General features: G+C 37.5%; 15 protein-coding genes across 19 annotated transcripts; 7 read left to right on the top strand and 8 right to left on the bottom strand.

Annotated features, from left to right (window-relative positions):
* Window positions 1-2,344: 2,344 nt before the first annotated feature.
* On the bottom strand, window positions 2,345-19,075 carry LOC114248611 (MFS-type transporter SLC18B1). Of its 3 annotated transcripts, XM_028181899.2 has the most exons (10): window positions 18,836-19,075; window positions 13,344-13,513; window positions 12,142-12,289; window positions 10,912-11,098; window positions 9,820-9,935; window positions 8,352-8,545; window positions 5,940-6,035; window positions 4,625-4,793; window positions 3,802-3,956; window positions 2,345-2,556 (listed from the first exon to the last, which is right to left on the bottom strand). In XM_028181899.2, exons 1-10 carry the CDS (start codon window positions 18,947-18,949, stop codon window positions 2,388-2,390), a joined length of 1,518 nt encoding a protein of 505 aa, XP_028037700.2. In that variant the 5' UTR covers window positions 18,950-19,075; the 3' UTR covers window positions 2,345-2,387. The 3 variants fall into 3 exon arrangements, with proteins under 3 accessions (XP_028037700.2, XP_089589099.1, XP_089589100.1); XM_089732973.1 differs by lacking the exons at window positions 13,344-13,513; window positions 18,836-19,075 and adding an exon at window positions 12,346-12,425; XM_089732974.1 differs by lacking the exons at window positions 13,344-13,513; window positions 18,836-19,075 and adding an exon at window positions 12,388-12,404.
* Window positions 19,076-22,936: 3,861 nt separating this feature from the next.
* LOC114248596 (protein takeout) lies at window positions 22,937-40,873 on the top strand. The gene is made up of 5 exons (XM_028181879.2): window positions 22,937-23,269; window positions 34,391-34,631; window positions 36,657-36,790; window positions 37,272-37,421; window positions 40,211-40,873. Exons 1-5 carry the CDS (start codon window positions 23,170-23,172, stop codon window positions 40,360-40,362), a joined length of 777 nt encoding a protein of 258 aa, XP_028037680.2. The 5' UTR covers window positions 22,937-23,169; the 3' UTR covers window positions 40,363-40,873.
* LOC114248608 (protein takeout-like) lies at window positions 40,865-44,378 on the bottom strand. Its single transcript, XM_028181895.2, has 6 exons — window positions 44,133-44,378; window positions 43,909-43,998; window positions 43,313-43,460; window positions 42,789-42,922; window positions 42,149-42,301; window positions 40,865-41,639 (listed from the first exon to the last, which is right to left on the bottom strand). The coding sequence occupies exons 1-6, from the start codon at window positions 44,197-44,199 to the stop codon at window positions 41,488-41,490; spliced, it is 744 nt and encodes a 247-aa protein (XP_028037696.2). The 5' UTR covers window positions 44,200-44,378; the 3' UTR covers window positions 40,865-41,487.
* Window positions 44,379-49,209: 4,831 nt separating this feature from the next.
* Window positions 49,210-56,530, bottom strand: LOC114248586 (uncharacterized). The gene is made up of 5 exons (XM_028181868.2): window positions 56,254-56,530; window positions 55,017-55,263; window positions 50,813-50,946; window positions 49,811-49,951; window positions 49,210-49,383 (listed from the first exon to the last, which is right to left on the bottom strand). The coding sequence occupies exons 1-5, from the start codon at window positions 56,369-56,371 to the stop codon at window positions 49,232-49,234; spliced, it is 792 nt and encodes a 263-aa protein (XP_028037669.2). The 5' UTR covers window positions 56,372-56,530; the 3' UTR covers window positions 49,210-49,231.
* Window positions 56,531-60,854: 4,324 nt separating this feature from the next.
* Window positions 60,855-74,306, bottom strand: LOC114248587 (uncharacterized). Its single transcript, XM_028181869.2, has 5 exons — window positions 74,175-74,306; window positions 65,397-65,637; window positions 64,330-64,469; window positions 62,803-62,946; window positions 60,855-61,840 (listed from the first exon to the last, which is right to left on the bottom strand). Exons 1-5 carry the CDS (start codon window positions 74,230-74,232, stop codon window positions 61,674-61,676), a joined length of 750 nt encoding a protein of 249 aa, XP_028037670.2. The 5' UTR covers window positions 74,233-74,306; the 3' UTR covers window positions 60,855-61,673.
* Window positions 74,307-80,915: 6,609 nt separating this feature from the next.
* On the bottom strand, window positions 80,916-99,116 carry LOC114248570 (circadian clock-controlled protein daywake). 2 transcript variants are annotated; one of them, XM_028181851.2, is made up of 5 exons: window positions 98,936-99,116; window positions 95,817-95,908; window positions 89,692-89,840; window positions 86,478-86,611; window positions 80,916-83,104 (listed from the first exon to the last, which is right to left on the bottom strand). In XM_028181851.2, the coding sequence occupies exons 1-5, from the start codon at window positions 98,994-98,996 to the stop codon at window positions 82,806-82,808; spliced, it is 735 nt and encodes a 244-aa protein (XP_028037652.1). In that variant the 5' UTR covers window positions 98,997-99,116; the 3' UTR covers window positions 80,916-82,805. The 2 variants fall into 2 exon arrangements, with proteins under 2 accessions (XP_028037652.1, XP_089589603.1); XM_089733477.1 differs by lacking the exon at window positions 98,936-99,116 and adding an exon at window positions 96,340-96,358.
* On the top strand, window positions 92,697-95,994 carry LOC114248568 (uncharacterized). The gene is made up of 2 exons (XM_028181849.2): window positions 92,697-92,827; window positions 93,469-95,994. The coding sequence occupies exons 1-2, from the start codon at window positions 92,777-92,779 to the stop codon at window positions 95,050-95,052; spliced, it is 1,635 nt and encodes a 544-aa protein (XP_028037650.2). The 5' UTR covers window positions 92,697-92,776; the 3' UTR covers window positions 95,053-95,994.
* Window positions 99,117-104,327: 5,211 nt separating the features above from the next.
* Window positions 104,328-128,075, bottom strand: LOC114248569 (protein takeout). The gene is made up of 6 exons (XM_028181850.2): window positions 127,849-128,075; window positions 119,837-119,979; window positions 110,748-110,842; window positions 108,546-108,679; window positions 107,521-107,670; window positions 104,328-104,542 (listed from the first exon to the last, which is right to left on the bottom strand). The coding sequence occupies exons 1-6, from the start codon at window positions 127,928-127,930 to the stop codon at window positions 104,388-104,390; spliced, it is 759 nt and encodes a 252-aa protein (XP_028037651.2). The 5' UTR covers window positions 127,931-128,075; the 3' UTR covers window positions 104,328-104,387.
* Window positions 128,076-138,383: 10,308 nt separating this feature from the next.
* On the top strand, window positions 138,384-141,523 carry LOC114248594 (uncharacterized). Its single transcript, XM_028181876.2, has 3 exons — window positions 138,384-138,575; window positions 138,788-139,050; window positions 140,351-141,523. The coding sequence occupies exons 1-3, from the start codon at window positions 138,518-138,520 to the stop codon at window positions 141,398-141,400; spliced, it is 1,371 nt and encodes a 456-aa protein (XP_028037677.2). The 5' UTR covers window positions 138,384-138,517; the 3' UTR covers window positions 141,401-141,523.
* Window positions 141,524-142,325: 802 nt separating this feature from the next.
* Window positions 142,326-167,230, top strand: brP-1649 (juvenile hormone binding protein brP-1649). The gene is made up of 6 exons (XM_028181874.2): window positions 142,326-142,562; window positions 149,806-149,924; window positions 154,265-154,386; window positions 163,335-163,468; window positions 164,928-165,077; window positions 166,614-167,230. The coding sequence occupies exons 1-6, from the start codon at window positions 142,502-142,504 to the stop codon at window positions 166,763-166,765; spliced, it is 738 nt and encodes a 245-aa protein (XP_028037675.2). The 5' UTR covers window positions 142,326-142,501; the 3' UTR covers window positions 166,766-167,230.
* Window positions 167,231-173,351: 6,121 nt separating this feature from the next.
* Jhbp16 (Juvenile hormone binding protein 16) lies at window positions 173,352-181,398 on the top strand. The gene is made up of 6 exons (XM_028184116.2): window positions 173,352-173,849; window positions 176,633-176,725; window positions 176,922-177,069; window positions 178,157-178,235; window positions 178,634-178,814; window positions 179,453-181,398. Exons 1-6 carry the CDS (start codon window positions 173,765-173,767, stop codon window positions 179,602-179,604), a joined length of 738 nt encoding a protein of 245 aa, XP_028039917.2. The 5' UTR covers window positions 173,352-173,764; the 3' UTR covers window positions 179,605-181,398.
* Window positions 181,399-185,741: 4,343 nt separating this feature from the next.
* Window positions 185,742-207,079, bottom strand: E2f1 (E2F transcription factor 1). The gene is made up of 10 exons (XM_028184074.2): window positions 206,654-207,079; window positions 206,089-206,294; window positions 197,712-197,875; window positions 196,180-196,376; window positions 195,047-195,294; window positions 193,895-193,997; window positions 193,364-193,457; window positions 192,476-192,681; window positions 191,944-192,054; window positions 185,742-187,335 (listed from the first exon to the last, which is right to left on the bottom strand). Exons 2-10 carry the CDS (start codon window positions 206,290-206,292, stop codon window positions 187,220-187,222), a joined length of 1,443 nt encoding a protein of 480 aa, XP_028039875.2. The 5' UTR covers window positions 206,293-206,294; window positions 206,654-207,079; the 3' UTR covers window positions 185,742-187,219.
* An 8,421-nt stretch (window positions 207,080-215,500) lies between these two features.
* On the bottom strand, window positions 215,501-220,619 carry Archease (protein archease). The gene is made up of 3 exons (XM_028184161.2): window positions 220,383-220,619; window positions 220,246-220,270; window positions 215,501-215,942 (listed from the first exon to the last, which is right to left on the bottom strand). Exons 1-3 carry the CDS (start codon window positions 220,444-220,446, stop codon window positions 215,552-215,554), a joined length of 480 nt encoding a protein of 159 aa, XP_028039962.2. The 5' UTR covers window positions 220,447-220,619; the 3' UTR covers window positions 215,501-215,551.
* Window positions 220,620-223,308: 2,689 nt separating this feature from the next.
* LOC114250316 (uncharacterized) lies at window positions 223,309-226,064 on the top strand. Its single transcript, XM_028184136.2, has 4 exons — window positions 223,309-223,696; window positions 224,350-224,439; window positions 224,945-225,052; window positions 225,830-226,064. The coding sequence occupies exons 1-4, from the start codon at window positions 223,469-223,471 to the stop codon at window positions 225,968-225,970; spliced, it is 567 nt and encodes a 188-aa protein (XP_028039937.2). The 5' UTR covers window positions 223,309-223,468; the 3' UTR covers window positions 225,971-226,064.
* Window positions 226,065-227,717: 1,653 nt separating this feature from the next.
* Window positions 227,718-235,442, top strand: Fip1 (Factor interacting with poly(A) polymerase 1). Of its 2 annotated transcripts, none has more exons than XM_028184103.2 (9): window positions 227,718-227,917; window positions 227,999-228,205; window positions 230,664-230,850; window positions 230,950-231,093; window positions 231,606-231,676; window positions 232,313-232,439; window positions 232,989-233,182; window positions 234,118-234,191; window positions 235,152-235,442. In XM_028184103.2, the coding sequence occupies exons 1-9, from the start codon at window positions 227,777-227,779 to the stop codon at window positions 235,324-235,326; spliced, it is 1,320 nt and encodes a 439-aa protein (XP_028039904.2). In that variant the 5' UTR covers window positions 227,718-227,776; the 3' UTR covers window positions 235,327-235,442. The 2 variants fall into 2 exon arrangements, with proteins under 2 accessions (XP_028039904.2, XP_028039895.2); XM_028184094.2 differs by having other exon boundaries at window positions 232,974-233,182.
* Window positions 235,443-239,177: the final 3,735 nt, after the last annotated feature.

Here is a 239,177-nt window from a genome sequence, read left to right as displayed (position 1 = left end):
CCACAACTGCACGAAGTGTTAATTCAATAATAAAATACGTGAGCACACAGACCACATACAAACGCACCATCTATATAGGTCCTTAGAGGTCGGACAAACAGTTGACCAACACCGCGAGGTTTAGACTCTTTTCAACGATAATTAGAATAGGGGTTCTCTATTCCATATTATTTTGTTCTCTCTAACTAATCGTTGGTAGCTTAAGGGGCTATGCCAACTTTTTATTTATTAATTTTTTATTTCTTAGATGGGTGCACGAGCTCACAGCCCACCTGGAGTTAAGTGGTTACTGGAGCCCATAGACATCTACGACGTAAATGCGCCACCCACCTTGAGATATCAGTTCTAAGGTCTAAGTATAGTTACAACGGCTACCCCGCCCTTCAAACCGAAACGCGTTACTGCTTCACGGCAGAAATAGGCAGGGTGGTGGTACCTACCCGCGCGTATTCACAAGAGGTCCTACCACCAGTACAAAATTTCGCGCGGTCCGGTAGTTGAGCTCACAGGCTCAACCTAAAAAAATTGCGAACACTAACCCTAGTGAGAGCAGTACTTTGCTGAATCTGCTACCGGATCGGAATCGCGATCCACTGAGAAGATCCGGCGAGAAACTCAGTGGGTTAACTCCTTATTACTATTCAGCACAAGGCTAACTCTCCGAAGTATCGTGGTGTCTTGTTACATAAGAACTGTTACTGATGCTGGATACGCCAAATACTCATAGGTATACTTCATGAGGGTTCGCAGCGATCCTTAGTTGTTGCAAAAATCTAAATAAATAAATAAACATCGGCCCCATATTATATCCTGCAATATCAACAACATCCAAAATATCTGTCAATATCCTTGGTCGTTTATACAAGTTCCAATTTATGAACTGTTTTCAGTACAGGCAATGCAAATTCTTTTTTCCATTCCATTGTCGTGGGGCTGGCAGTCAGAAATTCCTGGAGAGTACATAGATTGGATTGTCATAGATATTTTTTTATCTCTAAGACTGTCTAATTGTAGGCATAATTGCGTTCCACAAACCATATGACTGTGGCTTAGATTGTCTAGCTTTCATGTGGTACATTTAGTGGTATTTCTCTAAAGAAGTTTGTTGTAGATATTCAAGCTACTTTTTTACTTTTCCTAACGCTGGTTTGTACGTCTCCAGCTCTTGGCCGCGCGATGTTATCGTAAATGAATGCTAACAGACAGGTACCTAACAGCTAAATTCGGGTCATTCGCTGCACCCAGTATTTACAATAAAAACGATCTGAAACACTTTGGAGAGAGCTCGATTGTTGCATCAGTATGACAGTGAAAACGTATTCTTACGTAACGTTGCTGTACTGTGCTTGTACCAAGCAACCGGTTAATGTCAATGTGGTCTGATTTTCATACTCGTTGATATTTAAAGAAGCCGAATGATTCAATTTGTTTCTCTTGGGATCGTGTAACCTGTTTGCTGGCATATCAGTACTTGGGTCCCTTGTGGTATCATTGTTATGTGTTATTGGCATGGGTTGCCCCTGCGTATTTGTCTTGTCTCAAGGTGGGTATCAGCATTAACGTTGATGTCTATGGGTTCCGTTAACCCCTAAATACTCGGTAGGCTTACACGATGCTATATTCCTTCATGTGTGTATGTTTTATGTACGTATTCCAATAGACACCGGCGCAGTCGTATCACTGGTTACGGGCGTGTTGTCCTTTAGGCCACGATGACTTCACAATAAACGGGAGCTTTTATTTAAGACGTTGATTTTGAGACCATTTTTGAGGGACTTGCAGCCAGTGCGTATGGAGTCTTTTCAAGGTAAGATTGGACTTCTTTACAGTTCGTATGAGACCTCATATGGAACCGTTTTGAATATACCCATACCAATAGAAATGTGTGCATAGTCGTCTCTCGCATCGAGCGAAAAAACGCGGCTTTAGCTGCTTCAACAGATAGTCGCGCATGGGGCTTTTTAACTCGCTTAACGCAGTCAACGTGCTAAACAAAGCACTCCTTAAAAATGTTCTCGGGGAGGCGCCGCGTGTCTGGTTGTATGTGGACCGCGGGAACCTCCCTACTCTGACCGGGTTCTGACCCCGGACTGAGATCGGACGTCGGGTATAAGAGTGCAAGGGAGTCGTTTAGTGCGGTAGGGCCCTAAAATTCCTTGGGCCCGCGGTCTGCTCCCAACAGCTTGCAGATCGTCAAGTCCCACATACCCCGCGTGCCCCCTAGGTGCAGGGACCCCGGTCCCGGGCCCAAGGGCACCCGGCCCGACAAAAAAAAGAGGCCTTCAAAATGTTCTCAAGTCTACAGGGTATGCAGACCTCGGAGCGCCGTAAAGAAAAAGTCATATCGTTAATTACATTTATTGGTGCATACTGTCGAGTTATTGAGTTTATGTGCCGTAAGTCCCTCTGTATCGGTTGTCCAGACTTCCGTAAGTAGGTCTGTACCGCGGAGTGCGCTGAGACCAGGGACTGCGCCGATTCTTGTAGCTGGAGCATGCGATCAAGCTGTTCATAGCTGGCGGACGAGACTTCTCCACGCTTATTCCGCAACGGCGACTGTGGATATGTTATAGACCATTTTAATTACACTTATTATTTAATGAGCTCTTACCACGATTTTCTCACATCATGAGTTCTTGATATTTGAGCGTTGCCGCAAGCGCCTACAGTAGACTGAAAACTGCGGGTAAGATGTTAAAAGCAAATAAAACTGACTACCCTCTTTGCTGTTCATTTTTTGGTAACAACTCGTTGACCCGCTGCGACATTTGGAAAGTTTTTTTAATTTTATTTTCTTATTGCTTAGATGGAAGAGCCCACGGCCCACCTGGTGTTAAATGGTTACCGAAGCCCATATACATCTATAACGTAAATGCCGCCACCCACCTTGAGACATGAGTTCGAAGGTCTCACTTAGTACAGCTGCCCTGCCCTTCAAACCGAAATGCAGTACTGTTTCACGGAAAAAATAGGTGGTGTGCTGGGTGGTGATACCTACCCGTGCGGACTCACAAGATATCCTACCACCAGTTAAGTAAATGATATGATCTCACCTGATCTGATATGATCTGCAGGATCTGAACAAACGCACCTTCGCATTTATATTTTTTGTACGGATTATATTATATAATAGTATATTATTGTTCATGCACTAAAATTACTTTAAAAATGTGCAAAGAATAACAGCTCATTTTATACAAAATTATATCGCCTTTACTTTAATATTCGCAAATTGGAACTACCTTTTACGTCATAGTAAAAACCGTTTTTTTTTCCCCTACCTATACTGATAGCTTTGAGAGGCTATTTCAGCTTCACCCTAACGTTTGTAGGTGAGCTCACGGGGCTCAACAGGAGAGTTGCTAACATTGACCCTAGCATGAGCAGTGCTTCGCAGAATCTACCACCGGATCGGAAACGCGACCCACTGAGAAGATCCGGCGAGAAACTCAGTGGGCTGTGTCTATGGGTTAGTTCGCTCGTCGAGCCCGTCGGGTTCGACGAGGACGGTGACCGGAAAAAACCGTAGTAACCGTATAACGTATAGTTCACCATTTTTGGTTTACTACTAAATACTATTTAAATGTGGAACTCAAATTGACGGAATACTAGAATGTTTTCCAATTGTATATTTTTCAGTGCATAGAGCATAGAGAGCATAAAGCATAGAGACGCCGCTTCGAATTATTTTAAACAGATCAATACTCGTAAAAGACGTAACGTATGTTTCATATATGAAAGAAGAAAAAAAAAACGGTTTTGCCAGAGCTGTCCAAGTTGGATGTTTGCCAAACTAATTACCTCGTCGTTCTCTTCTGATTTAAAGTGAACTTGTCTCCGACCAGTATACTCTCGTCCAAGGTCCCGTCGAGTTGTAGCAAGTCGCCCGACGAAACCGAAACGTCCAAAGATCCAGTATGATCCCAAATCCACACGAACATTAACACCAGCACCATCTAAAGAGCGTTAACACATTGCTTGCTACGAGGATTTCGCCTCAAAAATATTCCATTGCGGGCTTAATTGCACATTTGGCATAGCCGCCCATTCAGCATATTTAAGGATAGATTTTCTTTTCGGTAATGAAGTGCAGCACTAATATAGGATTAGTGTATGTCAGAAGAGACTCGGAACACCAAATATTAAACGACTGACCGGGAATCGAAATTGGAACCCAAGATGTCGTAGTTAGGGTTAATATTCGCTAAACTAACAAATCAATTGAATCATTAAAAATTCATCCACGATTTTAAGCTCAGCCGCATATTGTCCGTTTTAAGCCGGTGATTTTTTATCGTACGTGAGATATGATACGTATATGTTTTTGGTATGAGGTTGCAAATCAAATTGACGAAAAATTGAGAGCTCTTTTGTGCTTTGCTAAAAAGATGTTACATATTTTGAGATCTTTAATATTTCACTTTGACATTCTAGTTATCAGGTTTTCAATGCCTACATACATTTTATTATATAATATCTCTTTTTAAAAGTCTGATAAAAAATCTGATAACTGAAATATTATCAGAGTCCTATAATTAGTCCCTAATAATTCTGTGAAATAATTCAACAAAATACTTGAGATTGAATTTTTTGAAAATTTAACAAGTAAACACTTATTACTTACGACGATAACGTGTGTCGTGAATATGAATAAAGTCGAGCCCCGGAACTTGATGGAATCGTACAGGAGACCGGAGACCGTTGGCCCAATGAAAGCTCCGAGAGCGAAGACCGACGTCCACATCCCAGACACCAGACCATACGTCTCTATGGAGTTTGGTAGACCACTAGCACTAAAATCATAAAGAAAATATAAGTATGAAGTCTTTTTTTGACGTGACAACGTCTTATAATTCGATCGAGCCGGCTGCATGCACGAAAAACATGATTCATGAGGCGTTCCATTTAAGGCTTGAAGTGCAAGCGAGAGCGCGCAACGAGCGGCAAAGAGGCACAGTCGGCCTCCGCGTTCGGCAGCGTTCGACATCTGTCTCTCTCCTACTTGAGTGAGCGATGCATCCGCGTGGACAGCTGCTATACAATAATACATTTACATGTTTTCGTCAAGTAAGAAGTTCAGTGAAAAGTGAATGTGGTGTCAATTGTTTATAGCAACGATAATTGCGATAATTGAAAAATGAAACCATTCCATCAGTATTTTCTTATGACGTTGTCACGTTCAGCTATCGTCAGTAAACCGACTATATAGACAACCGATTTTTTTTCCCTACCTATTCTGATAATCTTGAGTGGCTATATCAGCTTTACCCTAGCATGTAAGTGAGCTCTTGGGGCTCAAACCTGACGACGTTGCTAACACGAACCCTAGCAAGAGCCGTGCTTCGCAGAACGGATCGGAAACGCGACCCACTGAGAAGATCCGGCGAGAAACTCAGTGGGCTGTGTCTACAGGTTAAGTCTTCTATATATACTATCTGCATCTAAGTTCTCGCTGTTTGTCAATAGATAGCACTGATAAGTGCTGATCGATTTTGAGCGATCTAAAACATTGTTAACCAAGCTTAGACAGGTGTAAACAAACAAAGCAATAAAAATAAAAGTTTGACACATTGTCTATATCACTTGGTTGTGTGAAAATGTCTCATTTTGTACCAACTAAGCTTAATTTTGCGGAAAGATTTGCCTTTCACTTGAAAAAAAACGGCGACCGAAACTCCAATGATTACAATATACATATATATGTATTATTGTTTCTCTTTTTGTGTTAAATTTCGTGTTTATCTTAATGATTTCACGATGTGTTTCTAAATCAACAATTAGTGCTCACTAAGCCCCTAGTAACATTCAGCATCAATCGACAATTTAATTCAAGACTTGCTTAGTATAATTCTTTAGTTTTTTTTTTGGAGTGCAAGTTCATTTTCGAAGATAGCTGCTTTGTATAAATGATATTTGTATATGTTCAAAATGTAGCTCACATAGATGTGTTCAGGGCATCGGAGAATGATGCCACCAGTTGGCTGCCGATCCCGAGGCCGTGAAACACTAAGCCCATCACGGTCACCCATAATATACTGAAACAATATAATGACAATAATATAATATAACTAGTCAGGTCATAAGTATTGTCACACAGTAAAAACTTTTCTTTTAGAATGCTGGCCACAAAAAAGTTTATTGAATTCGAATTTCGAATTGTTCATGAAAATAAAAAAGTATACATTTTAGAATTTTACTCATTTTTAAATATGGAGTGGACGCTTAAATAAGACCGTGTTGCATCGTTGCGGTTACGCGCCAATTCAAATTTTTAACATACTGAAATTTTTGAATATAACCAAAAGATTCGTTTATCGTACCATCAAACGATACAATGAAGACTATAGTGTAGATGACAGGTCAAGAAGTGATCGCCCTCGGTCTGTTAGGACTCTAGCAGTGATAAAAGCTGTGAAGGCGCGAATTCAAAGAAATCCCAAACGTAAGCAGAAACTGTTGGCCCTTCAGATGGGGTTAAGCAGAACCACGGTGAAAAGGGTGTTAAATGAAGACTTAGGGCTTCGGGCATATCGAAGAAAAACAGGACATCGTTTGAATGCTCGTTTAATGGACCTGAGACTGAAGAGATGCCGCGCTTTGTTGAAGCGGTACGCGGGAAAAAAATATCGGGAAATTCTTTTTTCGGATGAAAAAATTTTTACCGTAGAAGAGAGCTACAACAAACAAACTGATAAGGTGTACGCACACAGTAGTGAAGAAGCGAGCAACCGTATTCCGCGTGTCCAACGAGGTCATTTTCCATCCTCGCTCATGGTATGGTTGGGAGTTTCTTATTGAGGCTTAACAGACGTACATTTTTGTGAGAAAGGTGTAAAAACGAATGCAGTTGTGTATCAAAATACAGTTCTGACGAACCTTGTGGAACCTGTTTCTCATACCATGTTCAATAACAGGCACTGGGTATTCCAACAAGATTCGGCGCCAGCTCATAAAGCGAAGAGCACACAAGACTGGCTGGCGGCGCGTGAAATCGCCTTCATCCGGCACGAAGACTGGCCCTCCTCCAGTCCAGATTTGAATCCGTTAGATTACAAGATATGGCAACACTTGGAGGAAAAGGCGTGCTCAAAGCCTCATCCCAATTTGGAGCCACTCAAGACATCCTTGATTAAGGCAGCCGCCGATATTGACATGGACCTCGTTCGTGCTGCAATAGACGACTGGCCGCGCAGATTGAAGGCCTGTATTCAAAATCACGGAGGTCATTTTGAATAAACTTTAGTGTCATAAGAATCTATGTTTTGTTAAGTTCATTTTGGTATATGAATGGTTACATAATGAAGAAACTTGTTTCAATTATTTTACATTAAACATGTGACAGAATTTATGACCTGACTAGGTATAATGAATAATAATAGAATATAACAATAGTATAATGGAAATAATAACGACGAAAATATAAAAAAGTTTGAGCAGTATAACTTCTTTTTAGATTATAATGTGTGGACGAGCTCACGAACCATCTGCGTAGTGTTAAGCCCATAGACATCAACAACATAAATACTTCCACCCATCTTGACATTTTAATTCAAGTCTCAGTTTTATATTACAATGCCTACCTCACTATTCAAATCGAAACGCATTACTGTTTCACGGCAGAAATAAGCAGGGTGGTAGTACCTACCCGTGCGACAAAGGAAAAAAAATTCTATTGCAAATAGCATTTATTACTTTTACAGTGTGTTAGTTTAATACATAAATATAAAACAATTTAAAGTATAAAAAGCTTATTCGAAGTGGTCTCTATTGGCTGCAATACAGTCCTTTAAACGTTGAGGCCAGTTGTCAATAGAAGCACGCACTCTTTCCATGGGAAATTTTTTCACTGCCAATCGTACGGATTGTTTTAGGGACTCCAAATTATCATGGCGTTTAGAGCAAGCCGTACTCTCTAAAACTGACCATAAATCATAATTCAGCGGATTAAGATCGTGGACGGTCAGATTAGACAAACAGAGGAGGTCTCATTGCACCTGTTAATAGCCCGGTACACAAACATTTTACTAATATCAAGCGTATGGAGAGTTTTAAAAATTGGATTTGGCTATACCTACTTTGTGTAATGCAATCACAGCGATTCGGTTCTCTTTATCACCCCACTCTATTTTAATATCGCAAAATATTGTACAATGTATTGGCGCCAAAATGAAAAAACTCAATGAGCAATCATATAAAAATGACAGATTCCAACTAAGTAATGAAACAGATAAGTCGAAAATAATAATTCTGAATTCTATTTCTAAATAAAGGATATTTTTCTTTTACACATACAGACTGTTGTTTTGTGTAAATTAGTCAGTCTATTACAAGTATTTAATGAGGATACTTACGTTGGCATATCAAAGAAAGGAGCTGGTCCTATAAGCAGGAATCCTATAGCAACACAGGCACAGCCGATGATCGTCACGTATTTCGGTTTCATTCCCGGCCGATCACATATCCAACCCCAGACCGGAGCCGAGGCCGCGTACACCCCTCCATTAATGACGAACATTAATCCCAGGATCACGGGGGAGAATTCAAACTAAAATATAATGAAACATTATCGATATTGAAGTCGTCGTGGCCTAAAGGACAAGACGTCCGGTGCATTCGTATATAGCGATGCACCGGTGTTCGAATCCTGCAGGCAGGTACCAATTTTTCTGATGAAATACGTATTTAACAATGTTCACGATTGACTTCTACGGTGAAGGAATAGCATCGTGTAATAAAAATCAAACCCGTAAAAATTTATAATTTGCATAATTACTGATGGTAGGACCTCTTGTGAGTTCGCACGGGTAGGTACCACAGCCCTGCCTATTTCTGCCGTGAAGCAGTAATACGTTTCAGTTTGAAGGGTGGGGCAGCCGTTGTATCTATATTGAAACCTTAGAACTCATATATCAAGGTTGATTGCGGCATTTACGTTGTAGATATCTATGGGCTCCAGTAATCACTTAACATCGGATGGGTTGTGAGCTCGTCCACACATCTAAGCAATAAAAAAAAAAAAGTCCCGAATGTTTTTTTTCCATCAAAACCAAAAGCTATGGTTAGTTAAAACGTGAAACAAGTTAACGCAATGAATTTCGTGACGATTCCCAAGCGTGTGCTATTTTGCTGTATACTTGTACTCAATATGTGATTTGAATTTCAATGAAATTTTATTGATTGTTTTCATCGACTCTTCTTCATATTTCCAACCTAGCTCTAGACCTATTTACGAAAGTTAAAGGCCGTTCCTCCAATGTAAATGACACTACGAGTTAATGTACCAAAGTTTCAAAGGAAAAACTAATTTAAATTGTTAACCTTTTAAAACGATTTAATGTTTTTAAAAGTTTCCAAAAGACTTGTGAATAACTGAAAAGGCGTTTATAATATTCCACATGTTCTATCTATATCTATTTACATAGTTTTAATAGTTACCATATGTCATCACTGGCAACACACACTGGTCAATGACTTTCGTCTTAGACACTGTGGTATTTGTGATGAGAAGATTTTACGTAACTTTCCGAACGCTGCCCACCCGAGCTGGATTCGACGGTTGACCTCTTTTTCGAAGTTGGACTTACCTAGCTGGACAGTGTGTCCCAGGTAAACATACTCGTCAATTGCTTCGAGCGTAGAGCCTCCGGTCTTAGGTAGCGTGGGTAGGCCTCCCACAAAGTGGGCCGACGACCTATTGAGGTTCGCGGGGATCCGCTGGATGCAGCGCCGGACCGGTCGTTGTGGCGAGGCTTGGGGGAGGCCTATGTCCAGCAGTGGACATCTTTGGGCTGATAGAATAGAATAAAAAAAAATTGTTACCTGTCGTAAGTGAGGCTCTAAAGTCGCTTGAAGGAATCCAATGCTCATACTCGTCGAAATGATACTGATTGCTGACAATAAAACGCCAGGGATCCGCAGCAACGTGAATATCGTAGCTGAAAAATGTATTGACGAGTAAATTATTACAATACAATTGTCCCGTTACTGATGTTAATACATTTATGACTAGTTACCGTGATCTATTTCATGTTCGTTTTTTAAAATGTTTAAACATAAAAACGGTTAATGATTTCGATAAAAAATATAAAAGAATTTCCGAAGTTTCGAATAGTTTACAGTTTTAGTGGTCACGGGCGGCTGTATAAAAGCCCGCGGTCAGACAGTAAAAGTAGTTTTAATTACGTATTTTTTCATCATCATCACCTATAGTAGTCCACTGCTGGACACAGATATCTCCAATGGTACGCTACTGAGCACGATCCTCGGCTTCTCTCATCCAGCTCTTGCCAGCCATCCTGCTAAAATCGTCCCTTCACTGAGCCTGAGGGCGTCCTGCGTTTGCTAATTCGCGGTCTCCACTTAAGAACGCGTTTACCCCAACTGCAACGGTTACCGATTGTCCGCCTAATATGGCCAGCCCATTGCCACTTCAGCTTACTAATTCACTATGCTATGTCTATAACTTTGGTTATTTATCTAATTACGTCTACTTAACACTTAATTACAATAAAAGCTCTTTATTCGTGCTGTATATGTTCCGTAAATATGCCGTGAATACAGAAGCCGTGAATATGGCTTTGTGATTTACATTTATATGGGATTACAGGCGATACGTTCCTAAGAGACAAAATAAAAAAGCATCCTTTAGACGTAGTTGTAATAAAGACTATTTTATCTTTTTATTATTCTACTTGACGACGCGCTTACAGATGATATTCGGTTTGATACCTACATATTAGAATCTTTTTTATGAGCGTGTATGTACCGATGTACTGATTAGATACGTGAATACCGAAATCTCTAGCCGCGAATACAGGAAGTGGGTCGCATTTATTTAATCCGCGAATAGTGAAAACGCGAATGAAGGAAGCGCGAATAAGGAGCTTTTGCTGTACTTTATCATAAACTCACGTCCGGTGGGCTTCAGGTCTTCGTCGTCGTGGTATGCTGGTAAAGCGAAACAGCTCATAACCGCGGCGCAGAACAGCGCCGAACCAAGCACGGCGAATGGTAGACTGTAGCCGCCTAATCCGTACAGCGCTCCACCCAGAGTCGGACCAACGATGAGGCCCAAACCGAAAAACGTTTCTATAGACGCCTAAGAGAATTGAAGAGCAAAAATTACGATGAATGCTTTGCTATGGAAATTTAAGCGCGAGCAATATCTACAATTTATGTCTTTCTTTTTTTATTGCTTAGATGGGTGGACGAGCTCACAGTCCACTTGGTGTTAAGTGGTTACTGGAACCCATAGACATCTACAACGTAAATGAACCACCCACCTTGAGATATAAGTTCTAAGGTGTCAAGTATAGTTACAACGGCTGTCCCACCCTTCAAACTGAAACGTATTATTGCTTCACGGCAGAAATAGGTAGGGTGGTGATACCTATCCGCACGGACTCACAAAAGATCCTACCACCATTACGCAAATTATAATTTTGCGGGTTTAATTTTTATTACACGATATTATTCCTTCAACGTGGAAGTCAATCGTGAACATTTGTTGAGTAGGTAGGTACGTATTTCATTAGAAACTAGAAAGAACAAAATTTGTTGGGTAGTCATGAAATTTTAGTTTTTTATATGAAGTTTTAAGTTCAGTCTAAGCCTTTCTGGTTTATGTAAGGCATAAATGTAAGGTGGAGCGCTCTGCTTCGTTTTTTATATGACCATCGGATTCTTGCAATGCCATCATCACTGGAGTTTCTTTTTTGAAGAATTGTTGTGTATGTTTTTTTTATTGCCTTTGTTGGCAGATCAGCATACGGCCTACGTAATGGTGAGTGGTTACCGTCGCCCATGGACTTCAGCAATGCCAGGGGCAGAGCCAAGCCGCTGCCTACCGCTTAATACTCTCCACAAGCCTCGTTTGAAAAAGGACATGTCATAGCGCTCGAGAAACACCGTGGAGCTCATTCCAAAGCTGGATGTTTTTGTCAAACCAATTTTTAATTATATTTAATACATCATTTCTTCAGATATGATACAAATGAACATCTTTGAGCCTTTGAGCGATTGTCTTTATTCATATCCTGCCGCCGTTAACAATAAATTCTCTGTACTCATAGAAATGACATGACGAATTACATGTCATATTAAAAGAAAATTATTTTAATATAATCGTTAAAAATTACTTACAAACATGGTGGCAACGTTGTTAGGGAATTCCTTTGCTATTATAGCAAAAGAAGCGGTCAGGAAGGCAGCGTTTCCCATCGCCTCCACGATTCTTATTACAAAGCTGAGCGTTATAAAGGGAACATGGCCTTCTACTCGATCTAGCAAACTAAAAAGAAAGCTTTCTGTAAAAAGCAAACTAAAAAGAAAGCAACTCTTTTTAACCTCCGTTAATTAATAATTATAATTAGAGTTTAGGTTCTTAACTGTCTAGAAGTATTCAATTTATAATTTACATTTAAATATCATAGTATTATTTAAGCTATAGGTACAATTGTAATTTAGATAAAAGCTTAAAGAATTTGGATTAAGTGATTTTTTTCTGTTGAATATATTTAAATTTTCCGGTAATTTTGTGATGGGTCTAGCCTGATAAGCGATGCTCATTTTTTTGTTTGTTTTCAATAGTATCCAAACTTATTGAGTTAATATTGAGATAATCTTTTAAAGCACAAAGTCACCCATTGTACTCTAATATTCGCTTTTGTAATGTTGTTTCGCTCTACTCTAGTCCAACGGCTCTCAACCTTGTGTCGCGACACACTAGTGTATTGCAAACACCTTTCAAGTGTGTGTGATTTACAGAAACGACAACTGTTTATTAGATAGTAACTGTACAACTGTAATTAAATAGATGAAATTAGTATCTAATTTTGATGATCAAAAAAATTCACGTAAATATGTTGTAGTGAATTTGTAAAGTGAGTGCAATAGGGCGTCGTTGAGTGAAAAAAGTTGAGACTCGCTGCTCTAGTCTATCTTATATATAAAATTCTCGTGTCACAATGTTAGTTACTGTACTCCTCTGAATCGGTTTGACCGATTTTTATGAAATTTTATATGCATGTTCAGTAGGTCTGAGAATCGGCTGCTATTTATTTTTCATACCCCTAAGTGATAAGGGTTGTCCACCCCTAACTTTTTTTTTTGTACAATATTTTTTTTATATTCCTTATATATATATATATATATATATATATATATATATATATATTCCCTCATCGTTCACAGCGTTACATCCCTCTTTCACTCACTTACCACATACTTACACACTTACAATAAGTTAATTTTTTTTCTACACTAGAAGTTCCCTAGAAATCCTATATATGGCAAAACAACGTTTGCCGGGTCAGCTAGTTGTTAGATAAATTTTTGATATTCACCCGAACAATATAGCACATGTCCCGGTTATCAATATGCCAGTATTGAACAGTAGCTTCGGCCCGATCCTGTTGAGATGGGCTCCATAGATGGGGCTCACAATGAACACCACTAACTCGAAGACCCCGAACACCAGTCCATATTCTGTGGCCGTGCAGCCTTTCTTCTCAGCCTGATGATAAATAATATTATAGTATATTTATACGATCTAAGTTTTGCTATGAATATCCTTATTTTGTGATTTCAAAAACTACATTTTATAATATATTTGTGCAGAAAATTTCAACAAATTTATCGATAATGTTATTTTTAGCTAATGATAAATAAATTATTTCTATATGTTCAATGTTTTTTGTTATACGCTAAGTTTGCCCCATATTTTTACGATCCTGGAAATAAAATATAACTTTAACCAGTCGGTACTGTAAAAGTTATTTAGCAAATGACTGGTTTACTTTCAAAGGTGTTTCAAGTTATTGTAGTGGTAGCTTTAATTTCAAACTTTAACTTTTAAATAGAACATTTACTCCAAAAATCGTAGCGTATGTTTAGGAGTACTCATAACTCATCTCGACTTAAACGTAGTACTCGTGGTAATTATGCATATAGTATACGTATAATAAAGTGAATAGTGAGTACGTAAATATAAATCGCACTAGATGTGGTTGGCGCAGTACTTTTTTTTATTTTTCTTATCGCTTAGATGGATGGACTCACAGCCCACCTGGTGTTAAGTGGTTACTAGAGCCCGTAGACATCTACAACGTAAATGGGCCACCCACCTTGAGATAGAAGTTCTAAGGTCTCAGGTATAGTTACAACGGCTGCCCCGCCCTTTAAAACCGAAGCGCATTACTGCTTCACGGCAGAAATAGGCAGGGTGGTGGTATCTATCCGTGCAGACTCACAAGAGGTCCTACCACCAGTAAAATAGATCTGCTGTAATTAATTTACTTGGTCGACGCCTGTTTAGCGACAACACTCTTAGGGAACATTAACCCTTGGATAGGCATCGCCTAATAAGCTTTAGTGGGGAGGTTAGATTACCAAATATGGGCATTCCTACAATAAACTGAAGTTGAGATTTTTTTTTCTTTATGGATACAGCCAATCTGGTTGTCAATGGTGACATAGCGAAGTCGTTGTCTAATGACTATATTTATAATATGATTTGTAAAGTGTACAGTGGGCGATTATACCCCCTTGTGAGCGCTGCAGGCCTAAAGGGGGACGGTAAGAGACCCAGAAAAAAAGAGGGCGTTGTGTAGAGGCTTGGGAGGCGATTTGTAATTTCATCTAAGAGGACTCTTAGATACCGACTGAGCTCTCGCTATAATGGTTTTTCCTCCTCCTCGCGTCGTTTCCTCACTGCTGAGGGTCGTGACCATTATAATTCGACATGATTTTACTCCTTGTCATGTCCCGCCAGCGCCTCCGATCATTGGCCGCATGAAGGGCTTCGTGGAATGGGATCTCTAGTGTGGTGCGGATTTGGTCGAACCACCTTGTCGAACTGCGCCCGCGCGGTCTCTTTCCCTCGATCTTCCCTGTCACGAATAGTCTTTCTAAGCTATCCGGTGTTTTCCGAGCAATATGACCGAAGTACTCGAGTGCGCGGCGAAGGCAGAGTGTGGACAGTCTAGTCTTGATCTGCAGTTGATCTAAGATAGACTGATTGCTTCTCTTCGCTGTCCAAGGTATCCGGAGCATTCTTCTCCAGCACCACATCTCAAAAGCATAGTGGTTTTTAAGCAGATGAAAAAATGGAGGCGCTAAAAAAGATTTTATTCTCAAAATGGGCAGTAGACAAAATAAGTTTGGGGCCCCTGCACTACGCCAATTAGGTAGTAGTTCTAGTAGAGACCGAAGTTGGGTATAAGGGTACTATGTACTAATATTGTGAATAAGACCGCGTCACACAATTGTCATGTATTGTGTGACGATTGTGTGACGCGTGAATTTCGAACATAATTTGACAGTATTCATCATTTATTTTATTATCATTGAATACTAAAAATACAATGTTATCGATGTAATAAGGCGAACGAATTTTTTTTTATCAAATGTGTAATTTATTATGCAAATAATTCGAACAAAGCATAGATTACGAAGCGTACGTAATATTATCTATCGATGTCGAATACATTTCTGTCTTGTGTAAACATCTAGAATTTATATTGCTGTCACATAATTTTATTATAATTGTACCTTTGTAATGATATACGCTTTGTGCTTTTAGTGCTTTGATGAAATTTCCAGGTAATCGCTTCGGCCATTTTGGAAGATGCGCACAAACGTGTTAAGTTAAATTCGCTGATAAAAATTAAAATTTACGTGCCCATGAACGACTTTGATGATCAAAGAATGATATTTTATTAATATAAATTAAATCCAAAAAATTATAAGTCTACCTAATTCATCAGTCATAGATAAATATGTACCACCTTGTCTATGTTTTTCGCAAAGCTTCCATGCGTGCTACTTTGAAGCCACACTTCAATGAATTCGACTGTGTCTCAAAATAGGCCACATTCATGTCGTGGAGTACAGTAATCTCTTAACATCAAATTTTCAAAAAATCTATTTTAATTTTATTATTTGTAACCTTTCTAATTACAGTTTTCGTGGTTATAAGTTCATTTATATTTACATTTATTTCCCAACAGAATGAAATAGCGCTGTCTCAGTTTGACGGTTCTTCTGATTTGGGATTTCATCTATGTATATTTTAAAATATTTCCTGCGGTCAGGCAATGTTACGAGACTCAGTCTGGCGACTTACTAACACTAGCCCTAGCAAGGGCAGTGCCTCACTGGATCGGAATCCCAACCCAATACGAAAACCAGTCCAGAAACTCAGTGGTCTGTGTCTGTGGGTTAATTTTCACGACGAACCTTTCGTCGCATTCGACGGGTTCGACGAGAACGATGACCGGTGCTTGAAATGTCTTAAAACACCAACAGTGGATCGGGAGGATCCACTGAGGAACTACTGCTCCTCAGGATTGAGTAAATGTCGTTTTAAGAATGCCACTTCAATCATAAAACGTAATTCATAGCAGCGGGTCTGCGTGTTTTTTTTTTTTTTTTTTACCTAAGCTGATAGCCTTGAGAGGGTATATCAGCGTTGCCTTAACTAGTAGGTGAGCTCACGGGGTTCAAACCTGATGACGTTGCTAACACGAACCCTAGCAAGAGCCGTGCTTCGCAGAATCTACCACCGGATCGGAAACGCGACCCAGTGAGAAGATCCAGCGAGAAACTCAGTGGGCTGTATCTGAGGGTGACGCGTCTGCGGAAGTTGAGGTGATCTATACTGAGACCTTAGAACTTATATGTCAAGGTGGGTGGCATTTAAGTTGTAGATGTCTATGGGCTCCAGTAACCACTTAACACCAGGTAGGATGTGGGCTCGTCCAACCATCTAAGCAATAATACTAAGCATTTTTAATGTACATAAAACACCATAATACTGATAAAATATACAGATAGATGACTTTGCTCGAGAGGTTATCAGGCGTTGCTAGATCAGATATAATTATTAAGTGCGTAATTTCGACTTGCAAAACGTCATTGTAAAGTTTTTTTTGCACACAAATTTTACACAAATTTTAGTTTTACTTAGTCGAAACTCGAAGAAAAGAACATATAGAACATATTGAGGCGTGAAAGGCTATTTAGTGTAAGCGACATTTTTGCAAAACATTTCATGACAGAAAGCTTCTTCAGCTATTCGAATAGATTGAATTGAATGGATTGGATTGAATTGGAAGTCGTCGTGGCCTAAAGGATAAGACGTCCAGGTAGGCAGCGGCTTGGCTCTGCCCCTGGCATTGCTGAAGTCCATGGGCGACGGTAACCACTCACCATCAGGTATGGTGGGCCGTATGCTCGTCTGCCTACAAGGGCAATAAAAAAACAAAAATTCGACCAAACTGGTTTATTATTAATGTTTGGGTAGAGAAGGAAGGTTAGACATTGTTAATAAATGGGCTTCAGCTGTAAGGAACCGTTCTGGTCAAGTGTTCAGCGAAAGAATACTATAAACATGTAGGTGGGATGTTAATTTATAGTCGCATATATACGCAATATTTAAATTGAAAACAGCTTACGACAATATTATTTTCAGATTTTTCGGCGTGTGTTTTTAAACTCGAGTCAAATTGTCAGAAAATTTATAATAATTAAAATCGAATATAATACTTACCTACTTATAATAAACTAGCGACCCGCCCTCGCTTCGCTTCGGAAACATTAAAACACACATGAAACCAAAAAATAAAAATAAAAAATAAAATAAAAAAAAGTAGCCTATGTTCATCAGGGACAATGTCGGCTTCTAATGGAAAAAGAATTTTTCAAATCGGTCCAGTAGTTTCGGAGCCTATTCGAAACAAACAAACAAACAAATCTTTCCTCTTTATAATATTAGTATAGATATAGATATAGATATAGATAGTTGAATACGATTTTTTGTAGACGATTTACGGTTTTTTTAATTATTAACTAGACATGCCCGCGGTTTCACTCGAGTTAAATTTGTAATTCAATCACGAAGAAACATATTCACCCTGAATAAAGAGTTACTTGTTTCACTGTTTAGTCTATGAACAACCGCTAAGTAGTTTTTTTTTTTTTTTATTGCTTAGATAGGTGGACGAGCTCACAGCCCACCTGGTGTGAAGTGGTTACTGGAGCCCATAGACATCTACGACGTAAATGCGGCGCCCACGTTGAGATATCAGTTCTAAGGTCTCAGTATAGTTACAGCGGCTGCCCCACCCTTCAAACCGGAACGCATTAATTTAAGAGATATTAAAACGTATCCTGTGTGTTGATCGCGGCTACCAACCATCGTTGCATAAAATTTCTTCCAAATTCATTTACGCATTTTTGAGTAAAAAAAAACATTCAAACTTTCTAATTCGGTAAAGATTACGTTGAAATATTGCGTTACATAGAAAGATTTTTTGTTGTTTTTGCTACTTATCCGATGGTAGATTAAGGGGCTATTCTAGGTACACACTGACTGGTAGGTGAGCTCTCGGGCTCAATCTGAGAGTGGCTAATACACGCTCTGTCAAGAGTAGTGCTTCGTAGAATTTACGACCAGATCGGAAACGCGACCCACTGCAAAGATCCGGCGAGAAACTCAGTGGGTCATAGATATAATACAGATTTACAGGTTTTGTTTATTTTTATTTTTTTATTGCTTATGTGGGTGGATGAGCTCACAGCCCACCTGATGATAAGTGGTTACTGGAGCCCATAGACATCTACAACGTAAATGCGCCAACCACCTTGAGATATAAGTTCTATGGTCTCAATATAGTTACAACGGCTGCCCCACCCTTCAGACCGAAACGCATTACTGCTTCACGGCAGAAATAGGCGGAGTGGTGGTACCTACCCGTGCGGACTCACAAGAGGTCCTACTACCAGTAAAAGTAAAGTAAAGTTAAACAAAATCGCTTTAAAGTTCAATTCAACTCACCTCTTTCGGATAAAAAGGAGCTTGCAGCGCGACACAGATTGCGTTACAAAAATCAGCTATCCCGATAACGACTATCGTCAGCCACTGTCGCTTAGAAAAATCAAAACCCATCATAAGCTTATATCAGTCCAATAAATAAATAAATGTACACTATTAATCGAAATTCACTTCACCGGCAATTTTTACAATAAGCCGAACACATTTTCCGACGTCCAACGACACAATAAACATAATACCAATAATTATTCTGGACACGTCTTGAATTTTACTAGTATAATGTTATTAAATTGTAAACATATAAACTGACCTTTAACCCCATTTCGTAGCGAACGTCCATTGCGCGTTTTGTATGTGGAATTCATAAGGTTCGCTTTTGTATAACTCTAACATATTCTGCTCTCAGTAAAATGGTCAATTCTGAGGAGATAACTCGAATACCGAGGGTAGGGGACGAAGAAGGAATGACCGCGTGATTGATAAAATGTAATATCGAGAATAGATAAGTACATAATATTAATATTTTTAATGATCATTAACCATTAACACGCATTTAATTGTTTGATCGAATTGTAAAATACTATCGATGGAGCGTAATAAAAACGTAGTTAGTAATACATAGTTTTAATAAAACAGTCAATTTTTAGATTCCTCCTGTATCTAAGTAATCGACCAACCCCAGCTATAGGTTTTTTTTTTGCATAGATGGGTGGACGAGCTCACGACCCACCTGATTTTAAGTGGTTACGCGAGCCCATAAACATCTACAAAATGCCGCCACCTTGAGATATGAGTTCTAAGGTCTCAACGGCTATCCCACCCTTCAAATCGAAACGTATTATTGCTTCACGGGTGGTGGTACCTACCCGTGCGGGCTCACAAGAGGTCCTACCACCAGTAGTTACGCAAATTATGCTTTTGCGAGTTTGATTTTTTATTAGTTGAACACTGTGTTCACCATCCTGCCGTAGCAGTGGTGTTCTTACCTTAGTTTTCTTCTTTTTCTTTCTTCTTAATACATATCTATCTTTGTAGCGGATCATTCTTTTGATTCGAAAGATATGGAAAATTATCCATTCATGGAAACCCCATTACGATCGAGACTTCGATCTCAATTAAATCGGTTTTCTTTGTGGTTTTTTATTCAGGCCGTGGAGTAAGTAGTAATTTATATTTTCTCACGCTTTACATTCAATACTTCTATACGAATATTACATGTGTGAAAAGTTGCATTGTGGTTCGTACGGTGTTTGCTACACAATCAAGCAAAAATGGCCGATGGCAATTGCGATGAATTCAACACAAATATGGTACATAACCTAAATTACCGCATAGGATAGTTTTTATAATTAATAATCACGTAGTCCGTGCAATACCGGGTATATTAGCCAAATTAAATATGACAGTATATTCTACTGGTGGTAGGACCTCCAGTAAGTACGCGCGGGTAAGTACCACCACCCTGCCTATTTCTGCCGTGAAGCAGTAATGCGTTTCGGTTTGAAGGGTGGAGCAACCGTTGTAATTATACTTTAGAACTTAGAACTTATATCTCAAGGTGGGTGACGCATTTACGTCATAGATGTCTATGGGCTCCAGTAACCACTTAACACCAGGTGAGCTGTGAGCTCGTCCACCTATCTAAGCAATAAAAAAATTCGTTGATTCGGTCTCTGATTTCACGTATCAACGAATTTACAAATCGACTTGTAATTTATGGGCTAGAGAGTGAGATGAGTAGTTTTTATACCAGGAAAATTCGACGCATTTAATTCTTTCGGAGTAACGAAATTAGCGCGAGCCAAGCCGCGACGCACTTCTAAGTTCTAAGCAAGTATGAACCGGGCTTTTGGTTGGAATCTTTGCGATCTAAGCCTCAACTACGTATATATATAAGTCGATGCCAAACAAATTTGTCTTAGATTCGATTGTTGCAAACTGTCTCATGAATCGTTATCAGTAGACTGGGATCGCACAGGTCAATGGCGGAGACATCAGCGCCTAATTATCAAGAACCATTCCGTAATTAATCCGTATCACTACATGAATGCGATCGGTATTTATTTTTAAAGTACGAAAAATCTGTTACTACAGTAATAATTACGTTCCATTAAATTTTTTATCGTCTCTTATAAACAGTTTTTTTTATCAAATCTTATCGCCTATTTCAATGTCCCCAAAACGATTGTGTTTTGTACAATGGCGCATATGATAGATTATACGACGTACTCGCTTTAACCATTGGTTTCCTGTAAACTTAACAGTTTATTAGTCTACCGACAGCCATGGGCGTCTTCTGCAATAGTCTGGTTATGATAATCTGACGATAAACACAGTCATGACTTCATTTTTTAAAGCAATTTTTAAGCTATTGCATAGCTTTTATCGCGGGCCTTGAGCGCGGCGACCGAATCATGAAATTCCGTAACGAAAAAAACCTTACATCCCTCACTCTGCCTACCATGCAGCTCGCGTTCAACACACTCACACGTTGCGCTTGTGTAGTGTTTGTGAATAAGCGCGTGGCGTGACGTCACACTGCATGCGCATCATGAAAAGTCTGCCCATCTCTCTCTCGAGCGGTCTAGCTTATGAGTGTGAAGAGGACAGTTAAGGTTTTGCTTTTATTAATGTTTAATATAGCGTAGTCATGTTTTATTATTGTTTTAATATTAAATTATCATTGTCTAATTATAATTGCATAAGTTGATAAAAAATGCTATGCAATAGCTTTACCGCGGCAGTTCCCGAGTGCCACACGTTTTTTTTTCATGTCATCACACCGCCGAGTATTTCCTATGTTAATCCAGTTGACTTTGCTTTATGATCTCTTTAGATATGCTCTAAACGTTAAGCTAATTTAAAATCCCATAAACATTCCAATTGATTAACAGCGGCAAATTTTCCCGTGAAAATAGAACGTGTTTTGGCCATTTTGAAATAACTGTTTTAAAGCCAAAACAAATCATTTCGAATGAGTAACGTGACCATTTATTTTTCGTTCGAAAAATTTGAGTTACTTTAGTATGTATTTTGTAATACAATAAGAATTTGGGATAAGTAAGTATTCGGTAAGTTTCTAATAAACACATGTACAACAGATAAATGAAAGCGGGTCATTTTTGTTCTCGTTGGGGATAGCGGGACAGACAGCCTCAAAGCGGGACAATCCCACCCAAAGCGGGACGTATGGTCACGTCAACGATTGACTTCCACGGTGAAGGAATAACATCGTATAATAAAAATCAAACCCGCAAAATTATAATTTGCGTAATTACTGGTGGTAGGGCCTCTTGTGAGTCCGTGCGGGTAGGTACCACCACCATACCTATTTCTGCCGTGAAGCAATAATACGTTTCGGTTTGAAGGGTGGGGCAGCCGTTGTAACTATACTGAGACCTTAGAACTTATATCTTTTGGGTGGCGCATTTACGTTCTAGATGTCTATGGGCTCCAGTAACCACTTAACACCAGGTGGGCTGTGAGCTCGTCCACCCATCTAAGCAATAAAAAGATAATTAATAACCCATTAGACTGAATTATGAAATAACAGGCTGAAAATAATACTTGGGAAATTCGTAATAGTCTATATGCACATATATACCATATATATATGTAATGTTATGTTCGATGTGTGTATATCTGTTCCTTATACTTGTAGACTCCGAAACGGCTAGACTGATTTCGATAAAATTCTCAAGAAATCTTTATATTGGCATAGCGGGTGACTATATGAAGCTTGGTGGAGATCAGATCAAAATCAATTCAAGACCTTCCAGCAAACCGGCTTGCACTAATTTATTATTTTAAATTTGTCTTCTGTAATCAGTTAACGACGAACAAACAAACTTAATATTAAAAAGAAACGTAATATACATTTTACATGATAGTTATCAATCGCAAGACAAGTTTATGGTCCTTTTATTTGAATGGAAATGTAAGTTATGCTACAAAGATTATCTTATCCGCAAGCCATGAAGCTTAATCTAATGATGTCCTACGGTTCCTTACGTATAATGTAAACATGAGTATAGGAGGGGAGCCCTCAGGGATGTCGAAAAACGCTAGCTAATAAAACCCATGGCTCCTTGCTTTCACTTTAAACAAAATGAGACGCGCGCTCGTCCCGTCGACCGACCACGGACCTATTGCCAACTAGTCAGTCGCCCAAGAACGAACGCGCGCGAAATTCGAAAAACGAACTGTCAAATAAAAAAATAAAAAATCGAACATAAGTTTAAAATTGTGGATTATCTATGTCGACTGATTATTAAATAAGAAAAGTCCACTGGTGTTTTTTTCTAGTTTTTGTTAATTGAATAAAAAAAAAAGGTACGATGGCTGGCCCTTTGATGCTGTCTTTCATTATATTGTGCTTGAGTGTGATATGTCACAATGGTGAGGCTGCGGAAAACGAGAACGCTCTAACGGCAACGCGTAAGTTACGTAAAATATATTTATGATAATATAAAATTGCAAAATCGACTTTTACATTCCAGATAAAAATATTAAAAGTAAAATTAAATATATCTTTGTTTCGTTTACACAATTATGAAAAACGATTTATCACTAAGCATAGCAACAATAATCATAAATACCGAGATAAAAACAAACTACAAACTAAGTTTGGCATGTCTTATAAAATATGAGTTTGTAAAAATTGCATTAACACTAATTGAGCTAAAATTAAATTCATTATCATTTAAAAAAAAAATTAGTTGTCAAATCTAGACAATAAGAAAGATATTGCTTAATAAGATAAGCATAATTATTAAACAATTAAAACATTATTATTAAAATTGTATAGCAATAAAGCGCATCGCAACAACGATTTTTTTATTTTATTTTAGTATCGACTTCGTTATACATTGATTTGTAACATGCACAGATGCTATTGTTATTTTTTTTATCGTTTTCGCGCCAAGCAAATTGTTTTAAAAACACAGAGTCAACAATAATTTTAGTAAAATCATGGTTGTTTGTATTTCTTGATGCTATAGATGCGCTAGATGACATGTTCATGTGATGAGTTGTTTACAGTGCGGCCAATCTTAACTTATTCGTTCAAGTTAGCACACCACACTATGGATATTTATAAATTAGATCTAGGTATATAAAGATAATCAGAAACAGTTCTTCGTTATGGAAATTATCTTCCAAAGACTTTTTATTGTCATCTAATTTTGGTCTTGAATTATCTGTGGAAGTCCAGAGAAGGTTTAAAAGGTAGATAAATATGAAAATGCTCTGAATTAAATAAAAATAACAATTTTGTTTTCCCTTTGATGTGTCCCCAGTCGGACGGATTCCTTTTGTTTATTTTAAGTTTATTGTATACAAAAGTTTAGGTCTTTTATTTATCGATTGAGGCATCACGAAGCCTGACGGGTCACCTAGTTACGTCATAAAATATAAACGTGATATATACGTGATTTTTTACTGGTGGGAGGAACTCTTGGGAGTCCGCATGGGTAGGTACCACCACCCTGCCTATTTCTGCCGTGAAGCAGTAATACGTTTCGGTTTGAAGGGTGGGGCAGCCGTAGTAACTATACTGAGACCTTAGAACTTATATCTCTAGGTGGGTAGCGCATTTACGTTGTAGATGTCTATGGGCTCCAGTAACCACTTAACATCACCCATCCAAGTAAAAAACAAAATGTTAAAAATAAAAATGGTTTAATAGGGAATGATTCAACTATACTATCGGTGGCCATAGAGACAACAAAGATACCGATACCTACTTTATTACACTTTTTTATTTACTACATACAGTATTTTATAGCTGGCTATTATCTAAAACAAACGCGTTATAGGCCGGGACAGAAATAGGCGCAATGGTTATACCAACATGAAATTAAGATGAGATTAGTTCTATTTATGCCTACTCTTTTGTTATACGAATAGACCGACCCACATCCTGTCTAGGCGACAGGAATACAATACGCCCTTCCTCGTACGAGGCTACAAAAGGACAGGAAAATTATTAACTACTACTACTAGCTAGCTACCGTTAGCTAAAGGGTTATATGTTATTATGCTCATGTATTTTTTGTGTTTGTCTAAAATCAAAATAAGTACAAACACATATGTATATATGTATAAAGCATAAATACATAAAAACATATTTTAAACAAACATTCCCTATGCGCATTCAGAAATATTGGCCCTAAATATTCGAAAGGAAGACATAGTATGTAGTCTTCCACATAAATTTCCCACCACAATAGTGTTGATAATGCAATTAAGACTAACTTTACTGTTCAAGACTAGTGATGGCAAACACGTACTATAGTATCTACGCACAATTTGATTTGATCATTAAATCTATTTCCTCGTATACTTACTAATTATGAGCACACGTACGATAGGCGACATCTTCACAATTCGAAGCACGCACGCTGTATACGACCTATACAATTAGGCTACCGCGCTTTGTATACCATTTTCGTTCAATGAGAACTATCAAGGTTACTTAGGCGTATGTGTTTCGAGTTCTGAAAACTATATAGCCGTATGGTTCGCTAATAATAGCGAAGCGAAAAAGCGAATTTTCCGGCTAAAATTTATTACTAATACGACGTCTAAAGCGACATGTACAAGCGGTTCGGACATGTGATGAGACGAAATGAAAATGAGGTTGGTAAGAGAATGTTAACTATGAATGTGGAAGGATATAGAGGAAGAGGTAGACCTAAGAAGAAATGGATGGATTGCGTGAAAGACGATATGGGTAAGAGGGGAGTGAGCGAAGAAATTGTATATGATAGAAGAGTATGGAAGGAGAAAACATGTTGCGCCGACCCCAGGTAACTGGGAGAAGGGCAGGATAATGATGATGATGACGACGTCTAAACCGACCGTCCAGAAAGCCGTATGTGAACAAAAACGATTATTCATTCACTAATTAATCACATTTAAATATGTATATTTGTTTACATTACTTCAGATTTCGTCAGCCCGCCATGTAACGCCAAGTCTTCATACAGACGCATCTACCTACCCTCCATTCTTGTTAGTGCATAGGAGTACCTGGTTCCTTAGAAGAAAGTATTTCCTCAGAAAAATCGGAATCTGCTTGCGGGATATAAGCATCGGAATTGTCTTAGCTATTATTGTATTAAAAGAAGCGGATGAGATATACTAAAAGTACATTACGAACGATTCTTTTTATATTCCAATTTTTGTGTCGTCTCCATTTTCTGACGCTTTATTCGATGATATAAGTCTTTCAGATTTATAAACACGTTAAGGCCAACTTAAAGGTCTTCAAAGTTGCAATTGAAAAAACTTAAACACAATACACATTAATCTCTTTGACATCTTGTGACGGCAGCCAGACGTTTTAACCTTGGCAACGATGGTTGCGTCAACTTTTGCGATATGCCGTCTTGACCTCCATCGCCATAGGGGTGATGCACGGGAGCCTTGAACGATTTAATTCAACAGTGGCCAATGATTTATTACTTAAATATTACACAAGGAAAGACCATTGGGCAATGTTATGCAAAATGGATTTAATTATACGGAAAAAAATTCATAAAGAAGAACCCAGGTCAATGTTGTTGACTTTAAAAGAAGGGTTTACGCATTATTCAAATTAGCTGTTGATAAATGTAGCCAGTAAAATGAAGGTTTTTGGTGCAATTTTAATAATTAATCTATGTAGTGGCTGTCAATGGACAAAAAAAAAGCTTTTGCTTTCATCCGATTGCGAATAAGGAAAGAATGTTAAAAATTCGGTCGTGTGTTATACTGCCAATTCATTTTTTGCACAGATAACCAGATTGGGGGTTATCTGTGTTTCTTTGTTACCAACATTTCTTGTAGACTTGGTAGGCAGCGGTTTGGCTCTGCTCCTGGCATTACTGAAGTCCATAGGCGACGGTAACCTCTTACCATCAGATGGGCCGTATGCTCATCTGCCTCAAAAGGGCTATAAAAAAAACTTATGTTCGACAAACAAGTAAAATTGATATTGTAACAGATAAAAATTAGTTTGTTTTGATGGTATTAAAATAATTAAATCCGTAAATTTTAATAGATTAATAGATAAAGTTTTCTTTCTCTTACTATATTATTATATTATATTTAATGCAAATCAAATTAACAATAACTGTGCGTTTTGTTTGTGAAAAAATCTATTATGCTGGATGTGCCATTATTATAATGATTTATGATTGAACTTAATGACACCAGGGGTCGCGAGGGTAGTTCGTTTACCTTATTATCATATCGTTTTATAGATATTAATGAGCGCCATAAGTGAATTGATACTTTTGTTTATCTAAGTATGTTGAATTGAAATAAGTTTAGGCAGATGTACATATTATTAAAAATGATAGAGGCGACTTAAAATTTTAAGACGTTAATTGCCATTTCTGTTTGTGTATCAGTGCAGACTAATTTTCATATTGACTGAATCATCTTGAATGTGGTTTTCGAAGATGTATTCAAAGCTAACGAGTAACATTTGTGTTTGATTCAAGTTTAATTGCTAATTAAATTCTGAGCTACACCATACGGATATTCTCTGCAGGAAATTCATATCAGAGGTTATTGGCGAGAGTTGAAGCCGATTTTTTTTATTTATTGCTTAGATGGGTGGACGAGCTCACAGCCCACCTGGTGTTAAGTGGTTACTGGAGCCCATAGACATCTACAACGTAAATGCGCCACCCACCTTGAGGTATAAGTTCTAAGGTCTTGAGTATAGTTACAACGGCTGCCCTCCAAACCGAAACGCATTACTGCTTCACGGCAGAAATAGGCAGCGGTGGTACCTACCCGTGCGGACTCACAAGAGGTCCTACCACCAATATTCGATTTTAACGAAAAAAAAGTTCAAATTAATTTGTCTACTTTTGGAAACTACATGAGAATTCGTATAAAAGTTCCGAAGGTGAGCTTCGAGCAAGTTTCAAACAAAATACAGACACATCGGATTTTTCTGTTGTATTATATGCAACAATGATACTATATAGTTATTATATAACGCATTCAGAAACACGAAAGGCTCCGCTCTGTACTAGCACATGATCACATTACTTCATAAAGACGAGACAGATTGGTTTCACAACCCGCTCCAAAGAAAATGTGTTGGTAACATTAAGTACATTGCTATTACACAGAATTCACTCGAATTTATTACTAGCGAGTTCCAAACCATAATTATTTGTGTTACGTTGTTAATGTGTGTTAATTAAAATTAGTAGATTACGTCAAAAGTTTTGTTCTGTAGGTTTATATCTCGCTTTGATTAGTCTGCAAGAATGTCAATATGTCAATAATGGTCGTGCTCATAAATTAATAATAATCAATCCTAGTCGTGCTCTTAAATTAATAATAATTTCAATTTTAGTAATGTCTAGCATAATTCTTTTCTTCCTTTTTACCCTTAATTACTTGAGTTACTGGTCAAAGTTTTGTCGCATCATTCCTTATAGATGCTCAATGCAGACTCCCAATTTCATATATTACTTTTGTAGAGTATTTACATATTTTTTTTCGGAGAATTGTTATTTTGTGAACTCTAAAGTAGAGCTTAGCATAGCGTAAAGTATAGTTTGAGATCCCATAATTCTCCCTAAAGTCGTCAAAGAAAAAGTTAGAACGTGCATAAGTTTATTCTTTCGTATTTATTAAATTCAATAGAAAAAAGAAAATGCTTCGAAAGCGCGTCGCCGATAATTTAATGATAATTTAATATTCATTAACTTTTCGTGCACACACATACGCACGCACGCACACACACACACACACACAAATACACATATATATAAAATTTCAAAATTCTTAATTAAAATTCTCAATTCGCTTCTTCCGCTTCGGGTGATCCGTTTCCAGTTTCGCTTTGAGTAATTCCGATTACTCCCTGCGTGCCATCTCTGCAATGCTTTTACGGCATTTTACGGCATCTCTAGAATTATCAAGAATATTCCACAAAAGTCGAGTATTATGTGTTTCCGCTATTTGACAATAGATGGCGGTGTACTTCTCGAGCGTTCTAGATGCTACTAGATCCTTCGATATTCGTTCGTTCTATTCAACGTTAGATGACGTTAATCTCACCGGTGTAACAATATGTATTAATGATAGCCAAGCTAGTATTTCTACAGCCCAGTGGATACTGTGAAATTATAATAAAAATAACGTCAGCATAAAACACAATTTAGATTTAGTGCTTGAAGTCCGATTGTAAAGCGGAATTCACGCATTGTTTAACAACATTAAATTGAATACACACGCAGGTAAATTAAGTAATAACCTCAAGGTATCTTCTTTGTCGTCGAAGGTTAAAACTGAAATAAAAGTGCGGTTCGAATTCAATTCGGGTAGTGGTTTTAAGTTGCATCAATTTGTGAAATACTCACCGCTAACTTCGTAAAATACTGACCCTCTATTATACATACAGTAAAGAAAAGCGAAATCAGTGAAAAGTCTCAGACTAATAAACTGACATTCTTCAAATAAATACATTTATTTAGCAATTATCTACATCTAATTGTCCGCATTCAAATGCCTACTTTTAATGCTGAGCTTATTTTTAAATATTTTGCATAAATTATTTATTTATAATATTCATTTATTAAGTTGCACCAACAAAATGATCATCAATATAAAACATTGACAAATTGACAAAAGTTCATGCCAGATGTCACCTCAATTACAGGTGCAATCGACAGTGCATTAACAACAAAAATAAAAATATATAACTAATTATAAAAGGATTTTTCAAAAAGTACCTTATAAAAACTTGAACTTAAAAAAATACAAAAATCAATACTAAGTTCACAGCAAAATAATTTGAAATGATTACATAAAAATGTTTATATATTATAACTTATTAAAAACATTATAAAATATGTACATGCGCTCGCTAAGACACCTTCGCACAGGTCGATAACTAATACCTATAATAAAATTGTGCAAATAGTCGGTATTCCGACGCTCCGCATTTTAGGTCTATCGATTTATCGACTGTTCACGCTCAAAGGATTAGGGACTTGGAAAACTCTTGTGAAGAGTTAAATATGCTGACTTTTTTGTTTTAAATTGCTAAAGTTTTGCTTATTAGATTTATATGCGGAAGTTAGATGTGCAGGCAACCTCACCGTCTACCTTGTCTCAAGTGGCTATTGAAACCCATAAAGATTTGATCATGAAGGCTATCCTTACAAAATAAAGTATAAGTCACAATTAGGTTGTATAACAGCTATCTCACCATTCAAACCAACACCCATGACGGTTTTATGACAGAAATACATCTCAATACATCTAATCACCATTAATTACGCAAAGTTATTAGAAAAGTCCTTCATTGTGGAAGACATTCACCCTTATTAGTTTCAAAGTTAGGTACATGAAAAAATGGTATCGGCTTAAAAGGTTTTAACCTACGTATAGTCGCATCAATCGATACGCGAGCACAAGGCAGTTTGCCCATTAGGCCACAACGCTTTGATGATCAACAAAAAAACTGCGTAAGGCTCTTGCAATACTCTTATCTAATTACAACAAATAGATCAACTCCTCTTTGCTCTTGTTTGTAATGTAGGTACACCCCAGATGAGGCAAGTGATCTTACGAAAGACAACAATCATTACATGTAATCGAATGCCAGTCAATTCTTGGAATTGTTTTTATGAGCCCCTGCTTAGTGATATAACGCCACTATTGTTTCACAAAAGTCGTGTACATAGGACAGTTTCGAAATAAGTGATACACAACAACAGTATCTATCTATATATTAATACGTGAAGCAAAAACTTTGTATCCCTTTTTACGAAAATTGCGCGGACGGAGGAGTATGAAATTTTCCACACTTATAGAGAATATAGAGAAGAAGTGCACAATGCTAATATGTTTTTAAAATAATGCATAAAAGATACATTAAATCAATAAAGAAAACATTACACACACTACATACCATGTATTTAACGGACACACGCATGCATACTATTTATTGTCAAACTTTTGTTCTTGACGTCTGTTGTCAAATTGAGAATAGATTAAATATTGTTTGTCTTTGTTAATATTTTTTATAGTGTAGTCTTGGCGAAGTTTGTGATTATAAAAGTATAAAATACAATCATAATAGTGTACAAACTTACAATTCCAATTAATTATAGTCGAATTTCGACTACTGCGGGACCTCTAGTTAACTTAAATACGAGTAACAAGAGAATAGTATCGAGGGTAAAAACTTTGAATAGTTCACATTAATTTGTACTGTATTGTGTGCTAAAAACTCCACACAATTTTTTTTTCAAACAGCAACACAAAATTGGGTACACAATTAAAATAATTAGTTGATGATGAAAATGCACGCTAATCACCCTTCAAGAATACGCGTAGATATTATGCAAGCTTTCTTTTTAGGTCGTCGCAATAGTTTTACATAACGTTTATCTTATATAACATGCGGATGACCTTGTACAAAGACCGATTTAGAAGATTATTGACTCGTTCAAGTTCAGCATAGATTTCGAATTTTTAAAATAAACAATCCCTTTGCTTTATGTTTTGCTGATTGATGTCAAACACAGCGCGGCGCTCCTTGTTTAAGTAATATTTAGTAGTGAGATTTGAGAATTTTAAGCAAAACAGAAAACGCTATATAGCTTTGCGAGTGCTAAAATCCAACTACCCGGCCTTTTTAAGACTCTATGAATTACCCATATTACAGCTTCCTTTTCATCTGCCTGTAGTACATTCAACTATGTCTTATAACCTCTTCTTCTTCTATAACTTTCTAATTTGCTTTTTTTTATTGCTTAGATGGTTGGACGATCTCACAGCCAACTTGGTTTTAAGTGGTTACCGGAGCTCATAGACATCCACAACGTAAATGGCGCCGCCTACCTTGAGATATGAGTTCTAAGTCTCCATTTTTACAATAATCCCATCCCATCCATAAAACCGAAACGCATTACTGCTTCACGGCAGAAATAGGCAGAGTGGTGGTACCTACCCTCGCGGACTCACAAGATGCCCTGCTACCAGTAATAGATACTTTACCTACCACCGGTAAACGTCCGAAATGTAGATGTAACAAAAGACGCCCATCAGAATTACATTCATGAAGAATTGTCATTCACAAGTCTTTTGTAATTTGTTAGCATGAGATTGTTATTAAATAAAAAAAGCATACGTAAACATACTTCCCATTACAATACTAAACTAGGTCAGTATTGCACAAATCTAATAACGCGGTTTAGTTACGAGGCCGTATTAAATTTGGAATTATTATGTGTCGTTCTCACACGTGATTAGCACGCTTAATAATTCGTCCCACTGAACTCGTCCTTGGCCGTTTCGGAAAATTTCACTTTTTGCCGAAATTTCCCGAGTGTGTCGGTCATCGATCTTTGCGTCACCTTGTCACCGGTGACCGGTTGTTGCCACCTACTGGTACACTTCGCCGGTTATGTAAGACAGAAACGCACCTTAATGCCTTGTTTACTTTGTCTTGTGAAATGTTCTGTGACGGGCTCATTGCAAAGGTTTTTTTTTTGTTTTTTTTTTTGTTTGCTATGAAATGTTTTGTGATGGCGAGATTAAATTTGACGTGCTCATTGCAAAGAAACTTAATTTTTTTTTTGCAATGTCTCACGGAGCATTCACTTAATTTTGTGACATTTAATTTTATTGAATCACCCTCCTACTTTAGAAGAACTATTTTAGAAGATGTAGACTAGTTGTAAAACTCTTGACATAAACAAATTTTTTTACGACACCACCCGTGTGATCGAACTTTAGTGACGTAAAGGCAGGTCCGCTAATTATATTATTGTTAATAAACGACAAAAGTTTTCACGTCGAGTAGATTATCCTCCATCTTACATTTTGAATGTATTTTATTACCCTACTACTTCGAGAATATAAAGAAAATACACTTTTTTAGTTTGAAAGTTCTGTTCAAATGGGTGTCGTTATTTTCTCAAAGTATCGCTAACGTGATATAGAATTAGTTCTGTTTTACATTAGAATAATACAGACAGATGGTTCCTATGACCAGCAGTAGACGTCTGTGGGCTGATAAGAAGAAGAAGGTTCCTAGCAGAGCGGGCGTTTAATATAATATATCGCTAGTATGTATTAATCAGTTCCTTAATTAAATAAAATTTCCGGTCCGCTGAAGTTTTACATTTAAACTTTTGATAAAAAAAAAACCTACTTTAGCTGCTAGCTAAGAGGCTATGCCAGCGGGCGAGTAGGTAAACTCACGGGGCTCTAATCTGAGGATGTTGCTAGCACTATCCCTAGGAAGAGCAGTGCTTAACAGAATCTACCACCGGATCAGAAACGCGACCCACTGGGAAGATCCGACGAGAAACTCAGTGGGCTATGTCTTAGCCCGCAGACCGATTTACTCACCGATGCCTTCATCGCAAGTGACGGTTTGGACGAGAACGGTGACCAGTGCTTGTGGTAGCTAAAAGCACCGATAATGGATCGGGAGAATCCGAAATGACATGTTTGTGTATCAAAGAAGACCATCTTTTTAAATTGATGACTCTTCTAGCATTTTGAAATTTGATGGGTCATATGAAAATTGTTTTTCCGACAGACAAAACTTGATGCCTATAACGTAAGACATACAGCCGTACTCATAGAGTCGAGTTAAACTTTAAAACAGCTATCTGTATGCAAAACTGTGTGTCTCACTTTACAAATGCGAGGTCGTATCTCAAAGAACCGATTGTTTGTATAGCCCCAGGTGGTTCCACAAAAACAATGGACGGGGGACATTAAGATATCAGCAAACAAGCTTTAAAGAATTTGAGAGGTCAAATTTTAGAGCCCACTTAACGTCTGAATGTTTTACACGACAATTTAAGTCTAATAATACTACAATTTTGTGAAAACAAATTGTGTAATGTATTTGTATTGTGTTATACTCGTAACCACGAACTTTGGAAAGAGTTCATATCAATTGATTTTATTTTGCCAGAGCAAAACCAATAAGGGACTGTAGAGCTAATTACGCTGCCGTGTATTTAAATTTTAAATATCTTATTTGTTTTGTATTGCTTAGATGGGTGGACGAGCCCACAGCCCACCTGGCGTTAAGTAGTTACCGGAGCCCATAGCCATCTATAACGTAAATGCCGCCATCCACATTGAGATATGAGTTCTAAGGTCTCAGTATAGTTACAGTATATACAGTATAGTTAGTCAGTATAGTTACAACAGCTGCTCCACCCTTCAAACCGAAACGCATTACTGCTTCACGGCAGGAATAGGCTGGGTGGTGGTACCTACCCATGCGGACTCACAAGAGGTCCTACCACCAGTAATTACGCAAATTATAATTTTGCGGGTTTGAGTTTTATTACACGATGTTATTCCTTCACCGTGAATCAAATAACGGTCAAATAAATTTAAATTTGTTGAGAGTACAGTATAAAATCGAGAAATTTCCTCGAAGAATATCTATTTAACAGTCTTTAAGACTGCAATTAAATTTTTATTCTTAAATCACAAATACACCATCACATAATTTAATTTCTTTTTTTTTAACATAGAACTCATTTATCCTTTTTTGTATTTCAGCGGAATTCATTCTACCGTGTACACGAAGCGATCCACAACTCGATAATTGCATCAAGAACTCTTTCAACCACCTCCGTCCGTACCTGGCAAAGGGCCTGCCGGATCTGGAGCTTCCTCCGGTGGAACCTCTCTTTATTGATCGGCTGGTGATGGAAAACTCTGCCGGGCCAGTCAGGGTAACGGCTGCGTTCAGCAACATTACTGTAATAGGACCCAGTAATTACACTGTGACCAAGATCAGGTAGATTTTATTTTTGACTATATTTTTTTCCTATCTATGCTGATAGCCTTGAGAGGCTATTTCAGCTTTACTCTAGCGTGTAGGTGAGCTCTCGGGGCTCAAACCGGAAATGTTATTAACAGTGGCCCTACCAAGAGTAGTGCTTCGCAGAATCTACCACCGGATCGGAAACGCTACCTACTGAGAAGATCCGGCGAGAAACTCAGTGGGCTGTGTCTAATAGGTTAATTTACTCATCGAGCCCTTCGTTGCAAGCGACGGGTTCGGTGAGGACGGTGACCGAAAGACTATCATTAATAGTAGACACACACCGAAACACTGACCTAGCAATCAAGATAGAAATCAGGGGGAAAATAAAAAGATACTCGATGAATTTAATACGATTCTTTCTGTTGTACCTCTAGATGCCTCTCGATGAGTCGAGATCATAGAGTTAGTGTTGTAGGTACTTATTAACTCCATGGTCGAGATATAGATGAGCTTGCGTACCGAGTGATGGCAATGTTTAAACGCAACACTAGAAAAAAATCTCGATCGAAATAACTAAGACAACTCGATTGAAATTTTGCATCAATTGCCGTTTTTACGATTACTATTAGGGCGTGCGAATTTTTTTTACTAAGAGTTGAACTATTGTTGCGGTTTATCAAATGATTTTTTAATTTTTTTATCAGGAAGGTATGTGGCGACATTCACGTTGCCCTGCCTATAGGTTCCAGTAACAGTTGTGCCGTGAGTTAGGCTATAGCGATATAAAATAACAAAACTATCGTCATAACAATCCCATGATCTTTAATTCTTCTAGTTAGGTAGATCTTATTTTATTACTATTTAGAGAATATTGCAAGTTTTGGAATCAGTTGAACAGTCATTCTGAACGGTCTCCTCGTCTGCTCTTCGTCTTCAAGCACCGCATGGTTTTTGTAATAGCGTTTTGAGATACCAGTAATACGGTTTTAGATAGGAAATCCCAGTGAATCACGAGTATTCACGGTGTAAACGGGGTCAGTCTAGGTGAGACATCGGTATTGCAGGCACAACGTCAAAAATAACTATTTAGTAACCACCAAAGTTCGCAGTTAAAAGGCGCACTTGCAAAACGTTTTCACAATCAACTCGGGCTGTCGCTTTTGCTTACATTATACTTTGAGCACCGTCCGGACGGACAATAGCTATACATTTTTGTTTCACAATACCAGGAGTAATGGCGTATCAGAATGAAGAATGTGTTATGAGCTTTAATAAAATGCCATCCGTCGTCTTCACGTTGTCTTTATCGACGACTCGAGGCAGTGTGAAAGCTGCGTAAACTAATCTATACGTTATAAAAGGTATTCAAAATGAAAAAAAATATAAACAAATTTCCATCGTAGTCTGACTTTTTTATTCTGACATTTTTTTTGTGCTTTAATGGGTGGACGATCTCACAGCCCATCTGGTGTTAAGTGGTTACAGCGTAAATGCGCCACCCACCTTGAGATATAAGTTCTAAGGTCTCAGTATAATTACGTTCTATGTTTCCTTACGTGCGGTCTTGAGTGACCATGAAAATGGTAAAGCATTTGAAACTTCAGTGATAGAAATAATGGAACGCCCACCTTGCTCTAGTGGTCGCATTAGAGTGAGATAGTGAAACTTGCATGACAGGCGTAGAATGTAGAATAATTTTAGTTTCATTTTCGATTGAACACCATAATGTCACAGCGCTGGAGAACTACAGTTTAATTTTTCCCCTACCTATTCGATGATAGCCTTAGGATCTATTCCGGCTTCGACCGGACTGATAGCGAGCTCTAGCAAGAGCAGTGCTTCGTATATCCATATACCATCGGATTGGAATCGCGACACACTGGAAAGATCCGGCGAGAAACTCAGTGTACTAAAGTTCAATAAGAGGGGTTTTATCCTTTGGCCCTCGTATGACTGTTTTTACACATCATTGAAGTCTCCGGTAGTGAATTGCGAGGTGGCTAGGCTGGGGTAAAATTATAATGAGGAAGGTACTTATTGTTACTTATATTCCAGGTCGGATTTGAAGAAGTTGCGCATTGACCTCGGGCTGGTTCTACCTCGCATCGAGATCACAGGTCGTTACGAGGTGTCGGGACAAGTTCTCCTCTTCCCGGTTAGATCACGTGGAGACTTCTGGGCTGCGTTTAGTAAGTATTGCAGAATTTAAACGCGATTTTTTTTTAAATCCCATCTCTCTTGAATGCACTTCTTATTGGTTCCGATGCTTTTGATTCTATTAAAATGATATGTCTTTTGGTCGATATTTGTTTTAAACCGTAACTCTAAAACTTCAAAGGAAATTTGGCCTAATTTAATTTGATGATCTTAATTTATCTAGAACATTATACTATTCTCTTCGGTTTTCACGAGCCGTAGAGCCGTAATTAAAATTATTGTTATGGTTTAATCTCGCATTTTTATTTTTAAATGTCTCTGTACTATTTCTTTATACTCTAACTGCCAGACCTCAAGATACTGTTGTTTCATTCTGTGTGAAATGAAACGTAAAAGCTAGATTGGTTTTCTTCGGAAAAATGGACGGTAATCCACCGCGTTATTCCTACATCGTGGAAGTTGTTCTTATATATATTTTGACCTATCTGAAACGGTTTTCGATATTAATTTCAGTTGATGTAGCGGCCATAGCGAAGATCTTCGGTAAAGAGGTTGAGAGGGACAACGTGAGATACATGATGGCCGACAGATTGCTGGTTGATTTCAAACTGAGGAATTCGAGATTCAAAGTGAAGGACACCGTCAACCACGGAAGTGTCATTGGTGAGTGGATTATTGACGGTTTAATGTAAGAGCGAGTCAATCTATACTAATATATAAATATACAGTGGGTTTTACGGATGTTCCGTTATAACTACTGAACCATGCATCCCATTGATTTGAAACTTGATATCCATGTAGAAAATACATGTACTTAATGGATAGGCTAATATTTATATGAGTTTTGGACTCCCCAATAATAATGACAATAAATAGTAATGTTAATGTTAAATGCCCAGCGAAGCGGGCGAGTACGACTAGTCATTAATAAGAAAATTTAAATATGTTAAAATTTTAATTTATCTTTTGGACTGATTTCGAATGCAGTAGTTGGCAGCCCTGACTGTTACGCCGAGGGTCGTAGGTTCGATTCCCACATCGGGTAAAAAATCGTTTGATGAACAGCGTTTTTTTGCTCTTTATTCTCTATATATCGCACACACGGTGCTATAAAGTCACTTATGCAATTTTTGTTAACACTGAATTGAGTATGAGAAAATACATTTTTCAATAGTTATTAGTGAGACGAGCGAGATGTTCTCTTTTTTTTTATTGCTAGATGGGCGGACGAGCTCACAGCCCACCTGGTGTTAAGTGGTTACTGGAGCCCATAGACATTTACAACGTAAATTCGCCACCCACCTTGAGATATAAGTTCTAAAGTCTCAAGTATCGCTTTTACTGATAAAGTTTAAAGTTGTAGTTTAAATACTATCATTTTATTTCTGTAGCTTATCAGAAGTATATAAGAATTATATAATAAAATGTTGAATTTTCCAACGTTCCTCCTGAAAAATTTACATCATTTACATAAGTGACGTTATCGCACCGTATGTGGGATATGTATATATTCAAACGTATATATTAGTATGTATAAATGTATATGTCTCTGGTACCCATAAACACAGGGAATCTTAATTTAGGGCCGGATGACCGTGCATGATGTGTTCCCAGTTATTTATTTACTGAAATAAATTGAAAGCGTTCTGGTGCCAGTAACGCAATACATTGAACAGTGACGTCATTGTTCGAACTGTATTAACTCATAACTAATACGTTCTGAATCCTATTATAATCCTACTATTTAATAGGAATTATGTATATTGGCTCGTGCTTAGAGTCGAGGTTGTATGCATGAAGAGAAAATATACAAAGTAGACTACTGCTGTATTATAAATATATTTGTATTGCGTACAAAGATAAGGGTTAGGAAAGTTTTTCTTATCGAATTTTTAGAAACATCTAGCAGCAATAATATATGTATTATATTTATATAAATATGTAAACTCTACATTATTGTTATGATATTCTTATATGTACGGCGTTGTATGCTACGTATAGGTATGTATGTCAAAAGGGAATGCCCTTTTTTTATGTTTGAAAGATTACTGGTGGACCGGAGGCCTTTCTTGTTTTACTAGGGCAGGTGGGCGAGCAAGGGCTCAGTCAGAATGGGTGAGATTTGCTAACAGCTTCACTAGCGCCTCCAAAGGAGACCTAACAACTCAAGAGTAACTGCTTCGCGAATGAATATACAACCACGCTTTTTTTTAAATAAAATATATATTTTTTACATTACATATTTTCAATTAAAATTTATTAAAATTTAATTTTCTATTTTTTAATTGAATTTTATATAAAGCGTGATTTTTAGTTTTTTTTAACTATTATTATTTTTTAATTTTTTAGTTTAATTTTCTATAAAAGCGTATTTTTAAAACTATTCAGTACTTTAACATCAAGTCATCGGTCTTCGATAAATCTACAAAGTTTGAATGAAATCTGGCCGTTTAAAGTGGGTCAAAATCGCGTCTAAAGGAGTCGGTTACAAACATACAAACATACATACAAGTGAAGCTAATATAAAGCGTGTAATAAGGTATCAATATATATCGTGTTCAACTTACAAAGCCAACGAAAAACAAGGCAACTCTGCCTTTCAAAACTGTATGGTATTTGTTACGTTTTGTTATTTATTACCTTGACTCGGTTGTATTTAGTGCGGATCAATCACCGGACCTTGCGCAGCAGAACCACGTAGGGACTTTCTTATATTATGTTTATTTGAAAGAACGAAAAACATTTGACATTAAGACTTGACTTTTGGTCAAAATCCAAACCATTTTCTGGTCTGAAGCGTTTAAAAATGGCCCTTCAGAGAGATAAGTTCTAGCAAGTTCTGTCTATATCTGGTGCAAAGAATTCATTGGTCCCAATTACTCTTACTTATTCTTGCCTCAAAGCGACAGGAGGTGACGTTGTCACATCAACACATCGTCTTCTCGCATTAAAAGTGTAGAATTTCCAAAAATATTCGAAATTGAGTTAATAATTATGTGGAATCATTAAAATTTGGTATCATCAGTATTTTTCTCATAAATCCTGTCAAAATAGCTTAGTTTTAGTTTTCCTATATTTTAAGTACTATTAACAAAATTAATACACAATTTAATCTTACTTTAAAGGACAGATAATGTAACTGATAAAAAATAAATATTTGCAAAGATGATTAATATTAAAAATATTACATGTTAAACCTTTAAAACACTCTCCTGTAAAATTGGTAAGTTTTGCGATTATACAGTTTTAATGCGAAAAGACGACATGTTATATCCATATCGTAGGCAACGGCTTGACTCTGCCCCTGGCATTGCTGAAGTCCATGGGCAAAGGTAACCACTCACCATCAGGAGGGCCGTATGCTCGTCTGCCTACGCAGGCCATAAAAAAAACCTAAATAAGATGGACCGCGAATTCATCTGTCTGTCATTAACTTAATTCAATAACTTCAGGGGAAGCAATGAACCAGTTCCTGAACAACAATGCGGCTGAGATCATCGAGGAAATGCGACCGGCCGCCTCGGCGTCGATCGCCAAGCATTTCCAGTCGTTCATAAACGGCGCCTTCACGAAGATACCCATAGACGTGTGGCTCAAACCTTAGATGAGCCTCAAAGCTTACTGAAAGTCATTAAAGAAATAGCAATAAATATTCTGGATATGAAATCGATTTTACAGATCACTGGAATATACTGGAAATGATTGTTTAGTTTGCAAATAGTAAGTCTCCTAAATATCTTTTGAGATAATAAAAACCTGTGAATATTTCAGCTGGAATCTTACAATTGCTTAAATAAACTGGCTTAAAATTTGGTTGTTTAAATTTTATTGATGATTTTTTTAGACTCTAAAACTTTAACATTTAAAGAGACAATATAAATATAAATTTAAAATATTTCGTTTACAAATATTTTAAATTTAGATATACCGCCGAGCCACGAAAATATTTGACATGACATTTAATTTTAACATTAACATTAAAATGAATAAAACACCGTTAGTTAGATATAAGATTTATTTATTTAAGTTCACGAATGAATTTTAAATGTATAATATTAGGTTTAATCCAAAACGAGAATGTGATGTATTATCTAATAAACTCTATATAAGTAAAACCACGCCTTTTACTCTGATCCAGACATTATTTGACTTTTAATGTAACTTTACATATTCATAATGTCAAAAAATGCTTACATGTTCAAAGGAAATGTGTTCATCAAAGTGCATCTATGGTTTATTACAAGTGTATAATCTATGCGCTCTGCTACCAAAATGGATTGCACAGAGTCTTAGTATACATTATTTGTCATTTGAATCTCTTTCACTTTTATTTTCTCTCTTCAAATATTCCTCAACGCAAATCATTAAACACTTACAACCGTTGTCATATTCCAATAAAATCATCGGATGGCTAGTGATGCATAGATTGTCTGATCCCTCGGATGCCATCTGGGTGATTTTAAGATATTCAAGCACCGGTGAAAAGTACGACGTGCAAATATCTATGAGACATAACCCACTGATTTTCTCGCCGGATCTTCTCAGTGGGTCGCGATTCCGATCCGGTAGTAGATTGCGCGAATCATTACTCTTGCTAGGGTTAGTGTCGGCAAACTCTCTCCGTGAGTAGCTGGAATAGTCCCTTAGGTTACCAGGGAATAGGTAGGAAAAAGATTCATATAAACAGGTGCACCTAAATAGTCTAAGATTAGAATTTATAGAATAGCGGTTAAGTTAGCAAAATGTCGTCAGCGTTGAGAGTAGCAAAAGCGTGATCTGCCAGTGGCTTCAAGAAATCACGTAGCGCTTCCTCCATCGGTGCTTGAAGTTCTTCTGATAATTTCTTCCAGTTCTCGTTAAGAAATTTATTCATTGCTTTACCTGTAAGAATTGCATTCGTTATTATCCCAGCAAATTTACTGGCAGATGCCAGATGGATAAATTAAGTATTAGTGCAGTAAATCTTATCTCGTTCAATTTGTAAGATAAAATCGAAATCACATTTCGATTGCAATAGCGTAAACTTCAAATATTCGCAGCCAAGGTAGACAAAAGGAATAAGAATAAAGATAATAGATAAAAAGTTAATTTAATATTTATACAAATTTAGCTAATAACAAAATACTATGTATATATTGCCCCCTCCAACACTACATGACGATCACGACCACTCTGTCAGGAGTGACACGATTGAGAAGAAGAATTAGCATCGAATCAATTCGTTCAAATTTCAGTACATTTGTTTTGAATATTCTACACGTCATACGTCGAGAATCCAATTTTAATGACGATTGGATACAAAGCGAACATTTTAAAAAGAATACTTTGAAAACAACAAATATATTTATGTAAGTAATAAATAATGAAATACTATAATATACTACACTCACTCAGTTCTCCGTCGCCACCAAATAAATTTTCAAGTTGCATGGAAGCGTAGCCCACGTGAAAATTTACGTCGAGCTGATCACAAGTGAGAGCATCTACGCTGTTCGGTCGAGGTTCACGGCCTAATATTATTGTTACTGTTGCATCAATATCGCCTGTGAAATGAAAAACCTTAGCTAGGTAATATTTGGGCCTACTCACTAGTGGTAGGGCATCTTGTGAACCCAATTTGTGGCCCCGGGCCCGCGTGTCCTATTTGGGTCGTGAAGCAGTAATGCGTTCCAGTTTGAAGGGTAGTGCAAAAGGTATTTCTCTTAAGGTGGGTGGCAACATTTGCGTTGTTGATGTCTATGGGCGCCGGTAATCATTTAATATAAGTTGAGCGTGAGCTTGTCCAACAACCTAAGCAAAAAGAACACTCACAGCCCTATTAAACACACACACACACACAGACACACACAAAGTATCTTGTAAGAATACAGGATGATGAAATTTTCTTGTTCCTGTCTCCTCGCTTGTAGCGTCATCGGCCTTTGTCACAATTTCGTCGCGGAACTCATGCTTTATAAACCTTAAAGCAACTTTATTTGACTGTGTCATGAGGTTGATTTAACCCTTGACCCTTCCCCGATGATGCCTTACCATATTTTGCAGTAAACTGTCCTTCTCCATTCATTGGCAACATGAGGAGCTGTCCAGATAGCTTGTAATTGCCCTTCATCTTGAGCTCTGGGATATACAGCTTGGCTACAACACGACGGTGCACCGAGTTCACCCTGAAATTAAATAATTCAGTTTGCCATCGGGAACCTTCTCAGTAATGGCAACGAAATCGACGAAGTATAAATTTTTGTATTAAATAGAGAAGATAGAATGATGTTTATTGAAACTTAAAACTTATTGAGGACTAGTATCTGACGCTAATTTGTATTGTTTTTCTAAAATGTAACTATTGGATATAATATTTTTATGGATCGGGCCTTATTTTATGAAATATGTTTCAAAATATTTTCTGAATAGCTTGGGCTTTAATTTATTTATTTATTAGAAAATGAATTTTGCACAAAATTCCATAATGTCGTATCTCCCACGTTATTAGGTATCTAAATCCCAATAGAAAAACAAGACTTATAACAATTTCCAGAAACATTATTTTTAAGTCTCACTGGACATCCTTAATTCGCATCTTCGAGGGCCCTCGGACCGTAACATCAGAGTACGACGAAGTGACCGTGATGGGACCAGTTGACTGCTGGATGGAAATCGATGGAACGATAAGCGGCTCCGATGGGGGAACCCCATATTCCGGCAGTCCTAGAAACAAAAGCTCAATTAGTCTAAAAACATATTCTTTACAGACATAAAAAATTATTCAAAACTAGCTGACCCGGCAGACTTCGTAGTGCCTCAATCGATAAATAAAAGACCTAAGCTTTTGTATAAAATAAACTTAAAACAAACAAAAGGAATCCGTCCAACGAGGGACACATCAAAGGGAAAACAAAATTGTTATTTTTATTTAATTCCGAGCATTTTCATATTTATCTACCTTTTAAACCTTCTCTGGACTTCCACAAATAATTCAAGACCAAAATTAGCCAAATCGGTCCAGCCGTTCTCGAGTTTTAGCGAGGCTAACGAACAGCAATTCATTTATATATATATATAGATAGATAACAATAATTTCATAGACAAAATTGCGTATGATAAACGCAAGGTAATGTAATAAATTAAGACCATAGTAGATAAAAAGCGTATGTACCTGTGGCTAATTTAGGGATATACTCGTTCAAAGCGTCTTTCAGACATTTCCCCAACGCCTTTTCTTCTCTCGGACATATAAATCCACCAACTATAATTATAATCAGAATTAAAAATATGATCGCAACATAATTACGAGCTCTCATATGTCGCTTTAAAGATCTTCTCGAGCGCATTGACAGTAACATTGTACAATAAAATAATGTAGAAAACTGAATTACTTACAGTTTATAAAATTATTGTCTCCTTCACATAAACTTATAGCACAAATTAATAAAAAAATACATAACATGTTGTTATTGATTAGAAAAAGATATGAGCACTGCTTTAAAAGTAGCGGTAGTTCGTGATTTTATTTTAAATAACATTTAAATCGTACGTGATGATTAAGTTACGGAATTATCATTTTAATATCTTATCGAGCGCGGAGATGTAATGTAGATAGATTTTTACGTAGAACGCAATGGGTGTTCTTCAACAGTGCGTTTTCAGAGTACATTTTTGCCACGTACCATCCGATTTTTTTTAATTGCTTATATGGGCGAGCTCACAGCCCATAGACATCTACGACGTAAACGCGCCACCCACCTTGAGATATCAGTTCTAAGGTCTCAGTATAGTTACAACGGCTGCTCCGCCCTTCAAACCGAAACGCATTACTGCTTCTCGGCAGAAATAGGCAGGTGGTGGTACCTACCCGCGCGGACTCACAAGGGGTCCTACCACCAGTAAGAGTTTCGATCGAACTTACCTCTTGTGAGTTCTTTGTGGGCTTAAACATGTATTTCTTGAAGCAAGGTTTGTGGAGAGTACCCAGGCAGCGGTTTGGCTATGTCCTTAGTATTGCTGGCATCAATAAGTGACTTTAACCACTCACCACCAGGTTGGTCAATATGCTGGTCTACATATACTCATATGTTAAAAAATATATAGTTCCAATCTATCAGGGTTTTTTGTTTTTATTGCCCTTGTAGGCAGACGAGCATACGGCCCACCTGATGATGACTGGTTAGCGCCGCCCATGGACTTCAGCAATTCCAGGGGCAGAGCCAAGCCGCTGCCAACCATAATTAATTGCAAGATCGTTTCAAATTACCGCCAACTCAATGGTTACCAGGAAATCCCTCACAGTAGTGGAGTCATAAAACGAATTTAATAGGTTCTATAATGTGCACTAGAGTTCTGCGTCCAGACAAAAAAATGTTGACTTTTAATTAAGACGTAATGTAAAGCAAAGTCACTTAATTTGCAAGTCTTTTCTGAAATTTCGCTCGAACTTTCTTCGTCACTTTGAAGACCAAAAATGCCATACACAGTGTTTGATGAAATGATATTTAATTATTTTACGTAATAATTATAAATTAACCTATACGTAAGGTCAATGTCCTCGAAGGAGAGCGAGGGCGAGTACCTTTGCGCAACATTGCGGGCTCGCAAAATGTAATGCCACATCCATTGAGTTCAAGATTTTTAAACAAATATATACATATATAGTATGTAAAGAAAAATCTTTTTTATGTAATTTTCATATAAAATATTTTTAGTTTAAAAAAAAAAGGATTTTTCTTACATAGATTGACTGAACTCTCTGTCATTTAGAAAAAAGACGAGTTCTGTTTTATTTAACTGTGTAATTGTGTTATTTATTTAATCGTAATTTGTGGAAAATAAAGACTTTAAATCTTGTTTTCTTAATATTGTACAGAAAACCCATATAAGTATTTTATTATTGTTTAACTTTATTACTAACTAACTTTATTATTGTATACATATATTCTTAAACATGTATTTTATTCCTATTTATAATTCGTATATGGTCTCTTTACACCCTTTAATTTATTGCATGTCCATACTTAATAGATTTTAAACAAAACAGTTCGATTATTTACTTTTAATTTTTAGATATTTTCTTACGATTCAATTTAATTACAATGAATTTACTTCGAATACATATATTTTGAAAATAAATGCGCTATAATCATAATATAAACTGCAAGATGTGACTATAATGATAATGCATTCGGAATGTTGCAATACTCACACGTGGCACACACTTTAACACACTCGCATTGCTAGTTGCGATGGATTTACTAGCCACGTGTTATTAACTGCTTTAAGCGATATTTATATATTATCATTTTAACAGTATAAAGCACAAGTTTTTTTATTTCTACATAAAATATTATCGTACATGGAACTATTGGTAAGTTTGGGTAAGTTTTATAAGCAGATTTGGAATAATTGTAAATAGACATGCATTAACAAAAACCGACTTCTAATAGAAAAAAAAGAGATTCCAAAACAAATTAATATACACTAAAAACAATAATCATCGAAATAGGTTGGCGTGATATTGAGTTATGTATTTATCGCGCACGTACTTAATGCAAATTTAAGACTTATATGGTTTTCTCATGGATACCATTATCAGAACTGGACTAAATTCAAATGGGATCACACGGGAAGCGTCAGCTTCCTAAAAAAAAAGAATCATCAAAATCAATTCACCCAGTCAAAAGTTATGAGGTAACAAACATAAAAAAAAAACATACAGTCGAATTGAGAAACTCCTCCTTTTTTGAAGTCGGTTAAAAAAGATAAAATGACGAAATCTTCATAGCGAAACGTATGCTTGGTTCGCGTTACTGCCCCACGGCAGAAATAGATAAGTCAGGTGGTGGTACCTTGGTGGTACTTTTGGTTGGAAAGGTGGGACAGCCGTTGTACTCTATAAAGTAAGAGACCTTTTAACTCATGTCTGAAGGTTGGTGGCAGCATTTACGATGTAGATGTCTATGGGCTCCAGTGACTAGTTAACACCAGGTGGGTCGTGAGCTCATCCACCTATCTAAGCAATAAAAAAATACAATTGATATTTCGACCTCAAGCCTTGAAGTAGATGTCGCCATTCTTACTATGCCCATGGAGTCCTGTTGCTTAATAGGTTTTAGGTAGATCATCCACTCGTCCGCCTTTCTAAACATAATAATATATAAGTATAAAAAGCATCAACAAAAATAAAACATCAAATCAAATTTCATGTTTATTTTTCAAACTTATTTTATTTATAACATGCACTTAGTTTAGTGGCTTGGCGCCTCTTAATAAAAACGCAGGTACGCGAAATACTGCTTTTCCCGCATTACTTTACAGCTCAAATCAGTATAACGATTTCTATGTTGCAATGTTTTATTATGTAACGCGGTAGGCCATAGCAAGCGGCGTATTGGCATACTTTGAGAATCTTTCGCAATTTCCCAAGTAATAGGTTGATTACGAGCTTGTTTTTTATAATGCGTTTTAATTATGTGGTTTTTATGTGTAAAAGTAAGATAATTATGATTTTATCGGTGATTGATGTGATTTATAGCGAGCATTCTAACTGGCAGGGCGTATTCTGACCGCTAAGGTACTTATGAATGAAGGTTCTCTTTTTGCATGGAAACAATCGTTCGTTTTAGTTTGAAGTTTTTACGGAAGTTATTTAATACAAACATAATTAAACCTCGATTTGGTGGGTCAAGGAGGATGATGGCAATCATTACGGGCAGTGAGTCGTCTATGTGATTTTTTTTCCTACCTATGCTGATAGCCTTGAGAGGCTATTTCAGCTTCGCATTGACGTGTAGGTGAGCTCACGGGGCTCAAACCGGGAATGTTGCTAACACTGGCCCTAGCAAGAGCAGTGCTTCGCAGAATCTACCACCGGATCGGAAACGCGACCCACTGAGAAGATCTGGCGAGAGTCTATGCGAATAAAGCAATGAAGTTTTTATTGTAGGTTATCATTTAGATTTGTTCATCGCTTTAATGATGTTCGTATCAATTGAAACTTTGTCAGGTTGTTGTTGGCGATTTAGACAAATTTCCTAACACTAGAGGTCCCGCAGTAGTCGAAATTCGACTATAATTCATTGGAATTGTAAGTTTTTACACTATTATGATTGTATTTTATACTTCTATAATCACAAATTTCGCCAAGACTACACTATAAAAAATATTAACAAAGGCAAACAATATTTAATCTATTCTCAATTTGACAACAGACGCCAAGAACAAAAGTTTGACAATAAATAGTATGCATGCGTGTGTGCGTCAAATACATGGTATGTAGTGTGTGTAATGTTTTCTTTATTGATTTAATGTATCTTTTATGCAATAATTAAAAAAAATATTAGCATTGTGCACTTCTTCTCTATATTCTCTTTAAGTGTGGAAAATTTCATACTCCTCCGTCCGCGCAATTTTCGTAAAAAGGGATACAAAGTTTTTGCTTCACGTATTAATATATAGATAGTTTCGTCAATGTCCAAGTAAATACAATTCATTTGAAATATTTAGTATGTATTATTTACGGCTAGCCATAACAAGGTTTAGAGTCATACAATAAATATCGCTAATTAAAAGTATTGTAAGCCTACGAATAAATTAATTATCAATTCATAAAACTTAACTAACTCACAAATTATTACGATATTAATCTTAGAGCGTTTAATATTTTATATACTCTTAAATAATTAATTATTTGATAAAAAAAGTGTTATCCATATTAATAAAATAAATACTTTAGCTTTTTAATTGGTTTTAGTTTTGTCAATACTAAAAACTAATTTTGTCAAATAAAACCTGTGATTTCGTTAACAAAAAAAAACGGTTGGATATTTATGATTTCAGTTTTTTCAAAAATAACACCTCTCGTACTAAGCTTTGGGAACTATTGAATAGGTTCTAATGTGTTATAAATGCGACCGTTTCAGATCAATATTTTTATACCTAAATAATATAAAAATAAACTATATTCGTAGACTATAGTCAATAAAAAAAAACAGAAAAATGTACGAAATCTATGTAAAATTTTATTTATTGCTTAGATGGGTGGACGAGCTCACAGCCCACCTCGTGTTAAATGGTCAGTGGAGGCCATAGACATCTACAATGTAAATGCGCCACCCACCTTGAGATATAAGTTCTAAGGTCTCAGTATAGTTACGACGGCTACCCCACCCTTCAAACCGAAACGCATAGGTAGGTACCACCCATGCGTTTCGGTTCGGTGCAGAAGCCACGTGGGGTGGTAGTACCTACCCGTGCGGACTCACAAGAGCTCCTACCACCAGTACGAGAACTAGGTGAGTTCAATTATACTTTTTTTTTTCGAATATTTTTCGAGTACATTTGTCAAGTTTCCATCAATATTTTTTAATCAGCGATTTTCTGCTTAAATATTGCCTAGATTTAGTTATCAAAAATTTATATTAACTAAGAAAATAAATATAAATTAAATTATATTAATGTGGTTTGTTGGTTTTTTTTTGAGTGTGCTACTAATTCGGGAACACCATTTCGGCCGGTACGTGCTTCAGGAATTTATTGGCGATATCTTCGAGTACCATAGCGAGGGCTGTCTCCACGGCCGGCTGCACCTCTCTGGCCAGATCCTCGGAGTGCATGCTCACTATGTGGTCGGTTACCATTTCTGAAGAACAGTAAAAATGACGCACTGATTCATTTGTGACCCGACATATTAGGAGCATAAGGTCCAAGAGCTACAACTACCAACGCAATCACGTATTGTGACAGACATAGTAGTAAAAACAACTAGAGACGGCTATGATGGTTTTTATTTTATTTTTTATTGCGTAAATAGATGGGCGAGCTTACAGCCCACCTGGTGTTAAGTAGTTATCGGAGCCCATAGGCATCTATAACGTAAAAGCGCCACCCACCTTGAGATATCAGTTTTAAGATTTCAGTATAGTTACAACGGCTGCCCCACCCTTCAAACCGAAACGCATTACTGTTTCACGGCAGAAATAGGCAGGGCGGCGGTACCTAGCCGCGCAGACTCACAAGAGGTCCTACCACCAGTAAAAACTATAACAACTATTAACATTGTCACAAACCCATTTCGTCGGTTGTCGAGTGAGCTTCCATGAGGTTGGCTCCAACCGGACCAGCACAGCGAAGCCGCACCTTTGCATCTCTTATCACCATTCTCGTGTGCACTCTGGCGCCTAACGCTTCCAAAGCTATTGTGCACTCACCTAATGAAATGTGGGAATTTAGTTCTAAGTACAAAAAGCGTAAGGTCGAATTCACTTTTTTCCGAAATTAGCTATACACAGTTCCGTTTGAAGACTGCCTTTTCATTAGGTATTTCTATTTAAAGAATAAAAAATACATATTTTAAAAAAAATACCGAACGACCGCTGCTACAGAACATAAAAATTAAAGCAAAAAAATATTTTATAATATTGAAATTCTTCAAATCCTTAGATTTAACATTACGAACTCTTCATGATAGGTATTGTTATGATGTGTTATGTTATGATATGTTAATGCTTTTGGTATTAAAACAATTGTGTATCAAACATTGGCCAGACATGAAAATAATCAGAAACAACTGCAATTTTCGACCACCAACAAAAACTTTAGTTTGGAAAATCCAAACTGGACTTGTCAAATAATAAATAATTATTATAATTGAACAAGGAGAGAGGAATATTGCAAATTATTTCTTTATCTTACTATTAAAATAGAGTGCTTTCTTATATGCTAGCTCAATCTGTACTTAATATTTAAATTAGAGTTTTAATTTAATTATAGTTTTAAAATAAGACGTATACAAACTATACATCGAAGGGTGAAAGGATATTTTTTCTAAGCGACATTTGCAACTTTACAAAAGTGCCATTTAAAGTTTAAAATTAGAAAAAAATATAATTAAAAAAAATTGTTTAGCTGTTTGAATGGTGTAAACATAATTGAAGTTCTATTAAAAATATCTATGCCAAATGCTAATGCCAAATAAAACAGACCTTTAATTACAAAGATCCATATAACTTCTCACCCCTCGATATAATGCGTCGTTTGGTTGTGTCAATAAAATAAATAAAAAAACATACTGAAATTAGCAGCCATCTTCCCAATAGATTCAACGGGAAGCATCTGGAATTCTCCGATTACCATGTAGTCCCCGGTCATCACCAATCGTGGCAAACTAATGTTCGCTGTCACTTTAAGGTCTTCAGGATATACGCTATAACGTGATATTGCTTAGTCACCATAAGTCACTGGTATAATTATTAGCACAAATATTAGCATGTAAGCTGGGAAAATCGCATCAACAAAACAATAGCCTATATCTTGTTGCTTAAATTTTTTACTTAAAAAAATAATTGTGTAAGCGCTGCCTACTGGTGGTAGGACGACTTGTGAGTCCGCACGGGTAGGCACCATAACTCTGCCCATCTCTACAGCGAAGCATAAATGCGTTCCAGTTTGAAGGCGTAAGCAGAAGTTGTACTACAGAACTAAGATTTAGAACTCTGCTGTCTTTCGTGTATTGAAGTCTTTATGTCTTTAAGTTGGTGATGGTATTAACATTAATGATGTCCATGGGCACCCGTGAGTTCATTCAATCACCTAGTCAAAAAAGACAGAATCGCATGTCTATATGTAAACTTAAATATACCTAAATTACGTTTATTAATTTCCATTTATGTACTTATACACTTAGTTATTGATTATTTTGATAGAAAATCCTCGTTCCTCGAAAAATATGTCAATAAATTAAGACCAATCATTAAAATAAAGGATAATAATAAAATAAAGGAAATCATTAAAATGCTTAATCAAAATCACTAACCTCGAAAACTATAAATTATTCAAAACTACAACAATAATGACACAAAAAACGCGAGATTAAGTCGACAAAATAATTTTAATTTATATAATTATACTAATTTATATAATTATATTAACTCCGCCGTTGTCGGTCCCAAGCCCGAATGAGAAAGGAGGAGGGTTGGTGTGGACGAAATCTACCCATGCCTCAAAACAGTCAACGCCGAATATCGGGCGGCGGTAATTAACCCGACATCCCTGAGCGGCCCTAGCGTCCCTGGGCGGTAATCAGTAACCGTGAGGACCTAAATACCCTCTAAAAGTCTGACGCGGAAGGACGTGGGAACCCACCGCGATTACCTTCCCAAGAAAACCCCCTTATGGAATCAGTAACAACGAGAGTGAATTTGTTTGGCGACCCGACTAACCATCGGCGCCACCCAGTATCCGGGCTGGATGGTGTGAAATTGGCAACCGAAGCTCCCCCTGGGGTAAATCGACAGGCCTCAGAAGGAGGAGATACTACTGTCGGTACTGCAGCTTCTAAAAGCGAGAAGACCTCTATACGATCGAGTCATCGTATTGGCGCTTGGAACGTCCGAGGTCTGCTGGAGGCGGGTAAGCTGACAATCGTGGAAAAGGAAATGGAATCTCATGACATCTCTATACTAGGCATCAGTGAAACTCACATGCGTGGTAATGGCCACTTCACCACTGCGACAGGGAACACCATGTACTTCTCAGGCTGTGAAGATTCAAGTTTGAGTGGAGTCGGAATCATATTGCCGCCACACTTAAACAAATATGTCCTCGGTTATAATCCGGTGTCTGATAGAATCCTGACAATGAAACTGAATACCAATCCATGTGTGCTGAATGTTATACAGATCTACGCACCGACGGCACAAGCTCAGGATGAGTTAATTGTGGACTTCTATGGAAAACTGGAGGAAATACTGAATTCTATACCTAGTCGGGAAATTAAGATAATTCTTGGTGATTGGAATGCCAAAGTTGGCAGTACACTGGATGATAATCATATCAGGAGCACAGTTGGAAAATTTGGACTTGGCATTAGGAATGAACGGGGTGAAAAACTGATCGAGTTCTGCATTGAAAGAAATCTCAGTATTATGAACACGTACTTCCAACATCATCCAAGACGCTTGTACACGTGGAGATCTCCAGGTGACAGGTACAGAAATCAAATCGACTACATCATTCTAGATGGCCGCTGGAGATCCTCAGTATCTAACGTGAAGACCTTTCCCGGCGCAGAGTGCGGCTCCGACCATAACCTGCTCGTAGCTAACTTCTCGCTGCGTTTAAAGGCGCCCAGACGTCAACCACCAAAACCCAATGGTTTGGATCCTTCCGAACAACCAATCTTCCGAGAGGCATTAGAGGCGATCTTGAAGGATTCTCCAACGCACATTCACGCTAACGCTGATACACAGTGGAAACACTTGAAAGGTCATATCAACGATGCGCTGGACCAGATCGCTAAAAAAAAAAAGCCAGAACCGAAGAAAAAATGCTGGATCTCCGATCATTCGTGGGAGCTTATTCAACGCAGGAAAGACTTAAAAACTAGCGGTTTGCAAGATGGTGCAAAGGTTAAATACTCCGAACTTAGCAGAGCTATACGGGTCAGTTGTCGCCTTGACAAGAACCACTTTGTTGAGGGTATTTGCCGTGACATTGAGCGCTTCTCGAACAAGTTGCAGACTGCAGACCTTTTTAAGAAAGTTAGAGTCCTTTCCAGGCAGTTCAAGGCTAAATCGTGGGTCATAAGAGATGCCGACGGAACTGTACTACACGAGTTCGACCGCATTGCCGAGAGATGGCGGGCGTACTGTGAGCAATTGTATACAGATTCCCACTCGACATCCGGGATTAACCCTGAATGGAAGGATCTAGAACTGGAACCCATGATTTTACCTTCAGAAATATCCACCGCACTGGAATCTCTTAAGAAGAATAAGGCTCCTGGAAGCGATCGGATTACAGCGGAGGTGCTTTATGCTATGGGTGACTTGGGTGTTATGACTCTATATAAGATCTGCTCACATATATGGCAACACGGTGATTGGCCGCGGGATTGGTTGGAATCCATTATTCTTCCGCTACACAAGAAAGGATCAACCAAGAATTGCGACAATTATCGAACCTTGTCTCTCATCTCACATGCAAGCAAAATCTTGCTTCACATCCTCAACAACCGCATCCGTTACTACCTTGATTGGCAAATTCCGCAAGAGCAAGCGGGTTTCGTGAAGGGCAAGGGTACTCGTGCACAGATTCTCAACATCAGGCAGATTGTTGAGAAAGCATATGAGTTTGATACGCCAGTGATAATGTGTTTCGTCGACTATAGCAAGGCGTTCGACTGTGTCAACTGGAGTTGTTTATGGAAGGTTCTACGAGAACTTGGGGTACCTAATCATCTCATCGCCTTACTTCGCAACTTGTATGGCTCAAGTCAGGCAGTCGTAAGAGTCGATAGAACAACCTCGAAACCTTTTAAATTTCACAAAGGAGTACGCCAAGGTTGTATTTTATCGCCCATTCTTTTTAACGCCTATGGGGAGCACATAATGAGACGGACCTGCGAGAATTGGGACGGTGGCATTACAGTTGGTGGCGTGAAAATCACCAACCTCCGATACGCCGATGATACTACTCTTCTTGCAGCGAATGAGTCGGAAATGGTTGCGCTTCTGGACCGAATGGAGCGGATAAGCAAGGAGATGGGACTTTCCATAAACAAATCCAAAACCAAAGTCATGGTGGTGGATAGGTCTGGAAAATTGGAACTCACTGGCGCATTAGACCTAGAAATAGTGGACAATTTTAACTACCTGGGTTCCAACATTAGTAACAATGGCTCGTGCGAGAGGGAGGTGCGCCGGAGAATTGGTATGGCTAAGAGTGCCATGACTCAGCTCGGAAAAATCTGGAGAGATCGCAACATATCCGTAAAGACCAAAACCAAACTGGTACGGACTCTAGTTTTCTCGATTTTTTCGTATGGCGCTGAGACCTGGTCACTGAAATCTGCAGACCGCAGACGCATTGACGCCTTTGAGATGTGGTGCTGGAGAAAGATGCTGCGTATTCCGTGGACAGCATTTCGGACCAACGTATCAATCTTGCAAGAACTCAAAATCTCCTCGCGGCTGTCATCCGAGTGTCTTCGCAGAGTCCTTGAATACTTTGGTCACATCGCACGAAAGGATGGTAGCAATCTCGAGAGGCTCATCGTGACTGGTAAAGTAGATGGGAAAAGACCTCGGGGGCGCAGCCCAATACGTTGGTCCGACCAGATCCGCACCGCTCTTGATTCCACGTTTCACAACGCCCTCCACACCGCCAGAGACAAGAATGGATGGAGAAAAATCGTGCGTGCGAAGGTGATACCAAAGGGTGGTCACGACCCTCAGCAATGAGGAATACGATGCAAGGAGGAGGAATTATACTAACTCAAGTTTATTGACAGTATAGTTCGTCAACCCGCTGAGAGCGACTTCAGACAGCCAGGCGTCATATTTGAAGTTCTTATTGGATGCGTTGTGCTGACGCAATCGTATGCTGGGTATCTTGAGAGGCTCTAGAGACTGGATGTTCAGCGATGGTATTCCCAATGCGAGTAGGTGCTTAGCTTGTTCCGCGACCCCTTTAATGCAGTCCGCCACCCCCGGGTCGCTATAGTGGCATACCGATGTTGGCACTAAGGAAGATTAAGACTCAATCTTTGTTTTGAAGTGAAACTTCTTTAGAATCGTTGTGATTTCAAACTCGATGAAACGAAAAAATAAGTCCATAGAGACACAAACACATAAATGTACAGGATTCAGCCGGCGAGAGAATGAGATAGAACACATTAGACGTTCTCGGTCTCCTCTTTGTGCGACTCTTCGTAGCATCCCCACTATCGTCTACTAAACATTGTCCATATGTATGCTCCTGTGTAGTGGGATAGTCAGTATATCTATATCTTATTTATAAGTTTCACTTCTACCGTGTGTGACTTGCACACACACACACACACACACACACATTTTTTTATCAGAAATCTCCAAACGCTTGAAGGAGGCTACACGTGATGCTAAGGCTGGCTGGCACTTTGCACGGAGAGTGAGTCTGGCTGTCCAACGAAGTAATGCAGTCAGTATCTTGGGTACTGTGCCTCCTTCAAGCCCATTGGAAGATTTGTTCTACTGTATGAATTGATGTATGAAGGTGGGTGGCGGCGTTTACGTTGTAGATATCTATGGGCTTCGGTAACCACTTAACATCAGTAGGGCCGTGAGCTCGTCCACCCATCTAAGCAATAAAAAAAAGATAATGCTTTGCATTTACATTTTGCTTTTATTATTTTATATTAATGCACAATAAAGCTTAATTTACTCCGCTCAACCTATAAAAGTGTATAAACACGAATCTATACTAATACATATATAAATCTACAGTGGTTTTTACCGGATGTTCCGTTATAACTACTGAACCATGCATCCGATTGACTTGAAACATGGTATCCATGTAGAAAATACATGTACTTAATGAATAGGCTAATATTTAAGTGAGTGTTGGACTCCCTACACCAGTTACGGGGGCGTTTGTGGGGGTGAGAAATAGTAATGTTAATTTTAAATGCCCAGCGATGCGGGCGGGTACAGCTAGTACTTAATATATTTTGCGATTGGTAAATTAAACTCACGCATCTGTTGTTCACTTTCATTTCTTCCATTATGAGTCTGGTAAATCGGGTGATGTCGTGCGAACACACATCCCAAAGTAGCCCAAAGAAATAACATTCTAATCAAACAATCTCTCATTTTGACTAACGATGGTGTAGAACACAGAATCGATCTAAGGGATCGTGCATTGAATTATTCCTTATAAAAGTTACGGACATGTTGATATCGCCATATAAGGATGGCGTAAGGTAACCATCAGTGCTTACGAGCATAGCTTGAATGATTAATTTGAACTTGGATTTTTTATATATAAGCCAATTGTGTTTACATTTGCAATCGAGGAAACTAAAACTCCTTTTTTGTCTAAACATGTACGTATACTGAATATTGTCTTGAAGTAAATGGCGTTAATGCAAATATGACTATATGATACAGGTAACTGTACCCCAAAAACATTATTTCAATATATACAGGCTCATTTTAAACGTTTTTGTCAGGAATTTTCTAAACCTAAATTAATATCGACATACTACTATGTTTATATAAACAAGACTCCATTGAGCGGTTGGTGGTGCAAGGGAAAGTCGAGGGCAAAAGATCTCGCGGACAATCTCCAACGTGATGGACCGACCTCATAAAATCTGTGACTCACTCCAACATAAATGATTGCTCTAACTCTGCGAAACATCTTGCCACATGGCGTCGCATCGCGAGAGCATCGGTATCGCAGGATTCGAATGATGCATGACCACGACCACTCTGTCAAGAGTGTACGACTAGGAAGAAAGAATAACCAAGAGTGGTTTGAGTAATATGCAAAGGTGTTCACAATTGGAAGAAGCCGTTGTCAAAAGAGGCAAGCAAATAGAGATGCGAGGCAAAGCATAAACACAGTGTATGCTTGTTCCAATAAATGATTTTATTAATATGTACTAATATATAACTGTATGTCCTTTCATTTGGTGCTAATACATACAAATTCAGGGCATTGGATACACGTAAACAAGCTATATGTAACTGCCCACGAAAAATGGATTTTTTTGGCCGGGGGGTCGATTCTCGTACGCACGCTACGAGGGCACGCGGAGTATATGGATCTGGACCGTCTGCAGATGTTCGGAGCAGACCGCGGGCTCAAGGATACTTTTAGGGCCCTACCACACCAAACGACTCATCCTTGCACTCCGTCACCCGAAGTCCGATCTCCGTCCGAGGATGAGAAATACATGACTCTACCAAAAATAACCCTCCTAACCTAATTTTTATCTTTATTCGATTTTCTTCTGAAATACCAGAGGTTTCTTTCTCTTTTTCAGCACTCCACAGCACTACACACTAGCACTCCAATTAATAATCTCCAGTAATAAATTGCGACACGATTTATTCATGACAATAAGACGGGGGTACAGATACCTAACTACATACAAGGTATTTTTGTGTCCCTTCGCAATTATTTTTTTTTTCCTAACGAAAGGTAACCTGGGTCTTTTTCTACATCCCTGATCAAGTCTACAAGTATACCCAAAATTTCAAAATGATCGACTAACTAATTAAGACGTGAGAGCGTACCGAAATAGACAAATAAATTCCACATTTGTAACGTTTAAGGTCATTTTAAATCACTAAATCGTAATAATTTTAACATTTTCCACGTCAAGTAAATACCAAGCGCATGGCATGATGTCATATGTGGATAATCATTGTGAATGATCTATCCTCAGCTCTTCGAATATTTTAGACCCAAATAACGTATGTCACATAGAAAAGTTGCGTTTGACCGAATATAATTAGATACTTACAACTAAATAAATAAAAATTACAAATCACGCATGGTCATCCAGATCTAATTTAGTAATGTCTGTGTTAATAGTACCAGGGATTGACCTAGATAGTTTTATACTTTTTTGTTATAAATATCTAGACAAATAGTAAAAAACCTGTAGGTACAGCACACGAATATCGAATTTACCCGACCTGGGACTGAACCCACGAGCCTTGGCGCTACAGTCAGAGGCGCTGACCATCGGCATTATCATCGTCGGCATCACCAAGTATGTCATATATAGCTATCTGTTTCTCTATTACTAGGCTGCACTAAAAGTATCGGGAATGGAATATTTCCACTGTTCCTGTCATATTAAAATCTTTTTAATTGAAAACTCCTTGGTTTTAAAAATCGAATACCATTTATTTATTTAAAAAAAGATTCTCGGTCTTGTCACGAGGTTTTGTCAAACTTGTTTAGTCGTTGAGAAAATGGAATTGACTCGAGAAAATTCAAGAGCGATGATTTATTATGACTTTCGAAGTGGTTTAACACAAAAACAGTGTGTTGACCGGATGATTTCTGCATTTGGTGATGAAGCCCCATCCAAAACCACAATTTATCGCTGGTTTGCTGAGTTTCAACGTAAACGTGTCAAGCTCAGTGATGATCCCCGTCAAGGTCGTCCAAAAACTGCAGTCACCCAAGAAAACGTTGATGCATCTGTGTGCATAAGCTGATTGAGGAAGATCGACATGTGACATACCGCGAAATTCAGGCAAATTTAGACATTGGCATGAGTCAAATACAAATAATCTTGCATGAACAATTAGGTGTAAAAAAGTTGTTCTCCCGATGGATACCGCATTCGCTCTGTGAAGAGCAAAAAGCGGCTCGCGTTACTTGGTGCGTCAGAACTCTCGAAAGATTCCACGCAGGATCCTCAAATGCTGTATACAACATTGTATCAGGTGACGAATCCTGGATATACGCGTACGAACCCGAAACAAAAAACCAGTCACGAGTTTGGGTGTTCGAAAATGAGTTAAAGCCAACAAAAATTGTTCGTTCACGGAGTGTTGCAAAAAAAAATGGTGGCCTTGTTTGTCTCCAAAACCGGCCATGTCACGACTATTCCTCTTGAGGGACAAAGAACGGTTAATGCAGAATGGTATACTAGCGTTTGTCCGCCACAGGTCATTTCTGAACTCCGTAAAGAGAACTGCAACCGCCGCATCATCCTCCATCACGACAATGCGAGTTCTCACACCGCGCACAGAACAAAAGAGTTTTTAGAGCAAGAAAACATAGAATTATTAGACCATCCGCCGTACAGCCCCGACCTAAGCCCTAATGATTTCTATACTTTCCCTAAAATAAAGAATAAATTGCGTGGACAGAGATTTTCATCACCTGAAGACGCTGTGGACGCCTACAAAACGGCCATTTTGGAGACCCCAACTTCCGAATGGAATGGTTGCTTCAATGATTGGTTCCATCGTATGGAAAAATGTGTCAAATTTCGCGGAGAATACTTCGAAAAGCAATAAATACATTTTTAAATAGTAATGTTGTGTCACTTCGTTAATTCCCGAAATTTTCAGTGCCGCCCTCTTATTTAATAACTACATATCGCGTAGTTTACCCTGCGTGAACTACACTTTAAATCGCACACGCGGATACTTTCCCCGGGCCTCAAACAATTCATATGCCGAAATTAGTCAAAATATTGTCAGAAGTTGAAACGGCCAAACGAAATAGACCGACTTACTTTCTTTCGTATTTGTAAAATCTATATATATATTAATACGTGAAGCAAAAACTTTGTATCCCTTTTTACGAAAATTGCGCGGACGGAGGAGTATGAAATTTTCTACTCTTATAGAGAATATAGAGAACAAGTGCACAATGCTAATATTTTTTTTAAATAATGCATAAAAGATACATTAAATCAATAAAGAAAATATTACGCACACTACATACCATGTATTTGACGCACTATTTAGAGTCAAACTTTTGTTCTTGACGTCCGTGGTCAAATTGAGAATAGATTAAATATTGTTTGTCTTTATTAATATTTTTTTATAGTGTAGCCTTGGCGAAATTTGTGATTATAGAAGTATAAAATACAATCATAATAGTGTACAAACTTCCAATTCCAATTAATTATAGTCGAATTTCGACTACTGCGGGACCTCTAGTTATCATAGATTACTCTTACCAATTACTGTGCAAGATGAAGTTCCCTTTGATGATCGACGACAGCTAACGAACTGTGAACCTAAGCATCAGACATCTTTTTTTTAATTTTTCCTACCTATTCTAGTAACCGGGTTATTCTAGATTCACCGAACTAGTAGGTGAGCGCACGGGGCTCAAACCGGAGTGTTGCTAACACTGGCCCTAGCAAGAGCAGTGCTTCGCAGAATCTACCACCGAATCGGAAACGCAACCCACTGAGAAGATCCGGCGAGAAACTCAGTAGGCTGTGTCTATGGGTTAATTTACTCGTCGAGCCCTTTGTCGCAAGCGACGGGTTCGGCGACGACGGTGACCGGTGCTTGAAGTACCTAAAAGCACCGTTAATGGATCGGGAGGATCTGTAATGACGTGTTTAGGTCGGCGTCGACTGTTTACCATTCGGTCCACCGGATCGGTGTGACCAGACATAAACAATCATAACTTTGTAGAGAAAATTGTTGCGGATAATTTTCTGAATTAATATTTTTTTCTTTTCTCTTTTTTTGTTTTGATTGTCCTTGTAGGCAGGCGCGCATATTATTATGGTCCACCTGATAGTGAGTTGTGAGTCTCTGTTTACGTTATACTTGAAAGACACATAAATAAAACACTAAGTTTGTTAACTTACATAATTTAGTATAAAACACTTACGCTACACAATACATACAGGTACTAAACAATATCTTTGGTGCCAATAAGGCCAATAACAACAAATAAATCATAAACAATTGAATTTCCATTTACAAATTCATCACAGCAATTACTATTTTAGCCCTTTTATTTTAATACTAGCTGACCCGGCAGACTTCGTAGTGTCTCAATCGATAAATAAAAGACCTAAAATGTTGTATAAAATAAACTTAAAACAAACAAAAGGAATTCATCCGACGGAGGACACAATTGTTATTTTTATTTAATTCCGAGCATTTTCATATGTATCTATCTACCTTTTAAACCTTCTCTGGACTTCCACAAATATTCAAGACCAAAATTAGCCAAATCGGATCAGCCGTTCTCGAGTTTTAGCGAGACTAACGAACAGCAATTCATTTTTATATTTATAGATACATTATTAAAATAGAGTTTAAATTACATATTTTTAAACTCAATCACTTAACGTTATATAAAAACACATCATTTCTTAATTGCGATAATTACTGTCGAAGAAATTAAGATTATAGTTTCTAAAAAAATCCTTATGATGTAATTTCTCATATTACAGAATCTCTATCAATGTCTAAAGTCTATAAAATTTAATTATGGCTATTTCGATTGTACTAAATCCTTGGTACTAAACCATCAAACAACATAAGGCTTTGGAAACATAATTTTAACATAGTTCAATATGTTTATGGAGACATTCCGCATTTCCACGAAAAGTCGAACTTACAGTAAATCCTTATCAAATCTATATATAAATAATACCGAAGTTTTCTATGCAGATGGTACGTCATCAACGAGTATCTCGTGCAAGGGTATGTTTCCAAGGATCTTGTTGACGAAGGCTTTGATGACGGCTGCACTTGTCTCTTCTATTAAAGGATTAAGAATGTCCAGAACGACTCCAGGACTCGAGTTGAAGAATGACGCAGCCGATGCGGCTACAAGAATTTAGAATTACATTAGTTTTAATTAGATTAGATTCGGGTTTTTTTTTAATTTAACGTGAAAGTGGCGTTTCACTCACAAAAGTCACTAAAAGACCACTAAAAAGTCACTATTTAAATACCAAATGCAAATAAAAAGGTGATGTCACCTATTGGATTAACTACATTTCATTTATAAATAAAACTTTGCAACAATGGACATAATGAAAATGATGTGAAATGAATCATGAATTTACATGGTTAAAGTAAAATATTAACAATTTAAACGTTCGAAATTCGTAAACAATTAGCAAAATGCGTAATCGTAAAAAAAATGCAAATTGCATTGATCAATTTTGTAGGATATTTTTGAGAGATCTGCTTAAAATTATAATGTATTCAATTGTGAAACCAGAAAGCGTCAAGTTTCTTACTTCGGTTTTATTATTTAGAAGTTGAACGAGCTTATGGTCCACCTGGTGTTAAGTGGTTACCGGAGATCACAGATATCAGAGTGTAAATGCCACCATCCTTGATACACGAGATTAAAGTTTCAAATATAACGGCTGTGGCACCCATTAAAGCCCAGCATATTACTGCTTCGAAGCAGAAGTAGACAGGATGATGACGCCTATTAGAGCGGGCTTCCAATACGTTCTACCATCAGTAAAATATAAAGAATCCTTTATTTTTAGGCCTGTCGTTTACATAATGCTCTTTTATAGTTGTCTATCATCTAGTCGTAGATATCTGTGTGGATAACGTTCTCTTATTGTTTGAACTGATTTCATTGCCTCTGTAAATAAACAAACACATGGCCGACTTGACAGGAAGTGATTACCATAGCTCATTGACATGAGCAATGCCAAAAGTACAATCAAGCCGCTGCCTTCCCCTAATGGGTGATGATTTTTCATTTGTAAAAAAATTTACATTCGTAGAACAAAGTTTGTTGTTTGTTAATGTCGGATACTTACCAGCCAGTGGTCTTTCCGTGTCATCGAAACCGATCTGGGCATTACTAACTCTAACTCGTGTCAAGATCTTGTCCACCTGAAGATATTCAACTCCGTCCTTTTGTATGGGCTTGGCTAGACCCTTCGCAACCACTGTTATTCCAGCTAGATAGAATAAATAAATCATAATAAAGTAACAGTTATTTCTTTATAATATCCATACATCTAGCTAGCCTGCCATTTATTCGATCCTGCTGAGATTTGAAAACATCTACTTAGTTATATCAACGAGCAACAAATGACGCATGAACTGTTTCAACAAATGAGTGATAATGCATTTAGCAAAAGTCTCAAAAAAATCTGACTGCGTTACAATCTTTTGTGAAATAGTTCAATTGATGCAGCTGCTTAAGATTGCAATAAATCAAAAAGGTTTAAATTAAAATTCGGTAAACTACAATTCGAAAAAGTAAACTGTTCATTACGACAACCATAAATGTATACAAATACTGGAATTTATTGATAATACCCATTAAAAATGCATTGAAACGAATATAACCGGTCGTCGATTCAATTAAAAGTAGAGAATGAAATTTTACATTCTAATATAGTTATTCGGTAGTCTGAAAATAATACTGACAGGTCAAAACAAAACAAACAGTCGGCTGAATTTAGAAAATCGCCCAGAGACTGCTCTAACCTTGGTCTAGATTCACTGCAACAAACATTAACTATTCGTTCAACTAATTAACAATTTCGATGGATAATTACTTTTAGATGAGATGACATTATTCTAATCAGCTTTCGATACGATTTTGAGTATCTGTTTATATTGTAAATAAAAATTTTATTTAACGCTTAAGGTCTTAAAAGTAGAGTTGAAATTTCAACACGGCCGAAAGTTTGCTTAGCAAAAGGTCTAAGTAATCGTTGACAGAAAAATCTCAAAGCACGTAAAACAGAATCGAACTGCTCGCCTTGCCCGTTTGGGCTGCGAAGCAATCCTGTCTCCTGTTAAGGTAGGATATATTTTTTAAAGTGGCTGATTCTGCGATCTTGGTTTTTTATTTATTGCTTAGATTTGTGGACGACCTCACAGCCCACCTACTGTTAAGTGGTTACTGGAGCCCATAGACATGACAACGTACAGGTCTCAGGTATAGTTACAACGGCTGGCCCACCCTTCAAACCGAAACGCATTACTGCTTCACGGCAGAAATAGGGGGGGCGGTGGTACCTACCCGTGTGGACTCACAAGAGGTCCTACCACCAATAATTACGCAAATTATAATTTTGCGGGTTTGATTTTTATTACACGATGTTATTCCTTCACCGTGGAAGTCAATCGTGAATATTTGTTAAGTACGTATTTCATTAGAAAAATTATGAGATCATATCTGTTTAGGGTCTCCAATAATCGGTGAACATTGAGTGGAATTTGAGTTTCGGTCCATTTCAATAACGAAAAACCAAATACAGGACCTTTTTAACAGTTCATTGTTTTTAAATAAACAATAATCTACGTGGTTTACTTAACCAAATACATACTGAATTCTCCTCTCAGTTTTCCTTTTCCATTTATGTCCAGGGTGAGAATTCTAGAGCCACGCACGTCGTAATCCGCATTCACCATCAACTTTGGGAAAACCATTTTAATCTCCCCTGTGTACTTATTATTCAAGTTAATCCTGAAAGGGATATAACAATTTAACAACGTAAATTAGGCTAAATATTTTTATAAAAAATGCGATGTTTTTAAAGCAAAACCGTTCTTTTTATAAATGATATGGACTTTTTCAATGAAAGAGTACATGAGGAGGAAAGAAACGTCTTTAAAAAAATTCTTTCTAATAAAAAAATACCACAAGTATTGGAAAACCCGACGACTGACATAATTGTGTAACCAAAAACAATGAAAAATTGCTGGTATTAAGACGCGTTCCTAGCTCAGAAATTTAGGTATTATTTCGACGTATGTTGTGCCATTTAATTCGCATTCAAAAGATGTCAATTTTAAAATGCAATTGAAATTTCGACCTCACACCTCAAAGGGAGCGGCGATGCCTCACTATAATATGAAACCGCACCCCCTCATCCCAACTACAAAAATAATAGTACATTGTGCGCCAAGGGAGAAAAGTAGGACATTTCCTCCCACGTGTAAAATTGCGGGATGCGGGATGAGATGTCCTACTTTTTTCTCGCGGTGCACATACTATTTTTTCTCCTACCCGGGGTCCAGGGGCGAAACCCTGGCGGGGAGTAGGGGGACGGAAGCCCCCCATTTACTAATAAAAAACAATTTAACAATTTTTTTATTTTTAAATAAACGACTACTAATTGAATAAGAACTGTCTGATGAACTCATCTTTGTTTAATACTTCACTATACAATTTTATTGCCTCTTGTTTATTTCACTTTTACACTAAACACAATATTGCAAATTACCCAAGCACAACAATGGCGGAGAATTTTAGGTGCGTGAGAGCAGACGTAGACACTAACGCGCATTCGCACTTGTCAGTACCCAGGGAGGAAATGTAACACTTTCTTCCCTGTACAGCGGGAGGAAAACCGAACTTTCGGCGTAGGTAGGACAAAAAAATAATACTCACTTCAACTTTTCAATCTTAAAGTTACTTCCACCGAATGCCTTAGTTTGTTTGATCGTTGCTTTCAATCGCAGGTTTGGAGCAGTCCTGTCCAGTTTCAACATTGGTACCATGAAGGGGTCTAAAGGCGGAATGTTGACTTCAGGAATGCCCGTCTTCAGACGTGGCCTCATTGTCTCGACGGCGTCCAGAACGCACTTGTCTAGCTGTGGATCGCTTCTCTTGCATTGAGGAAAGAAGTCGGCTGTAAATTTATAAACAAAAACGTGGTCACAAACATCAAGATTTTGTTAAATTACTGTTTTTTTTTTAGTTTACCCAAATAGTTTAATACTAGTTGTAACAGTAGTAAAACACATCTTGCTTGATTTAAATGGTCTGATAGTGTTTTATGGCCTATCAGTATTTTGTTGAGAATCGTCATTGTCTCCTGCAGTATAAGGATTTATATTTAGATCAACAATATAATGTTAATGAAAAGTATTATTTGAAAAAAACTGTTTGATTGAATTCGATATCTTTAGTGTAGCTTTAGTTATTTTTTAATATTAATAACAGTGAACACAAAATCTTGTGGATGTTTGTTAAATACTATTTCACGCAAAAGTTACTGGACGGATTTTCATGGCACTTCAATGTAATAATGGCTTATATATCAAAAAAGCGTATCCGTATCATTATACCTATTATGTAGTTCGATTGACGCACAACAGGTGATATTTTTCATATAATTAGCGAAAGTCACATCAGAGCGTGACCAGGTTTCACTAGTCATAGAATAAAAGAAGTTTATCTAGGAGCTACATTGCATTAACATGGTCTTCTTCTTGCACAACATGGTCTTTGTCTTGCCCTTATCTCACTATATGTAGAATAGTCGGTCCAGTATGTCCTCCTTTTCCATTCATGTCTACCATACGTCATATCTGCACTGGCACAGTCGCATCTCACATATCCTCTTTCACACAGTTCATCCAAACCTTTTTAGGACGCCTCCTCATCACCTTACAACATACTTATAATGCAAAAAAATGCATTAACAACATATTCACTAAAATCTTACATACAACTTCGGAGGAACAATGTTTGGGCCATATTGAACAAAAATAATAATATTGGTCAAATCACACGTGGTCTTCTTCTACTCGTCAGCCCACAGACGTCCACTGCTGGACATGGGCCTCCCCAAGCCTCGCCACAAGGACCGGTCCTGCGCTGTCTGCGTCGTGGCCTAAAGGATAAGACGTCCGGTGCATTCGTGTGTAGCGATGCACCGGTGTTCGAATCCCGCAGGCGGGTACCAATTTTTCTAATGAAATACGTACTCAACAAATGTTCACGATTGACTTCCACGGTGAAGGAATAACATCGTGTAATAAAAATGAAACCCGCAAAATTATAATTTGCGTAATCACTGGTGGTAGGACCTCTTGGGAGTCCGCACGGGTAGGTACCACCACCCCACCTATTTCCGCCGTGAAGCAGTAATGCATTTCGGTTCGAAGGGTGAGGTAGCCGTTGTAACTATACTGAGACCTTAGAACTTATATCTCAAGGTGGGTGGCGCATTTACGTGGTAGGTGTCTATGGGCTCCAGTAACCACTTAACACCAGGTGGGCTGTGAGCTCGTCCACCCATCTAAGCAATAAAAAAAAAAAAAAAAAAAAAAAAATCCAGCATACACATGGTCGTCTCACCCCAAAATGGGTTTCTATGTACTATGGGAATCAGTGACTAATATATATAGTTATATATGTTTTTAGGCAGGACCGATCTTTGTGCGAGGCTTGGGGGAGACTTGTGTCGAGCTTATGGACGTCTGTGGGCTGATAGAATAGAAATATTTCAAAATAAGCATATACAGATATTAAACACCCGCGCCAGATCAGTTGGAAGACCTTCCCTTTGTAGTTTCCTATAAACTAGTAACACCAAGTGTTGCTCATATAAACACGCAACCTTCTAAAAATAATCCACCAAAGATAATTCGATTTTGAATTAGTTATCGGAATTAATAAATTTACGCCTCGTCTTAGTTTCAATTCGATGTTGGCCAAGGTATAAATTAAGTTGTTTCTTTTTATTCTGGCCTAAATATAGCAGATAGTATATAATAAGTGGTATATTTGTTCAGTATGATAGCCCCGTACTACTCATTTCTTTAATTTCCTTTTATTGTCAGTGATAGCAGGCCTATGCAGATACAATTCAATGAGTTTCTTGCCGGATCTTCTCAGTGGGTCGCGATCCAAGGTTAGATGCAGCGAAACACTGCTCTTACTGGAGCCAATGTTAGCAAGTTTTGTCACGATGAGCCCGTGTAGCACACTTACCCATATGCGCATAATTGGAATAGCCCCTTAAACTACCAACTATTAGGTAGAGAAAAAAAAGGAGACTCATACACGTATATGGTCAAAGGATAACAAGCGGTCATCTCACCTATTAACGCTTAACCACTGCACAACGTAGGGATTGTTAAACTTCATTTGGAGCGGGGACTCATGGACTTCTCCTTTTTTTTTCTTACCTAAACTGATAACTGCCTTGAAAGGCTATGTCAGCGTAACCGGGCGAGTAGGTGAACTCACGGGGCTCAAACCGAGAGTGTTGCTAACAGCGGTCCTAGCAAAAGCAATGCTTCGCAGAATCTACCACCGGATCGGAAACGCGACCCAGTGAGAAGATCCGGTGAGAAACTCAGTGGGCTGTGTCTATGGGTTAATTAACGAGGCGAGGACGGTGACCGGCGGACTTATCCTATTATTTCTTCAATCATTGAAAACTTGGACCTTATATTTCAGAAAGTGATGTAACCTATAATAATATTTGATAAGCAGCCGTGCTCTGTAATAGTTAGTTTCCGTAGTACCAACAAAAGCGAGGAATGGAAAAAAAAACAAAAAAAAACAGTAGCCGGTTACGTTACAGATACTGCATAATCGCGGCCACTCTCACAAGCTTGCCCGACTGAGTTTAACAGACCTCATATTGTCGTCGTAATGATGGAACGTCATCTGTTATGACAGTTGCAATAGCGGAATGACATTCAAATCAAATCAAATCAAATCAAAAATTTTTATACCACATAAATGAAAGTACATACTTGTTGAACGTCAAAAAAACTACCGCCAATTCACAAGAACTAGCCTCCGTCCTGAGAAGAATTGGCAAGAAACTCAGCGGGCATGTCTTTTTTTTTTTTACATATGAAATTATTATTTATTTATTTTTTAATATTAGTTTTGTTTTTAAAATATGATTTTTTACAATGAGTAATATAACGTAACAATTACTACAATATTGAAATGCCTGGAGCGAGCAACTCATTCCCACTTTGTGCAATCTTCTAGATAATCATTGACTTTATAGTAAGCTTTATTGCACAGATGTTCTTTAATAGTTTTCTTAAACCTATGTATATGTAGGTTCTGAACATCTTGTGGGATTTTGTTGTACAGGCGCACAGACAAACACCCGAATGAATTTCGTATCTTATGTAACCTACTCATCGGCACAACAAGCTTGTGTTTGTTCCTAGTATTTCTATTATGTATGTCCGACTGTTTAGGAAACTCCTTAATATGTTTACGAACATACATCAAATTTTCAAAAATGTACTGGGATGGCATAGTGAGAACTTTAATTTCTTTAAATTTCTCCCTCAGGGATTCCCTTGAGTGCATGTTATAAATAGCACGTATAACTCTTATCTGCAGAATAAATATCATTTCTACATGGGTCGCATTGCCCCATAGCAAAATGCCATAGGACATGACACTGTGGAAGTAACTAAAGTAAACTAAACGAGCCGTGTCCGCGTTTGTTAACATTCTAATTTTTTTTACTGCGTATGCTGCAGAGCTGAGCTTACTCGCCAATTTATGAATATGAGGTCCCCATTGCAGTTTGGAGTCCACTGTTATACCAAGAAATACGGTTGACTCAACAAGCTCCAATGATTCCTCAGAAACAATTACATCACTCTCCACTTGTCTCACATTTAAAGATGGTTTAATACATTTTAAAGTAAATTTAATACATTTAGTTTTCTTACTATTCAATAATAGGTTATTGATACGGAACCAATGAACCACACACGAAATCGCATCATTTACTTCGTCATAGACTTGTAATTGTCGTTTAATTTTAAATAATAAAGATGTATCATCTGCGAATAATACGACCTCGTGTCGGGACTCAATAAAACTAGGTAAATCGTTTATATATATTAGAAATAAAAAAGGACCCAAAATGGAACCCTGAGGTACACCCATTTTCAACAAGGTGCCTGAAGATCTATTACCTTTCACATCTACTGTTTGTATCCTTCCTGATAAATAGGAAGTTTTATAGGAAGTTTTTCATTTGGATATGACATCTATATTTGTTGTTGAGAGTTAAAATAAGAACTACGACAACCGTATTGTACATTGATTATTATAAAACAAGATTATTGTAAGCCTCATTAAAATTGATAATAATAATGAATGAACGAAATCTCAAGCACGTATATAAGGATATGCTATTAATACTTTAAGCCATCAACACTTATCCAAGTATGACAAAAAAAACGAAATAAATAGTCTTAATCGACAAGCGAATCTAAACAATAATGAATAGAGGAAACGACTCTAATGACGTTCGACAATTGGCTTGATACAAACATCTGATTATCAACAAATGATATATGAACACACGCTAAGTAGGGGGGCAGTAAGCGGAAAAAGCCTTGTGCCCATTCAATTTCCTCAGCAAAATTTACATACAAGTACTAAGGTTGGAGTTCTTGTATACACGAGTGTATTTTAAAATGATCGCTAATAATTCGAATCCCGTCAGTGCTAGCTCAAAACATGCCCTGCCAAATTAACTCGCTTTGTAAGTACTTGTTATACGGGACTATGAAAAACTCTTTTTAAAAAATATTTTATTGACTTTGAAGATACAAAAGATTTTACTTAGAAAAAGTGTGGCTACTAGTAACGACGCAGAGTGACTGACTTCGAGCCAACGGGGCTCCAATATATTATGTTAGGCCGGAAAGTGCTGATAGAAGCACTTTTCGGTTTTAGGTAAAGTAATTAATATACCAGATAATATTATAACAGTACGTAATCCGAATTAGATAACCCAGAACTTAAGTCATTGAATGTTTTATTTTGCAGAGTAACAATCGATATGTATCATTAACATGCTGTGCTTTGTTGTTCTTTTATGTTGTGGGTAAACGTACTAGCTAGCCAATAGGGTTTCAAAATTTACCTAATTAACGATACACTAATTAACTATAGAGTGTATGTCGCTACACCTTGACTTACATTGAATGCCAGGCATGAAACACTAAAATTAATTATATTTTATTAATGGAATTCCGTTACGCCATGACCGCTGTAACTTCCCTACCTCACCCGGGTTCTATCTCAGGTGGGATTCAGGCGTCGCTTCGGGTGAGGGTGCAGATTTGTCTTTTAATGGTTGGCCTTGTTAATTATCATTTCACATAGATAGCGCGACCCCAATCGCGTGAACTGTGTATTTACCAGAAGGACTCTGAGACGAAATACTTTTTTTATTTCTATTTGCCTGTATTTCGGAAACTTTTCGCTAAAATTAATGTATTGTTCTAACTATCGTAATTTTTTTTACAACCATTATTTAATGTCATTTAAGTTTGTCTGCCCACAGTAAGAACTAAGAGTACCTTGAACTAATAACACATATATTGTGGTCTGGCAATTCGTTTGACTTAGGTTTTCGTCTTCACGACGTATTGCTCGCAGTCATCAATAGACATCGACGATCCTCTGTCCTCAAAGCCCACTGAGTTTCTCGCCGGATCTTCTCATTGGATCGCGTTTCCTATCCGGTAGTAGATTCCGCCAAGCACTCCTCTTGCTAGGGCTAGTGTTAGCAACGTCCCCAGGATAGACCCCATGAGCTCACCTACTCGCTCGGTAAATCTAATATGACCCCTCGAGGTCACTAGAATAGGTACTAGGCTAATAGGTAGGAAAAAAGTCCTCAAATTAGAGTATTATCCTTAATTGTTTAGCGTAAATAAAACACAACGTTAAAAAATATAACGTGCCCTGACACGCTTTAAAGCTTAACATTCGTGTAGCATTAACTAAATCGAATACTGAATAGTAAACGAGTGATAAATAAGGCGCACTACTGGCTTATCCCACATACGAGATCAATTCTGCCTTGAAAACTACGGATTAAGTTTTAGATTGCTCAGTAATTTAAGTTGAAATATGTTTGGAATAAACCATGGAGAAACTAAAGTTGCATTTGTCTGCACACCGAATGTATGTAATGCTATATCACAGCAATTAAAAGTATGTTCCCCTTATCACCCCAGTCCATTTTAAAATACCTCACTAAAATATTAACCAAACATCGACCTGAATTTGAATCAACATAATGAATATGAAATATAGATGTAATAATATTATCATTACTTTCTTTTTGCATTAATATTTAGACTTTTTAACTAGACTGTGTACATATTGGAATCGTTTAATAAGTACCCTATCTTAACCTTGATAGGCTAGCTTGAGAGGCTAACGCTAAATTATCATTAGTATAATAGTCGGCAAACTTCTTGAGCATTTGTCGACGTAGTGGGGGTAAGTTCGCGCACGGTACACTCACGTGCAAAAACGTTATTTACTCTGCGTCATAATGCTATTAAATTATGAAAATCAACATATTATGTATTTATTTATATATTTATTAGAACATCAACAAAAAATATAGGTTAATAATTGTAATAATTTAATCTTGGGGTAAAATAGATATTCCTTCTATTAAGTCAAAACTAGAGCTGTTGCCAGGTCTTGGTTCAGTTGAAGCGAAGCTGGTATTTGTAATTTTTTTTTCGTTATCCTAATCTTGACCATCATCATCATCACTGTTTTCATCACCCGAGTCGCTATCATCGTGATGAGTCGACATAGGGCTCATTGGTGTAGTTTACAACTCGGTCGGTTTGGTCTTCTTATTTGTCTATAATTAATTATTTTTTGGAGATATTCGATTCGTAGTAATCGAATGTTACTTTTTTCAATTACCAGCTTCCGATTATTTTCTGTTTTTTTTTCCATCTGAAGCCTAGCTCTTTCATAATTCGTCGTAAGCTTCATTCCGAGCCATTAAAATTTATATCTTCTTTAGATTTTTCGAAGCCTTTCTACGATACGGAGTTTCGCTGCTTGATAAGTAGTTATTATGATTACATCTTTTTATTACAGATTGAACGAAACTATCCATTCCGGAAACTTTCTTCTTCCCTGATCTTTTCGTACCCGGAGGCCGAAACACGGCGAGCAAGCTAGAGCCTTTAGCTTCGTTAATAATGCACCTAACAGTACTCACTGATATTTTTCTTGCTTCCGAAGTCTGTTTTACTTTTTCCATATCATTCTTCCCCTGTTTTATAATGAAGCAATATACGTCGTACACAATTTTTCTACCCTTTCTTTTGAATACTACCCCATTTTGTCGCGGCATAGTGTATTTTTTATAAAAAATCAACAAACACTCAACATATAGCAATGGCAACAAATTCAACAAGCAATTATAACAAATAACTTAACGATGAATAACGATAGACTTTTCACTGTACGCAAGCGTACTTTTGGGAGCAAGCGGAACGAGGGCGCGGTGCGGGACGCAAGGTTCGATTGATCTACCAATAACGCGCTCGATACGATTTCCCCTGCCGTCGCGCCTCACCCTCACCACCAAAGTGATCTAAAATTCGGTTCTGCGCAGTCAAGGTCATTTGCTCAAGAAGTTTGCCGGTTACCAACATTAGTAGCGTCGTCAATACATTTCTCACAGGAACTTTGAACTATTTGAGTTCTCGTGAATGCAGTTACTGCCGCAGATAGAATAAGGAGAATAACTAGAAGAATAATAAGAATAACTTCAAAGAATAGCAATAGCATCTATCCTAAGCCAGAGCACACGTACTGCAACAAACTTTAACATGACGTATTTAAACATTTTCGGATTCTTCGTTTTTCAATTAAGATGGACTGATGGGCTTACTCAATTCTATAAACCGATGTAAAAGGAATCCTAATTTGGGGATAGACGATCGTGTAGGATATGTGTCCTTTTTTTAATCTAAATGTCACCGTACAATATGTAAAATGCCACTGTAGATTATCTAAAAAGTCGTTATATAGTATGTAAAATGTCACCTACAGTAAAATGTCACATTTAATTCTAATAAGCCTTATTGGGTAATCTTTGAAAGCGAAAACGGTACGAGCAGAAATTATTCTGCTGCATGCGTCTAGTCTAGTATGTATAATCTTTGTCGCAGGTCAATGAAATAAAAAGCTTTGCTAGTATTACTGAGAAATATATCTAAGCAATATATGTTGCCATCTTTACACTCTAATGGATCAAGAACCTTATATAATTATAGCACACACACGATCAACAAACACACAACAGTCCGGTGAATTTAATTATTAAATGTAATTATTATCTATTATTATTCAAAGTTTTATCAAAATATCAATAATACAAAAACCATTTCTTGCAAAAAGAAACGAAATAATTCCCTTTTTTTATTCAGTCATATCTGTCTTGTCAAACATTCAATAGGGCTATGGTTGTTTTGCACTAAACAATTATACCTTACAGATATTTTTAGGTATTCTAAATAACGAGATGACTTTCATTCGCTAACTTTTGTTCTTATTAAAAATCTTAAGAAACGTCACCGGCAAGATGTTAACAAGAAAAGTATTACTCACGCGTCACTCTCCCATAAACAGAGACCGCATATAAAATTAAAAAAACAAACACTCTCATTGTCGGTACTGTGTTATTGTGCTTTACTGCTGTTATTGTTAAGGTATACGTTGGTAACCGTCGGACGGCGAACGGTGAATGTGCACCGATGCCCGAATTACTGGTATATGTAGAAGGGAAACGCGCCCCTACGTTCAATGTGCAATTGGGCAATTTTTAAGGAAAAAAACAAAAAACAAATTCAAAACATCCATGTTGAAAACTTCTCTGAAATACAAATACATTATGGTATATTTTAGGTTAGCTTTTTTGTATCAATTTGTTTTTATCATCAAGTACATTTGATTACCCGACTATATTGCACGACTCTAGGTAGACAGGAAATGTGTGACCTGAATTGTCACGTCAGGAGAGCCAGCCCTTCAGAACTGAACGCTTAAACGCTTCGCGGCAAAAATATGCGACTTTGCTATGTACCGAACTCTTTTTAAATTAAATCTTTTATATATTGGCTAACCTTACTAATGTATTTTTTTGTTTTTTGTAACGTGAGTTTAATTAATTGTAATCTATACTAATATATAAATCTGCAGTGGTTTTTACGGATGTTCCGTTATAACTACTGAATCATGCATCCGATTGACTTGAAACTTAGTATCCGTGTAGAAAATACATGTACTTAATGGATAGGCTATTTATATGAGTGTCGGACCTACACCAGTTGCGGGGGCGTTAATAATGAGAGTCTTTGTGGGGGTGAGAAATAATAATGTTAATTTTAAATGCCCACCGAAGCGGACGGGCATAGCTAGTTTTTTCTAAGAGCTAGATACCTGATGTCTTGACATAGATTTAACGTCGAGTTAAGCCTTCATTCGCATTGGCGTGTATTTCTTTACAAGATTTTGTACTTAATCGCAATTAACATGTAAGAAAATGAACGATTATAATTTTTTCAATTTCATTTTTATTTTCAGTAACTTTATTATACAATACGTAAACAAAAACAAATATAGTTACGTGAATTATGTTGCAAAACCCAACTGCCGTTGTGAATTTAGTTCGAATCAAAAGGCGGTCAGTCGACCCGTGTATCCGGGAAACTAACAAAAATATTCAAATAAAGACATCCTAATACTGTTTCAAGGAAATGTTTAATTTAAATAATTTACAAATTATGTTTGTTAAAATAACTCAACATAACATTAGCCAACTGAGATTCAGAAATGGTAAGGTGATATTTTATATTACTGGAGCTCCAAGTGGACCGAAACCCTAGTGAACGTCGCAGGATTCTCCTGGATACAAACAGCGTAGAACCAGTCGCTCAACGGATCTTGGAGACATGTGCCTAATTATCGTTTTTCTGCTAATCTTCTATCTTCTATATATATAAAAATAGAACTCGAGAACGGCTGGACCGATTGGGCTAATTTTGGTCTTAAATTATTTGTGGAAGTCCAGGGAAGGTTTAAAAGGTAAATAATTAAATATGAAAATGCTCGGAATGAAATAAAAATAATAATTTTGTTTTTCCTTTGATGTGTCCCTGTCGGACGGATTCCTTTTGTATGTCTTAAGTTTATTTTATACAATAGTTTAGGTCTTTTAATTATCGATTAAGGCACTACGAAGTCTGCCGCTTGTGTTCGTGTGCCTCAAGTGAAATAAAGTATGTTGTTGTTAAGTGTAGTACAATATTATTTTTAAATACATTTACTTTTGATTAACAAATTTTATTGATATGGTAACGACAACTCATTAATCAAACTTATGCGCTAAACTGCACAACGCAGCGCTATGCTTGTGTTTCCGCCATGATAACATTACGCAATCTTGTATAACGGGACAACATTTAATAGACGGCCGTTTTCATATCGACTCATTCAGTTTAGGTATCAAGCTTAAATGGTTATAACGTTGACGTGGATAGACCTCTATTTGTGTGTAACCAGCTTGATGGTTGAGGTCAATTTATGCTGAACGAGCATAGGTCCATTTTGAATAGATATCTGTTTGCCTATTAATCGTGAGCTTTGACAGATCAAATTGTATTGGTACTTTTTGCATTACGCAACGCTTGCAGTTATTGAGAACGGAACCGTTGTTATGACTGACACGGATTAGTTTTAGATTTTGATTTGTTCGTTGCAATAAAGATAACAGCAAAACTATAATATTGGAGTTCTACATACGCGTCTATGTTAGAGGAGATTTATTAATTACTAGCCGTACGCGCCCGCTTCGCTGGGGATTTAAAATTAACATTATTATTATATATTGTCATTATTATTAGGGTGTCCAACACTCATATATATATATTAGCCCATCCATTATGTACATGTATTTTCTGCATAGATACCAAGTTTCAAGTCAATCGGATGCATTGATTCAGTAGTTATAGCGGAACATCTGTAAAAACCACTGTAGATTTATATATTAGTATAGATAATTTGCGTTTTTACTAGTGGAAACGAGTCGTATGAGCCGACACGGGTAGCCACCACTAGGGTCGTTTTCAAATTTAGGGCCAAAAGCGAGTTATTTGATTTAATTCTCATAACCTGAATGTTACCGTAATTATAAGTACAGTAAATTTGTTGTCATGACAACAGGCACGTGGTCCTATAACTATATATTCGTAAACATTGTTAAATTAGGAGCTATACATTAAAAACTACGCCCAAATCTCGTTCATATCACTGTCGAAATTCAAATTCTAACTTGTTTGCTATTTTTCCAGTAATGTTGAAATTCGACAATTTTATTTAATCAGTATATAATGCAATAATAAAGGAAAACTAACTGGATATTAGAACATTATTAAAAACAAAAGAAATACGATTTCTAAGCTTTCAAAAAAGTTCCTATTTAAATTATTGTCATCCGTGTTGGCCTTATCAAATGCGTAAAATGAAAAATATAAATGAATATTATATAATGTTATCAATAAATGAGTGATGGACTTGATTGTGATGATGTATTTTTTATTCTGAACCCGAAAGTTTAAATTCAGGAAATCGTTACTTTTTTGGCCGCAAAATTTAAAACGACCCACTACCCGTCCTATTTCTGCCGGGAAGCAGTAATGCGTTACGGTTTGAAGGGTAGGGCAGCCGTTGTACTATAAAACTGAGACTTACAACTCATTTCTCAAGATGGGTGGCGGCTTTAGGTTGTAAATGTCTACGGGCTCCAGTAACCAATTAACAGATGATGACCAGTAGGGTCGTCCACCTACCTAAGCAATCAAAAAGTTAGGGCATTCCTCCAACGAAATAACTATAAGGCGATACTCATAGACTTTGGAAGCCTATTAATACGATTATATAAAAATCCTCATCGCTAAAGCTAATAAAAAAGTTAGGATGTCGATTCCAAGTATCAAATTCGGCAGTGGCATTAATCATCACATGGTCCTTATGCTGTGATGATAACATTACGATCAATTACATTGCAGTCAATTTCCAAAAATCTATTGGAAGGGTTCAAAAAACCAGATCGCTAGTAAAAGTTAGTTAATATTTCATTCTAGTCTTAAACACGAAGATCCTAATCCAAATCAGTTCTTTGTCTATTTTTTGCGTGATGCTCAAAGAAACGAACGAATAAATAAAAATGGGATTCGAAGACACCTAAGCAATGTGGCAAACTTCTTCCTAAATATTTACATTGAAAAAGATAAATACAATTAATTAGTTAGTAACATTTATTAATTAGTAACGACTCTATTTCATTAATTAGTAACGACTTTACTTCATTAATTAGTAACGACTTTACTTCATTAATTAGTAACGACTTTACTTCATTAATTAGTAACGACTTTACTTCATTAATTAGTAACGATTTACTTTACAAACGAATATCGCGCATCGGATCGGAAACGCGACCCACTGAGAAGATCTGTTGAGACACTCAGTGTGCTGTGCCTATAGGATATGTAGGGTTAGAAACTGTTTAATAAGTGAAGAGAATATAAACCGTTCAATAGTTGGAGCGATGACGTCATATAAACTCGGAAACTACACATTCATCACATTTTACATTCTTCATTCACTATTCAGTCTATTCTTCTATGGAATGCGCTCCCACTTAAAATAAGGTCGGCCACTACACGTGAAGCGTTTAAGACGAAGGTTCGAGAACTGTTTCTCAGAGAGTCAGCAGAGTCATCTAATTGATAATATTTGTTTATATGTGTTTTTATATGTATATATTTATGATATGTACATGTATATATTTATGTATATGTATGACGGCGTTAACGATATTTATGTTATATAGCACGTGCAATAGGAGTGACTCACACAAGCCAGGTGCGCCGGCCGTGTCGTTCCACTCGTAAACAACAGCTGCAACAGAAGTGACTCATAAGCCAGCTGCGCCGGCTAGTATAAAAAGGCGGAACGTGCCTTGAAATGAACCCCTTAGAAATAAGGTGACACTCTACAAAACTTGCATACGCCCCGTCATGACCTATGCAAGTGTAGTGTTCGCTCACGCGGCCCGCATACACTTAAAATCATTCCAAGTCATTCAATCCCGTTTTTGCAGGATAGCCGTCGGAGCCCCGTGGTTCGTCAGGAACGTCGACCTCCATGACGACCTGGACTTAGAGTCCACCAGTAAGTATATGCAGTCGGCGTCAATGCGCCATTTCGATAAAGCGGCACGACACGAGAACCCTCTCATCGTGGCCGCCGGTAACTACATTCCCGATCCTGCGGACAGAATGGAAAGCAGTCGACGTCGCCCAAAACACGTCATCTCGGATCCTCCCGATCCACTAACGGTGCTTCTAGGTACTTCAAGCACCGGTCACCGTTCTCGTCGAACCCGTCGCTTGCGACGAAGGGCTCGACGAGTAAATTAACTCCCAGACACAGCCCACTGAGTTTCTCGCCGGATCTTCTCAGTGGGTCGCGTTTCCGATCCGGTGGTAGATTCTGCGAAGCACGGCTCTTGCTAGGGTTCGTGTTAGCAACGTCATCAGGTTTGAGCCCCGTGAGCTCACCTACAAAAGTTAGGGTTACGCTGACATAGCCTCTCAAGGCTCTCAGCTTAGGTAAGAAAAAAAGAAAAAAAAATGAAATGAACATTCGTTCGACTGCGTTTGCCCGGTGCACTTACTATATCGTTGTTACGTTGTGTGATTCAGTGACTGTTGTACGTACTGGTTAAAGTTGGACAAGTGTTAAAGTGAATTGTCAAGTTAACATATTGTTGATTAAATCAGAAACCAAAGGTGACTTCGTTTTACTTGGTGTTCAACAAGATAATATCTACCCTCAAGCTTACATGTATTTATTTAAGTACGAGTATTTGTATCTATAAATATTATGTATGTTATATATACACATATGTTTAAGTAATATCACCTTAACACTACACCTACCAAGCTTCATCTCTACACTCCCCTAAGGTAGACTGTTAGAGAATGCCTATGGCATTAAGTCCGCCTTTATACTTTCTAGTATAAGAAGTTATAAATAAAAAATAATAAAAGAAACTTATGTTAAACATAAATACCGCGCCTTGCAAGGCCGTACGGGTAGGTACCACCGCCCTGCTTATTGCTGCCTTGAAGCAGTAACGTATTTCGGTTTGAAGGGCGGGGTAACCGCCTTACTATTAAACTAACACTTAGTAAAGGCGTGTCACATAGGGTGGCGCATTCCTACTAACCTAATGTCGTATGTTTACAAGTGAAATATTTCCCTCGCTTTTGCCAAGTGATAAGCATGATTAAAACCGTTTTTATATTGAATCCCGCCTTTACGGTTTTCGTGGCATATCCGATCCTGCAGACCGAATGGTAAACAGTCGACGTCTGTCAAAGCACGTTATTTCGGATCCTCCAGATCTACTGTCGGTGTTTTTAGGTACCACCAGAACCGGTCACCGTTCTCGTCGAACCCGTCGCTTGTGACGAAGGGCTCGACGAGCAAATTAACCCACAGGACACGATTCAGTCGATTAAGACTTAGAGAAAAAAGCAAGGCAGTGTGGAAAGTCAATTTCGATTTTACGCCTTCTATTTGGTTATTTTCAGTTTAAAATACAGTTGTCTCTTTCATGCTCCAGTCGGAAAGATTTAAAGGATGAGACAGCAATAACATTTTTAAAATCCTTTTTCTCACTCTGAATTCGCTTGTTCGTATCCCGTCCAAATAAGCTGTTATGTGTCTTATTATCGGAACCTATAGACATCACAACGTTAATGCCCTCATCTACTTTGAGGCATGAGGTCAGTCTCAATGGTGTTAAACGATGAAATCAAAACTATCACAAGTATATTTATCACCGGATTTATTTATTTACCAATATTTACAAGCTTACAATAAATTACGCTACTGGTCATTCCCTGTTATACATAATATGATACAAAATGATTAATTTACGAAATGTTAAATAATTTTGTTTCAATTATATGATTTAAGAGTATTTAATCTTAGGTTTAATAGTACAGAGTACAACGATTCACACTAAATTCAGGATAAACAATAATACGTTTGTCATTCTGCGGTTACAAATTAATATGACAAATTAACAATACTACTGATCGATCTCTTAAGGACTTATCAATGAAAATGGGGGAATAGTTACACTCCAATACGTCAGTTTCGTTCTACTTAATTCTCTTACTTGTGGCCTCTGTATTTAAGTCTTTTACGTTGACAGTTTGAAATGTACAATAAAAGGGCTTTTTGGCGGGAAGGCGAGGAGCGAAGTTGTGTGAATTCTTTTATTTTGTCTATTTGGTGGTATTTGAAGTTTAAATGTGTACTAACGATGGTTTATTAACTGTTTAGTATCTGTGATTATTTTAGTGAATAATCACCATTTTACTAAGATTATATTTCATTTCATGCCAATTGATTAATATTTCAAATTGATTAATATTTCAAATTAATCAACTTCAATTCGCTCCATATCATTTCCATAAAAAAGAATATACCAAAGATTAGGTTGTATGGTATAACACCTTTGCCTTTACAGTTGGAAAAAAAGAACTACTACTTAAAATTGACAGCTAACTTCAGAACACATACAATATCACTATAGGGCGTAAGTAAAGGTGTTTTAATTAAGAAAAACAAATCAAAATCCATCCAGATAGCTGTAAGCAGAAAACAACTTCTCTAAAACCCAAAAAAATAGCGCTAACATAGCAAGTGGCGGGATATGGAATGTAATGTAGCAGTTGTAAATGTAGTGAAATATGCAAAGTTGAATTCACTTCTTGCTACAGTAGCGCCATGCTAAGAAGTCGCTTTCGAGAGAAACTTTTTCATATACAGGGTGTAATTGTTACTTCTACTTGGCATAACAAAATCGGAACAGTTTTTTTTTGTTTAATTAGATCCTATAAATTCAAGTCTTTAGTTATAAAGGACAAAGCCATGTCTGCTATGAAACAATGAAGTGAAATGGAATGAAATTAATTAATTTGAATTAATAGTAATGGGGTATGGAATAAATTGTATCGGAATAAAATTGTTGGCAATTTACTGAGACTTCAACGGATTTTATAAAAGAACAGATCAACCGCAGCCGTAGATTACATTTCATTTCCCACACTTGGGCATTTGCACAGACATAAAGAGGTTAATAAACCACCTTTGTTACAGTTTTAATCCTGACGCAATCCAAAACAATTCATTTAACTAAACCACTCATATTCCCGTCAAAAAGACATCGAAACAGGTAAAATATAGCAAGGTTTATTTACACGGTGCTTATCTTCAGAAATACATTAATTACATTGATGTTTCGATTCTTTTTTGATTTGTTATTTAATTTACTTAATTAAAAAGGATTAAAGTACATTATAACAGAATTCAAAGTTGATTATATGAGTATTCCCAACTAAACCACGCAAAGTTAATCCGAATAAATTTTGGCAAGCGCGGTATACAAACAAATAATAATAAATTTCGTTAAACAGAGGCTATAAATAAATATATGTTTTCAAAATTAATATTTAAACGAAATACGTAAAAATATTGAAAAATTTCCAAGTTTAGCAAGTGTATAAGTGGGTTTTTAAGCTATTGCATAGCTTTTATCGCGGGCCTTGAGCGCGGCGACCAAATCATGAAATTCCGTAACGAAAAAAACCTAACACCCCTCACTCCGCCTACCATGTAGCTCGCGTTCAACACATTCACACGTTGCGCATGTGTAGTGTTTGTGAATAAGCGAGTGGCGTGACGTCATACTGCATGCGCATCATGAAAAGTCTGCCCATCTCTCTCTCGCGCGGTCTAGCATATGAGTGTGAAGGGGACAGTTAATATTTTGCTTTTATTCATGTTTAATATAGCGTGGTCTTGTTTTATTATTGTTTTAATAGTAATTATCATTGTCTAATTATAATTGCATAAGTTGATAAAAAATGCTATGCAATAGCTTTACCGCGGCAGTTCTCGAGTGCCACACGTTTGTTTTTTTTAAACCTATTCTTTTTATGTGTATGTTTTTTTAAGTAAGCTCAATGCTTACTAACCAATACCACTGGTAGAATATTATCTAGTCAAATGCACGTGCGAAAACATTCGAATCACAAAATTCTATTAACACCTTTTAGAAATAAAACATTAAAAATTAAGACAAATAATTATGATACACCGCTAAGGAAATAGTTCTTTGTAAGTGAATTTCGCGGTTATTTTGTTCGCCATTTCAGTGAAGAGCTCTCCGAGACTCCTTTCAAGGACCGGGCGGATTTCTTCGAGGAACACATTAGAGTTTTCATTGATCACCCTGTTTGTGGCCGGACCTAGTACCGGGTCGCCGTCAAAAAGGTTCGTAAGGTAAATGGAGGACTGTCCGACACGAAGTTTGACTTTGAATGGATCAAAACGAAGGTATTCTTCGTCGCCGCGCTTCTCTTTGTGCCCTCTCATAGTGACGTTGCATGCGTAATCTCCTGTAAAACAGAAATTTAATTTTAACCGTCCCATTTGTTCATGCCACATTATATCGATATATCGATATCTATATCGTGTAATAAAAATTAAACCCGCAAAATTATAATGAACGTAATTACTGGTGGTAGGACCTCTTGTGATTCCGCGCGGGTACGTACCACCGCCCTGCCTATTTCCGCCGTGAAGCAGTAATGCGTTTCAGTTTGAAGGGTAGGGCAGCCGTTGTGACTATACTGAGATCTCAGTACTTATATCTCAAAGTGGGTGGCGCATTTACGTTGTAGATGTCTATGGGCTCCAGTAACCACTTAACACCAGGTGGGCTGTGAGTTCGTCCACCCATCAAAGTAATAAAAAAAAACTACGATTATCATTATCGAAAATAAATGAGATTCTAACAATACCTATTCCATAGATATGGAACAGGTATTTTAATAGTGACTACCTATTCCATAAGTTCTTTACTTTTATGAAACTTCAAGACAAGCAAGGAATAACATTGTAACTCACATTTAGCTAAAACCGAGTTACAATGCTATTCCTTGCACCTAGCGGTTTTATCATATATTTTTTTAATGTATGAAGTTTATAACTATACTCTTCAGTAGAATCTTGTTAGACTTGATCTAAAACTATAATGTTTCTTAATCCTAACAACTATATAATATAATAAACAGTAAAGTTTGTCCTTTCTCCGAACACAGCGCTGCGTTGGAACGCATCTGACTCGTTCAATGTACAAGCAGTGATGTAACAACAAACTTCGTAACAGCCTGTTGATCTTGACACGAAAAATATATTATTGCAATTTCATTACGTTTTTCAACATATTACGTTGTTTGTTGATAAATAATCTATCTTTATATATAAAAATGAATTGCTGTTCGTTAGTCTCGCTAAAACTCGAGAACGACTGTACCGATTTGACTAATTTTGGTCTGGAATTATTTGTGGAAATCCAGAGGAGGTTTAAGAGGTAGATAAATATGAAAATGCTCGGAATTAAATAAAAATAACAATTTTGTTTTTCCTTTGATGTGTCGGACGGATTCGTTTTGTTTGTTTTAAGTTTATTTTATACAAAAATTTTGGGTCTTTTATTTATCGATTGAGGTACTACGAAGTCTGCCGGGTCAGCTAGTCTCTTGAAAATATGACTGTCTCTCAAAGCATTGGTTACCGTTCTCGTCGAAATCATCAAATAATAAATAAGTTCGTCGTGCAATCTAACCCATAGATGCAACCCATTGAGTTTCTCGCCAGATCTTTTCTGTGGGTCGCGATACCGATCCGGTGGTAGATGCAGCGAAGCACTGCTCTTGTTAGCAAATTCTCTCAGATTGAGTCCGTGAGCTCACCTAATAGTCCGCGCGTAGTCGGAATACCGACTTAGACTACCAACAATTATGTCCTCGTGGACAGATTATAGCCAATGATACCGCTTTAAACCAAAACTAGGTTACTATTCTATGACTTTTTACTAAATTCATAGAAGCTTATAAATGATTCCAAATTCCAAATATTTTAATAAAATTACACGCTTACAAAAGTAAAATAATAATTATTGTAAGCCAAATTTGTACGTAAACAGAGTTTATTATGAAATGGGTCATTGACCGCCTCTCGACCTCCAGAATATGCGAGCTATGAAAACGAAAATGTAATAATATGCCCAAACTATTCAGTATTTTTAACTATTTTTAGAGGTTCGCCTTTGATTTTGATTTAGCAGGTTTACGATCTTCTAAACCCTGCATAGTTTTAACATCTCGAACTGAATGAGAACGAATTGAAATGAGGAAAATTTTTAGGGAAGCCATTTAGATAGTCAACCACCTAAGTTTATTAGCAGTTTAGTTCAGTTGTCAATCGAAAGAGACCCTGGCTTCATTTTTAAGTTCAGTATATACGCTCCAGTTGAACTTATCACCGACACGTTCCATTACACGCATTATAACTAACTAGTGCATTTCGAGGAAAAGTTATGTTTAAGATCCTAATAATATAGTTCAAATTTCCATGATCGAAGTCAATCATACCTAGTCAGGTCATAAATACTGTCACATGTTTAATGTAAAATAATTGAAACAAGTTTATTCATTATGTAACCATTAATATACCAAAATGAACTTAACAAAACATAGATTCTTATGACACTAAAGTTTATTCAAAATGACCTCCGTGATTTTGAATACAGGCCTTCAATCTGCGCGGCCAGTCGTCTATCGCAGCACGAACGAGGTCCATGTCAATATCGGCGGCTGCCTTAATCAAGGATGTCTTGAGTGACTCCAAATTGGGATGAGGCTTTGAGCACGCCTTTTCCTCCAAGTTTTGCCATATCTTGTAATCTAACGGATTCAAATCTGGACTGGAGGCGGGCCAGTCTTCGTGCCGGATGAAGTCGATTTCACGCGCCGCCAGCCAGTCTTGTGTGCTCTTCGCTCTATGAGCTGGCGCCGAATCTTGTTGGAATACCCAGTGCCTGTTATTGAACATGGTATGAGAAACAGGTTCCACAAGGTTCGTCAGGACTGTATTTTGATACACAACTGCATTCGTTTTTACACCTTTCTCACAAAAATGTACCTCTGTTAAGCCCCAATAAGAAACTCCCAACCATACCATGAGCGAGGATGGAAAATGACCTCGTTGGACACACGGAATACGGTTGCTCGCTTCTTCACTACTGTGTGCGTACACCTTATCATTTTGTTTGTTGTAGCTCTCTTCTACGGTAAAAATTTTTTCATCCGAAAAAAGAATTTCCCGATTTTTTTTTCCCGCGTACCGCTTCAACAAAGCGCGGCATCTCTTCAGTCTCAGGTCCATTAGACGAGCATTCAAACGATGTCCTGTTTTTCGTCGATATGCCCGAAGCCTTAAGTCTTCATTTAACACCCTTTTTACCGTGGTTCTGCTTAACCCCATCTGAAGGGCCAACAGTTTCTGCTTACGTTTGGGATTTCTTTGAATTCGCGCCTTCACAGCTTTTATCACTGCTGGAGTCCTAACAGACCGAGGGCGACCACTTCTTGATCTGTCATCTACACTAGAGTCTTCATTGTATCGTTTGATGGTACGATAAATGAATCTTTTGGTTATATTCAAATTTTTCAGTATGTTAAAAATTTGAATTGGCGCGTAACCGCAACGATGCAACGCAATAACTGCAACACGGTCTTCTTTAAGCGTCCACTCCATATTTAAAAATGAGTAAAATTCTAAAAGTATACATTTTTATTTTCATGAACAATTCGAAATTCGAATTCAATAAACTTTTTTGTGGCCAGCATTCTAAAAGAAAAGTTTTTACTGTGTGACAAAACTTATGACCTGACTAGTTGGACTATTGACTATATGGATACTTACTAAACGTTCCTGTAATGTTACCCCGACCCTGCAGCCGCAGTAACAGCACCTGAATATCCATCTTGTATTTCCCGTTGAAGTCCAGCTTCGGTAGTAGCAATTTGAAATCAAAACGATTGTTATCTAAATCCGACCTGAAATACAAATAAAAACTTATATAAGGTACACAGATGATATGCATTAGCTATTAATTCACGAGCCAGCGCGGGGTGATTCTCGATCCGAGGCAAGGGTTTTTTTCCCTACCTAGCTGAGAGCCTTGAGAGGCTATTTCAGCGTAACCTTAACTAGTAGGGGCTCAAACCTGACGACGTTGCTAACGCGAACCCTAGTACGAGCCGTGCTTCGCAGAATCTACCACCGGATCGGAACGCGACCCACTGAGAAGATCCGGCGAGAAACTCAGTGGGCTGTGTCTGAGGGTTAATTTATTCGTCGAGCCCTTCGTCGCAAGCGACGGGTTCGACGAGAACGATGACCGGTGCTTGAGGTACCTAAAAGCACCGTTAGTGGGTCGGGAGGATCCGAAATGACGTATTTGGGGCGACGTCGACTGCTTTCCATTCTGTGAGGCAAGGGATTTGCTATGGATACGTGCATGAGTTACTCAACAGAGTTAAACGTACAACTTGTATAGGTTTTGAAAGTAATTTCATACGAGTCCGGTTATCGTTCTCGTCGAACTCGTCGCTTGCTTGACGAAGGGCCCGGCGAGTAAATCAACCCACAGACACAGCCCACGCAGTGGGTCGCGTTTCCGATCCAGTGGTAGATTCTGCGAAGCACTGCTCTTGCTAGGATTAGTGTTAGCAATTATGTCAGATTTGAGGCCCGTGAGCTCGTCTACTTATTAAGGTTACGCTGAAATGGTGTCTCAAGACCATCAGCATAGATAGGAAAAAAAGAAAAAAAAATCATACGATGTGTCTACGGCTTAAAAATATTTAGATGTAGAGACGTGTTTAGGCTCACCTAGTATTAAGCGTTTAACAGGCTAGTTATCTATAAATACCTACACATCTTAGAAATATAAGATAACTAGCTTTTGCCTGCGACTTTGTCCGCGTGGGGTAGTTACTTTGGCATAACGCAAAAATTTACCTGCGACTTAATTTACGTAGAAAGAAAAAAGAACCCGATTTTGAAACATTCTTTATTGGTGCTCCGTTTGTATTGGTCTTAGCCTGGTGTTATATAGCCTATAGCCTTCCTCAAAAAATGAGCTATCTGACACTGAAAGAATTTTTCAAATCGGACAGTAGTTCCTGAGATAGTACGTTCAAACAAACAAACTCTTCAGCTTTATAATATTAATAAGTAATAAATGAGTCGTCTATTATCAAAGGTGGCAATCTGTGCATTTGGACAAATTTTTTTTATTGATATGACAATACAGATTGATTTGAATATAATCGTCTCCTTCAAAGAATACGGTTCAAAACCTGCATTAAATAAAGGTTAATAGTTAACCTGTTATTTATCTAAGATGTCGTTCCGAAGAGTTTTGTGACTGCCAATGGAATACAAAGTCAATAATTCGTTTTTCTGATTTACCAATCATTGTCCAAAAGTCAGATTGCCGGCTTTGATAATAGTCGACTCAAGTATAGATTACAAATTCCTTCAAACTTTCCTCAAATTTCAAGCTGGCCACGGGTACTCAACGGCGAATACTCACACACATACACACAAACTGAAAATTGAGTTGTTATTTTTCATTGTTTATTCCCCTAATGGATGGACGAGCATACAAGTGGCACAGCCAAATCGTTTCCTAGCGCTGAATACTCTCCACAAACTTCGTTTGAACAAAGAATTTTTTTTACTGGTGGTAGGACCTCTTGTGAGTCCGCACGGGTAGTTACCACCACCCTGCCTATTTCTGCCGTCAAGCAGTAATACGTTTCGGTTTGAAGGGTGGGGTAGCCGTTGTAACTAATATATACAGAGACCTTAGAACTTATATCTCAAGGTGGGTGGCGCATTTACATTGTAGATGTTTATGGGCTCCAGTAACCACTTGACACCAAGTGGCCTGTGAGCTTGTCCACCTATCTAAGCAATATATAAAAAAAACATGTATAGCGCTCAGGCGGCACAAGTTCATTCCTAAATCGGATGGTACGTGACAAAAAAGTCTTTGGAAGCGCACTGGTGAATACAGTGGTTCTAAATAGTGTGGATGAACTCTGCACTGCTGGCGGGCGGTGCGATTGTACAAAAGAAGCTGATGAATTCATCTCAAGTGCTTACATAGTAATATATTGGATATCACATTCCAACTGTATTACTCAACGTATTCTTAACGGAAAATACAATTGTCTATTACTGATAACAAATCCATTGTCACATCTATCTTAATATCGTTCTTATTGTTTCCCGTTTTAATGGCTAATTTATTGACTCGGAGACGAACTAGATGTATTCAACACAAGACTTCCGCCGTGGACTTTATTTAACACTTCACTATAATTTTCGATTTGAACTATTCACAATTTTATACAATTTCACTTGTGATAGGACACATTGTGAGTTCGCACGAGTAAGTATATTTCTGCAGCGTAGAAGTCTTCTTTTTCTCTTATATGATTGAAGGATTACTGGTGACCCGGAGGCCTTTCAAGTTTGACCAGGATATGTGGGCGAGCACGGGCTCAGCCAGGAGGGGTGGGCTTTGCTAACAGCTACCCGAGTAGTCATGTCTTTGGGTATAAAGGGTGGGGATGATTGTTAAGCAATACAATTGAGACTGCAACCTCATCTAGCAAGAGTAATTAGATATTTATAGAGAAAAAGGCAGAAAGAGAGAGAGAAAGACGAAGACTGATAGAGAGAGAGAGAGCGAGAAAGAGAGAGAGATACAAAGAGTGTACATTATTGCACACCATAACACATATAATATTGAAAAAGGTCAAGAGCCAAGTATAATTGTAGGTACAATAGACGGTCATACTACTAAACGCGATCTCTTCCAGACGGCTCGTATTGTTTTTTACTTAGTTAAAAAGGAAAAGAGATTGATTATTTTCATTTTAGTATATCAAATTTAATGCGTTTCGTGCTTTTTTTTATTGCCCTTGTAGCCAGACGAGCATACAGCCCACCTGATGGTGAGTGGTTACCGTCGCCCATGGACTTCAGCAATACCAGGGGCAAAGACAAGCCACTGCCTACCGCTTACGGGGTGTAGTTGGCTTGGTAAGAAAATACTTACTTCAATTCCTCAATAACGAAGTTACTGGGTCCATTTACTTTCACGTCGTTGACGACAGCGGTAAGCTTGGCTCCCTGCGGACCTCTAGCCAACGCAATTTGTCCGAGACTCAAAGGTTCGATGCCTGGAACGTCCAACTCCGGAATTCCCTGAAAAAGTTACGAATTAAAATTTATCTGGTGGTAGGACCTCTATTGAGTCCAAACGGGTAGGTACCACCACCCTGCCTATTTTTGCCGTAAAGCAGTTATGCGTTTCGGTTTGAAGGGTGGGGTAGCCGCCGTAACTATACTGAGACCTTAGAACTCATAACTCAAGGTGGGTGGCGGCATTTACCTTGTAGATGTCTACCTGTATGGCTCCAGTTGCCACTTAACACCAGGTGAGCTGTGAGCTCGTCCACCCGACTATACAATGAATAAATAAAATATTTTTTATTATTTTCTTATTTTTGTTCGAACGCTCGATGGTTTTTTGATTATGAAAATTGTTTAAATACATTTTGAATGAAAACACAATAATTAATTATGAAAACCGCGATGTTTATTTATCATCACGGTACCTTGGTGGATAAAAAAGTGCAATCAATTTTATCGTTTAATTCATCTATATAGTATATATAAAAGAAAGTCGTGTTAGTTACACTATTTATAACTCAAGAACGGCTGAACTGATTTGGCTGAAAATTGGTGAGGAGGTAGCTTAAAAGGACGAAGGACATAGGATACTTTTTACAGGAGAAGGACATAGAATACTTTTTATCACGTTCCCGTGGGACGCGACATAAAACGTGGTATAACAAAACGCAACTGATATGGAATAACAAAACGCAACTGACAGCTAAACGTAATATATTCTATGGTTAATTATAGTAGAATTTTGAAGTTGACCGGTTGATGTGTTTGAAACAAAGCGTATGGCGGAACAAAGTTCGCCGGGTCCACTAGTTAAAAATAAAACTGACTAAAATTTACATTTGACGATGAAACGCTTTAAATCCATCCCAAAATAAATACCTACTCTTCTCTCTCAAGGTCGTTGCACTCAAAGTCGCAATGGACACGAAATTTCATGTGATTCGGCCAAGAATGACAGAACGTGCAAATCTAAATACATTCGAAGAACTCATACGAACTAAAACAGTTTTATCGAGAAACTCGCACATTCAAATCTTAATATATATTATTCTTCTGACCGTATGTATGTTAGAGAACTTCTAAACAGCTGGTCCGATTTATATGAATATTTGTGTGTGTTCATGTGAATTCGAGTAGGGTTTAGATTTACAATTTAGTCCACTAAAAATGCTTTTTAATAAGTAATTATTTTGTAAAAAAAATTGAATTCATGGGAATTTTCGGATTTGGGACAGGCAAAGTCTGTCGCGTCTGCTAGTATAACTATAGTTAATTGGAAAATTAAATCAAACTTATAGCGCATTTTGAAAAAACCTCGACTCGACTAGGACTTCTAGTGAGTCCGCACGGGTAGGTAGGTACTACCACCACCCTGCCTATTTCTGCCGTGAAGCAGTTATGCGTTTCGGTTTGAAGGGTGGGGCAGCCGTTGTAACTATCATGAGATCTATAGTGTAGTGTGATTTATTCTTGATCAGTTGACAATAGAACCATAATAATTTTCAAATTTATAATTTCAATTAATTATAATTATTCCAATTTCGACTACTGCGGGACCACTAGAAAGATTCAATAGAAGTGCATTCAACACTACTAGGTGCATTCCAAATGTAAAATTTCTTCATATTTAAGTGTAATTTCGCGTTACTCCTTAATTAATAGCTCAAGGATATGTGCCAAGTGCTTGTATTTTGCACAACTCTTTGGCGAATAGTTCACACGAGTATGTCCCTTCGCTTCTTGCGACATCGGATACTTAAATCTTGTTTAACTAAGCAATCTAATTCAATACTCAATTCGTAGGGTATATCGATAGAATATTTTTAGTTCAAATGATCCCTTCTAATCTATTGTCGTTTTTTATTAATTAAATAAACAGCAAACACTGTTTGAATTAGGATTGTTGTGTAAATAATATCAATATTAATAGTAGGCACGTACCGATTAATGTTTTGAAAACTAATTATAAGTTGATGCGTAGGAAAATCTCACTATCTCTTTTTCACAATCGACCAAAACGTTTTAAAGCAATATTTCAAGTTTCATTTATATTTTTTCTTTAGAATTAAAACCTACTGCTTATGGAATTTAAAAGGTTCCTGACTTAATGACTTCTGATCTTTTTTTTTCTTTTTTTTTATTGCTTAGATGGGTGGACGAGCTCACAGCCCACCTGGTGTTAAGTGGTTACTGGAGCCCATAGACATCTACAACGTAAATGCGCCACCCACCTTGAGATATAAGTTCGAAGGTCTCAAGTATAGTTACAACGGCTGCCTCACCCTTCAAACCGAAACGCATTACTGCTTCACGGCAGAAATAAGCAGGATGGTGGTACCTACCCGCGCGGACTCTCAAGAGGTCCTACCACGAGTAAATTTAAAAATGATACTCTTTTATTATGTAACAAAACAACAGAGAGGACAAGTAATTGTGTCGTTGTAAAACGAATACATCTATTAAAAATAAATTTAATACAGTAAACCGAGACAAGGAAACGATAATGTTATGAATCATTATTTATTATTAATACAATAAAAATATCATCACGACTAATTTACAAACGCATTTTCTGGACTATTCCACTATAAGATCAAAATCTTGGCCATTAAAAGATCGAAGTCGTCAAAAGATCAATGGCAATTGTTCTCGTAATATTTGATGTGTGCTAATTGTATGTTCGGGCCCTTATTCTCTGAATCTTTATCGTTAAGTAAACCAAACGGAAAATTATTATAAGTGTTTATTACATTTACGTTGTTCTTTATTTCCGTGGCTAACTTTCTTATCATTGACTCAAAATGATTCCTACGTGCCTCTGTGGGCTAATAATACTATAGGTAATGACTAAGGTCTATATAATGACGAACAAGTAAGCCATTGTATCATCGACTACACTTGATATATAAAAGCTGTAGCGTGATTTTTTTAGTTATTGTGTTGTAAAAATGGGGTGGTCTGGTCGATTAGTGCAACTGTTTCTCTTGTTCTTAATTCAGGTATGTTTAAACTTACAACGACTTGCTTTTTCTAAATAAATCCTTGGTTTTTATTACTATACTAGCTGACCCGGCAGACTTCGTAGTGCCTCAATCGATAAATAAAAGACCTAAACTTTTGTATAAAATAAACTTAAAACAAACAAAAGGAATCCGTCCGACGGGGGACTCATCAAAGGAAAAACAGAATTGTTATTTTTATTTAATTCCGATCATTTTCATATTTATCTACCTTTTAAACCTTCCCTGGACTTCCACAAATAATTCAAGACCAAAATTACCCAAATCGGTCCAGTCGTTCTCGTATTTTAGTGAGACTAACGAACAGCAATTCATAATATTTATCGTCCGATGAAAGGATATTTGGTTAAAGCGACATTTTTGCAACATTACAGAAGAGCCATTAAATTTAGAAAAAATACCGTAACAGAAACACTTCTTCAGCTATCAGAATGGGGTAAACTTAATTGAAGTTCAATTAAAAAAACCGAACTGTTGATGCTAATACTAAATAAAACGGACCTGTAATTATGAAAATAAATGTCGCATATTAAGCTTAAATTAAACCTTAAACCAAAGAACCTTTCATTCCTCGACGTATTACTGTATAATATAATATATATTTTATAATAAATTTTCAGATTCATATTCATGAATCGAGAACAATACAAAAACAGAACACGGTAATACGACTAAAAATTCCAATGCAATCAATGTTTGAACACGAATTCGATAATTTGATACCGTTGTCCAAAACCAATGACAAGGTGCCCGGAGCAGTGATGCTGTCTTTACCTTCCAAAAAAAAAATCATGATCGACTTGTCAGGGAAGAGAACTATGTGCCCAATACGGCCCAAACTACGTCGGACAATCAATATCATCATGAATTTGACCAGCGAACAGAATTCTAAAGCTAATCCTGATGGGAAAATATCAACAGATTCTAAGTCTGTTATAGAAAACGGTATAAACGGACCGAAGATAAACGATCAATCCGTTTCGAAATCTCCTAATTCCAATTCTGTTGTTGATGTTGCATTATTTATGGACGAGGCAAAAGCTAATGACCCTATCGTTTCTTCGGTAAAAACAGATACTAGTATCAATAATGAACCAGACACAGCTGAGAAGGGCCAAGATGCTGTAAATCCTTCACAGCATACTAATTCTGATCCATTGATATCTCCAACCGCGAGCGACGTGACCGATCTCAATGCCAACGGAGGAAAAAACGATGTATCAAAGCAAACGGATGCGTCAAAACAGGGCGATGCATCAAAACAACCTGATGGATTAGAAAAGGTTGATGCGTCAAAGGAGGGTGATGTCTCCAAACAGGCTGATTCGCCAAAACAGACTGATGCATCAAAACAGGCCGATGCATCAACACAACCTGATAGATTAGAAAAGGCTGATGCATCAAAGGAGGGTGATGTCTCCAAACAGGCTGATTCGTCAAAACAGACTGATGCATCAAAACAGGCCAATACATCAACACAACCTGATGGATTAGAAAAGGCAGATGCATCAAAAGAGGGTGATGTCTCCAAACAGGCTGATCCGTCTAAACAGGCCAATGCATCAACACAACCTGATGGATTAGAAAAGGCCGATGCGTCAAAAGGGGGTGATATCTCGAAACAGGCTGAACCATCAAACAAAGCTGATGCATCAAAGCAAACTGATGGATTAGAAAAGGCTGATACGTCAAAAGACGGTGTTGTCTCTGAACAGGCCGATCCGTCAAAACAGGTTGATTCATCAAAACAAATTGATGGATTAGAAAAGGCAGATGCGTCAAAAGAGGGTGATATCTCGAAACAGGCTGAACCGTCAAACCAAGCTGATGCATCAAAACAGCCTGATGCATCGAAACAGGCAGCTTCAGAAAACCCCGGCGCACCAAAAGATTCCACTATTTCATCCAGTGAAAAACCTAATGAATCAGCTTCAATAGTCAGTCCTGCAAATACGCCGGAGAATCCTCCAGTAGCCCAATCTACTCCGGATGCGTCTGGTTCTCCTACGAATTCAAACCCTGACTCTGGCTCTTCTCCAGCACCTGAAACACCAAAATCTCCGAATGGTTCGAACGAGGCCACTGCAGACGCCGAAGCATCAGGTCTTGCGGTAAACGGCAAAACAAACAACGGAGGAGATTCCATAAACTTGACTCAGGCAACAGCAAACAGTGACGTTTCTACGAGTAATACTACCACCTAACGAGGTTTTAAAAAAATCGCCTGAATTTTAAGGTCCCATTTTTAAAACAATTTTTCTTTTGACTTCTAAGTATTTTTAGAGAATATACATAAAAATTTTATAAAAGGGTGTTGTATTGGAAGTGCTCCCGAAGCTAAAAGTGTAATTTTGCCTACCTATCTATCGATCACTATCCTATCGCTAGCATCGAGGTGCTGTTCTTTAGCATGACTGGTGAGTTAGCACACGAGACTCAACCCGAAAAATTTGCCCTAGCAAGAGCAATGCTTTGTTGTATCTACCACCAGATAGGAATCGCGATTCACTGAGAAGATCCGACGAGAAACTCGGTGAATTAGGTTAGGTTAGCTGGATATTGAGAAAATATTAGTTTACTAAAGATTACATAAAAATAAATACTTCTTATTTTGATCTAATAATTATTGGTGAGCCCACGAAGGCAGTTTCCCTCCGCATTACTTCAAGACAGTAAATTTGACTCGTCATTTTGGTCAATATTGTATTATATTGCATTCAATTTAAGGAGCCTTATGCAAAATATAAAATTTCGAATTAATAGTCACAAGGCGTGAATCCGCACGGGTAGGTACCACCACCCTGCCTATTTCTGCCGTGAAACAATAATGCGTTTCAGTTTAAAGGATACGGCAGCCGTTGTGCTGTAGACACTGAACTCATATCTCAAGGAGGCGGCATTTACGTTGTAGATGTCAACCCAACTAAGCAATTAGAAAAATTGAATAACAAATATATCTGAAACTTACGTCTATCATCTTTGGACGTAGCTCTTCGACCGAATTCATAATGCACTTGTCAACATTCGGATCATTTCGCTGGCACACCTTGATGTATGGCGCTGAAATAATGACATGGTTACCATTGTTAAATAAAATATTAAAACAAATTAAATACGTTCTAATTTGCAACTAAAAAATAATAAAACATAATTCAAGAAAGCCACATAAAAACGTCTTTATTAAAGTTCGCACTAACTACGGATAGAAAATTACCAAACGCCTTAAGAGTATACAAACAGATTACATTTTTAATTTAAAGCAAAAAAAAATTTTGGCTACTAGCAAATACTCTAGATATAGAACAAGGTGTATTTTTAAATAGAATTTAATTGTATCTCACTATCAGTGTGCTTTGTGTTCTTACGACAAATAAAAATAATATTTGTGTTATTGTATTGGATGAATAAAGGTTGAAAAATATCGTTGATATCTTATTGTGTTCAGTCTAAGATTTAAATGTGTATTAATACCGCCACTTCTTCTGACTTACCATCACGTCATTACGAATGACGTCATTTGGGGCAATAGTAAGTAATACGATAAAATATAAATAGTTCTAGCAGTGATAAGTATCCAAACAGAAAAAAACAGCAGTTAAAATAAACAGGTATATTGCGTACAAGTGATTTTTCACGCAATACCGCTTGCAACGTTCTCGTGGCAAATAGTCTAAGAAAAATATATTAAGAGCCTCTGACCTAGTCGTTACTGACCCTGACATGAGTCTGATATTGATTTGCAATTTGGACTTGATGTTCTTTTAAAAAATTCACATTTGGATTCTAAATGACGTCATTCTCATTTCGAATGATTACATTAGTGTTAAAAATAAAACAAAAGAAATACTCAACTTAGAGCCATAGTGAAGCATTTTACTTTAACTTTTTTTACTGGTGGTAGGACCTCTTGTGAGTCCGCGTGGGTAGGTACCACCGCCCTGCCTATTTCTGCCGTGAAGCAGTAATGCGTTTCGGTTTGAAGGGTGGGGCAGCCGTTGTAACTATACTGAGACCTTAGAACTTATATCTCAAGGTGGATGGCGCATTTATGTTGTAGATGTCCATGGACTCCAGTAACCACTTAACACCAGGTGGGCTGTGAGTTCGTCCATCCATCTAAGCAATAAAAAAAAAACATGATTTTTGTTAAGCGAAAAATTCTTTGCTAGACAAAATATTTGTGTACCTTCAGGGCAGTACGTAACTTACTAAAAATCCATTTTCGTATCGGATACATTTCTGAAGTAATGGCAACTTCAGAAATGCAAATTTCAGAATTGCAGAAACGGAAAATGGTTAGGACTGAAATGGCTGCTAACAATAATGAAAACTACGTTAGTAAGCATCGTAATATCCTGTCATTTAATATGCATAGGAACAGTCAAAGTAAAATCTAAAGAAACGTGTCGTGCATCTGAACTCGGATATCTAAGGCAGTGGTTCACTTTTTCACCTCACGATGTCAAAAGTACATAATTAAAAAAAGAACTGTGAATTTTTTCACCACTAGGATATTGTATTTCTTACAAATCCACATTTAAATTAGTTGTCTATGTTTTGGGATCAAATTATACAAGCTTAGTCCGCAGTCATTGTTTGTGCTATAATATTAGCACAATATTACGGACATTGAACTAACAGACGAATCAAATTAATGGAAAGGAAATTATTAAATGTTTCAATGTTTTCGTTAGAAGCCTTGACACAATTGTAGATACGTACTTGATTTCTTTTCAAGATTTTATAGATTTTCCGCGGCTTTTCGTGTTTACTAATTTTTGATTTTATGTCCTCGTAATCTTGTAAATAAACTGTTCACGGAATGATCGAATCTCGACCATAATCACTGTCACTTCAAGACTTAAAATTAAGTATAATATTATGTAACATATATTTTCTTCTTTTTTGGTTTTTTCACTTTGTTTTTTAGAGTTTGGGAAAAAAGATGTTTCCAGATTTATATATTGACTAGCGACCCGCCCTCGCTTCGCTTCGGAAACATTAAAACACACATGAAACCAAAAAAATAAAATAAAATAAAAATTAAAAAAAGTAACCTATGTTCATCCGGGACAATGTCGGCTTCTAATGGAAAAAGAATTTTTCAAATCGGTCCAGTAGTTTCGGAGCCTATTCGAAACAAACAAACAAACAAATCTTTCCTCTTTATAATATTAGTATAGATAACACTTGTACTCGATAAAGCTATCTAAATATATCTAAAATACAATAAAACGAGAAAATCTGTTGAAAAACGGAAGAGAAAACGTTGAACGTTCAATGAATGAAATATTGGAGGCAATTTTGAACTTTATATTTCGTTTGAAATTACAAATGGCGGCCATTGAAAAAAAAACATAATATTTAATTACAAAATTAGTGCTGATAACGTACCGTCGAATAAGCGTAACACAAAATCGTATGGATAAATTTAGCTTCTTTATAATGGTGGTATCTGTAGGTATAAGCTTTTGCAAAAAAAAAAAAAAACAAATACTCGACAGTTTTCATGACAAAGTGTTCTAAAAAAGTGTATTAAGCGTATACGTCGTATTCGGTATAGCGTCAAAAATAATGAAAATAATATGATGAATGCTGTTTCGCGCCTATTTATTAACTTTTATATTCACTATCAACATCATCTGATCTTTTAGCTATAAAGCGATATATGTATTAGTCTAACATGTATACGAGCTTCTTATTACAAACTATCAAATTAGATTGAACATAACATTCATATAGTCAATCGTAGTAGTTGTGAAACCGATTCTGCAAATATGATGAAACTAAAATTCAAATATTTCTCAACCTGCTGATTCGAGATTCAAACCGTTTTCGCGTTTGTTGACCTCGGTGGATTTTCTGTACAAATACATAAAAATAAAAGGTGAAAATGAAATTTTATTCTAGTACTCTTGTACTAATTTTGAAATAACATTTTGATTGATCGACTTTTTTAAATCGATACCAAAAAAAATTCGAAATTTGAAATTTAATGTCAACATTACCATAAATATAACAAAACACAGAATATTAATTAAAAAATCACAGTAAAAAATTCTATTTATACTTAGTTTTAGTACTTACGAATGTCTGCGGTAATACAGTGCAGCACTAGTAGCAACACGGTAGCTAGCAACATTTCCATGCTTATTTCACAATATCGTTTCGCAAATGTGTGGTAAACGATTGATACGCTGTGGTATCGGCCAGCCGGGGCGCTGAGCGAACCGGCACTGAGCCGCCTCAGACGATCATCCACCACCACTCCCACAGCTCTTAAAAACACACGTGAATGTCCATCAGCCCTATTCTGGACTCGTACAAACTCAGCTGCTTCTAATAATTAAAAAATTTGAAATCGCGCCATATCTATACTTCTATACTAATATTATAAAGAGAAAAGATTTGTTTGTTTGTTTGTATTGAATAGGCTCCGAAACTACTGAACCGATTTAAAAAAATCTTTCACTGTTGGCAAGCTACGCTATCCCCGGGTGACATAGGCTATATTTATTATATTTTAAAAAAAATTAGGGATCCTTACTGAAACTCCAGTAATGTAACCCAATGTGTAACAAAATTCCCTAAAATTCTTTACATCGCGTACGCTACTTCCCAAGCGAAGTCGGGGCGGTCCGCTAGTACGTTATAAACAAACTTAATTTGGACATTAGCATGCTATACTCCAAAACCAAACATCATAATGGTTACCGAATAGATATTAAATAAATTCGTGCGTCATAGCGTCACCAAAAAAAAAACACAATACTATTAATAAATTTGTTGATTAACTGAACCTAGAATATGGATATTATATTATACTTATCATGTTACAAATATACTCTTTTTGCATTAGAATCATTCTAAGCTTTGAGTAATAATTCAAAAACAACCCTTTAAAAACATCTTTAAAAATATTAGAGAAGATTCACCTTCGGTCAATAATACTACAGATTCACACATTAATCGTATGAAAATAGCATAGTTGTCTACTACGTTTTGATAAAACTTTGCATCTAATTACGAGATAGACTGAACAATGACACAAAAAAATTGTATTGGACAATACAGTATGTAATGTATTTTATAGTAATTAATCTATGCTCCAAATATTATATAACTTTATAAAGCTATTCAGACGATGACAAATTAAAAAGCCCACGAGAAACCTTAATGACAGATGTCGAAAATGTGTTTTTAATACGCTTTACATCTTTTGAAATACTATGGAATAGAAAGGCGAATGGCTTTCGAAATTTTAAAACTAGATTGTCGAAGACAGTCTTAAAAAAAACTATGTTGTTACATGGTTTACCAGAATGTTGTTATGCTGAATAGGCCCACGTAGTCTAAAAGTAGGGGTCACTAGCCACTGAGCTTTCAAATTACACTTACATCCAAAAGAACGTAAGTGAAGTTTGAAAGAGACAGCAAAACTGAGCAAAAATAATTAGTAAATCCTTGAGAATAATGCTCAGTGATTTAAGATCCGGCGATTGCAAAATCTAGCCTCTGGACACGTGAGCGCAGTCCGTCCTGGATGCACACGTTGTTAATAATTTAAGCATTCACCTCTTACTCACGGCGATTAACTTGTATACTAAATAATTAATAATATTCTCTTAACGTCTTACTTAGCAGGCTATTTGTATGGGTACCAGTTCACACACTGCTTGTGTATTCTGTTACCGTTTAGATTTTTCGCCGACAAATTATGTGGTTATGCTATTTGGGTCGTAGCGTAGATAAGCACCCTAAAACATAGACCAAGGATTTGTTGAATATTGACGGTTTTTGTTTTGGAAGGAAAGATTAATAGTGGCCTTGAACCTTTCCAGTTTCACCAGGGCAGGTAATTGTCGGAATCCGCTGGATAGAGACAGCTTAGAACCGACCCTTGTAGTAAGCCTTACGTCCTACGATCTACATACATCTAACAGTTGGGATTTGTGAGCTAATAGTTCATTAATGTCCACAGAAGCCATGATTTAATGTACCCCATTTCCTCTTGTTACGATTTGAAAGGATAATTCAAAACTATTCATCTAAATCAAACAAAAACGGACCAGAACTCGAAATATAGATTGATAAGCTTTTTACTATTACATATTAAATTTTATTGGCAGCGACATGCACGCTGCGATATGAATCGGTTATTGCGAAAGTTTTCGAACATGCGAATGCCACCCAAAAAGGTAATAAGACAAATCGTTTAATGATTTAAAAACATTTACAATTCACGTTAGTCTTACTGAGTCTTACATTTTACTGGTAATCAGGCTTATTGACAGAAAACCCTGGTGAATATAAACCAACCTATTTCGTGGCCGAAATATTTGTGCGGCCCAATCCAAAGGAAAAATCTATTACAATACTATGGAAACTTCTCATGCCTCAAATGCAATAAGAATATTATGCAGGCTCAGATATTATTGAGGAATTGCCATACGTAACTTTGGCAGTTTTGAGATCAGTAGAGATAGAAAACTTTATTTTAACTGTTTTCACTATATCAATTTTTCATTAAGTACTGTTGCAAGAATCATATTTAAAGGCAAATTTTAAAATAATTAGAGACATAAATGTCCTATCTATCTAATTCCTAATTAGATATAAATTTTGTAGCTCAAAAAATCTGTTGTTGTTTACAACTTCAACATAATTTTCCCCACTGAGTTTCTCGCCGAATCTTCTCAGTGGCTCGCGATTGCGATAGGGTGGCAGGTAGATTCTGCGAAGCACTGCTCTTGCTAGGGCTAGACCTGATTGTAAAAAACGTGGATACAGTACCCGGCGATAAATTTTAATATTACTCGACAACCTTTGGAAAGAGACAATCGGCTATTTTCGGATTCGTAGAGCGTTATCTCTGTCGCACACTACCAATACTGGAGGTCGATGTGCAATCTTTACCGCCGGGTACTGTACACTGATTTCCGCGAGACAATGTTACTGAAAAAGAAACTTCGACTATTCACTATTGTAACGAAATAGAGCGTAACATTATAGTACTATAATTCTTAATAAAATAACAACGGAACATAAATTGATATCAACTGTAAGTCGCAACACGCGTCTAGCATTAGCATAAAACTTATTTTAGCAATATAAAAAGCACTAAGCGCAACAAACACTACGTAATTTACATATTTTGTGTTTTACGATTTAAGCTAAAACAAACCTTTTTTTTTGTTGCTTAGATGGGTGGACGAGCTCACAGCCCACCTGGTGTTAAGTGGTTACTGGAGCCCATAGACATCCACAACGTAAATGCGCCACCCACCTTGAGATATAAGTTTTAGGGTCTCAAGTATAATTACAACGGCTGCCCCACCCTTCAACCCGAAACGCATTACTGCTTCACGGCAGAAATAGGCAGGGTGGCGGTACCCACCCGCGCGGACTCACAAGAGGTCCTACCAGCAGTAATTACGCAAATTATAATTTTGCGGGTTTCATTTTTATTACACGAAGTTATTCCTTCACCGTGGAAGTCAATCGTGAATATTTGTTGAGTACGTATTTCATTAGAAAAATTGGTACCGCCTGAGATTCGAACACCGGTGCATCGCTCAACACGAATGCACCGGACGTCATCTGTTAGGCCACAACGACTCACACACTCCGCACACGGGGACGACGCGGCCTCGCCCACGGGTCCAATATCTGCTCAATACCTGCCGTAAGTAATCTTCTGCAAATACACTACTATAAATTTATTTTAAAAAAATCATAGAAAATATAATGAAGCAATCCGAACCGGGTTCGGTCAAGGCGAACAGCACTTGACATAATAATATGATCGCCGGTATTGGCAATAGAGTCGGTGACGCGGTGTTCATTTGCGAAATTACTAAGCGTAGAAGATGGATTCGCATATAATATAAATTCAACTACAGATCGTCTTTTCGCATTAAAAGTGTACAATTTCCAAAAATATTGAGTTAACATGCGGTATCATTTGGTATCTCACCAGTATTTTTCTTATAAATACTGTCAAAAGAGCGTAGTTTTTTTTTTGTTTTGTTTACCTATGTTTTGACTACTATAACAAAATTAATACATAATTTTATCTTACTTTAAAAGACAGATAATGTAACTAGTAAAAAATAAAAAATTAATGTTGCAAAGATGATTAATATTAAAAATATCACATGTTAAACCTTTAAAACACTCTCCTGTAAAATTAGTAAGTTTTGAGATTATACAGTTTTAATGCGAGAAGATGACATGTGATTTCTTACTTTTATAATTAATTTTATCAAAACTATATATGTCTGTGTCTAAATAATTCGAGGAGTGAAACACTATTTGGTTTGAGCGACATTTTTGTAACTTCACAGCAGAGACATTTAAAGTTTAAAATTTGGAAAAATATCATAACAAAACAAAACTTCTTCAGTAATTTAAAAGAAGTAAACTTAATTGAAGTTCAATTAAAAACATCGAACTGTTGATGCTAACACCAAACAAAACGCACCGTTAATTACAAAGATAAATGTTGTGTGTTAAAACGAAATGGCGCTTAAAAAAATAAATGGCCTTTCACCCCTCAACATAATTTACAGAATATGTTTTCCATCGTTTTAATAATGTTCAAAGAAAGTAGTAAAAGCACAACATAATTTACAGAATATGTTTTCCATCGTTTTAATAATGTTCAAAGAAACTAGTAAAAGCACAACATAATTTACAGAATATGTTTTCCATCGTTTTAATAATGTTCAAAGAAACTAGTAAAAGCACAACATAATTTACAGAATATGTTTTCCATCGTTTTAATAATGTTCAAAGAAAGTAGTAAAAGCACAACATAATTTACAGAATATGTTTTCCATCGTTTTAATAATGTTCAAAGAAAGTAGTAAAAGCACAACATAATTTACAGAATATGTTTTCCATCGTTTTAATAATGTTCAAAGAAACTAGTAAAAGCACAACATAATTTACAGAATATGTTTTCCATCGTTTTAATAATGTTCAAAGAAACTAGTAAAAGCACAACATAATTTACAGAATATGTTTTCCATCGTTTTAATAATGTTCAAAGAAACTAGTAAAAGCACAACATAATTTACAGAATATGTTTTCCATCGTTTTAATAATGTTCAAAGAAACTAGTAAAAGCACAACATAATTTACAGAATATGTTTTCCATCGTTTTAATAATGTTCAAAGAAACTAGTAAAAGCACAACATAATTTACAGAATATGTTTTCCATCGTTTTAATAATGTTCAAAGAAAGTAGTAAAAGCACAACATAATTTACAGAATATGTTTTCCATCGTTTTAATAATGTTCAAAGAAAGTAGTAAAAGCACAACATAATTTACAGAATATGTTTTCCATCGTTTTAATAATGTTCAAAGAAACTAGTAAAAGCACAACATAATTTGTTTTCCACCGTTTTAATTATGTTCAAAGAAAGACGTAAAAGCATTCAATAGTAATCGAACGTAAATAAAACATATCAAAAACGCCAATTCAAAATCTCATTTTATTAATCACTCGCCTTTAAAATTAAACATTTTAAAATTAAGGTTTGGGCAGTAGTTCGTTGAACGGGAGGTCGTCGACCACTTTGTTGGACATATTTAGGAGCAGTTTTGAAACAGCCGCCTCCAGGAACGGCTTGAACGTATTGAAGAACTCTCCCTTGTTCTGATTGATTGCGTCATTGGCTGCATCACCTGTTGACGACAAATTTCAAATCAAAACTATTTGGACATGAAATGCGCACAGAACATAAGCAGAGAAGACATTTTGGCGGGCCCGCTAAGAACGATATTGAGTGAACTGTTTATTTTGGTGTTTTGTGTTTGTTTATAATTAATTATTTTGTTAATATAGAGTCTATTCAGGCTTAAATGAGTAATAATAGTGTATAATAATTTTCCCACGAGTGTGCGAAAATAAAACAAAACTCCAGGAGATAGATGGCTTCTCGTAAATAGTCTCAGTAAATAGTCATAGTTTTCTTGAGACTTTATTTAATATCATCTAATATCGTTTCGTATCCTTTGATCTCAACGAATGGAAACAAGATCATTTCAATCTGTTTCATACCATTCATCATATTTTTTACGCCTATGTAGGCAGACGTGCATACGACCCACCTGATGGTAAGTGGCTACCGTCGCTCATGGACGTCGGCAATGCTAGGGCCACAGCCAAGTCGATGCCTACCATATCTTATAACAGAATATGTGCCTAAATAATATTTTTAAGAGTGATTATATTTAATAATATTCTTTATAAATGAGATTTTTATAAACACGACACTGGTAACCATGGCATCGCAAGAAGCCGATACTTTACTAGTACTACTAGTCGTTTACTATTCAACGTCTGTGGGCCCTTGCGAACTATTTGTAATACATTGTCCTGTGAGCTCATGCCGCAGACCCGTTTTTTTCCCTACCTGTTCTAATAACCTCGAGGAGTTATACCAGATCCAGATAACTAATAGGTGAGCTCACGGGGCTCTAACCTGACGACGATACTAACACTATCCCTAGCAAAGGACAGTACTTCGCAGAATCTACCACAGGATCAGAAATGCGACCCCTCCCGGTTCCGACGGTATAATATCCAACCGCGTTATTAAACTTCTACCCGTCCAACTCATCGTGATGTTGGCATCTATTTTCAATGCCGCTATGACGAACTGTATCTTTCCCGCGGTGTGGAAAGAAGCGGACGTTATCGGCATACATAAACCCGGTAAACCAAAAAATCATCCGACGAGTTACCGCCCGATTAGCCTCCTCATGTCTCTAGGCAAACTGTATGAGCGTCTGCTCTACAAACGCCTCAGAGACTTCGTCTCATCCAAGGGCATTCTCATCGATGAACAATTCGGATTCCGTACAAACCACTCATGCGTTCAACAGGTGCATCGCCTCACGGAGCACATTCTTGTGGGGCTTAATCGACCAAAACCGTTATACACGGGAGCTCTCTTCTTCGACGTCGCAAAAGCGTTTGACAAAGTCTGGCACAACGGTTTGATTTTCAAACTATTCAACATGGGCGTGCCGGATAGTCTCGTGCTCATCATACAGGACTTCTTGTCGAACCGCTCTTTTCGATATCGAGTCGAGGGAACCCGCTCCTCCCCACGACCTCTCACAGCTGGAGTCCCGCAAGGCTCTGTCCTCTCACCCCTCCTATTTAGCTTATTCGTTAACGATATTCCCCGGTCGCCGCCGACCCATTTAGCTTTATTCGCCGACGACACGACTGTTTACTATTCCAGTAGAAACAAGTCCCTAATCGCGAAGAAGCTTCAGAGCGCAGCCCTAGCCCTAGGACAGTGGTACCGAAAATGGCGCATAGACATCAACCCAGCGAAAAGTACTGCGGTGCTATTTCAGAGGGGAAGCTCCACACGGATTTCCTCCCGGATTAGGAGGAGGAATCTCACACCCCCGATTACTCTCTTTAGACAATCCATACCCTGGGCCAGGAATGTCAGGTACCTGGGCGTTACCCTGGATGCATCGATGACATTCCGCCCGCATATAAAATCAGTCCGTGACCGTGCCGCATTTATTCTCGGTAGACTCTACCCCATGATCTGTAAGCGGAGTAAAATGTCCCTTCGGAACAAGGTGACACTTTACAAAACTTGCATAAGGCCCGTCATGACTTACGCGAGTGTGGTGTTCGCTCACGCGGCCCGCACACACATAGACACCCTCCAATCTCTACAATCCCGCTTTTGCAGGTTAGCCGTCGGAGCTCCGTGGTTCGTGAGGAACGTTGACCTACACGACGACCTGGGCCTCGAATCTATCCAGAAATACATGAAGTCAGCGTCGGAACGGTACTTCGATAAGGCTATGATAATCGCCTTATCGTTGCCGCCGCTGACTACTCCTCGAATCCTGATCACGCAGGAGCCAGTCACCGTCGACGCCCTAGACACGTCCTTACGGATCCATCAGATCCAATAACCTTTGCATTAGACGCCTTCAGCTCTAACACTAGGAGCAGGCTTAGGGACCTCGGTAACCGTACTCGTCGAACTCGACAAAGAGTTCGCCGTGCAACCTAACCCATGAATCAGCTCGCTGAGTTTCTCGCCGGATCTTCTCAGCGGGTCGCGATTCCGATCCGGTAGTAGATTCATTCGCGAAGCAGCTACTCTTGAGCTGTTAGGTCTCCTTCGGAGACGCTCGGGTACCTGTTAGCAAGTCCCACTCCTCCTCCTGGCTGAGCCTTTGCTCGCCCACCTGTCCTGGTGAAACTGGAAAGGCCACCGGGCCACCAGTAATCCTTCAATCATAAAAAAAAAAAAAAAAATGCGACCCACTGAGAAGATCCGGCGAGAAACTCAGTATGCTATGTCTGTGGGTTAATTTACTCGCCAAACACTTCGTCGCAAGCGACGGATTCGACGAGACGGGTGACCGCCGGTCTTTTAGTCTAACTATAAGCACCGTTAGTGGATCGGAAGGATTCAAAATGACAGGCCCATCGATTAATACAAGATATTATTATATTATAAATCATAGCGAGAAAGCTGATACGTATTCCCTATACATGAAATCGCCCTACCGGTACATATGAGTTACTACCACTATTATCTGCTAATAGACAACAGCTACCAAAGAGCTTCAGTTTAAAGGGTGCCAAAAGCATGACGATTTGCGCAAGAACTTACCGAGAACTTTGTCGTTATTGAATAATCCATCGAATTTCACGTTATAATCTTTGATTCCGATCTTAGTATCAAGACTATTGAACTTAATGAATTCGAGACCGTCTTTCTGGTACTTCCCTCCTTTGAGCACGAGTTCGGCGTCGCAGTTCACTAAAAAACAATGTAAACATTATCAGGATTTTTTTATTGCTTAGGTGGGTGGACGAACTCACAGCCCACCTGGTATTAAGTGGTTACTGGAGCCCATACACATCTACAACGTAAATGCGCCACCCACCTTGAGATATAAGTTGTAAGGTCTCAAGTATAGTTACAACGGCTGTCCCACCCTTCAAACCGAAACGCGTTAATGCTTCACGGCAGAAATAGATAGGGTGGTGGTATCTACCCGCGCGAACTAACAAGAGGTCCTACCACCAGTGAAAGAATACAGAATGAAATGTGTTAATATCGCAGGCACTAAGCCTTGCGAGCTTGCTCAAAGGGTAAATTATCTGGTCCATGGTCGATCCATTGTGGTCGAATATAAGCGATGATATTCACGCTCTGATGCCTATGGGCTCCGGTAACCCCTTGATGTCAGTGTGCTTAGTGCGAGTTTCTTAACGTTCTCGATAGCGTAAAAGTTAAGCCAATTTTGTATGCAATTGGAACAGCGCCCCTAGCGGCAAACGTACGTAAACCATCCCATTCCATACAGATATGAGCTAACTTTTACGCTATCGAAAACGTTAAAAAACTCGCGCTAAGCACACAGATGTGCAGTGAGCTTTCGCTGTGTGTTGGTCACCTAGAATAGCACCTGCTTATCGCTTCTTCTGGGTGTCGTAAAAGACAACTAACTATTTCACCGGAGATTGGGCAAGAGAATTATCTCATAACCACCGTGACGATTATGGGCTCTATTATCCGCTTTACACCAGGTGAGTCGTAAAATTATTGATCCATGTATGAAAAACAATATATATATTCCTATTTAATGCACAATAAATTTATAATGTTAGTCTTAATGCGAAACTATTTACCGACGTCAGCAAGAAGATTTCCCTCTCCCTTGATGGGCACGACCAATATCTGAGTGTCCAATTTGTATAATCCGTCGAAGTGCAACTTCGGGAAATGAACCTTGATTTTCAATATCAAACTATCGAGATCCACACTAAAAACATAATTAAATTAGAAATTTGTTTTTAAAGATAAACTTCATGAGTCTTAGTTATAACAATTTATATATTAATACGTGAAGCAAAAACTTTGTATCCCTTTTTACGAAAATTGCGCGGACGGAGGAGTATAAATTTTTCCATATTTATAGACAATATAGAGAAGAAGTGCACAATGCTAATATTTTTTTTAAATAATGCATAAAAGATACATTAAATCAATAAAGAAAACATTACACACACTACATACCATGTATTTGACGCACACACGCATGCATACTATTTATTGTCAAACTTTTGTTCTTGGCGTCTGTTGTCAAATTGAGTAGATTAAATATTGTTTGCCTTTGTTATTATTTTTATAGTATAGTCTTGGCAAAATTTGTGATTATAGAAGTATAAAATACAATCATAATAGTGTACAAACTTACAATTCCAATTAATTATAGTCGAATTTCGACTACTGCGGGACCTCTAGTAATAATATAATATAACACCATATGTACAGAGTAAGCATATAAAACAAATATAATAGTCGATGACATAAATTGGCGGCCTTATCTTTGTGATTCGCGTAGTAAATGATTTCGCGGTTAGTTAGTTTGTTCTTAATTCGATTAATTAGTTTTGCATTATATTTCCCAAAAATTAGAAAAAACAATTCTTCCCTGACGAACATCTCAAGTATTCATTATTTCCATTTCATCAATTTTATATGAAGTTTACCACAACAATAAAAGTATTATAAAATACGTTTGACTGATTTCTTCTTCTTCTTGCCCTTATCCCTTAAGTAGGCTCGGCGCAGTATGTCCTCTTTTTCCACTCGGACCTATCATACGTCATGTCTGCACTCATTCCCTTTTTTCTCTTACCTATTCGCTGATAACTTATAGGGCTGTTTCAGCTACGCCCGGCCGGGTAGGTGAGCTCACGGGCTCAACCCGAGAAAATTTGCTAACCCTTAACCTAGCAAGAGCAGTGCTTCGCTGAATCTACCACAGGATCCCAATCGCGACCCACTGAGAAGATTCGGCGAGAAACTCATTGGGACACTCTTTTTAACAGACTTCAAAAAAGGAGGAGGTTCTCAATTGGACTGTATGTTTTTTTTATGTTACCTCATAGCTTTTGACTGGGTGAATAGATTTTGATGATTCTTTTTTTATTAGAAAGCTGATGCTTCCCATGTGATCCCATTTTAATTTAGTCTGATAACGGTATCCGTGAGAAAACCATACAAATAAGTCTTAAATTTGCATTAAGTACGTGCGCGACAAATAGATGAATAACTCAATATCACGCCAACCGATTTCGATGATTATAGTTTTTAGTGTATGTTAATTTGTTTTGGAACATCTTTTTTTCTATTTGAAGTCGGTTTTTGTTAAAGCATGTCTATTTACATCTCAGATATCCTTTTTCACTCAGCCCTTTCGTGTCATTTAGCACGCTCCCAAAAGTACATTAAAGTCATTGCTCGTTTAAAAATAATTTAAAACAACGCCATCTCTTGCACCAGCCTTCAAATATTTGTACCAGAACTAACTTGACATTGACAAATAATAACAAAATTATAATTGTTTGCATGGTGGCTCCTTTCATTAGGATGATTACACTTTTTTAATTAAAATCACCTAGGCTTTAGTATAAATCGGTATGATATCGGCTAACTAATAATACATAATATCCAGTAATAGATTATCCAAATACTATACTAATATTATCATGCGCTATGAAAAATGCGCCATCATGTAGTCGAGATTTTAATTGCTTTAAATCATCACCATCAGGTGGGCCATAAGTCCGTCTACCTATACGGCAGTAAAAAATAAAAAAAAACACAGTTAATCTGCCCACAAACCGAAGTCCATCATTATTCCAAATCAGCAGCATTGATCTAATACAATAATAACTAAATATTCGACAGTAAAATTAAAACAAAAAACCCTTCTACTAATATCCATCCTAATTCAATCTGCTTATTCATTAGAAGGTTTATTATTAAAATTCATCACTCGATCGTCATTATTTTTCTGAATACTAAAACGTAAAATAACTCACTTCAATTTATTAATATGAAAACCACCAGCCCCCGTGACCTTGATATTTTTTCCAGAAGCTTGAACCGGCACACGATCTTTACTGGAAGCCACCACCTTCAAATCAAACTTCTAATGAAAACATCGTAACAATAATATCAAACAGAATCCCACGGAACCATTTTCAAAGCCAAAACGACAATTAACCACTATCGCAAACTCTATTTATTTTGCTAAACTCAACGTTTATCACCTACATCATTACGTAAGTTTATACTCTGAAATACGGTAACCCGAAAGTGTCTCCTTAGCTTAAAGGACTTTGTTTCCAAGCCAGAAAAATTTATTAAATAAGGAAATAGTGTCTCCTTCGAAATCGTATTGATGTAATGTATATTTTTTGTAATTAGCTAGTGGTTATACTATAACGATTAATCGGATTTACGATTATCTACCGATTACTTTTAGAAACTAGAAATATTACATATTAGGTGCCCAAACGATTTTAATATCGATTCCTCAGCAATACGCAGTTAATTATTTTTATGGTAACATAATATATTTCGCTCTTTTATATAAGGGTATGTTTTATTCAAATTGTAAAAACAACCGTTATTGGCAGTAACTTACTGCCGAATGACAATCGTCACGTCACTACGTCCCAAGCTAACAAAAGCATGTTATAAGCGCCTTACCATTATTTTTTCCTAAAAAGACTTTTTAGCGCCATCAGGCGATTAATCCTCACCTTCATTACCGACATAAAATACTTTTCGGTAACAGTTAACAAAAAAAGATACATCGTGTAATCTTATCATGTTTTTTCTTCATATTTTATTAAAACATTATTTAAAAGTAAAACTTCATGAGACTACAAACTCTAAAGAAAAACGCCTGATACATTTTTTTCCATCGAAGCCAATTGAAAGATTCACGTAAAAAAAAAAAAAAAATTAACTCTCTCTAGGAGCCCGGCTATAAGGTAAAAGCACTAATGCTGGACATTGAACTAAAAGATGACACTTTAAAAAAAAATATATTCTAATAAGGAAACTAAACACTTAAATAACATTGCTATTGATGTTAAAGACACCTAGTACCATGTATCATATATTCTCAAAAGCTTGCGTACAGTGTTAGAAGCAAATTTCAAAATGGCATCAGTTGACAACAAACAATGTGAGCAGATTGACGTTTTGCGCGTAATTCTTAGCATTTTCCTTAAGCCATCTGACTTTTAACAGGTATGATTTTGTCTTATATTTATAATTATTGGCTACTGTTGGTTTCAATATTATAAATGTATGAAATTATTGACTTATTAGGACCATTTCCTTGTTATTTTGCTTTGTTTTTGTACAAATTTTAAGTGGTGTTTACTATTAGTACCAAAAATGAATCAAAACCTAAAAGATGACACGTGTGTCTTCTACTAGGGTTACATCGAACTGAATTTGTTAGCTTAATTTTCTTCAAATTCAGCCTTTATGTTGTAAAACAAAAGTTTCAATCTGAGTTTCGTTCATTTTACACTAGTCTAACTAAACGAAGACAGTGTCAACTATTAGGGTATAGGTACTAGATGTCAACTATTAGTATCAATTAATTTCAGCTTAAGTTTCGAGCACGATGCCGCCAGTAAAGGGTCAGATGTTTCAATACTCTGAAGCCAATATTGAAGAAGCCATAAAAGAATATATATGTTTGAGGGTTTACTGGTGGCCCTGAGGCCTTTCCAGTTTCACAAGGACAGAAGGGGCGGGATTTGCTAACAGCAACCCGAGCGCCTCCAAGGGAGACCTAACAACTCAAGAGTAGCTGCTTCGCGAATGAATCTACTACCGGATCGGGATCGCGACCCGCTGAGAAGATCCGGCGAGAAACTCAAAGGGCTGACGCTTAGGTTAGGTTGCACGTCGAACTCTTTGCAGAGTTCGACGAGTACGATTACCGGGATCTCTACTCCTAGTGTTAAAGCGGAAGGCGTCTAATGTAAAGGTTATTGGATCTAATGGATCCGTAAGGAGGTGTCTAGGGCGACGACGGTGACTGGCTCCTGCGTGGTCAGGATTCGGGGAGTAGTCAGCGGCGGCAACGATAAGGCGATTACCATGACGCATTGCCTTATCGAAGTAACGTTCCGACGCGGACTTCATGTATTTTCTGATCGGTTCGAGGTCCAAGTCGTCGTGTAAGTCGACGTTCCTCACGAACCACTGGGCTCCGACTGCTAACCTGCAAAAACGAGATTGTAGGGATTGGAGGGTGTCTATGTGTGTGCGGGCCGCGTGAGCAAACACCACACTCGCGTAAGTCATGACCGGCCTTATGTAAGCTTTATAAAGTGTCACCTTGTTCCGAAGGGACACTTTACTCCGCTTACAGATCATGGGGTAGTCTGCCGAGAATAAAAGCGGCACGGTCGCGGACTGATTTTATATGTGGGTGGAATGTCATGGATGCATCCAGGGTGACTCCCAAGTACTTGACCTTCCTGGTCCAGGGTATGAGGCGGGGCGTTCCGACAGCTACTGCGGCAAAGAAATTTGAAGTTCCACGAGTAATTTTATTAAATAAAGTCAAGGGAAAGAACGAGAAAAAATACTCGTAACATGGGTAAAAGCTATGGTCAAACAAGGGTTTCCAATATGAAAAGATAATTTACAAGATAGCGTTAAGTAAATAGTTGATGATCTTAAGATTGATTATAATTGTTTATAATAAAACTAACGTTAAAGTCGTGTCTATTATTAGTGCCAACTGATGTCAACTTTTGGTGGATTTGATTTTCGATGCTGTCATCTTTTAGTGTCTATGGCAGAACTAACAAGTTTGTAATTTTTTGTAGAAACTACAACAGTATTGAAATATTTTATATGAAAAAATTGATCTCTAAATGTAGCTCTAACAGTAAAAAAAAAGATTTAATATAATTTTTGATAAATACATTTGATAACTGAAAATGAAGTTTGATTTGTCCTTAAAGTGTCTAGCATTAGTGCTTTTTTCCAAAAATAATTTATTTTTTTCTTGATGTAATTAAAATAATAATAATATAATTAAAATAAAAAAGGTGAATGTGTGTCACGGTTTTACATTCTCGCTCACGACTCGGTCGTGCGCGGACGTGCTTTCCGATCCGTGGCCCGCTTGCGAGCTGCGTCTCTGAACTCACAGTTGTGCTCGACAGTGTAGTGACCGTGAATACATCGTGCGTACAATTCAGTAAGTGCGGACGTGCCGATCCGTTGGTCGCTTGCGATCTGCGTATCGAGGTCCATTTTTGTGCGCTAAAGTTTTGTAACCGCGAACCCACCCTTACCAACTGCCTTTTTCAAGGCAAAACCAATCGCTACGTTCAGCTTCCTGTGGCACTCACAGGCTAGCGATTTCCTAACCCTTCCCAAAAACAACAGTCTTTTTCAAGACTAGACCCCCGCTCGCGATTCTGCCTGCTGTAGCACTATACAGCCCGAGCGGGTTCCTTTCCTTTTCCCCGCCGATTGCCGTTTTCACGGCATAGGCATTCCCCCCCCCTGCTCCTTGCTGTCCTGCAGCACAGGGGGGTTACAAATCCTATCCGGGGCCTCGCCTTTCGGCGAGTTCAACAAAAGTCCCGGGGCCGCCCCCCCCGGGCAAGAAGACCGAAGAATGGAGAAAGAAGACGTTAGTGATATTGTCGGGTTCCTCCGGGATAGGTACCCGTCAATTAGGGCCGAGTACCTAGAGTTTAGGGCCGCCCGTGGCAATCCCTCCCCCCCCGAGTCCGTCGCCGCGTATCTCAAACGTGCCTCGGAGGCACGCCGCGCGCCCCCCGCCGCCGCGTCAAGTTCGAGCGCACGTTCCCACGATGCGGCTCACGTAGCGCCTAACGCTACCCCCACCCCCGCGCCCGCGTCGTTTACGTCATCGCGCGCTTCATCCGTCGCGACCTCGATCGTTTCGAGTTCAGGCTCCGATACCGAATCGGAGATGGATTTCGAATCCGCGTCAAGCCCTCAGCCTGGAACTTCGGATGGGTTCCAAACCGTAACGCGCGGAAAAAAGCGTACTCGCGCCGTGGAGTCCCGGAGCTCCACGACGAAGCAAACTAAATCCGCGACCGCCTCCCGCCCGCAGGTAGTCGTGACACCGGAGTCGGACTCCGCTCGCCGCGTAACCCCGCCGCCGCGTCCCAAGCCCGCGCCCGCTCCCAAAGTAGCTGCCCCGCCCCCGCTGATACTTCAAGAGAAGACAGCGTGGAATCGCGTGTCCCAGGCCCTTCAGGCAAATAAAATTAATTACACCCATGCGCGTAACGTCGCGCATGGGATTCAGATTAAGGTCGCAACGCCGGGCGACCATAGGGCCCTCTCAGCATACCTCCGAAAGGAGAACATAGGTTTCCACACCTATGCTCTTCAGGAGGACCGCGAGCTCCGCGTAGTAGTACGCGGAGTCCCCAAGGAGTTGGACATAGACTATGTTAAGGAGGATCTGACCGCTCAGGCCCTCCCGATAGTTAGTGTGCACCGGATGCACAGCGGGCGGGGCAAACAGCCCTATAATATGATACTCGTGGCGTTAGAACCCACCCCGGAGGCCAAAAAGAAGATCGCATGTCTCACGACAATTTGCGGCCTATCCGGGATCTCGATCGAAGCCCCCCATAAGCGTGGCACTCCCGGGCAGTGCTACCGATGTCAGCTTTACGGCCACTCGGCTCGTAATTGCCACGCGCGCCCCCGCTGCGTAAAGTGCCTCGGCGACCACGCCACACTAGATTGCTCGCGTGTTAGGGAAACCGCGACCGAACCTCCAAGCTGTGTCCTATGTCTTAAGCAAGGGCACCCCGCGAACTACCGTGGATGTCCTAGGGCTCCGCGAAAACGTCCGACCCACCCAGCCCCCCGAACCGTCGGCCCAAAGACTTCGGCGCCTTCAGTGCCGAAACCCGCCTTCGTGCCGGCTGCAGTTCCCACGGTGTCGGCGTGGAAAAAACCGCTGCCGTATACGAAGGCGGGAACGGAAACCGCACCCCCGCCCCCGCTCGTGACACGCCCCGCGCCCCAGCCCCTGCTCGCACCTCGCCCCGCGCCCGCGTTCCGTCCCCCGCAACCCTCTGCCGCCAACGACTTCGCGCTCGTGCGTGACTTCGTCACCGCGGTCAACTTCGACCGTCTGCGATCGTTCGCTGACGCTATCCGTAGGTCGGTAACCCCCGAACAGCGGCTCGCGGCCGCTTTCGATCACATGGACGTTTACGAGTCCGTGTCGCGTACGTTATAAAATCTTTACCGGTAACCAATGGCGCAAAAAGGTAGAGAAAAACCGTATTCCCTTACGTTAGCATTCTACAATGCTAACGGACTCGCGCGGCAACGCGATCAAATTTTCGAATTCCTCCGCGATAATCTTGTAGATATTCTATTAGTGCAGGAAACCTGTCTGAAGCCCTCGCGTCGCGACCCGAAAGTCGCGAATTACGTCATGGTTAGGAATGACAGACTCACCGCCTCCAAAGGCGGGACTGCCATTTACTATAGGCGGGCCCTGCACGTTGTCCCTCTCGATACTCCCTCGCTCTCACATATCGAGGCGTCAGTGTGCCGTATCTCGCTGACGGGACACCAGCCGATCGTCATCGCATCCGTTTATCTCCCCCCGGACAAGCCCCTTCTGAGCAGTGACATCGAGTCACTGTTCGGCATGGGAGACTCCGTCATCCTGGCAGGCGATTTAAATTGCCACCACACTAGGTGGAACTGCCATCGTACTAACGTTAACGGTAGGCGTCTCGACGCGTTTATAGACGACCTCACCTTTGAAATAGTCGATCCCCCAACTCCAACATGTTATCCGTATAACATCGCGCTCCGTCCGAGCACTATAGACCTGGCATTGCTTAGGAACGTAACTCTGCGCTTGCGTTCCATCGAAGCAATGTCAGAGCTCGACTCAGACCACCGACCTGTCGTTATGCAGCTCGGTCGCCCCCACAACCCAGTCACTGTTACGAGGACCATGGTGGATTGGAATAAGCTGGGCACGTGCCTAGCCGACACCGCTCCGCCAATCCTCCCTTACGGCCCGGATTCGAATCTATCCCCCGAGGACACCGTCGAATCCATAAACATCATTACCGATCACATATCTTCCGCGATTATTAGATCTTCTAAAGAAGTCGATGTGGAGGACAGCTTCCACCGCATCAGACTGTCCCCCGATCTTAGGAATCTCTTAAGAGTTAGGAACGCGGCAATCCGGGCCTACGATCGTCTTCCCACGCATTCAAACCGGATTCGGATGCGTCGTCTACAACGCGAAGTCCACTCCCGCTTAAGCGACGCGCGTAACGATAATTGGCATAGTTATTTAGAACAACTCGCGCCCTCCCACCAAGCATACTGGCGACTAGCTAGGACTCTCAAATCCGAAACTACCGCTACTATGCCTCCCCTCGTACGCCCTTCAGGCCAACCACCGGCATTCGATGACGATGACAAGGCTGAGCTGCTGGCCGATGCACTGCAAGAGCAGTGCACCACCAGCACTCAACACGCGGACCCCGAACACACCGAGTTAGTCGACAGGGAGGTCGAGCGCAGAGCTTCCCTGCCGCCCTCGGACGCGTTACCCCCCATTACCACTGACGAAGTTAGAGACGCGATCCACAACCTACAACCTAGGAAGGCACCCGGCTCCGACGGCATCCACAACCGCGCGCTAAAATTTTTGCCAGTCCAACTGATAGCAATGTTGGCTACAATTTTAAATGCCGCTATGACGCACTGCATCTTTCCCGCGGTGTGGAAAGAAGCGGACGTTATCGGTATACATAAGCCGGGCAAACCGACAAACGAAACTTCTAGTTACCGTCCGATTAGTCTCCTCTCGACGATAGGAAAAATTTACGAACGGCTCCTTAGGAAACGCCTCTGGGATTTTGTTACCGCGAACAAAATTCTCATTGACGAACAGTTCGGATTCCGCTCAAAACACTCGTGCGTACAACAAGTGCACCGCCTCACGGAGCACATTCTGATAGGACTAAATAGGCGTAAACAAATCCCGACCGGCGCCCTCTTCTTCGACATCGCGAAGGCGTTCGACAAAGTCTGGCACAACGGTTTAATTTATAAACTGTACAACATGGGAGTGCCAGACAGACTCGTGCTCATCATACGAGACTTCTTGTCGAACCGTTCGTTTCGATATCGAGTAGAGGGAACTCGTTCTCGTCCCCGTCAACTGACCGCCGGAGTCCCGCAAGGCTCCGCGCTCTCCCCGTTATTATTTAGTTTGTATATCAATGATATACCCCGGTCTCCGGAGACCCATCTAGCGCTCTTCGCCGATGACACGGCTATCTACTACTCGTGTAGGAAGATGTCGCTGCTTCATCGGCGACTCCAGATCGCAGTAGCCACCCTGGGACAGTGGTTCCGGAAGTGGCGAATAGACATCAACCCCACGAAAAGCGCAGCGGTGCTCTTCAAAAGGGGTCGCCCTCCGAACATCACTTCGAGCATCCCACTCCGTAGTAGGCGCGCAAACACCTCCGCCGTTAGTCCCATCACTCTCTTTGGCCAGCCCATTCCGTGGGTCTCGAAGGTCAAATATCTAGGCGTCACCCTCGACAGAGGGATGACATTCCGTCCCCATATAAAAACGGTACGCGACCGCGCCGCGTTTATTCTAGGACGACTCTATCCAATGCTTTGTAGTCGAAGCAAACTGTCCCTCCGTAATAAGGTAACTCTCTACAAAACTTGTATACGCCCCGTCATGACGTATGCAAGCGTAGTGTTCGCTCACGCAGCCCGCACCAACTTGAAATCCCTTCAGGTTATTCAATCACGATTCTGCAGGATAGCCGTCGGAGCGCCTTGGTTCCTTAGGAATGTGGATCTCCACGACGACCTGGAGCTCGACTCCCTTAGTAAGTATCTACAGTCGGCATCGCTGCGCCATTTTGAGAAGGCGGCACGACATGAGAACCCTCTCATCGTAGCCGCTGGAAATTACATACCCGACCCAGTAGACCGAATGGTAAACCGTCGACGTCGCCCAAAGCACGTCATTACGGATCCTCCTGATCCATTAACGGTGCTTTTAGGCACCACAAGCACCGGTCACCGTCCTCGTCGAACCCGTCGCTTGCGACGAAGGGTTCGACGAGTGAACTAACCCATAGACACAGCCCACTGAGTTTCTCGCCGGATCTTCTCAGTGGGTCGCGTTTCCGATCCGGTGGTAGATTCTGCGAAGCACTGCTCTTGCTAGGGTCAGTGTTAGCAACTCTCCGGTTGAGCCCCGCGAGCTCACCTACTAACGTTAGGGCGAAGCTGAAATAGCCTCTCAAGGCTATCAGCATAGGTAGGAAAAAAAAAAAAAAAAAAAAAAAACACTGTTTTAACTCGTGTTGCGCGAAGTAAAACTTCTTTAGGTGCGTTGAGAATAAAATTTAACTTGCAACAGATTGTTTACGGTTAGAGACAAGAGATATAATTTAGGAAGAGCGAGAGTGAAAAAATAAGCAGAGCTTCTCACAAACCACTCGACCGTGGAGAGAGGGAAAGGACAAAGCAAGCTAGGTCGTTTCTCTTAAACAAAATCTGTTTACTCGCGTCGGCCACTAGGTGGCTTGTTATTAGTTTCCCATTGACCCTGTAGATGGCAATAACCTTTTAACTATCTTATATTTTATTTTTAACAAGCTGACCCGGCAGACTTCGTAGTGCCTCAATCGATAAATAAAAGACCTAAACTTTTGTATAAAATAAACTTAAAACAAACAAAAGGAATCCGTCCGACGGGGGACAGGTCAAAGGAAAAACAAAATTGTTATTTTTATTTAATTCCGAGCATTTTCATATTTATCTACCTTTTAAACCTTCTCTGGGCTTTCACAAATAATTCTCGTTCTCGAGTTTTAGCGAGACTAACAAACAGAAATTCATTTTTATATATATAGAAGACAGAACATGAAGGATTTAAAAAAAAATGCTTATTCTTCTACACATAATTTAAAATATGTATAAGTGGTTAAGATGTCGTTTCTCTTATACACAGAAATCCCTATTACAAGAGAAATTTGATATAAGCATGAATCGGAACCTTGTACATTACCTCTGGAATGATGAAGGGTTCTAACGGTGGAACATCCAGTTCGGGGATGCCTTCGGCTAATTTAGGTTTTAGCGCCTCAATAGATTTCTGCACGCATTCGCTGATTGTATTCGGATCATGTTTGCAAATTTGTATGTAGCCGGCTAGAAAGAAAAAAAAATCATTCTGTGAATAACAATTAGGCAGTATGTTTATGAGAACAATCTAATTAATTTGGCCCGTGTGAAACAGAACACGCCTAAATCTAAAGACAGGTCTTAGAACAAAAAGTTTTTAATGCAAGGAGGCCTTCGTCTGCAATTTAAAATCTCATTTATAATCACTGAATTGAAACGATTTTTTTTATTAAATTACATTCTTCGACGTTCGGAATGAATTGTCAAAACATCAAGACAGATCGATTTAACTGTAATTTTTGACTCGCAACTACATATAAGTACATAGAAAAGAAGGAAAAAACAAAATAGCATAAGAATAATAAAAAAAAACCAAATTACCGTCTTTTGAAAGCAAACAATTATAATGAAATTAATGAACGAGAATGACTTATAAATTACAAGAGGCATTGATTATCGTCACATAATACATAATCTATAACTAAACCAATAATAAGGTTGTGAAAGCAAAACAACTTAGGCGAAACGCGAATGGCGATCATTTTGTATTTAAATCCAAATTTGAGGTGTTTCACGATTCTCGAGTAACTGGTTAATCCTCTCACAATACCGTGTTCTATAACCAATTGTCATTTCGACAAGACTCGGCACAAGGTTGTAAAGCTCTATCCACACGAGCGCGACTGGAAAGTAAGCTTTGTAACTTCAACAGACATGAAAAGTGGGTGTTGTGTAGTCCCGACTTAATCCGTTTGGTTATGCCTCTTGATGACTTATCCTCCTCCTTCTCCAATTGATCACTCATTTCTGAGCACTTAGATGCGTCCACCTGAGACCTTTTTAATACGCTTTTATTCGCTTCAGACGTATGTATGTAACGGAATCTTTGAACATGATTTTGACCTCCTTCAAAACGTCGAATCAACTCGAAATTTGGTATACTCATTAAGGACCGATGTAAACCGATATTTAAAAATAAAATTGAAAAAATTGAAATTCAACTAAAAAATGAAAAATAAATAATAGTTTAAAAAAAACTAAAAAAATATGCTTTTATAGAAAATTCCAGTAAAAAATCGAAAATAAATCTTAATAAATTTGAATTAAAAATAGTGTAAGAAAAAATTATTTTATTGTAAAAAAAAGCGTGGGGTGCTTTTCAGGATATTATCAAAATAATCCTTCTACTCGTTTCTGTTTATAAAATATTTATAACTATTGATACAATGCACCCCTCGCTTTTTTTTTACAATAAAACCATTCTTTCTTACAGTATTTTTAATTCAAATTTATTAAGATTTATTTTCTATTTTTAGTGGGATTTTCTATAAAAGCGTATTTTTTTGTTTTTTTTTAATATTATTTATTTGTTATTTGTAGGCACTTATGTCGTTCAGTGGCACAGTGAAGTGCGTCGCTTAGTCACATGTCCAGGTGCTCGGACACTTGATCACTCGATCTTTTATAGCTCCAACCTCTGGATCGTCTTCAATTAACATTACCAGCCATTACGAGTCTCTTGATGTCTTTTAGACATGCTCTAAGCGCCAAAATAATGTAGATACCCTAAAACATTCCGTATTAGTGATAGCGGCGAAATGTCCTATAAATCAAAAATCCGTTTTTCAATCTAGCCACAACGCTTCATAGAATATATTAAGGCCAACCGGAGATAGATCATTTTTAATTATTCATATATCTTAATATTAGATTAGTGTAATAACTAAAGCATAGCGTAAGTAATAAATGTAACATGTAATAGAATAAAAAAAACAAGTTTTCCTTATAACAATGTTTATGCCGAGACTAAGTATTATTATGTGCTTTGCATTAAAAATAAACAGAGATCAATTTGATGTCTTTAACAGATGTTTTCCGCCATATTTTATTTCATACAAACTTTTTCCTGGAAATGTTAAGCCTTGCTATATTCAAATAAACCAAACAATTTTGACATTGCCCCTGTAGGCAGACGAGCATACGGCCCACTTAATGGTGAGTGGCTACCGGCGCTAATGGATGTCAGCAATGCCGGGGACTACCACTGAAAGCTCCCCACAAGCCTCTTTTGATGATGGAAAGGTTAATTACAAGACATTTTCAAAAATTTAATGCCGTTCTGTTTAGCTACTCAACAAAAGATAAACAAAGAGAACTATAAAGTTTTAAACAAGATTTCTTCACGTATATTAATTCAAGCAAGATATACGTCACTACCGTATCACTAAAAAAGAAATAGCTGCCAAAAACCATCCACTTGAAACAAAAAGGTTTCTGAGTAACTATTGAGTATAATTCAATAATTATCAATAATTACACAAATTAACTCATCCAATTATTATATTACAACTACATATATGCATAATTAATATGTTAATTTTAACGGGTAATTATTGCTACAGTTTTTGCGAGAATCTTAAATTCTAATTCGCACAAAATATATTTAATTGCCTTGAAAAAACTGACGGAATTCATAAAGCTGACATAACAAAAAATGCTGCTTAAACAATAAAACTTCCTAATCATCTGCACGTACAATTGCTTCACAGCAGTATGGGGATAAACAGTCTTGTGGGCCACAGAAATTGCCGCTTTATTCAAGCTATGAACGCATATGACGGCGCATATATTTGTTTGCTATGCATTCCTAATGTGTCCTAGCACAGGTATTATTTGTCTAAAAGGATACTTCAGTAATTGATAAGGAGCAATTATGCGGATGAAACTTTTTTTTTTCTTTTTCTTTTTCTGTTTCTTTTCTTCTGGCTTGGCAGTTTGGTTAGTATTTCCTTCAGCTTTTACAAGACAGTAGACATAATTGTAATTGCTTTTTCGGCGTTTTTTGGTCACTTTATTATTCCCGTAGTTTCGGATTTTTAGTTCCGTACTTTCGGATTTATAGTTTTCGTGGTCATTTGAATACCTCAAGACACCCAATCTTATTTTAAGGCGATTCGGACTTCCATGTTTACTATGAGTGTTGCTCGTATTGTATTTTGTTCCAATGGACTCGTTAGTTCTCATGGCAGTCCATGGTATTCGGAGCATCCTCCGCCAGACCCACATTTCAAAGGCATCGATCTTTTTGCCATCGCAGCTTTTCATGCAACATGTCTCCGTTTCGCAGAGGAAAATGGGAAAGACCAGGTTCAATCCAACAGTCTACAAGATTATTTAAACTAATCAAAAACTAACTATATTAAAAAATAGAAACTAGCCTTATCAAAACTTTAATTAAGCTTAAATTGCATTAAACAAATTAAAAACTAACTATATATAGAAACTAACCTCTCCAAAACTTTAATAAAGCTTAAATTGCATTTCCGCTTCTAAATCCATCAATAAATGTACAGAAATAACAATAATTTCGATAGATTTCATTATCAGAACAGCAATGAATCATTTAATCAAAAATATGCATAAGACACATGTTGATTTGATGATCTCCATTATATATACATACGGAATTAATAATAATTTAACCTTCAAAAATATATTAATTAAATCTATTCAATTATCAGTCTTATTATTCATCTGCTCGATACGGCTCGTTTTACAGTTTAACTTCATTAGCAAACGCCATGCTTTATAAATTGTTTAAAAATTAACGCTGACAGCAATGATTTTTTATACAACAAATATTATTATGTTATCTTCATAGTAACTGACTCTTCAAATCTGATCGCGCCATATATATCTACATACCTACCACACATGTGCACACACATGTTGACAAGTAGCATTAATGAAAAGTACAAAAGATGGGATAAGCGCGTGATTAAAAAAGATAGCTATAATTGGAACGATTGCACTTGTTATATTATTATTGCATTTGTTTAGACGCGACTAAAGACGAAACGTCCCAATTGGCCTGTTTCCGAGTCTTCACTTGACGTGCGCTTGAAACATATCTGCTTCTTTTTACATATAAAATATCATTGGCTTACAGGATTTGACGTTGAATTGTAGTAGCTCTATCATAACGCATAGGCCCTGATAATCTGGAAAAGCTGATGGTAGTTACTCGGTTTGACGGGAGAAGATCACGCGGACGCTCATCTACCCGCTGGTCTGGTCTGGTAAAGACGCTCACCGGCCTGCTAATAACTGAGGCTATAAATACCGCTAATGACAGGAAGACCTGGAGAATCATAGTGCATCGAGCGATCAACACTTCAAGCTAGACACGACCTTCAGCAATGAAGAGACCGGCTAAGGAGAGATTAAAATCATATATGTTCAGATGATTCCCGCCACTCATTCCCACCATTGTAATTCCTGTAGACTTCCGAATCTGTGTTGGATATAGACATCGATGGCAGACGATCTTACGGCTCGCTTGAGTAATTAGTTACTGGGTCCTATTGAAATCACAATTTAAATGCCATCATCCACCGTGAAACGATAGACAAGGCAGGTAGATAAGGTCGAATCTTCAATCGTATAACAATAGCTGCCCAATAGCTTCAGTGTGCTCATTGCGAGTTTTTTAACGTTCTCGATAACGTAAAAGTTAGCTCATATTTGTATGGAATGGGATCGTTTGCGTACGTCCATTCCCGATCCTGCGGACAGAATGGAAAGCAGTCGACGTCGCCCAAAACACGTCATCTCGGATCCTCCCGATCCACTAACGGTGCTTTTAGGTACTTCAAGCACCGGTCACCGTTCTCGTCGAACCCGTCGCTTGCGACGAAGGGCTCGACGAGTAAATTAACTCTCAGACACAGCCCACTGAGTTTCTCGCCGGATCTTCTCAGTGGGTCGCGTTCCGATCCGGTGGTAGATTCTGCGAAGCACGACTCTTGCTAGGGTTCGTGTTAGCAACATCGTCAGGTTTGAGCCCCGTGAGCTCACCTACTAAAGTTAGGGTTACGCTGACATAGCCTCTCAAGGCTATCAGCTTAGGTAGGAAAAAAAAAAAAAAAAAAAAAAAAAAAAAATGCGTACGTTTGCCGCTAGGGGCGCTGTTCCAACTGCATACGTTAACTTTTACGCTATCGTGAACGTTAAGAAACTCGCACTAAGCACACTGGTCGTAATAGGCAGAATGGTGGTACGAACCCGTGCGATCTACATACACTCTAACGTTAGTAAATTTATCTTTAATATCCTCATTTTCTAACTAAAACTAAATCTTACAAAAATCTGTTTATAATCAACGTGACTGTCAAGTATTAAAATTGCACTAACTGTCGTCAATATAATTTAATAATATAGGTAATATTGATTCAAAAATCATCAAATATAGTTATATATATTCTCTACCACTACGAAAACAATAAAACATTTAAAACAACACTAAATAATGAAACGAAAATAATAAACGTAAGATTAAACCTTAAAAGCAGTTTTAATTAAATATTACATAACCGCGTCGTCAGTTTTAACTTCCTAGTAAAGAAAAATCTAATTCGGGTACTTTCCACGGAACAACTTTTTGTTCAACAACAACAAAATACGTCATCACTACTAATTAAATTATGTAAATGAAAACAAACAAACAAAAACAACAAATACACGCTCGGGTAGTTTAAAATGTGTCGCTAATTATTATATTTTCTGTATAATGCAGTCCATTAATAATTTTAATCAGAATGTTTAAGACAATATTTGTCTTAAATTAAAGCTAGAGACGGGTAACTTCATTAAAACGCCAATGACATGACCTAAATTATTCTTGGAGACACTATCTTCGTTCTAATGGAAGTCCGTGAGCCAGAATTAAAAAAATAAACAATTATGGTGGTAAATTTTGAGTCCGCATATAGGTATACCACGATTACGGTTCATCGATTTTCGGTACGAAGAATGGAACAGCCGTCTAGCCGGTATGCAATATAATTGATATACATCAATATACTGCATATATCTTGATATCTCAGGGATTTAAATTACCCTATTCAGACTGTGATGACTACGGACTCCGATTATTAAAAACCAGAGTTGTAAATTAATCCACTCATAAACAAAAATAAAAAAAAACAAGTCTAAATGTGTGTCTAAGTGTTCGATAAAAACAAAATGAATTTATATCATAACCTGTAAGTTATTTAATTCGAAACAGTCATTAACTTATTTTTTTATCTATTTGTGTACCAACAAAAAGATATCGAACAAAAAGGAAAATCGACTACTACAAAATAAAATTAGACTATAATTAATGTAGTCGAAGTCAATTATGCAGTGCATTATTAAGGGTAACTCACAAACTAATTGTCAGATCTTAATAAAACTTAAATGGTCGCTGGCAAAAAACAGAAGTACCAGCTTTCAAATAAAAAAAGAATCATCAAAACACGCTTATAAGAAAGACACAGGCGAATTGAGAATCTCCTCTTTTTTTAAGTCAATTAAAAGAGACAATCAATTTATTAAGGACAACAATATTATTACAAATACATACATCTTTTACAAACCAAAAACCACATATTTACCAATAAAATATATGTTATATGTAATACAATAATAGTTTGCGTTATAATATTCTCTTGGCGTCTAAGCATGATTAATTTAGATCAGTGATTCCCAAAGTGGTCTATATCGACCCCTAGGAGTCTATGACAACCTGCAAGGGGTCTACGTCAGCGAAAAAAAATTTGGGGGTCCACGATAGTGGACCTCAACACATACACTGATAGTACCTATTTACTTACATCATACTATCTTATAATATCAAGACATCATTAGCCGAGGAGATTTAAGATTAACCCTTACAAAATTGACGCCAAATGTTGATAATTTATTATTAAAGCATCAGGTTCATCCTTCTCACTAAAAATATTGACTTATTGCTTATGTTATTTTATTAATATGTAGTTTATTTTATGTTACGTATATTTTACATAACAGATACAAAATTTTATTTTGAGTAGTTTTAATTTAAATTCAATTAATAAATGTATAAATTAACATGTGTTTTTACTTTAAGTTTTTAACAATAAACTTTACTACAGTTCGAAATTTACAGGAAATCAATATCAGGTAAGTAGGGGGTCTACCCAACACGGAAAAACATGGCAAGGGTCTACGACACAAAAAAGTTTGGGGAACTCTGATTTAGATTAACTGTAACATTATAGTGATTACTTTCAAGACATTATTAATAAGGCACTACGACTTTTTGATATTTAACAGACTTATCAATCGATTGATGTAATTTAGAAGATTTCTTGTGTTCTGTTCACACATTGTAGACCGTTTTTTTTAAAATCATTGATTAAGTTCCTAACATAATAACCTTTTTTTTTAACGCTGGAGAATGCATTTACGGATACAGGGTCGAGACGGGTAACAGACAGGGCTATATCGGACTCCGACGCTTCCAGAGAAGAAGAAGAAGAAAAATACCCAATTTATTTCGTCAATAATTACAAACGCAGCATTAAAAAGTTAAATGTTGCGCATTTATTTAAAAACAATATTGTTTTTCGTCAAGTAAAGTTATACACAGAAATGTAGGTACATACTATTCGTATGTTTGATCATTTTGTTCATGTAATAGTAATCTTTACATTAATAGGCAAAAAAACAATTACCATTTTTCTGCTTTCTTTTTAAATAGATTTTATACTTTTATGTAATACCTATTGAGGAGCTCTAGTGTTATCAATAAAGAATATGAATAACAAAATAGAACAAGACAATGTTAAAATTTAAAATGAATCGAAATTTTAACGAATCAATAATTTTGATTGAATTTCGTATATACGTATAAAAAATACACTCATTGAAGAAACCGTAACTTAATATTATTATTTTTTTATAAACTATTCAACCTAATCATACAAAAATAGGATAACTGAGATATAAAATATTTTTACGTCAAAGTACATTATTAAATTTAAGCAACATACAAAATCACTATTCGGATAACGTAAAAAAAAAGGAACTTACGAATCTGTTTCTTCGACTGACCGCTCCCGACCACACATAATACGAGAAAGGATGGCAACAAAAACTTTTGAAGAGAAAACATCTTCGTGGTCCCTTGTAGTAAACAGCGGTGCAGACTGCGAGGAACTGCTGTGACGCGAGGATCTATAGTAGTTTTATACTCAGCCTACGTCCTGTCTGCGCGTATTCAAGGTGATGATTCTCTCGCGTGGTGGACATCAAAAAAACTACGGAAAACATTATAATAAATTGGGTTCCTCTCGCTTTTTTTTTCTTTTTCTTTTTCCTACCTAAGCTGAGAGCTTTGAGAGGCTATTTCAGCGTAACCTTATCTAGTAGGTGAGCTCACGTGGCCCAAACCTGACGACGTTGCTAACACGAACCCTAGCAAGAGTCGTGCTTCGCAGAATCTACGACTAGATCGGAAACGCGACCCACTGAGAAGATCCGGCGAGAAACTCAGTGGGCTTTCCTCTCGCAAAAACCAAGCAACAGCGTGAACTGACTTGAAATTTGGAGATTGTATAAGATAATTTGATTTATTCCAACAACGTTCTGGACATCCGAGGGCTTGGCAGCCTCATGACCTTTTTTTTATTGCTTATATGGGTGGACGCGCTCGCAGCCCACCTGGTGTTAAGTGGTTACTGGAGCCCATAGACATCTACAACATAAATGCGCCACCCACCTTGAGATATAAGTTCTAAGGTCTCTAGTATAGTTACAACGGCTGCCCCACCCTTGAAACTGAAACGCATTACTGCTTCAGGGCAGAAATAGGAGGGGTGGTAATTGCTACCCGCGCTTACTCAGAAAACGCCCTACCACCATTAATGTGGCCTCCTACCACCAATAATTACCCTTTTGCTTCGTATTTTTCATTTTATTCGTTACAGATCTCCAGCAATACCGTAAATCAATTTGACTGCGGTATCACGAGCCACGTTTTCTTCAATCAAGGACTGAAGGTGAGTAAATAATAAAGGCTTTTGTCCATGTCCAACAGTAGACATCACTGCACTGATGATGAAGACGAGATTAAAGAGAACTTGCGTAGGGTGCGGCTTGACGACAACCAACGGACCTTGGGCAACAATACCGCAAGATGTAAATTCGAATGTCTTCGGATAAGAATCAGTGTCCAAATAACGTCATTACGGAACCTCCCGATCCATTAACGGTGCTTTTAGGTACCTCAAGCACCGGTCACCGCCCTCACCGAACCCGTCGCTTGCGACGAAGGGCTCGACGAGTAAATGAATCCACAAACACAGCTCACCGAGTTTCTCGCCGGATCTTCTCAGTGGGTTGCGTTTTCGGTCTGGTGGCAGATTCTGCGAAGCACTGGTCTTCCTAGGGCCAGTGTTAGCAACACTCCGGTTTCAGCCCCGTGAGCTCACCTACACGTCAAGGAGAAGCTGAAATAGCCCCTCAAGGCCATCAGCATAGGTAGATTTTTTTTTTATCCAAACACGAGTTCAAATTCTTAATTATATATGAACAACAAGAAAAGAATGTTGAGCTTTGGCCTAAAATAGACAGGACAGTGCTACTCACCCATCCGCATAAATCATAAAAAAGAGTATATCCTAAAAATATGAAAAAAACGCTTATTATAATACTAGCGACCCGCCCTCGCTTCGCTTCGGAAACATTAAAGCACACATGAAACAAAACAAAAAAAAAAAAAGCAGCCTATGTTCATCAGGGACAATGTCGGCTTCTAATGGAAGAAAAATTTTTCAAATCGGTCCAGTAGTTTCGGAGCCTATTCGAAACAAACAAACAAACAAATCTTTCCTCTTTATAATATTAGTATAGATATAGATAATAATTATTATTTTTTACTCATTTCTTATTAACCCTGAAAATTGTGTTACTATCTAAAGTGACTCGTCTTTATTCCAATTATTTTCCTACGCATTGTTAGTACTCAAAAAAAAGTTAATTATTTTATAAAAAAATTCAAGTTTCTCAAGTTTAATTACGAACTGAATTAAATTAGTGTTTCTTGTCCATAACAATTACAAACAGCCTATATGGCTGATATTTATTCTTAAGATTTCGCTGTTTTTCTATTATTAAGCCGCTTGGGTTTCGTGTCCTAAATTTCTTGCCACTTTCTTTGCGTAATTACTGGTAGTAAGTAGGTCCTCTTGTCAGTCCGCACCGGTACCTACCACCAACCACCCTGCCTATTTCTGCTGTGAAACAGTAATGCGTTTCGGTTTGAAAAGTGAGGCAGCCGTTGTACTGTAAAAACTGAGACCTTAGTACTCGTGTCTTGAGGTTGGTGGCAGCATTTACGTTGTAATCACATCATTCGGCTGCTGATACACGAAGAAACCGGCATGATGGAACAGTCATAGAATCTTGCAAAACATCACATTAATTATTTGCGTCTTAATTTAAAAATTCTACTCTCCAATCACCTAGATATTTAGTGGCAGTATCAAATCGACTGGATAAGTTTGAAGATCTAGTAACGAGGAGCAGGTTAATCCAAGAATATTTACTAGTACTTTTATAAATCTTTTCGCTACCAATAAGTTTTTTGTTGTTGCTTAAATGGATGGACGAGCTCACAGCCCACCTGGTGCTAAGTGGTTACTGGAACCCATATACATCTACAACGTAAATGCGCCACCCATCTTGAGATATAATTTCTAAGATCTCAGTATAGTTGCAACGGCTGCTCTACCCTTCAAACCGAAACGCATTACTGCTTCACGGCAGAAATAGGCCCGGCGGTGGAACCTACCCGCGCGGACTCGCAAGAGGTCCTACCACCAGTATAACTACAACATAAATGCGCTACCCACCTTGAGATATAAGTTCTAAAGTCTCAGTATAGTTACAACGGCTGCTCCATACTTCAAACCGAAACGCATTACGGCTTCACGGCAGAAATAGGCAGGGCGGTGGTACCTACCCGAGCGGACTGACAAGAGGACCTGCCACCAGTAATACATATATGTATATACACGTATAAACACGTAAATTACACTATACGGAATTTACACAAACAGCAAGACGTTCGGTTAACTTGAATAAAGATTTAAAAACGTGTCAAGGATCGATGACACTAATTTAAGCCTAATATCCTAATGAAAATTTGTTTAAACAATTTTAGGTTTGACTTGTTATTAATTAATTATTATTGTTTTTTTTTATGTTTATTATCTAAACTATAGGTTGTATTGTTTTTATCGTTTACACCTTATTATTTGTATTAACGAAGCAAGAACCATCACCTTCAATTAGCGCAAACAAAATGTAATTTTAAAAACTACACATAAGCTGACTCCTAAAACGCTTCGTGTCGAATAACGAAAAAGGTGAAATAAGATCACAATAAACGCAAAAGATAAATTACAGACATTAATCAAATGGAAGGGTTTTTTGTGAGCGTAAATCTATATTAAAATTAACATGCCTTTTACTTATTTCTTAATTAAATTATCGATCAATCATTGGGACCTGCGTCGCTTTTAATGACGATCACATAATGAACTGGAAAAAAGAGTGCAACAACTCATAAAAACTTTATAAACCGGAATTTTGTGGCTCTTTGTAGTTATAAACAAATGACCCGAGACTTTAAAAATAAGAATATTTGTTGACGAAAATCAAGATTCAATAATATGTCCGCGCGGGTAGAAACCACCACCCTGCCTATTTTTGCCTTGAAGCAGTAATGGGTTTTGGAATGAAGGGTGGGGCAGCCGTTATATACTGAGATCTTAGAACTTATATCTCAAGGTAAGTGGCGCATTTACGTTGTAGATGTCTATGGGCTCCAGTAACCACTTAACACCAGGTGGGCTGTGAGCTCATCCATGTATCTAAGCAATAAAAAAAAAACAAAAAAAGAAAGACACAAATGTTTGCTATTTACCTAGTAGGAAATAGTTAATTAATACATATTTGTTATATATCCAATCAAGGGCAACGCAAAGCCGCCGTCACCCGAAACACGTCTTGTCGGATCCCCGGATCCACTCTGGGTGCTTTTAAGCTCATCAAGCATAGGTCATCGTCATCGTCGAGCAAGAGTTCAACGAGCGAACTAATCCATAGACACAACCAACTTAATTTCCCGCCGGATCATCTCAGTGGGTCGCGATTCGGATCCGATGGTAGATTCGGCGAATCATTACTCTTGTTAGGGCTTTTGTCAGCAAATTCTCTCAGGTTGAACCTGTTAGCTGGAATAGCCCCTTAGGCTACCATCGAATAGGTAGGGAAAAAATTGACACAAATATCCAAACAAAAAAGTCTTTTGTAGCACTCTTTTATTTGTTTTCTTTTGAAAGCATCAAACAATAATAATGATTGCTACAAAAGTATGTGGTATAAAAATAGAATACAAAAAACTAAAAATGACTAACTTTGTTAATTTATATTAGTATTAATTACTCACGTTGATGAATACATTATTTTAATTACATTACTGATTACGACAAAAATAAAACGAACAATAAAACCAAATTACGTGTATTTAAATTTACAGTGAGACTAATCGGATAAAATTATTTTAATAACACGTATTAATTAGCACGCCAGACTAGGATAATGTATTAGTTGGAATTACTCGGAATACCTACGACTTTTCCAACCTTGTGACTAAAACACTTTTACGGCTTAATGTCAGAAATATTCGTGTTTTTTTTTTCTTCTGAATTATGAACATGGGAATAGGAGTCCACAGCACATCTTATATTGTACTCAAATCTAATCTCACAATTAAAAAAAAAGGGTGCGTGTACTTATGTACGCGCGTAAGAAGTTATACTTTATTTTTATTTAATTTAAATTTTTTTGAGTATTAAATAATTAATAATAAATATTTAACTTTAATAATTTAATAATATTTAGTATGAATTATATTGAATAATAATTTTGTCATTTATATTACTAAAAAATGAATGCTAATAACTCTTTTTTTACGAGCGTACATGCGCGAAAGTTCACCTGCGGCTATATTCAGACTCGCCAAGTTACGTCGGTCGTATTGTAATGAGCGATTTAGTGGGCAACTTCATTATGTTACTTTTGTGTCACGGTGCGCGCGCATTGCAAAATTTCACTCTCATCAATTTTTCATAACGCACCTAAAGAAGTATAACTTCAAAAACATAAGATCTCTGACGTACCAAGGCTTACATAACGAAATTATTTGACTGTAAATTAAATAAGCCGAGAAGAAACTGAATAATAATTTATACACGAAACAATACGTCTATATAAGTATATTAATATAGGTATATTATTAAGATAATATTAATCGAAGAGGAGGAAGGTCAACTCCAAATAAATAGTCCGGTCGTGGTCTAGTCAGAAAAAAAAAAAGAATAAGAAACCTTTTCGAAGATAAAAAGAATTCATGTCTAGGTCACATGGTTTCCGGTTCCTAAGATCTTATGAGAATGTATTTAGATTATTCAGTAAACTTTAGACTATTGGATAACTAGACTTTTATATTGAATGTGTTGAGTTCGTTCCTGAAGTCGAGACTGCATTGACGTAAAATGGAAAATAATATTCATTTACTAAACTTGGACTAAATTAGCTTGTCTTTTGAGTTAATAATACTCAGTAAACCAGCAATGTAACGAGAAGCATGATCCGACGTTCGCTAGGTAGATTCCGCGCATCAAACAACTTGAGTAAACACAACCTACAATACAATTTAAATCTTCTTGTGAGTCCGCACGGGAACCACCACCCCGCCTATTGCTGCCGTGAAGCAGTGATGCGTTTCGGTTTGAAGGCTGGGGCAGCCGTTGTAACTATACTGAGACCTTAGAACTTATATCTCGAGGTGGGTGGCGCATTTACGTGGTAGATGTATATGGGCTTCAGTAACCACTGAACACCAGGTGGGCTGTGAGTCTTATATACTGCTACTGCTCTTATATAAGGCCAGAGTCAAATCCTTGAGTTTGACAGGCATCTACTTGTCGCAGGTGACACCAGTTAATTTTCTCCACTTTTGCCACGCTGCAGCTATTTTGTGTTGAATGTTGCCTTTCTAGCTCCCAGATCTGTGCATCATACCACCCAGATATTAATATAATAATAGCTATTATCCTACCAATCCTATGTATAAAGACGACTCTATGAACGCCCGCGAATGGGTACCATGGCAAACCCGTCATTTTTGCCTATATGCCCATGATTTACAAACTTCTGATGGCTCAAAGTGAGCCGCGATTTAACCATTTAATATATCAGATTTATAATACCAAATATCCGTGAGTCACCATTATTACGCTAAAATGCCAACATTCAATATTATTATCATTTAAATAATCAGATAAAGAGATCTAGCAATCAATCTTGACAAGTAAATCATAAATAAATTATGTAAATTATTTTATAATACAACCTCATAGAACACGATAAGGATATGTAAAATGGAACGTTTTATAGAAAACGCGAGCTAATGTTTATGAATGTCATTTTTCCTTACACGGCTTCGAGAATGCAAATCATGCACTTAATAATGAATACACTAATACGTTTTAAGTTAAATTCATTTTAGTTGGTACAATAAGCGGTTTGATTTAAAAATCAAATCACTATTCTGTTAATATCAGGCCAAATGGCCGAAAAGAAGAATATAGTGCAGCAAGAGTAGACGCGGCGACCATTGTTAATGGAATACCCTCCTCTTAGTGCTGCTCTTGAGTTGTAAAGTCTTCTTCGGAGGCGGTCGTTCAGCTGTTAGCAAATCCCACCCCTCCTGGCTGAGCCTTTGCTCGCACACCTGTCCTTGTGAAACTGAAAAGCCTTAGCGCTACCAGTGACACTTCAATAAAAACCCTCTTAAAAATTTAATAAACATCCCATGATTTAGCTTAAAATACTCTTTTTTATACATATCAAAAGGAAATCTCGTATTGGAAGACCCTATGTAATTATCAATACGAAATAATTCCTTTAATTGGCTTCGATTGCACTATATCAGTAGAAGGCATTAAAGCCCGCATTGTCAAACCGTTACTGCAGCCCATAGACATCATAGCCGTCACTGACCTTGAAACATGAGGTCGAACTGTATTATCGGATGCCCCAGCTTTCAAGTCGAAATGTATGATTAGTTTGCGGCCAAAATAAACAAGATCACCCTCCAAAATGTGCGGTCTTGTAAAATACCCTACCATCAAATAGATGACAAACCCGTATTAACCCGTTTACATATTTGATTGACAGCCAATAGAATAAAATACCGTCTTTGTCTCCTTTTATTCTATTTAGACAACAAACAATACGAAATTTCAACTAAAAATAAATCAGAATTCGGTCAAATAAAATGAGAATATAATCGATGTAGTCAAAATCAATGCAATTAAGGATGATAAGGATAACTATAAACCTAGTGGTCAGATTTGGAAAAAAATTAAACCGGACAGGTAAAGTATTAGCTTTAAAAAAATAATCATTTAAATTGGTTCATCTAGAAAAAAGTTTAGAACAAATAAAAAAAAACCGTCGAATTTAGAACCTCCTCCTGTTTGAAGTCAATTAAGAAAATGACATTGCTTTAATAATATATTTTATAAGCTTTTATTTTCCATCGCTTAGATTGGTGAAAAAGCTCACGCTCCGTCCGGCATCGAGAGTGGGTAGACATCATATAGCTTTGAAAATGACAAAATGAAAAAGACTAGTTTTGTGTAGTAGTTGAAAGAATAAAAAGACTAGTTTTAAGTGCCCGAAAAGACTGTCATTTTTACTTTTCGTTTTCCTTATGACATTATTAATACGCTATTATTAATTAATAGCATAAACGAATGTTGCACGTTAATTAAGCAACACATCAACCTAATTCTTTTAAAATTAACAATAGTTAATTCATTCTGGTCTTCACAATTTATTGCTAATACAAATTCTTCCAGCGCAGTGACATAAGCAATCTTAATGAGTAAAATATAAAATCACTTAATAATTATTTTATAGCCTAATTTAAAATAATGATAAACAAACATTCATTGTAGAAGCTTCTTAATTTTCAATTAAGTTCGTCCTTGATGTAGAAAATTTAATTAGAATGTTGGAATAACATCTTGTGACGATTTATATAGCTCCTACGATGCTTATAAATATATTGTTTAGCATTAAATGTTATTATTTTATCTTGATGTGCTACTGAAATCACCGCAGTCGGCTTTGGCTAACTCATGTTGCATGAAGAACAAACTTACGACTGTCCCTTGTTACCGGTGTGAGCAACGAAAAGAATCCATCTAAAATCAATCAGGCCATTCATGAGTGATGATCCGTCGCACATGTGACAATTTATTTATATAATTTATTTAATTTGTGCTAAGGTAAAACATCCGATTAGTGTATGTAAACATTGCTTCTATCACAGATAAATAATAAATAAAATACCTGTATAGCATACCATTTATGTGTGTATATATATATATAGTATACTACTCTATATCAAAATACACTGTATTATGTTCTTATATTCAGTGTTCCGTTGTCATTTCCCAAAATACAACCAAAACAATTAAGTTAGTAGCACTGATGTCCCATGACTTTGAGTATCGCGTGAGTCGCTCATATGTAGCATGTAGGTACATCTCATATATGAGGATCTAAATAAATTCCAATATAAGCTTAAATATAAAATAATGTGAGTTAGGCCACTTTTGAGCTGATGGCCTCATATGTATTATGTATATCAGAACGTAAATGAGCATCCTTTGAAAACCATAACTAAGTCACGGTTGACCGTATGTAATAAGACACTTAAGTAGTTAGTGCTTAGTTTCTAAGGAAAATCATTTCACACTTACCTACAACGTTTCTTAGGAAATAATCGTGATCGATCATATTATGTACAACCTTCACGTGTCAAATTGTTGTCATGATACCAGAATAGAGGCCCTAGATAGACCTTTAGATAGAATCTAAGCTAATGTTCACGTGAAACGTTGTTTGAAAGTTTTTTATTGCTTAGATTGGTGGACGAGCTCACAGCCCACATGCTGTTAAGCGGTCACTGTACCCCATAGATATCTACAACGTAAATGCGCCACCCACCTTGAGTTCTAAGATCTCAATATAGTTACAACGGCTGCCCCACCCTTCAAACCGATACGCATTACTGCTTCACGGCAAAAATAGGCGGGGTGGTGGTACCTTCCCGATACTCACAAGAGCGGACTCACAAGAGGTCCCCTACCACTAGTATAGATTGTTACTTAATCACGCAAAGACGGTTGAAACGATTCGGATGGAATTTGGCAAGAAAATCCTTTATAATCTAGATTACCTACCTTCCTTTATAATCTAGAATCTACCACCGGATCGGAAACGCAATCCACTGAGAAGATCCGGCGAGAAAATCAGTGGGCTGTGTCTATGGGTTAATTTACTCGTCGAGCCCTTCGTCGGAAGCGACAGGTTCGGCTAGGACGGTGACCTGTGCTTAAACACAGCGTTCTTTTCATATAGAGGGAATGAAATTTGAATGGAGTTGGCACAGCGCCACTAGCGGCAAACAAAGGGAAGCTGTTCCAACTCCATACAAATTTTAGATAAGTTTTATGCGATCGAAACGTTAAAAAAACTCGCATTAAGCACACGGATCGACAATGCCGCGAATGGACAAAATAAAACAATAAAGTTAAATAAGCGACATCTGATTAAAATACTAAAAACTAAATCTAAGTTACAGTTCAAATTGTAAATTAGTTTATAAATTTGTCAACAGATGGCATGATTAAAGAAAAATAATTCATAGTTTATCGTACATACAAACAGTTAGTTTATTTTTGTTATATAATAACAGTTTGGATTCTCTACAATTTTATCAAATACGCTGAGAAGTTTTGCGCTTAAAGGGTCACATATGAATATAAATCATGCTTCTTATAGTATACGCTACTTATTACATCATGAACCAGTTTAAATTATTAAAACTTTTTCTGGGTTCAGGCTTCTTAGTATTTCCAGGCATTATCACGGCCAGGCACAACCGACCTATGCGAGCTCGCTATACCCACCACCACCAAGCAAGTTAAGTATAAGAATGTTAGTTTAAAATAAAAATATTAGATCTTTTAATCTTAAATTTGAATGTATAAAATTTTGCGTATTATTAATAATCTTGTCCCGATACTTTCTTGACAGAGTAGTACTTTTTAGTTTCTGAAGGAGCATACTCTGAAAGTGATAAAATAAATTTGGGCGAATAACAACACTTTGTGTATTATTGATCTTTTCCCGGTACTTTTCATAACAGAGTAGTGAATACTTCAAAATGACTTCATTTTTACCTTATCAATGCGTTAACTGAACTATGTTTCAAACTATTATATTATATCATGGTTGCCATTGTCTTAATAGACGAAACCAGAATTAGCGGGACATTAAAAGCAAATTATACTCATTAAAACGAATTTTAACACGAAACAAAATGAAACTGCATATTTAAATTAAGTAACGATGTCAAATTATGAAGATAAAGCCAATTTTAATACTTTTCCATCCCTAAAATGCAGTTAACGTGACGTCATCGACAAATTAAACATCCGATATCAATAATGTGGTTCGAATTGACGGCAAACGATAAACTATGACCCTTGATACAGTCTGGAATGAATGAGTGTGCGTACAATAACTCCGCAGTAGAGGACAACGTTACAGAATGAAGATTGCCTTGTGTTTAGTGCTTGTGATTTTGTTCCAGTTTAGGAACTGCCAAGGTGGGATTCATTGTGTTTTGTGACCAATTCAGGATTAAAACATTACTTTCTATTCATTTTTACGGCCTGTCATCTATTGTGACGTTTTCAATTTATTCGTATCGTTTTTTTTAAAGTTTAAAACAAGAAGCAAACTGGTACAGCCACATTAAAGAAAATACGTAAATCCAAAATTGCGTCACTCAAAATTATATTATTTCTCAAATCTACAGAAATACCCGAGGAGGTGTCGAGTGAAGATGAAAAACTTTCGGAAGGCGAAAAAAAACTCAGTCATAATATCTTGGCTATTCTGGAGCATTATAAACAGCCGGATCCCACGGGACTGCCGGGAGCTAAACTACCAGATCCATACCCAGTTCCGGACGTCAAACAGTCACTCACACTTGGAACTATGCATTTTAAAAACATAGCTTTGTATGGAACTAACGAATTCCGTCTAAATTACGTTAAGGCCGATATCGGAGCAATGGAGGTATGTGATCCGTTTTAATTTTATGTTTCTTTTAATCGTTTTAACCTCAAAATGAAATACAAACGCGGAACTAAACATAGTATCATAACTGGATAATTTGGTATTTAATAAATAACAAAACGACTTTTCGGCTAAAACATAAGGTCAAATTAACTACCTACTTAGCATTATTATATTTTGTCAATTAAAATAAAATTAATAATAAATAATAATGGTGGATTATAAACTGATTATGTTCAAATACTGCGCTGTATCAAAGGTTCGTTTTACGCATTCTGTTGTTGCCCGTTAAAAAAAAAATTATATTATTTTATTTTATTTCATTGTGTTAATCATGTTCCTTCGTGTTTTTGATACATAAAAACCAACACATATATATTGAACTCTTAAATTCTAGTAATATTTTTGAGTTCGATTTCACAAATAAGTTATAGTTGTCTATAACCTGCGCAGAATTTAAATGAAGTAAATAATAATGATGGTAGAGCGTATTGTGAATTTGGACGGTGGCAACACAACGCCATGGCAATTTCTGCTGTGTCGTTGTAATTTTTTCTTTGTTTAAATGGTGGGATTGCCATTATTTAATACAGCTTAGACTTCGATCTCATATCTCAAAGTGAATGGGCACAATCACATGTCACATTCTCGGATCAAAACTAAAACCAAATAATCCGTGAGAGTTAGGTTTGTGATTTCGAAATAAATTCAGATATTAACAATTTCGATTACTAAACAAAATAAAAGAATATTAAAATCGAAGTTTTTGAATCAGTTTAATATCTCACCGGAAGCTAAACGTAAAATTTACATCCAAAATGTTGTTTATGAGTTTCCGCCGGCAGACGGTCGAATCGCAACTGCTACTCATAGAAATACATCGAGAACAATCTGTCAATTTAAAAATCGTACACCCACCAAAACACGTGCAACAATGCTGAGTCCGACGTCGCCCAAAACACGTCATTACGGATCCTCCCGATCCATTAACAGTGCTTTTAGGTACCACAAGCACAGGTCACCGTCCTTTTTATTAACCCATTAACCCATAGACACAGCCCACTGAGCTTCTCGTCGGATCTTCTCAGTGGGTCGCGTTTCCGATTCGGTGGTAGATTCTACGAAGCACTGCTCTTGCTAGGGTCAGAGTTAGCATCACTCCAGTTTGAGCCCCGTGAGCTCACGTACTAGCTAAGGTTACGCTGAGATAGCCTCTCAAAGCTTAGATAGGAAAAAAAATGCTGAGTCACTCGCTGGTTTCACACACACGAATGGTAACATTTAAAAAAAAAAATTACAGGCCCACGCCGTGATGACTCTCGAAAAATTGCAAGCACGCGGCAACTACACCTTCGCGACGTGGTTCAATTCGGTTCGGGGCCCGTTCACTGTTCACATAACAGGACTGAGGGTGACAGCGAACGCGGGCCTTCAAGTAGAGCGAGACGGTAAAATCAGAGCGGAAAACATCGTCATGGACTTATCGGCCAGCAACATCGCTGTGAACCTGGAAAACGCAGAACTAATCTCAGGATTTATCAACACCATCGGACCGTTCATCTTCGATTCAATCAAACCTTACGTCCTCAAGGAAGCTTATGCCAACATCAAAACCACGATGAACGAAAAGATTGATGAAGTGGCGGGCGATTTGCAGTTCCCAAACTCTATATCGCCACTGGATATGGTCATTGCTGATGTAAGGAAAAAAGTTCACCAAATGGATATGGATCCTTATAAAATCAAAGATTACAACACAAGCGTTAGCGTCTTCGTTGTTACTCTAGCCGACACCTGGGTTATGGGGATCTCGTCGTTCCAACGAGTTGGCAACATTTCACTGATCATGGAAAACAATACGGCCGTAGCCGATTTCGAAATCGGAACTCAGAAATTAGAAGGCCAGACTAAATGGGAGATATCTGCGATTAGCGGTCTACTATCAAGAGCTGGGACTGCATCGTTTTCAGTTGAATACATAAGCGCGAGGATTATCTTAGGTCAGCCTTTGGATACTCGGAAGAAACCACAGTTTCGAAGCCTGGATCTCGAGGTTGGTAACATACAAGTGCGTTGCAACGGCGCTGGAACACTAGACTATGTTATAGAATTCGTCGTGAACATTTTGCCGAACCTCCTCCGATACCAGATCATGGACGCGATCGAGGGTCCACTCAAAGAAAGAGTTCAGTTGGAGCTCGACAAATTGGATGTTGAGGAAATGATACATGAGAAGCTGCCCGAAATAGATGAAATGGCTGAGAGCGGCTTCAAACTGTCAAGCATCATCGGTAAAAGCGAAGACGAAAAAGACATTCGCTATGATGACGATGATTTTTTTAACTTTTAGATAATTAGTTTTTAGATTGACAATTTTTTTTACGTAATATTAATTTTGTGACTTCAACGAAGCAGAAAGCAAACCAAAGATGCTGTTAAATATTCCGAAACAAATAAATATTGTTTTATTTTAGTTTGTGTCATTTTCATTGTTTATCGCGTTGACAAAAACTGTTTTATTGATTAATAATAATTTAAATGGTCTAACAAAGCAGAGGAGCGTTACCAAGTATCATCTGCGGTGACGGTTGCCAAAACCAATAGATAACGCAATATAAATAAAACTTTACAGATAATTTTGCTTTGATTTAATGGTCACCCTAGCGCTCTGAGCCCCAATTTAATGGTAGAACTAGAGTTGCCAATCAATAAAATAGGAACCCGATTCTCCTGTGAACGTTTTTAGTGACATCGTTACTGTTTCGAATCTAGTATTTTTTCGCTTTTCGCTAGTCTTAAACATTATTAAAACTACTTTTACGGTTTACGGTAAATCGTATTCGCGGTCACGGATGACATTTGTAAAGTATTCGACGAATACGGCTGTAATATATTCGAAAGCTCTGAAATAATATTAAAATAGCAGTCAAACGCGAGATCATACCGTGAAAATAGTTTTAATTATGTATCCACCACCCACCAGATGGGTATGGGTCACCGTCGCTCATGGATTTCAGCAATAGCAAGGGTACGGTTAAACCACTGTCTACTGCAAGACAATGAAATGTATTAATAGTAGTACTAGTATACTGGTTGTGCTACTAGACACATATAGTAGAAACATGTAATAAAAAGTGTCGAATTACTACTTCTAAAGCAACAAGGAATACTGTATTTAAAATGTATGACTAAAGAATGAGTAAAGAAAAAAAAACATATTTTCTTCCATTCCACGCTTACTCATTTATTTTAACAAAGACGGTGTACACGTCTTTATAAGAAACTCAGGTCGTACGGTCAACGCATCTTGGAGTGGGCTCATCCGTGGTCACAGTGGCCACACATTACTCCCGCCGAGGCTGAACGCAACGGACGCTCAGTCGGGAATTAAAAAAAAAAAAAATTGCGCGCCCTTTTTGTTTTCAAATTTTAATCGGTTAAAAAAATAAGAATGCATAAATTCGTGGCGTTGCTTATGATCGCGACAGTGATACCGCTGAAAACAAATGCAAGTAAGTACAGAAGAAAGTAGACAGACTGCTTACTACTACTATCTATTCGTGCCATTTTAGTGTGTCAGTAGAAACAATAGTAGGCTGCGTGTTGAATTGTATTGTGGCGATAAAAACATTTCTATGAATTATTTTAAAGAAATATAATTTTAAGTTACCAGATATGTTTTTTCAAAATCCTCTAAACGACCTTTGATTGTTCAAATATTTTTAATTTATTATTTTCTCAAATAATAAATACACCGCTCATGCCTGTGTTAGAAAAGTGATCAAAATCTTTAATAGTCTATTGAATTAAAATAATAGATGTAAAATTAGGTATTTTTTTTACATAACGTTATTAATTTAATTCCAAATTTAATAACTAAACATCGTATGTACAACATCTAATTTCTATATTTAAAAATCAAATTAAATTCGTAATCATCATAAATAAATCTTATTGAAAAATTTCTCGAAATCGATTGAAAAGGTTCGATCACCTGTTAATTAAACAAGTTTACTAATCAGCTATAAACAACAAACAAGTCTTCGACTCAAAACTAATAGGACTAGAGGTCCCGCAGTAGTCGAAATTCGACTATAATCCTTACCATCTTAAATAAATTATATATATTTGTATAATGCATTATAATATAAAGTAAGTATATGTGTGTATGTTATATATATGTATGTGTGTGTGTGTGTGTGTGTATTTGTATGTATATATATTGTTTTGTATCTTGTAATATGTATATATGTATTACTATATGTAATGTTTACTGTATGCACTAGGTTTGTGTTCCTAATTCATCCTTCCTTTTGCGGGCCTACTGGAAGAGATTTCAGCATGAAATAAGTAGTGCCCTTGTACTCTGTATCCTTATTGACGTGTCTTTTCTAACAGCTGTGTGTACAAAATATATTAAATAAAAAAATAAAATAAAATAAATTATATAATCACAAATTTCGCCAAGGCTACACTATAAAAAAATATTAACAAAGACAAACAATATTTAATTTTAATCTATTCTCAATTTGACCACAGACGTCAAGAACAAAAGTTTGACAATAAATAGTATGCATGCGTGTGTGCGTCAAATACATGGTATGTAGTGTGTGTAATGTTTTCTTTATGGATTTAATGTATCTATTATGCATAATTTAAAAAAGTATCATCATTGTGCACTTCTTCTCTATATTCTCTATAAGTGTGAAAAATTTCATACTCCTCCGTCCGTGCAATTTTCGTAAAAAGGGATACAAAGTTTTTGCTTCACGTATTAATATATAGATTCCTGTCCATACGGTTATGTGAACATTATACCAAACAAAAAAAACTGTCCTTAATCGTCATCGCAGAGGTAACGTCAAAAAATAATTCACCTAACTTACTGAAGAAGCTTAAACTCAGCTCACACCACAGTAATTAAACAATAATACCTTAAGCTTAAGGTACTATTTTGTTGTTTGCTTTTTTATTTTTATTGCTTAGATGGGTGGACGAGCACACAGCCCACCTGATGTTCAGTGGTTACTGAAGCCCCTAGACATCTACAACGTAAATTCGCCACCCACTTTGAGATATAAGTTCTAAGGTCTCAAGTATAGTTACAACGGCTGCCCCACCCTTCAAACGGAAACGCATTACTGCTTTACCGCAGAAATAGGCGGGGTGATGGTGCCTACCTGTGCGGACTCATAAGAGGTCCTACCACCTGTAAATATTTCCTCTTAAGCTAGCTACGAAGCGATATAAAAACGTGTCAAGCATTACATAACGTCATGGTTGTAGTCTTAGAACACGGAACATGGAGAAAATTTCAAATGAGTGTTGTTAGGTTGACTAAATCACATCACTAGAATTTCCTAGTTCAAATATAAGCTATCAATTTAAGCTTGAACCCAATGACGTTTGACGTTAAAAACATTTTGACGTCACAGATCCAGTAAAGTAACACCAGAATTAACAGCCCAGAATAAATACAAACTTATTCATTAAAAACTTAAATTAAAAAGTACAACTTCGTGACCACTGACCGAGTTTACAAAAACCGTAAAACAATCGAAACGACGGAACTAATATAATAAACTAATAAAAAACCGGATATTAAACAGCAAAAGTAATTTTTATTACGTCTACAACTCGCAAAAACCGAGGAAATACATTAAAAACTACTTCAATGAGTAGTATAAAATGAAATGTGTGCCATTATTAACCATACGTAATCTAATTTAAATAAAAATAACAATAACTCTAAGATGGCTACACTTTTTTAATTGCCAATAATACGTAATCATTTTCGGCCAGTTATATCGCATTATAACCTCTCTTGATGCTACTTAGTTATAATCTACGTACTACATAGTAATTGCATTACAAGACAGCCATGTAACAGTTCCATTTTCAAACGATTAACGCCAGCTATAATCACGCAATCTAGTAATCATTGTAGTATATGGAAATGAATTAAGGTCAAAATTCTCTATAAACTAAACCAATTCAATTGCGCATTGAATAATAGTAAGATTTAATTCATGAATTTTTGTTAAGTTATTTTCCTGAAATTCGTACTTAGCTAGATTCTTTATGAAAAGCCTTGAATACAAAAATCAGAGCTGCCTAAAAAAAAAGGTGCGCGCGGAAAACCCTCTTATCCTGGTTCACCGCCACCTGGCTTAAACAGAATAGGTCGATACCAAAGAATAAAACTACATAGATCGATACCAAATATTATCCACTGCACAAAATCGTGTGCAGTGGATAATATGAACACGAGGGAAGCTGATTCTAAATATATGAGACTCAATTTAAAAATAACAAAAATATTTAGCAAATAAATATATACTGATTAAATGTAACAAAAAAAAGTGAACTAACCAAAAAAAGGAATAAATAGTAAACTGACAATTAATTAAGTTTTGAAGTTAATCGGGCGTTTGAAGTCGTTAATAGTGAGTTTCAAAATTCCGTCACTTACAAACTTACAAACAAACACTTTTTACTGGTGGTAGGACCTCTTGTGAGTCCGCACGGGTAGGTACCACCGCCCCGCCTATTTCTGCCGTGAAGCAGTAATGCGTTTCGGTTTGAAGGGTGGGGCAGCCGTTGTGACTATACTGAGACCTTAGAACTATATCTCAAGGTGTGTGGCGCATTTACGTTGTAGATATCTATGGGCTCCAGTAACCACTTAACATCAGGTGGGCTGTGAGCTCGTCCACACAGCTAAGCAATAAAAAAACAAAAAAAACAAAAAAAAAAAAAACCATTTTTTTTCCCTGCCTATTCTAGTAACCTCGGAAGGTTATTCTAGATTCTCCGAATTAGTAGGTGAGCTCGCGGGGCTTAAACCTGATGACGTTGCTAACATAAACCCTAGCAAGAGCCGCGCTTCGCGGAATCTACCACCGGATCGGAAACGCGACCCACTGAGAAGATCCGGCGAGAAACTCAGTAGGCTGTGTCTATGAGTTAATTTAGGTACTCGCCGGGCCCTTCGCCGCAAGCGATGGGTTCGACGAGAACGATGACTGGTGCTTGAGGTTAGTGGATCGGGAGGATCCGAAATGACGTGTTTTGGGTGATGTCGACTGTTTACCATTTGGTCTGCAGGATCGGCTATATAGTTTCCAGCAGCCACGATAAGAGGATTCTCATGTCGTACCGCTTTATCGAAATGGCACCTAAAAGCACCGTTAGTGGATCGGAAGGATTCTAAATGACGTGTAACAAACAAAAAGGCCAACCAAAAACAGCGTGTTAAAATAAAGAATCGCGTATACTATAAAAATTAACGCAGCGAACCTTACTGAACCATCAAGACCTTAATTGCCGGTTTGCCTCTAAAGTAAAACAAACAAGCCTTAAAATATATTACAATGTAAAACATAATATTTGAGTATAAGTAAATAATATACATACTACTATACAAAATGCTGATGTTTGGGCGTCTTGTGAGCTCTCACAGAAGGGTGCCACTAACCCGCCTATTTCTGCCGTCAAGCAGTAAGACACTTTGATTTGAAGTGTAAAGATAGCCGTTGTACTATAAAACTGAGTCTTAGAACTCATGTCTCAAGATGGGTGACGGCATTTGCTTTGTTAATGTCTATGGGCTCCATTAAGCAATAATCTTAGCAATAAATAATAAATCTATTTATAATTAATAAATATAATGAAAAATGTCTATTCTGTGTGCATCGTGCGAGTTCTTTAACGTTCTCGATAGCGTAAAAGTTAACTCAAATTTGTATGGAGTTGGAACAGCGCCCCTAGCGGCAAATGTAAGCAAACGTTCCAACTCAATACAAATTTGAGTTAACTTTTACTCTATCGAGAACGTTAAAAAACTCGCGCTAAGCACACTGCAGTCTCATTTTAAAATTAACATCGAAATAAGAAACCAATTTTAAATGTTTGTGCGCCTCAAGCACAACCTAATTTCGCCGTGTCGAACTTTCAAATGCAACTATATAAGTAAGTACAAAAAGAGAACTCTCTCGATTCACGTCTGATTAAAAAAAAAACCTTTATAAACGTTTCCAATTATTAGTACCGTATAGTTGTTTAACAGTGAACGGTTTTTTGCGAGAGCGGGTTTTGCGGGCAAGGTCTCGGGCGCGGGTCGACGACCCCGCAACTGGGTGCACTAAGATGGTTTAATGGAAACTTCTTTGCTTGCATTCAATTGAATATGCAATTTCGAAAAGGGCACATCTCTGAAAATGTAAAATGTTCAGGAAATGAAAAAAAACTGATTATTTTCTAAAGCAGTGCAAAATTTAAAATATTAACTTTTGAGATGTATTTTAGAGTTAATTAGCAATTGAAAATTACTGGAATTATTATAAAATGGGTGTAGGTAAGCCTCAAAACTACATGTATATGAAAAAACGTATTTGAAAAAATATGCGACATGTGCCCTTTACAAAATTGCATATTCAATTTTTTATACGAAAAACGTATAGAGGTGAATTACGAACGAACAAGAGTTTTAATAAAATCGAACCCACGTGATATTGTGGGCCCGCTTGAGGACTGCATCGACTGTTTTGTAACAATCTAGACTCCGAACTCATATATCAAGGTAAGTGATGGCAATCGTGTCATGATATCCATAGATAACTGGATACACAACAATTAAAAAACCCGGGCTTGAAATAACTAAGCATTAACTAAGAATTAGTGAAATAACTAAAAACAGTTCACTGGTGGCAGGACCTCTTGTGAGTCCGCACGGGTAGGTACCACCACGCTGACTATTTCTGCCGTGAAGCAGTAATGCGTTTCGGTTTGAAGGGTGGGGCAGCCATTGTAACTATATGTACTGAGACCTTAGAAATCTCAAATCATATGCATATAAAAAATCGAATAGTCACCGCTGAGTCAGTCCATATGGGCTCACACGGTGGTGTAGTAATTAGGGCCCCTGATTGCTGGGTCGTGGCTTCGATTACTGGATCGGGCAAACCTTCTTGTGGTGATTCGGTAGTTTGCTCTTTGTTAAGGTATTTTATATAACAAGATATGTGTTCTTTTTTATTTTTAATTGCTTAGATGGGGGGACGAGCTCACAGCCCACCTGGTGTTAAGTGGTTACTGGAGCCCATATACATCTAAAACGTAAATGCGCCACCCACCTTGAGATATAATTTCTAAGGTCTCAGTATAGTTACAACGGCTGCCCCATCCTTCAAACCGAAACGCATTACGGCTTCACGGCAGAAACAGGCATGGTGGTGGTACCTACCCTTGCGGACTCACAAGAGGTCCTGTCACCAGTCTCTAGACACTCGTAGTGCAAAAGAAGATCTTATAAAAAACTAATTGAACGTGATAATATATCTCGAGTCAGCTAGTTCATATAATGATTTAAAAAAAAGCGACGCAGCAAGTCATAACAGAATTAGAAACGAACAACTAGGGAGTAAGAGTATTGATCATAGTGTCATTATCCGTGATAAGAATCAAAGAGATGGAACGCAAACCGTGCTTAGACTGCACCAAAAAAAACTACCATTTATTATGACTCAGAACATTTCGGAACGTTTCTCAATAATAATCAAACAATCAAATACCTTTGTGTGTTCGGGTCAATAATACCACAATAAACTTGTTGGTTCAAGGTTTTGATTACTCATTATCATGTTATTCTTCCGCTAAGTCCCGTCACAGGAATACACGGAATAAGGCATTGTTTTCACTGCGCTCGGTCGTACCGTTATGTTCTGTGCGTTGCATATCAATGATCAACGAACGAAAGCGATGTACAACAGTAGTGTCTATTGTTATATGCTTAACATAAGTGATGGCAGTATTGGGAAAACTTGCTATGTTCAATTGTATCAGCGTGCGGTGCTTTTAGGTATCCCAAGCACCGGTCATCGTTCTCTTGCGACGAAGGCCTCGGCGAGTAAATTAACCCACAGACACAGCCCACTGAGTTTCTCGCCGGATCTTCTCAGTGGGTCACGTTTCCGATCCGGTGGTAGATTCTACGAAGCACTGCTCTTGCTAGGGTTCGTGTTAAGCAACATCGTCAGGTTTGTGCCCCGTGAGCTCACCTACTAGTTAAGGTTACGCTGATATGGTCTCTCTAGACCATCAACTTAGGTAGGAAAAAAAATAACAGCGTGCTGTAATATTTATTTATGAATCTATCTAAATAAAAATGATTCTGTGTAATGTATGTACGCGCATAACTTCAGAACATCGGCATCAAATCGGATAATTCTTTTTTTGTTTGTTGTGTTTGTCAGGTGAAGGTTCGTATGAAGAAAAAAATAATAAAAAAATTGCACAAAGAAAACTTAACCACCATAATATTAAATTTTTTAATTTAACCTTAAGGCGTTTGACGTAACATTGACAGAATGTATGCTGCAAATATCAGATTTGTTTAAATGAAAATTCAATAAAATCAATAGGTAGTAGGTAAATTTTAGTCCTCAAAGCGGAGCGAGGGCGGGTCGCTAGTATGAAATAAATATTTTATTGGCAAATCGTTAATATCTTTAAAATGCTCTTCAAAATACACATATTATAACGTTTTAGGAGTAGTATACAAAGCTTCTACTTATTTTATTAACGCACTGTACAAATTATTAACAACTCGACTAGTTTGTCACTATTGAGCTGGACAAATAGTACCTTACATAGGAGTGTAAGCTGCAAAGTCGTTTTTACGAATCCATTTTAAACATACTCATCACGGCTATCTACATTTTCATATTTCACAATCGATGTATTTCTTTTCCGTAGACATATTCGGAGGAAAATGTTCAAGACAAGATCCAAACGTAGACGCTTGTCTTCTAAGGAGTTTCAACAACCTCGTTGACTACTTGAAGGGAGGAGCTCCTGAGATGGGCATCGAAGAGGTACGTGGTTATTAATATTTCAGTTTAAACATGTTATTATTATGCTAATTTAAAATTGATTTTGTTCAGATGAAGTACAAAAGCGCGTGTGCCGCAAATCTACTTTATCAGAATACCAAACAAATTCGAATAAAACCAGGCTTTGATTAGAGAAGTTTTTACCAACAAATCACGAATTACGCCTGAAAAGCCTTTGAAATTCTAATTGCTTTGAATCAACAAAGGTTTAAGTTAAAAATTGTATTAATACATACCTAGGAAAACGAAGTGATACTACATAAATGTAGGATTGTAATCTAGTCAACAAGTTCAAAAACGTGTTAAATAGACATAAAGCTCCTAAAAATATGTACGATAGCTCATTGGGTGCGGAATGATGTCTACAAAAATGTTTTTAAGGGCTTATTAGCACATAAAAAATTGCGATTGTTATAAACAAAATAAGTTTTAAAAAAAAAGGAATTTGGTTTTTCCTTAATAATTTCTAAAATAATGATATTTAAGGAATTATGAAAAAAGATCCTGAAAAAGTAGGAAATTTCCAATAAAAAAGTCACAACTCCCGGAATTCTATCTCTATTATTTATAAAAAAAAATTAACGCTGAAAATAGCGCTCCGCGAGGTCGTTGCGACATAGGCGCGCCGTCTAAAAAGCCGGTATATCACCTAAAATAATTTTTTTATAGTATTAAATAACAATTTAAAAATTTGAATAAATTATGGTGTAATCTAAACACTTGAACGAAAAAAACATCGGTGGAAAAAAAAACTTATATCGATTTTTCAAAAATTTACACCATTGTTAATTAACTAACTTTTTTCCAATCTCTGTTTTTATAAATTACAGTATAAAAGTTTCAATAATTCATCTATAAATTTTTCCCTTCGTGGAGCTCTTATCATTTAAGTACTTAATAAAGTAATGCAAAAAAAAATTTTTAATCTTTATTATTATGATACTTATAATTTTTTTTAATTAATTTTTTAATTAACAAAAAATTAAATTTCTAAAAAATGTTATGAAAAATAGTTTTTTCCGTAATATCTTAATAATGCTGTTTTTGCATCTACCATAGGTATCTATTAATTAACATTTTAAAAAAAAAATTACGCTATTTGTTAAGAAATTGTTTATAAATAAAAAGACCATTTTGGGATTTTTAAAAAAAAATTTTTTACTGTCTTATTGTATAGGTGAAATAATGATTTAAATTGTTTAAAATCGTTTTTTTCATATTTCAATTGTTCAAATAATTAGTTAAGAAATTATTTTTTTCTTAAAAATCATCATTGACTCTTTTCAGCGGATTAACAAAGAAATACATTTTTTTATAAATAATTTCATTGTTTATTAACTTAACAATTTGTTATAAAAAATTAATATTAATCGTTATATTTTTTTTCGAAAACTACAAAAAATTACAAAAACAACCATACATAACAAAATATAGAAAAAAAAAATTGTATTTTTTACAGCATTTTTAGATATTATATGATAATGAAATTACAGCCGTTACATAATTTGTCAAGTTATAAATTGTTATAACTTTTAAACTATAAGAGATACGGTAAAGGACACTCAGGTCATTTTTATAAAGGATTTATTTATTTTTAAAATAAATTCAAAATCGATCCTGTAGCTATTGTTTATCAGTTGTTATGATAAACAATAGTTACCAATATAATTTTTTTTTTTAAAAATCACAAAATAGTCTATTTGTTTATAAACAATTTCTTAACAAATAGCGTAAATTTTTTTTTTAAATGTTAATTAATACCTATGGTAGATGCAAAAACAGCAATATTAAGATATTACGGAAAAAAACAATTTTTCATAACATTTTTTAGAAATTTAATTTTTTGTTAATTAAAAAAAATTATAATTATCAAAATAATAAAGATTAAAAAATTTTTTTTGCATTACTTTATTAAGTACTTAAATGATAAGAGCTCCACGAAGGGAAAAATTTATAGATGAATTATTGAAACTTTTATACCGTAATTTATAAAAACAAAGATTGGAAAAAAGTTAGTTAATTAACAATGGTGTAAATTTTAGAAAAATCGATATAAAATTTTTTTTTCACCGAGGTTTTTTTCGTTCAAGTGTTTAGATTACACCATAATTTATTAAAATTTTTTAATTGTTATTTAATACTATAAAAAAATTATTTTAGGTGATATACCGGCTTTTTAGACGGCGCGCCTATGTCGCAACGACCTCGCGGAGCGCTATTTTCAGCGTTAATTTTTTTTTATAAATAATAGAGATAGAATTCCGGGAGTTGTGACTTTTTTATTGGAAATTTCCTACTTTTTCAGGATCTTTTTTCATAATTCCTTAAATATCATTATTTTAGAAATTATTAAGGAAAAACCAAATTACTTTTTTTTTAAATCTTATTTTGTTTATAACAATCGCAATTTTTTATGTGCTAATAAGCCCTTAAAAAACATTTTTGTAGACATCATTCCGCATCCAATGAGCTATCGTACATATTTTTAGGAGCTTTATGTCTATTTAACACGTTTTTGAACTTGTTGACTAGACTATTGGTAAGAGCGGAACGTATGAACAGAGTGTGGAACGGAGTGTTAAGATGTGAGTGAGAGAGAACAGTAAGAAAGGGAGAAGAGAATGACAGACAGAATGACAAAAAGGAAGATAGCGAGGACAGTTAAAAAAAGAGTAAGGCGTAATAAAAGAGTTAATTAATTAAATTATTAATTAAATTATTATTATAACAGATGATTTTTGAAACAGTGGAAGTTTTATTTTATGCGCTGCGATCCCTATTCTACATAAATAAAAGACATAGTAATGAGCAAGTAATGAAAGCTATGAAAGATGAGGTGGTCCCCTTTTTTTCACTGCACTTCAGTTTTTTAATTAGGATATTAAATAATACCTCTTTTAGATTTAATTAAAAGTAATTTTACGGTTTAATCTCCTGTTTTTATTGTCATTTTACGTGACCAATAATACTATGGAATATTCTGAACGTCCAAAGTAATTTATTAGGAATAAGAAAAATCGAAATTAAACCGTAACAGGCGTTTTAATTAACGCGGTCGTATGTTTCCGTCAAACTTTTATTATTTATTATGTAATATTGTATTGTATTGATATTAATGTTATTACAAGAATTGTAATATCTCAAATATAACATCTAACAACATAACTATTATACATAACATGATTCACGAAAACCGAAGAAAATACTACTGCATGTTAGATTGTTATTTTTATGTAAATATCTTATGAGCGCTAACACCTTCGAGATAATATAAAAATAATCATAAATTACGAATTACAAAGGACACTTGGTCATTGTAAATTATTTCCAAAGCAATAAACTTTTGTGGTGTGAAAAATTACATTATATTACATTATCTTCTTATTGCTTCGATGAATAGAACGAGCTGTTTATGGAAAAGTATGCAATCAATACGAATCACAATGATTACGTAAATTTTAGTATTTCGTTTCATACTTTACTGTCGATTTCAAGCACGAAGCATACAATGGTTTGACAACATACGCGCAATCTCATTACTGAAGTTTAGGGCCCTTGTTAATATGTATACACAAAAAATATTTAGAATATCTTTGCCTTAAAAATCCTACGTAACAATTATCAAATAATGAGACGAAAGATGAAAAACTTTGCGACAATTTTTTTAAAGTACACCTTATTATTGGTTAACTAAAGCTCATAGTTATTGAGATGGATATCTTCGAAGTGCAGCTTCTCAGGTAATCTTCTATCTTCTATATATATAAAAATGAATTGCTGTTCGTTAGTCTCGCTAAAACTCGAGAACGGCTGGACCGATTTGGCTAATTTAATATTTAATTGGTCTTGAATTATTTGTGAAAGTCCAGAGAAGGTTTAAAAGGTAGATAAATATGAAAATGCTCGGAATTAAATAAAAATAACAATTTTGTTTTTCCTGCGATGTGTCCCCCATCGGACGGATTCCTTTTGTTTGTTTTAAGTTTATTTTATACAAAAGTTTAGTTCCTTTATTTATCGATTGAGGCACTACGAAGTCTGCCGGGTCAGCTAGTTTAATATAAAGGACACCAAACCCTTCATAGCGGAATGTATGAATGATTTCGGTGCGATATGAATTAGGAGGAGAAGTCGTCATGACTTAAAACAATAAGACGTCTAGTAAAAGGTTTGGTCGTATGAAAAGAAGAAGCAATGGATTATAAGGAATTAGGAGACCGGGACACCCAGTCCCAATCTAGCAGCAGCATAGACTTAAAAACCGCATAGATCTACTAAAACATTCAGACCCAGATATTTAATGGCGGTGTGAAATATTCCAGGCTGAGCCCATTGTGATAGACGAACTGTCTATAGCCCTAGGAGCTGGTCCCGACGGTTACAGAGCCACCTTCAAAGACATCCATGCATCAGGAGCATCGAATATGACCATCACTAACGTCAGGTGAGCATTCAATAAATAAAATATTTTATCGTTTATGGAAATCTAAATCTTAAAGTGGCATTGCATAAAGTTTACTTTTAATCGTTTTTACGGACGAATAATTAAAAATATCTTAAAGTAAATCTAGGTACGTTTCTCTTGGGGGACCGGCTCCTTGAGCTATATAATGGCTGCTTGGAGTCGGGACGGTTTCCGTCGCTCTGGCGGACGGGTAGACTTGTGTTGTTGAGGAAGGAGGGGTGCCCGGTGGATACAGCCGCCGGGTATCGTCCTATCGTGCTGCTGGACGAGGCGGGAAAATTGCTGGAACGTATTCTGGCTGCCCGCATCGTTCGGCACCTGGTCGGGGTGGGGCCTGACCTGTCGGCGGAGCAGTACGGCTTCCGGGAGGGCCGTTCGACCGTGGATGCAATTCTTCGCGTGCGGTCCCTCTCGGACGAGGCCGTTTCTCGGGGTGGGGTGGCGCTGGCGGTGTCTCTTGACATCGCCAACGCATTTAACACTCTGCCCTGGACCGTGATAGGGGGGGGCACTGGAGAGGCATGGAGTGCCCCTCTACCTCCGCCGGCTGGTTGGGTCCTATTTGGGGGCCAGGTCGGTCGTATGTACCGGGTACGGTGGGACCCTTCATCGTTTTCCGGTCGTGCGTGGTGTTCCACAGGGGTCGGTTCTCGGCCCCCTCTTGTGGAATATCGGGTACGACTGGGTGCTGAGGGGCGCCCTCCTCCCGGGCCTCCGCGTTATTTGTTACGCGGACGACACGTTGGTCGTGGCCCGGGGGGATGATTTTAGGGAGTCTGCCCGTCTCGCCACAGCGGGAGTGGCCCTCGTCGTCGGAAGGATAAGGAGGCTGGGTCTCGACGTGGCGCTCAGTAAATCCGAGGCTCTGTGGTTTCACGGGCCGCGGAGGGCGCCACCAGTTGACACCCACATCGTGATTGGAGGCGTCCGGATAGGGGTCGGGGTGCAGTTGAAGTACCTCGGCCTCGTGTTGGACAGCCGGTGGGCTTTTCGTGCTCACTTTGCGGAGCTGGTCCCCCGATTGATGGGGACGGCCGGTTCTTTGAGCCGGCTGCTCCCGAATATTGGGGGACCGGATCAGGTTGTGCGCCGCCTCTACGCGGGGGTGTTGCGATCGATGGCCCTGTACGGTGCACCTGTGTGGGCTGAGCCGCACAACCGGGCCACTATGGCTCGGTTCCTGCGCCGGCCGCAGCGCACCGTTGCCATCAGGGTCATTCGCGGATATCGCACCGTCTCCTTCGAGGCGGCGTGTGTTTTGGCGGGGACGCCGCCATGGGAGCTGGAGGCGGAGTCGCTCGCTGCCGACTATCGGTGGCGCAGCGAGCTTCGTGCTCGGGGCGTGGCGCGTCTCCCCGAAAGTGAGCTGCGGGCGCGGAAGGCCCATTCTCGGCGGTCCGTGCTCGAGTCGTGGTCGAGGCGATTGGCCAACCCCACGTGGGGGCTACGGACCGTCGAGGCGGTTTACCCGGTCTTTGATGACTGGGTGAATCGTGGCGAAGGACGTCTCACCTTTCGTCTGGTGCAGGTGCTGACCGGGCACGGATGCTTCGGGAAGTACCTGCGCCGGATAGGGGCTGAGCCGACGACGAGGTGTCACCATTGTGGACACGACCTGGACACGGCGGAGCATACGCTCGCTGTCTGCCCCGCTTGGGAGGTGCAGCGCCGTGTCCTGGTCGCAAAGATAGGACCTGACTTGTCGCTGCCTGGCGTCGTGGCGTCGATGCTTGGCAGCGATGAGTCATGGAAGGCTATGCTCGACTTCTGCGAGTGCACCATCTCGCAGAAGGAGGCGGCGGGGCGAGTGAGGGAAAGCTCTCCTCACTACGCAGAAACCCGCCGCCGCCGAGCAGGGGGTCGGGACCGGGGTCGTATCCGTGACCTGGCCCCCTAAGAGCTAGGGGTCCCACCCGTTTTGTGCGGGGAGGGACCCAGACGTGGGGTGGCGTGCTCTGCACGCTCACCCGCAATAGGAAGCCGGGTGATGGTAGACCGCGTTCCCCCGACCGCTCTGGGGGAAGGTGTAACGCGGCGCCATCAAAGCGGGCTCTCGGCCCGCTGAACGAGGGAACCGGTGGTCGTGTCGCTGGCGGCCACCGGTCCGGCGTCCGTGGGACGGTGGGATGGATGTAATGTGCTCTGCGTCAACCCTGTCCCGCCGTTTCAATAGCCCCGACTGGGCTCCGGCCCGGTCCGAGGTAGGGCGCCGGTTGTGAGCGGCAGGAGTTTTTAGTGAGGTTCAACTCCCACATACCCCACCTGCCGCGCGGGTGGGAATCCGGCGATTTTCTCCTGTGGGAAAAAAAAAAAAAAAAAAGGTACGTTTCTCGATAATTGCAATTTCATTATGTTAATTACATAAAAATAATGAACGTAGAATAAATATATAAACTAATTTGTTTTTTAATTAAATACCTAATCTCTCTTGAAAGGATAATTGCTTTCACGAATCAACTAATAAATAATGATAATTTGAAATACTATAATAGCACGTGCTACTAAAGAAAATAATTTCATAAAATTAGCGATTGCTTCATTTTTAATAAAAAGTTTAAAAAGTTTTTTTACCCTTCTCGAACAATACCCAAGAAAAAAAATTAGGTATGAATATGCGAAATAAAAGTGCTTATTTAATAATTCGTTGTATGTGTGTGTGTGTGTGTGTGTGATTGTAAGCGACTGCTTTAGGGGCAAATTGTTATTCGAGCGAATCTATCTTTATATCTATTTCGTGTATACTCTACAACCAAAACCTTTTGACGATTTTAAAAATAAAAAAAAAACATATCAAATAATTAAAAAATTCTGAAAATAAGTTTATCAAATAACACAAAAAATTTAAATACATTAATAATAGGTACTAGCTAGAATGCGATAAATTATAATAATACCAATATAAAAGTATCTTTGGACGCTAGTAACGGTATAATTGATGGGCCACGTAGAGAAATAAAACATTTATATGTCATTCGTCTCTGTGACGTCCTCCAATCTTTTATAGAAATACAGTATTACTTTAATTCAAACGAAATGCTTTTAGTTATCATAATATGTATTAACGTCTATCTTTGCAAATTATGTTTATCATTCTAGTCTAGTTTGAATAACAAATTTGAACTCAAACAATACCATTTAAAATCCTCGAAAAACCATTGGTTTTAAAAAATCAACAGACCAAAATAAAGTATACCCTCGAATTTAAATGAAAATAAATATTTTTAAAACTAACAACAGTGGAATCTCGTAGAATAAAGTCTAGAGTTCGGTAAATTTATTCCAGTCACGTTTCCTTTTGTGTTGACTGAACAGCTTAAAAACGCCTTCACGACCAGGGTCAGAGGAGAACTGGGAAATCACCGACAAATACCACAGCATAAATTTACGTTATTGGCTGATATTTCAGGGTTGCCAGAGACGAACATAACAATATGTTACGTCATGTTTACTTTGTATAATAAAAAAATATTCTGTGGTATTGGCGTATTCTAGTAGTATCATCTTGCATAATAAGTCATGAACGATGCCAGTTCCTCAGATTAAAAATTTAATAAGGTTAATTAATACATTTAAATACATTTAAGAGTGTTCTGAAAATATATTTATGTACTTAACAAATTAGGCTGCGTGCATAAGATAAGAAAAAATGAAATTTGAAAAAGATGAATTAAAATATAATAAATAATATACAATAAAATAATGGGACCTGCTGCCCATTATAAGCACGCGTGTGTAGGTTCTACTTCTTGTTTTTTTCAGTATGGCAATCGGCCTCTTACGTAGCCATTGTTGCAAGTAATTTTTTTTAAATATTCAATTATTATACATACATATTCTGTTAAATGAAAATTTACATAGATCGATACGAGATGAATTTGATTCATTTAACATTTTAATAAATTGTAATAAAAGAAAACGTCACGAGATGAAATTATAATAGTCTCAGTAAAATGGTGCGAATTTACTAAGACTTCGGTGCACGTTTGGAAAGAACCAGAGAAGCCAAATCCAACGATTCTCTTTCATTTTCCCAAACTTCTCGAAATTCCCGAGAATCCGGACAAGTTTGGGAAAATGAAAAACAGTGAAAAGTGAATAACGTTATTACACGTATTAAAACTTGATAAAACACTAAATGAACAAGTTAAAACAATTGACACAACTTGACCTTTACGCGTTCCCGCCAAACATTGCCACCATCCTCCTACTGAGTAATGCCAGCAATCATTCCCGTTTGAGGCTGAAAATAAATTATGACGACACAGATGAAAGGACTTTTTGGCGGGAGCACGAAGAGTGAAGTTGTGTGATTTGTTTTATTTTGTCTATTTAGTGTTTCTTCAGGTTTAAATGTGTAATACCGGTGGTTTATTAACTGTTTAATATCTGTGAAAGTGCAAAATAGTGGGAAAATGAAACAAAGCCGCTAGACGTAACTTCTCGGAATCCTCCAAAAAGTCCACTGAAAAAATCTCAGTAAATGACCACCATTTTACTAAGATTATATATTATCCCATATCATCTCATCTCATTTCATTTAATTTCATCCCAGTTGATTAATGTCTCAAATTAATCATCTTCATTTCATTTCATTTTATTTCATTTCACTCGATATTATCATTTTTCATAAAAATAAGAATATAAATAATAATAAGACATGACTTAAAGGTCTGAGTTACCAGGTCATAAAATCCCATTAAACACAGATGGAACTTGTTTGTCATGAACATACTCATCAACAAATGTACCCTCTCAACCTTCTTGACCTTTGGAACCATTGCATGGACGTAAAATAATATTTTGGAACAAAAACAATAAAACGACTTTGTATTTATTGTTAGTTCCTAGTTGTTTTTTATATAACGTCCTCGAGTCGCAGTTAATGCGCAATTTCGATGTTGAACACTAAAAACTAGTTTTCGTCGTTAAACACTAATTATTGACACATTAATGTTTGAATAACCAGATTCGAAAACTTACCGTTGTCATTTTGAGGAAAACGCACGCAATATAGAAAACGAACTTATTAGACAATTTCATCAGTTGAATAATTAAAACGACAATTGGTCCCTCCGGAATCCGGTTACTGCACTGTTGAAGGTTTAAGTGATTAGATAGATTTCAATTGAAAGTAAATATCAAAGAATTGATTTTATATGTAATACTGAACGCTTTTTAAAATTACTCTTTAAAAAAAATTACAACATATAAAATTATCAAAATCATTTCGATCGGATGACAAACAAAAAACCAGGAAATTCGCAAAAATAAAAATTTTGGTTATTTGAAAACAGTTGCGACAACATTATAATTATTAAATATAAAAAAATATTTTTTATTTTTTAATGCTTAGATGGGTGGACGAGCTCACAGCCCACCTGGTGTAAAGTGGTTACTGAAGCCCATAGACATCTACAACGTAAATGCGCCACCCTTGAGATATAAGTTCTAAGGTCTCAGTATAGTTACAACGGCTGCCCCATCCTACAAACCGAAACGCATTACTGCTTCACGGCAGTAACAGGCGAGGTGGTGGTACCTACCCGTGCGGACTCACAAGAGGTCCTACCACCAGTAATAAAACATTAAAATCAAAAACATCAACATTAAAATAGCTATATGTTTGGTTTATAATCTGCTAAAGCAAACATAATATGTTAAATAAATAATATGAGGCCTTCAAAATACTGATTAATACCAAAGTATGACATTCCATTGTAAATAGAATGTATCTACGGTATACACGTATGCATTCATACTATATTAAGCTGTGCATATTAACAAATTACTTTTCAAAATTGTGATTAGCTTAGAGAGCGTTTATGAGTGCTTGTGAACCAATTTTATATAAAACCAGCTGACCCAGCAGACTTCGTATTGTCTCAATCGATAAATGAAAGACCAACTTTTGTATATTAAAATAAACTTAAAACAAACAAAAGGAATCCGTTCGACGGGGGACGTATCAAAGGAAAAACAAAATTGTTATTTTTATTTAATTCCGGGCATTTTCATATTTTTTTTACTTTTAAACCTTCTCTGGACTTCCACAAATAATTCAAGATCAAAATTAGCCAAATCGGTCCAGCCGTTCTCGAGTTTTAGCGAAACTAACGAACAGCAATTCATTTTTATATATATAAATAAGTACTTATTTAAGAACTAGTCTGCTTATTTTTCTTCGATTGACTATTAAAAACCGGTTTTAGAATGTTCGACAAAATTCGCAATTCAAATGGATTCAGCTAGGTTTCATCGCGCAAAATGACTTTTTCTCCGACCGCATTTTTATTTAGAATTCTGTAATAAAAATTATCGCCATTTAAAATTATCGCCATTTTTTACTGGTGGTAGGACCTCTTGTGAGTCCACACGGGTCGGTACCACCATCCTGCCTATTTCTGCCGTGAAGCAGTAATGCGTTTCGGTTTGAAGGGTGGGGAAGCCGTTGTAACTGTACAGAGACCTTAGAACTGATATCTCAAGGTGGGTGGCGCATTTACGCTGTAGATGTCTATGGGCTCCAGTAACCACTTAACAACAGGTGGGCTGTGAGCTTGTCTACCTATCTAAGCAATAAAAAATAAAAAATAAACTTTTGTTTAAAGTTAGTTCGAGACTTTTCTTGTAGAATATTTTAATTTTTTGTATAAACACAAACGATCGATTCGACATGCGATACTGTCTTCAGTCAACAATAGAGTAGGTATTGCGATGCTTGTTGGGACTTCCTTTTCCTTATTCCTTCCTCAATCCCCTATCCACGCCATCTGTTGACACTACAAGAAAAACTACGCGCGTATGAAAATGGCGCGAAGTGTGTAAAAAAAACTAAAACATGGTGCCGGTGCAAAAACAATAAAATTGTGATTTGTTGATCATTCAGCACATATAACTCTCGCCAGTGAGAAAAATGAATAGTGCATCAACGAACTACAGAGTGAGTCCTAAAACTTATCCTTTTCCCAGTCCCAAACAAATCTAAATTCAAAACAATGCTCATTCTACAACACGTTCATTATATGCAAAACGAAAAACAGAAATAAAAAACGAATAATTTAAAAATGAATACAAAAAACCAAAAAAATTAAAATAAAACTCCTTAAAATTAAAATTAACGATTAGCAACAAAAAAGAATGAAATATTCAGGAAACAAAAGAATATACAGCTTTCATATCAAAATATTCTAAACGCAAGCAAAGTGTTCAAGCCACAGTTCAAAGTTCAAACATGTCAAATGACGCCTTATTCTTAAAAGAGAATACTTTATGACCTATGAAAATACAAAAATACTATTAGAATCATAATACCTAATCATAATTTCATCTTACCATTCATATAATATTATGAATATTTGTCTATTATAATAAAATGACATTCCAATGTATAAAAATAAATAAGTTGCCAAATAACATTTGGATCGTCAACAGGGTCCTTTATTGAAATAAAAAATAAAGAAATAGAATGACGCTTGTATTACCATATTTAATTGTTTTTTATCATGTCTAGAGGTGACAGGCTATTTATTAGGTACTAGCGGTCCGCTCCAGCTTCGCTCGGGTCTTTAATAAAAAAAATCCAAATTAACAATCATAATACATACACATCAATCCTTCTATTTGAGTCAGCTTACTAAAAAAGAAAATTATAAAAATAGTTTTGAATAATCTTGGGTTCCACTATTGGAGTTTTAGCAAGGACCCCTATTTAAAGAAAAAGAATATAGCCTATGTCACTCGGGGATAGTGTAGCTTCCAAACAGTGAAAGAATTTTTCAAATCGGTTCAGTAGTTTCGGAGCCTATTCAATACAAACAAACAAACAAACATTTCCTTTTTATAATACATATTAGTATAGATAAGCGAAATTTTTGCAACTTTACAGGAGAGCCATTTAAAATTCAAAATTTGGAAAAAATATCATAACAAAAAAAAAACTTCTTCAGCTTTCATTTAAATGAGGTAAACTTTTTTTTTTTTTTTTTTTTCCACAGGAGAAAATCGCCGGATCCCCACCCGCGCGGCAGGTGGGGTATGTGGGAGTTGAACCTCACTAAAAACTCCTGCCGCTCACAACCGGCGCCCTACCTCGGACCCGTCCGGAGCCCAGTCGGGGCTATTGAAACGGCGGGACAGGGTTGACGCAGAGCACATTACATCCATCCCACCGTCCCACGGACGCCGGACCGGTGGCCGCCAGCGACACGACCACCGGTTCCCTCGTTCAGCGGGCCGAGAGCCCGCTTTGATGGCGCCGCGTTACACCTTCCCCCAGAGCGGTCGGGGGAACGCGGTCTACCATCACCCGGCTTCCTATTGCGGGTGAGCGTGCAGAGCACGCCACCCCACGTCTGGGTCCCTTCCCGTACAAAACGGGTGGGACCCCTAGCTCTTAGGGGGCCAGGTCACGGATACGACCCCGGTCCCGACCCCCTGCTCGGCGGCGGCGGGTTTCTGCGTAGTGAGGAGAGCTTTCCCTCACTCGCCCCGCCGCCTCCTTCTGCGAGATGGTGCACTCGCAGAAGTCGAGCATAGCCTTCCATGACTCATCGCTGCCAAGCATCGACGCCACGACGCCAGGCAGCGACAAGTCAGGTCCTATCTTTGCGACCAGGACACGGCGCTGCACCTCCCAAGCGGGGCAGACAGCGAGCGTATGCTCCGCCGTGTCCAGGTCGTGTCCACAATGGTGACACCTCGTAAATGAGGTAAACTTAATCGAAGTTCAATTCAAAAAACATCGAACCAGTCCGGTCGACCGGCTCCAGTAACCACTTATCACTAGGTGGGCTGTGAGCTCGTCCACCCGTCTAAGCAACAAAAAAAAACTAACGACGATTATTTACAAAATAATTACACTAAAATTAAAAATAAGTAGCTAATATAAGATTATCCGTATTAAGCGAACGATGTCTTGATGTTCTCAGGTCGGATCTAGAGACCCATCAGTTCCAGCTGACGCTGTACGGACCTCACATCAGCGCCCGCGCTCGGTACCGCTCCTCAGGAGTTCTGCTGCTGGTCAGAGCTTCAGGCGGCGGCGAGTACTGGGGCGAATACCGTAAGAACATTTAACTCGATTAGTATTAGAGAACTGTTTCACTAAAATAAATAAAAAAAAAAATATTTAATTCAGCCCTTTGTTAGTCCATATGTTGTTAGTAGAGTAATACTTACAGCTATGTTAGTAAAATTAAAATTAAAATCCAAATTGGCAAAATTATTAAAACATTTAATTCATAAATCTGCGTTACTTTGAAATTTAATTAATAAAAAAATTACACTATTTTGTCGCAATTTTCAAAATGATAAAAACATTTTATTTGTGTGCATAAAGGTGTGAATGAGCTCACGGCCCCTCTTGTGTTAAGTGGGCACCGGATCCCATAGAGATCATAAGCTAAACGCCGCCAACAAATTTACAATGTTGATTACATACATTTTTGTATAAAAATCTTTTACATAAAATAATTATTAATACTAAGCTAAGTAAAAACAATATTAAGTTAATAGTTTCAATACTGGGATATTTATTCAGGAAAATAATACATTAAATTAAATCACTGCGATCTATATAGCGGTAGGCAGCGGCTTGGCTCTGCCCCTGGCATTGCTGAAGTCCATGGGCGACGGTAACCACTCACCATCAGGTGGGCCGTGTGCTCGTCTGCCTACAAGGGCAATAAAATATATATATATATATATATATATATATATATATATGTTAAAAGATTAACATATTAACTCTATTTGTAATACCTAAAAAATATGGAGTAATAATAAACACTGCGATTTATTTCACAAGATAATAATATATAATAATATAATATGTAATAAGAATATCGAGTAATATAATTGTCAAGTGGATATTTTACGTTAATACTCTGTGGCATAACAATTAAACACAATACAAATGAACCCTTAATTTTAAGGCTGCTGGACGTAACTTCTCTGGATCCTCCAAAAAGTCCACTGAAAAAGTCTCAGTAAATGACCATCATTTTACTGAGGTTATATTTCATATGATTTCATTTCATTTCATTTCATCTCATAATATCATTTTGATTTAAAAAATATATATAAAAGATTAGGCTGTATGGTATGATACCTTTGCTTTTCCAATTGGAAAAATAAAACTACTACTAGTAAACCCGCATTGTGGCATAAAGTCAGATTAAAAATATAAAAAAAACTGTCATTTTTGACAACGCTCCATTTTACTATCCATCGATTGTTTCGTGACGGCACCTCAAAATAAACTCGACTCTTGAGGAGTAATGTGTTGTTTCCTTAGATGCTATTGCCCACTGAGTTTCTCGCCGGATCTTCTCAGTGGGTCGCGTTTCCGATCCGGTGGTAGATCCTGCGAAGCGCTGCTCTTGGTAGGGTCAGTGCTAGCAACACTCCAGTTTGAGCCCCGTGAACTCACCTACACACGTTAGGGTGAAGCTGAAATAGCCTCTCAAGGCTATCAGCATAGGTAGGAATTTTTTTTAGATGCTATTGATTTTCCTTTACAGATGGCGTCAAGGCCAAGGTGTACTTCCGTGGCGCTCCGTACGAACGCGACGGACGAACTTACTTGAAGCTGCAACAGCTGAAGCTAGATTTTTCCGTCAAAGACATCAAGATGGGCGTTGAGAATTTGGACAACTCAAACGCCGTACTCCGTAAGTTTGGACTCAATATTTTCAGACCTAATCTTTTTTTTTATTGTTTAAATGGGTGGACGAACTCACAGCCCACCTGGTGTTCAGTGGTTACTCGAGCCCATAGACATCTACAACGTAAATGCGCCACCCACCTTGAGATATGAGTTCTAAGGTCTCAATATAGTTACAACGGCTGCCCACCCTTCAAACCGAAACGCATTACTGCTTCACGGCAGATATAGGCAGAGTGGTGGTACCTACCCGCGCGGACTCACAAGAGGTCCTACCACCAGTAGCCTAATGGGATATTCCAGCTACGCGCAGACCAGTAGGTGAGCTCACGGGCTCAACCTGAGAGAGTTTCTTGTTTTGCTAAGCGTACGTAATCTCACGCCTACATTGACGCGTATACAGATTGGTCACTCACACAACTAAGGGCTGCGCACACTCGTACTGTGCAACAACTATATTCCTATTACTACTTTTTTCCCTACCTGATCGGTGGGAGCCTATGGCACAAAAACAAAATGTTAAAATTACATGACAAATAATATGATTACAATAAAAACGTGACATTAAATCGTAAAAGACGCGAATACCAAAGAAAATCTCATAAAAATCGGATACAGCAGTACATTCTTCTTTGGGCTACTGCGATACTTTACCTGGTATAAAGTGGGATTGCCATAGCTAATAAAAAAAAATCAGTCGATAACGACAGCTAATAACAATTTTTATTTTTTTTATTGGCTAGATGGGTGGACGAGCTCATACCCCACCTGGTGTTAAGTGTTTACTGGAGCCCATAGACATCTACAACGTAAATGCCGCCACCCACCTTGAGATAAGAGTTCTAAGGTCTCAAGTATAGTTACAACGGCTGCCCCGCCCTTCAAACCGAAACGCATTACTGCTTCACGGCAGAAATAGGCGGGGCGGTGGTACCTACCCGCGCGGACTCACAAGAGGTCCTACCACCAGTAAAACAAATGTATAATAATACTAGCGGCCCGCTCCGGCTCCACTCGGGTATTTAACAAAAATTTCAACGATATTTGACGTAGTTTTATTTTTCTATTGAACACTTATTGCTACATGACTATAATAGTTAGACATATGCTGTCGCGACACTTTTTGTAAAAATGAATGTGTTCTACAAAGTCTTAGTAAATTATTTTATTCTATCATCGATGGTTTTCGCAGGGCACGCGATGTAAAGAATATTTTAGGTAATTTTTGTACACCTTGGGTTACATTATTGGAGTTTTAGTAATGTTAACGTATTTAATTATTTTTTTCAAAAAAGATTATAGCCTGTGTCACTCGGGAATAGTGTAGCTTCCAAATAGTGAAAGAATTTTTCAAATCGGTTCAGTAGTTTCGGAGCCTATTCAATACAAACAAACAAACAAATCTTTCCTCTTTATAATATTAATATAGATATATAATAATAATAAAATAATATAATAAATAATAATAATATATGTATAATAATAGGTATATAATAAACAACAAGATGTATAACAGATAAAAAATAAGGCTTTAAATTGACAGAGGCTGCATTGAACCTCTTCATCAGTACGAACGCTCAAGAGCTCCTGAAGGAAATGAAGCCGGAACTGAAGAGGGACTTGGCGGATAAGATGTCGCGTTATTTAGACCACATCCTCCAGCACATACCTTACGACGAGCTGGTCGTTGATTAAGCAACCTCCCCATCTTATATATGGGGTGTTTAAAATGTGCACAGTTTTTATCATTATTTCTCTAACGATCGCTACTTTTAAGAATTTGCGAACAAATTTGTAATGTGGGAGACGGATATTATTTAAATACATGATTTTGAACGAGAAAATAATAAGAATCAGTTTTATCATTTAGAATCGTTTGAAAATGTATAAGTATCTGTGTTACTTGTTTTTCTTTTTTTATCATTCAATATATTTAAAACTAATTATAGAAATTTATTTCACTCTTAAAATGTTCAACCTTTTCATTTAAGTACGTCAATAAATTAATATTACTATTTATAAATTATTTATTAAGCTCTAAGTATTAGTACAAGGAAGTATTTTGTCTCATCCTCAAAGTAAGTAGTCATAATTAGTAATAGGTTTTTATTTTATTTATTTATAATGTACTAATAATTAATAAAATAAACATGAATAAAACATTGAATTTCATTAATACTATTTACTATATATCCCTTAAATAATTATATTATGTACGTATATTTGGGCCTTATTATAAAGCTCAAGGTCACCCATAGAGCAATGGAGAGGGCTATAGTTGGAGTTTCCCTGCGAGATCAAATCTGGAATGAATCTCTATTCGCAGGAAAATCATGGTAACCGAAATAATAGCGCAAAGAATTGTACAATCTCTGGTATTGAAAAACTAGTCTGGGTTCACGTACATCCAATACCGTCTTTACCATAAGGGCACACGGGGCCCGTGCCCAGGGCCCCCATTCTCAGGGGGCCCCGAAAGACCGACAATTTCTCTCACACGTTTATTCTCAAAACATTTTTGTCGGGCACATTACACTTTTTTCACAAATCAGTAATCAGAAGGTATTTACAAGGCATATTCTTCTTCTCAGTCGTATGCACTCTTGGCATAGTGGTCGTGGTCATCACTTCTGTTGGTGGTGCGCTTCACCAGACGTCGCCATTCCTCACGTACCACACAAGGCATATACTATGCCTATAATGGAAGATTTTGCTCAACAGAAATCCCGAAAGAAACCGTTATCGAAATCGTAACCAAAAAACAAGCAGCATTCTAATATCATTAATGACATATTATATCATACTGTATTTGATTACCTACATAAATGGTCATACTCAGTAAAAAAATGTTATTATAATTCGCTTTTTTTACTTTCCAAAAGGGTATCAAATTCTTGTGTGCCCAGGGGCCCCATCCTAGTTTAAGACGTCCCTGCTTACATCTTTAAAATAGGTATAGAATAAGTCTTTTGAGTGCCGTTTTAGAAAAACAGGATGAAGCCAGTGTCTTTGCTTTGCGTTTTTTACAAGATAAAGTGCTTATGGCTCGACGAAAAAATCACAAATGGCCTTTGATTGGCTGCTATAACTGGCTACTCAAATATTTTGCCTACCGCAGCCTGACCGCAGAGTCAAACTGCCTAGCCGATTTGGACTTTATCTCGTAAAAAACGCAAAACAAAGAAAAGACAATTCATCCTCTTTTTCTAGAAAGGCACTCAAAAGGCTTATTCTTTAACTATTTTACAGATATTCATACATACCTACCCATTCGTCGTGGTCTAAGGATAAGACGTCCGGTGCATTCGTGTTGAGCGATGCACCGGTGTTCGAATCTCAGGCGGGTACCAATTTTTATAATGAAATACGTACTTAACAAATGTTCACGATTGACTTCCACGGTGAAAGAAAATAACATCGTGTAATAAAAAACAAACCCGCAAAAATATAATTTGCCTAATTATGGGTGGTACCTCTTGTGAGTCCGCACGGGTAGGTAACACCGCCCTGCCTATTTCTGCCGTGAAGCAGTAATGCGTTTCGGTTTGAAGGGTGGAGCAGCCGTTGTAACTACTAGCCGTTGTGACATACGCACGTAATAAATATTTATGAATGACTGATAAAGGAACAGCATCGTGGTATAAGATCAAACATAAAAAAATAATAATGTGCGTAATTCCTGGTGGTAGAACATCTTGTGAGCCGGCGCGGTTAGGTACCACAATCCTGCCTATTTCGGCCGTCAAGCAGTAATGTGTTTCAGTTTGAAGGATGGGGCATGCGTTGTACTGAAAAAACTAAGACCTTAGAACTCATGTCTCGAGGTGGGTGGCGTGATTTACGTTGTTGATGTCCATGGGCTCCGATAAGCACATAATACAAGGTGAGCCGTGAGTTCGTCTATCAATTTAAAACTAGTGGTCCCGCAGTAGTCGAAATTCGACTATAATTAATTGAAATTGTAAGTTTGTACACTATTATGATTCTATTTTCAAATACTATTTATACTTCTATAATCACAAATTTCGCCAAGACTACACTATAGAAAAATATTAAGACAAACAAGATTTAGTCTATTCTCAATTTGACCACTGACGTCAAGAACAAAAGTTTGACCATAAATAAATAGTACACATGCGTGTGTGCGTCAAATACATAGTAGTATGTATAATGTTTTTATTTTATTTATTTAATGTATTTTTCTGACATAATTTAAAAAAATATTAACTTCTGCACTCCTTCTCTATATTCTCTTTAAGTGTGGGTAATTTCATACTTCTCCGTCCGCGCAATTTTCGTAAAAAGGGATACTAAGTTTTTCCTTCACGTATTAAGATATAGATATAAATAAAGAAAATCCACTAAAATCTTTGGTCACACAACACAATAGTCATAGTTTTGAAAGGAATGTCAAAATCATTCTCAATACGCGTACGTTAGCGTTGAAATACTTCAACGTTAACATTGCTTAGCTTCATTGCGAAATATGTATTGATGTTCAAGCGATTTGTAGCATCATTAACTTTTTAAGGCGAAAGTAATGTATTTTAACGTTCTTATAACAACGAACATTGATTAAGCAACAGCCGCATAAAATATAATTACGTTATTGATTATGAATTTAACAAAAATTCTTTGTATTCATACTACGTAAATAGTTTTTCTAATTATCAATGAGTTATAGATTTCGAAACTCACACAAATTTAAAGAAATAAACGACGAATATTTAAAATTTCATGCAAGATCTACATGCAGTCTATATTTATCTATTTCTATTCTATTTATTCTATCAGCAAACAGACGTCTACTGCTGGACAGAGGCCTCCCCAAGCCTCGCCACAAAGATCGGTCCTGTATATAGTTATATAAATTTATCTATAGTTTAATTTATATCGGTTTATCTTTTATTTATATATTGTATTATATTATATGGGATATTCTACTGGGATAAGCCTCTACACAATGTCCCCTTTTCTGGGTCTCTTACCGCCCCCCTTTAGGCCTGCAGGACCCACAAAAGGGCGTTATCACCCACTTTGGGAAAGACTGATATAGCTGATGCTTTCGTTCGTTGGCCCATCTACACCATTTGACTTATCGTACCCCGGATACAGTATTGTTGTAGATCTTTCGAATAATTTATGTAATAAAAAATATAAAATAGACATGTAGAAATATTTTGTAATTTTCGCATATCAACTGCGTGATGTACACAAGCCATTAACGCGTGAGAAACATTTCATGTCAGAAAAAAACAACTTTGCACTTTTATCATCAAATGAACAACTATTTTCTTAATAACATTTGCTGACTGATTCACCTGATGGAAAGACACAATGTCATTTAAATGGCAGACTCTAGCAACATCAGAACCCAACAAAAAAAAAAAAGAAACTTAGAGTGGTTTATAAAACGACATTTTCACTAAGTTAAATAGTTTAACTAAAAAATAGAACAATTTAGCAGATCATCTGACAACGCCCGTTATTTTGAATGACTATCAAATCCCATAGACAAAGTCGCACAAAACAAGACATGACTTATTTCTGTATGAATGAAGACATGACTTGTATGGATCGGCTGTTCTGCCCTTATGATCGCATCTAACTCGTTTAAGTTCTTAGTATAATAATCAGATTTAATAAGAGAGAAGAATTAGAGAAACTCTTTCCAAGACAATGAAACTTTTGCCGAGCTTTTCTGCAGATATTGATGGCACATGAAAGATGAACCCTGAGAAAATTCTGATGTTAAAATTAATAAATTTGTATTCTAAATACAAATAATAAACAAGTATTTGTATTTTCAATTTAAATATGTCGCCGCAACGATTTTTAGAATGTCGCCGCAACTATTTTTAGAAACTTGATTTTAAGTTTATTCATTATAAAATTATTGTTTAAATTATTTAATGACGATTTGTTGATTTGTGAACAATGTCGCAATGTCAATGTCGTTAATAATTAGGCGATGTTTTACTACGAGGCCGAATTCCTTTAACTACTTCCATTTTTGTTAAAATGGTGGTAGTCACATTTATTGTGATTAGTCAAATCTAAGACATGAATTACTTTCGCTGATAGATTATTTTAGTGCTAATATTTTAAAATCAATTGTAATAAAATCAAATCAATTTAACAAAGTAAAACTGCATCGATTACCTTAATAATTATTTTGTAAAAATATTGTGGGTAACTCTAAATGTTATGGTGTTGAACAAATGGTATAAAAAGGGAGTGACCTGCGTCACACCGGCCCATTCCGACAGGAGCCCTCTTCTTCGATATAGCGAAGGCGTTCGACAAAGTCTGGCACAACGGTTTGATATACAAACTGTATAACATGGGAGTGCCAGACAGACTCGTGCTCATCATACGAGACTACTTGTCGAACCGTTCGTTCCGATATCGAGTCGAGGGAACGCGTTCCCGGCCCCGTCACGTCACAGCCGGAGTCCCGCAAGGCTCCGCCCTCTCCCCGTTACTATTCAGTTTGTATATCAACGATATACCCCGGTCTCCGGAGACCCATCTGGCGCTCTTCGCCGATGACACCGCCATCTACTACTCGTGTAGGAAGAAGGCGTTGCTTCATCGACGACTTCAGACCGCAGCTACCACCATGGGACAGTGGTTCCGGAAGTGGCGCATCGACATCAACCCCACGAAAAGCACAGCGGTGCTCTTCAAAAGGGGTCGCCCTCCGAACACCACGCTGAGCATCCCTCTCCCGACTAGGCGCGTCAACACCCCCGCCCCCGCCGTTCGCCCAATCACGATGTTCGACCAGCCCATACCGTGGGCCCCGAAGGTCAAGTACTTAGGCGTCACCCTCGACAGTAGGATGACATTCCGCCCCCACATTAAGACGGTACGCGACCGTGCCGCCTTCATTCTAGGACGTCTCTACCCGATGATATGTAGGCGAAGTAAAATGTCCCTTAGGAATAAGGTGACACTCTACAAAACTTGCATACGCCCCGTCATGACCTATGCAAGTGTAGTGTTCGCTCACGCGGCCCGCATACACTTAAAATCCTTTCAAATCATTCAATCCCGTTTTTGCAGGATAGCCGTCGGAGCCCCGTGGTTCGTCAGGAATGTCGACCTCCATGACGACCTGGACTTAGAGTCCATCAGTAAGTATCTGCAGTCGGCGTCCATGCGCCACTTCGATAAAGCGGCACGACACGAGAACCCTCTCATCGTGGCCGCCGGTAACTACATTCCCGATCCTGCGGACAGAATGGAAAGCAGTCGACGTCGCCCAAAACACGTCATCTCGGATCCACCCGATCCACTAACGGTGCTTTTAGGTAATTCAAGCACCGGTCACCGTTCTCGTCGAACCCGTCGCTTGCGACGAAGGGCTCGACGAGTAAATTAACTCTCAGACACAGCCCACTGAGTTTCTCGCCGGATCTTCTCAGTGGGTCGCGTTTCCGATCCGGTGGTAGATTCTGCGAAGCACGACTCTTGCTAGGGTTCGTGTTAGCAACATCGTCAGGTTTGAGCCCCGTGAGCTCACCTACTAAAGTTAGGGTTACGCTGATATAGCCTCTCAAGGCTCTCAGCTTAGGTAGAAAAAAAAAAAAAAAATCACACCGGCACTTTTGCTCCAGCTCTCGGAAACGAAACATTGTGAGTACAATCTATGTCGGTTTGCATTTAAAAATGTTTAACTAGGTAATTCTTGTGAGTTCAAAATTAAAAGTTGTGAAATAATTATGACTTACTTCTCATTAGAAAAATTCATTTGCATACCTTCCTTCCAAGCCACGATTTAGTGGTTTGTATTTCATGTAAATTACATACATTGAAATCACGTCTTCCCTTTTATTTACACCCATAACCTCATTTTATTCGACAAATACGTTTATTAAAATGTTTTGAACATACGACATTTAACGATTTATCTGATTGTAATGAAACTTGTTAGTCATTGTTAGCACTTCAAAGAAGAAATTAATTTTTCTTACGATTTAACCCCGCTTTTTGCTGTCGTTTTTCCCGATGTTTCGAATAATTTATAGTTTTTATGGTCACGGATGACGGTGACTAATTACGTCTAAGACTTGTGGAGACCGAAGAAAAAACTACTACATGGAAGGTTTCTGTTTTTTTTTATTGCCCTTGTAGGCAGACGAACGAGCATACGGCCCACCTGATGGTGAGTGGTTACCGTTGCCCATGGACTTCAGCAATGCCAGGGACAGAGCCTATCCGCTGCCCTAGCACCAAAGAAATATGCGCGAATCCATTCGAGAAATCGATGCTTTTTATACAATTACGACTCGCAGCGGAGCGTGCTCACACTTCACAAGTTACTTTGTAATTAACAAACAAATTGTCATTGAACTACATAATATAATAATATTCTCTATGAAAAATTGAGTATTAAGTTCAGCTTCAAGTCCATAGGCATAGATACGTTGGCAAGGTTCTGTCGCAACTGCACTCGAGCGTTTTGGAAGGGGCCCGCACTTTCGCGGTTCAAACATAATCCAACCAACCATTCTGCGGAGTATTCCGACTCCGAATCAAATATATCTTTATAGCTAAACAGTATTTTAAGCAAAAAAAACGACATTTATTGTGCTAAAAGTCGAACAACATTAATTATTAACTTCATAGTGATATTTAAAATAATATCGTACTTAAATTTAAGTTAAACTAAAATCACTAGATACGAAAATGCGATCCCTTATGTGTTTATTAAGTGTGTTTGTGTTGTGTTATTTGCATGTTGTTTGCTGTGCTGATGAAGCATCGGATATTCGTGAGTGCTTTAATTATTTGTTTTATCATGTCTATAAACCTTCACGGAGATTAAGAAAAAGTTGTAACGTAAGTCAAGGTTCATCTAACCAATATTCCAATGTCAAAGACAAAATTACAAGCTATTAAAATCATGTACAACAAATGCTTTACGTTACGGCTTTTAAATATTAAACATTTGATTAAAACATTTATATTATTTTATTGGCTTAAGTGGCATGAACTCATCTTATAGTACGTACTATCACCTATGGACAGTGGCAATGCCCAGGTCATAACCATGCTATTGCCAATCAAGGACTCTTTTTAAACCAAATTTGTAGAAGGAAATGTCGTTGCGCTCATGAATATTTTTTTTTTATTGCCCTTGTAGGCAGACGAGCATACGGCCCACCTGATGGTGAGTGGTTACCGTCGCTCATGGACTTCAGCAATGCCAGGGGCAGAGCCAAGCCGCTGCCTACCGCTTAATACTCTCCATAAGCCTCGTTTGAAGAAGGACATGTCATAGCGCTCGGGAAACACCGTGAAGGGGAGCTCATTCCATAGCCGGATGGTGCGTGGCAAAAAAGATCTCTGGAAGCGCACTGTGGATGACCGCAGTGGCTCCAGGTAGTATGGATGAACTCTACTCCGGTGGCGGGCGGTGCGGTGGTAAAAACGAGATGCCGGTATCATCTCGAATAATTATATATATAATAATAATAATAATACAGTAGGGGAGTTTATTCTAGAGACGGACGATATATGGACCGTTTATTTTGAAAGTGGTGTAAGTCACGTAAGAGCTATCACGTAATTCATGCTTAATTTAATGTAATTTTTTTATATATAACTAGTCCGTGTTTAATTTGTAAAAAAATCCCATATTTTGTACAACTTAAAATCGGTCGGTAAATGAAATTGCTTAACCATCGATTATGAAAGTGGTGTAAGTCCAATTGACAGAGGTAGGTGGCATAGCCAGACCTCATATGATTTGCTTGTATTTTTAAATCAAGTAACCTTTAATTTTCTCGAAACAAAAGAAAATTGACCACTTTCAAAATAAACGGTCCATATTATTATTTAATTCTAGTATTACAGTCCATTTTAAATTTAGCAATATTTACTGACGAAAACCACAATAATACATTAGATAATAGCCATTATTAGCATTCCTCACTATGCAATGAACACTGAAATGTAAATTTTACCGATAGTATTGAAACACGCTGACTGTATAAAAAATAAATGATCAATATTACTAAATCATACTTAATGTGATTTTACTCGCATGAAAACGTTAGTAAACTATTGCAGCGGCAATTATCCAATTTACAATTAAACAACACTTAAAGTCAACAAAGTGCGATAAATAGACTTAAAATGTAAGTTAAGGATTCAAGATATCCGTTCGAAGTTGGTGCGGACACACCATTTTGAATACTCCAGCATTACCTATCTCTTTTCGTGATAATCTCTAGACAATTTAATTTCGAATACTAAAATAGCATGGTGAACGTCTCCAGCCGGTAGGTTTTTTCCCACCTGTCCTGGTGAAACTAGAAAGGCCACCGAGCCACCAGTAATCTTGCAATCATAAAAAAAGTTTTTTTTTTTATGGCTTACCAGTATCCTGTCTAGTTCTACCATTGATGTGTATTATCTATGGTTCTACCGCAGATAATGCATTCCGGTTCGAGCTTATGTCTCAAGCTTGGTAATGGTATACGCGTTTAAGAAATATATATCTATCTATGATATATAGATATCTATGATAACCGTTAATAATATCATGTGTATCGTGAGCTTTCCTGAGCAGCAATAAAAATAAACAGGCAAATTAGAATCAGATCCTATACTATCCTATACTGAATATCAATGAAACCAACTGTTTCCTAGTAGACTTAACTTAGACTTTGGTATTTTCCTACGGCCGTTTCGTCTCAAACACTTACAACACAACTATTACGAGAGCCTCTCTCAGGAAATCGGTCAAGTTCAGTGCCAAACAACTCGCCACACTTTCAAGCGGCTCTTGTAATCAATTTCGTAAACTTTTTATAAGTTAATTAAATTTGTCTTAAATAACAACTTTGGTTGCATCTCTTTTATAACGGCTATTAAACTCTACAACATAATAGAAGATTATGCAACGAATATTGATATAGTTATTACCTACATTGTTACCTACATTTTTAAAACGAAAAGATCGTCGTAATTTTAAACGCTACCCAATTTATTTTACTACTATCAATTAATTATTTTCTTAGAAAACAAAATAGGATAAAACATTTATTGAATTATTATATTTATCAAGTATGATATTCTGACACTTTCAATTATTTATTTTACATTAGAATTAATTCATATTTCTTTCCATTGCCTCTCCGCTGGCATTGTTCATGTAAGTACGCATATTAATTTAAGCACCTACAGGTCAAGGTGAAAACAATATTACAAAAATATGGTGATTCCACAGACACCAGAAGTGCTTTCGAAACATACCGATTTCAAACCGATAGACTATACATATTTAGTAACTTTTGCAAAGAACTAGAAGATGATTTCATAAATATTCAGATTCCTTGCATAAAATAACGATAAAATTACATAAGCAGAAGTTTAGCTGGATAGTACGTACTTACTTATATTGCAACAACATAATCATATTTTAGTAGGTAACTATTTCATATAACGATTACTTGAATGTTAAAAACTAGGAATACCTACATTTTCTCGGCTGAAGGCACAATGAAAATTTCATAAAATGTGACATAAAATCAGAACTTCCTTTTTCAGAAAGGATATTTCTACCATGCAAGATGTCATCGCCAGATTTCGATCTATGTATGAAAAGAGCATTCAACAAGCTTCGACCGTATTTCAAAACAGGTACGATATTAAAATTCAATATTATAACTTTATTATCTCATTAAGTGTTTATTACATGGAAGGAGGCCTCAGTAAAGGAAGTATTAATTGGAATTACGAATATTAAAATATTATACAATTATAATATATAATTGTTTCGTAGCTCCAAGACGTAGAAGACGATTTCGTGGAAAATTTTATTTTTATAAACTTGTAGGTGTACCAGAAATGGGCGTCGCACCATTTGACCCTCACTTCGCAAAGGAAGTGAAGCAATCTCGAGCGATCCGTGGTGTCGGGTACACGCTCACGCTGAATGATGTGTTCGAGCGGGGCTGGACACAGTCGACAGTCACCAAATACAAGTAATATGCCTTCAATCTTATCTTATACCTTTAAACGAGCAATTCTTGTATATATACCTATATAATCTGAATCTCGGAAACGGCTCCAACGATTTTTATACAATTTAGTACACAGCGGATTTGGGGGGCGATAAATCGATGTAGCTGCGATTTATTTTCAGAAAATGTTGTTTTATTCGAATTTTCAATAATCAACTTTATCGATAATCAACTTTATGACTCTTCCCGACATCTATTGGCAAATAATAAACTAACCGCTTTAAAGACACAACTAGACGGCGTTATAAAAAAAAACCCCGAGCAAAGCTCGGTCATCATCTAGTGATGTTTAAACATGAAGCCGTCGTGGATAAGACGTCCGATGTATTCGTATTTAGCGATGCACCACACAGTGTTCGAATTCCGCAGGCGGGTACCAATTTTTCTAATGAAAAACGTACTTAACAATTGTTCACGATTGACTTCCACACGGTGAAGGAATACACTTGTGTAATAAAAATCAAACTCGCCAAGATATTATTTGTGTAATTACTAGTGCTAGGACGTCTTACGAGTCCGCACAGGTATTTCTACCGTGAAGCAGTATTGCGTTTCGGTTTGAAGGGTGGGGCAGCCGTTGTAACTATACTGAGACCTTAGAACTTACCTATATCTCAAGATATGTGGCAGCATTTAGTTAGCAGTTTAGTTGTAGATGTCTATGGGCTCCGGTAACCACTTAACATTAGGTGGGTCGCGAGCTCGTCCACCAGCCTAAGCAAAAAAGAAAAGAATTCAGAGGATTCTAAATTGTATTATTATTATATTCCAAAGTAGGTATTACGCTGGATCGGTGGTTTACCATGACTTTCAATCGTTTACTCGTGAAATATTGCAGCGATGTGGCCAGCACGGTTAATCCGACTCGATTTCCAATAACTTAAAACACAAACCTTTTTTTTCTATAATCGTACAAAAATCAGACACATCTTACAAATTAATAATAACTCAATATATGAAAACATAATTTCTAACAACACATCAAGTACATACAAAACAAATGAGCATGGAGATTTGCATCTTTTTAAAACAGATTTTTTCACTTCAGAACGGACTGGGAGAATCAGCGGATCATCTACTCCCAATATTTCCCAGAGAAATGGCTCAATGGCGATTACGAATTCAAGGTATTTTATTTAACATAAAAATATAAATCAATACAAAACACATTATTTTTATAGATACGGATGTGCAAATCTCATCGCTAGCGTAGTTTCAAACAACTAGAGCCCAGAAGCACCACAACACGCTATATACTACAAAACATTCAGAAACTAAGTTGAAATCTCAATTGCTTTAACGCTTGGGCTCCCTTCAAATAGGAATAAAACTACAAATATTCATTAGCAAACACTAAGGAGTACTTGACTTCTAACATTGAATGTCTTCATTTAATCTTGCATGCTAACATAATGATCGTGGTATTACCGTGATTGATATGAGAGAGAAGAGCAGTAATAATCCAGGAAAATAGTGACCAGATAGAAATATAAGTCCAATTCTGCATGATTAATCTGTCGAACAGGGAGACGCATTCGGACTGGGCGTAATACGGTCCGGACGTTGGAACCTGACGCTGCGCGACTACTCACAAACGACGCGTATCAAAAGAAACGGCACTGGACTCGATGTTCATGTCGAAGTCGATCATATTGGCGACATGGAGATACATGTCGGGAACCTACTCAGAGGGAATGGGATACTCGGTAACTTACATTTACTAAATTTACCAGTCACAGGAGAAGTGGGTGTTTACACCGTGTGATAGTTAAACGGTCGTCAGGTTTGAGCCCCGAGAGCTCACCTACTAGTTAAGGTTCCGCTGAAATAGCCTCTCAATCAGCTTAGGTAGGTAGTAAAAAAATTAAGTTAATCGTGCCACTGTCTACCCATAGACACAACCCACAGAGTTTCTGGCCGGATCGTCTCAGTGGGTCACGACTCCGATCCAGTGGTAGATTCTGCAAACACTGTTCTTGCTAGGGCTAGTGTTAGCAAGAGCGTTCAGGTTAAGCCCCGTGAGCTCACCTAACCATCCGCGCGTAGTTTGAATAGCCCACAGGTAAGGAAAAAAATTGCTATAGGAGTATCTATAATTCATCACACTATTCTACAAATAGTATTAATTTAATATAACATTTTAAGGCGCTGATAATTTTCGCTTGAAATCGTATTTAGGAAGTGTTTGGGTCTCATGAATTGACACTACGAAGGAAACAATCCCAATATCCGCTTTTAATAATCACCTTTTTATTGAAGTAGGTATTTAATGTTTAATTGAGTGTTTAGGCACCAAAATCAAAGTCGCAAAACGAACCAAAATTGATCGCTTTGTTATTCACAGAACGTATGTTAGATCGTCTAATCAACGTCACCTGGAAGCCGGGCTTCGCGGTAATCAGACCGCTCATCAACGACCTCGTCAGCACAGCCTTCACGGACATCTGGAGCACGTCCTTTCAGAATTTCCCTCTCGAGAACTTCATTAAACCATGATATTAGTCAAATATTACCTATTCCTTACCTATTCATAAGTGGATATTAATCTGAAGATCGAACATCAATGAGTACAAAAGGACAATGCCCAAAAGTGGGCCAACTTTATGTCAAAACTATTTGTACTTGAAAAACTATGCCTTATATTTTTACATTGTTTAGTTTATGTATCAACATTTCTTTCAACCTGGCATTGTTTTACAAAACAATAAATTACTTATTTGATAACATCCCAAAACTGAGTGCCATAGATTTTAAATTCGCCAATAGGCAAAGGGCTTAGCCCATAAAGCCTCATAGTAAACCTTTAAGCTGCCAAACGAAAGAGTTGTCTGTGACCTGAACAACAAATTAAAAAAAAATTGCTAATGGTTATAATTCACAGACTTTTTAGTTTATTTTTGTTCAATTCAATATTTATATATTGTAATAATAATTATTACTTAAAACCATGAATTATTGAATATTATTGATTCCATTATTAAAAATCTTAATGGCCTACCATTACTCCATTCTTATTAAATATGATCAGAGAGTTTTGGTAGCAACCCGAGTGAAGCGTCACTTGAAGTTTTATTTTAATGTTTTTTTAATAGTTTAGTGTGATGTATAATATTTGAAATTGGGTGTTGTTTTGTGTATTAAACGCCTCAATAATCGTTGTTCACGATTATTGAGGCATTGGGGTAAAACTGTGGCTAACATAGCAGTGACTGTTTTATTTTTTCAAGATAAAAGGTCTGCGGAAATTCACGCTCACTCAATGTGCTATTCATCGAGTTGACGTCAAAACTCCCAAAAAGCAATAAAAAGGGATACACCAGCTTTTTATTGAAAAAAAATATAACTACGACAGACTAGGCTGTATAGGCTATGCTCTTTGCCTGCTTATTGGCGAATTTAAAAACAACAACAACAATATCGTTCCCGGCTTCCGGATTTTCATTTCATTTTTTTATTATTATTATGTGGATATAATAATAATAAAATGTACGCAAGGGCTTATTTCTAGCAACAATAACCACAATTAACTTATTTATTACTGTAAATAATGATGAGAGGGATTATTGATTTCGAAGAAAACAATTAACAACTTAATTTTAGCTGCAGAAAAAAACAGATCTCTCTTAAACCTGGGTGAGAATATAAAAATCGTTTTCTGAATATGAAACGATATTTCTTTGTCTATCAAATTAAGTTAAAACGATCATGACACAACTTTTTTTAATTTTTTTAAGAAAATGGGCATTGTCCTTTAGAATGTAATAATTCAAATTGCAAATCTAACATAGTCTTACTGGTGATGGTAGAGCATATCGTAAGCGTGCAAAGGTAGGAAACACTATGCTGCCGATTTCTGCCACGAAGCGTTATGGATTCAGATTCCATGGGTATGACAATTATTAAGCAATACAAATGAGACTTTATAAGAATGACTTGTATAGACCCAAAGACAGACATGACTAGCGTAGATCCAAGAGTATGCCTCTAATGTCAACATAATATGAATGTATAATACTGTATTTATTTAATAAATATTCATAAACACATTACGCGAACAATACCGCCACAAAATGTTTTGTATGAAAAATTACCTATATAGTTTATTTTTGCTATTAAGGGACAATAACTTCCGAATTATACATACATACACCTAGTTTCATTTATCATGAAAATTGTGTAAGGTACCTTACCTTCATTTTAAATGTTAATATTGGTAAATCCTAATCCTTCAATAATCAAGCTGTAACTCTCATGTGAACAATAAATCAAATAAACTAGTCATTTTATAGACTGATGTATTATTATTTTGGACTCTTTAGGAAAATCAAACACAAGAATATATTACATATCTCAATATTATATTTATTAAAAAATATAACCTAACTATATATATTTATGACTTTACATTTAAATTGAATTAACAAATAACTCGTACGTTCGTCGAAACTGGAATAATCAACCTCAGTCTTCCAACACAAATGACAAATCAAAGGGGGGCGTTCACGTCCGCGGGCCCGCACACATTCACTCATAAATACATTTATAACATTGCACCTTCAATTTTATTATCAGTTAATTATACACACAAAAAAATCGTACATGCCGTCGAAAAGTCTTTTTTTTTATCATTACAAATACATTACAGCTTACATTATTATAAATCGAACATATTCAGATACAACCCGTTCATTGACCGTGTAATACTAGCGACGATACAACAAATAATAAGTACATACAATAAAAAAATAGACAAAACACGAACGAATCCCGCGTCACAGGTCGGCAGTGTAGTTATTATTAAAAGCCGCGCCAATAAAGAAACGAATCTAAAATGGCGGCGGCGATCATGCGCTTTCTCACTCTAAACTAATGCTATCTTTAGTCGCGCACAGCGCGTACTGTATGCAAAAAAAAATCGGTTCGGACTGGTAAATAATATGGCCTCTCACAAACGAGGAAAATTCTACAGTGATGCACCCGAAATCGTGTATAACGTTATTAAATACTTTGAAGAGGAAAAGAATCTCGAGAAATTAAAGAAAAGAAATTCTCATTTGTTTTTTATATTTTTTTACAATAAACAACTTTTTCTTTCTATTTTTCTTTTTATTTGTTGACCCTACCATCTGTCAGCGCAGGTACATAGCCGCCATTTTCCGATTCGTTTCTTTATTGGCGCGGCTTATACAGCATTAATGCGACATCGACAGAACGTCGTTCGATTTAAACTACATTAGAACCCTGTCGACCGTTGCATCGACTTTTAAATGTACGGAATAAAATCGTTGTAACAGTTTGTGCCTCCCTGTACTAATTTACTATATAATGTTTGGTTTAAGCTTCGCTCGTACTAAATATTGACGCGCGACAAACTCGATTTCTTCTAAAGTTTGTAGGCATTTTTTAAGTATACCTATTGTATGAGCAAAGTACAAAAAAATGCTTACTCTATCACACATACATTCATATGTTTTAGGCGAATGAAACAGTTTTCTTTTTATTTCCGAATCTAATGTGGATTTCATAGATAGAGCAGGTTGTAGAAAGATTGTAGAATTGTTCTAGAAACAACAGTGTTTTATACGGCGTAAGTTTCGTTACAATAGCATGTTTAAATAAAAGTAATGGTACCATAAATTATGAACACAATTAATATTGTACAGTATTAGGTTAAGTCAGATAACATAAAATTACAATGTTTATTAAAAAAAAAACCTAATCACGAACAAATAGATACAACTTGCATCCAGAAGTCACATGTGATCTGATGGAAAATGATATTTTTTAGCGTAAAAACGACTTAAAACTACATGATGAGAAAAAAATGTTTGTACTACGCTTCTCAAATGTTTTGGCCCCAAAAAATTTGTTTGTAAAATAATTTCGTTCCTAATGAGTTCAGTCATCAGACCTATGAGAAATTTCACTGGATACAAAATAATGAAGGAAAATAAGAAGGAACATTTCATTCTTATTCAAATATTTACAGTAAAATTTTTGTCAACTTCGATTTAAAAAAAGCGCACACTACAAATATTTGACATAACAAAAGCATTATAAATTGTGGTACTTTAAGTGTGGTATTAAAACTTTATTCTAGTTGAGAAGCTTGTTTTTGGTAAGAACTACACTCCAATTCGATTTTTAAGTCTCTGGTCGTCTATTTTAACATCTTCAAAAATGTTCACAGACTTTTTCAGCTAATTTTTAAATTAATGAATGCGTACGAACACTGAGAAGTATACAAGATACAAGGTGTATTGGAAACGCTCCCGGAAACGAAGAGAATGGCAAAAAAAAACATATCGACAACAATCGACAACAATTTGTGAATATAGATTACTATATTCACAAATTGCAGCGCCGCAAGTGCCTATTGTGCGTAAAATTTAATAGTAAATAAATTAATATTTTAATTTACTCATTGCACTTATTGGAACACAATTAAAATTACCTATTGGTTCAATGGCCTCATACGTGTAGGCGCCCAGTTAGCTGGTTTTCAAAGTTTTTTTTTTTTTTTTTTCAATTTATAGATTAGATGCGAATTACGAATGTTACTGTGAAACACTTTTGATTTGATTGAAAACATTGAAAATGTTTTCTCTTTGTCTAACGACTGGGGCGTTTGGTTTACATCGGCTTCAGCGAGCGAACCTTACACATAATTCGTGAGCAATGAATTACTTTTCAGTGTAAAACATAATAGATCAACTGACACAGCGCATCAGTAAAACAAATAATAAATCCTATCAAAACCAAAAGAAATAAACTTAATCAATATTGAAACCAAAAAATTGTTTAAAAATTCATTCACTTTACACATGTAAATTTTCTAAAACCACCAACTACGACAACTTCAAGGCGCTGTTTCATATTGCCATATTAACTAAAAAGTAATAGAAAGATCGCCTTAGCAATAAAACAAATAATTTACAAACAAAAGTGGTCGATATAATACTTTCAGTGGGACGTATTGCGGGCCAACCAAATTTTATTAACTAAAAATCTAATTTAATTGAAAAGATAACACACACACTTCAAAAACGTTGAGATCGTGAAGTTAAACGAAATGGTATATGTTTTTTTTTTATAAAACCCGTGGTCATTTTAGGTTTCGGCCGCACGCTTTACACGCCGCACCCTCAATCAATGCTTTACTAAATTATTTTCTAACATTAAAATTATCTGATATGCGCACTTATCAATAGTTTTTACAATGACGTTTCGTGCTGTACACACTATCGAATGCGGGACGGGTCGACGCGCGGACGCGAATCAACGTTCTTATATTACAATGAATGAATCCTACAGCGCACTTTGTACTTGATCGTGACGTAATTATGGGGATGATCGCTCGCGTCCGCCCTCGTCCGTCACAAGACTATATACAATCACAACTAAACGAATTCCGCGTACGTTAAAATCAAAGTTTTTTTTTTTTAAACAAAACGAATTATTTGGCAAACGATATCGACAACGGAACAATTTGCAACGCGTCCGGCTCTCCACGAACCCGAACGTATAACGTACGTACTAGAGCTAGCTTTACAAGTAAAATCGAAGGCCGCTAATATATCACCATTCATTAAGTAATAATATGTACAGGATGTCCGCCGAGAACCCGCAGCGTGTCGTCCTATCCAGTTACAGTACAGAGGGTAAAGGGAACTCCGCCCGCGGAGCCAACGTATTATTGATCTTACACTTTGAGAAGGCGGCACGACATGAAAACCCTCTTGTCGTGGCCGACAATAATTACATACCCGATCCGGTGGACCGAATGGTAAACAGTTGAGGTCGCCCTAAACACGTCATTACGGATCCTCCCGATCCATTAAAGGCGCTTTTAGGTACCTCAAGCACCGGTCACTGTCCTCGTCGAACCCGTCGCTTGCGACAAAGGGCTCGACGGGCGAATTAACCCATAGACACAGCCCACTGAGTTTCTCGCCGGATCTTCTCAGTGGGTCGCGTTTCCGATTCGGTGGTAGATTTTGCGAAGCACTGCTTTTGCTAGGGCCAGTGTTAGAAATACCCCGGTTTGAGCCCCGTGAGCTCACCTACTAGTGAATCTAAAATAACCCCTCGAGGTTACTAGAATAGGTAGGAAAAAGAATTGGTCTTAACTGAAACTACATCACCGACGCCCATCTTGAAACTACATAATATGTAACAGTCTTAATTGTATTGTGTAATAAGACATCATAAAACTGAATAACTTTTTTAATTCAATTTATTTAGCAGTAAGAAATGATGGGAGCCAGCAATGTAGGCATTTACAATCTAAAAACGTTTAATATGTTTCATCAATTTTGACATAAGTTCAGGTACATTTCGCTTGGATACAAATATAACTTAGCGTTAGCAAATATATACCGTATTTCAGTTATTTTAGGATTGAAGTCTCAGCTTCGGCGGATTCCCTTACTCCCTGTATGTTATTCAATGCCGGTAGTAAAAAGGGGTATAAGTCAGTTTGTTCCGAATTAGTTAAGTATACAAAAATGATCAGAGTGCAAGTACAGAATTTCTGTATGTAATTCTTAACACTTGAATCAATAATGTTGTGGTGTTAACCAATATAAGATCATCATAATATCAAATAAATTTATGAATATAAAATTAATTATACATATACTTTACGATGCCAGCAATAATTATTTGATGAGAAAACTACGGTTAAGATCACTGTAAATTTTACAACTATTTTTTTAATGATCAGTTCCCTTTTTTCTGCAGTTTGGTTAAGCCAGACCGATGTCTACAGGCGACAATAACCAATGATGATCATTCGGGCCACGAGCTGATCAACGGCAATAAGAATTTACATTTCAACCAGCAGTAACACTTCAGTTTTCCGTGGCCACGAAAATAGTATACGAATCTTTAGATTTTTACGATCATTTTAAAAATATATTTTCTCTGGAATTTCTCTAGTTATTATTACTCAAATCGATCATCATTTTGTTACACTCAACGCACACAATCGGACTTTTACCATTTTTCACTAGCAACAGTCTATTATACAGTATATCATTATGTACAAGCAAGGTGCGGGAGAGGCTCGGCCCTCGCTCGTCATTATATAAAACACTAGGACCCTCCCACACTCAGGTACACGGGATTTTGCTCCTTCAGATAACACAGTGAACGTCGTATTACTAAAATATATTATTATTCCTTCGCTGGCACGTTGAAACTTCGATTTTCAAAAACTATATACACTGTAGAACATTAAAATAAGACTAAGTATTAACTGTAGAAACAAAAATCCAGAGTGTAAAATTTATCGCGTTCGAACGCGTCAGTGTAATATTTTAGTGGAGGAACATTTTTTTTTTTCAAGTTTTATTATTACGCTTCCCTAAGGAGTGATGTGTATAGCTGAAATTGATCATTAGCACCATTTTACAGTATTTTAGTCGTTAATAGAGTTACGAGAGCGCACAAGAACTAGTTCACCGCGAATATATCAATCAATTTCAGCTTTACAACATTACATTTACAGCTTATGTTAAACACATCATCGACTCGACAATATTTTCAACTAATTATAAATGATGCCGATTTTTCATTGCAATAATAATAATTATAAAATATATTTTTTTTACCAACGGTAAGAACTTCTGTATCGTTGATGCATCAACAAAACTAACTTTTCAAACAAATTGCTTTCTATAATGAAACTTACAACGATTATTATTACTAAGCAGTTTAGGTACAAAATATATAAATCTGATTTAATGCTTTACGACGCGTACAAATTTCATTAATCCGACAAAATCTCCAGTTTTGTTTACGCAATAATGTTGTATTAGCAACTTGAAAATTTCTTACACAGAGTATTTTAAACAAGCGAGAAAAGCAGTTCGGTCACAAAAAACGTCTTAACAAACCTTTAGAAATTACAGTCCAGTCTTTTTACAGTAACACATCAGAGTCCAGTTTTTACATTCATTTCATCATGTTACATTCACTTGTATCCGAAATCTTCAAGTGAAACCAAACAAACGTGTTCAATTATATTGAGTTAAAACTATCGATATATCCGCATCACTACAATCGACACTTGCGACAACCGACACTGGTCAATAATCGACACTTTACACTAGAACTCGAAGTCGAACAGTTCCGACAGGCCCTCGTCGTGGTCCAGACAGAAGCCGTAGTCGGTGGCGGACATCGGAGGCTCCAGCGCAAGGAACGGCTCCAACTCCAGCGGTTCTGTAACATGGGCCTCGCTTGTATTTATCGATAAATCCATTGGTGGCACAACTCAAACTAGCTTTATGTGATTGAAAATAAACACAGATGTCGTATAAACGAAAGGCTCTTTTCTACACAATACAAAAAATGGATGATACTTTTCAAGTACTTTTGCAGGAAACGGTATTAATATATCAAAGCCCTGACACAAATGACACTTTTTTATTGCTTGGTGATGGGAGACATGAAATCGAATTCTCAATTGTATTTATACAGCTCAGCTCTCAGACCACAATACATGATTGCTTCGTGGCATAATAAGGTAGGATGGTGGTACCGATAATTTCAAAGCTGGACATCAATGCTTATAATTTTAGATTTAAATTAATTAAGTCTGTGAAGTCTCCTTACGGACTGATTGCGGGGTTACATTCTCCATATAGTGAAATAAAATAATTCTTTCATAATCATTACTTTTCGGATCACCAATATTTTCAATCACCACTAAAAATACCAAGACGCGTTTATATCGGATGTTACCGATCCGATATATACGCGGCAAGCAATACCCGTATTAATAAGAGCCTTTTGCATTCCTAAACTTTTCAATGACCCTTATCGTGAATATTGATGAAGGTAGTTAAATATAAAACGTAACTAATGTATGAGCTTAAATAAAAACATTTAAAAACATTGTAAAATGATTTTATGAGTTATTCACTAGATAAGACTAGATATATATACATTTGTATTGGAGGAATTATTTTATTGAATGACATAACCATCAAATCGCACCTTTAGAATGGCTATTGGAAGTTGGTAAACTAAAAAAATTAAGGAAATGGGTTTTATACTTTGAGCGACTTTTGAACATGGCGTATTCTATTAGTTTAATAAAATCCCTTTTAGCTCAGAAAAAGACAAACATACTCTTTCCGTCTCTTTTGAATCAAGCACATACATTTCATAAAGTATTAAAATTAAAAAATTACAATACTTCGATTACATTTTTGGAGTTTAATAAAATAAATTAATTTTGTATTAAGCCACTTCAATTCTAGTGTGAAATATTACAATTTGTACAAAAAACGAGAACTGAGAGCTTTTTAAATAGTTTTTTGGTTCCTTAAAATATATAAAACACAATAAATTTCAATAAATTATTATTTACATTTCCCACCTTATATACAAAAATCATACAAGCACTCACATTGTTACCTAAGCCATTAAGCATAAGAAGATTTTGTTATCCCATATTATAATAGAACTACGATTCCTAAACGTAAAACTAAATAGTTCAATGATATTGCTAGAACATTGTCAATATTGAAATATATTAAAAGTTTTCTTCAGTTGGTTTCGCTTAATAACTTGCATACAATAGAAGCGACACAAAAATCATAAGCAACCACAGAACAAATACTTCGTTACAAATACCTTGGTGAAATCTATATTTTAACAATATAAAATCAACTCTTTATATAGATTATTAGTTGTAACATTTAAAAACAAAAATGAATGTTATTGAACATACTACAATAGTGGTACCTAATAACAAACTCTCCCTAGGGCTGTGGACTAATTTAAATTATTAACGTCATTGTTGTCTGTGTGCTTAGTGCGAGTTTTTTAACGTTCTCGATAACGTAAAAGTTAGCCCAATTTAGTATGCAGTTGGAACAGCGCCCCTAGCGGCAAACGAAGGCAAACGATCCCATTCCATAATATGAGCTAACTTTTACGTTATCGACAACGTTAAAAAAGCTCGCACTAAGCAAACTGAACTTAAAAACACCAGTATTTGTTCTGCTGAGGCATTGCACTCACATCCACTCTGTTTAGATGCAATTTGTACATTTTCGACCCATGTCAGAGCACATTACATTACAAGGAAAACACAACATTTAGTTTTAATGTGTGATGTGATGACACAGAACGAGCACATTTATAACATATATAGCAACATTTTATTGAACCAACACCAAAACCGAAAGTGTTTTTACAAGAGAATCAGAGTGATCATGAAGTGTCGGGATCGAAAGTTTGTTAAGCACAAGAAAATGATTTCAAGAAGTTCTTGTTCACATTGGATTAATTCTTAATAATCAAACCCTGAACCCAAATTGTTTGGCCTGGATAAATTCGTCAGGTTAACCCGATATGAGAATGCCTTTGCAACTCTATTATTGTGTATCGCAAGCAAAAGCAACATTTATGTATTCACTATACATCGTCGCTACTAAACATCTACATCATGCCAAACAATTTTATAGGACAGGCACGTTAGATAAACACAGTGCAATATACCACAGTCAAAGGAGACGGGCACAAGGTACAAGTTTGCCGGACGTGCATACACAAAGCCTTTGACTGGGGCGGAACAGCGATAATTAGATATGACAGCGGTTGTTACGTTTGAGATGGGTGGCGTTACGTATTAGTAGATGAGTTTGCTGTTAGTGGGGAGCGGCCGTGAGCTGAATCCCATGGTGCTACACGCGAGCACTGCAGCCGCACGGGAGGCAGCTCGCGACCGAGCCCACGCACCGCTCTCCCCGACCCGCTATGTACAGCGCGACCCGCGCACACTACACACAATCTAGACATCGACTCGACGATCGAATGCAATATTCATTGTTCACGTACACTGATTAAATTTCAATTCAAAAGCCAATTGCGCTCGCGCGCTTTAATTTTGATCAGTATATCTATTTTGACAACTTCGACAAATAAAAATTAAGAACGCTTGCGTTCATCATGCACAAAACATACTACATGTTTAATTGATACATTATTATTATTTTAAAAAATATTAAACGTTTTAAAAATATTAAGAAGTAAAAACATGATAAGAAAGAAAGAATTCAATGTAATGAAATTCTTAGCGTGCACATCAAATAGAAAATTTATATGATCTCCATGCATCGATTTTTTTTAATTTTTGTTTTTACTTTATAGATCTAATAAATAGATTGGATTTGTAACGTTTTTTTTAGAACTAATTCAAATTTTTGTTTCAAAGAGGTTAGGATGGCAAGTATTTATTCACATTATACTACATAGTACAGATGAGTACAGACGGACTGCGGACACAGATATGTTGACGAAAGCACACTTAGTTTCCAACTGTAGTTAGTAAAGCAAAATGATAAATATGAAAAGTATTTTGTGAAAACGTGAAAACAGGGGCATGCACGTGAAACAACGGCGTGAATGAACACGGAAGCTCTTAAATACATAAATTGACAAGAAACAACAAGTAAAGATTAAATAGTGATTACATTTCCTGGCTTTGGTCGGTGACAATGTCAGTTATTGTTGAGAGTATGTAGGAGCATATTTACCCGCAGTCCCGGTGGGTCGGTGCGCCGCGCCGTGTAGCTAGAACTCTGACTGTGATGTGATTACCGAACACAGGTCACATGTCGAGTGCTAGCCACAAAACGCGATCTTGTTCTTGTTTCTCAATCATTGGTGCTTTCAATATTTTCATTAAACATAACCATTACATTATATATATTCTATAATATTGCAAATTTGTAATTTCGTATATGGAGTTTTAATTATGTGTATGAGTCGTTAAAACCTAACTAGTGGTCCCGCAGAACTCGAAATTCGACTTTAATCAAGTGAAACTTTATGTTTAAACATTATTATGGTTCTATGGTCAAATACTATTGTACTTATATAATATAATCACAGATTTCGCCAAAACTACACTATACATAAATAATAATAAAGACAAACAATATTCATCTATTCTCAATTTGACCACAGACTTTATACACTAACAAAAGTTTGACAATTGACAATAAACAAAGAGTATATTTATATATATAGGTGTTGTGTCAAATACATGGTAGTGTGTAATGTTTTCTTTATCGATTTAATGTATCTTTTATGCATTATTTAAAAAAATATTAGCTTTGTGCACTTTTTCTCTATATTCTCTATAAGTGTGGAAAATTTCATACTACCGCGCAATTTTCGTAAAAGGGACACAAAGTTTTCGCTTCACGTATTAATATATAGATAATATATACTATAATAATAAATATTCGAAACGTCTAAAATATAAATAATAAGGGCGAGATAATATTGCCGTAAAAGTAGTTTTAATTATTGACTAATGATTTTCCATCAATCACCCAAAACATTTTTTTTTAAATTACTCCTCACTCGCAATGTTCTATTGGTAAAATAATTTAAATTATTTCTTTTTTAAATAATAAACATGTTTTTTTTTATCAAATATTGTAAATAAAGGTTTTCGCATTGTTCCCGTGACCTTTTGCCTCGTAATTTCAAATTTGGTGAAAGTGAAGTGAAAAAATTTACGCCATAATAATATTTTACATTGTTGTGTGAGTACTGAGTTACTTTTACTGTTCGTTATTGACCTGTATGCTTAGTGCGAGTTTCTTAACGTTCTCGATAGCGTAAAAGTTAAGCCAATTTTGTATGCAGCTGGAATAGCGCCCCTAGCGGCAAACGTACGCAAACGATCCCACTCCATACAAATATGAGCTAACTTTTACGCTGTCGTAACATTAAAAAACTCGCACTAAGCACACTGAGCTGACTACGACCGGGCCCGTAGGTTGAGTTGGTGACATTGACGGATACCTGACTCCTGGTCCTCCGTCTGCAGCTGGAAGCGTCCGCCGCCCATGATGGGCGCGAAGTCGTCGCTGTCCGCGATGAGCGCGTTGCGCAGCCGACCGCGGGCGCGACCACCTGCACGGACCAAGTACATATTGCATTTAATTCATACATCATTTCAAGCGCGAAAATACATTTGCTGCATTGATCGTAATCGAATCCTACTAGTTATATTTTCTTCAATAATATGTACACTAAATTCGAGCATATAAAAAATTTGGACAGTAGACTATAAGTCTAGCAAGAACAGTGCTTCACAGAATCTACTACCGGAATCACAACCCACTGAGAAGACCCAGCCAGAAACTCGCAGGATAAGGCGACTGGTCACCCCTATAGCCCATTATGTGTTGCAGTAGTGCCTCTTCACACCAACGTGGGTCACATCCAGGTCTGGTGTTGTTAAGAGATTACTGTAGCCAACACACAACGTGAATACCACTGTACACCTTTAGATATACATTAAATTTTATAGATAAATATATAAGGTACTGACTGTCTGGCGTGGAGAGGTCGGCTGTTCGGGTGTGCCGCGGGGGCGTGCGGTGCGGCGAGGGCGGGGAGGGGGTGGCGTGCGGTGCGGCGTTGGGCGCGAGGGGCGCGGCGGGGAGCGGCAGCGTGGGGTCGGTGACGCAAGGCGTGCACACCACCAGCGCACGAGCTCCCGACTCGCCGTCCTCCATCTCCCGCTTCACAGGTCGCCTGACACAACAATACATTAAAGTCGGCAATACTTGCGGTATAAGAGACCGATTTAACGATTCGACTAAATATTATTAAATCTATACTAATATTATAAAGCTGAAGAGTTTGTTTGTTTGAACGCACTAATCTCACTAATATAACATCACGGTAAGGCTAATACAAGTGGAGCACCAATAAAGAATGTTTCAAAATAGGAATTTAAATAGCTCCTTAACATTCTATAATTCAAAAATATTTTCACCTTCTACGTAAATGAAGTGAGGGTAAAATTTAGCGTTATGCCAAAGTAACTATTCCACACGAACGGCGTCACGGGCAAAAGCTAGTTACCTATATATTGAAAATATCCTAAAACATATTATGTAATTCTGTTCTATTTTTTCTTGCAGTTTCATCATTTGACGCAAATCAAGGAACTATCAGCAGAGACATTCGATAAAGGTCTGCACCACACAGTGACATGTTTTACGTTGAATTTAATCAGTTTGACAACTCACCTCATCGTCGTGATCTGCCGAGTATAATTGAGAAACTCGTCAACCGAAGAAGTAAAAGTATTTTTGACAATTACATCAACTCAAGACTGATATTCATCCTTCCGACTCAAACTCCCTTCCGACACTCAAGACTTCAGACTCCGATAAGCATTCATAGAAAAATTATTGCATTTTTTTCTTACATGAACTGTTCGGAGGCTGATTGGATTTGCGCGATGAGAGGTGCGAGTAACGCTTTGTTGTCTTCTAGAAGAGGATCCGAAGACATCCCTGACACTATAATAAAAATAAAAACAGGATATTCTTTAAGTACATACAGTACAGTTACTTGTCTTTTAAAAGTACAATATACAATTTCTCGGTAGACCGAATTTTGTTGTTCAGAACTTGTATATATATTGTATAAGCTTATCTTGAAAATGTCGTTATCGAGATGCAAGCATTTGTCACACATCCTGTGTTCGATGATGTTAGCCTACCAATGTAAAGGCATATAAATGCACTGCACTACTCCCGAAACACACAAGAACAATCATATGACTTGTATAGTGTAATATTTCATCTTAAAATAGACTTCATCATATGAGTAAACAGGAATTATGCATATTTAACTTTGCTATTTTAGTTACATTGTGATTAAGCATTGTTTCAATTTATATTACTTTAGATAAACAATTTTCTATATTTCAACCTAGCTTGGGGCAATTAATTACCTGTTGGTGAAGCAGGCCTTTCCTTTGGACAAAGATAAACTTCTATTTCTCCAGACAAAGACTTCAAATGGATCATATATCCTTTTTCGTCAGGATGAGGTACCTGTAATTGGGTAAATTTTATATTAAATAAAGATACATCCAATTGTCATTAGATGGATTTGCCAGACCACTTTTGCTCATTATCCATGTGCTTAGGCAATAACTTCACGTAAACCTGTTTTTACAGGATTTCATAGTATTTTCATTATACATTGTAGTGTTATTGTGCAGAGACTCAAAACAACATTTTTTGAGCCAGTGTAGCATAACAGTGTTAAGGACTAAATTGCGTTATTTTACAGAACACAAATAAAATTTCTACTCCATAAATTGTTAAAGACAATAACGTTACTGTTAATGAATGACTTGTAAAAACAACATAAAGGTTAAGTCTCGAAAAATTTACTTATTAGTCATTCAAGGCAGGTTAGCCTAAAATAATAAAATAGGAAAAAATATTAACTTATGCTAGAAAATGGAGAATAGGTGATTTCATCACAACCAACACCCTTGATATTGAGTCATTCATTGCAAGCTTCTACAACTAAAAACTAAAATAAGCAACAGGCGTTCAATGCTGCACCGATAACCGCTTACCAGCACTATTTAAGTTTTTTTTATTGCTATAAATGTGTAGACAAGTTCACATCCTTCCTGGTATTGTGGTTACCAGGATTGAACATTACAAGACTAACAAGGTGAATATCGGCACCCAGTCTGAGAAACAAGGTGAAAGTCTTAATATCATTGTGTAACGCCCGTCCTGCCCTTCAAACCAGTACTGATGATTGCTCTGCGGCAGAAATACGCAGGATGGCGGCACCTAATGAAACTACCTTGGCGACCGTTGCGTATCGGTTAATTTTTTTTAATAATTGCTTAGATGAGTGGACGAGTTCACAAACCACCTGGTGTTAAGTGGTTACTGGAGCCCATAGACATCCACAACGTGAATGCGCCACCCACCTTGAGATATAAGTTCTAAGGTCTCATGTATAGTTACAATGGTAATAATGGTAGTAATGGTTTAATATTCAGAAAATGTTGCTCATTCTCTGGCGAATCCCTTAATCGCCTTTTAATTAAAAATAACGTCTCAGATGTACTGACACTGAGCCTGGTGTCGGGCGGCGCCTTGATGGGGATGACGGTCTGGTTGCGGAAGTCCGCGATGGAGCGCAGGTCTGCGTAGGTGATGTAGGCCTTGGCGCCGTGGTCGGCCGACAGCCGCGACAGGGCGAGCTCGGCGGCGGCCACGGCGCGCGACACGCGGGCCTCCCGCGCCGACAGCGCGCGCACCTCGCCGCGCAGCCGCCGCGCCGTCGACCCGTCCGCGCCGCACGACCCGCCGCTCATACCTGCGCGATCCGCACTCTCACTACACACAACTCGGCCACGATTCGTCTTAAAACTCGCATTAAAACTGTATAATCTCAAAACTTACTAAATATACAGGAGAGTGTTTTAAAGGTTTAACATGTGATATTTTTAACACTAATCGTACTAACACTTACTGGTTCCCTTTTTCTACCATAGCGGGTTGATAACGGTATATGACAAGTGATACCCAAAACAAACAAAACAAAAAGAAATAATATAATACCAGTAGATTAATTGGTAATAAAAAGTCATTAAGTCAAATGCGCAAAAGCAACAAGATGATACGTGCATTTTCAATACAAAAGTTCAAAATGGGTCATTTGACCCGTTATGGTATGTTTAGTGTTAATATTAATCATCTTTGCAACATTTATTTTTTAGTTTTTACCAGATACATTATCTTTTTTTTAAAGTAAGATAAAATTATGTATTAATTTTGTTAATAGTCAAACTATGGGTAAACTAAAAGAAAAAAACTAAAACTAACCTACGCTCTTTTGACAGTATTTATGAGAAAAATACTGGTGATACCAAATGATTCCGCATAACTCAATTTCGAATATTTTTGGATATTGTACACTTTTAATGCGAAAAGACGATTTGTGCTATTTCATTATTTTACTAGCTGGTTCATTACAGGCGAATTTCAAGTAGATTAAGTAGAAAATCTAACGCTAAGCTATCAAACATCCGGAGTTTTTTAGAAACTAAGCTATTTTAATCCCACAGAACGGAGCGCCAGTTTCCCCTGACGAAATTAGAGACGTGGATTTATTTATTTGGGAATCACACCAATGGAACGAGGTCTTTCGACAATTATTAAAATCCTAATCGTGCTATAAACAACACAAACTGTAGCTCACCATACTTCCATTGTATGTTGTTTTTGGACCTCTTCTCTAATATTCCTATACCTTCTAGAACGTTCGTGATGTCGTATATGCGACGTTTCTGAACGGACAGATGTTCCGCCGCTATGTTCAAATCGAGCACTCCGTTCTGTGAAGATTTCAACAAAGCGACGAATTTCTTCGTTAGTAAACCTAGGGATGTATCAAACCTGAAACAACACATTAATTGCAATCATGAATTCTCGAGTACCAAGAAGCCAATTAGAGCCTTAACTTTGCTTAAAAAAATTATTACGGAGTCGAATATTAAATCATAATTCCTGCTACTTTCATATGGAACATATACCTAGTTTGATTGGGCATATGAGATTGAAATATTGTAAAATAAATAATAGTTTTAAAATCTAAAGCACCAACAATATGGAATCCATGTTTTTTTATGATGGTCAAACAAACAACTTTTTAGAGATAAATGGGCAAATATATCTTGGTATTATCATGAGCTTTTCATCTCGGAACGTGAAATTGAAGCCTTCTTAGTGCTGGAATTTGTCCTTCAAATCATGACTATGATACCTTCGTTGACAGCAATTAAAAAATCGTATCAATCAACACAGACTTTTTCTCCCTTACTTATTCGCTGGTAGCCTAAGGGGCTATTCAAGCTCTAGCTACGCGCCGAGGGGTAGATGAGCTTATGCACTAAATCTGAGAGAATTGGCTAATACCAGCCTTAACAAGAGCAATGTTTCGCAGAATCACCCACCGGGAACACAGGATTTAATTTTACATGATTGATTCAATTTTGATGGGAGCTCACTTGGTGTTGAGTGTTTGCTGGAACCCATGGAAACAACGCAAATTATAATTTTTGCGAGTATGATTTTTTATTCCTTAATTGAGGAAGATATGTGTCAAGTACGTATTTGATTAGAAAAAAATGTATCTGTATGATGATGATGATACGATCTGCGGGATTTGAAGAAACGCGCACTTTCGCATTTATAGTTTTAGTATGAATTATATTATAGTAAATTATTGTTCATGCACTAAAATTACTTAAAAAAGGTGAAAAGAATGACAGCTCATTTTATACCAAATTATATCGTCATACTTTAATATTAGCAAATTGGAACTACCTTTTAAGTCATAGTAAAAACTGTAGTAACCGTGAAAACCGTATGTTGTGCCAGATGAAGCTATGGTATTACTGTTCACCATTTTTGGTTTACTACTAAATACTATTTAAATGTGGAACTCAAACTGATGGAATACTAGAGTATTTCAATTGCATATATTTTTCAGTGCATAGAGAGCATAAAGCATAGAGACGCCGCTTCGAATTATTTTAAACAGATCAATACTCGTAAAAGACGTAACGTATATTTCATATATGAAAGAAAAAAAAAACGGTTTTGCCAGAGCTATCCAAGTTGGATGTTTGCCATTGAAAAAAAGGAAGCCCTCGAAACTATCAATAGTCTAACGTTTTTTTAATGTCGGAATTATATTTCGGAAAGCGCAAAAAACGTATATAGAGATACCTGGAACGTTCTGTGTACTTTTTCATAGAACTGGACGGTCTGCTGTACGGCGTGAGAACTTTGACGCGTTTCTGCTTGGGAGTTTTGAAGTCAGCTTTCATGGGCACCACGTGTCCTTGACTCCCGGAACTGCTCTCGCTAAGGTTCAGTCTTCTTTTAACCGCCTGCGGACAACATTGCCGTCCTAGTTAACTTATGATTCATTATAAAAATAATTAAAGTTTATTGGATTCAATTCAAAAACGAAAAGAACTTCAATAAGACTATTTTTTATTTTTTTTATTTTTAATAAAATTATTGCTCTTCAAGTATTATTCGAAAGTTTTCATTATTCTATGCCCTAAAAGTTAACCCACTGAATTTCTCGCCGAGTCTTCGCAGTGGGTCGTGTTTCCGATCCGGTAGTAGATTCTGCAAAGCACTGCTCTGGCTAGAGTTAGTATTAGCAACGAGTCCCGTGAGCTCACCTACTTGTTATAGGTTACACTGACTTAACCTCTCAAAGCTATCAGCTTAGGTAGGAAAAAAAAACCCTAAAATCGATTGGGGACGACATTTACTATAATCTAATAATCTTAATTGGTAATAAGATATTTATATTTAGAGTACTTTAAAGTACGACACTCACCACTCTTAACAAAGCATAAGTCATCACTAATCTCTTCAATTGTAGATAAGTAGGCACTAGTTCACATCACCACAACGGGCCAATGATACGACCTTAATTCTAAATAGTACATTAACCTCGTTTTGTTTTTTTTTTAATTATTACTGGGTGTCAGAGGTCGTTTATAAAATGGAAAATTATTTTAGGATAACGGATGAAATCTTGATAGGAATCATACGAGTAGACGCGAATGCGATGATGCACGGAGAATTTTTCAATAAGCTCATGCAACAGATTCGTATCCTACGTGGAGCGCCGGGCCGCAGCCGCGAAATGAAGTGTGGGGAGGGAACTCGACAACAATGCATGACATAAATTAGAATCAACACAAAAGCTGGGGCTCTCGGAAGGGATCTCCTAATGAAAGAATGGCAATTCCTTATCTTGAAATATTTGCGGTATTATTACTAAGTGAACTCGGGAACTATTGTTGATTTGCAGGATTACGGGTTGGGCGCGAAATCGGAGTAACTTCAGACAGATGCGTCTTCAAATTTGTCATTATAACACCACCCCTCATGTCGAAAAAAAAGGCTCACGGCTTCCCAATAAGTCAATGAACCGCCTAGCATAACTCTTTAGAAACAATATTAAGGCCTTTTTAATTTAATCCTTTGGTCGTTCATTTGGTGATTCGCATTGAAGCAACGCTTAACGAATAGTTGATTTCTAAACGTGCCGAGGTCTATGGGTAATTTAAATACAAGTGACCTAAAACGTGCGACGCAAGTGCGACTATGACGGGAAACAAGTACCTGGCTCCACGAGCGGCCAGCAACGAAGCCACATGGCGAGGCAGCACCACGCTCCGAGGGATCACTAATCGGTTTATTATAAACTACTAACATGTGTCTCCGTCACACACTCGTCGGCTCCAACGTTCAATAAACTTAACGACACGTTCAATATTAGACCTCCAGCTGACAATCCAACGAATAAACTTAACATTCAGTTTATTCTAGTTCGGCCGTATACATCAGTAATTTTCTATTTTCCTTTTCTTACTTTACAAATAGATGAACAAGCCGCCGGCCCACGTGGTGTAAGTCATTACCCGAGCCCATTGATCTAACAACGCGAATATCACCACCACTCTGAGACATATGATCAAAACCTCAACCGTATTTTATGACGGCTGTTCCGCCTGTGAAACCAGAACGCGGGGCAGTTTCGGTGGTACCTTCCTATGCTGGCTTAAGCTTTTGACAAAGCCCCATTGAAATAAGTTTTAAAAATATAAATGCTTACTTAGGTGTGATTCGAAATATAAACACCACAACTTCGTTAAAGTACGCGAAAATATGAGTAAATTGAGTAGGCGATCTAAATAGTGTATTTCAAAATTGGAAATAAGGACAGGATCGTGACGCAATATTGGCCAAGATCAGGTTGTAGGGGTACCGGAAGACCTATGGCACGATGGACCGATGACATAGTCAGGAAAGCGAGGCAGGCGAAGATTAGATGGTGGACGATCAAACACCAAGGCATAACAAAAGGGGAGGCCTATGCCTAGCAGTTTTTTTTTTCCTACCTAAGCTGATAGCTGTAGCCTTGGGAGGCTATTTCAGCGTAATCTTAACTAGTAGGTGAGCTCACGGGGCTCAAACCGAAGTTATGCTAACACAGGCCCTAGCAACAGCAGTGCTTCGCAGAATCTACCACCGGATCGGAAACGCGACCCACTGAGAAGATCCGGCGAGAAACTCAGTGGGCTGTATCTATGGGTTCATTCGCTCGCCGAGCCCTTCGTCGCAAGCGACGGGTTCGACGAAGATGGTGACCGGTGCTTGTGGTAACTAAAAGCACCGTTAATGGATCGTGAGAATCCGTGATGACGTGTTTTGGGCGACGTCAACTGTTTTTACCATTCGGTCTACAGGATCGGGTACGCGCCCAGCAGTGAGGTATCAAAGCAGGTATCAAAATACTAAAAATGATGATAATGTTAAAACTTAGGAAGGAGTTTTCAATTAAAACAACAGAATGTTTCTGCTAGTGAATAATATTGTAAGAAAGTCTATATAGTATAATCATTTCTCGACCCCGAACGTTAAATATCTTCCAAGAACAGTATCGGACTCTCGAACCTCTGAGTAAGGAAGCCGTGTCCATGTACTTATTAACTGACTGTTTTAATGAGGCGGTTTGATGCTACAGTGGACAAGTTCCTAGATTTGACACAAAATCGGTGAATCTGAGAGATCTTTAGGTTTTTTTCTTCGATTTAAATGATTTAAATGGCTAATGATGAAGTTACCGCATTAGATACATAAACACCATAACCTAAAAGCAGTCGCCTCCTTAAAACACGAGTGAGAAATCTCAATTACAGATAAAAACGATTTTTTTTGTCGACACAAACCCCTGCCACCGAAATTATGCAGATAACAATAAATAAAAAATAGGCTCGTTGGGTAAATTGGTTGAATACCAAACGTCGGTTACCACTATTCTGCCTATTTCTAATACCTATTAACTATACGTTTTTCGGTTTAAAGTGGAAGACAAGCCGTTGTGATTTCTATGTCATTCACGCTGTGGTAGCTGTAGAAAGATCGTCTGAACGTCATGAATTTAAAAAAAAAACTAAGTATATGAATAGACCGTAATTTTGTCAAGAAAAATACAAAGTCTATTATTGAAACAAATTCGTAATTAGGTGAATGTTTTGCATGCATTATTTAGTCGTATATACAATTTGCATAGCATTATATTCAAATGGATAACGTTAATAAAAATCTGATGTTCGTTTGATATCGAATTCAAAATCAACCTACTTACAAGAAAAAACGTTAACGCTAACCTAGCGTCATACGCGGTGTGAATTCTTATCTCTACCGGCCAGTGGAACGAACGCTCCTGCGCGTGGAACGCACTATCCTGAATTGAATCCAACGCCGTGAACCGAAATATAAACATAGATTTGATTGAAATTAAACTATCATTTGCCAGAATATCCGTTATTGGTGTTTAATATCGAATACCGAATCCCCAATTCGTTTTTATTATTCTTTTTTTTTTATTGCTTATATGGGTGGGCGAGCTCACAGCCCACCTGGTGTTAAGTGGTTACTGGATCCCATAGACATCTACAACGTAAATGCGCCACCCACATTGAGATATAAGTTCTAAGGTCTCAAGTATAGTTACAACGGCTGCCCCAACCTTCAAACCAAAACGCATTACTGCTTCACGGCAGAAATAGGCAGGGTGGTGGTACCTACCCGCACGGACTCACAAGGGGTCCTACCACCAATAATAAATATTCATATAGTATTGAATGAATTAAAAGACATACATGGATTGTATTTAAAATTACATTTACGGTTTAATCACTCGTTTCTGATCTTAATTTTATTATTATCGATGTTTCGGAAACCCGTTTAAATAGAGAAGATAATTTGGCGCTCTTCTGAGACCTGAACCGAATCCTCTTCCACTTCTTTTTATCGCTATGGCAATTGGCTTCTTGCGACACCAATGTTGCCAGTGTCGAGTTTATAAAAATCTACTTACAATAAACATTTTAAATTAAAAATGGAGCGTAATGAAATAAATCTAAATTATTTGAAATTGTAATCTATTGTGAAGACTTGGAATTAAATAAGCCCAATATCATTATTATATTGGGCTTAATTCATTTGGGAATTTACTGAGACCACTGGGCTTTTAGAGGGACCCGAAAAGTCAGTTCCAACAACTTTTTTTCATTTTCCAAAATTTGTGCCTTTTCACAATTGCTAAACTGTTAATAAGCAATCATCATTACAAGTTAAAATCTGAGTAAACAATAAAAACTTCGCTTCTCGCGTTCTCGGCAAAAAGCCTGAATCCTCTTATACTGAAGATGAAACCCCAAGTTGAACCTCATGAGTTATTACAGTGCGCAAACAAATGTAAAAAAAAATTTAAAAAAAATGACGGTATTTGGCACTATATTCAAATGTCGACAAATACCACAGCTCAATCGTTTGTGAAGACGTTAACTTACCCCGAAACGTATTGTTAAATAAAATGCGAGATTAAACCGTAAAAGCAGTTTGGATTATGACTCCTAAAAGCGAAAATTGACAGAAATATTACTACGCACTTTTACGATTCACTAACAATTCGTAAAAAAAAAGTTCGAGATTTTGGCGCATACAATAAATCGGTCTCGATCAGTCATGTTTCTCTCTCTGACTTTAATGCAAAGAGGATGAACGATTCGTCTAATTTCCGGTACTTTTCAGGGCGTCAGTCCGTAGCAAAGACTTCGTACAATTCGATTTCTACCATCTTCCCGTTGAAATATTGTGACCACAGCAATACTATTCAATTCAGTATACGATAAAAATATTGCAAAAGTGAATTACATTTTGCTATTGCCTAAAGCCTTTGCGTTAAAATCGTTTTGATGAAAATACTAATTCGAGTATTAGATCGAATTTAATTTCATTATTTTCAATTCGTTTGCTCATTACACTAATAATTGTATTTTTATTGTAAAGTAAGTACATATAAGTATATAAAGCTAAATATTATAATAAGCTATTAAGTGAAAATTTCAATGCCCGCGATGCGGTCTCCTCCCCTTTTAAAGCTAGCTCGTCACTGTAGCGGTATAACTAAAGGAGGTGATGCAGCAGGCACCACCGGTCATCGTTCTCGTCGAACCCGTCGCTTGCGACGAAGGGCTCGACGTGTAAATTAACCCACAGACACAGCCCACTGAGTTTCTCGCCGGATCTTCTCAGTGGGTCGCGTTTTCGATCCGGTGGTAGATTCTGCAAAGCACGGCTCTAGCTAGAGTTCGTGTTAGCAACGTCGTCAGGTTTAAGCCCCGTGAGCTCACCTACTAGTTAAGGTTACGCTGAAATAGCCTCTCAAGGCTATCAGATTAGGTAAGAAAAAAAAACAAAACAAAACAGGCACGTAGTGGCTTCTTTTGGATCCGAAACTGCTTCATATCAGACAAGTGATGAAATCGTCTGCCAATATTGGCCAATGAAAGATACAAAATAGAACTATATAGTATAAAATTATCGAAATTGAGTCTGTTTGCTCGAGTTTTTCTATTCCACAAATTTAGTATAGCACTGCAGAATGAAAATACAAAGCGTATGAGCTAAATTCCATCCAAAACGAGTCTGTATCAGGGACGAATGGCGCGCATCCCCCATGCGTCCGTTCATAATTCTGTAATCTTAAAAATATACGTACCTACAAAATTTTATGCAGTCCCTTTGTTAAATAATATTAATTGATTACCGAATAGCTAGTTCAAATTTTGCAGACAAAGTTCTAGAAAAAACCAGAACGCGTTACTGCTTTCACATCAAAAGTAAACATGCTCTTACGAATGTATCAGGACTGTACTGAATGAACTTGCTACGCACCCAAAACCACCTACTTATAATTTCTTGCCTACCTAGTTAAAGGAATTATTTTATTTAAATTTAGACAGCGGAATACATGACTTTGTGATCAACGAATTACGTAAACAAAAACTCTCAAGTATGGAACTCGTTCTTGCAGCCTATAGGTTAGTTTATCACGTAATCGAGAGAGACGTATTAGATATCTGATATTCTAAAAACTGCCATCATCGCAACCTGTAGCTCACAAGGTCACAGATAGTACTTCGGACAATATGTTACATGGTAAATTAGACACATCGGGTACACCTAAATGAAGCACATCGGCACTACGTTGTACATCAACTATACGATTATGGATTAGAAACTGGGGTATGCGTATTGCGCACGAGGGGAGAAGATTATTTGGCAATATTACCACGATCTAGTTAGGGTAGTAGAGTTCGCTTATATTGAATGGGAACACAGACTGATGATCCCAGCTCTTTCGTGATTGGTCCATACTGACAAGAGGGTACCGTGAACGGGATTTTTTTCTATTCGCAGTTTGCCAAAGACGCAAGGATTGTGGCCGTTGGCATCCGCCATTTTGATTTACCGTAATCTCTTCTAATTTCAATTTATAAAACGCCCTGATAAAGCAACAAGGTTTTAATGATTGAGCTCTAATTTATATTGTAGAATCTTTATCTAAAATATTTTGTTTCGATAAATAACAAATCGAAAAAAAAACAACAACAAAACACCTTGGACTAGCAGTACCAATTCTTCACACATATTTTGTGATAGTGAAACAACCTTCAAACGACACTGATTACCATTAATAAACATTTTTTTTTGTATTAGATAACATTACTATCAAAATAATGTACCATATTTGAATTGCCTACATAATTCTAGTCAAACCACCAAAATTCGTTGGCACAGTTCAATAACCTGTAAGGTCAATGAACCCCTTTTCATTCTGGACCCCTAGAATATATGACCCACTTAGCTTTACGAAAATTAAGTAGTCCCATTTTAAACTCACTTTTATAAAAATTAACACATCCTTTACTAAATTGAATAGAAAATCTTGTTATGTACTTTAGATGTTAAAATTGACTAGAGAATTATATTAATGTTTCCTTTTTACAATTACCTACTCTTTTTATTAACAACTTCTTTAAAAGTTTGTTCAAAGTGCAACACTTTGTATTCTTACTATTTCTTTAAGAACAAATCTCACTTAAATTTGAGTTTTAGACCTTGTGATTTTCCTTTGTAATTGTGTGAATATCCAGTCTTCAAGATATAGATAAGGCTTAGTTTATTAACAAAACTCAAGAAAATTAACTATTTCTATTCACTTACTCAGGTTTGCCCAAGTTTGATAATTTCATTACACCAGAATCTACACTATAATCAAATAAATATTATTTTAATTTGATTCCCAAAATTAATGTTCATAACATATTTTGTACTAATTTAAAATAGACATAGACATACTTTGGAACATTTATTAAACGATTAACAAATGTGACTGTATTAAATTTTAGGAAAATCTTTCTGAATTAACCGAACATAATTTTTTTTTTACTAGTTATTTATGTAACTCAATGTAAAATTCCAAGGACAGTTTTATTATTAAATTAAAATTATATTCTTAATACACTAAGTTGTTGACGATTTAGAGCTTTATTTAAATGAGTTGTATTCGTAATCTTTAAATTGAAATCTTTTATAGCAAATATTACCAAACTTAAAGAAAGTGATGATCTTCAAACATGAAGAGATCATTGAGTTTGAGCATGAACTTACTGAAATGCTGATTTTGTTTGTCAATTTGTGTAGCACATATCATGTTTTTTCTACAAAATTAAAAGTTACGAAATATTCACAAACATTATTTGATTAACAGTCTATTTACTAATACAATTTCTACAATGTTGTTTTCTAGTTCATTGAGATTTGATTAAAGTTAACAAGTTTTATAGCTATTAAAATTACCATTACACGGTAGTACTAGTCACTAAAGTAGTATTCATAGTTTTTTCTACTAAAATATAATCTTTGGATCTTAAAGATGATTATAAAAACATTTTACTTTACAATAATAATTGCACCACAGCACTGCTGCTGTGGAAATAGTTATTCAGCCATGCTATTACACATATTAACTGAAAGTAAGTTGAATTATAATTTGCCATAACAGGAAGCACTTATACTTGGGAGTAAGGGTTTGATGACATAGAAAGCAAATTTATATAACCTACATGAAACTAATACATTACTGCAAAGATTCACCCACCACTCTTCATTAGCAAATTTGTAATTTAAGGTAATCCAATGAAAGTAATAAAGCACTTACTTCAGATGTCTTAGGCGGTGCCGTGGGCGCCTCGCGGCGTATCTGATGCTTTGGGGTAGCGCCATAGCCGTGGTCGAGGAGGTGATAACTGATAGGCTGGCTGGGACTGTTCTCCAGTAGCGTGGTCTGCGATGGAGACTCCCCGGCTCGTACCACCACCTCGGCCTCGCCCTCCGCCGACCCTCGCTTCACCCCTCTCGGCATCGCTATTGAATTACGATTACACATTACAGACTGTCTCATCAACATCATCTTGGCACTTTTTCAAAGCTATCGTACACACAATTTAATTAGTGAAGAGGTTAGGGTAGCCGTGCGCGCGGAAATTATGAACACGAACCTCCAATGCTGGGCGGGTCGATAATAAATATAGTATATTGGATATTATACCTAGGGTCTAAGAAGATCTTCCAGCTGTACCGAATTGCTTACGTCACTTTTTCAACGACAATTTGCCGAAAATACGACAACCTACGTGATAGTAAGCAACAACCGCTTCCTAAACCTATGTATACACTTTGCATGAAACGAAATAAAATACCCGTTACATCATAATAATACTTACAAAAGGTGTAAGCGAACAATATTCCAATTTGTAACTAATAAACGACATTAATGTTTTCGACGCAAACGCTACATTATAGAGTACTCAAAATAAAATGTCCGCCGCTTTGTTGGTCCCGAGTGAACTCGTGGACATCTACGCTCGATAATTTTCAGTCAGAGATCACAAGTTTATAAAATACACATGGTAATTTATACACTGATGTTAACACTCAAATATATAAACAATTTAATGGTCCTAGTCCACATTTTACAGTTAATAATAAATAAAATTATGGAACATTGAAACGACGACAGGAAGCTTTTCAGAACATCTGGCTCGCTCGCTTGCTTGCTACTTGCTAGTAGCGACGTAGCAGTGGCGCGAACTACGTACGCAGGCGCGAAGCGGTCGAACTACCAACCCCTATCCGATGCCGCTGTCTACGATACAAATTCCTCCCCTCGCCAGAGAAGCCATAAAATATAACGAATTTTTAAATTTTCGTTGTCCAACCGGTTTGTAGCGAAGCGAAGTGTTCGCATTCGGTAAATCAAGTTGATATAAACTAAATTAGATGATTTTGTTTGACAAACTTAAAAAAAATTCTTAAGCTAATTACCAAAGCCCAATAAGTAGTATGCAAGCACGTTTTCAATTAAATAAGTATAATACAACAATAAGTTCACCTCATTATATTTTAAATTACCAATATCAATAATCTTTCATGGCATTATTTTTGTAATGTAAGACTGTAATGTATGTACTTTACAGTAACAAAACTTAGAAAGTGATTAGGTACAAAGTTTGAAGCGTAAAGCGTTAAAACTGCCTTTTCTCAATTTAGCCTTTACATATGTATTTGTTATGTACTTTGTATCTGGTAGGTGTAAAACAATAAAAAATTACATACTCTTAGAATTTATACTCCGTTGTTTTCAGGTATTTTTTATTAATGTAACCTAGATGCCATCAGTGTTGCATTTTATAACTATATTATCTTTAATTAAAAGTTATGTTTACAATATAAACATTTAACAAAATTAATTTTAAAAGACAACAAATAGTACCGTATAAATTAAAATCTTTAATTGTTTATTATGTAAATAAAGATTTCTTAATACACAGGAATATTCTTTTTTTTTCAGAATGCCGATATCTCGTAATAAAACATGTTTAAAAACTTAAGATACTGTTAAATACATTTCAATGTTTATATCTAATAATTATTATTTTATTTACTACACGGTCGTACATCCTTAAATATATTTTTACTAAATAAACTATTTTTAATCAAGCAGGATTTCTACCCAACAATAAAACAACCTTAAAACAACACATTATGAGCGCAAATGATTGCTATTGTTCTGCAACTATAGATCTGGTTCAAATTGAACAGCATAAAATTTATAAAAACATCGTTTTATCACTATGAGGGATACGGAAGTGGCAGATACCGCGAACCTAGCTACATAGCGAGCGGAAGCTTACAACTTATTCATAGACAATAATCGTTCGGAAATTTTTTCTGTAGTAAAATTCATCCCTTAAAATAAGACCAATGTCTCAGTCAGTGTTGATATACTATTTATAAAAATGTATTTTGCCACTTAAATTACTGTATATATACAAAATTATATTTTTAATCGTCATAGCTGAAAAAAAAATTATGAATTGAAAATAAAATGTCCTTGAATAACTTTTCTAAACGAAAACGTTTTACGGGAGCTGGAGTATATTGGTGCTTTTTTAAATGTTGTAGGTGGTACATGTCATACGAGCTGCGAGCTCACTAAGTAATAAGTGGTTAGCGAGGCCCGTAGATATCATTATGCGACTCCACCACATACCAGAATACATCACGTCGAAATGTGAACTATATTGCAAAACGACATTTCGAGCGATGTCCAATTTCGGAGTCATTTGGAGAACAAAGCCAAATTAGTGTCCAAAATGCTGGGAGTTCTCAACAGAGCGAAGAGATACTTCACGCCTGGACAAAAACTTGCTTTACAAAGCGCAAGTCCGGCCTCGCGTGGAGTGCTGCGCCCTCCTCTGGGCCGGGTTCCTAAATACCAGCTACTTTTATTTCACTCCATACAGAAGAGAGCCGTTCGGATTGTCGATAATCCCATTCTCGCGGCTCGTTTGGAACGTCTGGTTCTGGGGAGGGATTTCGGTTCCCTCTGTATTTTGTACTGTATGTTCTGAGGAATTGTTTGATGATCCCATCATCTCGTTTTTACTATCGCACCGCCCGTGTGCCCACCCACAGTGTGCTTTCAGATACCTTTTTTGCCACGTACCATCCGGCTTTGAAATGAACTTCCCTCTACGGTGTTTCCCGAGCGCTATGACATATCCTTCTTCAAACGAGGCTTGTGGAGAGTACTTTACAGTATAGGCAGCAGGTTGGCTGTGCCCCTGGCATTACTAACTTCCATCGAAGACGGCAACGACTCACTATCAGGTGGGCCGTATGCCTGTCTGCCTACAAGGGCAATAAAAAAACAACGGTTGCATCACTCTTTTAACCGGAGCAAAATACTACACAGTCGCTGAAATAATCAGCATGGTAGCATCCACCCGAGCGGGTTCATAATACACTCTAACACAATGCAAATGATTATACTACTACGAATGATGAGGAAGAACTAATATCAGAAAGCTATATCGTATAATCGCTCTTCTGATGGATGGCCAGATATTTAAGGTTACGTACGAGATTACCTACTACCCATCCTATTTGTTTTACTATTTATTACTTAATTTTACTGGTGGTAGGACCTCTTGTGAGTCCGCACGGGTAGGTACCACCACCCCGCCTATTTCTGCCGTGAAGCAGTAATGCGTTTCGGTTTGAAGGGTGGGGTAGCCGTTGTAACTATACTGAGACCTTAGAACTTATATCTCAAGGTGGGTGGCGCATTTACATTGTAGATGTCTATGGGCTCCAGTAACCACTTAACACCAAGTGGGCTCGTCCAACCATCTAAGCAATAAAAAAATAAAAACCATTATTAATGTATTTTCTTTATTTATTTTTAATTGTTTTATTAATTACATAGACGGGTGAACGAGCTCACGAGCTACCTGATAATAAGTGGTTATCGGAGCCCAACTATAACAACGCGAGTGCCGCCATCTACCATGGAACATGAGGTCTGAGTTTCAGTTGTATATGATAACGTGTGTCCCGCTTTTCAAAGCCATTACTGCTGTCCTTTATTTCTTTGCCATTTATCCTGCCTTCCTGCTATTTATTTCTGGGTGAATAGGAAATAGTGATACGAATAGACTGGGCGGTAGTATCTATCCTTTAAATAAATTGTTATGAAGCTGTTAGCCTGAAGGCCTTTCCTGTTTCGCCAGGACGGGTGGGTGACTCAAGGTCTCAGGAGAGAAACGTTTACGAACAGCTACCCTAGCTAATAGCTTAAGGGAAGCTATTTCGCAAGTGAGGATATATTGGAATTACGACTTACTGAGAAGAGCCGGCGAAAACTCAGCGGGCTGTCACTAGATACCCTACCACCATTAAATTTCGAGAAGTAAGGTACTACCTATTACTACGGATGATGGATAAGGGAGAGGTTCGCCGAAAAGCTATATGATCGGAGTCTTCGCGTCAATCTTCGTTCGTGTTGAAAATTTCCTTAATTACTGCAATAAACACTTCCGATTACTATTTGCAAATTCAAAAAATTCAAATGCATTTTTATTGATTGTATGGCTTAGCTCGTGTTCAGTGGTAACCGCAACCCATGAAGATCAAGTAAAAAGATTAGGCTGCCATGCATTAAAAGGAAATTGGAAAATTCTAATTTATAATAACAGTCCTACCAGTTTCCTTTAAACGACTGATCCGCGGCAGACGTGGCCTGGACAACAAGACCTGTGCGAGTTCACCATACGTATTACGACCAATAATTAGATAAACTTAGAAATTAAACCCATTTAATTTTCCTTATAAGAAGTCTCTTTATCTTGTTCCTCCATCGCGGAAGACAGGTGATTGCGTATTTCTGTTAACCTCGAGTTGGAGATACTAATTACTTCTTTTATTGCATTTGTGTTCTCATGTGCTATGGCTTGACAAAACTGAAATTAATTTGGAGTTGTTCAGTATGTGACGTTTAACATAATATTTTTAACAAACATTCATTAAAGACCCTATAGCAAATGAGACTTTTCGTACATAAAATGAACTTCAGCTTTGAACTATTGATACCGTAGATAATGAACTTAATTTATTAGGTTAAATATGAATTCAATTTTAATTTCTATCAATCAGAATAATATGCACCCGTAGTATCGGTGCATCTCTATCAGTGCAGTGGTAATTTTTCAATGCCCTTCTTGTAGAAGTCAGGTGTACGGGAGCCGGCAAACTCTTCAAAGGCATTTTGTACCGCCTCTCGGGTATTGAAATTTTTTACTGCCAAAAATGGTCGAAACTTTGTTTGTAAAAAGTAGAAGTTTGTCTTCGCAAGGTCTGGTCATTACCTTAGATGTCGCAAAACTTCCGACCTCTTACCATTGAAAGCATAAAGACCGTCTGTTGTGCCGTATGAGCGGGGACGATCGATTAACCATGGCTGGCCGGAAATTCGCAACTTGCTCCATTATTGTGTTCAGTTCTTCACAGCACACACGTCATGCCATTAGGCAAAAAGGAGTTGTGATAAATTATACCGGCACTAAGCCATCAAACAGTGATCATGCCTGTTTTAAGGATTGGGGCATTGTCTAGTTGCTGAACTAGGTCTTAACTAACGTAATGACCGCTTACGATTATGAAAAATAATTCATTTTTCATCGAAAGTGACAAGGCCATTCAAAATCCGCCTGTTTCTGTATCTTTTAAGCAACGCAACGCGTGCCTTGCGCTGGCGATCGTTCAGTTCGTGAGGCCCCACTTATCAAGTTATTTTTTACCTTGTCAATTTTACGCAAATGGACCAATATACTAACGTTGAAAGCTGCTGCTAACGCAACGGTAGATTGTGTATCATCGTCAGCTTCCACTATTGCCTTGAATTCGTCGCTATTAACTTTAGGTGGCTTCGGGTTTCGTTTTCTAGATCAAAATTTCTATGTCGAAACCGTTCAAATCACTAATCGTGCGTTCGTTTGTAATGTTCACTCTGTACGTTGTTGTGAGCCGTTTGTGCGGTATTGCTACCGCGACGGAACACGTATTCGACAATTAATCGTATGATCGTCGTAAAAGATACAATTACAGTGGAAACAAAACAGTAATCAATAAACAAATGACTGAATTAGAAAATAAAATTAATTTCAATTTAGAATTTATAGCCAGCTATAGATAGATAAATTACGTTCATATGACCAGACTTGTAAAATGGAAACTTCATAGGTAAAGAAAGACCTATTACTACGTTAGATACAAAGTCCTATCATGGCTCAATAGTAAAAAATTCACGCGTTTCAGTTTAATGTATAGAATAGCGTCATAGTTACCAGTTATTCCAAGACAGTTAAGACCTCATATTAGTACTGTGTGAGAGAGACAGTAGTATTAAAATACTGTAATGTCTGTGAACTGTTTGTGACTTTGTTCATTAGTTCTTTCACGCAGACCACGCTCATCGCCCTATGTATAAGCTAATTAGGAAGCCAATGCACGTCATTTCGGACTCTCCCGATCCACTATCGGCGCTTTTAGGTAACTCAAGCACCGGTCGCCATTCTCATCGAACCTGTCGCTTGTGACAAAGGGCTCGGTGAGCAAATGAACCCTCAGACTAGGCCCACTGAGTTTCTCGCCGGATCTTCTCGGTGGTTCGTGTTTCCGATCCGGTGGTAGATTCTGCCAAGCACTGCTCTTGCTAAAAAGAAGAAGCCTATCAGTGTGACACTATTTATGTAAGATATGCACCTTGTTTCATGTAAGTAGTTCATAGTTACAACGGCTGCCCCACCCTTCAAACCGAAACGCATTACTGCTTCACGGCAGAGATGGGCAGGGCGGTGGTACCTACCCGCGCGGACTCACAAGAGGTCCTACCACCCGTAATAATCTACCTACCTACCACCACCTACGCGTTGGGGGCGGTAGGCGGGGTATCAACACATGAATACCTCTTTAAATTATCATGATTTTTCATCCATCACCATTCTGATAGATAAAGCAACGAAGAAGGTAAAAGAAATGCAGAGTTTTTATCGGATAGGCATATGCTTATTAATTATTACTTACCTATGTGTGTATATTTCAACTTTCTAAACCACAAACAGAAGCAGTAGATTTTAATTTTAATTTATTTTATTATTTTACATACATACTGAAATTACCCATCCTATAAATAGATACTACTTAGAATATATCTTAATTTTTTCATTTGTAGTGTAACACTAATTAAGAATAGATTTTTCTCGAGTCCTATCCAGAATGGATTGATATGGTTTACATTATCAAATAGACATTTTCCGGGAAATTCGAATGTATCATACCCGCATATTATATTCATGGAAAGAACGAAAAATTTTCATGTTTATTCTTGACTAGCGACCCGCCCTCGCTTCGCTTCGGAAACATTAAAACACACATGAAACCAAAAAAAAAAAAAATTAACAAAAGTAGCCTATGTTCATCAGGGACAATGTCGGCTTCTAATGGAAAAAGAATTTTTCAAATCGGTCCAGTAGTTTCGGAGCCTATTCGAAACAAACAAACAAACAAATCTTTCCTCTTTATAATATTAGTATAGATACAATATTAATTAATATTTTAGGAGTCGCAATTTACAAATTCACACCCATACGAGGCACCTAACCTAGGTATACCTAAGTGTCGTGTCGCTAACTCACCTCAATATTATTTACACAAATTACTGAGTACTAAAATCTCTAAAACTAAAATTTGTAAACAAATAGGTATAATCTAGGTTCTTTCACCACAACATCCTGGACACAACCGTATCCGTTTTTTATGCGGACTAGACGGTAAAAAGTGTAACTAGGAAAAAACGACACAAAAAGCAGACTTTTTATAACCCTTGTAGGCAGGTCAGCATACGGCCAACCTGATGGTGAGTGGTTACCGTCGCAAATAGACGTCAGCAATGCAGGGGCAGAGCCAAGCCTTTGCCTACCGAGATCTTTTTGCAGTGATATTTCAGGCATTTCCCGAGCACCTAGGAAATTGAAACTTCTTCCTATGCTAAAGAATCTGTAATATTATTTTAATAAATAATAAAATAGTGATATTATTTTTTTACTAATGAATAATATTTATTCACATTTTATGGTTCGTTTATTTATTTTTCTTAGTTCATTACGTCATACAAACACAAAAAAGATACCTAGCAAATGAACTTTTTCCAACCATAAGATACTTCTCTTTTTTTTATTATCTTTTGATTAACTGATAGTTATTATCTATAATTTGAACACAACCTTATTTGAAAACCTATTTGTTCTATTCTAAATTTTTTTCATCATGATTTTGCATCTCTACGTGAATGTCGGTGATAAAACGTAATAAGGAATTTGTAGAAATTTCATTTAATTATGGCCCTGTACCTATGTCTCTATCCGATGATTTGCAAGGGAAGTAAATTGTCTCTTGGAAATAAGGTGACACTACAAAACTTGCATACGCCCCATCATGACCTATGCAAATGTAGTGTTCGCTCACGTGGCCCGCGCTAACTTAAAATCCCTTCAAATTATTCAATCCTGTTTTTGCAGGATAGCCGTCAGAGCCCCGTGGTTCATCAGGAACAACGACTTGCATGACGACCTGGACCTAGAGTCCATCAGTAAGTATCTACAGTCGCCATCAATGCGCCACTTCAATAAAGCGGCACGACACGAGAATCCTCTTATCGTGGCCGCCGGGAACTACATAGCCGATCCTGCGGACCAAATGGTAAACAGTCGACGTCGCCCAAAACACGTCATTTCGGATCCTCCTGATCCACTAACGGTGATTTTACCCCAAGCACCGGTCACCGTCCTCGTCGAACCCGTCGCGGCGTCACTTGCGACGAAAGGCTCGACGAGCGAATTAACCTACAGACACAGCACACTGAGTTTCTCACCGGATCTTCTCAGTGGGTCGCGTTTCCGATCCGGTGGTAGATTCTGCAAAGCACGACTCTTGCTAAGGTTCGTGTTAGCAACGTCGTCAGGTTTGAGCCACGTGAGCTCACCTACTAGCTCGGCGAATCTAGAATAACCCCTCGAGTTTACTAGAATAGGTAGGAAAAATAACCTATGTCATCATCATCATTAATTATCATCACCAATGAAAAGCCACCCACTGCTGGAAATAGGACTTCCTTATATTTCGTCACAATAATCGGTACAGTGCTGCAGCTCATGAACACGGGTAAGTAGTTCCGCAAAATTATTACTACCTGCTCCTACCTAATACTACCTACTACTACCTGCCTGCTGAATTGGAACCGAATCGAGATTGTATTAAAAGTGTATTGAAGTTCCTTGTTTCACATATTCCCTACATTTGTACTGCATTTCTTCATATCCTTCGGATCCTTGATATAAGGGTTTCTTCAAGACTATTTTTTATTGCTAAGACGTAAATGTCGCCACCCACTTTGAGACCTGAGCTCTAATGACTCAATTTTTACAGTAATATAATAAGGTCGCCTTACCCCGCAAACCGAAACGCATTAACTGCTTCGCGGCAGAAATAGGATGGCGGTACCAACCCGTGCGGGCCCAGAAGATGCCCTAGCAAATTTCATCAGGGAAAATGTTAATTGCCAGCGAGATCTGACTAGCGGCAAAGTCGCATCGCTTGATACGAGTACCCTAAGTGTCTTACACCTTTACTTTACGACGAATTTCACAGAGCGTTGAAAAAAAAAGTGAAACTTTATAAAATACAAACGTATATTTCCTGAATATTAAAAAAAAAAAAAACATTTATATGTCAATGATAACAAACACTTCGTACTTATTGTCCTTTGGATCGTCAATGATCTGCATGGCCGAGTAAGTTATAGCTTTGACTTCTGTGCCTTGGGGATGTTTGCCAATTACGAACTCCTCGCCGTAACACCTGCACACTATCTTGAACTCTTGCGTGTTAAACTCCGTTATGACTAACTTCTTACATATCAAAAATGGTTCGTAGGAGAATAAAAACAACAGTTCGTCGAGGAAGTGGTAAAGTAATCCCATGAGATCGTCGGCGCTCGCTTCGATGGTGTGAACGTCCTTGATCTGGACGTACTCAAGCTCGGTCATGTAGCCGAACATCGCCATCCCGCACTGCTCGAAGGCTTCTTTAAGACTGTCGCCCCATGCGTGTAATCTAGAAATGTGATAAAAGTTATTATTATTATTTATTTTTTTAATTTTAATTGCTTAGATAGGTAGATGAGCTCACAGCCCACCTGGGGTTAAGTGGTTGCTGGAGCCCATAGACATCTACAACGTAAATGCGCCACCCACCTCGAGATATAAGTTCTAAGATATCAGTATAGTTACAACGGCTGCCCAAGCTTCAGACCGAAACGCATTATTGCTTCACGGCACAAAAAGGCAGGACGGCGGTACCTACCCGCGCGGACTCACAAGAGGTCCTACCACCATCCGTCCACCCATCTAAGCAAGAAAAAAAAAATATTATTTTGGTGTACAATTAGCATTGATTTTTAAATATTTTATTTAATTAAAGTTTTATAACAAGTTTTTTTCGAAAATCCTCAAGCAATTTCTGAATAATATGTGAAAATAAACTCAGCACTAAAAGGATTAAATAATGAATTAGCTTAACTAGACTCGTTCTACATAACTCAGCTTAGCCTAGACCTATCCTAAAAGTGAGGTATTTTTTTTTAAATATTAATGGAACGTAAATATTACAACACTCCTTGACTATATTATCTTTAAATTATAAATCACGTGGCATTACAATATGATGTTGTAATAATAAAAATTAATTCTCATTTAATTCAGGTAATGCAATAAACTAAAGATAATATGAATTTAAACTTTTATTAAAATGTAAAAAATAATGGTGAAAAGGCTTTATTTCGTATCAAATAAATACCGAAACTCGCATAGTTCCGTTGCGACAGAAAAGGGCATTGTCTATCGGAAGATTTGCAAGCGAAGTATATTGTCCCTTCGTAGTAAGGTGACACTCTATAAAACTTGCATACATCCGGTCATGACATATGCAACTGTAGTGTTCGCTCACGCGGCCCGTACTAATTTGAAACCCCTTCAAATCATACAATCCCGTTTTTGCAGGATAGCCGGCGGAGCCACGCGGTTCATCAGAAAGTGGGCCTCCACGATGACATGGACCTAGAGTTCATCAGTATGTATCTAAAATAGGCAACAGTGCGCCATTTCGAAAAAGCGGCACGACACGAGAACCCTGTCATCGTGGCCGCCGGTAACTACATTCCCGATCCTGTGGACCGAAACGTCACCCAAAACACGTGATTTCGGATCCTCCCGATCCACTAACGGTGCTTTTAGGTACCCCAAGCACCGGTCATCGTTCTCTTCGAGCCCGTTCTTTGCGACGAAGGGCTCGGCGAGTAAATTAACCCCAGACACAGCCCACTGAGTTTCTCGCCGGGTCTTCTCAGTGGGTCGCGTTTCCGATCCAGTGATAGATTCTGCGAAGCACTGCTCTTGCTAGGGTTAGTGTTAGCAATGACTGCAGGTTTGAGCCCCGTGAGCTCATCTACTTGTTAGGGTTACATTGAGATGGCCTCCCAAAGCCATCAGCTTAGGCTTAAGAAAAAAAGAGCGCGTTGGGGTCACTTATTCGTAATGGCTATACAGCGTGTCCTACAATCGATATATCAACCCGAAACGCTGCCACAGTATAAACAATGTAGATCACTTTAAGAATGTAAAAAAAGCATCGAAATCTTAATTATTAGTTTCATATAAAAACAAATTTAATAATTGTTTCAACTGTTCGATAACAGCCCTGAATTTATACAACAACAGTACTATTAGACCATTCATTCAGTTAAACGCGTCAGAAAGAGATAGACAATAACAAATACGAAAAAAATTACAAGCACATTAGGTTCATGAGGTTCAAAAACTCAAAAAACCAAAAACAAATTTCAAACTTATTACGGCGAATGTTATTAAATACCACATTTATTGCAAGGACAAAAGAAGCTGCATGAAGTACCGACATAGTCGGAGACCGGCGCCGGAGGGATATTCGTGTGTGTGTGTGTGTGTGTGTGTGTGTGTGTGTGTGCGTGTGTGTGTGTGTGTGTGTGTGTGTGTGTGTGTGTGTGTGTGTGGGTGTGGGTGCGTGCGTGCGTGCGTGCGTGCGTGCGTGCGTGCGTGCGTGCGTGCGTGCGTGCGTGCGTGCGTGCGTGCGTGCGTGCGTGCGTGCGTGCGTGCGTGCGTGCGTGCGTGCGTGCGTGCGTGCGTGCGTGCGTGCGTGTGTGTGTGTGTGTGTGTGTGTGTTGTGGATTTTAATTATTTTGGAAAGTTCTACAAACTCGATTAAGTTGGTAGCACTATAGCGATGTCCTAAAAGAAATCCAAAGTTGTTGGGATTTTTTCTCATCGCTAAACTGGGTGGACGAGCTAAAACAATTAAAATCTACGTAATTACTGTTGGTAAGGCTGCTTGTGAGCATGAACGGGTAAGTACCACCGCCCTCGTCCGGCTCAGAACTCTGTAGGAGGTGACCTCCCCCGGGTGAAACTTACGGGGCGATCTAAGGGGGAGAGGCCGCGCGACGCGCTTTCTGTACTCTAGCACGCTGAACATGGAAACAGTTCTACGGAACTGCTACGTAAGAGCAACCGGTTAGTGGTGTATCGCGTTCCGAACTGGCAGGCAGGTTCTGGTCCAGCGGGGTATTCCGGGACACCAGAGGAACCGCCTGGGGCGGCCAGACGGGCTGCCGTACCGAGACAACCGACGTAGAATCGTCGACTATCACCTCGACGACCCGTCGGTCGAGCGTCCTAAAGGTGGCGCCGCGGATCTGGTTGTATTGTTGACTGCCCGGGTTTTGACCCCGGGTGGTGGGCGGTCGTCGGGTAAGAGAAAAAATGTACCATCAGCCTGCCTATTTCTACCGTACAGCATTAATGCATTTCGATTTGAAGGCTAAGACAGCCGTTGTACTATGATAACAAGATTTAGATCTCATGTACAAGGCAGCCAACGGCATTTACGTTCTTGGTGTCGGGCTATGGGCTTCAGTGACCACTTAACACCCCATGGGCAGAATTATTTTTTCGTCGAATCGATTATTCTAATAGAACAGTTTTCAGCTTGATATACCTTATATGCAACAGTCAACAGCAATCCCTGATTTATAAATTTTCTGCCTTGTTTATTTTGCATGATTCTATCCCTACATTAACATAAGTCATTTACGAACATGTGTTGGTCATGTTATAGAAAATTTTTGACAAAACCCAGATATCCCATATTTACAATGGACAGGCCGGAATAGGTAAGGTAAAAGTATATGGGGCAACATGCTGTAATTAAGTTTGTTAGTTCTGGTGAAAATTTTATAGGAAATTAATTGCAGTAATAAGTGGAACTGAGTTAACTAAAAGGACAAAGTCGTTAATCAAAGCTTTGGTTTTAGTTAGTATTAGATTAGTAGTTCAACAAATACAAGGTAGTGAAAAATACATATGTTTATATTTAATCCAGCTAATACAATTAGAGTATTTTTTTTTATCAGCCATTTTAATAGAAAAAAAAGAATAGCTTTGTCTCTTTGTGAAATTTTTGTAATAATATGAAAGCTAACTCTAGCTAGCTAACTCTTAAGACACTGAAAGAGAGATAGAATGTCCAAGATTTGTTTTTTAGAACTACTTTAGACATTCATTTTCATTATTTTCTTACTAATATGTATAAAAATTATTATTACATCTTTATAAACCTCACTCATTTTGCATTGAGTAATTAGAATTAATAAAACATAAAGTGAACTTCTGAAAATCTTAAACATTAATTCTCCCAAAGGAAATGTCATTAAGAAACTACCACAAAATTTCTAGAACTTAGTGGATTCATACTTTCAGTAATATGACATTAATGAAGAGAACACACTATCTATTAAAAAGATTTATAGCCTTGAAGTGACCTTTTTCTTGTATAAGCCGACAAGTATATGGCTCACCTGATGGTGAGTAGCTGCTGACACTTATGGACTTCAGTAATGTCAAGAGTGCAGCCAAATCACTTCTAGTGAAGCTTATGTACATACTTCTTGACTAACTTTGTGCGAAACTGTATTGCTGAAGTCCATGGGCGACGGTAACCACTCACCATCAGGTGGGCCGTAAGCTCGTCTGCCTACAAAGGCAATAAAAAAAAAATCTAAATCCATTGCATTTTTGTGTCATGAGTAGCAACTAAACATATTTCACACTTCTATAATTATAGCTTATTTTCACATTGTAATTAAATTTTAAGTACCTACATGGACTGAGGTCAGAAATTACTATTATTTTGCATTAATTTGTTTTTTTTATATATAGATACGTAATCAATTATGTCTGAAGTTTAATTAGATTGATTCACAATACTATCTCAATACTACATCAGAAGCATTAAATTAAAAAATATAACACATGAAATAACCACTTACTGAACATCAGCAGTATGGTCCAAATCTGCAAAATTTACATTTACCTTATATTTATAAGCACCAATCATCACATTAAAATTGCAATTCAATCACATAAATTTATTGGAAAAACTATAATTTAGATACTGTATACTCACATTCATATTTAACAGGAGGTATATCATAATATTCTTCGGAAATACCGCCTAATTCTTCATCCATTATAGTTTTTAATAATGTAACAAAATTTTACTGATAGATGTGTTTACGTACAAATACTCTTACTTCACTACCTTCATTGATAATACAATTTTATCACTACATAAATTCTTCAATAAACTACTTATCTCTCTACCTTGAAGAATTATGAATCACTCTCAAATATATTAAGTGTATAATCTATGACTGTCACTGAGCAAGATTAAGTGTCTAATCTATGGTAAGTAATTCTACGTTAAAAGACTTTATGAATCTTGGCTCAATGAATTTGGCCCCTTTTTGGAGTTTACTCCTTTAGAATCGATTTACATATATAGGCCCGGGGTATGAAAATTATGGGGACCAAAATCGTACTAGCATGTCACACGAAATGCGTTATGCGCATTTCGTGTGACATGCTAGTACATGCGCCGGCAGTCCGCCACAAAGCCTCGTACTGATCGCGCGTTTCTCTCATTATTGTATTTTCATATATTTGTTAGTCGTTTGTTTTGTGTCTCGTTAATTTGTTAATAATCTGTAGTGTATCGTGTTGTCGTAATATAGAACTATTTCTCGTATTGTTTCGTTTAATTTTTTATATCCAGTAAACTCCAGTCGTGCGTCGGAGCGGACACACACACTTTTTTCTTGGTTATGGTTTTTTTTTTATATTTCGTTATTTGTCCGTCGTTTGTTCGTTAATGTTCGAATGGAAAAATTGTTTGTTCGTCTTTTATTTATATAAAATTAATTAAACAAGTGATGACCCTTAAGTGGGCCCCCCTTACTAGATATCTTAATTTTTATCGCTCAGATTAATTAATTTGCATCAATTATTGTTTATTCGACGATTATTGGTGATTATTCGATCATAAAAACAATTAAATTCCTAATTATTAATTATTATATATCTAATAAGCAAACCATGACCTCACGCCACCTTTTTTTGATTTTCAGATTTTTTTTATTTTTAATTATTTGTTCATCATTAGTTCGTTAATGTTCGAATGTAACAATTTAAGCCCACCCCAGTAACTGTTGGGAACATTACTCTTGAAGTTGTAGACGAATATATACTTATATACCTGGCGGATCCAACTCGGCTGGGCAGCGTTCGGTAAATTAAAAAATGTGTTCTCGTCCAAAATCCCTCAGTGCCTGAAGATCAAGCTATACAACCAATGTGTGCTACCAGTGATGACTTACGGTTCTGAGACGTGGTGCTTCACAAGGGATCTTTTTAGGAAGCTCAGTCACAGCGAGCTATGGGGGGGCTATGCTTGCTATTTCTCTACGAGACCGAATCAGAAATGAGATCCGTAGAAGAACCAAAGTTGCTGACATAGCCCGTATGATTAGCACGCTGAAGTGACAGTGGGCAGGCCACATAGCGCGAAGATCGAACGGCCGATGGGGCAGAAAGATCATGGAGACCACGTACTGGCAAGCGCAGTTTGGGACGGCCACCTACGAGATGGACCGACGACCTGGTAAGAACCGCTGGGTCACGTTGGATGCAAGTGGCAACGGACCGGCCGCACTGGAGATCACTTGGAGAGGTCTATGTTCAGCAGTGGACAATGGACAGGCTGAGATGATGATGATGAAAAGACGACAATTTTTACATTCGAACATTAACGAACAAATGACGAACAATTAAAAATAAAAAAATTTTAAAATCAAAAAAAGGTGGCGTGAGGTGATGGTTTGCTTAGCGGCCTCCCCCCGGTGAAGGTCAAGGGGCGACCTGAGGGGGTGAGGCCGCGCGGCGCGCTACCAGCACTCTAGCGCGCTGCCGTGGAGTGAATAGAGCGACCGGTCGACGGTGTATCGCGTCCCGACCCGGCAGGCTGGTTCTGGTCCAGCGGGGTATTCCGGGACACCAGCGGCACCGTCTGGGCGGCCCGACGGGCTGCCGTACCGAGACGGCCGACGCTTCAGAGCCTTCGATTCGCCTCGAAGGCTCCGTCAGCTGGGCGTCCTTGGGGTGAGCCGCGCCGTCTGGTTGTAGTGTTGACCGCGGTAGCCCCCCTACCTCATCCGGGTTCTGACCTCGTAGGGGATCGGACGTCGGGTGTAAGAGTGCAGGGGAGTCGTTTAGTGGGTGGGTCCTAAAATCCTTGGGCCCGCGGTCTGCTCACAACACCATGCAGATCGTTGAGTCTCACATACCCCGCGCGCCCCTTTTGCGCGGGGACCTCGTAGGAGGTTCGGCCCTCTAACCGAAAAAAAAAAAAAAGTTGATGGTTTGCTAGATATAAAATAATAAATAATTGGGAATTTAATTGTTTTTATGATCGAACAATCACCAATAGTCGTCGAACAAATGATAATTGATCAAAATTAATTAATCTGAGTGATAAAAATAAAGATATCTAGTAAAGGGGGGCCACTTAACGGTGATCATTTGTTTAATTAATTATAAATGAGTCGACTATTATCAAAGGCGGCAATCTGACTTTTGGACAATGATTGGTAAATCAGGAAAACGAATTATTGACTTTGTATTCCATTGGCAGTCACAAAACTCTTCGGAACGACATCTTAGATAAATAACAGGTTAACTATTAACCTTTATTTAATGCAGGTTTTGAACCGTATTCTTTGAAGGAGACGATTATATTCAAATAAATCTGTATTGACATATCAATAATTTTTTTTGTCCAAATGCACAGATTGCCGCCTTTGATAATAGACGACTCAAATAAACAAAAGACGAACAAACAATTAAAAATAAAAAAAAATCGAAAACCAAAAAAAGGGGGCCAAATTCACTGAGGCAACTTACTTCAATGGAGATTCACAGGATGACTTTTTTTTACAGGAAGACTTGAGTTATTTTCATAGATCTACTTCAGTGGTTATTTTGAGTAATTTGACATATAGCACTAATTGACAGTTCGAAAACAATTTTTGAAAAACAATTGGTACCTACAAATACTTCGAAATTTCGATATTCATTTCTTTTCGGTAATAGATATTTTTATAACAAATTTTAACCTACACGTTTTGTATTTTCTTTTACGTAGCAAAAACATTAACAATGGATCCTATAGCAGTTTTACAAAGTAGAATTGAACAACTAGAAGCTAAATTAGGTTTGTCTCCAGAAATATCTATAGATGGTCAGCAAGGTGACTCTGTTACTGCGAATCTTTTAAGCACTGCACAAGCCATCAATAATGCAACGGCAGGACACGAAAAGCTTCATGAAGCTATGCAAATGGCCTCAGAGTTGAACAACTATAGTGATCCGAATTTCGTTGAAAATGTAAGTGCCGTTAATAATCATTGATAATTCTTACGTCCCAAGAATTTCTTTCAATGCATAATTAATTCTGAATTAAAACCCTATATACCTTTTGTAAAATTTTACCAAGTATGTTTAACTCGAATTTAAATCCATTTTCTCTTTCCATACAACTTAATTAGTTTATATAATTTAAATTTCATCTGATATATTCAGACTTATCATTAAAGTAGTGACTTATAGTCAGCATCTGTTGTGCAATGTGTGACAAATAAGTCACAAAGTAACATAAAGACAAGGCAACTTTTTTCTATCAGACCAAAACAGAATGTCTAGAAAAATATCTGACTGGTCCTAAATGAAAAATCAAGAATACAAAATTTGAAAATATGTCTGATTTGACAAGTGAGGCAACATCTGATCTTGTTCATGATATTCAGAGTTGTAAATTAATAAATTTAACTCAACAAAGACTTTGACCCAATGCCTCAAGGTACACATGACTTTAACAGCATTTTCATTTTTTGTTAGCTTTGAAGATTGCCTTAATTAGGCTCGCTATTGGTTAGTGATTACTGTCTTTGAATTGCAAGCTCATCTGTCTTGACTATAAAATTACCAAATTCTACAAAAAAATTTGTAAAATGTTGAACTTATCAGAATGTTTATTACAGTTGCAGAAGAATGATTTACATAAACAAGAAGTACTTGCAGCTGAACCAGTGATCAGACATCACTGTCGCTGTATGCAGCAATGTAAACAAGTCAGTAGATGAGTTTGTTACAATTCTACCACAATATACTTATAAACTGGTTGCTAGTGCTGTCTAAAAACTAGCTCAGACTAGCCAGTGTATTTTAATTATATTTTCTGTTGTGAAGTTCAGTAAAATTGGTATGATAATTAACCTGTATTCTCTTATGAATTTTTGTACATGGCTGTTTAGATAATTGCATCTGATTTTATAAAATTTTCTACTGTATTGTAAGGCTTGGTTAAAAATTGAATCTAAACCAAGTTTATGATCAAATAACAGGTCAATATATTTTAGGTACATACATAAATGCATGTTGGTAACATTATTACCCTAGCTGGGTATTTAAGAACAGAAGCCATGTGATGGACATTGAGTTTCTAATTTAGGTCCACCAGTGTATATAACATGTACTAGAATAAATGACTAAGTAAACTAAATGATAGTATTTTCTAGGGATATGGTTAATTTTAAAAGATTAAATACATTGGTTGTTTGAATTTATATGAAATAGGCAACACCAGTTCTGGAGTCGGAGGCCATACAAAAAGCTGCTCAAATGCAGCCCACTGTAGACAAGATGCATGCTGCAGCTGCAGAAGTAAAGGCTGAAGCTGATGCAGTAAATACTTTTATAAAATTTTCATATCATTTTTATTGCACATTTGTGCTTTTTTACTCCTTTTTGAAGGCAGACAACCAAATGGGCTACTTAATGGTTATCAGTGGGACTGTTACTCATAGACAATAGCAGATCCATTCTCTCTCTCTTCCTACACTGTTTCCTACACTATACTTTTGTAGTGTATTATGGAGTCAAGGACGGGGCTTGTTTAGACACTTAGCTAGGGCGGATAGGCAAACTTGAGGTCTCATCACAACAGGAGGTTTGTCAAGAACTGCCTGTGGGACCCCAAAGTGGCTTCTTGTCGATTTTGACAAGTACCGTAACCTGTGTTCTAATTGCTTCTACTAGTAACATCTAACAATGAGGAGAGTGAGTCAGCATGATTCATGAATATATACGGTTTTCGAATGCAATTGAACCTTCTTCATATGAAACACATCCACTATAACTGCTTTTAGGCATTCCAAGAACTGTTCACCGTTTTCGTCGAATCCGACGAATGCGACAAAGGGTCCGCCGTGAAAATTAACTGACAGACACAGCCCATTAAGTTTCTTGCCGGATATTCGCAGTAGTCGCGATTCTCAACTTTGCCTCGAACTTTTTATTTTATTGATAAGAATACCAAAACCGTCATAATAAATTGTATTCAGACTTATTTAAACCCGAATACCCAACCTAATTTTTACTTTTTTTAAATTCAACTGTTTCATTTTAGTGTTTAATAAAAATATGTATGATAAAAATATAATATTGTAAATGTTTATCCAGGTATCGCATGGAATTCAGCAACTAGCCGAAACTTGCGGATCGGCCGCCAATGATTCATCTCAGCAGTTGGCTAATGTTGCTCAAATGGTGGAGAAAGTTGAAACAAAAATGTTTCCTAAACGAAGGAATGGTCTTGATTGAAAAAGCTTTAAATTTATAACAGAGATATATTTAATACATCCGAGGTGCTAGCACCAATGCTTAAATTTTACTAATAAAAACAATGGTACTTTTATTTCGTTGTTTTTTTTACTATCTGTTCTGTTGTATCTGCAATATTATCATAGTGCACAACTTCGAAAATCTGAACACTTCGAGAGCTCTTTAAATGGTTACTGGAGCCCATAGACATCTACAACGTAAATGCGCCACGCACCTTGAGATATAGTTCTAAGGTCTCAGTATAGTCACAACGGCTGCCCCACCCTTCAAACCGAAACGCATTACTGCTTCACGGCAGAAATAGGCGGGGCGGTGGTACCTACCCGTGCGGACTCACAAGAGGTCCTACCACCAGTAATTATGCAAATTATAATTTTGCGGGTTTGATTTTTATTGCACGATGTTATTCCTTTACGTGGAAGTCAATCGTGAACATTTGTTGAGTACGTATTTCATTAGAAAAATTGGTACCCGCCAGCGAGATTCGAACACCAGTGCATCGCTCGATACGAATGCACCGGACGTCTTATCCTTTAGGCCACGACGACTATAATGCATCAGCAGAGTGCGCTGCTGTAGTTGGAACTTAGAACATTCAACGTTGTGCATTATGCCGCATAATGCGCTCTAGTGCTGCAATTGGAAAACTACCTTCAATAATATTAAATTAAATTTAATACTTTATTAAGCGCCTTATTCACGATCCATCTTGCTGTACATCCCGCCAAGGCTAGCACGATGCACGATGATTTAGCGCTTTATTCACGATCCATCACGGCTGTGTTCAGCTCAAGGTTGCGGTGCTGGATGTATCAAGCGCGAACAGAATAAATCGAACGAATTAAATGAGAGGGTTTAAATTTATTTAAAATGCCAGCTGTTTTATCAAAACGCCAAAAATGGGAGTCCTTCTGATGTTGTCAGCAGCAGCAGAAGAGAGGCAAAAAATAGCAAGAGGTTTTGGATGACTTTTTTAAATGTGCAGAGTATACTCAAATAATTAATATCATTTTTTACGCACGCTATCAATCCTTGCAGCTTCCCCTAAAATGGGCCTAAAAAATTGTAATAAGTTTATTATTTTTTGTTTATTCATATAGTCTGCGCTTGAGACATTCCACAAACATGTGGAACTTATATCTTTCAATAAATCTTGAAAGTGTTTCACGATCCATTTTGACGTGCAGTCTCCTCTCGAAACAAGCTACAAATGTTAAATCTGCTGTACAGCAAGTCTACACGATCAAGCACGCACGACGCAGGACCGCTCTGACGTACGTCAGCGTTATTCACTGTCTATCTGCACGACGCTCGCGGTGGTGGGGGCACTCGCTGGACGCAAAATCGGTCGTGCAAATCCAGCAAACAATTAATAATAATTATCGACGTACGTCAAGCCTATTCATGATCCTTTTGCATCGTGCATCGTGCATGGCCTTGGCGGGACGTACAGCAAGATGGATCGTGAATAAGGCGCTTTAGTATTAACATAATCTATGGTCATAGATTATACCCTTATATTTGATCTATGGTTGCTGTTTAACAGATAATACACACGTAGGTACCTATTTAAGCTGTCTAATAGCGTGTTGTTGTTACCATAGATTATACACTTAATATATTAGAGGTTGTTACAAACAAAAAAAAGAGTACGGTACCTACAATTTGCATTTTATTTTACTGAAATTACCACTTAAATTATGTTTGTTACCTACTAATAAGTACATAATATAAAACCATTGGTCGTTCCAAATTTCGTTATTTTCAAGTTTATAACTTGTTAAAATGGCAGAAACGGCCATTGAGACCACACCGGGCGATGAAAACGATGATAATTGGTTATACGGGGATTCTGGCGGAGATGCTAACCAAGAATCCACTGAGGAAACTCAAGAAGTACAAAAATCGGCCGACGTCGTCGGTGGTGTAAGTTAATAACCTAACTACTTATTGCTTGTAAAGTTCCATAAGTTTTTTACATTTAAACATGGTTCACTTTATTTAAAGGCTGACGAAGAAAATCAAGATGAAGAGGAAGGTAATAACGATTCGGAATTAAATGATGAGCATTTTGCTGAGGTAACGCGCGAGGATCAAAATGGTGACGCTGATAGCCAAGAGAACGGTGACTCTGACTCGGACGACAGCGATGACGTCAAAGTCACCATTGGAGAGATCAAGTCTGGGTCACAATATGCCAGCCTAAACATAAAAGTAAGTCAATTTTCGTCCCTTAGAACATTTTTTTTTATTGCCCTTTTAGGCAGTCGAGCGCACGGCCCATCTGATGGTGAATGGTTACTGTCGCCCATGAACTTCAGCAATGTCAGGGGCAGAGCCAAGCCGGGGCCTACCGATAACTGAAATATGTTTTTATCAAAGTAAAAACTGCCTTTAGGTAAAATTGTTATATATCTAACATAGCCTTCATTCAATAGAATTAAAATTATTTGTCATGTTTGTGGTAAATGCATTTTACCATCACCATTTTATATGTATTGCGTTTTGGATCATTTCCATGCCTCCAATGAACACTACTTAATTTGAATTAAATGAAATTTTCGTTTTTCACGCAAATCGCTTCACTATTTTAAAAGTATTACAAATTCATTATTAATGGGGTTTGAAGCAAGAGTAAATCAACTAGTTACACAAGAAAAAACCATAAAATCTTTATTATTGCAGATATATTTATCAACTTTTGCCATTTAAACTCTCCTCCTGTAAACTTACGAATTTGGAGTTAGAGTAGTGTTCATTGGAGGCATCGATTTATAAGTTTACAAATGAAAATAATATACTGATACTGGAACATGAATCTTGGTATATTCTTGCGATGGACTTGGGATAAATAAAAACTAAGTACTTAACTTTAACTTTAAACTGAAGTATAAATTAAAACTTAATTTAATTATTAGAACTCTTAAATGTACTTCACAATTCTTAATTCATTTTTTCTGCTGTGCTTCAGGTGATCCGCTCACTGTTTTGCTTCTAGTAGAACTGATTACTAACAATAATAACTACTTCATGTTGTCTGTGCAACACCATTATAGTGAACACGAAATGTCAACAATTTACGAGAACGCTATTGATAGTACTTATTATTTCAATACCTATGTTCGCTATATGAGAATAGATGGAGTTACACTTCTCGAATATTCCTGAGACTATTACAGCTTTTGATAAGCATTTCTTCTATTTGGTGACCGGTGGCATTTCTCATACCAGCATAGCACTGTTCCTCCTTAGACAAGCTTGCTACGAGTATAGTTACATCCATAATGTTTTGCCACTTGATCATACATGTAGAACTTTACTCTGAATTCCTGAATCTGATAAGCAATTTCATTAACTTTATTTCAATATTCTGCACTTTGTCACTGTATTTCTAAGGGTGCTGCAAACACGCAAAAACCTTTGTGTACTAATTTATCAGCTGTCAAGGCTTTTTCATTATGAATGACAAAGACTACTCTCACAATGAAGTATTTATTTCCACTATCACTTTCTGTCTATGTCGCTATGAGCAATTAGTTCCAACATTGTACAATTTTAGTACACCTTTTACACATGTGTCGGAACCTTTAACTGCAGTACATTATCGATATCAGTCCTCAACATCATTTCGGCAATGGTTACAGTGGATTCGCTTTCGGAATTGCGTCCTTTGTTATCCCCTATCATTTGTAAATCACAATTGAATCTCCAAGCATTTTCCCATTTGTGGCACAAAATTCACAGCTCTAACCTCTTAAGTCTCAGCTCCCACTAGTGAATACTTGTACCAGGTTCTTATAGATAAGGGCCAGTGAAGACCCATACAGTAAATTCTTCAAGCACTGCTCTTGATAGGGCCAGTTTTTTTTATTGCTTATGTAGGTGGACGAGCTCACAGCCCACCTGGCATTAAGTTACTAGAGGCCATAGACATCTACAATGTAAATGCGCCACCCACCTGATATACGTTCTTAGGTCTTAGTAAATGTAGTTACAGCGGCTGCCCCACCCTTCAAACCGAAACGCATTACTGCTTCACAGCAGAAATAGGCAGGGTGGTGGCACCTACCTGCGCAGACTCACAAGAGGTCCCACCACCAGTAATTACGCATATTATAATGCACAATGTTATTCCCTCACAGTGGAAGTCAATTGTGAACATTTGTTGAGTACGTATTTCATTAGAAAAATGGTTACCCGCCTGAGATTGAACACCGGTGCATTGCTCAACACAAATGCACCGGACGTCTTATCCTTTAGGCCACAACGACTTCGTAGTGTTAGTAACTATCTCAGGTTGAGCCAGTGAGCTCATCTAATGTTCAGTGAGTAGCTTGAAGCCCATAAGCTCAGACTAGGTCCTTAGCTAACAATGAACATTTCGCTAAAATTATCTGAGTTGGTGCAAATTTTTAACTCATTGTTCTGTTTTAATGCTGATACATGTTATACAAGAAACTTGTAATGTCAATAATCATCTAAGCAATCACCTAGCACAAAATAGGATTCCCTGTACTGTGAGGATTGGAAACTGACGTACATACATACATCGTTAAGTCTAAAACAATGCAAAGAGCCAAAAAACTTATTGATCACACAAATATTTCAAATATTTGAAAGAACAAGTTGTGTTCCTTTTTCATACATAATTGGGGACTATTTACAATTTCAGAGGGGAGTTGGCTTGGTAGCATCTGCAGGGGGACCTGAGAAACCTCGTTCAGTGACTACAACAAGTGGGAAAGTGACATTAGAGGACTTGGAGGGGCCAGGAAGTATTAATGGAGTTCCCGCTTTGGAATTCAATATTGATACTATAGAAGATAAACCTTGGAATAAGCCGGGTGCTGATATATCAGGTTAATATTGTAATGAATTGATGTGAAATCCATCTGTCTTGTATGGTTATAAAAATAATCAATTACTACAGTTTTGTCCAATCCATTTTCGATTCACAGATTATTTCAATTATGGTTTCAATGAAGTAACATGGAGTGCTTATTGTGAGCGGCAGCGACGAATGCGAATCAACGAAACAGGTGTGGGAATGCATATGGGATCGGTTCCCCGTCCACCAATGCCAGACATGAGGCGCCCCCCAAGTAAGATTAATACATTCTTAATTTATTTAATAGTATGTAATATAAAATGTTCATTTAATTTTTAAATTGTAATTTTGTTCATTTAATTTGTAACCCAAAAATCACTACGTATAAAAGTATATCGACGCTTGGAAGGCAAACGTGACTAAGCGACAATAATTGCTTTGTACATAAATGATAGGCAATAATCATATTCGATGCGCAAAATATATATTTCTATGTCTATTAAAATCATTTCAATCCTACAGCTAGATTCATTAAAATATAATTTTTTTCGGGTATTTTTCAGGTATATTTTAAATTAATTTCTACTTTAAATTAGTCTTCTGTAAAGTTCACGCATTGTCGCTTAGTCACGTTTGCCTTTCAAGCGTCGACATGAAGATACTACTCACGTAAGACTACTGCAATGAACGTCAGCTACTAGTAAACCATATGCCCACTGGCCATTTGCTTGTTGAACAGTTTGATATGCAGAATTCAGATATTTTTATAAATTTTCTGTTTTACAGACATTAGACACGATGATGGAATACCACCTCCCATGACAAATAACTATCAGTCCAGAGAAAACACTATTCAGGTACAAATATGTTATTTAATTGAAATCGATGGGGGAAAACCTATTACGCTTAAGCGACATTTCACTTATTACGCGAAATTTATCTTTCTAATGGTGCGTTTTATTAAGGATTAGTGTTAACAGTTCAATGTTTTTAATTGAACTTCAATAAAGTTTCCTCCATTCAAATAACTGAAGAAGCGTTCTTGTTATGATATTTTTTTAAATATTAAGTTTTAAATGGCCCTCCTGTAATTTTTTATTGCCGTATTGGCAGACCAGCATAGGACCCATCTGATGGTGAGTGGTTACCGTCGCTCATGGATGTCAGCAATGCCAGGGGCAGAGCCAAACCGATGTCTATCTAAAGTTGCAAAATTTGTCGCTTAATAGTCTTTCACCCCTCAAAAAAATTTAATAAAATATGAAGAATTTTATCCCATAATGCATAATGACCTACTTAAATGATAAAACCTAATGATCTCTCAACACTAGTCCACAACATCTGTTCACGACTTAACCTAACCAAATCTATTTTAAAGAGGGGGGAAACTGGAAATCGGTAAGGTCTTTGAACCTAGTACACACTTCAGCTCTTTCAAAGAAATATTTTTTTTTTATTAATATTATAACAATACATTGTATTTTGTGGTTTAGGTGATGACAGCGGAGCGACGTGAGTACGGGCGCGGCCACCCCCGCGAGATGCCGCCGCCGGAGTTCTTCTCTGGGCCGCCCACTGACTACTACCAGCCCCCGCACGCTACATATGACGAGCCATGGGGTACATATACTTATATTTTTACTAGCGACCCGCCCTCGCTTCGCTTCGGAAACTGTAATTTATTATTGATTTCTCCACTATTTAATAGATGTTATTATACATATAAACCTTCCTCTTCAATCACTCTATCTATTAAAAAAAAACCGCATCAAAATCTGTTGCGTAGTTTTAAAGATTTAAGCATACATAGGGACAGATATAGGGATAGAGAAAGTGACTTTGTTTTATACTATAGTGATTGGAAATTATTAGTAGAGTTCAACATATGCTCGGCTAGGTGATCCCAACTTTGTTCTGCTTGCAAATGCTTTCAAAATTAAAAATGACAGAGTTTTTAGTGGAGTTTTGATATCGATGTTATTCCGTCAAACGCTGTAAGTGATCAATCGTTTACTAACGACATAAAGTAAAACGACAAAATATTATTCTCTCGTCTTTTACTCTAAATCGTAGTGACGATGACAAGAATTTCATTGTTGATATGACACCTTTTAGGAGATTTTGTTAGTGAATAATGTAATGGATGGAAACCAGGTAACCCGTTCACAGGACACGGACAGGCACCGGGCGGCTGGACCCCCTCCGACATCAAGGAGCTGACGCCGGCGCCGGGCGCGCTGCCCCCCGCCGCGCCCCCCGCGCTGCCCCCCGCCGCCGCGCCCCTCTCCATGCACCCCCCCTACGCGCCGCCCTACCGACAAGCGCACCCCGCCGACACCAGGGAACGACACCGCCGAGATGATGTAACCTAACATTTTTTTTATTAATACTAATATTTTTGTTTTTATTTGCGTAGACAAGCTCACCGCCCACCTTGTCTTAAGTGGTTACCGGAGCCCATAGACATCATAACGAGAATTCCGCCAGCTTCCTAGAGCAGCACGTGGGAAGCTACGTGTTGTATCCTTAGCGGCGCGACACGAAACCCTTTTTATTGTGGCCGCCGCTAATTGCTTATCCGATCGCGACGGGCCAACGCAAAGCCGTCGTCGCCCGAAACGTCTTGTCGGATCCCCTGGACTCCATTTCGATGCTTTTAGGCCTTACAAGCACCGCTCACCGTCCTCGTCAAACTCTTCGATTACGACGAAAAGTTGCCGAGTGAACTAACCTATAGACACAGCCCACTGAGTTTCTCGTCGGATCTTCTCAGTGGGTCGTGATTCCGATCCGGTGGTAGATTACGCGACGCACTGCTCTTGCTAGGGCTAGTGTTAGCAAATTCTCTCAGGCTGAGCCCGTGAGCTCACCTACCCGTCCGGACGTAGTAGGAATAGCCTCTTAGGCTACCAGAGTATATGTAGGGAAAAAAAATGTATCCTTCCAACTTTACTAAATATGAACATATAAAACACGAATTCATGTTTATATTAAGATTGTTTTCTGTTGGCTTAGTACGAGTTTCTTAACGTATAGCGTAAAAGTTAAGCCAATTTTGTATGCAGTTGAAACAGCGCCCCTAGCGGCAAACGTACGCAAACAATCCCATTCCATACAAATATGAGCTAACTTTTACGCTATCGAGAACGTTAAAAAACTTCACTTTTTGCCAGTAATATAATCTTTACACAAAACTTGTGGTCGGTTTTTTTATCAGTCTGAGCTTTGTCTATGCAACCGAAAGAAATGTTTAAATGTTTGAAACGATTGCGATGTGTTACTTGTGTGTGCGCAACAGGAGGATCGAGACCGCGACCGCGACAGGGACCGCGACCGCTCCCGCTCCACTAAACCGGAGAGACTGAGGGAAAAGTAAGTTGCAACATTACGTCGTTATATTACGATCAGTTAGTTCGTGATAACGTATATTACAGTAGATTGGGGGAATCGGGACGCTTTCCAATTCCAACACAAATTTTCCAATAAAATTGAGATTAAAACGGTTCGGGAAGTTTATTGAAAAATATACACAAAAATTTAAAAAAACTAGCTTGACTTGATCCACCTTGGCTTTTCGGGTGAATCGGGCCAAGTATGGGGACAATAGTTTTTCGATAGGGGTGGCACTGTTTAGTTACTTATATAGGTATTATTTACTTATATATTCACTTATTTTCAATATCTTCATCATCAGTTACAGAACTTTAGTGACTAAATTAAACTATTTAATATTCTTAAACACTACATAAAATTAAGATCTCACAAAAGTATTGTGACAACTTAGATTTGTCCCTATTCTACCCCTAGTCCCTATTTCCCCCAATCTACGATAATTAATGTACTACGTTTCTTAAAGTTTTTGTACCAAACAACACTATACTATACTAATAACATTGTCCAATTCTGGTCCATGATTCGGATTCATTTCACATTTAGAATTTTCTTGTTTACCTTATACTTCTATGATCACAGATTTCACCAATACTACACTTTAGACAAATATTAATAAAAACAAACAATATTTAATCTATTCTCAATCTGACCACAGACTATAAACAATAATAAAGTTTGACAATAAAGAAATAGTAGGCATGCGTGTGTGTCAAATACATGGTAGTGTGTGTAATGTTTTTTTTTCGTTTTAATGTATGTTTTATGCATAATTAAAAAAAAAATTTACATGCTGCCCTACTTCTCTATTTTGTCTATAAGTGTGGGAAATTTCATACTCCTCCGTCCGCGCAATTTTCGTAAAAAGGAGTACAAAGTTTTTGCTTCACGTATTAATATATGGATAAGAAAGTTAAAACAGTGTAATTTTTTAAAATACAGATCATATAGACGTGACCGATCGCGTTCGAGATCTCGCCGTCACAAGTCCCGGTCTCGGTCACCGCGGATGCGAGAGAGATCTCGAGACCGCGACCGATCCAGGGACAGGGACCGAGATCGATCTCGAGACCGAGAGCGCAGCATCAAGCCGAAAATCAAGGATAAAGACGATTGACCTGAACTGTGTACAAGTGTGGCGGACTGCTGTGTAGAACATTTTCAAAAAATGATGTATTAAATTTTCATGATTAAAATAAGTATACTTAGTAAATAAATGATATTGAATTATAATGTCTTTGTAAACTTCTTAACGTCGTTCGTAAGTCGATAGACATATTAATTTATGGTTCACATAATATTCAGCGGTACGATTAAAAAATAAGGTTAAAAAAGCTTGTGTGGGATATGTAATTGTAAGGCTTATGAACACAAAGGAAGCCAAGATAATCGTAATTTAAGAAATCGGTTGTCTGTAAAGTCGGTTTACTGACGATAGTTGAACGTGACAACGTCATAAGAAAATACTGATGGAATGGTTTCATTTCTCAATTATCGCAATTATCGTTGCTTTATACAATTGACACCACATTCACTTTTCACTGAATTTCATACTTGACGAAAACATGTAAAATTAAATGTATTATTGTATAGCAGCTGTCCACGCGGATGCATCGCTCACTCAAGTAGGAGAGAGACAGATGTCGAACGCTGCCGAACGCGGAGGTCGATTGTGCCTCTTTGTCGCTCGTTGCGCGGTCTCGCTTGCACTTAAAGTCTTAAATGGAACGCCTCAGAGCGAGGTAACGCCGCATGAGTCATGTTTTTTCGTGCGTGCAGCCGGCTCCATCGAATTATAAGACGTCACATCAAAACAAACTTTAGTTTTGTCTAATGACAAAGTTAGGGGACATTCGCTCAAATATTTTTTTTAAGTTGGTGGGTATCGATATATTTTTTGTTATGGATGACACTAACACCTGTATCTTTAGTCGTTCACACGAGCTTAACTCGACTCGACTCAACCTCCAACGCGCGTTTTGGTATGCTTAGTCGTAAAAATAAACTCCACTCAAACGTCCTTGGAAAAATTTCCTAACCGGAGTGAAGTGAGCGAACTGTCAAGTCAAGGTACGTCGCGACGTACCTTGAACGTTCCTCAAGGCTGGTTTTCTATCAATGTCCAAATAGTATGTGGACCGCAAATGGAAATATATGATATTGTTGTGCAATGGCCTGGATCTGTGCATGATTCCCGCGTATTTTGATAATTTAAGTTTGATAATATTTATTAATAAAGTAACTAGTTCGAGGTTAGACATTTGAAACTCTTTATTTTATTTACCTACATAAGAGACATATTTTGCTTACTACCTGATAAATAAAGTCAATGAGATTATAAGTTTTATTTATATAATAATAAACTGGTGGTTGTGGAAAAGCACTTCAACAACACGATGCAACCAAAATCACACAAAAGCGGCGAATAAAAATACAAAGCCGGATCCGAAATCTAAAATAATAATAGGTTAGAAAATAAATAATACACTTTCAGATTTACCGCACGCACATATGAGTCGTCTATTATCAAAGGTGGCAATCTGTGCATTTGGACAAAAAAATGTTATTGATATGTCAATACAGATTGATTTGAAGATAATCGTCTCCTTCAAAGAATACGGTTCAAAACCTGCATTAAATAAAGGTTAATACTTAACCTGTTATTTATCTAAGATGTCGTTCAGAAGAGTTTTGTGACTGCCAATGGAATACAAAGTCAATAATTCGTTTTTCTGATTTACCAATAATTGTCCAAAAGTCACATTGCCGGCTTTGATAATAGTCGACTCATATTTACAAATAACTCAGCAACCAAAACATCAAACAAGTTCATCTAGTGTCAAACAGACAGCGGCAGCTTGACTTTGACATTAAACAATGACCATAGACTACAGAACTCTATGGGTTTGATGCTAGCTTGATCAAATTTTCATCATTATTACCTCACTCGAGGACAGTTGAGGAATATTGTAATGGTCGACTAAAAATACCAAACTCGAGTAAGTTTGGAGGGTATTATATATACGTCTAAAGATACGGGCATTATGCCCGTATCTTTAGACGTTTCGTAAAATAGTCCTCCATTCTTAACTCATCCGATGATGCTCGAGAATACCCTCCAAACTTACTCGAGTTTGGTATTTTTAGTCGACCATTACAATATTCCTCAACTGTCCTCGAGTGAGGTAATAATGATGAAAATTTGATCAAGCTAGCATCAAACCCATACAGTTCTGTAGTCTATGGTCATTGTTTAATGTCAAAGTCAAGCTGCCGCTGTCTGTTTGACATTAGAAGCATTGAATTTGTTTGATGTTTTTGTTGCTGAGTTATTCGTAAACATGTGTGCGTGCGTGCGGTAAATTTGAAAGTGTATTATTTATTTTCTAACCCATTATTATTTTAGATTTCGGACCCGGCTTTGTATTTTTATTCGCCGCTTTTGTGTGATTTTGATTGCATCGTGTTGTTGAAGTACTTTTCCACAACCACCAATTTATTATTATATAAATAAAACTTATAATCGCATTGACTTTATTTATTAGGTAGTAAGCAAAATATGACTCTTAGGTAGGTAAATAAAATAATGAGTTTCAAATGTCTAATCACGAGCCTAAACAAGATTCTAACCTCGAACTATTTACTTTATTAATAAATATTATCAAAATTAAATTATCAAAATATGCGGGAATCATGCACAGATCCAGGCCATTGCACAACAATATCATATAATTCAATTTGCGGTCCACATACTATTTGGACATTGATAGAAAACCAGCCTTGAGGAACGTTCAAGGTACGTCGCGACGTACCTTGACTTGACAGTTCGCTTACTTCACTCCGGTTAGGAAAATTTTCCAAGGACGTTTGAGTGGAGTTTATTTTTACGACTAATCATACCAAAACGCGCGTTGGAGGTTGAGTCGAGTCGAGTTAAGCTCGTGTGAACGACTAAAGATACGGGTGTAAGACCTTTTGGCGGGAACGCGAGGAGGGAAGTTGTGTGATTTCTTTTATTTTGTCTATTTAGTGTTTCTTCAGGATTAAATGTGTAGGGTAACTATGTAGTTACATAAATAAAATTTTATGTATATATCGATGATTGAGAAATTATATTAATTTTTAATATTGTCTACTTTTGTGACAAACATCATTTATATATAGTTAGCAATGACGCACCGTGCGCAAGCACTACGGGTGGCCCCCGCGCGCGCGCACATCACTCGCGTCTTCCAATCGATCGGCCGGCCAGTCCATAGATTATACACTTAATATATTCGAGGCCAGTCCGTAACCTGTCTTGCCGTCGGATGCATGTCGTATTTTACTTGCTAACCCGCTTCGCAGGCTTGCGCATAGTTTGCTTAACGTTAAGTTTAGTTCAAAGTTGAATTTGTAAAGGGGACGGCCCATTTCAGGCCCAAAGCGGACAATAGATTAGAGAAAAAATACTTAGTGCATTAATTTTGTCATAAATAAATATGCATTTACTTTCTTCCAAATAAGCGCCACTACAGTTTACAATAAGTAGTTTAAAAAAAGTAACTGTATTGAAAAAAACAAGAATTTTATTTTTGCGGGAAAAATATTGCCAACATCAAAACCTTTTACGTATTATGTAAACATTTTAAGTATATAAATAAATCATTTTAAATATTATCATTAATCAATCGATTTTAATCGATTTTAAGCACATAAAATAACATCAAAGACATACCCATTGGACTTTAACTTGTTACTATACTTATTTAAGCAATAAAAAAAATAAAAAACTAGTTTGACTTACCGTGAAGTGCACTGGCACAAATCGTTTTATAGCAAAGGTTATAAACTAGTGGAGCCCTTACGTGGAGGTGGCACCATACTAGTGGCGTAGCTATGCCATCAGAGGCCAGCTATACCAACTGAAGCTACCAGTTACCATACAATATTAGTAAAACTGTGTGCCTTTTCATTAATTAGGTACAT

This window comes from Bombyx mandarina, chromosome 15, assembly GCF_030267445.1.
Source record: "Bombyx mandarina strain Sakado chromosome 15, ASM3026744v2".
Lineage (NCBI taxonomy): Eukaryota > Metazoa > Arthropoda > Insecta > Lepidoptera > Bombycidae > Bombyx > Bombyx mandarina.
The sequence above is the reverse complement of the archived record's forward strand: the minus strand, read 5'-3'. Positions and strand labels throughout refer to the sequence as shown.

Excerpts from the sequence above, each read along its gene's own strand:
- LOC114250316 (XM_028184136.2), top strand. The coding sequence starts at position 223,469 with ATGGATCCTATAGCAGTTTTACAAAGTAGAATTGAACAACTAGAAGCT. Across the intron at positions 224,440-224,944 it reads GTATGCAGCAATGTAAACAA|GCAACACCAGTTCTGGAGTC; the intron begins GTCAGTAGATGA and ends TATATGAAATAG. Across the intron at positions 225,053-225,829 it reads TAAAGGCTGAAGCTGATGCA|GTATCGCATGGAATTCAGCA; the intron begins GTAAATACTTTT and ends ATGTTTATCCAG.
- LOC114248587 (XM_028181869.2), bottom strand. The coding sequence starts at position 74,232 with ATGAGAGTGTTTGTTTTTTTAATTTTATATGCGGTCTCTGTTTATGGG. Across the intron at positions 64,470-65,396 it reads TTTAAGATTGAAAAGTTGAA|GATTAACTTGAATAATAAGT; the intron begins GTGAGTATTATT and ends TATCCCTTTCAG. Across the intron at positions 62,947-64,329 it reads AAAACTGAGAGGAGAATTCA|CTGGAATAACAGTGGTTGCG; the intron begins GTATGTATTTGG and ends TATTCTATCTAG.
- Fip1 (XM_028184094.2), top strand. The coding sequence starts at position 227,777 with ATGGCAGAAACGGCCATTGAGACCACACCGGGCGATGAAAACGATGAT. Across the intron at positions 233,183-234,117 it reads AACGACACCGCCGAGATGAT|GAGGATCGAGACCGCGACCG; the intron begins GTAACCTAACAT and ends TGTGCGCAACAG. Across the intron at positions 234,192-235,151 it reads CCGGAGAGACTGAGGGAAAA|ATCATATAGACGTGACCGAT; the intron begins GTAAGTTGCAAC and ends TTTAAAATACAG.
- LOC114248608 (XM_028181895.2), bottom strand. The coding sequence starts at position 44,199 with ATGTTATGTATTTTTTTATTAATTTGTGCTATAAGTTTATGTGAAGGA. Across the intron at positions 43,461-43,908 it reads TATCCCTAAATTAGCCACAG|GACTGCCGGAATATGGGGTT; the intron begins GTACATACGCTT and ends TTTTGTTTCTAG. Across the intron at positions 42,923-43,312 it reads ATGCGAATTAAGGATGTCCA|GGTGAACTCGGTGCACCGTC; the intron begins GTGAGACTTAAA and ends ATTTAATTTCAG.
- LOC114248594 (XM_028181876.2), top strand. The coding sequence starts at position 138,518 with ATGAAGATTGCCTTGTGTTTAGTGCTTGTGATTTTGTTCCAGTTTAGG. Across the intron at positions 138,576-138,787 it reads CCAGTTTAGGAACTGCCAAG|AAATACCCGAGGAGGTGTCG; the intron begins GTGGGATTCATT and ends TCAAATCTACAG. Across the intron at positions 139,051-140,350 it reads CCGATATCGGAGCAATGGAG|GCCCACGCCGTGATGACTCT; the intron begins GTATGTGATCCG and ends AAAAAATTACAG.
- Jhbp16 (XM_028184116.2), top strand. The coding sequence starts at position 173,765 with ATGCGATCCCTTATGTGTTTATTAAGTGTGTTTGTGTTGTGTTATTTG. Across the intron at positions 173,850-176,632 it reads TGATGAAGCATCGGATATTC|AAAGGATATTTCTACCATGC; the intron begins GTGAGTGCTTTA and ends TTCCTTTTTCAG. Across the intron at positions 178,815-179,452 it reads CAGAGGGAATGGGATACTCG|AACGTATGTTAGATCGTCTA; the intron begins GTAACTTACATT and ends TGTTATTCACAG.
- E2f1 (XM_028184074.2), bottom strand. The coding sequence starts at position 206,292 with ATGCCGAGAGGGGTGAAGCGAGGGTCGGCGGAGGGCGAGGCCGAGGTG. Across the intron at positions 195,295-196,179 it reads CAACATACAATGGAAGTATG|GTATGAGCGGCGGGTCGTGC; the intron begins GTGAGCTACAGT and ends CGGATCGCGCAG. Across the intron at positions 192,682-193,363 it reads TCAGCCTCCGAACAGTTCAT|GCGACCTGTGAAGCGGGAGA; the intron begins GTAAGAAAAAAA and ends TTGTTGTGTCAG.
- LOC114248596 (XM_028181879.2), top strand. The coding sequence starts at position 23,170 with ATGGCTGGCCCTTTGATGCTGTCTTTCATTATATTGTGCTTGAGTGTG. Across the intron at positions 34,632-36,656 it reads TACACTGTGACCAAGATCAG|GTCGGATTTGAAGAAGTTGC; the intron begins GTAGATTTTATT and ends CTTATATTCCAG. Across the intron at positions 37,422-40,210 it reads CAACCACGGAAGTGTCATTG|GGGAAGCAATGAACCAGTTC; the intron begins GTGAGTGGATTA and ends CAATAACTTCAG.
- LOC114248569 (XM_028181850.2), bottom strand. The coding sequence starts at position 127,930 with ATGTTTTCTCTTCAAAAGTTTTTGTTGCCATCCTTTCTCGTATTATGT. Across the intron at positions 110,843-119,836 it reads AACCCTTCATCATTCCAGAG|GTGGTGGCTTCCAGTAAAGA; the intron begins GTAATGTACAAG and ends TTTGATTTGAAG. Across the intron at positions 107,671-108,545 it reads AAATCTTCTTGCTGACGTCG|TGAACTGCGACGCCGAACTC; the intron begins GTAAATAGTTTC and ends ATTGTTTTTTAG.
- LOC114248611 (XM_028181899.2), bottom strand. The coding sequence starts at position 18,949 with ATGATGGGTTTTGATTTTTCTAAGCGACAGTGGCTGACGATAGTCGTT. Across the intron at positions 13,514-18,835 it reads CTCCTTTTTATCCGAAAGAG|GCTGAGAAGAAAGGCTGCAC; the intron begins GTGAGTTGAATT and ends ATTTATCATCAG. Across the intron at positions 11,099-12,141 it reads ACAACGTTGCCACCATGTTT|GCGTCTATAGAAACGTTTTT; the intron begins GTAAGTAATTTT and ends CAATTCTCTTAG.
- brP-1649 (XM_028181874.2), top strand. The coding sequence starts at position 142,502 with ATGCATAAATTCGTGGCGTTGCTTATGATCGCGACAGTGATACCGCTG. Across the intron at positions 154,387-163,334 it reads ATGACCATCACTAACGTCAG|GTCGGATCTAGAGACCCATC; the intron begins GTGAGCATTCAA and ends TGATGTTCTCAG. Across the intron at positions 165,078-166,613 it reads CAACTCAAACGCCGTACTCC|AGGCTGCATTGAACCTCTTC; the intron begins GTAAGTTTGGAC and ends TTAAATTGACAG.
- LOC114248586 (XM_028181868.2), bottom strand. The coding sequence starts at position 56,371 with ATGAGAGATTGTTTGATTAGAATGTTATTTCTTTGGGCTACTTTGGGA. Across the intron at positions 55,264-56,253 it reads TGAAAGTGAACAACAGATGC|TGCCAACATCGGTATGCCAC; the intron begins GTGAGTTTAATT and ends AATCTTCCTTAG. Across the intron at positions 49,952-50,812 it reads GAAGATGGCTGCTAATTTCA|GTGAGTGCACAATAGCTTTG; the intron begins GTATGTTTTTTT and ends ACATTTCATTAG.
- Archease (XM_028184161.2), bottom strand. The coding sequence starts at position 220,446 with ATGGATGAAGAATTAGGCGGTATTTCCGAAGAATATTATGATATACCT. Across the intron at positions 220,271-220,382 it reads ACCTCCTGTTAAATATGAAT|ATTTGGACCATACTGCTGAT; the intron begins GTGAGTATACAG and ends TAAATTTTGCAG. Across the intron at positions 215,943-220,245 it reads GACCATACTGCTGATGTTCA|ATTACACGCATGGGGCGACA; the intron begins GTAAGTGGTTAT and ends TCACATTTCTAG.
- LOC114248570 (XM_028181851.2), bottom strand. The coding sequence starts at position 98,996 with ATGGAAATGTTGCTAGCTACCGTGTTGCTACTAGTGCTGCACTGTATT. Across the intron at positions 95,909-98,935 it reads CTGTATTACCGCAGACATTC|CGCCATACATCAAGGTGTGC; the intron begins GTAAGTACTAAA and ends TCATTATTTCAG. Across the intron at positions 83,105-86,477 it reads TAACATTACAGGAACGTTTA|GAGATTACGCATGCAACGTC; the intron begins GTAAGTATCCAT and ends TCTGTTTTACAG.
- LOC114248568 (XM_028181849.2), top strand. The coding sequence starts at position 92,777 with ATGGGGTGGTCTGGTCGATTAGTGCAACTGTTTCTCTTGTTCTTAATT. Across the intron at positions 92,828-93,468 it reads TTCTCTTGTTCTTAATTCAG|ATTCATATTCATGAATCGAG; the intron begins GTATGTTTAAAC and ends ATAAATTTTCAG.